The sequence below is a fragment of the Pimephales promelas genome, chromosome 9 (assembly GCF_988280905.1).
Source record: "Pimephales promelas chromosome 9, fPimPro1.hap1.1, whole genome shotgun sequence".
Classification (NCBI taxonomy): Eukaryota; Metazoa; Chordata; class Actinopteri; order Cypriniformes; family Leuciscidae; genus Pimephales; species Pimephales promelas.
In genome coordinates, this window is record NC_142777.1 from 1,045,651 (window position 1) to 1,334,008 (window position 288,358).

The 288,358-nt window shown below is 40.8% G+C and overlaps 8 protein-coding genes and 1 long non-coding RNA gene across 17 annotated transcripts in view; 2 read left to right on the forward strand and 7 right to left on the reverse strand.

Annotated features, from left to right (window-relative positions):
* Nucleotides 1-111,413: 111,413 nt before the first annotated feature.
* LOC148977458 (uncharacterized) lies at nt 111,414-117,409 on the reverse strand. Of its 2 annotated transcripts, XR_016169627.1 has the most exons (6): nt 117,169-117,409; nt 117,053-117,077; nt 116,901-116,964; nt 114,380-116,073; nt 111,788-114,337; nt 111,414-111,465 (listed from the first exon to the last, which is right to left on the reverse strand). It is a non-coding gene; the product is annotated as an uncharacterized LOC148977458 (long non-coding RNA). The 2 variants fall into 2 exon arrangements; XR_016169626.1 differs by having other exon boundaries at nt 111,788-116,073; nt 117,186-117,409.
* A 7,921-nt stretch (nt 117,410-125,330) lies between these two features.
* itln3 (intelectin 3) lies at nt 125,331-141,456 on the reverse strand. The gene is made up of 7 exons (XM_039653690.2): nt 141,298-141,456; nt 140,593-140,733; nt 136,352-136,599; nt 135,394-135,549; nt 133,101-133,221; nt 128,985-129,088; nt 125,331-128,908 (listed from the first exon to the last, which is right to left on the reverse strand). Exons 1-7 carry the CDS (start codon nt 141,407-141,409, stop codon nt 128,774-128,776), a joined length of 1,017 nt encoding a protein of 338 aa, XP_039509624.2. The 5' UTR covers nt 141,410-141,456; the 3' UTR covers nt 125,331-128,773.
* On the reverse strand, nt 136,577-140,586 carry LOC148977459 (uncharacterized). The gene is made up of 2 exons (XM_089134656.1): nt 139,077-140,586; nt 136,577-138,930 (listed from the first exon to the last, which is right to left on the reverse strand). The coding sequence occupies exons 1-2, from the start codon at nt 139,794-139,796 to the stop codon at nt 138,706-138,708; spliced, it is 945 nt and encodes a 314-aa protein (XP_088990782.1). The 5' UTR covers nt 139,797-140,586; the 3' UTR covers nt 136,577-138,705.
* An 8,583-nt stretch (nt 141,457-150,039) lies between the features above and the next one.
* On the forward strand, nt 150,040-164,862 carry pcdh12 (protocadherin 12). 2 transcript variants are annotated; one of them, XM_039653689.2, is made up of 4 exons: nt 150,040-153,767; nt 155,776-155,834; nt 156,504-156,649; nt 163,116-164,862. In XM_039653689.2, exons 1-4 carry the CDS (start codon nt 150,870-150,872, stop codon nt 163,469-163,471), a joined length of 3,459 nt encoding a protein of 1,152 aa, XP_039509623.2. In that variant the 5' UTR covers nt 150,040-150,869; the 3' UTR covers nt 163,472-164,862. The 2 variants fall into 2 exon arrangements, with proteins under 2 accessions (XP_039509623.2, XP_039509622.2); XM_039653688.2 differs by having other exon boundaries at nt 150,047-153,767; nt 155,743-155,834.
* Nucleotides 164,863-166,433: 1,571 nt separating this feature from the next.
* On the reverse strand, nt 166,434-180,902 carry prpf19 (pre-mRNA processing factor 19). Its single transcript, XM_089134657.1, has 16 exons — nt 180,682-180,902; nt 179,957-180,106; nt 179,578-179,654; nt 178,091-178,232; nt 177,940-178,013; nt 174,686-174,751; nt 174,572-174,613; nt 174,399-174,473; nt 173,179-173,254; nt 172,692-172,801; nt 172,421-172,576; nt 170,719-170,788; nt 169,326-169,499; nt 169,137-169,219; nt 168,944-169,049; nt 166,434-166,837 (listed from the first exon to the last, which is right to left on the reverse strand). Exons 1-16 carry the CDS (start codon nt 180,698-180,700, stop codon nt 166,740-166,742), a joined length of 1,518 nt encoding a protein of 505 aa, XP_088990783.1. The 5' UTR covers nt 180,701-180,902; the 3' UTR covers nt 166,434-166,739.
* A 1,088-nt stretch (nt 180,903-181,990) lies between these two features.
* Nucleotides 181,991-224,241, reverse strand: polr1a (RNA polymerase I subunit A). The gene is made up of 34 exons (XM_039653780.2): nt 224,062-224,241; nt 222,046-222,250; nt 220,891-221,040; nt 217,167-217,274; nt 217,001-217,086; nt 216,820-216,887; nt 214,753-214,833; nt 214,558-214,663; nt 214,332-214,476; nt 212,233-212,409; nt 212,034-212,156; nt 211,408-211,635; nt 210,020-210,274; nt 207,578-207,769; nt 207,222-207,371; nt 205,723-205,906; nt 205,207-205,289; nt 203,577-203,735; nt 203,393-203,491; nt 201,920-202,072; nt 198,702-198,784; nt 198,466-198,631; nt 198,144-198,365; nt 196,286-196,500; nt 193,861-194,028; nt 190,677-190,812; nt 188,464-188,624; nt 188,256-188,385; nt 187,074-187,181; nt 185,605-185,871; nt 185,089-185,289; nt 183,438-183,555; nt 182,350-182,514; nt 181,991-182,187 (listed from the first exon to the last, which is right to left on the reverse strand). Exons 1-34 carry the CDS (start codon nt 224,136-224,138, stop codon nt 182,081-182,083), a joined length of 5,076 nt encoding a protein of 1,691 aa, XP_039509714.2. The 5' UTR covers nt 224,139-224,241; the 3' UTR covers nt 181,991-182,080.
* Nucleotides 224,242-224,659: 418 nt separating this feature from the next.
* ptcd3 (pentatricopeptide repeat domain 3) lies at nt 224,660-236,785 on the forward strand. 2 transcript variants are annotated; one of them, XM_039653825.2, is made up of 24 exons: nt 224,660-224,810; nt 225,043-225,095; nt 225,197-225,227; nt 225,617-225,662; nt 225,757-225,825; nt 226,350-226,454; nt 226,565-226,688; nt 228,412-228,521; nt 229,000-229,076; nt 230,132-230,219; nt 230,590-230,650; nt 230,724-230,806; nt 232,318-232,462; nt 232,548-232,598; nt 232,720-232,809; nt 233,724-233,752; nt 233,829-233,935; nt 234,050-234,128; nt 234,207-234,297; nt 235,155-235,240; nt 235,620-235,768; nt 235,949-235,990; nt 236,387-236,545; nt 236,618-236,785. In XM_039653825.2, exons 1-24 carry the CDS (start codon nt 224,689-224,691, stop codon nt 236,661-236,663), a joined length of 2,043 nt encoding a protein of 680 aa, XP_039509759.2. In that variant the 5' UTR covers nt 224,660-224,688; the 3' UTR covers nt 236,664-236,785. The 2 variants fall into 2 exon arrangements, with proteins under 2 accessions (XP_039509759.2, XP_088990785.1); XM_089134659.1 differs by having other exon boundaries at nt 235,626-235,768.
* Nucleotides 236,786-237,597: 812 nt separating this feature from the next.
* Nucleotides 237,598-266,764, reverse strand: LOC120464367 (NACHT, LRR and PYD domains-containing protein 12). Of its 4 annotated transcripts, XM_039653785.2 has the most exons (15): nt 266,680-266,764; nt 266,139-266,239; nt 261,787-263,477; nt 260,814-260,835; nt 260,622-260,708; nt 258,455-260,024; nt 257,316-257,489; nt 255,384-255,557; nt 250,090-250,260; nt 249,755-249,928; nt 243,980-244,153; nt 240,818-240,988; nt 238,547-238,717; nt 238,241-238,414; nt 237,598-237,789 (listed from the first exon to the last, which is right to left on the reverse strand). In XM_039653785.2, exons 2-15 carry the CDS (start codon nt 266,236-266,238, stop codon nt 237,783-237,785), a joined length of 4,860 nt encoding a protein of 1,619 aa, XP_039509719.2. In that variant the 5' UTR covers nt 266,239; nt 266,680-266,764; the 3' UTR covers nt 237,598-237,782. The 4 variants fall into 4 exon arrangements, with proteins under 4 accessions (XP_039509719.2, XP_039509720.2, XP_039509721.2 ...); XM_039653786.2 differs by lacking the exon at nt 243,980-244,153; XM_039653787.2 differs by lacking the exon at nt 240,818-240,988.
* Nucleotides 266,765-267,849: 1,085 nt separating this feature from the next.
* Nucleotides 267,850-288,358, reverse strand: part of immt (inner membrane protein, mitochondrial (mitofilin)) — a 22,203-nt gene continuing 1,694 nt past the window's right edge. The window contains exons 4-14 of one of the 3 annotated variants that reach the window (XM_039653652.2): nt 286,085-286,220; nt 281,065-281,160; nt 280,565-280,666; nt 280,331-280,464; nt 277,834-277,937; nt 274,337-274,472; nt 272,986-273,115; nt 272,441-272,661; nt 270,807-270,938; nt 270,380-270,509; nt 267,850-268,929 (exon numbers count right to left, since the gene is read on the reverse strand). In XM_039653652.2, the coding sequence (XP_039509586.2) occupies nt 268,322-268,929; nt 270,380-270,509; nt 270,807-270,938; nt 272,441-272,661; nt 272,986-273,115; nt 274,337-274,472; nt 277,834-277,937; nt 280,331-280,464; nt 280,565-280,666; nt 281,065-281,160; nt 286,085-286,220 (1,929 nt within the window). In that variant the 3' untranslated portion in view covers nt 267,850-268,321. Of the gene's footprint in view, nt 268,930-270,379; nt 270,510-270,806; nt 270,939-272,440; nt 272,665-272,985; nt 273,116-274,336; nt 274,473-277,833; nt 277,938-280,330; nt 280,465-280,564; nt 280,667-281,064; nt 281,161-286,084; nt 286,221-288,358 lie in introns of all 3 variants that reach the window. The other 2 variants (XM_039653651.2, XM_039653653.2) reach the window with 2 other exon arrangements.

Consider the following 288,358-nt stretch of genomic DNA (forward strand, 5'->3'; position numbering starts at 1 on the left):
GTTTTTTTTCGGGCCGAATTTTTGAGTTTCGATATCTTAGCTCTGGAAGGGGCTAGAGCCTCTATTTTTGCACTCAGGTCTAAGTCTCATGGCCCTCTATCAGAATTTGGGAAGATTGGAGAAACTTAATTTTTCGCCCAAAAAAAAAAACGTAAGGGGTACCACTGTCGTTTTTTTTTTCGGGCCGAATTTTTGAGTTTCGATATCTCAGCTCTGGAAGGGGCTAGAGCCTCCATTTTTGCACTCAGGTCTAAGTCTCATGGCCCTCTATCAGAATTTGGGAAGATTGGAGAAACGTAATTTTTCGCCCAAAAAAAAAACGTAAGGGGTACCACTGTCGTTTTTTTTTCGGGCCGAATTTTTGAGTTTCGATATCTCAGCTCTGGAAGGGGCTAGAGCCTCCATTTTTGCACTCAGGTCTAAGTCTCATGGCCCTCTATCAGAATTTGGGAAGATTGGGCAAACGTAATTTTTCGCCCAAAAAAAAAACGTAAGGGGTACAACTGTCGTTTTTTTTTTCGGGCCGAATTTTTGAGTTTCGATATCTCAGCTCTGGAAGGGGCTAGAGCCTCCATTTTTGCACTCAGGTCTAAGTCTCATGGCCCTCTATCAGAATTTGGGAAGATTGGAGAAACTTAATTTTTCGCCCAAAAAAAAAAACGTAAGGGGTACCACTGTCGTTTTTTTTTCGGGCCGAATTTTTGAGTTTCGATATCTCAGCTCTGGAAGGGGCTAGAGCCTCTATTTTTGCACTCAGGTCTAAGTCTCATGGCCCTCTATCAGAATTTGGGAAGATTGGAGAAACTTAATTTTTCGCCCAAAAAAAAAACGTAAGGGGTACCACTGTCGTTTTTTTTTCGGGCCGAATTTTTGAGTTTCGATATCTCAGCTCTTGAAGGGGCTAGAGCCTCCATTTTTGCACTCAGGTCTAAGTCTCATGGCCCTCTATCAGAATTTGGGAAGATTGGAGAAACTTAATTTTTCGCCCCAAAAAAAAACGGAAGGGGTACCACTGTCGGTTTTTTTTCGGGCCGAATTTTTGAGTTTCGATATCTCAGCTCTGGAAGGGGCTAGAGCCTCCATTTTTGCACTCAGGTCTAAGTCTCATGGCCCTCTATCAGAATTTGGGAAGATTGGAGAAACTTAATTTTTCGCCCAAAAAAAAAACGTAAGGGGTACCACTGTCGTTTTTTTTTCGGGCCGAATTTTTGAGTTTCGATATCTCAGCTCTGGAAGGGGCTAGAGCCTCCATTTTTGCACTCAGGTCTAAGTCTCATGGCCCTCTATCAGAATTTGGGAAGATTGGAGAAACGTAATTTTTCGCCCAAAAAAAAAACGTAAGGGGTACCACTGTCGTTTTTTTTTTCGGGCCGAATTTTTGAGTTTCGATATCTCAGCTCTGGAAGGGGCTAGAGCCTCCATTTTTGCACTCAGGTCTAAGTCTCATGGCCCTCTATCAGAATTTGGGAAGATTGGAGAAACGTAATTTTTCGCCCAAAAAAAAAAACGTAAGGGGTACCACTGTCGTTTTTTTTTCGGGCCGAATTTTTGAGTTTCGATATCTCAGCTCTAGAAGGGGCTAGAGCCTCTATTTTTGCACTCAGGTCTAAGTCTCATGGCCCTCTATCAGAATTTGGGAAGATTGGAGAAACTTAATTTTTCGCCCAAAAAAAAAACGTAAGGGGTACCACTGTCGTTTTTTTTTTCGGGCCGAATTTTTGAGTTTCGATATCTCAGATCTGGAAGGGGCTAGAGCCTCCATTTTTGCACTCAGGTCTAAGTCTCATGGCCCTCTATCAGAATTTGGGAAGATTGGAGAAACTTAATTTTTCGGCCAAAAAAAAAACGTAAGGGGTACCACTGTCGTTTTTTTTTTTCGGGACGAATTTTTGAGTTTCGATATCTCAGCTCTGGAAGGGGCTAGAGCCTCCATTTTTGCACTCAGGTCTAAGTCTCCATGGCCCTCTATTAGAATTTGGGAAGATTGGAGAAACTTAATTTTTCGCCCAAAAAAAAAACGTAAGGGGTACCACTGTCGTTTTTTTTTCGGGCCGAATTTTTGAGTTTCGATATCTCAGCTCTGGAATGGGCTAGAGCCTCCATTTTTGCACTCAGGTCTAAGTCTCATGGCCCTCTATCAGAATTTGGGAAGATTGGAGAAACTTAATTTTTCGCCAAAAAAAAAAAACGTAAGGGGTACCACTGTCGTTTTTTTTCGGGCCGAATTTTTGAGTTTCGATATCTCAGCTCTGGAAGGGGCTAGAGCCTCTATTTTTGCACTCAGGTCTAAGTCTCATGGCCCTCTATCAGAATTTGGGAAGATTGAAGAAACTTAATTTTTCGCCCAAAAAAAAAACGTAAGGGGTACCACTGTCGTTTTTTTTTCGGGCCGAATTTTTGAGTTTCGATATCTCAGCTCTGGAAGGGGCTAGAGCCTCCATTTTTGCACTCAGGTCTAAGTCTCATGGCCCTCTATCAGAATTTGGGAAGATTGCAGAAACTTAATTTTTCGCCCAAAAAAAAAACGTAAGGGGTACCACTGTCGTTTTTTTTTTTCGGGCCGAATTTTTGAGTTTCGATATCTCAGCTCTGGAAGGGGCTAGAGCCTCCATTTTTGCACTCAGATCTAAGTCTCATGGCCCTCTATCAGAATTTGGGAAGATTGGAGAAACTTAATTTTTCGCCCCAAAAAAAAAAAACGTAAGGGGTACCACTGTCGTTTTTTTTTTCGGGCCGAATTTTTGAGTTTCGATATCTCAGCTCTGGAAGGGGCTAGAGCCTCCATTTTTGCACTCAGGTCTAAGTCTCATGGCCCTCTATCAGAATTTGGGAAGATTGGAGAAACTTAATTTTTCGCCCAAAAAAAAAACGTAAGGGGTACCACTGTCGTTTTTTTTTCGCGCCGAATTTTTGAGTTTCGATATCTCAGCTCTGGAAGGGGCTAGAGCCTCCATTTTTGCACTCAGGTCTAAGTCTCATGGCCCTCTATCAGAATTTGGGAAGATTGGAGAAACTTAATTTTTCGCCCAAAAAAAAAAACGTAAGGGGTACCACTGTCGTTTTTTTTTCGGGCCGAATTTTTGAGTTTCGATATCTCAGCTCTGGAAGGGGCTAGAGCCTCCATTTTTGCACTCAGATCTAAGTCTCATGGCCCTCTATCAGAATTTGGGAAGATTGGAGAAACTTAATTTTTCGCCCAAAAAAAAAACGTAAGGGGTACCACTGTCGTTTTTTTTTTCGGGCCGAATTTTTGAGTTTCGATATCTCAGCTCTGGAAGGGGCTAGAGCCTCCATTTTTGCACTCAGGTCTAAGTCTCATGGCCCTCTATCAGAATTTGGGAAGATTGGAGAAACTTAATTTTTCGCCCAAAAAAAAAACGTAAGGGGTACCACTGTCGTTTTTTTTTCGGGCCGAATTTTTGAGTTTCGATATCTCAGCTCTGGAAGGGGCTAGAGCCTCTATTTTTGCACTCAGGTCTAAGTCTCATGGCCCTCTATCAGAATTTGGGAAGATTGGAGAAACTTAATTTTTCGCCCCAAAAAAAAAACGTAAGGGGTACCACTGTCGTTTTTTTTTCGGGCCGAATTTTTGAGTTTCGATATCTCAGCTCTGGAAGGGGCTAGAGCCTCCATTTTTGCACTCAGGTCTAAGTCTCATGGCCCTCAATAATAATCCAGAGTTTTGGGAAGATTGGAGAAACTTAATTTTTCGCCCAAAAAAAAAAACGTAAGGGGTACCACTGTCGTTTTTTTTTTTCAGGCCGGATTTTTGAGTTTCGATATCTCATCTCTGGAAGTGGCTAGAGCCTCCATTTTTGCACTCAGGTCTAAGTCTCATGGCCCTCAATAATAATCCAGAGTTTTGGGAAGATTGGAGAAACTTAATTTTTCGCCCAAAAAAAACAAAACGTAAGGGGTACCACTGTCGTTTTTTTTTTCAGGCCGGATTTTTGAGTTTCGATATCTCAGCTCTGGAAGGGGCTAGAGCCTCTATTTTTGCACTCAGGTCTAAGTCTCATGGCCCTCTATCAGAATTTGGGAAGATTGGAGAAACTTAATTTTTCGCCCAAAAAAAAAAACGTAAGGGGTACCACTGTCGTTTTTTTTTCGGGCCGAATTTTTGAGTTTCGATATCTCAGCTCTGGAAGGGGCTAGAGCCTCCATTTTTGCACTCAGGTCTAAGTCTCATGGCCCTCTATCAGAATTTGGGAAGATTGGAGAAACTTAATTTTTCGCCCAAAAAAAAAAACGTAAGGGGTACCACTGTCGTTTTTTTTTTCGGGCCGAATTTTTGAGTTTCGATATCTCAGCTCTGGAAGGGGCTAGAGCCTCCATTTTTGCACTCAGGTCTAAGTCTCATGGCCCTCTATCAGAATTTGGGAAGATTGGAGAAACTTAATTTTTCGCCCAAAAAAAAAAAACGTAAGGGGTACCACTGTCGTTTTTTTTCGGGCTGAATTTTTGAGTTTCGATATCTCAGCTCTGGAAGGGCCTAGAGCCTCTATTTTTGCACTCAGGTCTAAGTCTCATGGCCCTCTATCAGAATTTGGGAAGATTGGAGAAACTTAATTTTTCGCCCAAAAAAAAAACGTAAGGGGTACCACTGTCGTTTTTTTTTTCGGGCCGAATTTTTGAGTTTCGATATCTCAGCTCTGGAAGGGGCTAGAGCCTCCATTTTTGCACTCAGGTCTAAGTCTCATGGCCCTCTATCAGAATTTGGGAAGATTGGAGAAACTTAATTTTTCGCCCAAAAAAAAAACGTAAGGGGTACCACTGTCGTTTTTTTTTCGGGCCGAATTTTTGAGTTTCGATATCTCAGCTCTGGAAGGGGCTAGAGCCTCCATTTTTGCACTCAGGTCTAAGTCTCATGGCCCTCTATCAGAATTTGGGAAGATTGGAGAAACGTAATTTTTCGCCCAAAAAAAAAAACGTAAGGGGTACCACTGTCGTTTTTTTTTTCGGGCCGAATTTTTGAGTTTAGATATCTCAGCTCTGGAAGGGGCTAGAGCCTCCATTTTTGCACTCAGGTCTAAGTCTCATGGCCCTCTATCAGAATTTGGGAAGATTGGAGAAACGTAATTTTTCGCCCAAAAAAAAAACGTAAGGGGTACCACTGTCGTTTTTTTTTCGGGCCGAATTTTTGAGTTTCGATATCTCAGCTCTGGAAGGGGCTAGAGCCTCTATTTTTGCACTCAGGTCTAAGTCTCATGGCCCTCTATCAGAATTTGGGAAGATTGGAGAAACTTAATTTTTCGCCCAAAAAAAAAACGTAAGGGGTACCACTGTCGTTTTTTTTTCGGGCCGAATTTTTGAGTTTCGATATCTCAGCTCTGGAAGGGGCTAGAGCCTCCATTTTTGCACTCAGGTCTAAGTCTCATGGCCCTCTATCAGAATTTGGGAAGATTGGAGAAACTTAATTTTTCGCCCAAAAAAAAAAACGTAAGGGGTACCACTGTCGTTTTTTTTTCGGGCCGAATTTTTGAGTTTCGATATCTCAGCTCTGGAAGGGGCTAGAGCCTCTATTTTTGCACTCAGGTCTAAGTCTCATGGCCCTCTATCAGAATTTGGGAAGATTGGAGAAACGTAATTTTTCGCCCAAAAAAAAAACGTAAGGGGTACCACTGTCGTTTTTTTTTCGGGCCGAATTTTTGAGTTTCGATATCTCAGCTCTGGAAGGGGCTAGAGCCTCCATTTTTGCACTCAGGTCTAAGTCTCATGGCCCTCAATAATAATCCAGAGTTTTGGGAAGATTGGAGAAACTTAATTTTTCGCCCAAAAAAAAAAAACGTAAGGGGTACCACTGTCGTTTTTTTTTTCAGGCCGGATTTTTGAGTTTCGATATCTCAGCTCTGGAAGGGGCTAGAGCCTCCATTTTTGCACTCAGGTCTAAGTCTCATGGCCCTCTATCAGAATTTGGGAAGATTGGAGAAACTTAATTTTTCGCCCAAAAAAAAAACGTAAGGGGTACCACTGTCGTTTTTTTTTCGGGCCGAATTTTTGAGTTTCGATATCTCAGCTCTGGAAGGGGCTAGAGCCTCCATTTTTGCACTCAGGTCTAAGTCTCATGGCCCTCTATCAGAATTTGGGAAGATTGGAGAAACTTAATTTTTCGCCCAAAAAAAAAACGTAAGGGGTACCACTGTCGTTTTTTTTTCGGGCCGAATTTTTGAGTTTCGATATCTCGGCTCTGGAAGGGGCTAGAGCCTCCATTTTTGCACTCAGGTCTAAGTCTCATGGCCCTCTATCAGAATTTGGGAAGATTGGAGAAACTTAATTTTTCGCCCAAAAAAAAAACGTAAGGGGTACCACTGTCGTTTTTTTTTCGGGCCGAATTTTTGAGTTTCGATATCTCAGCTCTGGAAGGGGCTAGAGCCTCTATTTTTGCACTCAGGTCTAAGTCTCATGGCCCTCTATCAGAATTTGGGAAGATTGGAGAAACGTAATTTTTCGCCCAAAAAAAAAACGTAAGGGGTACCACTGTCGTTTTTTTTTCGGGCCGAATTTTTGAGTTTCGATATCTCAGCTCTGGAAGGGGCTAGAGCCTCCATTTTTGCACTCAGGTCTAAGTCTCATGGCCCTCAATAATAATCCAGAGTTTTGGGAAGATTGGAGAAACTTAATTTTTCGCCCAAAAAAAAAAAACGTAAGGGGTACCACTGTCGTTTTTTTTTTCAGGCCGGATTTTTGAGTTTCGATATCTCAGCTCTGGAAGGGGCTAGAGCCTCCATTTTTGCACTCAGGTCTAAGTCTCATGGCCCTCTATCAGAATTTGGGCAGATTGGAGAAACTTAATTTTTCGCCCCAAAAAAAAAAACGTAAGGGGTACCACTGTCGTTTTTTTTTTTTCGGGCCGAATTTTTGAGTTTCGATATCTCAGCTCTGGAAGGGGCTAGAGCCTCCATTTTTGCACTCAGGTCTAAGTCTCATGGCCCTCTATCAGAATTTGGGAAGATTGGAGAAACGTAATTTTTCGCCCAAAAAAAAAACGTAAGGGGTACCACTGTCGTTTTTTTTTCGGGCCGAATTTTTGAGTTTCGATATCTCAGCTCTGGAAGGGGCTAGAGCCTCTATTTTTGCACTCAGGTCTAAGTCTCATGGCCCTCTATCAGAATTTGGGAAGATTGGAGAAACTTAATTTTTCGCCCAAAAAAAAACGTAAGGGGTACCACTGTCGTTTTTTTTTTCGGGCCGAATTTTTGAGTTTCGATATCTCAGCTCTGGAAGGGGCTAGAGCCTCCATTTTTGCACTCAGGTCTAAGTCTCATGGCCCTCTATCAGAATTTGGGAAGATTGGAGAAACTTAATTTTTCGCCCAAAAAAAAAACGTAAGGGGTACCACTGTCGTTTTTTTTTCGGGCCGAATTTTTGAGTTTCGATATCTTAGCTCTGGAAGGGGCTAGAGCCTCTATTTTTGCACTCAGGTCTAAGTCTCATGGCCCTCTATCAGAATTTGGGAAGATTGGAGAAACTTAATTTTTCGCCCAAAAAAAAAACGTAAGGGGTACCACTGTCGTTTTTTTTTCGGGCCGAATTTTTGAGTTTCGATATCTCAGCTCTGGAAGGGGCTAGAGCCTCCATTTTTGCACTCAGGTCTAAGTCTCATGGCCCTCTATCAGAATTTGGGAAGATTGGAGAAACTTAATTTTTCGCCCAAAAAAAAAACGTAAGGGGTACCACTGTCGTTTTTTTTTTCGGGCCGAATTTTTGAGTTTCGATATCTCAGCTCTGGAAGGGGCTAGAGCCTCTATTTTTGCACTCAGGTCTAAGTCTCATGGCCCTCTATGAGAATTTGGGAAGATTGGAGAAACTTAATTTTTCGCCCAAAAAAAAAACGTAAGGGGTACCACTGTCGTTTTTTTTTCGGGCCGAATTTTTGAGTTTCGATATCTCAGCTCTGGAAGGGGCTAGAGCCTCCATTTTTGCACTCAGGTCTAAGTCTCATGGCCCTCTATCAGAATTTGGGAAGATTGGAGAAACTTAATTTTTCGCCCAAAAAAAAAACGTAAGGGGTACCACTGTCGTTTTTTTTTCGGGCCGAATTTTTGAGTTTCGATATCTCAGCTCTGGAAGGGGCTAGAGCCTCTATTTTTGCACTCAGGTCTAAGTCTCATGGCCCTCTATCAGAATTTGGGAAGATTGGAGAAACTTAATTTTTCGCCCAAAAAAAAAACGTAAGGGGTACCACTGTCGTTTTTTTTTCGGGCCGAATTTTTGAGTTTCGATATCTCAGCTCTGGAAGGGGCTAGAGCCTCCATTTTTGCACTCAGGTCTAAGTCTCATGGCCCTCAATAATAATCCAGAGTTTTGGGAAGATTGGAGAAACTTAATTTTTCGCCCAAAAAAAAAAAACGTAAGGGGTACCACTGTCGTTTTTTTTTTCAGGCCGGATTTTTGAGTTTCGATATCTCAGCTCTGGAAGGGGCTAGAGCCTCCATTTTTGCACTCAGGTCTAAGTCTCATGGCCCTCTATCAGAATTTGGGCAGATTGGAGAAACTTAATTTTTCGCCCCAAAAAAAAAAACGTAAGGGGTACCACTGTCGTTTTTTTTTTTTCGGGCCGAATTTTTGAGTTTCGATATCTCAGCTCTGGAAGGGGCTAGAGCCTCTATTTTTGCACTCAGGTCTAAGTCTCATGGCCCTCTATCAGAATTTGGGAAGATTGGAGAAACTTAATTTTTCGCCCAAAAAAAAAACGTAAGGGGTACCACTGTCGTTTTTTTTTCGGGCCGAATTCTTGAGTTTCGATATCTCAGCTCTTGAAGGGGCTAGAGCCTCCATTTTTGCACTCAGGTCTAAGTCTCATGGCCCTCTATCAGAATTTGGGAAGATTGGAGAAACTTAATTTTTCACCCAAAAAAAAAACGGAAGGGGTACCACTGTCGGTTTTTTTTCGGGCCGAATTTTTGAGTTTCGATATCTCAGCTCTGGAAGGGGCTAGAGCCTCCATTTTTGCACTCAGGTCTAAGTCTCATGGCCCTCTATCAGAATTTGGGAAGATTGGAGAAACGTAATTTTTCGCCCAAAAAAAAAACGTAAGGGGTACCACTGTCGTTTTTTTTTCGGGCCGAATTTTTGAGTTTCGATATCTCAGCTCTGGAAGGGGCTAGAGCCTCCATTTTTGCACTCAGGTCTAAGTCTCATGGCCCTCAATAATAATCCAGAGTTTTGGGAAGATTGGAGAAACTTAATTTTTCGCCCAAAAAAAAAAAACGTAAGGGGTACCACTGTCGTTTTTTTTTTCAGGCCGGATTTTTGAGTTTCGATATCTCAGCTCTGGAAGGGGCTAGAGCCTCCATTTTTGCACTCAGGTCTAAGTCTCATGGCCCTCTATCAGAATTTGGGCAGATTGGAGAAACTTAATTTTTCGCCCCAAAAAAAAAAACGTAAGGGGTACCACTGTCGTTTTTTTTTTTCGGGCCGAATTTTTGAGTTTCGATATCTCAGCTCTGGAAGGGGCTAGAGCCTCCATTTTTGCACTCAGGTCTAAGTCTCATGGCCCTCTATCAGAATTTGGGAAGATTGGAGAAACTTAATTTTTCGCCCAAAAAAAAAACGTAAGGGGTACCACTGTCGTTTTTTTTTCGGGCCGAATTTTTGAGTTTCGATATCTCAGCTCTGGAAGGGGCTAGAGCCTCCATTTTTGCACTCAGGTCTAAGTCTCATGGCCCTCTATCAGAATTTGGGAAGATTGGAGAAACTTAATTTTTCGCCCAAAAAAAAAACGTAAGGGGTACCACTGTCGTTTTTTTTTCGGGCCGAATTTTTGAGTTTCGATATCTCAGCTCTGGAAGGGGCTAGAGCCTCTATTTTTGCACTCAGGTCTAAGTCTCATGGCCCTCTATCAGAATTTGGGAAGATTGGAGAAACGTAATTTTTCGCCCAAAAAAAAAACGTAAGGGGTACCACTGTCGTTTTTTTTTCGGGCCGAATTTTTGAGTTTCGATATCTCAGCTCTGGAAGGGGCTAGAGCCTCCATTTTTGCACTCAGGTCTAAGTCTCATGGCCCTCAATAATAATCCAGAGTTTTGGGAAGATTGGAGAAACTTAATTTTTCGTCCAAAAAAAAAAAACGTAAGGGGTACCACTGTCGTTTTTTTTTTCAGGCCGGATTTTTGAGTTTCGATATCTCAGCTCTGGAAGGGGCTAGAGCCTCCATTTTTGCACTCAGGTCTAAGTCTCATGGCCCTCTATCAGAATTTGGGCAGATTGGAGAAACTTAATTTTTCGCCCCAAAAAAAAAAACGTAAGGGGTACCACTGTCGTTTTTTTTTTTTCGGGCCGAATTTTTGAGTTTCGATATCTCAGCTCTGGAAGGGGCTAGAGCCTCCATTTTTGCACTCAGGTCTAAGTCTCATGGCCCTCTATCAGAATTTGGGAAGATTGGAGAAACGTAATTTTTCGCCCAAAAAAAAAACGTAAGGGGTACCACTGTCGTTTTTTTTTCGGGCCGAATTTTTGAGTTTCGATATCTCAGCTCTGGAAGGGGCTAGAGCCTCTATTTTTGCACTCAGGTCTAAGTCTCATGGCCCTCTATCAGAATTTGGGAAGATTGGAGAAACTTAATTTTTCGCCCAAAAAAAAACGTAAGGGGTACCACTGTCGTTTTTTTTTTCGGGCCGAATTTTTGAGTTTCGATATCTCAGCTCTGGAAGGGGCTAGAGCCTCCATTTTTGCACTCAGGTCTAAGTCTCATGGCCCTCTATCAGAATTTGGGAAGATTGGAGAAACTTAATTTTTCGCCCAAAAAAAAAACGTAAGGGGTACCACTGTCGTTTTTTTTTCGGGCCGAATTTTTGAGTTTCGATATCTTAGCTCTGGAAGGGGCTAGAGCCTCTATTTTTGCACTCAGGTCTAAGTCTCATGGCCCTCTATCAGAATTTGGGAAGATTGGAGAAACTTAATTTTTCGCCCAAAAAAAAACGTAAGGGGTACCACTGTCGTTTTTTTTTCGGGCCGAATTTTTGAGTTTCGATATCTCAGCTCTGGAAGGGGCTAGAGCCTCCATTTTTGCACTCAGGTCTAAGTCTCATGGCCCTCTATCAGAATTTGGGAAGATTGGAGAAACTTAATTTTTCGCCCAAAAAAAAACGTAAGGGGTACCACTGTCGTTTTTTTTTTCGGGCCGAATTTTTGAGTTTCGATATCTCAGCTCTGGAAGGGGCTAGAGCCTCTATTTTTGCACTCAGGTCTAAGTCTCATGGCCCTCTATCAGAATTTGGGAAGATTGGAGAAACTTAATTTTTCGCCCAAAAAAAAAACGTAAGGGGTACCACTGTCGTTTTTTTTTTCGGGCCGAATTTTTGAGTTTCGATATCTCAGCTCTGGAAGGGGCTAGAGCCTCCATTTTTGCACTCAGGTCTAAGTCTCATGGCCCTCTATCAGAATTTGGGAAGATTGGAGAAACTTAATTTTTCGCCCAAAAAAAAAACGTAAGGGGTACCACTGTCGTTTTTTTTTCGGGCCGAATTTTTGAGTTTCGATATCTCAGCTCTGGAAGGGGCTAGAGCCTCTATTTTTGCACTCAGGTCTAAGTCTCATGGCCCTCTATCAGAATTTGGGAAGATTGGAGAAACTTAATTTTTCGCCCAAAAAAAAAACGTAAGGGGTACCACTGTCGTTTTTTTTTCGGGCCGAATTTTTGAGTTTCGATATCTCAGCTCTGGAAGGGGCTAGAGCCTCCATTTTTGCACTCAGGTCTAAGTCTCATGGCCCTCAATAATAATCCAGAGTTTTGGGAAGATTGGAGAAACTTAATTTTTCGCCCAAAAAAAAAAAACGTAAGGGGTACCACTGTCGTTTTTTTTTTCAGGCCGGATTTTTGAGTTTCGATATCTCAGCTCTGGAAGGGGCTAGAGCCTCCATTTTTGCACTCAGGTCTAAGTCTCATGGCCCTCTATCAGAATTTGGGCAGATTGGAGAAACTTAATTTTTCGCCCCAAAAAAAAAAACGTAAGGGGTACCACTGTCGTTTTTTTTTTTTCGGGCCGAATTTTTGAGTTTCGATATCTCAGCTCTGGAAGGGGCTAGAGCCTCTATTTTTGCACTCAGGTCTAAGTCTCATGGCCCTCTATCAGAATTTGGGAAGATTGGAGAAACTTAATTTTTCGCCCAAAAAAAAAACGTAAGGGGTACCACTGTCGTTTTTTTTTTCGGGCCGAATTCTTGAGTTTCGATATCTCAGCTCTTGAAGGGGCTAGAGCCTCCATTTTTGCACTCAGGTCTAAGTCTCATGGCCCTCTATCAGAATTTGGGAAGATTGGAGAAACTTAATTTTTCGCCCAAAAAAAAAACGTAAGGGGTACCACTGTCGGTTTTTTTTCGGGCCGAATTTTTGAGTTTCGATATCTCAGCTCTGGAAGGGGCTAGAGCCTCCATTTTTGCACTCAGGTCTAAGTCTCATGGCCCTCTATCAGAATTTGGGAAGATTGGAGAAACTTAATTTTTCGCCCAAAAAAAAAACGTAAGGGGTACCACTGTCGTTTTTTTTTTCGGGCCGAATTTTTGAGTTTCGATATCTCAGCTCTGGAAGGGGCTAGAGCCTCTATTTTTGCACTCAGGTCTAAGTCTCATGGCCCTCTATCAGAATTTGGGAAGATTGGAGAAACTTAATTTTTCGCCCAAAAAAAAAACGTAAGGGGTACCACTGTCGTTTTTTTTTTCGGGCCGAATTTTTGAGTTTCGATATCTCAGCTCTGGAAGGGGCTAGAGCCTCCATTTTTGCACTCAGGTCTAAGTCTCATGGCCCTCTATCAGAATTTGGGAAGATTGGAGAAACTTAATTTTTCGCCCAAAAAAAAAACGTAAGGGGTACCACTGTCGTTTTTTTTTCGGGCCGAATTTTTGAGTTTCGATATCTCAGCTCTGGAAGGGGCTAGAGCCTCTATTTTTGCACTCAGGTCTAAGTCTCATGGCCCTCTATCAGAATTTGGGAAGATTGGAGAAACTTAATTTTTCGCCCAAAAAAAAAACGTAAGGGGTACCACTGTCGTTTTTTTTTCGGGCCGAATTTTTGAGTTTCGATATCTCAGCTCTGGAAGGGGCTAGAGCCTCCATTTTTGCACTCAGGTCTAAGTCTCATGGCCCTCAATAATAATCCAGAGTTTTGGGAAGATTGGAGAAACTTAATTTTTCGCCCAAAAAAAAAAAACGTAAGGGGTACCACTGTCGTTTTTTTTTTCAGGCCGGATTTTTGAGTTTCGATATCTCAGCTCTGGAAGGGGCTAGAGCCTCCATTTTTGCACTCAGGTCTAAGTCTCATGGCCCTCTATCAGAATTTGGGCAGATTGGAGAAACTTAATTTTTCGCCCCAAAAAAAAAAACGTAAGGGGTACCACTGTCGTTTTTTTTTTTTCGGGCCGAATTTTTGAGTTTCGATATCTCAGCTCTGGAAGGGGCTAGAGCCTCTATTTTTGCACTCAGGTCTAAGTCTCATGGCCCTCTATCAGAATTTGGGAAGATTGGAGAAACTTAATTTTTCGCCCAAAAAAAAAACGTAAGGGGTACCACTGTCGTTTTTTTTTTCGGGCCGAATTCTTGAGTTTCGATATCTCAGCTCTTGAAGGGGCTAGAGCCTCCATTTTTGCACTCAGGTCTAAGTCTCATGGCCCTCTATCAGAATTTGGGAAGATTGGAGAAACTTAATTTTTCGCCCAAAAAAAAAACGGAAGGGGTACCACTGTCGGTTTTTTTTCGGGCCGAATTTTTGAGTTTCGATATCTCAGCTCTGGAAGGGGCTAGAGCCTCCATTTTTGCACTCAGGTCTAAGTCTCATGGCCCTCTATCAGAATTTGGGAAGATTGGAGAAACGTAATTTTTCGCCCAAAAAAAAAACGTAAGGGGTACCACTGTCGTTTTTTTTTCGGGCCGAATTTTTGAGTTTCGATATCTCAGCTCTGGAAGGGGCTAGAGCCTCCATTTTTGCACTCAGGTCTAAGTCTCATGGCCCTCTATCAGAATTTGGGAAGATTGGAGAAACTTAATTTTTCGCCCAAAAAAAAAACGTAAGGGGTACCACTGTCGTTTTTTTTTCGGGCCGAATTTTTGAGTTTCGATATCTTAGCTCTGGAAGGGGCTAGAGCCTCTATTTTTGCACTCAGGTCTAAGTCTCATGGCCCTCTATCAGAATTTGGGAAGATTGGAGAAACTTAATTTTTCGCCCAAAAAAAAAACGTAAGGGGTACCACTGTCGTTTTTTTTTCGGGCCGAATTTTTGAGTTTCGATATCTCAGCTCTGGAAGGGGCTAGAGCCTCCATTTTTGCACTCAGGTCTAAGTCTCATGGCCCTCTATCAGAATTTGGGAAGATTGGAGAAACTTAATTTTTCGCCCAAAAAAAAAACGTAAGGGGTACCACTGTCGTTTTTTTTTTCGGGCCGAATTTTTGAGTTTCGATATCTCAGCTCTGGAAGGGGCTAGAGCCTCTATTTTTGCACTCAGGTCTAAGTCTCATGGCCCTCTATCAGAATTTGGGAAGATTGGAGAAACTTAATTTTTCGCCCAAAAAAAAAACGTAAGGGGTACCACTGTCGTTTTTTTTTTCGGGCCGAATTTTTGAGTTTCGATATCTCAGCTCTGGAAGGGGCTAGAGCCTCCATTTTTGCACTCAGGTCTAAGTCTCATGGCCCTCTATCAGAATTTGGGAAGATTGGAGAAACTTAATTTTTCGCCCAAAAAAAAAACGTAAGGGGTACCACTGTCGTTTTTTTTTCGGGCCGAATTTTTGAGTTTCGATATCTCAGCTCTGGAAGGGGCTAGAGCCTCTATTTTTGCACTCAGGTCTAAGTCTCATGGCCCTCTATCAGAATTTGGGAAGATTGGAGAAACTTAATTTTTCGCCCAAAAAAAAAATGTAAGGGGTACCACTGTCGTTTTTTTTTCGGGCCGAATTTTTGAGTTTCGATATCTCAGCTCTGGAAGGGGCTAGAGCCTCCATTTTTGCACTCAGGTCTAAGTCTCATGGCCCTCAATAATAATCCAGAGTTTTGGGAAGATTGGAGAAACTTAATTTTTCGCCCAAAAAAAACAAAACGTAAGGGGTACCACTGTCGTTTTTTTTTTCAGGCCGGATTTTTGAGTTTCGATATCTCAGCTCTGGAAGGGGCTAGAGCCTCCATTTTTGCACTCAGGTCTAAGTCTCATGGCCCTCTATCAGAATTTGGGCAGATTGGAGAAACTTAATTTTTCGCCCCAAAAAAAAAACGTAAGGGGTACCACTGTCGTTTTTTTTTTTTCGGGCCGAATTTTTGAGTTTCGATATCTCAGCTCTGGAAGGGGCTAGAGCCTCCATTTTTGCACTCAGGTCTAAGTCTCATGGCCCTCTATCAGAATTTGGGAAGATTGGAGAAACTTAATTTTTCGCCCAAAAAAAAAACGTAAGGGGTACCACTGTCGTTTTTTTTTCGGGCCGAATTTTTGAGTTTCGATATCTCAGCTCTGGAAGGGGCTAGAGCCTCCATTTTTGCACTCAGGTCTAAGTCTCATGGCCCTCTATCAGAATTTGGGAAGATTGCAGAAACTTAATTTTTCGCCCAAAAAAAAAACGTAAGGGGTACCACTGTCGTTTTTTTTTTCGGGCCGAATTTTTGAGTTTCGATATCTCAGCTCTGGAAGGGGCTAGAGCCTCCATTTTTGCACTCAGATCTAAGTCTCATGGCCCTCTATCAGAATTTGGGAAGATTGGAGAAACTTAATTTTTCGCCCCAAAAAAAAAAAACGTAAGGGGTACCACTGTCGTTTTTTTTTTCGGGCCGAATTTTTGAGTTTCGATATCTCAGCTCTGGAAGGGGCTAGAGCCTCCATTTTTGCACTCAGGTCTAAGTCTCATGGCCCTCTATCAGAATTTGGGAAGATTGGAGAAACTTAATTTTTCGCCCAAAAAAAAAACGTAAGGGGTACCACTGTCGTTTTTTTTTCGGGCCGAATTTTTGAGTTTCGATATCTCAGCTCTGGAAGGGGCTAGAGCCTCCATTTTTGCACTCAGGTCTAAGTCTCATGGCCCTCTATCAGAATTTGGGAAGATTGGAGAAACTTAATTTTTCGCCCAAAAAAAAAACGTAAGGGGTACCACTGTCGTTTTTTTTTCGGGCCGAATTTTTGAGTTTCGATATCTCAGCTCTGGAAGGGGCTAGAGCCTCCATTTTTGCACTCAGATCTAAGTCTCATGGCCCTCTATCAGAATTTGGGAAGATTGGAGAAACGTAATTTTTCGCCCAAAAAAAAAACGTAAGGGGTACCACTGTCGTTTTTTTTTTCGGGCCGAATTTTTGAGTTTCGATATCTCAGCTCTGGAAGGGGCTAGAGCCTCCATTTTTGCACTCAGGTCTAAGTCTCATGGCCCTCTATCAGAATTTGGGAAGATTGGAGAAACTTAATTTTTCGCCCAAAAAAAAAACGTAAGGGGTACCACTGTCGTTTTTTTTTCGGGCCGAATTTTTGAGTTTCGATATCTCAGCTCTGGAAGGGGCTAGAGCCTCTATTTTTGCACTCAGGTCTAAGTCTCATGGCCCTCTATCAGAATTTGGGAAGATTGGAGAAACTTAATTTTTCGCCCAAAAAAAAAACGTAAGGGGTACCACTGTCGTTTTTTTTTCGGGCCGAATTTTTGAGTTTCGATATCTCAGCTCTGGAAGGGGCTAGAGCCTCCATTTTTGCACTCAGGTCTAAGTCTCATGGCCCTCAATAATAATCCAGAGTTTTGGGAAGATTGGAGAAACTTAATTTTTCGCCCCCAAAAAAAAAAACGTAAGGGGTACCACTGTCGTTTTTTTTTTTCAGGCCGGATTTTTGAGTTTCGATATCTCAGCTCTGGAAGGGGCTAGAGCCTCCATTTTTGCACTCAGGTCTAAGTTTCATGGCCCTCAATAATAATCCAGAGTTTTGGGAAGATTGGAGAAACTTAATTTTTCGCCCAAAAAAAACAAAACGTAAGGGGTACCACTGTCGTTTTTTTTTTCAGGCCGGATTTTTGAGTTTCGATATCTCAGCTCTGGAAGGGGCTAGAGCCTCTATTTTTGCACTCAGGTCTAAGTCTCATGGCCCTCTATCAGAATTTGGGAAGATTGGAGAAACTTAATTTTTCGCCCAAAAAAAAAACGTAAGGGGTACCACTGTCGTTTTTTTTTCGGGCCGAATTTTTGAGTTTCGATATCTCAGCTCTGGAAGGGGCTAGAGCCTCCATTTTTGCACTCAGGTCTAAGTCTCATGGCCCTCTATCAGAATTTGGGAAGATTGGAGAAACTTAATTTTTCGCCCAAAAACAAAAACGTAAGGGGTACCACTGTCGTTTTTTTTTCGGGCCGAATTTTTGAGTTTCGATATCTCAGCTCTGGAAGGGGCTAGAGCCTCCATTTTTGCACTCAGGTCTAAGTCTCATGGCCCTCTATCAGAATTTGGGAAGATTGGAGAAACTTAATTTTTCGCCCAAAAAAAAAACGTAAGGGGTACCACTGTCGTTTTTTTTTCGGGCCGAATTTTTGAGTTTCGATATCTCAGCTCTGGAAGGGGCTAGAGCCTCCATTTTTGCACTCAGGTCTAAGTCTCATGGCCCTCTATCAGAATTTGGGAAGATTGGAGAAACTTAATTTTTCGCCCAAAAAAAAAAAACGTAAGGGGTACCACTGTCGTTTTTTTTCGGGCCGAATTTTTGAGTTTCGATATCTCAGCTCTGGAAGGGGCTAGAGCCTCTATTTTTGCACTCAGGTCTAAGTCTCATGGCCCTCTATCAGAATTTGGGAAGATTGGAGAAACTTAATTTTTCGCCCAAAAAAAAAACGTAAGGGGTACCACTGTCGTTTTTTTTTCGGGCCGAATTTTTGAGTTTCGATATCTCAGCTCTGGAAGGGGCTAGAGCCTCCATTTTTGCACTCAGGTCTAAGTCTCATGGCCCTCTATCAGAATTTGGGAAGATTGGAGAAACGTAATTTTTCGCCCAAAAAAAAAACGTAAGGGGTACCACTGTCGTTTTTTTTTCGGGCCGAATTTTTGAGTTTCGATATCTCAGCTCTGGAAGGGGCTAGAGCCTCTATTTTTGCACTCAGGTCTAAGTCTCATGGCCCTCTATCAGAATTTGGGAAGATTGGAGAAACTTAATTTTTCGCCCAAAAAAAAAACGTAAGGGGTACCACTGTCGTTTTTTTTTCGGGCCGAATTTTTGAGTTTCGATATCTCAGCTCTGGAAGGGGCTAGAGCCTCCATTTTTGCACTCAGGTCTAAGTCTCATGGCCCTCAATAATAATCCAGAGTTTTGGGAAGATTGGAGAAACTTAATTTTTCGCCCCCAAAAAAAAAAACGTAAGGGGTACCACTGTCGTTTTTTTTTTCAGGCCGGATTTTTGAGTTTCGATATCTCAGCTCTGGAAGGGGCTAGAGCCTCCATTTTTGCACTCAGGTCTAAGTTTCATGGCCCTCAATAATAATCCAGAGTTTTGGGAAGATTGGAGAAACTTAATTTTTCGCCCAAAAAAAACAAAACGTAAGGGGTACCACTGTCGTTTTTTTTTTCAGGCCGGATTTTTGAGTTTCGATATCTCAGCTCTGGAAGGGGCTAGAGCCTCTATTTTTGCACTCAGGTCTAAGTCTCATGGCCCTCTATCAGAATTTGGGAAGATTGGAGAAACTTAATTTTTCGCCCAAAAAAAAAACGTAAGGGGTACCACTGTCGTTTTTTTTTCGGGCCGAATTTTTGAGTTTCGATATCTCAGCTCTGGAAGGGGCTAGAGCCTCCATTTTTGCACTCAGGTCTAAGTCTCATGGCCCTCTATCAGAATTTGGGAAGATTGGAGAAACTTAATTTTTCGCCCAAAAAAAAAACGTAAGGGGTACCACTGTCGTTTTTTTTTCGGGCCGAATTTTTGAGTTTCGATATCTCAGCTCTGGAAGGGGCTAGAGCCTCCATTTTTGCACTCAGGTCTAAGTCTCATGGCCCTCTATCAGAATTTGGGAAGATTGGAGAAACTTAATTTTTCGCCCAAAAAAAAAAACGTAAGGGGTACCACTGTCGTTTTTTTTTCGGGCCGAATTTTTGAGTTTCGATATCTCAGCTCTGGAAGGGGCTAGAGCCTCCATTTTTGCACTCAGGTCTAAGTCTCATGGCCCTCTATCAGAATTTGGGAAGATTGGAGAAACTTAATTTTTCGCCCAAAAAAAAAAAACGTAAGGGGTACCACTGTCGTTTTTTTTCGGGCCGAATTTTTGAGTTTCGATATCTCAGCTCTGGAAGGGGCTAGAGCCTCTATTTTTGCACTCAGGTCTAAGTCTCATGGCCCTCTATCAGAATTTGGGAAGATTGGAGAAACTTAATTTTTCGCCCAAAAAAAAAACGTAAGGGGTACCACTGTCGTTTTTTTTTCGGGCCGAATTTTTGAGTTTCGATATCTCAGCTCTGGAAGGGGCTAGAGCCTCCATTTTTGCACTCAGGTCTAAGTCTCATGGCCCTCTATCAGAATTTGGGAAGATTGGAGAAACGTAATTTTTCGCCCAAAAAAAAAACGTAAGGGGTACCACTGTCGTTTTTTTTTCGGGCCGAATTTTTGAGTTTCGATATCTCAGCTCTGGAAGGGGCTAGAGCCTCTATTTTTGCACTCAGGTCTAAGTCTCATGGCCCTCTATCAGAATTTGGGAAGATTGGAGAAACTTAATTTTTCGCCCAAAAAAAAAACGTAAGGGGTACCACTGTCGTTTTTTTTTCGGGCCGAATTTTTGAGTTTCGATATCTCAGCTCTGGAAGGGGCTAGAGCCTCCATTTTTGCACTCAGGTCTAAGTCTCATGGCCCTCTATCAGAATTTGGGAAGATTGGAGAAACTTAATTTTTCGCCCAAAAAAAAAACGTAAGGGGTACCACTGTCGTTTTTTTTTCGGGCCGAATTTTTGAGTTTCGATATCTCAGCTCTGGAAGGGGCTAGAGCCTCCATTTTTGCACTCAGATCTAAGTCTCATGGCCCTCTATCAGAATTTGGGAAGATTGGAGAAACTTAATTTTTCGCCCAAAAAAAAAACGTAAGGGGTACCACTGTCGTTTTTTTTTTCGGGCCGAATTTTTGAGTTTCGATATCTCAGCTCTGGAAGGGGCTAGAGCCTCCATTTTTGCACTCAGGTCTAAGTCTCATGGCCCTCTATCAGAATTTGGGAAGATTGGAGAAACTTAATTTTTCGCCCAAAAAAAAAACGTAAGGGGTACCACTGTCGTTTTTTTTTCGGGCTGAATTTTTGAGTTTCGATATCTCAGCTCTGGAAGGGGCTAGAGCCTCTATTTTTGCACTCAGGTCTAAGTCTCATTAGCCTGGTTCTACCAGACTCTCGTACATACATTTCATTTGTACAGAGAGTCTGGCCTTCCTCAATTGAGAAACGTTTCCTTCCTTGTAGGCGGGTTCACTATTAAAGTTCAAATCTATTGGATCTGCCCAGAGTCACTCACGATCTGCCATAGCCAATCGCTAATGTGTGGTCGTGAGTGACGTATGTCATGCGCCGAAACGGCTGGAACAACCATAGACAGTAAAAGAAACAACAAGTCCGAACTCCGAATGATCAGAGGATTAAATTTACAATAGGATTTCAGTCAACGAGAGCTGCAGGTTTTGTTAATCTAGGAACAATTATTAATTCGAAATGTATATTTGACATGAAGGACAGTGATTATTCAGTCAATGGTCGAAGCTGTGTCTAATCATTACAAATACGCCGCTGTGGTCGTTTCTGATCTGCCACAAATGCTGTAGCAGCTACAGTGAATGATCAGTCTGTCTCTATCTGCAGATGTGTAATAAACAACAATTTTTCATATTACGTATTTTTGTTTCTTAATTACCTTAATTATGGTCTTCAAAGTATGTGTTTGTACATTTTTATATGGCATTTATTTGTTTTTTTTATTAAAACAAATTAACCATTGACATCTAAAACTGAAAATCAAATATAGTCTCCAAAGTATGGGTTTTCAAATTTTTATTTATGACAATTTTTTTTTTAATCACAACCAATTTGTATGATTTACAACATGTAAAACTGACACACCAACCTCCTGCACGAGTACACAAAGGGGCTCAAAATGTTCATCACAAGAATCAGTAAATTTACTGTTGGGAATCTGAGTGACTGACATGACTCCTGAGCGGATCTTCAACAATAGTTTAGCAGCCAGGACTCGGGGCTTCCGAACACCGCGAACACCAGGCTAAAGTCCAAAATGTCACGGTCATTGTGCACGAGCTGCCCAGCACAAACTTCCAACCTTTCTGCCTCCTTCACTTGGTCCTCCGTTGTGCAACAAGAGGTGAGACGACAACAATCCGGCTTTAAATTCTGTATATTCGGCAGTTTCTTTACCAACAACGGACCGACTGGCTTTTCTCACGTCTTTCTCCGCTGCCATTACTGCACTCAAACTGACGCACTACATCAACGTCATCGTTCTCAGCCACTCCCTCTATTCGCTGATTGGTCCTACAAAAAATTGATTTCTGGAAACCTAAGGATATGGAGCGGTCCCAGACGCAGTACTGAAGTAAAATGAAATTGAGCGGAAGTGCGTAGGAGGGCGCAGCCAGGCTAAAGTCTCATGGCCCTCTATCAGAATTTGGGAAGATTGGAGAAACTTAATTTTTCGCCCAAAAAAAAAACCTAAGGGGTACCACTGTCGTTTTTTTTTCGGGCCGAATATTTGAGTTTCGATATCTCAGCTCTGGAAGGGGCTAGAGCCTCCATTTTTGCACTCAGGTCTAAGTCTCATGGCCCTCTATCAGAATTTGGGAAGATTGGAGAAACTTAATTTTTCGCCCCAAAAAAAAACGTAAGGGGTACCACTGTCGTTTTTTTTTCGGGCCGAATTTTTGAGTTTCGATATCTCAGCTCTGGAAGGGGCTAGAGCCTCCATTTTTGCACTCAGGTCTAAGTCTCATGGCCCTCAATAATAATCCAGAGTTTTGGGAAGATTGGAGAAACTTAATTTTTCGCCCAAAAAAAAAAAACGTAAGGGGTACCACTGTCGTTTTTTTTTTCAGGCCGGATTTTTGAGTTTCGATATCTCAGCTCTGGAAGGGGCTAGAGCCTCCATTTTTGCACTCAGGTCTAAGTCTCATGGCCCTCAATAATAATCCAGAGTTTTGGGAAGATTGGAGAAACTTAATTTTTCGCCCAAAAAAAACAAAACGTAAGGGGTACCACTGTCGTTTTTTTTTTCAGGCCGGATTTTTGAGTTTCGATATCTCAGCTCTGGAAGGGGCTAGAGCCTCTATTTTTGCACTCAGGTCTAAGTCTCATGGCCCTCTATCAGAATTTGGGAAGATTGGAGAAACTTAATTTTTCGCCCAAAAAAAAACCGTAAGGGGTACCACTGTCGTTTTTTTTTTCGGGCCGAATTTTTGAGTTTCGATATCTCAGCTCTGGAAGGGGCTAGAGCCTCCATTTTTGCACTCAGGTCTAAGTCTCATGGCCCTCTATCAGAATTTGGGAAGATTGGAGAAACTTAATTTTTCGCCCAAAAAAAAAAACGTAAGGGGTACCACTGTCGTTTTTTTTTCGGGCCGAATTTTTGAGTTTCGATATCTCAGCTCTGGAAGGGGCTAGAGCCTCCATTTTTGCACTCAGGTCTAAGTCTCATGGCCCTCTATCAGAATTTGGGAAGATTGGAGAAACTTAATTTTTCGCCCAAAAAAAAAAACGTAAGGGGTACCACTGTCGTTTTCTTTTCGGGCCGAATTTTTGAGTTTCGATATCTCAGCTCTGGAAGGGGCTAGAGCCTCCATTTTTGCACTCAGGTCTAAGTCTCATGGCCCTCTATCAGAATTTGGGAAGATTGGAGAAACTTAATTTTTCGCCCAAAAAAAAAAACGTAAGGGGTACCACTGTCGTTTTTTTTCGGGCCGAATTTTTGAGTTTCGATATCTCAGCTCTGGAAGGGGCTAGAGCCTCTATTTTTGCACTCAGGTCTAAGTCTCATGGCCCTCTATCAGAATTTGGGAAGATTGGAGAAACTTAATTTTTCGCCCAAAAAAAAAACGTAAGGGGTACCACTGTCGTTTTTTTTTCGGGCCGAATTTTTGAGTTTCGATATCTCAGCTCTGGAAGGGGCTAGAGCCTCCATTTTTGCACTCAGGTCTAAGTCTCATGGCCCTCTATCAGAATTTGGGAAGATTGGAGAAACTTAATTTTTCGCCCAAAAAAAAAACGTAAGGGGTACCACTGTCGTTTTTTTTTCGGGCCGAATTTTTGAGTTTCGATATCTCAGCTCTGGAAGGGGCTAGAGCCTCCATTTTTGCACTCAGGTCTAAGTCTCATGGCCCTCTATCAGAATTTGGGAAGATTGGAGAAACGTAATTTTTCGCCCAAAAAAAAAACGTAAGGGGTACCACTGTCGTTTTTTTTTTCGGGCCGAATTTTTGAGTTTCGATATCTCAGCTCTGGAAGGGGCTAGAGCCTCCATTTTTGCACTCAGGTCTAAGTCTCATGGCCCTCTATCAGAATTTGGGAAGATTGGAGAAACGTAATTTTTCGCCCAAAAAAAAAAACGTAAGGGGTACCACTGTCGTTTTTTTTTCGGGCCGAATTTTTGAGTTTCGATATCTCGGCTCTGGAAGGGGCTAGAGCCTCTATTTTTGCACTCAGGTCTAAGTCTCATGGCCCTCTATCAGAATTTGGGAAGATTGGAGAAACTTAATTTTTCGCCCAAAAAAAAAACGTAAGGGGTACCACTGTCGTTTTTTTTTCGGGCCGAATTTTTGAGTTTCGATATCTCAGCTCTTGAAGGGGCTAGAGCCTCCATTTTTGCACTCAGGTCTAAGTCTCATGGCCCTCTATCAGAATTTGGGAAGATTGGAGAAACTTAATTTTTCGCCCAAAAAAAAAACGGAAGGGGTACCACTGTCGTTTTTTTTTCGGGCCGAATTTTTGAGTTTCGATATCTCAGCTCTGGAAGGGGCTAGAGCCTCTATTTTTGCACTCAGGTCTAAGTCTCATGGCCCTCTATCAGAATTTGGGAAGATTGGAGAAACTTAATTTTTCGCCCAAAAAAAAAACGTAAGGGGTACCACTGTCGTTTTTTTTTTCGGGCCGAATTTTTGAGTTTCGATATCTCAGCTCTGGAAGGGGCTAGAGCCTCCATTTTTGCACTCAGGTCTAAGTCTCATGGCCCTCTATCAGAATTTGGGAAGATTGGAGAAACTTAATTTTTCGCCCAAAAAAAAAACGTAAGGGGTACCACTGTCGTTTTTTTTTCGGGCCGAATTTTTGAGTTTCGATATCTTAGCTCTGGAAGGGGCTAGAGCCTCTATTTTTGCACTCAGGTCTAAGTCTCATGGCCCTCTATCAGAATTTGGGAAGATTGGAGAAACTTAATTTTTCGCCCAAAAAAAAAAACGTAAGGGGTACCACTGTCGTTTTTTTTTTCGGGCCGAATTTTTGAGTTTCGATATCTCAGCTCTGGAAGGGGCTAGAGCCTCCATTTTTGCACTCAGGTCTAAGTCTCATGGCCCTCTATCAGAATTTGGGAAGATTGGAGAAACGTAATTTTTCGCCCAAAAAAAAAACGTAAGGGGTACCACTGTCGTTTTTTTTTCGGGCCGAATTTTTGAGTTTCGATATCTCAGCTCTGGAAGGGGCTAGAGCCTCCATTTTTGCACTCAGGTCTAAGTCTCATGGCCCTCTATCAGAATTTGGGAAAATTGGGCAAACGTAATTTTTCGCCCAAAAAAAAAACGTAAGGGGTACCACTGTCGTTTTTTTTTTCGGGCCGAATTTTTGAGTTTCGATATCTCAGCTCTGGAAGGGGCTAGAGCCTCCATTTTTGCACTCAGGTCTAAGTCTCATGGCCCTCTATCAGAATTTGGGAAGATTGGAGAAACTTAATTTTTCGCCCAAAAAAAAAAACGTAAGGGGTACCACTGTCGTTTTTTTTTCGGGCCGAATTTTTGAGTTTCGATATCTCAGCTCTGGAAGGGGCTAGAGCCTCTATTTTTGCACTCAGGTCTAAGTCTCATGGCCCTCTATCAGAATTTGGGAAGATTGGAGAAACTTAATTTTTCGCCCAAAAAAAAAACGTAAGGGGTACCACTGTCGTTTTTTTTTCGGGCCGAATTTTTGAGTTTCGATATCTCAGCTCTTGAAGGGGCTAGAGCCTCCATTTTTGCACTCAGGTCTAAGTCTCATGGCCCTCTATCAGAATTTGGGAAGATTGGAGAAACTTAATTTTTCGCCCAAAAAAAAAACGGAAGGGGTACCACTGTCGGTTTTTTTTCGGGCCGAATTTTTGAGTTTCGATATCTCAGCTCTGGAAGGGGCTAGAGCCTCCATTTTTGCACTCAGGTCTAAGTCTCATGGCCCTCTATCAGAATTTGGGAAGATTGGAGAAACGTAATTTTTCGCCCAAAAAAAAAACGTAAGGGGTACCACTGTCGTTTTTTTTTTCGGGCCGAATTTTTGAGTTTCGATATCTCAGCTCTGGAAGGGGCTAGAGCCTCTATTTTTGCACTCAGGTCTAAGTCTCATGGCCCTCTATCAGAATTTGGGAAGATTGGAGAAACTTAATTTTTCGCCCAAAAAAAAAACGTAAGGGGTACCACTGTCGTTTTTTTTTTCGGGCCGAATTTTTGAGTTTCGATATCTCAGCTCTGGAAGGGGCTAGAGCCTCCATTTTTGCACTCAGGTCTAAGTCTCATGGCCCTCTATCAGAATTTGGGAAGATTGGAGAAACTTAATTTTTCGCCCAAAAAAAAAACGTAAGGGGTACCACTGTCGTTTTTTTTTCGGGCCGAATTTTTGAGTTTCGATATCTTAGCTCTGGAAGGGGCTAGAGCCTCTATTTTTGCACTCAGGTCTAAGTCTCATGGCCCTCTATCAGAATTTGGGAAGATTGGAGAAACTTAATTTTTCGCCGAAAAAAAAAACGTAAGGGGTACCACTGTCGTTTTTTTTTCGGGCCGAATTTTTGAGTTTCGATATCTCAGCTCTGGAAGGGGCTAGAGCCTCCATTTTTGCACTCAGGTCTAAGTCTCATGGCCCTCTATCAGAATTTGGGAAGATTGGAGAAACTTAATTTTTCGCCCAAAAAAAAAACGTAAGGGGTACCACTGTCGTTTTTTTTTTCGGGCCGAATTTTTGAGTTTCGATATCTCAGCTCTGGAAGGGGCTAGAGCCTCTATTTTTGCACTCAGGTCTAAGTCTCATGGCCCTCTATCAGAATTTGGGAAGATTGGAGAAACTTAATTTTTCGCCCAAAAAAAAAACGTAAGGGGTACCACTGTCGTTTTTTTTTTCGGGCCGAATTTTTGAGTTTCGATATCTCAGCTCTGGAAGGGGCTAGAGCCTCCATTTTTGCACTCAGGTCTAAGTCTCATGGCCCTCTATCAGAATTTGGGAAGATTGGAGAAACTTAATTTTTCGCCCAAAAAAAAAACGTAAGGGGTACCACTGTCGTTTTTTTTTCGGGCCGAATTTTTGAGTTTCGATATCTCAGCTCTGGAAGGGGCTAGAGCCTCTATTTTTGCACTCAGGTCTAAGTCTCATGGCCCTCTATCAGAATTTGGGAACATTGGAGAAACGTAATTTTTCGCCCAAAAAAAAAACGTAAGGGGTACCACTGTCGTTTTTTTTTCGGGCCGAATTTTTGAGTTTCGATATCTCAGCTCTGGAAGGGGCTAGAGCCTCCATTTTTGCACTCAGGTCTAAGTCTCATGGCCCTCAATAATAATCCAGAGTTTTGGGAAGATTGGAAAAACTTAATTTTTCGCCCAAAAAAAAAAAACGTAAGGGGTACCACTGTCGTTTTTTTTTTCAGGCCGGATTTTTGAGTTTCGATATCTCAGCTCTGGAAGGGGCTAGAGCCTCCATTTTTGCACTCAGGTCTAAGTCTCATGGCCCTCTATCAGAATTTGGGCAGATTGGAGAAACTTAATTTTTCGCCCCAAAAAAAAAAACGTAAGGGGTACCACTGTCGTTTTTTTTTTTCGGGCCGAATTTTTGAGTTTCGATATCTCAGCTCTGGAAGGGGCTAGAGCCTCCATTTTTGCACTCAGGTCTAAGTCTCATGGCCCTCTATCAGAATTTGGGAAGATTGGAGAAACGTAATTTTTCGCCCAAAAAAAAAACGTAAGGGGTACCACTGTCGTTTTTTTTTCGGGCCGAATTTTTGAGTTTCGATATCTCAGCTCTGGAAGGGGCTAGAGCCTCTATTTTTGCACTCAGGTCTAAGTCTCATGGCCCTCTATCAGAATTTGGGAAGATTGGAGAAACTTAATTTTTTCGCCCAAAAAAAAAACGTAAGGGGTACCACTGTCGTTTTTTTTTTCGGGCCGAATTTTTGAGTTTCGATATCTCAGCTCTGGAAGGGGCTAGAGCCTCCATTTTTGCACTCAGGTCTAAGTCTCATGGCCCTCTATCAGAATTTGGGAAGATTGGAGAAACTTAATTTTTCGCCCAAAAAAAAAACGTAAGGGGTACCACTGTCGTTTTTTTTTCGGGCCGAATTTTTGAGTTTCGATATCTTAGCTCTGGAAGGGGCTAGAGCCTCTATTTTTGCACTCAGGTCTAAGTCTCATGGCCCTCTATCAGAATTTGGGAAGATTGGAGAAACTTAATTTTTCGCCCAAAAAAAAACGTAAGGGGTACCACTGTCGTTTTTTTTTCGGGCCGAATTTTTGAGTTTCGATATCTCAGCTCTGGAAGGGGCTAGAGCCTCCATTTTTGCACTCAGGTCTAAGTCTCATGGCCCTCTATCAGAATTTGGGAAGATTGGAGAAACTTAATTTTTCGCCCAAAAAAAAAAACGTAAGGGGTACCACTGTCGTTTTTTTTTTCGGGCCGAATTTTTGAGTTTCGATATCTCAGCTCTGGAAGGGGCTAGAGCCTCCATTTTTGCACTCAGGTCTAAGTCTCATGGCCCTCTATCAGAATTTGGGCAGATTGGAGAAACTTAATTTTTCGCCCCAAAAAAAAAAACGTAAGGGGTACCACTGTCGTTTTTTTTTTTTCGGGCCGAATTTTTGAGTTTCGATATCTCAGCTCTGGAAGGGGCTAGAGCCTCTATTTTTGCACTCAGGTCTAAGTCTCATGGCCCTCTATCAGAATTTGGGAAGATTGGAGAAACTTAATTTTTCGCCCAAAAAAAAAACGTAAGGGGTACCACTGTCGTTTTTTTTTCGGGCCGAATTCTTGAGTTTCGATATCTCAGCTCTTGAAGGGGCTAGAGCCTCCATTTTTGCACTCAGGTCTAAGTCTCATGGCCCTCTATCAGAATTTGGGAAGATTGGAGAAACTTAATTTTTCGCCCAAAAAAAAAACGGAAGGGGTACCACTGTCGGTTTTTTTTCGGGCCGAATTTTTGAGTTTCGATATCTCAGCTCTGGAAGGGGCTAGAGCCTCCATTTTTGCACTCAGGTCTAAGTCTCATGGCCCTCTATCAGAATTTGGGAAGATTGGAGAAACGTAATTTTTCGCCCAAAAAAAAAACGTAAGGGGTACCACTGTCGTTTTTTTTTCGGGCCGAATTTTTGAGTTTCGATATCTCAGCTCTGGAAGGGGCTAGAGCCTCCATTTTTGCACTCAGGTCTAAGTCTCATGGCCCTCTATCAGAATTTGGGAAGATTGGAGAAACTTAATTTTTCGCCCAAAAAAAAAACGTAAGGGGTACCACTGTCGTTTTTTTTTCGGGCCGAATTTTTGAGTTTCGATATCTTAGCTCTGGAAGGGGCTAGAGCCTCTATTTTTGCACTCAGGTCTAAGTCTCATGGCCCTCTATCAGAATTTGGGAAGATTGGAGAAACTTAATTTTTCGCCCAAAAAAAAAACGTAAGGGGTACCACTGTCGTTTTTTTTTCGGGCCGAATTTTTGAGTTTCGATATCTCAGCTCTGGAAGGGGCTAGAGGCTCCATTTTTGCACTCAGGTCTAAGTCTCATGGCCCTCTATCAGAATTTGGGAAGATTGGAGAAACTTAATTTTTCGCCCAAAAAAAAAACGTAAGGGGTACCACTGTCGTTTTTTTTTTTCGGGCCGAATTTTTGAGTTTCGATATCTCAGCTCTGGAAGGGGCTAGAGCCTCTATTTTTGCACTCAGGTCTAAGTCTCATGGCCCTCTATCAGAATTTGGGAAGATTGGAGAAACTTAATTTTTCGCCCAAAAAAAAAACGTAAGGGGTACCACTGTCGTTTTTTTTTTCGGGCCGAATTTTTGAGTTTCGATATCTCAGCTCTGGAAGGGGCTAGAGCCTCCATTTTTGCACTCAGGTCTAAGTCTCATGGCCCTCTATCAGAATTTGGGAAGATTGGAGAAACTTAATTTTTCGCCCAAAAAAAAAACGTAAGGGGTACCACTGTCGTTTTTTTTTCGGGCCGAATTTTTGAGTTTCGATATCTCAGCTCTGGAAGGGGCTAGAGCCTCTATTTTTGCACTCAGGTCTAAGTCTCATGGCCCTCTATCAGAATTTGGGAAGATTGGAGAAACTTAATTTTTCGCCCAAAAAAAAAACGTAAGGGGTACCACTGTCGTTTTTTTTTCGGGCCGAATTTTTGAGTTTCGATATCTCAGCTCTGGAAGGGGCTAGAGGCTCCATTTTTGCACTCAGGTCTAAGTCTCATGGCCCTCTATCAGAATTTGGGAAGATTGGAGAAACTTAATTTTTCGCCCAAAAAAAAAACGTAAGGGGTACCACTGTCGTTTTTTTTTTTCGGGCCGAATTTTTGAGTTTCGATATCTCAGCTCTGGAAGGGGCTAGAGCCTCTATTTTTGCACTCAGGTCTAAGTCTCATGGCCCTCTATCAGAATTTGGGAAGATTGGAGAAACTTAATTTTTCGCCCAAAAAAAAAACGTAAGGGGTACCACTGTCGTTTTTTTTTTCGGGCCGAATTTTTGAGTTTCGATATCTCAGCTCTGGAAGGGGCTAGAGCCTCCATTTTTGCACTCAGGTCTAAGTCTCATGGCCCTCTATCAGAATTTGGGAAGATTGGAGAAACTTAATTTTTCGCCCAAAAAAAAAACGTAAGGGGTACCACTGTCGTTTTTTTTTCGGGCCGAATTTTTGAGTTTCGATATCTCAGCTCTGGAAGGGGCTAGAGCCTCTATTTTTGCACTCAGGTCTAAGTCTCATGGCCCTCTATCAGAATTTGGGAAGATTGGAGAAACTTAATTTTTCGCCCAAAAAAAAAATGTAAGGGGTACCACTGTCGTTTTTTTTTCGGGCCGAATTTTTGAGTTTCGATATCTCAGCTCTGGAAGGGGCTAGAGCCTCTATTTTTGCACTCAGGTCTAAGTCTCATGGCCCTCTATCAGAATTTGGGAAGATTGGAGAAACTTAATTTTTCGCCCAAAAAAAAAACGTAAGGGGTACCACTGTCGTTTTTTTTTCGGGCCGAATTTTTGAGTTTCGATATCTCAGCTCTGGAAGGGGCTAGAGGCTCCATTTTTGCACTCAGGTCTAAGTCTCATGGCCCTCTATCAGAATTTGGGAAGATTGGAGAAACTTAATTTTTCGCCCAAAAAAAAAACGTAAGGGGTACCACTGTCGTTTTTTTTTTTCGGGCCGAATTTTTGAGTTTCGATATCTCAGCTCTGGAAGGGGCTAGAGCCTCTATTTTTGCACTCAGGTCTAAGTCTCATGGCCCTCTATCAGAATTTGGGAAGATTGGAGAAACTTAATTTTTCGCCCAAAAAAAAAACGTAAGGGGTACCACTGTCGTTTTTTTTTTCGGGCCGAATTTTTGAGTTTCGATATCTCAGCTCTGGAAGGGGCTAGAGCCTCCATTTTTGCACTCAGGTCTAAGTCTCATGGCCCTCTATCAGAATTTGGGAAGATTGGAGAAACTTAATTTTTCGCCCAAAAAAAAAACGTAAGGGGTACCACTGTCGTTTTTTTTTCGGGCCGAATTTTTGAGTTTCGATATCTCAGCTCTGGAAGGGGCTAGAGCCTCTATTTTTGCACTCAGGTCTAAGTCTCATGGCCCTCTATCAGAATTTGGGAAGATTGGAGAAACTTAATTTTTCGCCCAAAAAAAAAATGTAAGGGGTACCACTGTCGTTTTTTTTTCGGGCCGAATTTTTGAGTTTCGATATCTCAGCTCTGGAAGGGGCTAGAGCCTCCATTTTTGCACTCAGGTCTAAGTCTCATGGCCCTCAATAATAATCCAGAGTTTTGGGAAGATTGGAGAAACTTAATTTTTCGCCCAAAAAAAAAAAACGTAAGGGGTACCACTGTCGTTTTTTTTTTCAGGCCGGATTTTTGAGTTTCGATATCTCAGCTCTGGAAGGGGCTAGAGCCTCCATTTTTGCACTCAGGTCTAAGTCTCATGGCCCTCTATCAGAATTTGGGCACATTGGAGAAACTTAATTTTTCGCCCCAAAAAAAAAACGTAAGGGGTACCACTGTCGTTTTTTTTTTTCGGGCCGAATTTTTGAGTTTCGATATCTCAGCTCTGGAAGGGGCTAGAGCCTCCATTTTTGCACTCAGGTCTAAGTCTCATGGCCCTCTATCAGAATTTGGGAAGATTGGAGAAACTTAATTTTTCGCCCAAAAAAAAAACGTAAGGGGTACCACTGTCGTTTTTTTTTTCGGGCCGAATTTTTGAGTTTCGATATCTCAGCTCTGGAAGGGGCTAGAGCCTCCATTTTTGCACTCAGGTCTAAGTCTCATGGCCCTCTATCAGAATTTGGGAAGATTGCAGAAACTTAATTTTTCGCCCAAAAAAAAAACGTAAGGGGTACCACTGTCGTTTTTTTTTTCGGGCCGAATTTTTGAGTTTCGATATCTCAGCTCTGGAAGGGGCTAGAGCCTCCATTTTTGCACTCAGATCTAAGTCTCATGGCCCTCTATCAGAATTTGGGAAGATTGGAGAAACTTAATTTTTCGCCCCAAAAAAAAAAAACGTAAGGGGTACCACTGTCGTTTTTTTTTTCGGGCCGAATTTTTGAGTTTCGATATCTCAGCTCTGGAAGGGGCTAGAGCCTCCATTTTTGCACTCAGGTCTAAGTCTCATGGCCCTCTATCAGAATTTGGGAAGATTGGAGAAACTTAATTTTTCGCCCAAAAAAAAACGTAAGGGGTACCACTGTCGTTTTTTTTTCGGGCCGAATTTTTGAGTTTCGATATCTCAGCTCTGGAAGGGGCTAGAGCCTCCATTTTTGCACTCAGGTCTAAGTCTCATGGCCCTCTATCAGAATTTGGGAAGATTGGAGAAACTTAATTTTTCGCCCAAAAAAAAAACGTAAGGGGTACCACTGTCGTTTTTTTTTCGGGCCGAATTTTTGAGTTTCGATATCTCAGCTCTGGAAGGGGCTAGAGCCTCCATTTTTGCACTCAGATCTAAGTCTCATGGCCCTCTATCAGAATTTGGGAAGATTGGAGAAACGTAATTTTTCGCCCAAAAAAAAAACGTAAGGGGTACCACTGTCGTTTTTTTTTTCGGGCCGAATTTTTGAGTTTCGATATCTCAGCTCTGGAAGGGGCTAGAGCCTCCATTTTTGCACTCAGGTCTAAGTCTCATGGCCCTCTATCAGAATTTGGGAAGATTGGAGAAACTTAATTTTTCGCCCAAAAAAAAAACGTAAGGGGTACCACTGTCGTTTTTTTTTCGGGCCGAATTTTTGAGTTTCGATATCTCAGCTCTGGAAGGGGCTAGAGCCTCTATTTTTGCACTCAGGTCTAAGTCTCATGGCCCTCTATCAGAATTTGGGAAGATTGGAGAAACTTAATTTTTCGCCCAAAAAAAAAACGTAAGGGGTACCACTGTCGTTTTTTTTTCGGGCCGAATTTTTGAGTTTCGATATCTCAGCTCTGGAAGGGGCTAGAGCCTCCATTTTTGCACTCAGGTCTAAGTCTCATGGCCCTCAATAATAATCCAGAGTTTTGGGAAGATTGGAGAAACTTAATTTTTCGCCCCCAAAAAAAAAACGTAAGGGGTACCACTGTCGTTTTTTTTTTTCAGGCCGGATTTTTGAGTTTCGATATCTCAGCTCTGGAAGGGGCTAGAGCCTCCATTGTTGCACTCAGGTCTAAGTTTCATGGCCCTCAATAATAATCCAGAGTTTTGGGAAGATTGGAGAAACTTAATTTTTCGCCCAAAAAAAACAAAACGTAAGGGGTACCACTGTCGTTTTTTTTTTCAGGCCGGATTTTTGAGTTTCGATATCTCAGCTCTGGAAGGGGCTAGAGCCTCTATTTTTGCACTCAGGTCTAAGTCTCATGGCCCTCTATCAGAATTTGGGAAGATTGGAGAAACTTAATTTTTCGCCCAAAAAAAAAACGTAAGGGGTACCACTGTCGTTTTTTTTTCGGGCCGAATTTTTGAGTTTCGATATCTCAGCTCTGGAAGGGGCTAGAGCCTCCATTTTTGCACTCAGGTCTAAGTCTCATGGCCCTCTATCAGAATTTGGGAAGATTGGAGAAACTTAATTTTTCGCCCAAAAAAAAAACCGTAAGGGGTACCACTGTCGTTTTTTTTTCGGGCCGAATTTTTGAGTTTCGATATCTCAGCTCTGGAAGGGGCTAGAGCCTCCATTTTTGCACTCAGGTCTAAGTCTCATGGCCCTCTATCAGAATTTGGGAAGATTGGAGAAACGTAATTTTTCGCCCAAAAAAAAAAACGTAAGGGGTACCACTGTCGTTTTTTTTTTCGGGCCGAATTTTTGAGTTTCGATATCTCAGCTCTGGAAGGGGCTAGAGCCTCCATTTTTGCACTCAGGTCTAAGTCTCATGGCCCTCTATCAGAATTTGGGAAGATTGGAGAAACTTAATTTTTCGCCCAAAAAAAAAACGTAAGGGGTACCACTGTCGTTTTTTTTTCGGGCCGAATTTTTGAGTTTCGATATCTCAGCTCTGGAAGGGGCTAGAGCCTCTATTTTTGCACTCAGGTCTAAGTCTCATGGCCCTCTATCAGAATTTGGGAAGATTGGAGAAACTTAATTTTTCGCCCAAAAAAAAAATGTAAGGGGTACCACTGTCGTTTTTTTTTCGGGCCGAATTTTTGAGTTTCGATATCTCAGCTCTGGAAGGGGCTAGAGCCTCCATTTTTGCACTCAGGTCTAAGTCTCATGGCCCTCAATAATAATCCAGAGTTTTGGGAAGATTGGAGAAACTTAATTTTTCGCCCAAAAAAAAAAAACGTAAGGGGTACCACTGTCGTTTTTTTTTTCAGGCCGGATTTTTGAGTTTCGATATCTCAGCTCTGGAAGGGGCTAGAGCCTCCATTTTTGCACTCAGGTCTAAGTCTCATGGCCCTCTATCAGAATTTGGGCAGATTGGAGAAACTTAATTTTTCGCCCCAAAAAAAAAACGTAAGGGGTACCACTGTCGTTTTTTTTTTTCGGGCCGAATTTTTGAGTTTCGATATCTCAGCTCTGGAAGGGGCTAGAGCCTCCATTTTTGCACTCAGGTCTAAGTCTCATGGCCCTCTATCAGAATTTGGGAAGATTGGAGAAACTTAATTTTTCGCCCAAAAAAAAAACGTAAGGGGTACCACTGTCGTTTTTTTTTTCGGGCCGAATTTTTGAGTTTCGATATCTCAGCTCTGGAAGGGGCTAGAGCCTCCATTTTTGCACTCAGGTCTAAGTCTCATGGCCCTCTATCAGAATTTGGGAAGATTGCAGAAACTTAATTTTTCGCCCAAAAAAAAAACGTAAGGGGTACCACTGTCGTTTTTTTTTTCGGGCCGAATTTTTGAGTTTCGATATCTCAGCTCTGGAAGGGGCTAGAGCCTCCATTTTTGCACTCAGATCTAAGTCTCATGGCCCTCTATCAGAATTTGGGAAGATTGGAGAAACTTAATTTTTCGCCCCAAAAAAAAAAAACGTAAGGGGTACCACTGTCGTTTTTTTTTTCGGGCCGAATTTTTGAGTTTCGATATCTCAGCTCTGGAAGGGGCTAGAGCCTCCATTTTTGCACTCAGGTCTAAGTCTCATGGCCCTCTATCAGAATTTGGGAAGATTGGAGAAACTTAATTTTTCGCCCAAAAAAAAACGTAAGGGGTACCACTGTCGTTTTTTTTTCGGGCCGAATTTTTGAGTTTCGATATCTCAGCTCTGGAAGGGGCTAGAGCCTCCATTTTTGCACTCAGGTCTAAGTCTCATGGCCCTCTATCAGAATTTGGGAAGATTGGAGAAACTTAATTTTTCGCCCAAAAAAAAAACGTAAGGGGTACCACTGTCGTTTTTTTTTCGGGCCGAATTTTTGAGTTTCGATATCTCAGCTCTGGAAGGGGCTAGAGCCTCCATTTTTGCACTCAGATCTAAGTCTCATGGCCCTCTATCAGAATTTGGGAAGATTGGAGAAACGTAATTTTTCGCCCAAAAAAAAAACGTAAGGGGTACCACTGTCGTTTTTTTTTTCGGGCCGAATTTTTGAGTTTCGATATCTCAGCTCTGGAAGGGGCTAGAGCCTCCATTTTTGCACTCAGGTCTAAGTCTCATGGCCCTCTATCAGAATTTGGGAAGATTGGAGAAACTTAATTTTTCGCCCAAAAAAAAAACGTAAGGGGTACCACTGTCGTTTTTTTTTCGGGCCGAATTTTTGAGTTTCGATATCTCAGCTCTGGAAGGGGCTAGAGCCTCTATTTTTGCACTCAGGTCTAAGTCTCATGGCCCTCTATCAGAATTTGGGAAGATTGGAGAAACTTAATTTTTCGCCCAAAAAAAAAACGTAAGGGGTACCACTGTCGTTTTTTTTTCGGGCCGAATTTTTGAGTTTCGATATCTCAGCTCTGGAAGGGGCTAGAGCCTCCATTTTTGCACTCAGGTCTAAGTCTCATGGCCCTCAATAATAATCCAGAGTTTTGGGAAGATTGGAGAAACTTAATTTTTCGCCCCCAAAAAAAAAAACGTAAGGGGTACCACTGTCGTTTTTTTTTTTCAGGCCGGATTTTTGAGTTTCGATATCTCAGCTCTGGAAGGGGCTAGAGCCTCCATTTTTGCACTCAGGTCTAAGTTTCATGGCCCTCAATAATAATCCAGAGTTTTGGGAAGATTGGAGAAACTTAATTTTTCGCCCAAAAAAAACAAAACGTAAGGGGTACCACTGTCGTTTTTTTTTTCAGGCCGGATTTTTGAGTTTCGATATCTCAGCTCTGGAAGGGGCTAGAGCCTCTATTTTTGCACTCAGGTCTAAGTCTCATGGCCCTCTATCAGAATTTGGGAAGATTGGAGAAACTTAATTTTTCGCCCAAAAAAAAAACGTAAGGGGTACCACTGTCGTTTTTTTTTCGGGCCGAATTTTTGAGTTTCGATATCTCAGCTCTGGAAGGGGCTAGAGCCTCCATTTTTGCACTCAGGTCTAAGTCTCATGGCCCTCTATCAGAATTTGGGAAGATTGGAGAAACTTAATTTTTCGCCCAAAAAAAAAACCGTAAGGGGTACCACTGTCGTTTTTTTTTCGGGCCGAATTTTTGAGTTTCGATATCTCAGCTCTGGAAGGGGCTAGAGCCTCCATTTTTGCACTCAGGTCTAAGTCTCATGGCCCTCTATCAGAATTTGGGAAGATTGGAGAAACGTAATTTTTCGCCCAAAAAAAAAAACGTAAGGGGTACCACTGTCGTTTTTTTTTCGGGCCGAATTTTTGAGTTTCGATATCTCAGCTCTGGAAGGGGCTAGAGCCTCCATTTTTGCACTCAGGTCTAAGTCTCATGGCCCTCTATCAGAATTTGGGAAGATTGGAGAAACGTAATTTTTCGCCCAAAAAAAAAACGTAAGGGGTACCACTGTCGTTTTTTTTTCGGGCCGAATTTTTGAGTTTCGATATCTCAGCTCTGGAAGGGGCTAGAGCCTCTTTTTTTGCACTCAGGTCTAAGTCTCATGGCCCTCTATCAGAATTTGGGAAGATTGGAGAAACTTAATTTTTCGCCCAAAAAAAAAACGTAAGGGGTACCACTGTCGTTTTTTTTTCGGGCCGAATTTTTGAGTTTCGATATCTCAGCTCTGGAAGGGGCTAGAGCCTCCATTTTTGCACTCAGGTCTAAGTCTCATGGCCCTCTATCAGAATTTGGGAAGATTGGAGAAACTTAATTTTTCGCCCAAAAAAAAAACGTAAGGGGTACCACTGTCGTTTTTTTTTCGGGCCGAATTTTTGAGTTTCGATATCTCAGCTCTGGAAGGGGCTAGAGCCTCCATTTTTGCACTCAGGTCTAAGTCTCATGGCCCTCTATCAGAATTTGGGAAGATTGGAGAAACTTAATTTTTCGCCCAAAAAAAAAACGTAAGGGGTACCACTGTCGTTTTTTTTTCGGGCCGAATTTTTGAGTTTCGATATCTCAGCTCTGGAAGGGGCTAGAGCCTCTATTTTTGCACTCAGGTCTAAGTCTCATTAGCCTGGTTCTACCAGACTCTCGTACATACATTTCATTTGTACAGAGAGTCTGGCCTTCCTCAATTGAGAAACGTTTCCTTCCTTGTAGGCGGGTTCACTATTAAAGTTCAAATCTATTGGATCTGCCCAGAGTCACTCACGATCTGCCATAGCCAATCGCTAATGTGTGGTCGTGAGTGACGTATGTCATGCGCCGAAACGGCTGGAACAACCATAGACAGTAAAAGAAACAACAAGTCCGAACTCCGAATGATCAGAGGATTAAATTTACAATAGGATTTCAGTCAACGAGAGCTGCAGGTTTTGTTAATCTAGGAACAATTATTAATTCGAAATGTATATTTGACATGAAGGACAGTGATTATTCAGTCAATGGTCGAAGCTGTGTCTAATCATTACAAATACGCCGCTGTGGTCGTTTCTGATCTGCCACAAATGCTGTAGCAGCTACAGTGAATGATCAGTCTGTCTCTATCTGCAGATGTGTAATAAACAACAATTTTTCATATTACGTATTTTTGTTTCTTAATTACCTTAATTATGGTCTTCAAAGTATGTGTTTGTACATTTTTATATGGCATTTATTTGTTTTTTTTATTAAAACAAATTAACCATTGACATCTAAAACTGAAAATCAAATATAGTCTCCAAAGTATGGGTTTTCAAATTTTTATTTATGACAATTTTTTTTTTAATCACAACCAATTTGTATGATTTACAACATGTAAAACTGACACACCAACCTCCTGCACGAGTACACAAAGGGGCTCAAAATGTTCATCACAAGAATCAGTAAATTTACTGTTGGGAATCTGAGTGACTGACATGACTCCTGAGCGGATCTTCAACAATAGTTTAGCAGCCAGGACTCGGGGCTTCCGAACACCGCGAACACCAGGCTAAAGTCCAAAATGTCACGGTCATTGTGCACGAGCTGCCCAGCACAAACTTCCAACCTTTCTGCCTCCTTCACTTGGTCCTCCGTTGTGCAACAAGAGGTGAGACGACAACAATCCGGCTTTAAATTCTGTATATTCGGCAGTTTCTTTACCAACAACGGACCGACTGGCTTTTCTCACGTCTTTCTCCGCTGCCATTACTGCACTCAAACTGACGCACTACATCAACGTCATCGTTCTCAGCCACTCCCTCTATTCGCTGATTGGTCCTACAAAAAATTGATTTCTGGAAACCTAAGGATATGGAGCGGTCCCAGACGCAGTACTGAAGTAAAATGAAATTGAGCGGAAGTGCGTAGGAGGGCGCAGCCAGGCTAAAGTCTCATGGCCCTCTATCAGAATTTGGGAAGATTGGAGAAACTTAATTTTTCGCCCAAAAAAAAAACGTAAGGGGTACCACTGTCGTTTTTTTTTCGGGCCGAATTTTTGAGTTTCGATATCTCAGCTCTGGAAGGGGCTAGAGCCTCCATTTTTGCACTCAGGTCTAAGTCTCATGGCCCTCTATCAGAATTTGGGAAGATTGGAGAAACTTAATTTTTCGCCCCAAAAAAAAACGTAAGGGGTACCACTGTCGTTTTTTTTTCGGGCCGAATTTTTGAGTTTCGATATCTCAGCTCTGGAAGGGGCTAGAGCCTCCATTTTTGCACTCAGGTCTAAGTCTCATGGCCCTCAATAATAATCCAGAGTTTTGGGAAGATTGGAGAAACTTAATTTTTCGCCCAAAAAAAAAAAACGTAAGGGGTACCACTGTCGTTTTTTTTTTTCAGGCCGGATTTTTGAGTTTCGATATCTCAGCTCTGGAAGGGGCTAGAGCCTCCATTTTTGCACTCAGGTCTAAGTCTCATGGCCCTCAATAATAATCCAGAGTTTTGGGAAGATTGGAGAAACTTAATTTTTCGCCCAAAAAAAACAAAACGTAAGGGGTACCACTGTCGTTTTTTTTTTCAGGCCGGATTTTTGAGTTTCGATATCTCAGCTCTGGAAGGGGCTAGAGCCTCTATTTTTGCACTCAGGTCTAAGTCTCATGGCCCTCTATCAGAATTTGGGAAGATTGGAGAAACTTAATTTTTCGCCCAAAAAAAAAACGTAAGGGGTACCACTGTCGTTTTTTTTTCGGGCCGAATTTTTGAGTTTCGATATCTCAGCTCTGGAAGGGGCTAGAGCCTCCATTTTTGCACTCAGGTCTAAGTCTCATGGCCCTCTATCAGAATTTGGGAAGATTGGAGAAACTTAATTTTTCGCCCAAAAAAAAAAACGTAAGGGGTACCACTGTCGTTTTTTTTTCGGGCCGAATTTTTGAGTTTCGATATCTCAGCTCTGGAAGGGGCTAGAGCCTCCATTTTTGCACTCAGGTCTAAGTCTCATGGCCCTCTATCAGAATTTGGGAAGATTGGAGAAACTTAATTTTTCGCCCAAAAAAAAAAACGTAAGGGGTACCACTGTCGTTTTCTTTTCGGGCCGAATTTTTGAGTTTCGATATCTCAGCTCTGGAAGGGGCTAGAGCCTCCATTTTTGCACTCAGGTCTAAGTCTCATGGCCCTCTATCAGAATTTGGGAAGATTGGAGAAACTTAATTTTTCGCCCAAAAAAAAAAACGTAAGGGGTACCACTGTCGTTTTTTTTCGGGCCGAATTTTTGAGTTTCGATATCTCAGCTCTGGAAGGGGCTAGAGCCTCTATTTTTGCACTCAGGTCTAAGTCTCATGGCCCTCTATCAGAATTTGGGAAGATTGGAGAAACTTAATTTTTCGCCCAAAAAAAAAACGTAAGGGGTACCACTGTCGTTTTTTTTTCGGGCCGAATTTTTGAGTTTCGATATCTCAGCTCTGGAAGGGGCTAGAGCCTCCATTTTTGCACTCAGGTCTAAGTCTCATGGCCCTCTATCAGAATTTGGGAAGATTGGAGAAACGTAATTTTTCGCCCAAAAAAAAAACGTAAGGGGTACCACTGTCGTTTTTTTTTTCGGGCCGAATTTTTGAGTTTCGATATCTCAGCTCTGGAAGGGGCTAGAGCCTCCATTTTTGCACTCAGGTCTAAGTCTCATGGCCCTCTATCAGAATTTGGGAAGATTGGAGAAACTTAATTTTTCGCCCAAAAAAAAAACGTAAGGGGTACCACTGTCGTTTTTTTTTCGGGCCGAATTTTTGAGTTTCGATATCTTAGCTCTGGAAGGGGCTAGAGCCTCTATTTTTGCACTCAGGTCTAAGTCTCATGGCCCTCTATCAGAATTTGGGAAGATTGGAGAAACTTAATTTTTCGCCCAAAAAAAAAAACGTAAGGGGTACCACTGTCGTTTTTTTTTTCGGGCCGAATTTTTGAGTTTCGATATCTCAGCTCTGGAAGGGGCTAGAGCCTCCATTTTTGCACTCAGGTCTAAGTCTCATGGCCCTCTATCAGAATTTGGGAAGATTGGAGAAACGTAATTTTTCGCCCAAAAAAAAAACGTAAGGGGTACCACTGTCGTTTTTTTTTCGGGCCGAATTTTTGAGTTTCGATATCTCAGCTCTGGAAGGGGCTAGAGCCTCCATTTTTGCACTCAGGTCTAAGTCTCATGGCCCTCTATCAGAATTTGGGAAGATTGGGGAAACGTAATTTTTCGCCCAAAAAAAAAACGTAAGGGGTACCACTGTCGTTTTTTTTTTCGGGCCGAATTTTTGAGTTTCGATATCTCAGCTCTGGAAGGGGCTAGAGCCTCCATTTTTGCACTCAGGTCTAAGTCTCATGGCCCTCTATCAGAATTTGGGAAGATTGGAGAAACTTAATTTTTCGCCCAAAAAAAAAAACGTAAGGGGTACCACTGTCGTTTTTTTTTCGGGCCGAATTTTTGAGTTTCGATATCTCAGCTCTGGAAGGGGCTAGAGCCTCTATTTTTGCACTCAGGTCTAAGTCTCATGGCCCTCTATCAGAATTTGGGAAGATTGGAGAAACTTAATTTTTCGCCCAAAAAAAAAACGTAAGGGGTACCACTGTCGTTTTTTTTTCGGGCCGAATTTTTGAGTTTCGATATCTCAGCTCTTGAAGGGGCTAGAGCCTCCATTTTTGCACTCAGGTCTAAGTCTCATGGCCCTCTATCAGAATTTGGGAAGATTGGAGAAACTTAATTTTTCGCCCAAAAAAAAAACGGAAGGGGTACCACTGTCGGTTTTTTTTCGGGCCGAATTTTTGAGTTTCGATATCTCAGCTCTGGAAGGGGCTAGAGCCTCCATTTTTGCACTCAGGTCTAAGTCTCATGGCCCTCTATCAGAATTTGGGAAGATTGGAGAAACGTAATTTTTCGCCCAAAAAAAAAAACGTAAGGGGTACCACTGTCGTTTTTTTTTCGGGCCGAATTTTTGAGTTTCGATATCTCAGCTCTGGAAGGGGCTAGAGCCTCTATTTTTGCACTCAGGTCTAAGTCTCATGGCCCTCTATCAGAATTTGGGAAGATTGGAGAAACTTAATTTTTCGCCCAAAAAAAAAACGTAAGGGGTACCACTGTCGTTTTTTTTTTCGGGCCGAATTTTTGAGTTTCGATATCTCAGCTCTGGAAGGGGCTAGAGCCTCCATTTTTGCACTCAGGTCTAAGTCTCATGGCCCTCTATCAGAATTTGGGAAGATTGGAGAAACTTAATTTTTCGCCCAAAAAAAAAACGTAAGGGGTACCACTGTCGTTTTTTTTTCGGGCCGAATTTTTGAGTTTCGATATCTTAGCTCTGGAAGGGGCTAGAGCCTCTATTTTTGCACTCAGGTCTAAGTCTCATGGCCCTCTATCAGAATTTGGGAAGATTGGAGAAACTTAATTTTTCGCCGAAAAAAAAAACGTAAGGGGTACCACTGTCGTTTTTTTTTCGGGCCGAATTTTTGAGTTTCGATATCTCAGCTCTGGAAGGGGCTAGAGCCTCCATTTTTGCACTCAGGTCTAAGTCTCATGGCCCTCTATCAGAATTTGGGAAGATTGGAGAAACTTAATTTTTCGCCCTAAAAAAAACGTAAGGGGTACCACTGTCGTTTTTTTTTTCGGGCCGAATTTTTGAGTTTCGATATCTCAGCTCGGGAAGGGGCTAGAGCCTCTATTTTTGCACTCAGGTCTAAGTCTCATGGCCCTCTATCAGAATTTGGGAAGATTGGAGAAACTTAATTTTTCGCCCAAAAAAAAAACGTAAGGGGTACCACTGTCGTTTTTTTTTTCGGGCCGAATTTTTGAGTTTCGATATCTCAGCTCTGGAAGGGGCTAGAGCCTCCATTTTTGCACTCAGGTCTAAGTCTCATGGCCCTCTATCAGAATTTGGGAAGATTGGAGAAACTTAATTTTTCGCCCAAAAAAAAACGTAAGGGGTACCACTGTCGTTTTTTTTTCGGGCCGAATTTTTGAGTTTCGATATCTCAGCTCTGGAAGGGGCTAGAGCCTCTATTTTTGCACTCAGGTCTAAGTCTCATGGCCCTCTATCAGAATTTGGGAAGATTGGAGAAACGTAATTTTTCGCCCAAAAAAAAAACGTAAGGGGTACCACTGTCGTTTTTTTTTCGGGCCGATTATTTGAGTTTCGATATCTCAGCTCTGGAAGGGGCTAGAGCCTCCATTTTTGCACTCAGGTCTAAGTCTCATGGCCCTCAATAATAATCCAGAGTTTTGGGAAGATTGGAAAAACTTAATTTTTCGCCCAAAAAAAAAAAACGTAAGGGGTACCACTGTCGTTTTTTTTTTCAGGCCGGATTTTTGAGTTTCGATATCTCAGCTCTGGAAGGGGCTAGAGCCTCCATTTTTGCACTCAGGTCTAAGTCTCATGGCCCTCTATCAGAATTTGGGCAGATTGGAGAAACTTAATTTTTCGCCCCAAAAAAAAAAACGTAAGGGGTACCACTGTCGTTTTTTTTTTTTCGGGCCGAATTTTTGAGTTTCGATATCTCAGCTCTGGAAGGGGCTAGAGCCTCCATTTTTGCACTCAGGTCTAAGTCTCATGGCCCTCTATCAGAATTTGGGAAGATTGGAGAAACGTAATTTTTCGCCCAAAAAAAAAACGTAAGGGGTACCACTGTCGTTTTTTTTTCGGGCCGAATTTTTGAGTTTCGATATCTCAGCTCTGGAAGGGGCTAGAGCCTCTATTTTTGCACTCAGGTCTAAGTCTCATGGCCCTCTATCAGAATTTGGGAAGATTGGAGAAACTTAATTTTTCGCCCAAAAAAAAAACGTAAGGGGTACCACTGTCGTTTTTTTTTTCGGGCCGAATTTTTGAGTTTCGATATCTCAGCTCTGGAAGGGGCTAGAGCCTCCATTTTTGCACTCAGGTCTAAGTCTCATGGCCCTCTATCAGAATTTGGGAAGATTGGAGAAACTTAATTTTTCGCCCAAAAAAAAAACGTAAGGGGTACCACTGTCGTTTTTTTTTCGGGCCGAATTTTTGAGTTTCGATATCTTAGCTCTGGAAGGGGCTAGAGCCTCCATTTTTGCACTCAGGTCTAAGTCTCATGGCCCTCTATCAGAATTTGGGAAGATTGGAGAAACTTAATTTTTCGCCCAAAAAAAAAAACGTAAGGGGTACCACTGTCGTTTTTTTTTTCGGGCCGAATTTTTGAGTTTCGATATCTCAGCTCTGGAAGGGGCTAGAGCCTCTATTTTTGCACTCAGGTCTAAGTCTCATGGCCCTCTATCAGAATTTGGGAAGATTGGAGAAACTTAATTTTTCGCCCAAAAAAAAAACGTAAGGGGTACCACTGTCGTTTTTTTTTTCGGGCCGAATTTTTGAGTTTCGATATCTCAGCTCTGGAAGGGGCTAGAGCCTCCATTTTTGCACTCAGGTCTAAGTCTCATGGCCCTCTATCAGAATTTGGGAAGATTGGAGAAACTTAATTTTTCGCCCAAAAAAAAAACGTAAGGGGTACCACTGTCGTTTTTTTTTCGGGCCGAATTTTTGAGTTTCGATATCTCAGCTCTGGAAGGGGCTAGAGCCTCTATTTTTGCACTCAGGTCTAAGTCTCATGGCCCTCTATCAGAATTTGGGAAGATTGGAGAAACTTAATTTTTCGCCCAAAAAAAAAACGTAAGGGGTACCACTGTCGTTTTTTTTTTCGGGCCGAATTTTTGAGTTTCGATATCTCAGCTCTGGAAGGGGCTAGAGCCTCCATTTTTGCACTCAGGTCTAAGTCTCATGGCCCTCAATAATAATCCAGAGTTTTGGGAAGATTGGAGAAACTTAATTTTTCGCCCAAAAAAAAAAAACGTAAGGGGTACCACTGTCGTTTTTTTTTTTCAGGCCGGATTTTTGAGTTTCGATATCTCAGCTCTGGAAGGGGCTAGAGCCTCCATTTTTGCACTCAGGTCTAAGTCTCATGGCCCTCTATCAGAATTTGGGCAGATTGGAGAAACTTAATTTTTCGCCCCAAAAAAAAAAACGTAAGGGGTACCACTGTCGTTTTTTTTTTTTCGGGCCGAATTTTTGAGTTTCGATATCTCAGCTCTGGAAGGGGCTAGAGCCTCCATTTTTGCACTCAGGTCTAAGTCTCATGGCCCTCTATCAGAATTTGGGAAGATTGGAGAAACTTAATTTTTCGCCCAAAAAAAAAAACGTAAGGGGTACCACTGTCGTTTTTTTTCGGGCCGAATTTTTGAGTTTCGATATCTCAGCTCTGGAAGGGGCTAGAGCCTCTATTTTTGCACTCAGGTCTAAGTCTCATGGCCCTCTATCAGAATTTGGGAAGATTGGAGAAACTTAATTTTTCGCCCAAAAAAAAAACGTAAGGGGTACCACTGTCGTTTTTTTTTCGGGCCGAATTTTTGAGTTTCGATATCTCAGCTCTGGAAGGGGCTAGAGCCTCCATTTTTGCACTCAGGTCTAAGTCTCATGGCCCTCTATCAGAATTTGGGAAGATTGGAGAAACTTAATTTTTCGCCCAAAAAAAAAACGTAAGGGGTACCACTGTCGTTTTTTTTTCGGGCCGAATTTTTGAGTTTCGATATCTCAGCTCTGGAAGGGGCTAGAGCCTCCATTTTTGCACTCAGGTCTAAGTCTCATGGCCCTCAATAATAATCCAGAGTTTTGGGAAGATTGGAGAAACTTAATTTTTCGCCCAAAAAAAAAAAACGTAAGGGGTACCACTGTCGTTTTTTTTTTTCAGGCCGGATTTTTGAGTTTCGATATCTCAGCTCTGGAAGGGGCTAGAGCCTCCATTTTTGCACTCAGGTCTAAGTCTCATGGCCCTCTATCAGAATTTGGGCAGATTGGAGAAACTTAATTTTTCGCCCCAAAAAAAAAACGTAAGGGGTACCACTGTCGTTTTTTTTTTTTCGGGCCGAATTTTTGAGTTTCGATATCTCAGCTCTGGAAGGGGCTAGAGCCTCCATTTTTGCACTCAGGTCTAAGTCTCATGGCCCTCTATCAGAATTTGGGAAGATTGGAGAAACTTAATTTTTCGCCCAAAAAAAAAAACGTAAGGGGTACCACTGTCGTTTTTTTTCGGGCCGAATTTTTGAGTTTCGATATCTCAGCTCTGGAAGGGGCTAGAGCCTCTATTTTTGCACTCAGGTCTAAGTCTCATGGCCCTCTATCAGAATTTGGGAAGATTGGAGAAACTTAATTTTTCGCCCAAAAAAAAAACGTAAGGGGTACCACTGTCGTTTTTTTTTCGGGCCGAATTTTTGAGTTTCGATATCTCAGCTCTGGAAGGGGCTAGAGCCTCCATTTTTGCACTCAGGTCTAAGTCTCATGGCCCTCTATCAGAATTTGGGAAGATTGGAGAAACTTAATTTTTCGCCCAAAAAAAAAACGTAAGGGGTACCACTGTCGTTTTTTTTTCGGGCCGAATTTTTGAGTTTCGATATCTCAGCTCTGGAAGGGGCTAGAGCCTCCATTTTTGCACTCAGGTCTAAGTCTCATGGCCCTCTATCAGAATTTGGGAAGATTGGAGAAACGTAATTTTTCGCCCAAAAAAAAAACGTAAGGGGTACCACTGTCGTTTTTTTTTTCGGGCCGAATTTTTGAGTTTCGATTTCTCAGCTCTGGAAGGGGCTAGAGCCTCCATTTTTGCACTCAGGTCTAAGTCTCATGGCCCTCTATCAGAATTTGGGAAGATTGGAGAAACGTAATTTTTCGCCCAAAAAAAAAACGTAAGGGGTACCACTGTCGTTTTTTTTTTCGGGCCGAATTTTTGAGTTTCGATATCTCAGCTCTGGAAGGGGCTAGAGCCTCTATTTTTGCACTCAGGTCTAAGTCTCATGGCCCTCTATCAGAATTTGGGAAGATTGGAGAAACTTAATTTTTCGCCCAAAAAAAAAACGTAAGGGGTACCACTGTCGTTTTTTTTGGGGGCCGAATTTTTGAGTTTCGATATCTCAGCTCTTGAAGGGGCTAGAGCCTCCATTTTTGCACTCAGGTCTAAGTCTCATGGCCCTCTATCAGAATTTGGGAAGATTGGAGAAACTTAATTTTTCGCCCAAAAAAAAAACGTAAGGGGTACCACTGTCGTTTTTTTTTCGGGCCGAATTTTTGAGTTTCGATATCTCAGCTCTGGAAGGGGCTAGAGCCTCCATTTTTGCACTCAGGTCTAAGTCTCATGGCCCTCTATCAGAATTTGGGAAGATTGGAGAAACGTAATTTTTCGCCCAAAAAAAAAACGTAAGGGGTACCACTGTCGTTTTTTTTTTCGGGCCGAATTTTTGAGTTTCGATATCTCAGCTCTGGAAGGGGCTAGAGCCTCCATTTTTGCACTCAGGTCTAAGTCTCATGGCCCTCTATCAGAATTTGGGAAGATTGGAGAAACGTAATTTTTCGCCCAAAAAAAAAACGTAAGGGGTACCACTGTCGTTTTTTTTTTCGGGCCGAATTTTTGAGTTTCGATATCTCAGCTCTGGAAGGGGCTAGAGCCTCTATTTTTGCACTCAGGTCTAAGTCTCATGGCCCTCTATCAGAATTTGGGAAGATTGGAGAAACTTAATTTTTCGCCCAAAAAAAAACGTAAGGGGTACCACTGTCGTTTTTTTTACGGGCCGAATTTTTGAGTTTCGATATCTCAGCTCTGGAAGGGGCTAGAGCCTCCATTTTTGCACTCAGGTCTAAGTCTCATGGCCCTCAATAATAATCCAGAGTTTTGGGAAGATTGGAGAAACTTAATTTTTCGCCCAAAAAAAAAAAACGTAAGGGGTACCACTGTCGTTTTTTTTTTCAGGCCGGATTTTTGAGTTTCGATATCTCAGCTCTGGAAGGGGCTAGAGCCTCCATTTTTGCACTCAGGTCTAAGTCTCATGGCCCTCTATCAGAATTTGGGCAGATTGGAGAAACTTAATTTTTCGCCCCAAAAAAAAAACGTAAGGGGTACCACTGTCGTTTTTTTTTTTCGGGCCGAATTTTTGAGTTTCGATATCTCAGCTCTGGAAGGGGCTAGAGCCTCTATTTTTGCACTCAGGTCTAAGTCTCATGGCCCTCTATCAGAATTTGGGAAGATTGGAGAAACTTAATTTTTCGCCCAAAAAAAAACCGTAAGGGGTACCACTGTCGTTTTTTTTTCGGGCCGAATTCTTGAGTTTCGATATCTCAGCTCTTGAAGGGGCTAGAGCCTCCATTTTTGCACTCAGGTCTAAGTCTCATGGCCCTCTATCAGAATTTGGGAAGATTGGAGAAACTTAATTTTTCGCCCAAAAAAAAAACGGAAGGGGTACCACTGTCGGTTTTTTTTCGGGCCGAATTTTTGAGTTTCGATATCTCAGCTCTGGAAGGGGCTAGAGCCTCCATTTTTGCACTCAGGTCTAAGTCTCATGGCCCTCTATCAGAATTTGGGAAGATTGGAGAAACGTAATTTTTCGCCCAAAAAAAAAACGTAAGGGGTACCACTGTCGTTTTTTTTTCGGGCCGAATTTTTGAGTTTCGATATCTCAGCTCTGGAAGGGGCTAGAGCCTCTATTTTTGCACTCAGGTCTAAGTCTCATGGCCCTCTATCAGAATTTGGGAAGATTGGAGAAACTTAATTTTTCGCCCAAAAAAAAAACGTAAGGGGTACCACTGTCGTTTTTTTTTCGGGCCGAATTTTTGAGTTTCGATATCTCAGCTCTGGAAGGGGCTAGAGCCTCCATTTTTGCACTCAGGTCTAAGTCTCATGGCCCTCTATCAGAATTTGGGAAGATTGGAGAAACTTAATTTTTCGCCCAAAAAAAAAACGTAAGGGGTACCACTGTCGTTTTTTTTTCGGGCCGAATTTTTGAGTTTCGATATCTTAGCTCTGGAAGGGGCTAGAGCCTCTATTTTTGCACTCAGGTCTAAGTCTCATGGCCCTCTATCAGAATTTGGGAAGATTGGAGAAACTTAATTTTTCGCCCAAAAAAAAAACGTAAGGGGTACCACTGTCGTTTTTTTTTCGGGCCGAATTTTTGAGTTTCGATATCTCAGCTCTGGAAGGGGCTAGAGCCTCCATTTTTGCACTCAGGTCTAAGTCTCATGGCCCTCTATCAGAATTTGGGAAGATTGGAGAAACTTAATTTTTCGCCCAAAAAAAAAACGTAAGGGGTACCACTGTCGTTTTTTTTTTCGGGCCGAATTTTTGAGTTTCGATATCTCAGCTCTGGAAGGGGCTAGAGCCTCTATTTTTGCACTCAGGTCTAAGTCTCATGGCCCTCTATCAGAATTTGGGAAGATTGGAGAAACTTAATTTTTCGCCCAAAAAAAAAACGTAAGGGGTACCACTGTCGTTTTTTTTTTCGGGCCGAATTTTTGAGTTTCGATATCTCAGCTCTGGAAGGGGCTAGAGCCTCCATTTTTGCACTCAGGTCTAAGTCTCATGGCCCTCTATCAGAATTTGGGAAGATTGGAGAAACTTAATTTTTCGCCCAAAAAAAAAACGTAAGGGGTACCACTGTCGTTTTTTTTTCGGGCCGAATTTTTGAGTTTCGATATCTCAGCTCTGGAAGGGGCTAGAGCCTCTATTTTTGCACTCAGGTCTAAGTCTCATGGCCCTCTATCAGAATTTGGGAAGATTGGAGAAACTTAATTTTTCGCCCAAAAAAAAAACGTAAGGGGTACCACTGTCGTTTTTTTTTCGGGCCGAATTTTTGAGTTTCGATATCTCAGCTCTGGAAGGGGCTAGAGCCTCCATTTTTGCACTCAGGTCTAAGTCTCATGGCCCTCAATAATAATCCAGAGTTTTGGGAAGATTGGAGAAACTTAATTTTTCGCCCAAAAAAAAAAAACGTAAGGGGTACCACTGTCGTTTTTTTTTTCAGGCCGGATTTTTGAGTTTCGATATCTCAGCTCTGGAAGGGGCTAGAGCCTCCATTTTTGCACTCAGGTCTAAGTCTCATGGCCCTCTATCAGAATTTGGGCAGATTGGAGAAACTTAATTTTTCGCCCCAAAAAAAAAAACTTAAGGGGTACCACTGTCGTTTTTTTTTTTCGGGCCGAATTTTTGAGTTTCGATATCTCAGCTCTGGAAGGGGCTAGAGCCTCCATTTTTGCACTCAGGTCTAAGTCTCATGGCCCTCTATCAGAATTTGGGAAGATTGGAGAAACTTAATTTTTCGCCCAAAAAAAAAACGTAAGGGGTACCACTGTCGTTTTTTTTCGGGCCGAATTTTTGAGTTTCGATATCTCAGCTCTGGAAGGGGCTAGAGCCTCTATTTTTGCACTCAGGTCTAAGTCTCATGGCCCTCTATCAGAATTTGGGAAGATTGGAGAAACTTAATTTTTCGCCCAAAAAAAAACGTAAGGGGTACCACTGTCGTTTTTTTTTCGGGCCGAATTTTTGAGTTTCGATATCTCAGCTCTGGAAGGGGCTAGAGCCTCCATTTTTGCACTCAGGTCTAAGTCTCATGGCCCTCTATCAGAATTTGGGAAGATTGGAGAAACGTAATTTTTCGCCCAAAAAAAAAACGTAAGGGGTACCACTGTCGTTTTTTTTTTCGGGCCGAATTTTTGAGTTTCGATTTCTCAGCTCTGGAAGGGGCTAGAGCCTCCATTTTTGCACTCAGGTCTAAGTCTCATGGCCCTCTATCAGAATTTGGGAAGATTGGAGAAACGTAATTTTTCGCCCAAAAAAAAACGTAAGGGGTACCACTGTCGTTTTTTTTTTCGGGCCGAATTTTTGAGTTTCGATATCTCAGCTCTGGAAGGGGCTAGAGCCTCTATTTTTGCACTCAGGTCTAAGTCTCATGGCCCTCTATCAGAATTTGGGAAGATTGGAGAAACTTAATTTTTCGCCCAAAAAAAAAACGTAAGGGGTACCACTGTCGTTTTTTTTGGGGGCCGAATTTTTGAGTTTCGATATCTCAGCTCTTGAAGGGGCTAGAGCCTCCATTTTTGCACTCAGGTCTAAGTCTCATGGCCCTCTATCAGAATTTGGGAAGATTGGAGAAACGTAATTTTTCGCCCAAAAAAAAAACGTAAGGGGTACCACTGTCGTTTTTTTTTCGGGCCGAATTTTTGAGTTTCGATATCTCAGCTCTGGAAGGGGCTAGAGCCTCTATTTTTGCACTCAGGTCTAAGTCTCATGGCCCTCTATCAGAATTTGGGAAGATTGGAGAAACTTAATTTTTCGCCCAAAAAAAAACGTAAGGGGTACCACTGTCGTTTTTTTTTTCGGGCCGAATTTTTGAGTTTCGATATCTCAGCTCTGGAAGGGGCTAGAGCCTCCATTTTTGCACTCAGGTCTAAGTCTCATGGCCCTCTATCAGAATTTGGGAAGATTGGAGAAACTTAATTTTTCGCCCAAAAAAAAAACGTAAGGGGTACCACTGTCGTTTTTTTTTCGGGCCGAATTTTTGAGTTTCGATATCTTAGCTCTGGAAGGGGCTAGAGCCTCTATTTTTGCACTCAGGTCTAAGTCTCATGGCCCTCTATCAGAATTTGGGAAGATTGGAGAAACTTAATTTTTCGCCCAAAAAAAAAACGTAAGGGGTACCACTGTCGTTTTTTTTTCGGGCCGAATTTTTGAGTTTCGATATCTCAGCTCTGGAAGGGGCTAGAGCCTCCATTTTTGCACTCAGGTCTAAGTCTCATGGCCCTCTATCAGAATTTGGGAAGATTGGAGAAACTTAATTTTTCGCCCAAAAAAAAAACGTAAGGGGTACCACTGTCGTTTTTTTTTTCGGGCCGAATTTTTGAGTTTCGATATCTCAGCTCTGGAAGGGGCTAGAGCCTCTATTTTTGCACTCAGGTCTAAGTCTCATGGCCCTTTATCAGAATTTGGGAAGATTGGAGAAACTTAATTTTTCGCCCAAAAAAAAAACGTAAGGGGTACCACTGTCGTTTTTTTTTTCGGGCCGAATTTTTGAGTTTCGATATCTCAGCTCTGGAAGGGGCTAGAGCCTCCATTTTTGCACTCAGGTCTAAGTCTCATGGCCCTCTATCAGAATTTGGGAAGATTGGAGAAACTTAATTTTTCGCCCAAAAAAAAAACGTAAGGGGTACCACTGTCGTTTTTTTTTCGGGCCGAATTTTTGAGTTTCGATATCTCAGCTCTGGAAGGGGCTAGAGCCTCTATTTTTGCACTCAGGTCTAAGTCTCATGGCCCTCTATCAGAATTTGGGAAGATTGGAGAAACGTAATTTTTCGCCCAAAAAAAAAACGTAAGGGGTACCACTGTCGTTTTTTTTTCGGGCCGAATTTTTGAGTTTCGATATCTCAGCTCTGGAAGGGGCTAGAGCCTCCATTTTTGCACTCAGGTCTAAGTCTCATGGCCCTCAATAATAATCCAGAAATTTGGGAAGATTGGAGAAACTTAATTTTTCGCCCAAAAAAAAAAACGTAAGGGGTACCACTGTCGTTTTTTTTTTCAGGCCGGATTTTTGAGTTTCGATATCTCAGCTCTGGAAGGGGCTAGAGCCTCCATTTTTGCACTCAGGTCTAAGTCTCATGGCCCTCTATCAGAATTTGGGCAGATTGGAGAAACTTAATTTTTCGCCCCAAAAAAAAAACGTAAGGGGTACCACTGTCGTTTTTTTTTTTCGGGCCGAATTTTTGAGTTTCGATATCTCAGCTCTGGAAGGGGCTAGAGCCTCCATTTTTGCACTCAGGTCTAAGTCTCATGGCCCTCTATCAGAATTTGGGAAGATTGGAGAAACTTAATTTTTCGCCCAAAAAAAAAAACGTAAGGGGTACCACTGTCGTTTTTTTTTTCGGGCCGAATTTTTGAGTTTCGATATCTCAGCTCTGGAAGGGGCTAGAGCCTCTATTTTTGCACTCAGGTCTAAGTCTCATGGCCCTCTATCAGAATTTGGGAAGATTGGAGAAACTTAATTTTTCGCCCAAAAAAAAAACGTAAGGGGTACCACTGTCGTTTTTTTTTCGGGCCGAATTTTTGAGTTTCGATATCTCAGCTCTGGAAGGGGCTAGAGCCTCTATTTTTGCACTCAGGTCTAAGTCTCATGGCCCTCTATCAGAATTTGGGAAGATTGGAGAAACTTAATTTTTCGCCCAAAAAAAAAACGTAAGGGGTACCACTGTCGTTTTTTTTTCGGGCCGAATTTTTGAGTTTCGATATCTCAGCTCTGGAAGGGGCTAGAGCCTCCATTTTTGCACTCAGGTCTAAGTCTCATGGCCCTCAATAATAATCCAGAGTTTTGGGAAGATTGGAGAAACTTAATTTTTCGCCCAAAAAAAAAAACGTAAGGGGTACCACTGTCGTTTTTTTTTTCAGGCCGGATTTTTGAGTTTCGATATCTCAGCTCTGGAAGGGGCTAGAGCCTCCATTTTTGCACTCAGGTCTAAGTCTCATGGCCCTCTATCAGAATTTGGGCAGATTGGAGAAACTTAATTTTTCGCCCCAAAAAAAAAAACTTAAGGGGTACCACTGTCGTTTTTTTTTTTCGGGCCGAATTTTTGAGTTTCGATATCTCAGCTCTGGAAGGGGCTAGAGCCTCCATTTTTGCACTCAGGTCTAAGTCTCATGGCCCTCTATCAGAATTTGGGAAGATTGGAGAAACTTAATTTTTCGCCCAAAAAAAAAACGTAAGGGGTACCACTGTCGTTTTTTTTCGGGCCGAATTTTTGAGTTTCGATATCTCAGCTCTGGAAGGGGCTAGAGCCTCTATTTTTGCACTCAGGTCTAAGTCTCATGGCCCTCTATCAGAATTTGGGAAGATTGGAGAAACTTAATTTTTCGCCCAAAAAAAAACGTAAGGGGTACCACTGTCGTTTTTTTTTCGGGCCGAATTTTTGAGTTTCGATATCTCAGCTCTGGAAGGGGCTAGAGCCTCCATTTTTGCACTCAGGTCTAAGTCTCATGGCCCTCTATCAGAATTTGGGAAGATTGGAGAAACGTAATTTTTCGCCCAAAAAAAAAACGTAAGGGGTACCACTGTCGTTTTTTTTTTCGGGCCGAATTTTTGAGTTTCGATTTCTCAGCTCTGGAAGGGGCTAGAGCCTCCATTTTTGCACTCAGGTCTAAGTCTCATGGCCCTCTATCAGAATTTGGGAAGATTGGAGAAACGTAATTTTTCGCCCAAAAAAAAACGTAAGGGGTACCACTGTCGTTTTTTTTTTCGGGCCGAATTTTTGAGTTTCGATATCTCAGCTCTGGAAGGGGCTAGAGCCTCTATTTTTGCACTCAGGTCTAAGTCTCATGGCCCTCTATCAGAATTTGGGAAGATTGGAGAAACTTAATTTTTCGCCCAAAAAAAAAACGTAAGGGGTACCACTGTCGTTTTTTTTGGGGGCCGAATTTTTGAGTTTCGATATCTCAGCTCTTGAAGGGGCTAGAGCCTCCATTTTTGCACTCAGGTCTAAGTCTCATGGCCCTCTATCAGAATTTGGGAAGATTGGAGAAACGTAATTTTTCGCCCAAAAAAAAAACGTAAGGGGTACCACTGTCGTTTTTTTTTCGGGCCGAATTTTTGAGTTTCGATATCTCAGCTCTGGAAGGGGCTAGAGCCTCTATTTTTGCACTCAGGTCTAAGTCTCATGGCCCTCTATCAGAATTTGGGAAGATTGGAGAAACTTAATTTTTCGCCCAAAAAAAAACGTAAGGGGTACCACTGTCGTTTTTTTTTTCGGGCCGAATTTTTGAGTTTCGATATCTCAGCTCTGGAAGGGGCTAGAGCCTCCATTTTTGCACTCAGGTCTAAGTCTCATGGCCCTCTATCAGAATTTGGGAAGATTGGAGAAACTTAATTTTTCGCCCAAAAAAAAAACGTAAGGGGTACCACTGTCGTTTTTTTTTCGGGCCGAATTTTTGAGTTTCGATATCTTAGCTCTGGAAGGGGCTAGAGCCTCTATTTTTGCACTCAGGTCTAAGTCTCATGGCCCTCTATCAGAATTTGGGAAGATTGGAGAAACTTAATTTTTCGCCCAAAAAAAAAACGTAAGGGGTACCACTGTCGTTTTTTTTTTCGGGCCGAATTTTTGAGTTTCGATATCTCAGCTCTGGAAGGGGCTAGAGCCTCCATTTTTGCACTCAGGTCTAAGTCTCATGGCCCTCTATCAGAATTTGGGAAGATTGGAGAAACTTAATTTTTCGCCCAAAAAAAAAACGTAAGGGGTACCACTGTCGTTTTTTTTTTCGGGCCGAATTTTTGAGTTTCGATATCTCAGCTCTGGAAGGGGCTAGAGCCTCTATTTTTGCACTCAGGTCTAAGTCTCATGGCCCTTTATCAGAATTTGGGAAGATTGGAGAAACTTAATTTTTCGCCCAAAAAAAAAACGTAAGGGGTACCACTGTCGTTTTTTTTTTCGGGCCGAATTTTTGAGTTTCGATATCTCAGCTCTGGAAGGGGCTAGAGCCTCCATTTTTGCACTCAGGTCTAAGTCTCATGGCCCTCTATCAGAATTTGGGAAGATTGGAGAAACTTAATTTTTCGCCCAAAAAAAAAACGTAAGGGGTACCACTGTCGTTTTTTTTTCGGGCCGAATTTTTGAGTTTCGATATCTCAGCTCTGGAAGGGGCTAGAGCCTCTATTTTTGCACTCAGGTCTAAGTCTCATGGCCCTCTATCAGAATTTGGGAAGATTGGAGAAACGTAATTTTTCGCCCAAAAAAAAAACGTAAGGGGTACCACTGTCGTTTTTTTTTCGGGCCGAATTTTTGAGTTTCGATATCTCAGCTCTGGAAGGGGCTAGAGCCTCCATTTTTGCACTCAGGTCTAAGTCTCATGGCCCTCAATAATAATCCAGAAATTTGGGAAGATTGGAGAAACTTAATTTTTCGCCCAAAAAAAAAAAACGTAAGGGGTACCACTGTCGTTTTTTTTTTCAGGCCGGATTTTTGAGTTTCGATATCTCAGCTCTGGAAGGGGCTAGAGCCTCCATTTTTGCACTCAGGTCTAAGTCTCATGGCCCTCTATCAGAATTTGGGCAGATTGGAGAAACTTAATTTTTCGCCCCAAAAAAAAAACGTAAGGGGTACCACTGTCGTTTTTTTTTTTCGGGCCGAATTTTTGAGTTTCGATATCTCAGCTCTGGAAGGGGCTAGAGCCTCCATTTTTGCACTCAGGTCTAAGTCTCATGGCCCTCTATCAGAATTTGGGAAGATTGGAGAAACTTAATTTTTCGCCCAAAAAAAAAAACGTAAGGGGTACCACTGTCGTTTTTTTTCGGGCCGAATTTTTGAGTTTCGATATCTCAGCTCTGGAAGGGGCTAGAGCCTCTATTTTTGCACTCAGGTCTAAGTCTCATGGCCCTCTATCAGAATTTGGGAAGATTGGAGAAACTTAATTTTTCGCCCAAAAAAAAAACGTAAGGGGTACCACTGTCGTTTTTTTTTCGGGCCGAATTTTTGAGTTTCGATATCTCAGCTCTGGAAGGGGCTAGAGCCTCCATTTTTGCACTCAGGTCTAAGTCTCATGGCCCTCTATCAGAATTTGGGAAGATTGGAGAAACGTAATTTTTCGCCCAAAAAAAAAACGTAAGGGGTACCACTGTCGTTTTTTTTTTCTGGCCGAATTTTTGAGTTTCGATTTCTCAGCTCTGGAAGGGGCTAGAGCCTCCATTTTTGCACTCAGGTCTAAGTCTCATGGCCCTCTATCAGAATTTGGGAAGATTGGAGAAACGTAATTTTTCGCCCAAAAAAAAAACGTAAGGGGTACCACTGTCGTTTTTTTTTTCGGGCCGAATTTTTGAGTTTCGATATCTCAGCTCTGGAAGGGGCTAGAGCCTCTATTTTTGCACTCAGGTCTAAGTCTCATGGCCCTCTATCAGAATTTGGGAAGATTGGAGAAACTTAATTTTTCGCCCAAAAAAAAAACGTAAGGGGTACCACTGTCGTTTTTTTTGGGGGCCGAATTTTTGAGTTTCGATATCTCAGCTCTTGAAGGGGCTAGAGCCTCCATTTTTGCACTCAGGTCTAAGTCTCATGGCCCTCTATCAGAATTTGGGAAGATTGGAGAAACTTAATTTTTCGCCCAAAAAAAAAACGTAAGGGGTACCACTGTCGTTTTTTTTTCGGGCTGAATTTTTGAGTTTCGATATCTCAGCTCTGGAAGGGGCTAGAGCCTCCATTTTTGCACTCAGGTCTAAGTCTCATGGCCCTCTATCAGAATTTGGGAAGATTGGAGAAACGTAATTTTTCGCCCAAAAAAAAAACGTAAGGGGTACCACTGTCGTTTTTTTTTTCGGGCCGAATTTTTGAGTTTCGATATCTCAGCTCTGGAAGGGGCTAGAGCCTCCATTTTTGCACTCAGGTCTAAGTCTCATGGCCCTCTATCAGAATTTGGGAAGATTGGAGAAACTTAATTTTTTGCCCAAAAAAAAACGTAAGGGGTACCACTGTCGTTTTTTTTTTCGGGCCGAATTTTTGAGTTTCGATATCTCAGCTCTGGAAGGGGCTAGAGCCTTTTTGCACTCAGGTCTAAGTCTCATGGCCCTCTATCAGAATTTGGGAAGATTGGAGAAACGTAATTTTTCGCCCAAAAAAAAAACGTAAGGGGTACCACTGTCGTTTTTTTTTTCGGGCCGAATTTTTGAGTTTCGATATCTCAGCTCTTGAAGGGGCTAGAGCCTCCATTTTTGCACTCAGGTCTAAGTCTCATGGCCCTCTATCAGAATTTGGGAAGATTGGAGAAACTTAATTTTTTGCCCAAAAAAAAACGTAAGGGGTACCACTGTCGTTTTTTTTTTCGGGCCGAATTTTTGAGTTTCGATATCTCAGCTCTGGAAGGGGCTAGAGCCTTTTTGCACTCAGGTCTAAGTCTCATGGCCCTCTATCAGAATTTGGGAAGATTGGAGAAACTTAATTTTTCGCCCAAAAAAAAAACGTAAGGGGTACCACTGTCGTTTTTTTTCGGGCCGAATTTTTGAGTTTCGATATCTCAGCTCTGGAAGGGGCTAGAGCCTCTATTTTTGCACTCAGGTCTAAGTCTCATGGCCCTCTATCAGAATTTGGGAAGATTGGAGAAACTTAATTTTTCGCCCAAAAAAAAAACGTAAGGGGTACCACTGTCGTTTTTTTTTCGGGCCGAATTTTTGAGTTTCGATATCTCAGCTCTGGAAGGGGCTAGAGCCTCCATTTTTGCACTCAGGTCTAAGTCTCATGGCCCTCTATCAGAATTTGGGCAGATTGGAGAAACTTAATTTTTCGCCCCAAAAAAAAAAACGTAAGGGGTACCACTGTCGTTTTTTTTTTTTCGGGCCGAATTTTTGAGTTTCGATATCTCAGCTCTGGAAGGGGCTAGAGCCTCCATTTTTGCACTCAGGTCTAAGTCTCATGGCCCTCTATCAGAATTTGGGAAGATTGGAGAAACGTAATTTTTCGCCCAAAAAAAAAACGTAAGGGGTACCACTGTCGTTTTTTTTTCGGGCCGAATTTTTGAGTTTCGATATCTCAGCTCTGGAAGGGGCTAGAGCCTCTATTTTTGCACTCAGGTCTAAGTCTCATGGCCCTCTATCAGAATTTGGGAAGATTGGAGAAACTTAATTTTTCGCCCAAAAAAAAAAACGTAAGGGGTACCACTGTCGTTTTTTTTTTCGGGCCGAATTTTTGAGTTTCGATATCTCAGCTCTGGAAGGGGCTAGAGCCTCTATTTTTGCACTCAGGTCTAAGTCTCATGGCCCTCTATCAGAATTTGGGAAGATTGGAGAAACTTAATTTTTCGCCCAAAAAAAAAACGTAAGGGGTACCACTGTCGTTTTTTTTTTTCGGGCCGAATTTTTGAGTTTCGATATCTCAGCTCTGGAAGGGGCTAGAGCCTCCATTTTTGCACTCAGGTCTAAGTCTCATGGCCCTCTATCAGAATTTGGGAAGATTGGAGAAACTTAATTTTTCGCCCAAAAAAAAAACGTAAGGGGTACCACTGTCGTTTTTTTTTCGGGCCGAATTTTTGAGTTTCGATATCTCAGCTCTGGAAGGGGCTAGAGCCTCTATTTTTGCACTCAGGTCTAAGTCTCATGGCCCTCTATCAGAATTTGGGAAGATTGGAGAAACTTAATTTTTCGCCCAAAAAAAAAACGTAAGGGGTACCACTGTCGTTTTTTTTTCGGGCCGAATTTTTGAGTTTCGATATCTCAGCTCTGGAAGGGGCTAGAGCCTCCATTTTTGCACTCAGGTCTAAGTCTCATGGCCCTCAATAATAATCCAGAGTTTTGGGAAGATTGGAGAAACTTAATTTTTCGCCCAAAAAAAAAAAACGTAAGGGGTACCACTGTCGTTTTTTTTTTCAGGCCGGATTTTTGAGTTTCGATATCTCAGCTCTGGAAGGGGCTAGAGCCTCCATTTTTGCACTCAGGTCTAAGTCTCATGGCCCTCTATCAGAATTTGGGCAGATTGTAGAAACTTAATTTTTCGCCCCAAAAAAAAAAACGTAAGGGGTACCACTGTCGTTTTTTTTTTTCGGGCCGAATTTTTGAGTTTCGATATCTCAGCTCTGGAAGGGGCTAGAGCCTCCATTTTTGCACTCAGGTCTAAGTCTCATGGCCCTCTATCAGAATTTGGGAAGATTGGAGAAACTTAATTTTTCGCCCAAAAAAAAAAACGTAAGGGGTACCACTGTCGTTTTTTTTCGGGCCGAATTTTTGAGTTTCGATATCTCAGCTCTGGAAGGGGCTAGAGCCTCTATTTTTGCACTCAGGTCTAAGTCTCATGGCCCTCTATCAGAATTTGGGAAGATTGGAGAAACTTAATTTTTCGCCCAAAAAAAAAACGTAAGGGGTACCACTGTCGTTTTTTTTTCGGGCCGAATTTTTGAGTTTCGATATCTCAGCTCTGGAAGGGGCTAGAGCCTCCATTTTTGCACTCAGGTCTAAGTCTCATGGCCCTCTATCAGAATTTGGGAAGATTGGAGAAACTTAATTTTTCGCCCAAAAAAAAAACGTAAGGGGTACCACTGTCGTTTTTTTTTTCGGGCCGAATTTTTGAGTTTCGATATCTCAGCTCTGGAAGGGGCTAGAGCCTCCATTTTTGCACTCAGGTCTAAGTCTCATGGCCCTCTATCAGAATTTGGGAAGATTGGAGAAACGTAATTTTTCGCCCAAAAAAAAAAATGTAAGGGGTACCACTGTCGTTTTTTTTTTCGGGCCGAATTTTTGAGTTTCGATTTCTCAGCTCTGGAAGGGGCTAGAGCCTCCATTTTTGCACTCAGGTCTAAGTCTCATGGCCCTCTATCAGAATTTGGGAAGATTGGAGAAACTTAATTTTTCGCCCAAAAAAAAAACGTAAGGGGTACCACTGTCGTTTTTTTTTTCGGGCCGAATTTTTGAGTTTCGATATCTCAGCTCTGGAAGGGGCTAGAGCCTCTATTTTTGCACTCAGGTCTAAGTCTCATGGCCCTCTATCAGAATTTGGGAAGATTGGAGAAACTTAATTTTTCGCCCAAAAAAAAAACGTAAGGGGTACCACTGTCGTTTTTTTTGGGGGCCGAATTTTTGAGTTTCGATATCTCAGCTCTTGAAGGGGCTAGAGCCTCCATTTTTGCACTCAGGTCTAAGTCTCATGGCCCTCTATCAGAATTTGGGAAGATTGGAGAAACTTAATTTTTCGCCCAAAAAAAAAACGTAAGGGGTACCACTGTCGTTTTTTTTTCGGGCCGAATTTTTGAGTTTCGATATCTCAGCTCTGGAAGGGGCTAGAGCCTCCATTTTTGCACTCAGGTCTAAGTCTCATGGCCCTCTATCAGAATTTGGGAAGATTGGAGAAACGTAATTTTTCGCCCAAAAAAAAAACGTAAGGGGTACCACTGTCGTTTTTTTTTTCGGGCCGAATTTTTGAGTTTCGATATCTCAGCTCTGGAAGGGGCTAGAGCCTCCATTTTTGCACTCAGGTCTAAGTCTCATGGCCCTCTATCAGAATTTGGGAAGATTGGAGAAACGTAATTTTTCGCCCAAAAAAAAAACGTAAGGGGTACCACTGTCGTTTTTTTTTTCGGGCCGAATTTTTGAGTTTCGATATCTCAGCTCTGGAAGGGGCTAGAGCCTCTATTTTTGCACTCAGGTCTAAGTCTCATGGCCCTCTATCAGAATTTGGGAAGATTGGAGAAACTTAATTTTTCGCCCAAAAAAAAAACGTAAGGGGTACCACTGTCGTTTTTTTTTCGGGCCGAATTTTTGAGTTTCGATATCTCAGCTCTTGAAGGGGCTAGAGCCTCCATTTTTGCACTCAGGTCTAAGTCTCATGGCCCTCTATCAGAATTTGGGAAGATTGGAGAAACTTAATTTTTTTTGCCCAAAAAAAAACGTAAGGGGTACCACTGTCGTTTTTTTTTTCGGGCCGAATTTTTGAGTTTCGATATCTCAGCTCTGGAAGGGGCTAGAGCCTCCATTTTTGCACTCAGGTCTAAGTCTCATGGCCCTCTATCAGAATTTGGGAAGATTGGAGAAACTTAATTTTTCGCCCAAAAAAAATAACGTAAGGGGTACCACTGTCGTTTTTTTTCGGGCCGAATTTTTGAGTTTCGATATCTCAGCTCTGGAAGGGGCTAGAGCCTCTATTTTTGCACTCAGGTCTAAGTCTCATGGCCCTCTATCAGAATTTGGGAAGATTGGAGAAACTTAATTTTTCGCCCAAAAAAAAAACGTAAGGGGTACCACTGTCGTTTTTTTTTCGGGCCGAATTTTTGAGTTTCGATATCTCAGCTCTGGAAGGGGCTAGAGCCTCCATTTTTGCACTCAGGTCTAAGTCTCATGGCCCTCTATCAGAATTTGGGAAGATTGGAGAAACTTAATTTTTCGCCCAAAAAAAAAACGTAAGGGGTACCACTGTCGTTTTTTTTTCGGGCCGAATTTTTGAGTTTCGATATCTCAGCTCTGGAAGGGGCTAGAGCCTCCATTTTTGCACTCAGGTCTAAGTCTCATGGCCCTCTATCAGAATTTGGGAAGATTGGAGAAACTTAATTTTTCGCCCAAAAAAAAAAACGTAAGGGGTACCACTGTCGTTTTTTTTTTCGGGCCGAATTTTTGAGTTTCGATATCTCAGCTCTGGAAGGGGCTAGAGCCTCTATTTTTGCACTCAGGTCTAAGTCTCATTGCCCTCTATCAGAATTTGGGAAGATTGGAGAAACTTAATTTTTCGCCCAAAAAAAAAACGTAAGGGGTACCACTGTCGTTTTTTTTTTCGGGCCGAATTTTTGAGTTTCGATATCTCAGCTCTGGAAGGGGCTAGAGCCTCCATTTTTGCACTCAGGTCTAAGTCTCATGGCCCTCTATCAGAATTTGGGAAGATTGGAGAAACTTAATTTTTCGCCCAAAAAAAAAACGTAAGGGGTACCACTGTCGTTTTTTTTTCGGGCCGAATTTTTGAGTTTCGATATCTCAGCTCTGGAAGGGGCTAGAGCCTCTATTTTTGCACTCAGGTCTAAGTCTCATGGCCCTCTATCAGAATTTGGGAAGATTGGAGAAACTTAATTTTTCGCCCAAAAAAAAAACGTAAGGGGTACCACTGTCGTTTTTTTTTCGGGCCGAATTTTTGAGTTTCGATATCTCAGCTCTGGAAGGGGCTAGAGCCTCCATTTTTGCACTCAGGTCTAAGTCTCATGGCCCTCAATAATAATCCAGAGTTTTGGGAAGATTGGAGAAACTTAATTTTTCGCCCAAAAAAAAAAAAACGTAAGGGGTACCACTGTCGTTTTTTTTTTCAGGCCGGATTTTTGAGTTTCGATATCTCAGCTCTGGAAGGGGCTAGAGCCTCCATTTTTGCACTCAGGTCTAAGTCTCATGGCCCTCTATCAGAATTTGGGCAGATTGGAGAAACTTAATTTTTCGCCCCAAAAAAAAAACGTAAGGGGTACCACTGTCGTTTTTTTTTTTCGGGCCGAATTTTTGAGTTTCGATATCTCAGCTGTGGAAGGGGCTAGAGCCTCCATTTTTGCACTCAGGTCTAAGTCTCATGGCCCTCTATCAGAATTTGGGAAGATTGGAGAAACTTAATTTTTCGCCCAAAAAAAAAAACGTAAGGGGTACCACTGTCGTTTTTTTTCGGGCCGAATTTTTGAGTTTCGATATCTCAGCTCTGGAAGGGGCTAGAGCCTCTATTTTTGCACTCAGGTCTAAGTCTCATGGCCCTCTATCAGAATTTGGGAAGATTGGAGAAACTTAATTTTTCGCCCAAAAAAAAAACGTAAGGGGTACCACTGTCGTTTTTTTTTCGGGCCGAATTTTTGAGTTTCGATATCTCAGCTCTGGAAGGGGCTAGAGCCTCCATTTTTGCACTCAGGTCTAAGTCTCATGGCCCTCTATCAGAATTTGGGAAGATTGGAGAAACTTAATTTTTCGCCCAAAAAAAAAAAACGTAAGGGGTACCACTGTCGTTTTTTTTTTCAGGCCGGATTTTTGAGTTTCGATATCTCAGCTCTGGAAGGGGCTAGAGCCTCCATTTTTGCACTCAGGTCTAAGTCTCATGGCCCTCTATCAGAATTTGGGCAGATTGGAGAAACTTAATTTTTCGCCCCAAAAAAAAAAACGTAAGGGGTACCACTGTCGTTTTTTTTTTTCGGGCCGAATTTTTGAGTTTCGATATCTCAGCTGTGGAAGGGGCTAGAGCCTCCATTTTTGCACTCAGGTCTAAGTCTCATGGCCCTCTATCAGAATTTGGGAAGATTGGAGAAACTTAATTTTTCGCCCAAAAAAAAAAACGTAAGGGGTACCACTGTCGTTTTTTTTCGGGCCGAATTTTTGAGTTTCGATATCTCAGCTCTGGAAGGGGCTAGAGCCTCTATTTTTGCACTCAGGTCTAAGTCTCATGGCCCTCTATCAGAATTTGGGAAGATTGGAGAAACTTAATTTTTCGCCCAAAAAAAAAACGTAAGGGGTACCACTGTCGTTTTTTTTTCGGGCCGAATTTTTGAGTTTCGATATCTCAGCTCTGGAAGGGGCTAGAGCCTCCATTTTTGCACTCAGGTCTAAGTCTCATGGCCCTCTATCAGAATTTGGGAAGATTGGAGAAACTTAATTTTTCGCCCAAAAAAAAAAAACGTAAGGGGTACCACTGTCGTTTTTTTTTTCAGGCCGGATTTTTGAGTTTCGATATCTCAGCTCTGGAAGGGGCTAGAGCCTCCATTTTTGCACTCAGGTCTAAGTCTCATGGCCCTCTATCAGAATTTGGGCAGATTGGAGAAACTTAATTTTTCGCCCCAAAAAAAAAAACGTAAGGGGTACCACTGTCGTTTTTTTTTTCGGGCCGAATTTTTGAGTTTCGATATCTCAGCTGTGGAAGGGGCTAGAGCCTCCATTTTTGCACTCAGGTCTAAGTCTCATGGCCCTCTATCAGAATTTGGGAAGATTGGAGAAACTTAATTTTTCGCCCAAAAAAAAAAACGTAAGGGGTACCACTGTCGTTTTTTTTCGGGCCGAATTTTTGAGTTTCGATATCTCAGCTCTGGAAGGGGCTAGAGCCTCTATTTTTGCACTCAGGTCTAAGTCTCATGGCCCTCTATCAGAATTTGGGAAGATTGGAGAAACTTAATTTTTCGCCCAAAAAAAAAAAGTAAGGGGTACCACTGTCGTTTTTTTTTCGGGCCGAATTTTTGAGTTTCGATATCTCAGCTCTGGAAGGGGCTAGAGCCTCCATTTTTGCACTCAGGTCTAAGTCTCATGGCCCTCAATCAGAATTTGGGAAGATTGGAGAAACGTAATTTTTCGCCCAAAAAAAAAACGTAAGGGGTACCACTGTCGTTTTTTTTTTCGGGCCGAATTTTTGAGTTTCGATATCTCAGCTCTGGAAGGGGCTAGAGCCTCCATTTTTGCACTCATGTCTAAGTCTCATGGCCCTCTATCAGAATTTGGGAAGATTGGAGAAACGTAATTTTTCGCCCAAAAAAAAAACGTAAGGGGTACCACTGTCGTTTTTTTTTTCGGGCCGAATTTTTGAGTTTCGATATCTCAGCTCTTGAAGGGGCTAGAGCCTCCATTTTTGCACTCAGGTCTAAGTCTCATGGCCCTCTATCAGAATTTGGGAAGATTGGAGAAACGTAATTTTTCGCCCAAAAAAAAAAACGTAAGGGGTACCACTGTCGTTTTTTTTTCGGGCCGAATTTTTGAGTTTCGATATCTCAGCTCTGGAAGGGGCTAGAGCCTCTATTTTTGCACTCAGGTCTAAGTCTCATGGCCCTCTATCAGAATTTGGGAAGATTGGAGAAACGTAATTTTTCGCCCAAAAAAAAACCGTAAGGGGTACCACTGTCGTTTTTTTTTCGGGCCGAATTTTTGAGTTTCGATATCTCAGCTCTGGAAGGGGCTAGAGCCTCCATTTTTGCACTCAGGTCTAAGTCTCATGGCCCTCTATCAGAATTTGGGAAGATTGGAGAAACGTAATTTTTCGCCCAAAAAAAAAACGTAAGGGGTACCACTGTCGTTTTTTTTTTCGGGCCGAATTTTTGAGTTTCGATATCTCAGCTCTGGAAGGGGCTAGAGCCTCCATTTTTGCACTCAGGTCTAAGTCTCATGGCCCTCTATCAGAATTTGGGAAGATTGGAGAAACGTAATTTTTCGCCCAAAAAAAAAACGTAAGGGGTACCACTGTCGTTTTTTTTTTCGGGCCGAATTTTTGAGTTTCGATATCTCAGCTCTGGAAGGGGCTAGAGCCTCCATTTTTGCACTCAGGTCTAAGTCTCATGGCCCTCTATCAGAATTTGGGAAGATTGGAGAAACGTAATTTTTCGCCCAAAAAAAAAACGTAAGGGGTACCACTGTCGTTTTTTTTTTCGGGCCGAATTTTTGAGTTTCGATATCTCAGCTCTGGAAGGGGCTAGAGCCTCTATTTTTGCACTCAGGTCTAAGTCTCATGGCCCTCTATCAGAATTTGGGAAGATTGGAGAAACTTAATTTTTCGCCCAAAAAAAAAACGTAAGGGGTACCACTGTCGTTTTTTTTTCGGGCCGAATTTTTGAGTTTCGATATCTCAGCTCTTGAAGGGGCTAGAGCCTCCATTTTTGCACTCAGGTCTAAGTCTCATGGCCCTCTATCAGAATTTGGGAAGATTGGAGAAACTTAATTTTTCGCCCAAAAAAAAAACGTAAGGGGTACCACTGTCGTTTTTTTTTCGGGCCGAATTTTTGAGTTTCGATATCTCAACTCTGGAAGGGGCTAGAGCCTCCATTTTTGCACTCAGGTCTAAGTCTCATGGCCCTCTATCAGAATTTGGGAAGATTGGAGAAACTTAATTTTTCGCCCAAAAAAAAAACGTAAGGGGTACCACTGTCGTTTTTTTTTTCGGGCCGAATTTTTGAGTTTCGATATCTCAGCTCTGGAAGGGGCTAGAGCCTCTATTTTTGCACTCAGGTCTAAGTCTCATGGCCCTCTATCAGAATTTGGGAAGATTGGAGAAACTTAATTTTTCGCCCAAAAAAAAAACGTAAGGGGTACCACTGTCGTTTTTTTTCGGGCCGAATTTTTGAGTTTCGATATCTCAGCTCTGGAAGGGGCTAGAGCCTCCATTTTTGCACTCAGGTCTAAGTCTCATGGCCCTCTATCAGAATTTGGGAAGATTGGAGAAACTTAATTTTTCGCCCAAAAAAAAAACGTAAGGGGTACCACTTTTCGTTTTTTTTTTCGGGCCGAATTTTTGAGTTTCGATATCTCAGCTCTGGAAGGGGCTAGAGCCTCCATTTTTGCACTCAGGTCTAAGTCTCATGGCCCTCTATCAGAATTTGGGAAAATTGGAGAAACTTAATTTTTCGCCCAAAAAAAAAAACGTAAGGGGTACCACTGTCGTTTTTTTTTCGGGCCGAATTTTTGAGTTTCGATATCTCAGCTCTGGAAGGGGCTAGAGCCTCCATTTTTGCACTCAGGTCTAAGTCTCATGGCCCTCAATAATAATCCAGAGTTTTTGGAAGATTGGAGAAACTTAATTTTTCGCCCAAAAAAAAAAACGTAAGGGGTACCACTGTCGTTTTTTTTTTCAGGCCGGATTTTTGAGTTTCGATATCTCAGCTCTGGAAGGGGCTAGAGCCTCCATTTTTGCACTCAGGTTTAAGTCTCATGGCCCTCAATAATAATCCAGAGTTTTGGGAAGATTGGAGAAACTTAATTTTTCGCCCAAAAAAAAAAAACGTAAGGGGTACCACTGTCGTTTTTTTTTTCAGGCCGGATTTTTGAGTTTCGATATCTCAGCTCTGGAAGGGGCTAGAGCCTCTATTTTTGCACTCAGGTCTAAGTCTCATGGCCCTCTATCAGAATTTGGGAAGATTGGAGAAACTTAATTTTTCGCCCAAAAAAAAAACGTAAGGGGTACCACTGTCGTTTTTTTTTCGGGCCGAATTTTTGAGTTTCGATATCTCAGCTCTGGAAGGGGCTAGAGCCTCCATTTTTGCACTCAGGTCTAAGTCTCATGGCCCTCTATCAGAATTTGGGAAGATTGGAGAAACTTAATTTTTCACCCAAAAAAAAAACGTAAGGGGTACCACTGTCGTTTTTTTTTTTCGGGCCGAATTTTTGAGTTTCGATATCTCAGCTCTGGAAGGGGCTAGAGCCTCCATTTTTGCACTCAGGTCTAAGTCTCATGGCCCTCTATCAGAATTTGGGAAGATTGGAGAAACTTAATTTTTCGCCCAAAAAAAAAAACGTAAGGGGTACCACTGTCGTTTTCTTTTCGGGCCGAATTTTTGAGTTTCGATATCTCAGCTCTGGAAGGGGCTAGAGCCTCAATTTTTGCACTCAGGTCTAAGTCTCATGGCCCTCTATCAGAATTTGGGAATATTGGAGAAACTTAATTTTTCGCCCAAAAAAAAAACGTAAGGGGTACCACTGTCGTTTTTTTTCGGGCCGAATTTTTGAGTTTCGATATCTCAGCTCTGGAAGGGGCTAGAGCCTCTATTTTTGCACTCAGGTCTAAGTCTCATGGCCCTCTATCAGAATTTGGGAAGATTGGAGAAACTTAATTTTGAGCCCAAAAAAAAAAACGTAAGGGGTACCACTGTCGTTTTTTTTTCGGGCCGAATTTTTGAGTTTCGATATCTCAGCTCTGGAAGGGGCTAGAGCCTCCATTTTTGCACTCAGGTCTAAGTCTCATGGCCCTCTATCAGAATTTGGGAAGATTGGAGAAACTTAATTTTTCGCCCAAAAAAAAAACGTAAGGGGTACCACTGTGGTTTTTTTTTTGGGCCGAATTTTTGAGTTTCGATATCTCAGCTCTGGAAGGGGCTAGAGCCTCCATTTTTGCACTCAGGTCTAAGTCTCATGGCCCTCTATCAGAATTTGGGAAGATTGGAGAAACTTAATTTTTCGCCCAAAAAAAAAACGTAAGGGGTACCACTGTCGTTTTTTTTTCGGGCCGAATTTTTGAGTTTCGATATCTCAGCTCTGGAAGGGGCTAGAGCCTCCATTTTTGCACTCAGGTCTAAGTCTCATGGCCCTCTATCAGAATCCAGAGTTTTGGGAAGATTGGAGAAACTTAATTTTTCGTGCCAAAAAAAAAACGTAAGGGGTACCACTGTCGTTTTTTTTTTCTGGCCGAATTTTCTCAAAACTCTCAAAACTCTGGATTCTGATAGAGGGCCATGAGACTTAAACTTGAGTGCAAAAATGGAGGCTCTAGACCCTTCCAGAGCTGAGATATCGAAACTCAAAAATTCGACCCGAAAAAAAAACGACAGTGGTACCCCTTACGTTTTTTTTTTTTTTGGGCGAAAAATGAAGGTTCTCCAATCTTCTCAAAACTCTGGATTCTGATAGAGGGCCATGAGACTCAAACTTGAGTGCAAAAATGGAGGCTCTAGACCCTTCCAGAGCTGAGATATCGAAACTCAAAAATTCGACCCGAAAAAAAAACGACAGTGGTACCCCTTACGTTTTTTTTTTCGGGCGAAAAATGAAGGTTCTCCAATCTTCTCAAAACTCTGGATTCTGATAGAGGGCCATGAGACTTAAACCTGAGTGCAAAAATGGAGGCTCTAGACCCTTCCAGAGCTGAGATATCGAAACTCAAAAATTCGACCCGAAAAAAAAACGACAGTGGTACCCCTTTGGTTTTTTTTTTTCGGGCAAAAAATGAAGGTTCTCCAATCTTCTCAAAACTCTGGATTCTGATAGAGGGCCATGAGACTTAAACCTGAGTGCAAAAATGGAGGCTCTAGACCCTTCCAGAGCTGAGATATCGAAACTCAAGAATTCGACCCGAAAAAAAAACGACAGTGGTACCCCTTACGTTTTTTTTTTTCGGGCGAAAAATTAAGGTTCTCCAATCTTTTTAAAATTCTGGATTCTGATAGAGGGCCATGAGACTTAAACCTGAGTGCAAAAATCGAGGATCTAGACCCTTCCAGAGCTGAGATATTGAAACTCAAAAATTCGACCCGAAAAAAAAATGACAGTGGTACCCCTTACGTTTTTTTTTTTCGGGTGAAAAATGAAGGTTCTCCAATCTTCTCAAAACTCTGGATTCTGATAGAGGGCCATGAGACTTAAACCTGAGTGCAAAAATGGAGGCTCTAGACCCTTCCAGAGCTGAGATATCGAAACTCAAAAATTCGACCCTAAAAAAAAACGACAGTGGTACCCCTTACGTTTTTTTTTTTCGGGCGAAAAATGAAGGTTCTCCAATCTTCTCAAAACTCTGGATTCTGATAGAGGGCCATGAGACTTACACCTGAGTGCAAAAATGGAGGCTCTAGACCCTTCCAGAGCTGAGATATCGAAACTCAAAAATTTGACCCGAAAAAAAAACGACAGTGGTACCCCTTACGTTTTTTTTTTTTCGGGCGAAAAATGAAGGTTCTCCAATCTTCTCAAAACTCTGGATTCTGATAGAGGGCCATGAGACTTAAACCTGAGTGCAAAAATGGAGGCTCTAGACCCTTCCAGAGCTGAGATATCGAAACTCAAAAATTCGAGCCGAAAAAAAAACGACAGTGGTACCCCTTAGGTTTTTTTTTTTCGGGCGAAAAATGAAGGTTCTCCAATCTTCTCAAAACTCTGGATTCTGATAGAGGGCCATGAGACTTAAACCTGAGTGCAAAAATGGAGGCTCTAGACCCTTCAAGAGCTTAGATATCAAAACTCAAAAATTCGACCCGAAAAAAAAAACGACAGTGGTACCCCTTACGTTTTTTTTTTTTCGGGCGAAAAATTAAGGTTCTCCAATCTTCTCAAAACTCTGGATTCTGATAGAGGGCCATGAGACTTAAACCTGAGTGCAAAAATGGAGGCTCTAGACCCTTCCAGAGCTGAGATATCGAAACTCAAGAATTCGACCCGAAAAAAAAACGACAGTGGTACCCCTTACGTTTTTTTTTTTTCGGGCGAAAAATGAAGGTTCTCCAATCTTCTCAAAACTCTGGATTCTGATAGAGGGCCATGAGACTTACACCTGAGTGCAAAAATGGAGGCTCTAGACCCTTCCAGAGCTGAGATATCGAAACTCAAAAATTCGACCCGAAAAAAAAACGACAGTGGTACCCCTTACGTTTTTTTTTTTCGGGCGAAAAATGAAGGTTCTCCAATCTTCTCAAAACTCTGGATTCTGATAGAGGGCCATGAGACTTACACCTGAGTGCAAAAATGGAGGCTCTAGACCCTTCCAGAGCTGAGATATCGAAACTCAAAAATTCGACCCGAAAAAAAAACGACAGTGGTACCCCTTACGTTTTTTTTTTTCGGGCGAAAAATGAAGGTTCTCCAATCTTCTCAAAACTCTGGATTCTGATAGAGGGCCATGAGACTTAAACCTGAGTGCAAAAATGGAGGCTCTAGACCCTTCCAGAGCTGAGATATCGAAACTCAAAAATTCGAGCCGAAAAAAAAACGACAGTGGTACCCCTTAGGTTTTTTTTTTTTCGGGCGAAAAATGAAGGTTCTCCAATCTTCTCAAAACTCTGGATTCTGATAGAGGGCCATGAGACTTAAACCTGAGTGCAAAAATGGAGGCTCTAGACCCTTCAAGAGCTTAGATATCAAAACTCAAAAATTCGACCCGAAAAAAAAAACGACAGTGGTACCCCTTACGTTTTTTTTTTTCGGGCGAAAAATTAAGGTTCTCCAATCTTCTCAAAACTCTGGATTCTGATAGAGGGCCATGAGACTTAAACCTGAGTGCAAAAATGGAGGCTCTAGACCCTTCCAGAGCTGAGATATCGAAACTCAAAAATTCGACCCGAAAAAAAAACGACAGTGGTACCCCTTACGTTTTTTTTTTTTCGGGCGAAAAATGAAGGTTCTACAATCTTCTCAAAACTCTGGATTCTGATAGAGGGCCATGAGACTTACACCTGAGTGCAAAAATGGAGGCTCTAGACCCTTCCAGAGCTGAGATATCGAAACTCAAAAATTCGACCCGAAAAAAAAACGACAGTGGTACCCCTTACGTTTTTTTTTTTCGGGCGAAAAATGAAGGTTCTCCAATCTTCTCAAAACTCTGGATTCTGATAGAGGGCCATGAGACTTACACCTGAGTGCAAAAATGGAGGCTCTAGACCCTTCCAGAGCTGAGATATCGAAACTCAAAAATTCGACCCGAAAAAAAAACGACAGTGGTACCCCTTACGTTTTTTTTTTTTCGGGCGAAAAATGAAGGTTCTCCAATCTTCTCAAAACTCTGGATTCTGATAGAGGGCCATGAGACTTAAACCTGAGTGCAAAAATGGAGGCTCTAGACCCTTCCAGAGCTGAGATATCGAAACTCAAAAATTCGAGCCGAAAAAAAAACGACAGTGGTACCCCTTAGGTTTTTTTTTTTCGGGCAAAAAATGAAGGTTCTCCAATCTTCTCAAAACTCTGGATTCTGATAGAGGGCCATGAGACTTAAACCTGAGTGCAAAAATGGAGGCTCTAGACCCTTCCAGAGCTGAGATATCGAAACTCAAGAATTCGACCCGGAAAAAAAACGACAGTGGTACCCCTTACGTTTTTTTTTTCGGGCGAAAAATGAAGGTTCTCCAATCTTTTTAAAATTCTGGATTCTGATAGAGGGCCATGAGACTTAAACCTGAGTGCAAAAATCGAGGATCTAGACCCTTCCAGAGCTGAGATATTGAAACTCAAAAATTCGACCCGAAAAAAAAATGACAGTGGTACCCCTTACGTTTTTTTATTCGGGCGAAAAATGAAGGTTCTCCAATCTTCTCAAAACTCTGGATTCTGATAGAGGGCCATGAGACTTAAACCTGAGTGCAAAAATGGAGGCTCTAGACCCTTCCAGAGCTGAGATATCGAAACTCAAAAATTCGACCCGAAAAAAAAAACACAGTGGTACCCCTTATGTTTTTTTTTTCGGGCAAAAAATGAAGGTTCTCCAATCTTCTCAAAACTCTGGATTCTGATAGAGGGCCATGAGACTTAAACCTGAGTGCAAAAATGGAGGCTCTAGACCCTTCCAGAGCTGAGATATCGAAACTCAAAAATTCGACCCGAAAAAAAAACGACAGTGGTACCCCTTACGTTTTTTTTTTCGGGCGAAAAATGAAGGTTCTCCAATCTTCTCAAAACTCTGGTTTCTGATAGAGGGCCATGAGACTTAAACCTGAGTGCAAAAATGGAGGCTCTAGACCCTTCCAGAGCTGAGATATCGAAACTCAAAAATTCGACCCGAAAAAAAAAACGACAGTGGTACCCCTTACGTTTTTTTTTTTTCGGGCGAAAAATGAAGGTTCTCCAATCTTCTCAAAACTCTGGATTCTGATAGAGGGCCATGAGACTTAAACCTGAGTGCAAAAATGGAGGCTCTAGACCCTTCCAGAGCTGAGATATCGAAACTCAAAAATTCGAGCCGAAAAAAAAACAACAGTGGTACCCCTTAGGTTTTTTTTTTTCGGGCGAAAAATGAAGGTTCTCCAATCTTTTCAAAACTCTGGATTCGGATAGAGGGCCATGAGACTTAAACCTGAGTGCAAAAATGGAGGCTCTAGACCCTTCCAGAGCTGAGATATCGAAACTCAAAAATTCGACCCGAAAAAAAAAACGACAGTGGTACCCCTTACGTTTTTTTTTTTTGGGCGAAAAATGAAGGTTCTCCAATCTTCTCAAAACTCTGGATTCTGATAGAGGGCCATGAGACTTAAACCTGAGTGCAAAAATGGAGGCTCTAGACCCTTCCAGAGCTGAGATATCGAAACTCAAAAATTCGACCCGAAAAAAAAAACGACAGTGGTACCCCTTACGTTTTGTTTTTTCGGGCGAAAAATGAAGGTTCTCCAATCTTCTCAAAACTCTGGATTCTGATAGAGGGCCATGAGACTTAAAACTGAGTGCAAAAATGGAGGCTCTAGACCCTTCCAGAGCTGAGATATCGAAACTCAAAAATTCGACCCGAAAAAAAAAACGACAGTGGTACCCCTTACGTTTTGTTTTTTCGGGCGAAAAATGAAGGTTCTCCAATCTTCTCAAAACTCTGGATTCTGATAGAGGGCCATGAGACTTAAAACTGAGTGCAAAAATGGAGGCTCTAGACCTTTCCAGAGCTGAGATATCAAAACTCAAAAATTCGACCCGAAAAAAAACGACAGTGGTACCCCTTACGTTTTTTTTTTTCGGGCGAAAAATGAAGGTTCTCCAATCTTCTCAAAACTCTGGATTCTGATAGAGGGCCATGAGACTTAAACCTGAGTGCAAAAATGGAGGCTCTAGACCCTTCCAGAGCTGAGATATCGAAACTCAAAAATTCGAGCCGAAAAAAAAACGACAGTGGTACCCCTTAGGTTTTTTTTTTTCGGGCAAAAAATGAAGGTTCTCCAATCTTCTCAAAACTCTGGATTCTGATAGAGGGCCATGAGACTTAAACCTGAGTGCAAAAATGGAGGCTCTAGACCCTTCCAGAGCTGAGATATCGAAACTCAAAAATTCGACCCGAAAAAAAACCGACAGTGGTACCCCTTACGTTTTTTTTTTTCGGGCGAAAAATGAAGGTTCTCCAATCTTCTCAAAACTCTGGATTCGGATAGAGGGCCATGAGACTTAAATCTTAGTGCAAAAATGGAGGCTCTAGACCCTTCCAGATCTCAGATATCGAAACTCAAAAATTCGACCCGAAAAAAAAAACGACAGTGGTACCCCTTACGCTTTTTTTTTCGGGCGAAAAATTAAGGTTCTCCAATCTTCTAAAATGTAGGCTCTAGCCCCTTCCAGAGCTGAGATATCGAAACTCAAAAATTCGGCCCGAAAAAAAAAAACGACAGTGGTACCCCTTACGTTTTTTTTTTTCAGGCGAAAAATTAAGGTTCTCCAATCTTCTCAAAACTCTGGATTCTGATAGAGGGCCATGAGACTTAAACCTGAGTGCAAAAATGGAGGCTCTAGACCCTTCCAGAGCTGAGATATCAAAACTCAAAAATTCGACCTGAAAAAAAAACGACAGTGGTACCCCTTACGTTTTTTTTTTTCGGGCGAAAAATGAAGGTTCTCCAATCTTCTCAAAACTCTGGATTCTGATAGAGGGCCATGAGACTTAAACCTGAGTGCAAAAATGTAGGCTCTAGACCCTTCCAGAGCTGAGATATCGAAACTCAAAAATTCGAGCCGAACAAAAAAACGACAGTGGTACCCCTTAGGTTTTTTTTTTCGGGCAAAAAATGAAGGTTCTCCAATCTTCTCAAAACTCTGGATTCTGATAGAGGGCCATGAGACTTAAACCTGAGTGCAAAAATGGAGGCTCTAGACCCTTCCAGAGCTGAGATATCGAAACTCAAAAATTCGACCCGAAAAAAAAACGACAGTGGTACCCCTTACGTTTTTTTTTTCGGGCGAAAAATGAAGGTTCTCCAATCTTCTCAAAACTCTGGATTCGGATAGAGGGCCATGAGACTTAAACCTTAGTGCAAAAATGGAGGCTCTAGACCATTCCAGATCTCAGATATCGAAACTCAAAAATTCGACCCGAAAAAAAAACGACAGTGGTACCCCTTACGCTTTTTTTTCGGGCGAAAAATTAAGGTTCTCCAATCTTCTAAAATGTAGGCTCTAGCCCCTTCCAGAGCTGAGAAATCGAAACTCAAAAATTCGGCCCGAAAAAAAAAACGACAGTGGTACCCCTTACGTTTTTTTTTTCAGGCGAAAAATTAAGTTTCTCCAATCTTCCCAAAACTCTGGATTCTGATAGAGGACCATGAGACTTAGACCTGAGTGCAACAATGGAGGCTCTAGACCCTTCCAGAGCTGAGATGTCAAAACTCAAAATTTCTACCAGAAAAAAAAAACGACAGTGTTACCCCTTACGTTTTTTTTTTTTTGGGCGAAAAATTAAATTTCCCCAATCTTCCCAAAACTCTGGATTCTGATAGAGGGCCATGAGACTTAGACCTGAGTGCAAAAATGGAGGCTCTAGCCCCTTCCAGAGCTGAGATATCGAAACTCAAAAATTCGGCCCGAAAAAAAAAACGACAGTGGTACCCCTTACGTTTTTTTTTTTCGGGCGAAAAATTAAGTTTCTCCAATCTTCCCAAAACTCTGGATTCTGATAGAGGGCCATGAGACTTAGACCTGAGTGCAAAAATGGAGGCTCTAGCCCCTTCCAGAGCTGAGATATTGAAACTCAAAAATTCGGCCTGAAAAAAAAACGACAGTGGTAGCCCTTACATTTTTTTTATCGGGCGAAAAATGAAGGTTCTCCAATCTTCTCAAATCTCTGGATTCTGATAGAGGGCCATGAGACTTAAACCTGAGTGCAAAAATGGAGGCTCTAGACCCTTCCAGAGCTGAGATATCGAAACTCAAAAATTCAACCCGAAAAAAAAACGACAGTGGTACCCCTTACGTTTTTTTTTTTCCGGGCGAAAAATGAAGGTTCTCCAATCTTCTCAAAACTCTGGATTCTGATAGAGGGCCATGAGACTTAAACCTGAGTGCAAAAATGGAGGCTCTAGACCCTTCCAGAGCTGAGATATCGAATCTCAAAAATTCGAGCCGAAAAAAAAACGACAGTGGTACCCCTTAGGTTTTTTTTTCCGGGCGAAATATGAAGGTTCTCCAATCTTCTCAAAACTCTGGATTCTGATAGAGGGCCATGAGACTTAAACCTGAGTGCAAAAATGGAGGCTCTAGACCCTTCCAGAGCTGAGATATCGAAACTCAAAAATTCGGCCCGAAAAAAAAAACGACAGTGGTACCCCTTACGTTTTTTTTTTCAGGCGAAAAATTAAGTTTCTCCAATCTTCCCAAAACTCTGGATTCTGATAGAGGACCATGAGACTTAGACCTGAGTGCAACAATGGAGGCTCTAGACCCTTCCAGAGCTGAGATGTCAAAACTCAAAATTTCTACCAGAAAAAAAAAACGACAGTGTTACCCCTTACGTTTTTTTTTTTTTGGGCGAAAAATTAAATTTCCCCAATCTTCCCAAAACTCTGGATTCTGATAGAGGGCCATGAGACTTAGACCTGAGTGCAAAAATGGAGGCTCTAGCCCCTTCCAGAGCTGAGATATCGAAACTCAAAAATTCGGCCCGAAAAAAAAAACGACAGTGGTACCCCTTACGTTTTTTTTTTTCGGGCGAAAAATTAAGTTTCTCCAATCTTCCCAAAACTCTGGATTCTGATAGAGGGCCATGAGACTTAGACCTGAGTGCAAAAATGGAGGCTCTAGCCCCTTCCAGAGCTGAGATATTGAAACTCAAAAATTCGGCCTGAAAAAAAAACGACAGTGGTAGCCCTTACATTTTTTTTATCGGGCGAAAAATGAAGGTTCTCCAATCTTCTCAAATCTCTGGATTCTGATAGAGGGCCATGAGACTTAAACCTGAGTGCAAAAATGGAGGCTCTAGACCCTTCCAGAGCTGAGATATCGAAACTCAAAAATTCAACCCGAAAAAAAAACGACAGTGGTACCCCTTACGTTTTTTTTTTTTCCGGGCGAAAAATGAAGGTTCTCCAATCTTCTCAAAACTCTGGATTCTGATAGAGGGCCATGAGACTTAAACCTGAGTGCAAAAATGGAGGCTCTAGACCCTTCCAGAGCTGAGATATCGAATCTCAAAAATTCGAGCCGAAAAAAAAACGACAGTGGTACCCCTTAGGTTTTTTTTTCCGGGCGAAATATGAAGGTTCTCCAATCTTCTCAAAACTCTGGATTCTGATAGAGGGCCATGAGACTTAAACCTGAGTGCAAAAATGGAGGCTCTAGACCCTTCCAGAGCTGAGATATCGAAACTCAAAAATTCGACCCGAAAAAAAAACGACAGTGGTACCCCTTACGTGTTTTTTTTTTCGGTTGAAAAATTAAGTTTCTCCAATCTTCCCAAAACTCTGGATTCTGATAGAGGGCCATGAGACTTAGACCCGAGTGCAAAAATGGAGGCTCTAGCCCCTTCCAGAGCTGAGATATCGAAACTCAAAAATTCGGCCTGAAAAAAAAAAAACGACAGTGGTACCCCTTACGTGTTTTTTTTTTCGGGCGAAAAATTAAGGTTCTCCAATCTTCTAAAATGTAGGCTCTAGCCCCTTCCAGAGCTGAGATTTCGAAACTCAAAAATTCGGCCCGAAAAAAAAACGACAGTGGTACCCCTTACGTTTTTTTTTTCGGGTGAAAAATTAAGTTTCTCGAATCTTCCCAAAACTCTGGATTCTGATAGAGGGCCATGAGACTTAGACCTGAGTGCAAAAATGGAGGCTCTAGCCCCTTCCAGAGCTGAGATATCGAAACTCAAAAATTCGGCCCGAAAAAAAAAACGACAGTGGTACCCCTTACGTTTTTTTTTTCGGGCGGAAAATTAAGTTTCTCGAATCTTCCCAAAACTCTGGATTCTGATAGAGGGCCATGAGACTTAGACCTGAGTGCAAAAATGGAGGCTCTAGCCCCTTCCAGAGCTGAGATATCGAAACTCAAAAATTCGGCCCGAAAAAAAAAACGACAGTGGTACCCCTTACGTTTTTTTTTTTCAGGCGAAAAATTAAGTTTCTCCAATCTTCCCAAAACTCTGGATTCTGATAGAGGGCCATGAGACTTAGACCTGAGTGCAAAAATGGAGGTTCTAACCCCTTCCAGAGCTGAGATATCGAAACTCAAAAATTCAGCCCGAAAAAAAACGACAGTGGTAACCCTTTCGTTGTTTTTTTCGGGCGAAAAATTAAGTTTCTCCAATCTTCCCAAAACTCTGGATTTTGATAGAGGGCCATGAGACTTAGACCTGAGTGCAAAAATGGAGGCTCTAGCACCTTCCAGAGCTGAGATATCGAAACTCAAAAATTCGGCCCGAAAAAAAAAACGACAGTGGTACCCCTTACGTTTTTTTTTTTTGGGGCGAAAAATTAAGTTTCTTCAATCTTCCTAAAACTGGATTCTGATAGAGGGCCATAGGACTTAGACCTGAGTGCAAAAATGGAGGCTCTAGCCCCTTCCAGAGCTGAGATATCGAAACTCAAAAATTCAGCCTGAAAAAAAAACGACAGTGGTACCCCTTACGTTTTTTTTTTTTCGGGCGAAAAATTAAGTTTCTCCAATCTTCCCAAAACTCTGGATTCTGATAGAGGGCCATGAGACTTAGACCTGAGTGCAAAAATGGAGGCTCTAGACCCTTCCAGAGCTGAGATATCGAAACTCAAAAATTCGGCCCGAAAAAAAAAAACGACAGTGGTACCCCTTACGTTTTTTTTTTTTTGGGCGAAAAATTAAGTTTCTCCAATCTTCCCAAAACTCTGGATTCTGATAGAGGGCCATGAGACTTAGACCTGAGTGCAAAAATGGAGGCTCTAGCCCCTTCCAGAGCTGAGATATCGAACCTCAGAAATTCGGCCCGAAAAAAAAAAACGACAGTGGTACCCCTTACGTTTTTTTTTTCGGGCGAAAAATTAAGTTTTTCGAATCTTCCCAAAACTCTGGATTCTGATAGAGGGCCATGAGACTTAGACCTGAGTGCAAAAATGGAGGCTCTAGCCCCTTCCAGAGCTGAGATATCGAAACTCAAAAATTCAGCCCAAAAAAAAAAACGACAGTGGTACCCCTTACGTTTTTTTTTTCAGGCGAAAAATTAAGTTTCTCCAATCTTCCCAAAACTCTGGATTCTGATAGAGGGCCATGAGACTTAGACCTGAGTGCAAAAATGGAGGTTCTAACCCCTTCCAGAGCTGAGATATCGAAACTCAAAAATTCAGCCCGAAAAAAAACGACAGTGGTACCCCTTACGTGTTTTTTTTTTCGGTTGAAAAATTAAGTTTCTCCAATCTTCCCAAAACTCTGGATTCTGATAGAGGGCCATGAGACTTAGACCCGAGTGCAAAAATGGAGGCTCTAGCCCCTTCCAGAGCTGAGATATCGAAACTCAAAAATTCGGCCTGAAAAAAAAAAACGACAGTGGTACCCCTTACGTGTTTTTTTTTTTCGGGCGAAAAATTAAGGTTCTCCAATCTTCTAAAATGTAGGCTCTAGCCCCTTCCAGAGCTGAGATATCGAAACTCAAAAATTCGGCCCGAAAAAAAAACGACAGTGGTACCCCTTACGTTTTTTTTTTCGGGTGAAAAATTAAGTTTCTCGAATCTTCCCAAAACTCTGGATTCTGATAGAGGGCCATGAGACTTAAACCTGAGTGCCAAAATGGAGGCTCTTGCCCCTTCCAGAGCTGAGATATCGAAACTCAAAAATTCGGCCCGAAAAAAAAACGACAGTGGTACCCCTTACGTTTTTTTTTTCGGGCGAAAAATTAAGTTTCTCGAATCTTCCCAAAACTCTGGATTCTGATAGAGGGCCATGAGACTTAGACCTGAGTGCAAAAATGGAGGCTCTAGCCCCTTCCAGAGCTGAGATATCGAAACTCAAAAATTCGGCCCGAAAAAAAAAACGACAGTGGTACCCCTTACGTTTTTTTTTTTCAGGCGAAAAATTAAGTTTCTCCAATCTTCCCAAAACTCTGGATTCTGATAGAGGGCCATGAGACTTAGACCTGAGTGCAAAAATGGAGGTTCTAACCCCTTCCAGAGCTGAGATATCGAAACTCAAAAATTCAGCCCGAAAAAAAACGACAGTGGTACCCCTTTCGTTGTTTTTTTCGGGCGAAAAATTAAGTTTCTCCAATCTTCCCAAAACTCTGGATTTTGATAGAGGGCCATGAGACTTAGACCTGAGTGCAAAAATGGAGGCTCTAGCACCTTCCAGAGCTGAGATATCGAAACTCAAAAATTCGGCCCGAAAAAAAAAACGACAGTGGTACCCCTTACGTTTTTTTTTTTGGGGCGAAAAATTAAGTTTCTTCAATCTTCCTAAAACTGGATTCTGATAGAGGGCCATAGGACTTAGACCTGAGTGCAAAAATGGAGGCTCTAGCCCCTTCCAGAGCTGAGATATCGAAACTCAAAAATTCGGCCTGAAAAAAAAACGACAGTGGTACCCCTTACGTTTTTTTTTTTTCGGGCGAAAAATTAAGTTTCTCCAATCTTCCCAAAACTCTGGATTCTGATAGAGGGCCATGAGACTTAGACCTGAGTGCAAAAATGGAGGCTCTAGCCCCTTCCAGAGCTGAGATATCGAACCTCAGAAATTCGGCCCGAAAAAAAAAACGACAGTGGTACCCCTTACGTTTTTTTTTTCGGGCGAAAAATTAAGTTTTTCGAATCTTCCCAAAACTCTGGATTCTGATAGAGGGCCATGAGACTTAGACCTGAGTGCAAAAATGGAGGCTCTAGCCCCTTCCAGAGCTGAGATATCGAAACTCAAAAATTCAGCCCAAAAAAAAAAACGACAGTGGTACCCCTTACGTTTTTTTTTTCAGGCGAAAAATTAAGTTTCTCCAATCTTCCCAAAACTCTGGATTCTGATAGAGGGCCATGAGACTTAGACCTGAGTGCAAAAATGGAGGTTCTAACCCCTTCCAGAGCTGAGATATCGAAACTCAAAAATTCAGCCCGAAAAAAAACGACAGTGGTACCCCTTACGTGTTTTTTTTTTCGGTTGAAAAATTAAGTTTCTCCAATCTTCCCAAAACTCTGGATTCTGATAGAGGGCCATGAGACTTAGACCCGAGTGCAAAAATGGAGGCTCTAGCCCCTTCCAGAGCTGAGATATCGAAACTCAAAAATTCGGCCTGAAAAAAAAAACGACAGTGGTACCCCTTACGTGTTTTTTTTTTCGGGCGAAAAATTAAGGTTCTCCAATCTTCTAAAATGTAGGCTCTAGCCCCTTCCAGAGCTGAGATATCGAAACTCAAAAATTCGGCCCGAAAAAAAAACGACAGTGGTACCCCTTACGTTTTTTTTTTCGGGTGAAAAATTAAGTTTCTCGAATCTTCCCAAAACTCTGGATTCTGATAGAGGGCCATGAGACTTAAACCTGAGTGCAAAAATGGAGGCTCTAGACCCTTCCAGAGCTGAGATATCGAAACTCAAAAATTCGACCCGAAAAAAAACCGACAGTGGTACCCCTTACGTTTTTTTTTTTCGGGCAAAAAATGAAGGTTCTCCAATCTTCTCAAAACTCTGGATTCTGATAGAGGGCCATGAGACTTAAACCTGAGTGCAAAAATGGAGGCTCTAGACCCTTCCAGAGCTGAGATATCGAAACTCAAAAATTCGACCCGAAAAAAAACCGACAGTGGTACCCCTTACGTTTTTTTTTTTCGAGCGAAAAATGAAGGTTCTCCAATCTTTTCAAAACTCTGGATTCGGATAGAGGGCCATGAGACTTAAACCTGAGTGCAAAAATGGAGGCTCTAGACCCTTCCAGAGCTGAGATATCGAAACTCAAAAATTCGACCCGAAAAAAAAAACGACAGTGGTACCCCTTACGTTTTTTTTTTTTGGGCGAAAAATGAAGGTTCTCCAATCTTCTCAAAACTCTGGATTCTGATAGAGGGCCATGAGACTTAAACCTGAGTGCAAAAATGGAGGCTCTAGACCCTTCCAGAGCTGAGATATCGAAACTCAAAAATTCGACCCGAAAAAAAAAACGACAGTGGTACCCCTTACGTTTTGTTTTTTCGGGCGAAAAATGAAGGTTCTCCAATCTTCTCAAAACTCTGGATTCTGATAGAGGGCCATGAGACTTAAAACTGAGTGCAAAAATGGAGGCTCTAGACCCTTCCAGAGCTGAGATATCGAAACTCAAAAATTCGACCCGAAAAAAAAAACGACAGTGGTACCCCTTACGTTTTGTTTTTTCGGGCGAAAAATGAAGGTTCTCCAATCTTCTCAAAACTCTGGATTCTGATAGAGGGCCATGAGACTTAAAACTGAGTGCAAAAATGGAGGCTCTAGACCTTTCCAGAGCTGAGATATCAAAACTCAAAAATTCGACCCGAAAAAAAACGACAGTGGTACCCCTTACGTTTTTTTTTTTCGGGCGAAAAATGAAGGTTCTCCAATCTTCTCAAAACTCTGGATTCTGATAGAGGGCCATGAGACTTAAACCTGAGTGCAAAAATGGAGGCTCTAGACCCTTCCAGAGCTGAGATATCGAAACTCAAAAATTCGAGCCGAAAAAAAAACGACAGTGGTACCCCTTAGGTTTTTTTTTTTCGGGCAAAAAATGAAGGTTCTCCAATCTTCTCAAAACTCTGGATTCTGATAGAGGGCCATGAGACTTAAACCTGAGTGCAAAAATGGAGGCTCTAGACCCTTCCAGAGCTGAGATATCGAAACTCAAAAATTCGACCCGAAAAAAAACCGACAGTGGTACCCCTTACGTTTTTTTTTTTCGGGCGAAAAATGAAGGTTCTCCAATCTTCTCAAAACTCTGGATTCGGATAGAGGGCCATGAGACTTAAATCTTAGTGCAAAAATGGAGGCTCTAGACCCTTCCAGATCTCAGATATCGAAACTCAAAAATTCGACCCGAAAAAAAAAACGACAGTGGTACCCCTTACGCTTTTTTTTTCGGGCGAAAAATTAAGGTTCTCCAATCTTCTAAAATGTAGGCTCTAGCCCCTTCCAGAGCTGAGATATCGAAACTCAAAAATTCGGCCCGAAAAAAAAAAACGACAGTGGTACCCCTTACGTTTTTTTTTTCAGGCGAAAAATTAAGGTTCTCCAATCTTCTCAAAACTCTGGATTCTGATAGAGGGCCATGAGACTTAAACCTGAGTGCAAAAATGGAGGCTCTAGACCCTTCCAGAGCTGAGATATCAAAACTCAAAAATTCGACCTGAAAAAAAAACGACAGTGGTACCCCTTACGTTTTTTTTTTTCGGGCGAAAAATGAAGGTTCTCCAATCTTCTCAAAACTCTGGATTCTGATAGAGGGCCATGAGACTTAAACCTGAGTGCAAAAATGTAGGCTCTAGACCCTTCCAGAGCTGAGATATCGAAACTCAAAAATTCGAGCCGAACAAAAAAACGACAGTGGTACCCCTTAGGTTTTTTTTTTCGGGCAAAAAATGAAGGTTCTCCAATCTTCTCAAAACTCTGGATTCTGATAGAGGGCCATGAGACTTAAACCTGAGTGCAAAAATGGAGGCTCTAGACCCTTCCAGAGCTGAGATATCGAAACTCAAAAATTCGACCCGAAAAAAAAACGACAGTGGTACCCCTTACGTTTTTTTTTTTCGGGCGAAAAATGAAGGTTCTCCAATCTTCTCAAAACTCTGGATTCGGATAGAGGGCCATGAGACTTAAACCTTAGTGCAAAAATGGAGGCTCTAGACCATTCCAGATCTCAGATATCGAAACTCAAAAATTCGACCCGAAAAAAAAACGACAGTGGTACCCCTTACGCTTTTTTTTCGGGCGAAAAATTAAGGTTCTCCAATCTTCTAAAATGTAGGCTCTAGCCCCTTCCAGAGCTGAGAAATCGAAACTCAAAAATTCGGCCCGAAAAAAAAAACGACAGTGGTACCCCTTACGTTTTTTTTTTCAGGCGAAAAATTAAGTTTCTCCAATCTTCCCAAAACTCTGGATTCTGATAGAGGACCATGAGACTTAGACCTGAGTGCAACAATGGAGGCTCTAGACCCTTCCAGAGCTGAGATGTCAAAACTCAAAATTTCTACCAGAAAAAAAAAACGACAGTGTTACCCCTTACGTTTTTTTTTTTTTGGGCGAAAAATTAAATTTCCCCAATCTTCCCAAAACTCTGGATTCTGATAGAGGGCCATGAGACTTAGACCTGAGTGCAAAAATGGAGGCTCTAGCCCCTTCCAGAGCTGAGATATCGAAACTCAAAAATTCGGCCCGAAAAAAAAAACGACAGTGGTACCCCTTACGTTTTTTTTTTTCGGGCGAAAAATTAAGTTTCTCCAATCTTCCCAAAACTCTGGATTCTGATAGAGGGCCATGAGACTTAGACCTGAGTGCAAAAATGGAGGCTCTAGCCCCTTCCAGAGCTGAGATATTGAAACTCAAAAATTCGGCCTGAAAAAAAAACGACAGTGGTAGCCCTTACATTTTTTTTATCGGGCGAAAAATGAAGGTTCTCCAATCTTCTCAAATCTCTGGATTCTGATAGAGGGCCATGAGACTTAAACCTGAGTGCAAAAATGGAGGCTCTAGACCCTTCCAGAGCTGAGATATCGAAACTCAAAAATTCAACCCGAAAAAAAAACGACAGTGGTACCCCTTACGTTTTTTTTTTTCCGGGCGAAAAATGAAGGTTCTCCAATCTTCTCAAAACTCTGGATTCTGATAGAGGGCCATGAGACTTAAACCTGAGTGCAAAAATGGAGGCTCTAGACCCTTCCAGAGCTGAGATATCGAATCTCAAAAATTCGAGCCGAAAAAAAAACGACAGTGGTACCCCTTAGGTTTTTTTTTCCGGGCGAAATATGAAGGTTCTCCAATCTTCTCAAAACTCTGGATTCTGATAGAGGGCCATGAGACTTAAACCTGAGTGCAAAAATGGAGGCTCTAGACCCTTCCAGAGCTGAGATATCGAAACTCAAAAATTCGGCCCGAAAAAAAAAACGACAGTGGTACCCCTTACGTTTTTTTTTTCAGGCGAAAAATTAAGTTTCTCCAATCTTCCCAAAACTCTGGATTCTGATAGAGGACCATGAGACTTAGACCTGAGTGCAACAATGGAGGCTCTAGACCCTTCCAGAGCTGAGATGTCAAAACTCAAAATTTCTACCAGAAAAAAAAAACGACAGTGTTACCCCTTACGTTTTTTTTTTTTTGGGCGAAAAATTAAATTTCCCCAATCTTCCCAAAACTCTGGATTCTGATAGAGGGCCATGAGACTTAGACCTGAGTGCAAAAATGGAGGCTCTAGCCCCTTCCAGAGCTGAGATATCGAAACTCAAAAATTCGGCCCGAAAAAAAAAACGACAGTGGTACCCCTTACGTTTTTTTTTTTCGGGCGAAAAATTAAGTTTCTCCAATCTTCCCAAAACTCTGGATTCTGATAGAGGGCCATGAGACTTAGACCTGAGTGCAAAAATGGAGGCTCTAGCCCCTTCCAGAGCTGAGATATTGAAACTCAAAAATTCGGCCTGAAAAAAAAACGACAGTGGTAGCCCTTACATTTTTTTTATCGGGCGAAAAATGAAGGTTCTCCAATCTTCTCAAATCTCTGGATTCTGATAGAGGGCCATGAGACTTAAACCTGAGTGCAAAAATGGAGGCTCTAGACCCTTCCAGAGCTGAGATATCGAAACTCAAAAATTCAACCCGAAAAAAAAACGACAGTGGTACCCCTTACGTTTTTTTTTTTTCCGGGCGAAAAATGAAGGTTCTCCAATCTTCTCAAAACTCTGGATTCTGATAGAGGGCCATGAGACTTAAACCTGAGTGCAAAAATGGAGGCTCTAGACCCTTCCAGAGCTGAGATATCGAATCTCAAAAATTCGAGCCGAAAAAAAAACGACAGTGGTACCCCTTAGGTTTTTTTTTCCGGGCGAAATATGAAGGTTCTCCAATCTTCTCAAAACTCTGGATTCTGATAGAGGGCCATGAGACTTAAACCTGAGTGCAAAAATGGAGGCTCTAGACCCTTCCAGAGCTGAGATATCGAAACTCAAAAATTCGACCCGAAAAAAAAACGACAGTGGTACCCCTTACGTGTTTTTTTTTTCGGTTGAAAAATTAAGTTTCTCCAATCTTCCCAAAACTCTGGATTCTGATAGAGGGCCATGAGACTTAGACCCGAGTGCAAAAATGGAGGCTCTAGCCCCTTCCAGAGCTGAGATATCGAAACTCAAAAATTCGGCCTGAAAAAAAAAAAACGACAGTGGTACCCCTTACGTGTTTTTTTTTTCGGGCGAAAAATTAAGGTTCTCCAATCTTCTAAAATGTAGGCTCTAGCCCCTTCCAGAGCTGAGATTTCGAAACTCAAAAATTCGGCCCGAAAAAAAAACGACAGTGGTACCCCTTACGTTTTTTTTTTCGGGTGAAAAATTAAGTTTCTCGAATCTTCCCAAAACTCTGGATTCTGATAGAGGGCCATGAGACTTAGACCTGAGTGCAAAAATGGAGGCTCTAGCCCCTTCCAGAGCTGAGATATCGAAACTCAAAAATTCGGCCCGAAAAAAAAAACGACAGTGGTACCCCTTACGTTTTTTTTTTCGGGCGGAAAATTAAGTTTCTCGAATCTTCCCAAAACTCTGGATTCTGATAGAGGGCCATGAGACTTAGACCTGAGTGCAAAAATGGAGGCTCTAGCCCCTTCCAGAGCTGAGATATCGAAACTCAAAAATTCGGCCCGAAAAAAAAAACGACAGTGGTACCCCTTACGTTTTTTTTTTTCAGGCGAAAAATTAAGTTTCTCCAATCTTCCCAAAACTCTGGATTCTGATAGAGGGCCATGAGACTTAGACCTGAGTGCAAAAATGGAGGTTCTAACCCCTTCCAGAGCTGAGATATCGAAACTCAAAAATTCAGCCCGAAAAAAAACGACAGTGGTAACCCTTTCGTTGTTTTTTTCGGGCGAAAAATTAAGTTTCTCCAATCTTCCCAAAACTCTGGATTTTGATAGAGGGCCATGAGACTTAGACCTGAGTGCAAAAATGGAGGCTCTAGCACCTTCCAGAGCTGAGATATCGAAACTCAAAAATTCGGCCCGAAAAAAAAAACGACAGTGGTACCCCTTACGTTTTTTTTTTTTGGGGCGAAAAATTAAGTTTCTTCAATCTTCCTAAAACTGGATTCTGATAGAGGGCCATAGGACTTAGACCTGAGTGCAAAAATGGAGGCTCTAGCCCCTTCCAGAGCTGAGATATCGAAACTCAAAAATTCAGCCTGAAAAAAAAACGACAGTGGTACCCCTTACGTTTTTTTTTTTTCGGGCGAAAAATTAAGTTTCTCCAATCTTCCCAAAACTCTGGATTCTGATAGAGGGCCATGAGACTTAGACCTGAGTGCAAAAATGGAGGCTCTAGACCCTTCCAGAGCTGAGATATCGAAACTCAAAAATTCGGCCCGAAAAAAAAAAACGACAGTGGTACCCCTTACGTTTTTTTTTTTTTGGGCGAAAAATTAAGTTTCTCCAATCTTCCCAAAACTCTGGATTCTGATAGAAGGCCATGAGACTTAGACCTGAGTGCAAAAATGGAGGCTCTAGCCCCTTCCAGAGCTGAGATATCGAACCTCAGAAATTCGGCCCGAAAAAAAAAAACGACAGTGGTACCCCTTACGTTTTTTTTTTCGGGCGAAAAATTAAGTTTTTCGAATCTTCCCAAAACTCTGGATTCTGATAGAGGGCCATGAGACTTAGACCTGAGTGCAAAAATGGAGGCTCTAGCCCCTTCCAGAGCTGAGATATCGAAACTCAAAAATTCAGCCCAAAAAAAAAAACGACAGTGGTACCCCTTACGTTTTTTTTTTCAGGCGAAAAATTAAGTTTCTCCAATCTTCCCAAAACTCTGGATTCTGATAGAGGGCCATGAGACTTAGACCTGAGTGCAAAAATGGAGGTTCTAACCCCTTCCAGAGCTGAGATATCGAAACTCAAAAATTCAGCCCGAAAAAAAACGACAGTGGTACCCCTTACGTGTTTTTTTTTTCGGTTGAAAAATTAAGTTTCTCCAATCTTCCCAAAACTCTGGATTCTGATAGAGGGCCATGAGACTTAGACCCGAGTGCAAAAATGGAGGCTCTAGCCCCTTCCAGAGCTGAGATATCGAAACTCAAAAATTCGGCCTGAAAAAAAAAAACGACAGTGGTACCCCTTACGTGTTTTTTTTTTCGGGCGAAAAATTAAGGTTCTCCAATCTTCTAAAATGTAGGCTCTAGCCCCTTCCAGAGCTGAGATATCGAAACTCAAAAATTCGGCCCGAAAAAAAAACGACAGTGGTACCCCTTACGTTTTTTTTTTCGGGTGAAAAATTAAGTTTCTCGAATCTTCCCAAAACTCTGGATTCTGATAGAGGGCCATGAGACTTAAACCTGAGTGCCAAAATGGAGGCTCTTGCCCCTTCCAGAGCTGAGATATCGAAACTCAAAAATTCGGCCCGAAAAAAAAACGACAGTGGTACCCCTTACGTTTTTTTTTTCGGGCGAAAAATTAAGTTTCTCGAATCTTCCCAAAACTCTGGATTCTGATAGAGGGCCATGAGACTTAGACCTGAGTGCAAAAATGGAGGCTCTAGCCCCTTCCAGAGCTGAGATATCGAAACTCAAAAATTCGGCCCGAAAAAAAAAACGACAGTGGTACCCCTTACGTTTTTTTTTTTCAGGCGAAAAATTAAGTTTCTCCAATCTTCCCAAAACTCTGGATTCTGATAGAGGGCCATGAGACTTAGACCTGAGTGCAAAAATGGAGGTTCTAACCCCTTCCAGAGCTGAGATATCGAAACTCAAAAATTCAGCCCGAAAAAAAACGACAGTGGTACCCCTTTCGTTGTTTTTTTCGGGCGAAAAATTAAGTTTCTCCAATCTTCCCAAAACTCTGGATTTTGATAGAGGGCCATGAGACTTAGACCTGAGTGCAAAAATGGAGGCTCTAGCACCTTCCAGAGCTGAGATATCGAAACTCAAAAATTCGGCCCGAAAAAAAAAACGACAGTGGTACCCCTTACGTTTTTTTTTTTGGGGCGAAAAATTAAGTTTCTTCAATCTTCCTAAAACTGGATTCTGATAGAGGGCCATAGGACTTAGACCTGAGTGCAAAAATGGAGGCTCTAGCCCCTTCCAGAGCTGAGATATCGAAACTCAAAAATTCGGCCTGAAAAAAAAACGACAGTGGTACCCCTTACGTTTTTTTTTTTTCGGGCGAAAAATTAAGTTTCTCCAATCTTCCCAAAACTCTGGATTCTGATAGAGGGCCATGAGACTTAGACCTGAGTGCAAAAATGGAGGCTCTAGCCCCTTCCAGAGCTGAGATATCGAACCTCAGAAATTCGGCCCGAAAAAAAAAACGACAGTGGTACCCCTTACGTTTTTTTTTTCGGGCGAAAAATTAAGTTTTTCGAATCTTCCCAAAACTCTGGATTCTGATAGAGGGCCATGAGACTTAGACCTGAGTGCAAAAATGGAGGCTCTAGCCCCTTCCAGAGCTGAGATATCGAAACTCAAAAATTCAGCCCAAAAAAAAAAACGACAGTGGTACCCCTTACGTTTTTTTTTTCAGGCGAAAAATTAAGTTTCTCCAATCTTCCCAAAACTCTGGATTCTGATAGAGGGCCATGAGACTTAGACCTGAGTGCAAAAATGGAGGTTCTAACCCCTTCCAGAGCTGAGATATCGAAACTCAAAAATTCAGCCCGAAAAAAAACGACAGTGGTACCCCTTACGTGTTTTTTTTTTCGGTTGAAAAATTAAGTTTCTCCAATCTTCCCAAAACTCTGGATTCTGATAGAGGGCCATGAGACTTAGACCCGAGTGCAAAAATGGAGGCTCTAGCCCCTTCCAGAGCTGAGATATCGAAACTCAAAAATTCGGCCTGAAAAAAAAAACGACAGTGGTACCCCTTACGTGTTTTTTTTTTCGGGCGAAAAATTAAGGTTCTCCAATCTTCTAAAATGTAGGCTCTAGCCCCTTCCAGAGCTGAGATATCGAAACTCAAAAATTCGGCCCGAAAAAAAAACGACAGTGGTACCCCTTACGTTTTTTTTTTCGGGTGAAAAATTAAGTTTCTCGAATCTTCCCAAAACTCTGGATTCTGATAGAGGGCCATGAGACTTAAACCTGAGTGCAAAAATGGAGGCTCTAGACCCTTCCAGAGCTGAGATATCGAAACTCAAAAATTCGACCCGAAAAAAAACCGACAGTGGTACCCCTTACGTTTTTTTTTTTCGGGCAAAAAATGAAGGTTCTCCAATCTTCTCAAAACTCTGGATTCTGATAGAGGGCCATGAGACTTAAACCTGAGTGCAAAAATGGAGGCTCTAGACCCTTCCAGAGCTGAGATATCGAAACTCAAAAATTCGACCCGAAAAAAAACCGACAGTGGTACCCCTTACGTTTTTTTTTTTCGAGCGAAAAATGAAGGTTCTCCAATCTTTTCAAAACTCTGGATTCGGATAGAGGGCCATGAGACTTAAACCTGAGTGCAAAAATGGAGGCTCTAGACCCTTCCAGAGCTGAGATATCGAAACTCAAAAATTCGACCCGAAAAAAAAAACGACAGTGGTACCCCTTACGTTTTTTTTTTTTGGGCGAAAAATGAAGGTTCTCCAATCTTCTCAAAACTCTGGATTCTGATAGAGGGCCATGAGACTTAAACCTGAGTGCAAAAATGGAGGCTCTAGACCCTTCCAGAGCTGAGATATCGAAACTCAAAAATTCGACCCGAAAAAAAAAACGACAGTGGTACCCCTTACGTTTTGTTTTTTCGGGCGAAAAATGAAGGTTCTCCAATCTTCTCAAAACTCTGGATTCTGATAGAGGGCCATGAGACTTAAAACTGAGTGCAAAAATGGAGGCTCTAGACCCTTCCAGAGCTGAGATATCGAAACTCAAAAATTCGACCCGAAAAAAAAAACGACAGTGGTACCCCTTACGTTTTGTTTTTTCGGGCGAAAAATGAAGGTTCTCCAATCTTCTCAAAACTCTGGATTCTGATAGAGGGCCATGAGACTTAAAACTGAGTGCAAAAATGGAGGCTCTAGACCTTTCCAGAGCTGAGATATCAAAACTCAAAAATTCGACCCGAAAAAAAACGACAGTGGTACCCCTTACGTTTTTTTTTTTCGGGCGAAAAATGAAGGTTCTCCAATCTTCTCAAAACTCTGGATTCTGATAGAGGGCCATGAGACTTAAACCTGAGTGCAAAAATGGAGGCTCTAGACCCTTCCAGAGCTGAGATATCGAAACTCAAAAATTCGAGCCGAAAAAAAAACGACAGTGGTACCCCTTAGGTTTTTTTTTTTCGGGCAAAAAATGAAGGTTCTCCAATCTTCTCAAAACTCTGGATTCTGATAGAGGGCCATGAGACTTAAACCTGAGTGCAAAAATGGAGGCTCTAGACCCTTCCAGAGCTGAGATATCGAAACTCAAAAATTCGACCCGAAAAAAAACCGACAGTGGTACCCCTTACGTTTTTTTTTTTCGGGCGAAAAATGAAGGTTCTCCAATCTTCTCAAAACTCTGGATTCGGATAGAGGGCCATGAGACTTAAATCTTAGTGCAAAAATGGAGGCTCTAGACCCTTCCAGATCTCAGATATCGAAACTCAAAAATTCGACCCGAAAAAAAAAACGACAGTGGTACCCCTTACGCTTTTTTTTTCGGGCGAAAAATTAAGGTTCTCCAATCTTCTAAAATGTAGGCTCTAGCCCCTTCCAGAGCTGAGATATCGAAACTCAAAAATTCGGCCCGAAAAAAAAAAACGACAGTGGTACCCCTTACGTTTTTTTTTTTCAGGCGAAAAATTAAGGTTCTCCAATCTTCTCAAAACTCTGGATTCTGATAGAGGGCCATGAGACTTAAACCTGAGTGCAAAAATGGAGGCTCTAGACCCTTCCAGAGCTGAGATATCAAAACTCAAAAATTCGACCTGAAAAAAAAACGACAGTGGTACCCCTTACGTTTTTTTTTTTCGGGCGAAAAATGAAGGTTCTCCAATCTTCTCAAAACTCTGGATTCTGATAGAGGGCCATGAGACTTAAACCTGAGTGCAAAAATGTAGGCTCTAGACCCTTCCAGAGCTGAGATATCGAAACTCAAAAATTCGAGCCGAACAAAAAAACGACAGTGGTACCCCTTAGGTTTTTTTTTTCGGGCAAAAAATGAAGGTTCTCCAATCTTCTCAAAACTCTGGATTCTGATAGAGGGCCATGAGACTTAAACCTGAGTGCAAAAATGGAGGCTCTAGACCCTTCCAGAGCTGAGATATCGAAACTCAAAAATTCGACCCGAAAAAAAAACGACAGTGGTACCCCTTACGTTTTTTTTTTTCGGGCGAAAAATGAAGGTTCTCCAATCTTCTCAAAACTCTGGATTCGGATAGAGGGCCATGAGACTTAAACCTTAGTGCAAAAATGGAGGCTCTAGACCCTTCCAGATCTCAGATATCGAAACTCAAAAATTCGACCCGAAAAAAAAACGACAGTGGTACCCCTTACGCTTTTTTTTCGGGCGAAAAATTAAGGTTCTCCAATCTTCTAAAATGTAGGCTCTAGCCCCTTCCAGAGCTGAGATATCGAAACTCAAAAATTCGGCCCGAAAAAAAAAACGACAGTGGTACCCCTTACGTTTTTTTTTTCAGGCGAAAAATTAAGTTTCTCCAATCTTCCCAAAACTCTGGATTCTGATAGAGGACCATGAGACTTAGACCTGAGTGCAAAAATGGAGGCTCTAGCCCCTTCCAGAGCTGAGATATCGAAACTCAAAAATTCGGCCCGAAAAAAAAAACGACAGTGGTACCCCTTACGTTTTTTTTTTTCGGGCGAAAAATTAAGTTTCTCCAATCTTCCCAAAACTCTGGATTCTGATAGAGGGCCATGAGACTTAGACCTGAGTGCAAAAATGGAGGCTCTAGCCCCTTCCAGAGCTGAGATATTGAAACTCAAAAATTCGGCCTGAAAAAAAAACGACAGTGGTAGCCCTTACATTTTTTTTATCGGGCGAAAAATGAAGGTTCTCCAATCTTCTCAAATCTCTGGATTCTGATAGAGGGCCATGAGACTTAAACCTGAGTGCAAAAATGGAGGCTCTAGACCCTTCCAGAGCTGAGATATCGAAACTCAAAAATTCAACCCGAAAAAAAAACGACAGTGGTACCCCTTACGTTTTTTTTTTTTCCGGGCGAAAAATGAAGGTTCTCCAATCTTCTCAAAACTCTGGATTCTGATAGAGGGCCATGAGACTTAAACCTGAGTGCAAAAATGGAGGCTCTAGACCCTTCCAGAGCTGAGATATCGAATCTCAAAAATTCGAGCCGAAAAAAAAACGACAGTGGTACCCCTTAGGTTTTTTTTTCCGGGCGAAATATGAAGGTTCTCCAATCTTCTCAAAACTCTGGATTCTGATAGAGGGCCATGAGACTTAAACCTGAGTGCAAAAATGGAGGCTCTAGACCCTTCCAGAGCTGAGATATCGAAACTCAAAAATTCGGCCCGAAAAAAAAAACGACAGTGGTACCCCTTACGTTTTTTTTTTCAGGCGAAAAATTAAGTTTCTCCAATCTTCCCAAAACTCTGGATTCTGATAGAGGACCATGAGACTTAGACCTGAGTGCAACAATGGAGGCTCTAGACCCTTCCAGAGCTGAGATGTCAAAACTCAAAATTTCTACCAGAAAAAAAAAACGACAGTGTTACCCCTTACGTTTTTTTTTTTTGGGCGAAAAATTAAATTTCCCCAATCTTCCCAAAACTCTGGATTCTGATAGAGGGTCATGAGACTTAGACCTGAGTGCAAAAATGGAGGCTCTAGCCCCTTCCAGAGCTGAGATATCGAAACTCAAAAATTCGGCCCGAAAAAAAAAACGACAGTGGTACCCCTTACGTTTTTTTTTTTCGGGCGAAAAATTAAGTTTCTCCAATCTTCCCAAAACTCTGGATTCTGATAGAGGGCCATGAGACTTAGACCTGAGTGCAAAAATGGAGGCTCTAGCCCCTTCCAGAGCTGAGATATTGAAACTCAAAAATTCGGCCTGAAAAAAAAACGACAGTGGTAGCCCTTACATTTTTTTTATCGGGCGAAAAATGAAGGTTCTCCAATCTTCTCAAATCTCTGGATTCTGATAGAGGGCCATGAGACTTAAACCTGAGTGCAAAAATGGAGGCTCTAGACCCTTCCAGAGCTGAGATATCGAAACTCAAAAATTCAACCCGAAAAAAAAACGACAGTGGTACCCCTTACGTTTTTTTTTTTTCCGGGCGAAAAATGAAGGTTCTCCAATCTTCTCAAAACTCTGGATTCTGATAGAGGGCCATGAGACTTAAACCTGAGTGCAAAAATGGAGGCTCTAGACCCTTCCAGAGCTGAGATATCGAATCTCAAAAATTCGAGCCGAAAAAAAAACGACAGTGGTACCCCTTAGGTTTTTTTTTCCGGGCGAAATATGAAGGTTCTCCAATCTTCTCAAAACTCTGGATTCTGATAGAGGGCCATGAGACTTAAACCTGAGTGCAAAAATGGAGGCTCTAGACCCTTCCAGAGCTGAGATATCGAAACTCAAAAATTCGACCCGAAAAAAAAACGACAGTGGTACCCCTTACGTGTTTTTTTTTTCGGTTGAAAAATTAAGTTTCTCCAATCTTCCCAAAACTCTGGATTCTGATAGAGGGCCATGAGACTTAGACCCGAGTGCAAAAATGGAGGCTCTAGCCCCTTCCAGAGCTGAGATATCGAAACTCAAAAATTCGGCCTGAAAAAAAAAAACGACAGTGGTACCCCTTACGTGTTTTTTTTTTTCGGGCGAAAAATTAAGGTTCTCCAATCTTCTAAAATGTAGGCTCTAGCCCCTTCCAGAGCTGAGATTTCGAAACTCAAAAATTCGGCCCGAAAAAAAAACGACAGTGGTACCCCTTACGTTTTTTTTTTCGGGTGAAAAATTAAGTTTCTCGAATCTTCCCAAAACTCTGGATTCTGATAGAGGGCCATGAGACTTAGACCTGAGTGCAAAAATGGAGGCTCTAGCCCCTTCCAGAGCTGAGATATCGAAACTCAAAAATTCGGCCCGAAAAAAAAAACGACAGTGGTACCCCTTACGTTTTTTTTTTCGGGCGGAAAATTAAGTTTCTCGAATCTTCCCAAAACTCTGGATTCTGATAGAGGGCCATGAGACTTAGACCTGAGTGCAAAAATGGAGGCTCTAGCCCCTTCCAGAGCTGAGATATCGAAACTCAAAAATTCGGCCCGAAAAAAAAAACGACAGTGGTACCCCTTACGTTTTTTTTTTTCAGGCGAAAAATTAAGTTTCTCCAATCTTCCCAAAACTCTGGATTCTGATAGAGGGCCATGAGACTTAGACCTGAGTGCAAAAATGGAGGTTCTAACCCCTTCCAGAGCTGAGATATCGAAACTCAAAAATTCAGCCCGAAAAAAAACGACAGTGGTAACCCTTTCGTTGTTTTTTTCGGGCGAAAAATTAAGTTTCTCCAATCTTCCCAAAACTCTGGATTTTGATAGAGGGCCATGAGACTTAGACCTGAGTGCAAAAATGGAGGCTCTAGCACCTTCCAGAGCTGAGATATCGAAACTCAAAAATTCGGCCCGAAAAAAAAAACGACAGTGGTACCCCTTACGTTTTTTTTTTTTGGGGCGAAAAATTAAGTTTCTTCAATCTTCCTAAAACTGGATTCTGATAGAGGGCCATAGGACTTAGACCTGAGTGCAAAAATGGAGGCTCTAGCCCCTTCCAGAGCTGAGATATCGAAACTCAAAAATTCAGCCTGAAAAAAAAACGACAGTGGTACCCCTTACGTTTTTTTTTTTTCGGGCGAAAAATTAAGTTTCTCCAATCTTCCCAAAACTCTGGATTCTGATAGAGGGCCATGAGACTTAGACCTGAGTGCAAAAATGGAGGCTCTAGACCCTTCCAGAGCTGAGATATCGAAACTCAAAAATTCGGCCCGAAAAAAAAAAACGACAGTGGTACCCCTTACGTTTTTTTTTTTTGGGCGAAAAATTAAGTTTCTCCAATCTTCCCAAAACTCTGGATTCTGATAGAGGGCCATGAGACTTAGACCTGAGTGCAAAAATGGAGGCTCTAGCCCCTTCCAGAGCTGAGATATCGAACCTCAGAAATTCGGCCCGAAAAAAAAAAACGACAGTGGTACCCCTTACGTTTTTTTTTTCGGGCGAAAAATTAAGTTTTTCGAATCTTCCCAAAACTCTGGATTCTGATAGAGGGCCATGAGACTTAGACCTGAGTGCAAAAATGGAGGCTCTAGCCCCTTCCAGAGCTGAGATATCGAAACTCAAAAATTCAGCCCAAAAAAAAAACGACAGTGGTACCCCTTACGTTTTTTTTTTCAGGCGAAAAATTAAGTTTCTCCAATCTTCCCAAAACTCTGGATTCTGATAGAGGGCCATGAGACTTAGACCTGAGTGCAAAAATGGAGGTTCTAACCCCTTCCAGAGCTGAGATATCGAAACTCAAAAATTCAGCCCGAAAAAAAACGACAGTGGTACCCCTTACGTGTTTTTTTTTTCGGTTGAAAAATTAAGTTTCTCCAATCTTCCCAAAACTCTGGATTCTGATAGAGGGCCATGAGACTTAGACCCGAGTGCAAAAATGGAGGCTCTAGCCCCTTCCAGAGCTGAGATATCGAAACTCAAAAATTCGGCCTGAAAAAAAAAAACGACAGTGGTACCCCTTACGTGTTTTTTTTTTTCGGGCGAAAAATTAAGGTTCTCCAATCTTCTAAAATGTAGGCTCTAGCCCCTTCCAGAGCTGAGATATCGAAACTCAAAAATTCGGCCCGAAAAAAAAACGACAGTGGTACCCCTTACGTTTTTTTTTTCGGGTGAAAAATTAAGTTTCTCGAATCTTCCCAAAACTCTGGATTCTGATAGAGGGCCATGAGACTTAAACCTGAGTGCCAAAATGGAGGCTCTTGCCCCTTCCAGAGCTGAGATATCGAAACTCAAAAATTCGGCCCGAAAAAAAAACGACAGTGGTACCCCTTACGTTTTTTTTTTCGGGCGAAAAATTAAGTTTCTCGAATCTTCCCAAAACTCTGGATTCTGATAGAGGGCCATGAGACTTAGACCTGAGTGCAAAAATGGAGGCTCTAGCCCCTTCCAGAGCTGAGATATCGAAACTCAAAAATTCGGCCCGAAAAAAAAAACGACAGTGGTACCCCTTACGTTTTTTTTTTTCAGGCGAAAAATTAAGTTTCTCCAATCTTCCCAAAACTCTGGATTCTGATAGAGGGCCATGAGACTTAGACCTGAGTGCAAAAATGGAGGTTCTAACCCCTTCCAGAGCTGAGATATCGAAACTCAAAAATTCAGCCCGAAAAAAAACGACAGTGGTACCCCTTTCGTTGTTTTTTTCGGGCGAAAAATTAAGTTTCTCCAATCTTCCCAAAACTCTGGATTTTGATAGAGGGCCATGAGACTTAGACCTGAGTGCAAAAATGGAGGCTCTAGCACCTTCCAGAGCTGAGATATCGAAACTCAAAAATTCGGCCCGAAAAAAAAAACGACAGTGGTACCCCTTACGTTTTTTTTTTTGGGGCGAAAAATTAAGTTTCTTCAATCTTCCTAAAACTGGATTCTGATAGAGGGCCATAGGACTTAGACCTGAGTGCAAAAATGGAGGCTCTAGCCCCTTCCAGAGCTGAGATATCGAAACTCAAAAATTCGGCCTGAAAAAAAAACGACAGTGGTACCCCTTACGTTTTTTTTTTTTCGGGCGAAAAATTAAGTTTCTCCAATCTTCCCAAAACTCTCGATTCTGATAGAGGGCCATGAGACTTAGACCTGAGTGCAAAAATGGAGGCTCTAGCCCCTTCCAGAGCTGAGATATCGAACCTCAGAAATTCGGCCCGAAAAAAAAAACGACAGTGGTACCCCTTACGTTTTTTTTTTCGGGCGAAAAATTAAGTTTTTCGAATCTTCCCAAAACTCTGGATTCTGATAGAGGGCCATGAGACTTAGACCTGAGTGCAAAAATGGAGGCTCTAGCCCCTTCCAGAGCTGAGATATCGAAACTCAAAAATTCAGCCCAAAAAAAAAAACGACAGTGGTACCCCTTACGTTTTTTTTTTCAGGCGAAAAATTAAGTTTCTCCAATCTTCCCAAAACTCTGGATTCTGATAGAGGGCCATGAGACTTAGACCTGAGTGCAAAAATGGAGGTTCTAACCCCTTCCAGAGCTGAGATATCGAAACTCAAAAATTCAGCCCGAAAAAAAACGACAGTGGTACCCCTTACGTGTTTTTTTTTTCGGTTGAAAAATTAAGTTTCTCCAATCTTCCCAAAACTCTGGATTCTGATAGAGGGCCATGAGACTTAGACCCGAGTGCAAAAATGGAGGCTCTAGCCCCTTCCAGAGCTGAGATATCGAAACTCAAAAATTCGGCCTGAAAAAAAAAAACGACAGTGGTACCCCTTACGTGTTTTTTTTTTCGGGCGAAAAATTAAGGTTCTCCAATCTTCTAAAATGTAGGCTCTAGCCCCTTCCAGAGCTGAGATATCGAAACTCAAAAATTCGGCCCGAAAAAAAAACGACAGTGGTACCCCTTACGTTTTTTTTTTCGGGTGAAAAATTAAGTTTCTCGAATCTTCCCAAAACTCTGGATTCTGATAGAGGGCCATGAGACTTAAACCTGAGTGCCAAAATGGAGGCTCTTGCCCCTTCCAGAGCTGAGATATCGAAACTCAAAAATTCGGCCCGAAAAAAAAACGACAGTGGTACCCCTTACGTTTTTTTTTTCGGGCGAAAAATTAAGTTTCTCGAATCTTCCCAAAACTCTGGATTCTGATAGAGGGCCATGAGACTTAGACCTGAGTGCAAAAATGGAGGCTCTAGCCCCTTCCAGAGCTGAGATATCGAAACTCAAAAATTCGGCCCGAAAAAAAAAACGACAGTGGTACCCCTTACGTTTTTTTTTTTCAGGCGAAAAATTAAGTTTCTCCAATCTTCCCAAAACTCTGGATTCTGATAGAGGGCCATGAGACTTAGACCTGAGTGCAAAAATGGAGGTTCTAACCCCTTCCAGAGCTGAGATATCGAAACTCAAAAATTCAGCCCGAAAAAAAACGACAGTGGTACCCCTTTCGTTGTTTTTTTCGGGCGAAAAATTAAGTTTCTCCAATCTTCCCAAAACTCTGGATTTTGATAGAGGGCCATGAGACTTAGACCTGAGTGCAAAAATGGAGGCTCTAGCACCTTCCAGAGCTGAGATATCGAAACTCAAAAATTCGGCCCGAAAAAAAAAACGACAGTGGTACCCCTTACGTTTTTATTTTTGGGGCGAAAAATTAAGTTTCTTCAATCTTCCTAAAACTGGATTCTGATAGAGGGCCATAGGACTTAGACCTGAGTGCAAAAATGGAGGCTCTAGCCCCTTCCAGAGCTGAGATATCGAAACTCAAAAATTCGGCCTGAAAAAAAAACGACAGTGGTACCCCTTACGTTTTTTTTTTTTCGGGCGAAAAATTAAGTTTCTCCAATCTTCCCAAAACTCTGGATTCTGATAGAGGGCCATGAGACTTAGACCTGAGTGCAAAAATGGAGGCTCTAGCCCCTTCCAGAGCTGAGATATCGAACCTCAGAAATTCGGCCCGAAAAAAAAAACGACAGTGGTACCCCTTACGTTTTTTTTTTCGGGCGAAAAATTAAGTTTTTCGAATCTTCCCAAAACTCTGGATTCTGATAGAGGGCCATGAGACTTAGACCTGAGTGCAAAAATGGAGGCTCTAGCCCCTTCCAGAGCTGAGATATCGAAACTCAAAAATTCAGCCCGAAAAAAAAAACGACAGTGGTACCCCTTACGTTTTTTTTTTTCAGGCGAAAAATTAAGTTTCTCCAATCTTCCCAAAACTCTGGATTCTGATAGAGGGCCATGAGACTTAGACCTGAGTGCAAAAATGGAGGTTCTAACCCCTTCCAGAGCTGAGATATCGAAACTCAAAAATTCAGCCCGAAAAAAAACGACAGTGGTACCCCTTTCGTTGTTTTTTTTCGGGCGAAAAATTAAGTTTCTCCAATCTTCCCAAAACTCTGGATTTTGATAGAGGGCCATGAGACTTAGACCTGAGTGCAAAAATGGAGGCTCTAGCACCTTCCAGAGCTGAGATATCGAAACTCAAAAATTCGGCCCGAAAAAAAAAACGACAGTGGTACCCCTTACGTTTTTTTTTTTGGGCGAAAAATTAAGTTTCTCCAATCTTCCTAAAACTGGATTCTGATAGAGGGCCATGGGACTTAGACCTGAGTGCAAAAATGGAGGCTCTAGCCCCTTCCAGAGCTGAGATATCGAAACTCAAAAATTCGGCCTGAAAAAAAAACGACAGTGGTACCCCTTACGTTTTGTTTTTTTTCGGGCGAAAAATTAAGTTTCTCCAATCTTCCCAAAACTCTGGATTCTGATAGAGGGCCATGAGACTTAGACCTGAGTGCAAAAATGGAGGCTCTAGCACCTTCCAGAGCTGAGATATCGAAACTCAAAAATTCGGCCCGAAAAATAAAAACGACAGTGGTACCCCTTACGTTTTTTTTTTTCGGGCGAAAAATTAAGTTTCTCCAATCTTCCCAAAACTCTGGATTCTGATAGAGGGCCATGAGACTTAGACCTGAGTGCAAAAATGGAGGCTCTAGCCCCTTCCAGAGCTGAGATATCGAAACTCAAAAATTCGGCCCAAAAAAAAAAACGACAGTGGTACCCCTTACTTTTTTTTTTTTTTTGGGCGAAAAATTAAGTTTCTCCAATCTTCCCAAAACTCTGGATTCTGATAGAGGGCAATGAGACTTAGACCTGAGTGCAAAAATGGAGGCTCTAGCCCCTTCCAGAGCTGAGATATCGAAACTCAGAAATTCGGCCCGAAAAAAAAAAACAACAGTGGTACCGCTTACGTTTTTTTTTTTCGGTTGAAAAATTAATTTTCTCCAATCTTCCCAAAACTCTGGATTCTGATAGAGGGCCATGAGACTTAGACCCGAGTGCAAAAATGGAGGCTCTAGCCCCTTCCAGAGCTGAGATATCGAAACTCAAAAATTCGGCCTGAAAAAAAAAAACGACAGTGGTACCCCTTACGTGTTTTTTTTTTCGGGCGAAAAATTAAGTTTCTCCAATCTTCCCAAAACTCTGGATTCTGATAGAGGGCCATGAGACTTAAACCTGAGTGCCAAAATGGAGGCTCTTGCCCCTTCCAGAGCTGAGATATCGAAACTCAAAAATTCGGCCCGAAAAAAAAACGACAGTGGTACCCCTTACGTTTTTTTTTTCGGGCGAAAAATTAAGTTTCTCGGATCTTCCCAAAACTCTGGATTCTGATAGAGGGCCATGAGACTTAGACCTGAGTGCAAAAATGGAGGCTCTAGCCCCTTCCAGAGCTGAGATATCGAAACTCAAAAATTCGGCCCGAAAAAAAAACGACAGTGGTACCCCTTACGTTTTTTTTTTTCGGGCGAAAAATTAAGTTTCTTGAATCTTCCCAAAACTCTGGATTCTGATAGAGGGCCATGAGACTTAGACCTGAGTGCAAAAATGGAGGCTCTAGCCCCTTCCAGAGCTGAGATATCGAAACTCAAAAATTCGGCCCGAAAAAAAAACGACAGTGGTACCCCTTACGTTTTTTTTTTTCAGGCGAAAAATTAAGTTTCTCCAATCTTCCCAAAACTCTGGATTCTGATAGAGGGCCATGAGACTTAGACCTGAGTGCAAAAATGGAGGTTCTAACCCCTTCCAGAGCTGAGATATCGAAACTCAAAAATTCAGCCCGAAAAAAAACGACAGTGGTACCCCTTTCGTTGTTTTTTTCGGGCGAAAAATTAAGTTTCTCCAATCTTCCCAAAACTCTGGATTTTGATAGAGGGCCATGAGACTTAGACCTGAGTGCAAAAATGGAGGCTCTAGCACCTTCCAGAGCTGAGATATCGAAACTCAAAAATTCGGCCCGAAAAAAAAAACGACAGTGGTACCCCTTACGGTTTTTTTTTGGGGCGAAAAATTAAGTTTCTCCAATCTTCCTAAAACTGGATTCTGATAGAGGGCCATAGGACTTAGACCTGAGTGCAAAAATGGAGGCTCTAGCCCCTTCCAGAGCTGAGATATCGAAACTCAAAAATTCGGCCTGAAAAAAAAACGACAGTGGTACCCCTTACGTTTTTTTTTTTCGGGCGAAAAATTAAGTTTCTCCAATCTTCCCAAAACTCTGGATTCTGATAGAGGGCCATGAGACTTAGACCTGAGTGCAAAAATGGAGGCTCTAACCCCTTCCAGAGCTAAGATATCGAAACTCAAAAATTCGGCCCGAAAAAAAAAACGACAGTGGTACCCCTTACGTTTTTTTTTTTCGGGCGAAAAATTAAGTTTCTCCAATCTTCCCAAAACTCTGGATTCTGATAGAGGGCCATGAGACTTAGACCTGAGTGCAAAAATGGAGGCTCTAGACCCTTCCAGAGCTGAGATATCGAAACTCAAAAATTCGACCCGAAAAAAAAAAACGACAGTGGTACCCCTTACGTTTTTTTTTTTTTTGGGCGAAAAATTAAGTTTCTCCAATCTTCCCAAAACTCTGGATTCTGATAGAGGGCCATGAGACTTAGACCTGAGTGCAAAAATGGAGGCTCTAGCCCCTTCCAGAGCTGAGATATCGAAACTCAGAAATTCGGCCCGAAAAAAAAAACGACAGTGGTACCCCTTACGTTTTTTTTTTCAGGCGAAAAATTAAGTTTCTCCAATCTTCCCAAAACTCTGGATTCTGATAGAGGGCCATGAGACTTAGACCTGAGTGCAAAAATGGAGGTTCTAACCCCTTCCAGAGCTGAGATATCGAAACTCAAAAATTCAGCCCGAAAAAAAACGACAGTGGTACCCCTTTCGTTGTTTTTTTTCGGGCGAAAAATTAAGTTTCTCCAATCTTCCCAAAACTCTGGATTTTTATAGAGGGCCATGAGACTTAGACCTGAGTGCAAAAATGGAGGCTCTAGCACCTTCCAGAGCTGAGATATCGAAACTCAAAAATTCGGCCCGAAAAAAAAAACGACAGTGGTACCCCTTACGGTTTTTTTTTTTCGGGCGAAAAATTAAGTTTCTCCAATCTTCCCAAAACTCTGGATTCTGATAGAGGGCCATGAGACTTAGACCTGAGTGCAAAAATGGAGGCTCTAGCCCCTTCCAGAGCTGAGATATCGAAACTCAAAAATTCGGCCCGAAAAATAAAAACGACAGTGGTACCCATTACGTTTTTTTTTGGGCGAAAAATTAAGTTTCTCCAATCTTCCCAAAACTCTGGATTCTGATAGAGGGCCATGAGACTTAGACCTGAGTGCAAAAATGGAGGCTCTAGCCCCTTCCAGAGCTGAGATATCGAAACTCAAAAATTCGGCCCGAAAAAAAAAACGACAGTGGTACCCCTTACGTTTTTTTTTTTTCAGGCGAAAAATTAAGTTTCTCCAATCTTCCCAAAACTCTGGATTCTGATAGAGGGCCATGAGACTTAGACCTGAGTGCAAAAATGGAGGCTCTAGCCCCTTCCAGAGCTGAGATATCGAAACTCAGAAATTCGGCCCGAAAAAAAAAACGACAGTGGTACCCCTTACGTTTTTTTTTTCAGGCGAAAAATTAAGTTTCTCCAATCTTCCCAAAACTCTGGATTCTGATAGAGGGCCATGAGACTTAGACCTGAGTGCAAAAATGGAGGCTCTAGCCCCTTCCAGAGCTGAGATATCGAAACTCAAAAATTCGGCCCGAAAAAAAAAACGACAGTGGTACCCCTTACGTTTTTTTTTTTTCAGGCGAAAAATTAAGTTTCTCCAATCTTCCCAAAACTCTGGATTCTGATAGAGGGCCATGAGACTTAGACCTGAGTGCAAAAATGGAGGCTCTAGCCCCTTCCAGAGCTGAGATATCGAAACTCAGAAATTCGGCCCGAAAAAAAAAAACGACAGTGGTACCCCTTACGTTTTTTTTTTCAGGCGAAAAATTAAGTTTCTCCAATCTTCCCAAAACTCTGGATTCTGATAGAGGGCCATGAGACTTAGACCTGAGTGCAAAAATGGAGGCTCTAGCCCCTTCCAGAGCTGAGATATCGAAACTCAAAAATTCGGCCCAAAAAAAAAAACGACAGTGGTACCCCTTACGTTTTTTTTTTTCAGGCGAAAAATTAAGTTTCTCCAATCTTCCCAAAACTCTGGATTCTGATAGAGGGCCATGAGACTTAGACCTGAGTGCAAAAATGGAGGTTCTAACCCCTTCCAGAGCTGAGATATCGAAACTCAAAAATTCAGCCCGAAAAAAAACGACAGTGGTACCCCTTTCGTTGTTTTTTTTCGGGCGAAAAATTAAGTTTCTCCAATCTTCCCAAAACTCTGGATTTTGATAGAGGGCCATGAGACTTAGACCTGAGTGCAAAAATGGAGGCTCTAGCACCTTCCAGAGCTGAGATATCGAAACTCAAAAATTCGGCCCGAAAAAAAAAACGACAGTGGTACCCCTTACGGTTTTTTTTTCGGGCGAAAAATTAAGTTTCTCCAATCTTCCCAAAACTCTGGATTCTGATAGAGGGCCATGAGACTTAGACCTGAGTGCAAAAATGGAGGCTCTAGCCCCTTCCAGAGCTGAGATATCGAAACTCAAAAATTCGGCCCGGAAAAAAAAACGACAGTGGTACCCCTTACGTTTTTTTTTTTCAGGCGAAAAATTAAGTTTCTCCAATCTTCCCAAAACTCTAGATTCTGATAGAGGGCCATGAGACTTAGACCTGAGTGCAAAAATGGAGGCTCTAGCCCCTTCCAGAGCTGAGATATCGAAACTCAAAAATTCGGCCCGAAAAATAAAAACGACAGTGGTACCCCTTACGTTTTTTTTTGGGCGAAAAATTAAGTTTCTCCAATCTTCCCAAAACTCTGGATTCTGATAGAGGGCCATGAGACTTAGACCTGAGTGCAAAAATGGAGGCTCTAGCCCCTTCCAGAGCTGAGATATCGAAACTCAAAAATTCGGCCCGAAAAAAAAAACGACAGTGGTACCCCTTACGTTTTTTTTTTTTTGGGCGAAAAATTAAGTTTCTCCAATCTTCCCAAAACTCTGGATTCTGATAGAGGGCCATGAGACTTAGACCTGAGTGCAAAAATGGAGGCTCTAGCCCCTTCCAGAGCTGAGATATCGAAACTCAGAAATTCGGCCCGAAAAAAAAAACGACAGTGGTACCCCTTACGTTTTTTTTTTCAGGCGAAAAATTAAGTTTCTCCAATCTTCCCAAAACTCTGGATTCTGATAGAGGGCCATGAGACTTAGACCTGAGTGCAAAAATGGAGGCTCTAGCCCCTTCCAGAGCTGAGATATCGAAACTCAAAAATTCGGCCCAAAAAAAAAAACGACAGTGGTACCCCTTACGTTTTTTTTTTCAGGCGAAAAATTAAGTTTCTCCAATCTTCCCAAAACTCTGGATTCTGATAGAGGGCCATGAGACTTAGACCTGAGTGCAAAAATGGAGGTTCTAACCCCTTCCAGAGCTGAGATATCGAAACTCAAAAATTCAGCCCGAAAAAAAACGACAGTGGTACCCCTTTCGTTGTTTTTTTTCGGGCGAAAAATTAAGTTTCTCCAATCTTCCCAAAACTCTGGATTTTGATAGAGGGCCATGAGACTTAGACCTGAGTGCAAAAATGGAGGCTCTAGCACCTTCCAGAGCTGAGATATCGAAACTCAAAAATTCGGCCCGAAAAAAAAAAACGACAGTGGTACCCCTTACGTTTTTTTTTTCGGGCGAAAAATTAAGTTTCTCCAATCTTCCCAAAACTCTGGATTCTGATAGAGGGCCATGAGACTTAGACCTGAGTGCAAAAATGGAGGCTCTAGCCCCTTCCAGAGCTGAGATATCGAAACTCAAAAATTCGGCCCGGAAAAAAAAACGACAGTGGTACCCCTTACGTTTTTTTTTTTCAGGCGAAAAATTAAGTTTCTCCAATCTTCCCAAAACTCTAGATTCTGATAGAGGGCCATGAGACTTAGACCTAAGTGCAAAAATGGAGGCTCTAGCCCCTTCCAGAGCTGAGATATCGTAACTCAAAAATTCGGCCCGGAAAAAAAAACGACAGTGGTACCCCTTACGTTTTTTTTTTTCAGGCGAAAAATTAAGTTTCTCCAATCTTCCCAAAACTCTGGATTCTGATAGAGGGCCATGAGACTTAGACCTGAGTGCAAAAATGGAGGCTCTAGCCCCTTCCAGAGCTGAGATATCGAAACTCAAAAATTCAGCCCGAAAAAAAACGACAGTGGTACCCCTTTCATTGTTTTTTTTTTCGGGCGAAAAATTAAGTTTCTCCAATCTTCCCAAAACTCTGGATTTTGATAGAGGGTCATGAGACTTAGACCTGAGTTCAAAAATGGAGGCTCTAGCACCTTCCAGAGCTGAGATATCGAAACTCAAAAATTCGGCCCGAAAAAAAAAAACGACAGTGGTACCCCTTACGTTTTTTTTTTTGGGCGAAAAATTAAGTTTCTCCAATCTTCCTAAAACTGGATTCTGATAGAGGGCCATGGGACTTAGACCTGAGTGCAAAAATGGAGGCTCTAGCCCCTACCAGAGCTGAGATATCGAAACTCAAAAATTCGGCTTGAAAAAAAAACGACAGTGGTACCCCTTACGTTTTTTTTTTTCGGGCGAAAAATTAAGTTTCTCCAATCTTCCCAAAACTCTGGATTCTGATAGAGGGCCATGAGACTTAGACCTGAGTGCAAAAATGGAGGCTCTAGCCCCTTCCAGAGCTGAGATATCGAAACTCAGAAATTCGGCCCGAAAAAAAAAACGACAGTGGTACCCCTTACGTTTTTTTTTTCAGGCGAAAAATTAAGTTTCTCCAATCTTCCCAAAACTCTGGATTCTGATAGAGGGCCATGAGACTTAGACCTGAGTGCAAAAATGGAGGTTATAACCCCTTCCAGAGCTGAGATAACGAAACTCAAAAATTCAGCCCGAAAAAAAACGACAGTGGTACCCCTTTCGTTGTTTTTTTTTTCGGGCGAAAAATTAAGTTTCTCCAATCTTCCTAAAACTGGATTCTGATAGAGGGCCATGGGACTTAGACCTGAGTGCAAAAATGGAGGCTCTAGCCCCTTCCAGAGCTGAGATATCGAAACTCAAAAATTCGGCTTGAAAAAAAAACGACAGTGGTACCCCTTACGTTTTTTTTTTTTTTCAGGCGAAAAATTAAGTTTCTCCAATCTTCCCAAAACTCTGGATTCTGATAGAGGGCCATGAGACTTAGACCTGAGTGCAAAAATGGAGGCTCTAGCCCCTTCCAGAGCTGAGATATCGAAACTCAAAAATTTGGCCCGAAAAAAAAAAACGACAGTGGTACCCCTTACGTTTTTTTTTTCGGGCGAAAAATTAAGTTTCTCCAATCTTCCCAAAACTCTGGATTCTGATAGAGGACCATGAGACTTAGACCTGAGTGCAAAAATGGAGGCTCTAGCCCCTTCCAGAGCTGAAATATCGAAACTCAAAAATTCTGCCCGAAAAAAAAAACGACAGTGGTACCCCTTACGTTTTTTTTTTCCGGGCGAAAAATTAAGTTTCTCCAATCTTCCCAAAACTCTGGATTCTGATAGAGGGCCATGAGACTTAGACTTGAGTGCAAAAATGGAGGCTCTAGCCCCTTCCAGAGCTGAGATATTGAAACTCAAAAATTCGGCCCGAAAAAAAAACGACAGTGGTACCCCTTACGTTTTTTTTTTTTCGGGCGAAAAATTAAGTTTCTCCAATCTTCCCAAAACTCTGGATTCTGATAGAGGGCCATGAGACTTAGACCTGAGTGCAAAAATGGAGGCTCTAGCCCCTTCCAGAGCTGAGATATCGAAACTCAAAAATTCGGCCCGAAAAAAAACGACAGTGGTACCCCTTACGTTTTTTTTTTTTTCGGGCGAAAAATTAAGTTTCTCCAATCTTCCCAAAACTCTGGATTCTGATAGAGGGCCATGAGACTTAGACTTGAGTGCAAAAATGGAGGCTCTGATGGCAGAACAATCCGAAAACACATTAAATAACAGTACAGCCCATTGAAGAGATGCATGACTATCCCTCACAGCCTCGCTTTCATTCTCATTAAAAATCAAAGATGGCGCTGCCGTGAATATAAGGCGTATGCGTCTTTATACCATGGTCTGGGTGAATACTCGATTCTGATTGGCTGCAGGGTGTCCGTTTAAAAGTGATAGAGGACACCTAGTAAAGTAGTTCTGGTGAAACTGCCTGTTTACCATTCGTAATGAATAAATAAATGCGCTGCCTACAACGGCTGTGAGTAACCATAGCAACAGGCAGTCACATGCTCTATCATCTAACGTTAGATATCCTAATACAACAATGAGCGACTTCGTGCTATTTCTTTTAACATTTATGGAGAATATGGCAACTTTGACGACTGGTATGCTGCTGAAGAAAGAAAAAATGTAGCTAAATAAAACGGAGAAAATTACACCGCTGCTGCTCTGCTCCATTGAACTCTATTGGTAACGACGTAACTTGCGACCATAGTTGGATAACGATGCTTTCGGGAAACGCACCCCTGAATGAGACCCTGCGGGAGTTTTACGCAGCTGTCCAGACAACCAAGGCAGGAGAAGGCTGAACGTTACAGCGTTTCAAGCCTAAGGAGCCTGAGGCAAATGACCCTCTCTTTGATCTGATTAATTTATTACCCTCTATAACGTTAAGCGCAAATCGCTGGAGATCAGAGCTAATTGTTTTTTTATTGTTGTTTGATTAATTGTTTTATGTGTAATAAAAAAAAACTATGCCTACCTTTGTGTTTCATGAAAAAAAAAATGCATTTGTGAACCTTTTGCGGCAACTTTGACGACTGGTATGCTGTAGGTCGACTCTCCGATGCTGGACTGGAGAGCCGTCAAATAATGAGGCCATCGATGCGAGAGCAGTCTGCGGGCGGCTCCGTCTGTCCGTCAGAGACGAAGCTGGAGCAACTGTCTGCATCAAGTGCCCATCCTGGGCAGTAGTAACGTTACCCAGCTTTTGTGGATCCTTTTCTGACTGGCCGACTTTTTCAATTTGCACTATAAATGGAAACGTTGAAATTAATTGTAAATAAAAAAGCTAGAATGTAGCTAGGCAAATGACCCTCTCTTTGATCTGATTAATTTATTGCCCTATATAAGCGCAAATCGCTGGTGCTCAGAACTAATTGTTTGTTTGTTTTTTTGTGTTTTTCTGATTTTTGTTTGATTAATTGTTTTATGTGTAATAAAAAAATAACTATGTCTACCTGTGTTTCATGAAAAAAAAAATGCATTTTTGAACCTGAAGGGTTCTACAAGCTGAGCGGACTATAAATATCTCCGGTTGCTGAATAAACCGTCAGGCAAGTTATTATTTGTAAAAACTAGATTTAGCCTAATTAAAATATAAACTAATGTTTTAAAAATGTTTTATTTGGCAAGTGACCATGGTATAAGCGGGTTAATGCCCTCTGAGGTGTCCATTGTTAGGTTTTAATGGACTTCGTCCTCCGCTGCACGTCGGCCGGTTCACGCCTCGCCGTCGTCCATTAAAACTTGACAATGGACACCTCGTCGGGCATTAACCCTTACTGATAGCACGCCAAAAAATGGAAATACGAATTGGCGTGTCATACACACGCTACTTCATGAGCTCAGTCTGCTTTGAGAAATGAAGTGATGTGCAGCATGAGTAAAATAGTGCTTTTGACATTGGGTTAATGTAAACCTGTTGTAGGAGAGCTACAAAATAAAAACAGCCTAGGCACTTTAAAAAACTAATGGAAATGTTGATAGTGCACAAATCATTTTTTGATGCTTATTCAAACCTACCTACCTAGATCACTCACATCAGCTAGAAACACCAAGGGTTCACTCTAAGCATGGAGAGTCTGCTTTTAGCTATTATGCCAACAGCATGGAACCAGCTTCCAGAAGAGATCAGGTGAGCTCCTACAGTAGTCACATTTAAATCCAGGCTCAAAACACATCTGTTTAGCTGTGCATTTTGCCACTGTTCGTCCGACTGTTACTGCGTACTACGTTTTATTTTTGATTCTAAATTGTTTTAATTATTTACTGTATTTTATTTTTATAATTATTTTTATTTTTCATGTTTTATTCTAAACTGTTCTAATTATTCTGATTACTTTTGATTATTTAATTTTTTCTATGTAAAGCACTTTGAATTGCCATTGTGTATGAAATATGCTATATAAATAAACTTGCCTTACCTACCTACCAGTATTAACTTTCACATGCAGTTACACATTAACCTACCTACCTACCTACCAGTATTAAATAAAAAAATTATCAAACAACCCCTACAACCCCACATGTTGTTTGAGAGGGTTTCAAGAAAGATCCTCCTCACTCCTCCAAAAACAAACTCCAGCATATTCAGGTGTCAGACATGACTGGATCTTCAAACGGCACAGGGTTCTGTGGTCAGATGAGACTAAAAAAAGAGCTTTTTGGCAGTAAGCACACTAGATAGTTTGGTGGACATGAGGATAAAAAGTACCCCATGTGTACAATTTAATAAACCATTGGATCTTTAATGTTGGGGACCTATTTTTCTGCAGGAGGTCCTGGACTTCTTATTCAGATACATGGCATTGTGGATTCTATTAAACATCAACAGATAAAAAATCAAAACCTGACACCTTCTGCTAGAAATCTTATTATGGGCCATGGTTGGATCTGCCATCTGGACAACGATCCAAGACAAACATCAAAATCAACACAAAAATTTGTTAGGGAGCACAAAATGAAGCTTCTGCCATGACCGTCCCAGAACCCTATAGAAAATGAGTGGTCCGAACTGAAGAGAAGCACAAACATGGATCTGGGAATCTGAAGGATCTGGAGAGTCTGTATGGAGGAATGGTCTCTGATCTCAGGTCAGGTGTTGTGCAAACACATCAGGCATTATAACAGAAAACTCAGAGCAGTTATCTTGGTAAAAAGAGATTGCAAAAAGGTATTTAATAAAAGGGTATGAGTAATTGTGGCCAATGTGTTTTGGAGATAAACATTTATTTTATAATGTGATCCCACATTACACATTAACAAACATACCTAGCAACCAGTATTAACTTTCACATAGTTACACATAAACCAACCTACCAGTATTAACTTTCACATACAGTTACACAATAACCAACCTACCAGTATTAACTTTCACATGCAGTTACACATTAACCAACCTACCAGTATTAACTTTCACATACAGTTACACAATAACCAACCTACCAGTATTAACTTTCACATACAGTTACACATTAACCTACCTACCTACCTACCAGTATTAACTTTCACATGCAGTTACACATTAACCAACCTACCTACCTTCAAGTATTAACTTTCACATACAGTTACACAATAACCAACCTACCAGTATTAACTTTCACATGCAGTTACACATTAACCAACCTACCAGTATTAACTTTCACATACAGTTACACAATAACCAACCTACCAGTATTAACTTTCACATACAGTTACACATTAACCTACCTACCTACCTACCAGTATTAACTTTCACATGCAGTTACACATTAACCAACCTACCTACCTACAAGTATTAACTTTCACATCCAGTTACACATTAACCTACCTACCAGTATTAACTTTCACATACAGTTACACATTAACCTACCTACCAGTATTAACTTTCACATCCAGTTACACATTAACCTACCTACTAGTATTAACTTTCACATACAGTTACACATTAACCTACCTACCAGTATTAACTTTCACATACAGTTACACATTAACCTACCTACCAGTATTAACTTTCACATACAGTTACACATTAACCTACCTACCAGTATAGGTTCACATGCAGTTACACATTAACCTACCTACCAGTATTAACTTTCACATACAGTTACACAATAACCAACCTACCAGTATTAACTTTCACATACAGTTACACATTAACCTACCTACCTACCTACCAGTATTAACTTTCACATGCAGTTACACATTAACCAACCTACCTACCTTCAAGTATTAACTTTCACATACAGTTACACAATAACCAACCTACCAGTATTAACTTTCACATGCAGTTACACATTAACCAACCTACCAGTATTAACTTTCACATACAGTTACACATTAACCTACCTACCTACCTACAAGTATTAACTTTCACATACAGTTACACATTAACCAACCTACCTACCTACCAGTATTAACTTTCACATGCAGTTACACATTAACCAACCTACCTACCTACAAGTATTAACTTTCACATGCAGTTACACATTAACCTACCTACCTACCAGTATTAACTCTCACATACAGTTACACATTAACCTACCTACCAGTATTAACTTTCACATGCAGTTACACATTAACCTACCTACCAGTATTAACTTTCACATACAGTTACACATTAACCTACCTACCTACCAACCAGTATTAACTTTCACATACAGTCACACATTTACCTACCTACCAGTATTAACTTTCACATACAGTTACACATTAACCTACCTACCTACAAGTATTAACTTTCACATCCAGTTACACATTAACCTACCTACCAGTATTAACTTTCACATACAGTTACACATTAACCTACCTACCAGTATTAACTTTCACATCCAGTTACACATTAACCTACCTACTAGTATTAACTTTCACATACAGTTACACATTAACCTACCTACCAGTATTAACTTTCACATACAGTTACACATTAACCTACCTACCAGTATTAACTTTCACATACAGTTACACATTAACCTACCTACCAGTATAGGTTCACATGCAGTTACACATTAACCTACCTACCTACCAGTATTAACTTTCACATACAGTTACACATTAACCTACCTACCTACCAACCAGTATTAACTTTCACATACAGTCACACATTTACCTACCTACCAGTATTAACTTTCACATACAGTTACACATTAACCTACCTACCTACAAGTATTAACTTTCACATCCAGTTACACATTAACCTACCTACCAGTATTAACTTTCACATACAGTTACACATTAACCTACCTACCAGTATTAACTTTCACATCCAGTTACACATTAACCTACCTACTAGTATTAACTTTCACATACAGTTACACATTAACCTACCTACCAGTATTAACTTTCACATACAGTTACACATTAACCTACCTACCAGTATTAACTTTCACATGCAGTTACACATTAACCTACCTACAAGTATTAACTTTCACATGCAGTTACACATTAACCTACCTACCAGTATTAACTTTCACATGCAGTTACACATTAACCTACCTACCAGTATTAACTTTCACATGCAGTTACACATTAACCTACCTACCAGTATTAACTTTCACATACAGTTACACATTAACCTACCTACAAGTATTAACTTTCACATGCAGTTACACATTAACCTACCTACCAGTATTAACTTTCACATGCAGTTACACATTAACCTACCTACCAGTATTAACTTTCACATGCAGTAACACATTAACCTACCTACCAGTATTAACTTTCACATACAGTTACACATTAACCTACCTACCTACCAACCAGTATTAACTTTCACATACAGTTACACATTTACCTACCTACCAGTATTAACTTTCACATACAGTTACACATTAACCTACCTACCTACAAGTATTAACTTTCACATCCAGTTACACATTAACCTACCTACCAGTATTAACTTTCACATACAGTTACACATTAACCAACCTACCTACCAGTATTAACTTTCACATGCAGTTACACATTAACCAACCAACCAGTATTAACTTTCACATACAGTTACACATTAACCTACCTACTAGTATAGGTTCACATGCAGTTACACATTAACCTACCTACCTACCAGTATTAACTTTCACATGCAGTTACACATTAACCAACCAACCAGTATTAACTTTCACATACAGTTACACATTAACCTACCTACTAGTATAGGTTCACATGCAGTTACACATTAACCTACCTACCTACCAGTATTAACTTTCACATGCAGTTACACATTAACCTACCTACCAGTATAGGTTCACATGCAGTTACACATTAACCTACCTACCTACCAGTATTAACTTTCACATGCAGTTACACATTAACCAACCTACCAGTATTAACTTTCACATACAGTTACACATTAACCTACCTACAAGTATTAACTTTCACATGCAGTTACACATTAACCTACCTACCAGTATTAACTTTCACATGCAGTTACACATTAACCTACCTACCAGTATTAACTTTCACATGCAGTAACACATTAACCTACCTACCAGTATTAACTTTCACATACAGTTACACATTAACCTACCTACCTACCAACCAGTATTAACTTTCACATACAGTTACACATTTACCTACCTACCTACCTACCAGTATTAACTTTCACATACAGTTACACATTAACCTACCTACCTACAAGTATTAACTTTCACATCCAGTTACACATTAACCTACCTACCAGTATTAACTTTCACATACAGTTACACATTAACCAACCTACCTACCAGTATTAACTTTCACATGCAGTTACACATTAACCAACCAACCAGTATTAACTTTCACATACAGTTACACATTAACCTACCTACTAGTATAGGTTCACATGCAGTTACACATTAACCTACCTACCTACCAGTATTAACTTTCACATGCAGTTACACATTAACCAACCTACCTACCAGTATTAACTTTCACATGCAGTTACACATTAACCTACCTACCAGTATTAACTTTCACATACAGTTACACATTAACCTACCTACCAGTATTAACTTTCACATACAGTTACACATTAACCTACCTACCAGTATAGGTTCACATGCAGTTACACATTAACCTACCTACCTACAAGTATTAACTTTCACATGCAGTTACACATTAACCTACCTACCTACCAGTATTAACTTTCACATGCAGTTACACATTGACCTACCTATCAGTATTAACTTTCACATAGTTACACATAAACCAACCTATCAGTATTAACTTTCACATAGTTACACATTAACCTACCTACCAGTATTAACTTTCACATACAGTTACACATTAACTTTCACATAAAGTTACTCATTAACTTTCACATGCAGTTACACATTAACTTTCACATACAGTTACTCATTATCGTTCGCATGCTGTTACTCGTCATTTCACATGCAGGTACTCATCATTTTTCACAGGCAGGTACTCATTAACTTTCACATGAAGCTACTCGTTAACTTTCGCTTGCAATTACTCAACAACTTTCTCACGCAGTTACCTATCGATTTTCACCAGCAGTTACACATTAGCTTTCACATGCAGTTACACATCAACTTTCACAAGCAGTTACTCGTCGCCTTTCGCATTCCGTTACTCATTAACTTCGCTTGCAAGTTACTCATTAACTTCACGTGCAGTTACTCATCATTTCACATGCAGCTACTCATAAACTTCGCTTACAAATTACTCATCAACTTTCAGATGCAGTTCCACATCAACTTTCTCTGCAGTTACACATAGACTTTCACATGCAGTTACCGGTTAACTTCGCTTGCAGTTACTCATTATCTTTCACATGCTTGCTACTCGTCTTTCACATGCAAGTACTCATATCTTTCACATGCAGCTACTCGTTACCTTTCGCATGCAGCTACTGGACATTTTCCGATGCAGTTACATATCGATTTTCACTGCAGTTACACATTAGCTTTCGCATGCAGTTACACATCAACTTTCACTGCAGTTACTCGTTGCCTTTCGCATGCAGCTACTCATTAACTTCGCTTGCAAGTTACTCATTAACTTCACGTACAGCTACTCACCATTTCACTGCAGTTACACGTTAACTTCGCTTGCAAGTTACTCATACTTTCACCTCAAGTTACTCGTACTTTCACCTGCAGTTACACATTAATTATCACACGCAGTTACACATATGACTTTCGCAAGCATTTACTCAACAACTTTCACCAGCAGTTACACATTAACTTCCACTTGCAGCTACTCATAAACTTCATCTGCAGATACTCATCAACAGTAACATGCACTTTACTCACCGACTTTCACCTGTAGTTACACATAGACTTTCACTGCAGTTACACATCAACTTTCACAGCAGTTACTAAATAACTTTCACATGCAGTTACACATTAACTTTCACATGCAGTTACTCATTAACTTTCACATGCAGTTACACATTAACTCTCACATGCAGTTACACATTAACTCTCACATGCAGTTACACATTAACTCTCACATGCAGTTACACATTAACTCACATGTAGATACACATTAACTTTCACATGCAGTTACACGGTAACACTTTACAATAAGTTTCGTTAGTTAACATTAGTTAACTACATTAGTTAACATTAGTTAACTACATTAGTTAATATGAACTAATAATGAATAGCACATATACAGCATTTATTAATCTTTGTTAATGTTATTTTCAACATTTACTAATACTTGATTAAAATCTTGTTAACATTAGTTAATGCACCGTGAACTAACATGAACAAACAATGAACAGCTGTGTTTTCATGAACTAACATTAACAAAGATGAACAAATGCAGTAACAAATGTATTGCTCATGGTTAGTGCATGTTAGTAAATACATTAACTAATGAACCTTATTGTAAAGTGTTACCAGTTACACATTGTCGGTTAAAAACAAGAAAGTGGCTAGTAAAAACGTCGAGTGGCTGGTCGATTTAGAAATCCACAGTGGCCGCCGGTGGACAAAAGAGTTGATTTCCATCCCTGCTTGGTAAATGTCAAGGTGTCATAACAAAGACATCTCAAACAATGTCATATTTGCATTAAAACTTTCATAACTGAGCAAAAGACACTTAATGACAGTTGTCACAAACATGCATAAACCTTCCTTCATATTCATAACATATGTCATGTTAGTCTTATGCATACCCCTTCAAGTAACGTGTTACCAAAGAATGAATCTCAGACAGTTCATAAGAGAAACGTGTGCAGGATTCCGTGTTGCAAGAATGCTGTCTTGACGAAGCCTAACTTGCTTCATAAATGTAATATATTTTTTAATATTTAATTTATCAGTCAGAGCAGGAATCAAGGCTACAGTCGAATAAACAAAGCCAGCGGAGCGATTATCTCTGTCCATCTTGAGGAATAAAAACGGTTAAACCAAAGAACGTATATTGACAAGAAGTGAACGCTCCATTGCAACACAAGTATTTTGCAGTATTATCTTATATTAATGACCGTTAAAACAAAACTATGTAAAAAAATCTGTTCAAAGTGGCAATTAAAGTTATAGGATAACGGACACAGCGCATCAATGATCATCATGTTTGTAGCATGATGCAGGGGATTAAAACGTACAAAATATATTTCAGGCCTAATGGAGTTGGTAACTAATAGAAGTAGTAAATGTGTAAAGTTGCATACAATGGAAATACCATAGACTGTAAAAAATATGGACAAAGCGTCTGTGACGTCACTCATAGACTTTCTGAAGAACAGGTTTATGGGGGGTATGGGCGGCGCCATATTAGAAAAGCTTGAGAAATACAAAATACAAATGTTCAGAAATACAAATGTTTCAGAAAGGATACAGAGATGCGTCGTGTCAGATCATGGCCAAGACGTCCAATTCCACTCGGCGCAGCCCGTTATCAGCTGTCAATCAAAGTTAACCGCCCTTATTTTTCATACATTTTACATCCAAATACGATCTAAACTAACGAGTTAGAAAAAATTCACTCACCTCACAGTTGTCAGGCACTCGGAACCTATCGAAAAATACAATAAAAGTCAAACTGTAAACATATGAATTGATGCTGTGAAAACGGACATTTTAATGTGAGGTCTATGGATATTCACCCCCTTTTGGGACCGACCTCTAGCGGATTTTCGATGTATTGCAGTTTTTCCCACTTCCGGGTAGGCTTCATTTTTCAGATTAGAATTTTGCCGCTTGGGAAAAATTAGAAGAAAAAACTACCTCAAAAAACTGTTATCTATGCTGTTGTCCAGTAACTCCAGTTGGAATTTTCACCCCAAAATGGCGGCCGCGCTCCTGAAGCGCCACCTAGTGGCCTTTACCAAAAAAGCATCAGAGTTTTGCTTCTTGTTCTTCTATACTCTTTGGTTGAACTCTATGCAAGCCACGTGTATAAAACGATCCTCTTATTGGTTAAACACATTTTGGTACGCTTTGAAATGTTGCCTTGTGAAAGCAAACCGAACAAGTAAAAAATTAAATCCATGCTTCAGAACAAAGAAAATGACCTACAGGTATGAAAATGCAGCCCTACACTGCAACCTATGGCATGAGTTGGGCTTTGCTAATCAGGTTTTCTGATAATCAAGTCATTTTGTGTGAAAAGACAATGGTCATGAAAACAGTAGACTTCCTTTTGGAAAAAAATACTTTTGGCATTTGGTTGGAGAGACGGTGCTCACAGAAGGCACATGCAAACTTTCTTTCTCAATTGGCTCATTTTGGCTTTCATGGGCTCTATAATTACATTTTCTACCTCATGAATTTCGCTGAATATGAAATGAATATCTTCATAAATGGATATTAAAGGCTTTAGCTGTGCTTTGCCGCTGGAGTGTAATAGAAACCCACATTTTGCTTAAGCCGAACAATAACTCCTGGCAAATAAACCGTCGAGGTATAAAACGGTTAACGGTAAAGCGGTAAACGTGCGTGGGAGAGATCAGACCTTGCCTATATCAGAGCAACTCAAAATGTTTGTTTTTTTGGGTGCAAAAAATAAGTTTCTCCAATCTTCTTGAAACTCTGGATTCCGATAGAGGGCCATGAGACTTAGACATGAGTACAAAAATGGAGGCTCTAGACCCTTCCAGAGCTGAGATATTGAGATATTTATAATGGCATAAATGCTACGTGAGATCTCAATATCTCAGCTCTGGAAGGGTCTAGAGACTCCATTTTTGTACTCATGTCTAAGTCTCATGGCCCTCTATCAGAATCCAGAATCCGCAAGTGCGGTCCTTCCAAAAAAAAAAAAACATTACTAATGTGCATCTTGAGACAAAACAATGGCACTGACATTTTAAAATACAAATAAAAGTGGTCTAATGTTAAAATATTATTAGTTGCCCTTTAACTCTAATGTCCGCGCTGCATGCAACTTGCGCAAAATGGCGGACACCCGCGAACTCCACGTGTGTTACTGAACTCGCGTCACTTAAACTATTATTTTACCCATCAATATCACACAACCTCTAAATAACAGTACTGTGCATACTGTCTTTCCATCTCGATTGCATTATCGTTTCACATAGGCTAAGTAAGTTTCATTGCCGCGTTGTTTCTGATCACTCTATCCACGGGTGATAACAATTTCGTGCTCAAAACTTACGTTACTTAACATTGTGATGGCCAGTATTTAAGCCACACAATTTGGTGATAAATAAAAGGACATTACTATTATTTGGTTTAAGATCTTTATTTGTCATTGTATTGAGTCAGTGTACGGGCTTAGTTATTTGACTTAAGATTAAAACAAAACCCGCTAAAATTCATTTTTGGCTAAAATGTGATCTATAAAAACATAGCTTAAACGTTTCATTTTGTAATGAAGATGACTTCAAATGTTTAGTACCTGTTGTGTTGTGGCATGGCCCAGCCTGGTGACAAAGAGATTCAAACAGGAAGTTGATCTGTTTTATGGGAATACTAAAGGAAATTAAACCGTACCAACTCTGATGTATTAGAGGGGACATAGGAAAATGTGATGCCTTGATCAATGTGATGTTTGTTTAATATGATTCTTTTGCATTAACTATAATTTATCCTTGGCTCTAAATTTAGTTAAATGTATTGTTTTGATTCCAGGGTTTGGGTTGTTATTGTTGTGAAATTTTGTATGGCAATGTTTCCCCCTTCTTTGGTTTCATGGTGATGGCCACCTCCTTTAAATTCAGTGTATGTTTGTTTAGAGGGGTTGTTACCCAGATAGCAAACTGACATTGAATCAACGTGGAAACGACATCTCTCATGACATTGAAACAACGTTGATTTGCTCATCGAATTAACGTTGAACCAACGTCAGACGCGGCATTCTTCAAAGCTAAATGAAATCGAAAATTGGTTTGCTTTCATAACGTTGAAACAACGGGTTGATTTCAAGTTGATTTTCCGTTAGTTTTGAAAGAATGACGCATCTGACGTTGGTTCAACGTTAATTCGATGAGCAAAACAATGTCAGATCAACGTTGTTTCGATGTCATATTTCCACGTTGATTCAATGTCAGTTTGCTATCTGGGTCCTGTCTGCCATTATTGGCCAAATTGATTAATTCAGGTGTGCTTGTCCTCAGTAGTCAAGGCAACAATAATCAGGCACACCTGAATTAATCAAGTTTGGCCAATAATGGCAGGCAGGAAACAAGGAGCTGGCTGAAGTTCAGGAAGTAGTGCAGCTGGGCATATAGCCTATTTTGGATTTCTGATCCGTGAGTGTGCGGTCGGACACTTCCGGTTTCTTTTTACGCCGGTGCAGGGAGCCGGTGTGTGTTTTTTTTTTTTTTTTTTTTTTTTTAATTGAACACAAATCACAGGGGATACATCAAGTACAAAAATAGATAAAATGAAAAAAACAAAAAAAAAAAGGGAGCCGGTGTGGTGAAGAGATGAGTCCCACCTTAGGACCACCAAGCGATCCGATTGGTTCAAAGCTAGTTTTATGGATAAACGCTTAGTGCCTTGACGCATGCTTAGAGCCCCAAGGTGAGGTCTAGTGTATGTCTATGGTGAGAACATATTTAGATCAGGCATACTACTGGCATACTATGGAGTCCTAAGGTGGGACCCATCTCTTCAGGGGGACTCATCTCTTCACCACACCGGAGAAAGACAATATGGGCAATATGACATTCTTCTCTTAAATGAAAACAATCAGAGTTATATTAAACAATATCCTGGCCCTTCCAAGCTTTATATTGGCTGTAAATGGTTGCTTCTGTTTTGAAAGTCCATAAAAGTGCATCTATCCATGATACAAGTGCATCGCACATGTGTTCTGTGTATCTGGAATGCATTTATTGACAGCCTATCAATCCACTAAGGATTTGATGAAAAAAATAATTTTTCACATTTTTTTCTGATAAAAACTTAAGAGTGTAGGCTATACACTAAAATGCCCAGATTTTTTTTTCGTGATATTTCCAGCAGAGCAGACCTCCAATTATTTTTTTAATTTTAGGGTCAAAGTTAACAGAAAAAAAACAAATAAAAAGTATGGCAGACCATGTCAGGTTCATGACTGAAGGGTGCTGCATCTTTGGACAGTGTTGTGTATGTTTGACCGCTAGGAGGCGCCACAGCTGAGAAGATCAGTGTCTGTCAGTGGTAAAGATGAGAACAATGTGAAGTCTTTATTCCCTGCTGCTGGTGTTTACGGATGAAACACCATAAAGCGGAGTCACTGGAGGCTGTGCTGTGTTGATGGACATCTGCCAACATATAGAAACCCTTGAATGAGGCTTTGCTTCTGTACATCAGCACCACAGAATCACTAAAACTACCATTCCTGGTGGGGAAAACGGTGTTAAAGATTATAGGACCAGACTTAAATAAGCTTTGTTATTTCAAAATCTTATTTTCTCCCTTTAAGAAAACATGCATGAATTAATAAATAAATTCATAAATAGTGATGCTAATTTTATTTGTTATTTTAAGTTTTCTCATTTTCCTTTTAAATTAAGCTGAAGTATACGCTATGTGACAAATGCTAACCAGCTGCACGTTTGGAGCAAACCTGCATGAAATGACAGGTTAATCGAAATTAGTCTTGGAAAACACATTTATTACCTATTGTCCTGATTTTGTGACACGATAAAAGGGATAGAAAATTCTGTCAGTATTTACTCTCCCTCATGTTGTTCAACCCCGTAAGACCTTCGTTCATTTTCGGAACACAAATTAAGATATTTTTGATGAAATCTGAGAGCTGGATCACTCCTGCATACTAGTCCATAGGCTTCTTGAGGGATTGAAACTTGCTGGCCTCGAAAAGTTATTAAAGACATCATTAAAATAGTCCAAGTGACTACAGGGGCTCAATCTTAAGTTTATCAAGCGACGAGACTACTTTTTGTGCGAAAAAAAAACGTAAATAACGACTTTATTCGACTTTCCATTACTTCCTTATGGGCGCATGCGCGAGAACTGAGACGAGACCGTTCTTCTTCGACTACTTTTTGTTACCGGCTGCTCACCGCTTAGGAGTTTTACCGCCCCCTACCGTATAAGATGACATACTGCTTGTAAACAGAACGTTTTGCGCCTCCGGCTATATCAGTACGTCATCTTATACGGTAGGGGGCGGTAAAACTCCTAAGCGGTGAGCAGCCGGTAACAAAAAGTAGTCGAAGAAGAACGGTCTCGTCTCAGTTCTCGCGCATGCGCCCATAAGGAAGTAATGGAAAGTCGAATAAAGTCGTTATACGTTTTTTTTTCGCACAAAAAGTAGTCTCGTCGCTTGATAAAGTTATAGTTGAGCCACTGTAGGCACATGGAATATTTAAACCTTTTCTTTTAATGACTTTCTGGGCCGTCAAGAGGCAGTCCCTCAGGCTGTCTATGGAAGAGTGATCCAGCTCTCAGATTCAATCAAAAATATCTTTATTTGTGTTCCGAAGATGAACGAAGGTCTTACGGGGTTGGTACAGCATGGGGGTGAGTAATTAATGACTTAATTTTCATTTTTGGGTGAACTAACCCTTTAAGTCAACGGCGTTCATAAACACGCTGAAAAGCGATTATGCGTGTTGCCAAGGCTCTCCGTTAGACGACCTCTGGTAGGGGTCAGTAAGCTGGGCCGAGTTGAGTGGGGGACGGAGGGGGGTGACTCAGGGTCACGGTCGAGCCCTCTTGAGGTGTCGTGGGCTAGTCGACGAAACACTGAGGTTGGAAGGTGCCCACTTGAAGACCCTAGAGATGTCCCCTACTCGGCTCAATCCAGACGGTTGTGGTGTTGGTCCACTAGGGAGACCACACTGTAGCTGCAGCCGTCGTGTGTGCTGAGTACACCGCAGCCGTTAACGCCGGACAGAAGAGGGGTCACACCACCATATGGAAACAAGCGTAAATGGATGGAGAAGCATAGTTTACTGTAAAGCTATGTCTTAGCTTACCTTGGCGAAAGCAGAGGACAAATCAGCATGAAGTTTTAACATTTAACAAGGAAAATCTGTCAATGGTAGGGAAAGAGTTTAAAATCAAATGGAGCAACATAGTTTCAGAATTGAAACTAAAAAACCTCAATGGGAAAGTCAGCAACTGCATGTGCTGCTAAAACTAGGAGTGCACTCACGAGCTTCAGCCAGACTGATGTTGTTCAGTAAAGCTGAGATGGAGGTAATGGTGAACATGTGTCTGTTTATAAGAGGAACTGAAGGAAATAATCGAGGCTTTCATGTTGCATGAAAGAGAGCACTGCACATCTGTGGGACTGTGCCAATGACTGAAGAATGAAGGCGGTTGGCATCATCATGATGTGATTAGTTGTAATGATGAAGTGTGTCCACTGGTCAGATGGGTCTGCTGACGATAGCAGACGCCCCCTCAAGCCGCCTTTCCACTGCACACGACATTCGCATTCGATTGTCGCATTTCGCCCCCTAGTGTCAGTCGCACGGAACTTTGAAATTGGTCGTGAAGCAACCGTTACCCTAGGATATTCACAATGGTAAAATTAATGATTTTAATAAATGTAATGCGTGCATGAATATATCATAAAAACAAATGACCCTCAATTCATCTCAAATAAAAAATATAGTATAAATATTGGTTTAATAATTATAAAAAAAAATTCTGCTATAGTTAATTATAACCAACATTTTACAGAGCGAGTGTTTACAGAAAAACATTAAAGAGTGAAAATATTGGTAATTCTAGCCTCGCGCTCATAGTTTTTATTAGAATACATCACTTCCGGTTGGCCGGTCGCATAAGTTCAGATATTTCAACGGATCCAAAGCTCAAAACGGATCCGAATTTTCCGCAATCGCATATGATCGTAACTCCCTGCAGCTCCCGTACGACTCTCCATTGGAAATGAATGACTTCCGGTCCGACGGCGGTCGTTTGTCGATCGTGTGCAGTGGAAAGGCGGCTTCAGATCAAGATCAACGTGATTAAGGATTTTAATAATAAAATACGTTTAATAATAAAATTTAATATATAAGTATAGATATCTTTGTCAAAGAATACACTCGTTTGTTCACAGTTTGAACGTTCTTGTTTTCATTTGTTTAATTTCAAATGAGGTGAATTATCTATCGTTGCGTTTACAGCTACAACGCTGGCGCACTAAAGGATATTCAAAGTCACATTGCATGCTTTTAACATTAAATAAAGCACATAAACAGTACGTGAGATTATCATTGCCACACTGTGTGTTTGTTGTTCCAGTGCGACGTCACAGAAATATATAAATCGTTGCTAAAATAGTTTTTTACTGGTTAGGGCAAAAACTCTAATTAACATGGAAAAGAAACCTTTTATTGGCGTCGCGTGTAGTTAGGACACGGTGTAATGGTGTGTACACACTGAACGCGAATTTAATTATTTGCGCAAGTAGACATACAAAGTCAATGTAAAGATGCAAATAGACTCATCATTCACGCTGGGCGAATTGGGCGATGCGTTTGCCGCGAACGTCTTCCGTGCAAGTTGAAAAACTCGAACTCGAGCGGAGGATTCACATGACACTTTGTTGCACCAGCCAATCAACGAAGAGCTAATTAATTCATCCGGTCGATCACTGTTGTCGAAAATTGAGGAGATGCTAATTGTTGCCGTATGGGTAGGGTACCCTGAAATATACAATACTGTGTCATATGTTTACAGAGGCAAGTTGGACTACCTGGCAAGTGATGAAAATATACTTAACCTTTACTTGATTCTAGCTATTTCTATTTTTCTGGATGGTGCTGTGAACCCAGACACGTCGGCGTTTGGCTTTCCTCCGTAATTGGGGCTTCCACAACAAGCACTGAGCAGCAATATCTTATATTTCAGACATGATGGGAATGTATGTCAGGAAGAAATTGTGTTGTTTTTTTGTGTGACGCGGACGGGTTCAAAATGTTCAGGCCTCTAACTAGACGCGATAGACAGTATTTTACGCTGTATTCGCGTTCATTGTGAACAGACCGTAAGACTTTTGTTCATCTTCGGAACACAAATTAAGATATTTTGGATGAAATCTGAGAGCTGGATCACTCCTTCTTTATGTAAATTATTACATAATTCACTTTACATTATCTTGTTTTAACCTTAAAGTGGAAATTAAGCAAGTCAGTCAAGTTTACAGTATTTAGTAAAGTGATTTCCACTTTAAAGGGGATTAATGTGTAGAATTGAGAAATTCCTGTTATTAGCGACACCGGTGGCCGTTAAGAGAACTGCACCAGACGCTTATTGCTCGCGCTCGATACTATAAAACATGTGTCTGCTATTAAGTATATGACTATAGACTATATCTGGCAATGTGAGCGTATATTATTGAATGAATCCCTTTTCTTTGCACAACGCATGGACATTACGGTACACAACGGCTCTTGTCTAAGTCAGTGAGACAGAAAGCGGTTTGAGAGAGAGAGATTTCTGTATTCGTCCATATTCAGGAGAGAAGTCCTTCACATTTGTCAACGCCTCTGAAGGAACAGTGTGTGTGTGTGTGTCACGTGGCATATAATGATCCTCATGATCCCACACACACCCTTCAGAGAATCTGGGATTTCCACATCAGAGATGAAAGCAACTTTTCCTCCATCTCTCATTCTGAAATTAATTGGCTGTAATTAGAAAACTGGTCCAAAAATGAGATTATTCATACACACACTGACTGACACTCTCACTGTTTTACTGCTTCTCCAGATGAATGCAGGGTTTATCTCAGAGATACATTTAAACAACAGGAGCACCATATTTGCATAAACTCAGAAAATATTTACTGTAAAAAATAATCGTGATTTTATCGGTAAAAAAACTGTAAAAATGCTACAGTGCAAAACTGTTTATTGGTTAACAGAAAGTTTCCGTACTATATACGGCAAATAACTGTGATAGATGTCATGGTACATTTTACTGTAAAATACGGTTAAATTACAGTTTTTGATTGTGAAAAAGAACAACTGATTGTATAATTTACAGTGAAAACCCGTAAATTGATATTCCCACAATTCCCTGCGTGACGCTTCACGTTTTATGTATTTTTGTTAAAATAACTATAGTTCCTCATAGTTTTCTTGTTTTCATTTCTAATCAGTTATATGTTAGAATTAATGTCGTTAAATTAATGTTTATTGCATTTTTGTTTAAAATTCAGTGTTTAATGTTTGTGTGAATGATTATTAATCTTCTTGAGGAAGAGCTGTTTTCGATGCGCTTTGGTTGATCATGTGACTCATCACTGCAGTGTTGATTGGTGGATGGCAGTGTATTACAATGGTATAAAACAGATATCAATTCTTCAAAGGGTTGATAAATTAATATTTTATCAGATAATGAAATATGATTTATACAGTGAATTTTTATTTAAGTCTGTAAAACCAATAATGTTGCTACCGTATTTTTGACGGTAAAGTTCTGGCAACCACAGCTGCTATTTTTTTACCGTAAAAATTACGGCTTTATTTTTTACAGTGTAGATCGTACAGTATAATCTAATAATAATAATAATTCATTACATTTATATAGCCACTTACACCCCTACTCTTTCGAAAGACATCCTGGGATTTTTAATGACCTCGGTTTAACGTCTCATCCGAAGGACGGTGCTCTTTTTTCTGTCAGGCTGCTTTGAAACTGTATTGTTATAAGTGACATGAGCACCGTGACTCTGTGTGAACTGATACGCTGAGCTTGGTAAATGAGCGTTTGAGCAAACCGCATACATATGATTTCTTTATTTGAATCCGCCAATCAATTTTCTTACAGTAAGAATTCAAATCTTCTCAGAGATAACGCAGCTTTGACATTCAAAGATCCATGAAGCATCGCTTGTTAAACCTGTAAGACTTTCGTTCATCTTCAGAACACAGATCGGATCACTCCTCCACAGGCTTCTGTTGTAATTGAAACTTACCGGCCCAGAAAAGTTATTAAAGACATCGTTACAATAGTCCGAGTGACTACAGCGGCTCAACCTTAAGATTATCAAGCGATGAGAACACTTTCACCTAATGGGCACTTTTCCACAGCAACACGAGGGAGAGTAATTACTGACAGGATTTTAATTTTTGGGTGAACTGTCCCTTTAACTCCTGAGCTCTGTTTATTAATGAATAAAATATAAACTTACACACACACTGTCGCTGTGGTGGTGTGTTTATTTTGCACACTAATGCGAGGGTTTACCATGCGAGTACAGATAGGGCGATTGTTACGAGACCCCCAGAGGAGCCATTCAAGCCTCATTTACTCTCTCTCTCTCATTTTAGACACACACACACACACACACACACACTCTCTCACACACACACACACACACACACACAATCTCTCTCACACACTCTCTCTCGCTCTTACACAAACACACACTCTCTCTCTCTCTCTCTCTCTCTCTCTCTCACACACACACACACACACTCTCTCTCTCTCTCTCACACACACACACATACACAATCTCTCTCACACACTCTCTCTCTCTCTTACACAAACACACACTTTCTCTCTCTCTCTCTTACACAAACACATACTCTCTCTCTCTCTTTCTCTCTCTCACACACACACACAGGTGCTGGTTCTCCTGATTCACACTGGTTTCATCTGACCTGGCCGTGTGGAGAGGAAGTTGTGTGTTTGGCTAACAGGAAAAAAAATCATACGGGATTTTAGCCGCTTCCTGTTGCAGGAAACACGTTCAAGGATGCAGAAGGGGAGGGGTGTGTGTGTGTGTGTGAGTTATCCCTAAAATCAAGGTTTAATGATGGTGAATAACACTGATGTAGACGCACTTAAAGGGTTAGTTCACCCAAAAATGAAAATTAAGTCATTAATTACTCACCCTAATTACGAGAATTGCGATCTCCTTCAACTACTTCAGTTCAGTTCTCGCGCATGCGTCGTGGAAATCGTATTGAAGTCTCGTTTCAGGCCAATAAGGAAGAAAAGGAATAGTCGAATAAAGTCGTTATTTTTGTTTGTTTTTTCGTCGCTTGATAAACTTATAGTTGAGCCGCTGTAGTCACATGGAATATTAAAACATTTTCTTCATTGACTTTCCAGTCCCTCCAGGATTTCACGATTTTTTTTTTGTGATTTTTGCGATCAAAATGACTGATTTTGTGGTGGTAATTTCCAAAAATGTGTGAAAAAATTTGCGATTTATATTTAACATTTGCCATAATAGTAGTCAGTCCTTCCAGAAAAACACAGAGTTTTTTTGTGATTGTTGCGGGCAAAAATTTATTGATTACGCTGCCCGTTTTCTTTAAAAATGCGATGGAATATGCGGGATATTTATGCAATTTTATGCGATGCAGGAATTTGCAAAAATTGAGGGAACTTGCAAAAATTGTGGTTTGATGAAAAAGAGAAAAAAAGTGATTCCCCCAACATCCTGTTCTCACTCGGCTAATGTAAGAGTCATTTCTTATTACTTCCTTTGATAAGCAAGCATACTACATCATAGAAAGTGCTGGGAATATTTAATTTCTCATCTTGTTTTATTTCAGACTGTAAGAGTGTAAATAAGGTGTGGCCCCTTTAAGAACTCTCTGCAGTGTTATATGTGCGCCTCGAACACCCCATGTGTGCGGGTAATTTCTGTTTGATGCTAATTCTTTTATCTTATGTTGTTTATTAAGTAACGATGTGACGGTAGAACGTGTGACAGACAGTTATACGAGTTCGATTTGTGAGATGTCAATCGCCTCCGTGAGTCTGTCTGGCGTCGCGTAATTGCGTCACTTCATAACGTTCCCATGGAAACAGGGGGAAATGGCTGCTCTCGTGTGAAGCAAACGCAACATTTTTCAACTTTCTGCTAAGACACATGTGACGTTTTTTGCAACGAAAATGCGAGGATTATGAAATTATGCAAACCCCGCATATTTTGCACGGAAATCGGCAATTTATGCGGCGGCGTATTTGAAAAAATGCGGCCCCCGCATAAATATGCGGACTTTGGTTGATTTTGCATTGAATTCAGCGATCGCATAATCATGTTTTTCTGGAGGGACTGACTTTCTGGGCCGTCAAGAGGCAGTCCCTTAGGCAGCCAATGTGGTAGTGAGACAGCTCTCAAATTTAATCAAAAATATCTTCATTTGTGCTCCGAAGATGAACGGGGTTGGTACAGCATGGGGGTGAGTAATTAATGACTTAATTTTCATTTTTGGGTAAACTACTCCTTTAACCCTGGTTTTAAGCTTGACATAAACAGTAAGATCTGATTGGCTGATTGCATGAAGCATAACAGTGGACCAATCTTCAGGTGTGTTAGCGGTAGAAGAGCAGCACAGCTGATTCAGTGAGGCGTCTGGAAGCTCCCGTGTGTGTGTGGCTCCGCTCCAGATCTGTGAAGTCTCCACACTGATCACCCGTGGGGAAATATCCTCCTCCACCGATACAATACTGCAGAACACACACACACACACATCAGACTGACGCCTTCACACACACACCACTGTCTGAGAAACACATGACTTACGTGCTGAGGGTTGCATTGAGTCGGCCTGACTCCGGAGCACATGGCCATGGCTGCTTGATCCGCGTTAAACACTCGGAAGGTGACGAAGCCGGACTCGAACTCCTCTGAGAAACACACACACACACACAGCATTTCTGCATATGCATTCTCTGTGGTTCATTATGAGTGTGTCGAGGGCCTGTTTAACCCTGCTCACATGCGTTTTCTCTGACGGGAGAGCTCTTGAAATCAGCTGTTGATAAATCCCAGACAGCAACATAGTGTCGGCCCACCCAGCAAACAAATTTAGGTTCTAGGAACGTTAGTTTTTGGTTCCCAGAACGTTCCTAGAACTTTCCCTTAAGGTTAAGGGAACGTTCCCGGAACATTCTCCCTACGTTATAAAAATGGAACCTAAAAATAACCTACTGTACATGGAACGTTCCTATAACGTTCTTGTTTGGTTCCCAAAAAAATAACCTCATGGGACCATTCGGGGGCCCACATCTGTACATCATCTCAACAAAGATGGGTCGGATCTGGGCCGACACTATGTTACAATAAGAACTCGAGCGGCTGCGTTTTGGATCAGCTGTAGTTTGTTTATTAAGCATGCAGGGCAACCACCCATAAGATCATTACAATAATGTCATGAACACATTAACTAACTGTTCCGCATTTGTCATTGAGAGCATATGATGTAATTTAGATATATTTTTAAGATGGAAGAATGCTATTTTACAGCTAGAAACGTGGCTTTCAAATGTAAGATTGGTATCAAAGAGCACACACACACACACAGGTTCCTAACTGACAACGAAGACTTGACACTGCAGCTATCAAGTGTTAGACAGTATTCTGGGTTATTACTAGGGTTGGGTATCGAGAATCGAGTATCGATTGGAACCGAGACTAACTTTTCGTTTTTCCCGGAATCGTTCAAAAGTTAAAATTTCGATTCCTAGTTTCGATATTCACAGTCCGCCGAGCGGAAGAAGAAACCGCTGAACACCAACGAAGAAGCGTCTACCGGAAGTGTTGGCATAACCGCGCGAGTCGAACATGAGTAGCTTACGTCGGCGATCCAAAGTGTGGCTTCGCTTTTCTAAAAATAACGAAATCTCGGCAAAATGCAAAATTTGTGACAAAAGGAGTATTTCTACAGAAGGATTATTTCCTTCAGAAAGGCCGTTGGTTAGCAAGGTTAGCTAAACTTTTTTTACCCTGCCTCTTAAAAGAATCGGAATCGAGAATCGTTAGGAACCGGAATCGAAACAAGGAATCGGAATCGGAATCGTTCAAATTCAAACGATACCCAACCCTAGTTATTACCTGTGTAGGTTTTTGGTCCAATAATTAGAATATCCGATTTATCAGAATTTAATAGTAGGAAATTACTAGTCGTCCAGTTTTTTATATCAGCTATGCATTTCGTTAATTTTGTGAATTAGTTAACTGTAAGTTTTATCAGGGCGTGAAGAAATATAGAGCTGAGTATCATCAGCTTAACAGTGAAAGCTAATGCCATGTTTCCTGATGATATCTCCTAATGGCAGCATGTACAGAGTGAACAGCAGCGGTCCTAATACTGAGCCTTGTGGTACGCCATACTGAACTTGTGATCGATAAGACATCTCTTCAAGCTAACACCGTGTCCTAACTACATGCGCGCGATAAAATTCCAGCGACAGCAAGTGTGTCTGTCCACACTAGATGCGACGCGACTGTGAGACGGGATTCATAAATTTTGGGGCATCTCGCCCGGGGGGCGGGGTTACGTCCTACGTCACATCTCTCATGCGGGTTCTCGTCGACCAGGGTCAGCAGTGGCGCGCTCGCTCCAGTCAAAGTTTTTCCAACCAAAAGTTTTTCCAACACTCTGTACTCGTCTGTTGAGTGGGAAGTTAAATTTAACGGCATTTGTACATCTTTTTGCACGATGGAGGGTACGTTTTTAATCATGTTAGATTGTTTTCCTGTTTAGTTAAGATTTCGACTGTTAGATCTCATGATATTTCGATTTTTGGCGTGCTACGCATAGTGTTAATGAATGCCGTTGACTTAACTGTTTAAGTTATATAACTATATGACCTACCCCAACCAGCCCCTAAACCTACCCGTCACTGGGGTTAATAACATTAACGTTACCATTTATGAGTCGTCCTCTACCATCCTTGATGTATTGTGTATTGACATGATTAAAATCTATTTCATAATTCAACCTGCAATAGCAGTATTGAGTCAAATTAGTCGTTACTAGTGCTTGAATCACCTAAAGAAGAAACATGAACTGGTTAACTGGAGTTTACTGGAAGTTTACTTTTCTGCAATACAATAAGTAGGTCTAACTTTATCGAGGTAAAAGTTTCCCCGCTGTCACCAGACGTAGGTCTAGGAGTGGAGAGAAGAGTGACAAAATCACGGTAAGGCTGTGCAAAAACAAAGTAGGCTATTGCCATGTCAGTGTATTGATTGATTCATTGTCCCTTCATAGTTTGTAAAGGCCAATTTATACTTCTGCGTCGAGGGTACGCCGTAGTGTACGGCGTTGGCTTCGCACGTAGGCGACGCCGTCGTGAGCATTTATACTTCTGCGTTCAGGTATTGGTTGCTCTGCAGTACTGCTCCGAAACGCTAGTTGGCGGCGGAGGGTTTTAATGTTCCACTGTGTTTAGATTCCTCGCGGCTAGGTTACTACAAGCAATAGCGACTGAAAGAGAGTGGATCATGTTGGAGTTGGAGCTTATTGGGGTGGAAAAACAGTTCATTTTAGTGAAATTACTAAAACTGAAAGGCAGAAATGACAGAAGACGTTGGAGGAGATGGTACGTGTGGAAATGCGTGAGAATACGTGCGGAAATGCGTAGGAGGAAATACGACGCTACCAAGCCGACCAATCACCGATCTTGCGGTCCGCGTCGTCGCGACGTGTAGTTACATTTTTGAAGAGGTGCGCGTCAGGCAACGCGGAAGGGTACGCGGAATGGGACGCGTCTGTGCGTATGCTACGCCGTACCTACTGCGCGCACCCTACGCAGAAGTATAAATTGGCCTTAAGAGTCAGAGACTTTTCAGGTTGGATGTATTTAATAAAACTGAGCGAAGCCTATTCATCTGGTAATATGAAATGCGACTTGGCCATTGTAATTAAGGCTACACATCTTGTTACTGTACAACTTAAACCCATGGTAACGTTAGCTAGGTAACTTAACGATAAACAAACTGAAAGACCGCAATTCCTGGTTTCGCTTTCGTTCACTAAACAAAGACTATGGAAATTAAACATCACTTTCCCATCAATAAACGTGTTGTAAAAAAACATAACTTATTAGATTTAAGACCTAGATTCGGTAGCTAGTTCCGCTATGGTGCGCGCGCCGCTCACCCTGGTCGACGAGAACCCGCATGAGAGATGTGACGTAGGACGTAACCCCGCCCCCCGGGCGAGATGCCCCAAAATTTATGAATCCCACTGTGAGACGCCACACATTCAGAACAGCCTGTGGGCGGAGTCTCTCTGTGAAAGCGCACTGTTGGCCCGCACTTGCATTGGAAATGGGTAACGACATAATCAAATCAAGAAATAACATTATTAAAAATCAAAACATTAACAAAATATAGCCTACTCATTGACTAATTTTGTGATGAAGTACAGTCGTATGTTTGCATAGAATTCATTTTGAACGCTATATTACATGCTTTCAAAATCTGAGGTAAATTATCCGTTATCGCTTGTGGCACAGTGACCTATTTAACTAAAAATAAATAATGTGTACTCTTAACCAGTGTAATTTCTTCATTCTGTCAGCCGCGACGTCGCAGAAATAGGAACCGTTTCTAAAATAGAAACTTCGCGAGTCGCCGTCGCGTCTGGTTAGGACAAAAACTCTGATTAACATGGAAAAGATAGTAAAAAGATAGCGTGTAGTTAGGACACGGTGTAAGTGTAAATGAAACGGTTTTTACAAATCACCCAGACAGCAACATAGTGTCGGCCCAGATCCACATCTGATCCACATCTGATCCGTGTGGAAACCATGTGTACCGGATGTGGGCCGACACTATGTTGCTGTTGCTAGAAAAGCATTACGCGAGCAGGTGTAAACAGATGCTGTAATGTGAAGAAGAGTTGAGTACTTCCAGCAGACGGCCCGTATAAGTCTGCAGTCGAGTCTTTGTCTCCCGTGTCAAACACCACCGGGCTGACGGCTCCCACATCACTGCCACAGCGTCCGGCTCCGAACCGCACCGGGAACTTCTGTTACACATCCACAAAACATCGCATCTTCAGTGGCACGTTTACTTTTGTTCAATGAAAATACGAATAAAAATGCTTTAAACATTCCGATTTTGCCGCAGAGTTATTTTATTGGGTATGTACAGGGTTCAGTGTCAGTCAACAGGAGTTTCTGACTGAAACATCAAGTTGCACAAGTGGAAAGACTACAGGCACTGCTCAGGTTTGAGATTCTGGGCATGTCTATTTTCAGGCTTGTGGAGAGAAAACCTCCAATATGTACATTTGGGTGTTTATCTTAATACACTTTATCTGTTTATATCTGTAGATTTTCAAATACATATCTTGATTTTTTTTCCACTTTTTTGCACACTAGCACAAGTCAAGACCGTCTCAAAAACACGCTTTGAAATCGCTGGTGTTTCTGACGTCACAAACCACCTTGAAACCAATCAGATCAACGAGTGATCGTCAACCAGTGGATCTCTGAGTGAGTGGAGGCGGGGCTCATTTGTATATTCATAGAACCATGTGTTTACTAAATGAGGTGTCGAGTTACAGTCAAGAATTTTTTTCAAAGAAAAAATGTTTAAATATGTAATTTTGGTGTTCAAAGATGAGTTTTAAAGGATAAAATGGTTTAAATATTTAATTTTGGTGTTCAAAGATGAGTTTTAAAGGGCACCTATTATGGAAATTCACTTTTACATGGTGTTTGAACATAAATGTGTGTTGGCAGTGTGTGAGCAAAACCACCCTAGAATGATAAAAATCCATCCAGTAGTTTTTTTACAATCTCAATAAATCATATGCACTGCCTCAGAACGAGCTGTTCTGAGATCCAGGTCTTTGTGACGTAGAACGGGAGACAGGGGGTTGATTGACAGTGTGGCTGTGGCCTAGACCCCGCCCTCGGTGATCTGTACACACCATCCTTCATTGTTTCAACAACGACAGCCGGTAATGTCTCTTGGAAACGTAAATTTATGTTCTGTCGTGGACTCGTGGGTTAATCCTGTTGTTGTGGCTTAAAAGTTAATCCTCAAGTGTGGATTGTCGTCTACTGTTTGCGATCCACCGTCACCCCAGTAACAGTAAGTGTATTTTATGATTTTTCAAGTCATTTTTTTTTTATGACTTTTCAGTCAATATCAGCCAATTCAACAACAAATGCGTCTAAAGTTATTGCCGTCATAGGATGTCTGTGTATATAATTTAAAACCTTGTTTGTATAGTGTGTAACCACACGTTTATAAATATATATATTTTTAAAGATATTGTATTAAAAACTGCATATATGTTGGTGTTCTGTAAGTTAGCCATCTTCTCACATTTGCCACAGAAGCACCTATGACAAGTAGCTAAACATGACGCCACAGGTCCCTCGCATAAATGTAATTTCGCTCGTACGTAGCAAACTTTATCACAGAATGTGTATGTAGTTTCAAAAAATTGCGCTAGTGTCTGTGTGTGTTGGACATCCATCATTTCAAATGGGACGCGATTACAACTCTAAAGTACATAAAAGTATCAAATAACCATACCGAGACGTACTGGTCCATTCTCATTTGTTTATTCTGCCGGAGTCTCTTCATACTATTTATATATTCCGATTCAAACGTACTCTGAAAGACATTCAATACGGCGCGTCTCTTCACTCTCTCAGTACCGACTGCCTGCCATAGGTATCAAGTTACGCCCTCATCCAAAGGCAGGGCGGGGATATGCAGCTCATTTGCATTTAAGGTGGAATACCCCCTGAAACAGCTCATTTTTAAGCAGGCCCCAAAATTACATTTTCAAATGGTTATAATAAATTAACTATGGGGTATTTTGAGCTGAAACTTCACAAATACATTCTGGGGACACCTGAGACCAATATTACATCTTGTAAAAAGGGGCATAATAGGTGCCCTTTAAAGGATAAAATGGACTACATGGACTTTAAAAAATGGTTGCAAATCACACCGTTTTAGCTTATTTCAGCTTTTCCGGGTCAGTACATCTACCTTGGGTTGTTTTGTGTAGGCTAGTGTAAAAGCAGATGTCAGATGTGGGATAATTTTAGATGTAAACTTGTCAAAAATTGGATACAGTCAACAAGCATCAGTGTAAATGTGTCTACGACTCTTTAGAAGCAGTACATCTGTGCATGTTGGATTTTTATTTTACAAACAGGACAGTGTGTCTGACCTTGAACAGGTGATAAAGGTTTCCAGTCTGTCTCAGGAACCGGCTCTCGGTGTGGTAGCGCAGGATGGCAGAAGACGTCCAGTTGCTCAGCGGCTCATCATTGGGCACGTGCCACACGGACACGTCTTCGGCAGAGATGTCGTAGTAGCCGGGATTCTGTGGGATTCCACAACATTCGGCATCAGATTATCAGTCTCAGACTCAATGATGTAGGGGTGAGCGGGGCTAGTTGTCACACACTTGTTGTAATGTAAATACTTCCACACATGCATGACGAAACTTGCGTATTTACTAGCAGCCATATCAACACTATAGAGGGAAAAACTACGCCAAAATTAACAAATCTTTGGAAGATACCACTGGACATTTGTTATTTTAATCTTATATCTGATATTTAACAGGTGAGATAGTTGTTTAATGCGGATCTAACAGCAGAAACACTCGCAGGTTTAAACCGGCCGGGGCATGTTGTCACACTGCGTTATAATGAGCCCCTATATTATATTCTATACTTTTATTAATTCTATTGAGAAACCATGAGACAAAGAGTCAATGTTAAGAAATTATTAATTATTATTATGTTTTGAACTGTATAGCTGTGTTTGCTGTATTTGCAGTGTTTGTTGTCAAACTCAAAATTATTTTTAATGATTAAAAATGCCATATTTTATATTAAAAAAAGTCAACAATTCAATTTTTTTGACAAAATATTTTAGTTCGTCTTGTATATTTTTTGATTAGATGAGATGTAATATTTTAATCTGTCATATGGTCATGTTATAATGTACCACACCAATGGGGCATGTTGTCACACATCACTTCCATAGTTTTCCAAGTGTACAGTGTATAAATGAAACAAAACCACATCATTGTTCTAGACATGTGTGGGGAAACGACTCTGAACCTTAGGTTTCCACAAACTGAGAGAGTGTAACAGTGTCAGGTAACAGTGTCCTACCTTGTAGTCGTCGCTGGTGGCCCCCTCAGCGGTGCCGAAGGTGTGTGTGTTGGCCCATGCGCCGTCTCCTCCGGGCCGGTTCTGGTCGTTCCCCTGCTGGCTGGACCAGCGGTCTCCAGGAGAGCACTTTCCTCGGCTGTAGTTCTCATGGACGCTGGCCACCAGAGTCCAGCCGCCGCCTGCTGAGCTCATGTCACAGAACGCCTGGTAGTACGTGCCGCTCGCTGTGCTCAAGATGTACATGCCGTCTGACCGGAAACACACGCATCACACTTTCACAACGGGCTTTACTCCGTTTCACTTTATTTTGATGGTCCCTATGTTGACTATGACTACTATGTTGCACTAACTCTCATTAAAGTGTCAGTAGAGTATTAGTAGACTGGTAGGGTTAGGGATTGAACAAGTTGACATATATATCAAAGTTACTTATAGTCAAGTGACCTTTAAGCCTCGTTTCACAGACAAACAGAAGTACTCACTTAATAATGTTGGGTTAAAAATAACCCAACGGGAAGCCCAACCATGGGATGGTATAGGATCTTCCCAACTGTGGGTTATTCTAACCCAATGCATTGGGTTAAAAGTAAACCAAGAGTGAAGTTAGCTATTTATTTAACTATTCACTTTGTTTTCAATTCAGATTATTTATTTGTATAAAACAATAAATATGTCTCCACAATTATATATATTTAAATTACAAATTAACCCTTATGCTGCATTAGGGACATTTTTGGTCTTTTGCAGTTTAATTTCTTTGACCATTTTGGCTGTTTTAATGCAAATGGTATGAAATTTGGCAAAATTGTGACTTTTTGGATAGATGTAAAAAATGTGAACCCATTTTGCAAAATATGTATAACACACACTGTGTAGATCAAATAGTAACACTCAGCACCATAAAGACCAAAAATGGCCCATTGAAACCCATTAAAACGTTGTTTAAATCTGAGGCTGTCAGTAATACATGAAACATGATTTTTGCACAAACATCCTTTCATTTTGAAGCAAAAGCATTATATTTGCATCATATAGTGTATTCCACCAGATGACGTCACTACATATTTATTCCCTATGGGTGGAAATGCACCTTATTTTAGGCAATAGGCAATGTTTAATAGGTGGCCATTTTTGGTCTCTAACGCGCTAAGTGGGATTTTTTGCAAAGTGGGACTGTGATAATCCAAATCTAAAGTTTTCTCTTTGCATTTAGTTTATTGAAAATAATTGAATTTTTGTGTTTTTTCCTCTTATACAAATCGATGGTTTCGAAACAAAACTGGTAATTAAAGGGTTAAAATCCTGAAATTGAATACATTTTTGGTAGTTATGATGAGGACTGATGCTGGTTAAAAGATTTAACTTGGAGATTTAACTAAGATTTAACCTGTCGCCTTGCTTTTGGCTTGCTTTGAGCTTGCTCAGTTGGGGTTATTTAGTGTTTAGCAATGTTGTTGATCTGTGTTGTACTACTTTCATGTTATCACTGTGAAGCTGCTTTGATACAATCTGTATTGTGAAAAGCGCTATATAAATAAATGTGACTTGACTTGACTTGGTAAAAGTGGAAAATAATAATAATAAATAATATTTTAGGCAATGTTTAATATGTGGCCATTTTTGGTCCTTAATGCACTCAACGGTGTTAAAAATCTAATGCAGCACAAGGGTTAAATATTGGGGAGTCTACAATTTAAAGTAAATGTACTGTGTACATAAATTCTGTGTACATAAATTGTGAAAAAAAAAACTGTGTACATACAAGCATATGTATTTAACCCAACAGACATATTGGGTCACTGTGTTTGGTTATTTTCCAAAAATGTTGGGTCATTTCTAGAAATAACCCAACATTTTTGGAAAATAACCCAACACAGTGACCCAATATGTCTAACCCAACGGTTGGGTTAAAAAAACAACCCAACATTTTTAACTGTGTAGGTTTTACTTCGATCGAGACATCTAATTATCTTTTATAAACGTGCCCTAAATAAAACATCACTGTTGTGCATCTGAAGAGTAAACATGGAACTGACATATTTTAAAATTCGCTTTGAGTTAAAACAGCATCTTTAGTCTGAGACTAGAGCTAGAAAAACCGGGCGATCCGGGGGGTCTCCCGATCCGGAGCCTGCGTTCACCGGCAGCCCTGCCGAACCAGAGACTGTTCACGTCACCGCCTCCGAGCCAGTGTCTAAAGACAAGATGGCCGCCTCCGCGCCAGTGCCTACAGACAAGATGGCTGCCTCCGAGCCGGTGTCTAAGGACAAGATGGCCGCCTCCAAGCCTGTGTCTATGGACAAGATGGCCGATTCAGATACTGTTCATGTTACTTCTGCCAATTCAGAGACTGTTCACGTCACCGCCTCCAAGCCAGTGTTTAAGGACAAGATGGCCACCTCCGAGCCAGTGCCTCCGGACAAGATGGCCGAGCCAGTGTCTCTGGACAAGATGGCCACCTCCGAGCCAGTGTCTCCGGACAAGATGGCCGAGCCAGTGTCTCTGGACAAGATGGCCACCTCCGAGCCAGTGTCTCCGGACAAGATGGCCGAGCCAGTGTCTCTGGACAAGATGGCCACCTCCGAGCCAGTGTCTCCGGACAAGATGGCCGATCCAATGTCTGCTCCCGATCCAGTGTTTGTTTCTGCGTTTGAGTCTGTCCTTGTGACCATTTCTGTTCTAGTGTCTGTTCCTGAGCCGGTGTCTGGTCCTGAGAGGACACCACCACCGTGGCCGCCCGAGGGGTCTTCACCGCCGTGGCCGCCCGAGGGGTCTTCACCGCCGTGGCCGCCCGAGGGGTCTTCACCGCCGTGGCCGCCCGAGGGGTCTTCACCGCCGTGGCCGCCCGAGGGGCCTTCACCGCCCTGGCCGCCCGAGGGGTCTTCACCGCCGTGGCCGCCCGAGGGGTCTTCACCGCCGTGGCCGCCCGAGGGGTCTTCACCGCCGTGGCCGCCCGAGGGGTCTTCACCGCCGTGGCCGCCCGAGGGGTCTTCACCGCCCTGGCCGCCCGAGGGGTCTTCACCGCCGTGGCCGCCCGAGGGGTCTTCACCGCCGTGGCCGCCCGAGGGGTCTTCACCGCCGTGGCCGCCCGAGGGGTCTTCACCGCCGTGGCCGCCCGAGGGGTCTTCACCGCCCTGGCCGCCCGAGGGGTCTTCACCGCCCTGGCCGCCCGAGGGGTCTTCACCGCCCTGGCCACCCGAAGGGTCTTAACCGCCGTGGCCGCCCGAGGGGTCTTCACCGCCCTGGCCGCCCGAGGGGTCTTCACCGCCCTGGCCACCCGAAGGGTCTTAACCGCCGTGGCCGCCCGAGGGGTCTTCACCGCCCTGGCCGCCCACTCATCCTGCTCCGCCCTGGTCGCCCACACAGCCTGCCCCGCCCTATTCAACCTCACAGCCTGCTCCGCCCCCTGGTCCCATGAGGGGTCGTTTCTGCCCTGGCCATCCATTCTGCCGCAGTCTGCAGGTCCTTTTCCGCTCCACGGACCTGGCCCTCCATCCCTCCCCCGGATCCGCCTCCGCTCCACCTCCCTCCTGGACTTTTTTTTTTTTTTTTTTTTGAGCGTCTGGAAGCCGCTCTTTGGGGTTGGGCGTGCCCTTGAGAGTCGCCAGAGGGCACTCCACACCACATGTTCATGTTTCACTCACAACTACATTTCCCAGAACTCACTGCCCGGACTCATCATCACTGATCACATTCACCTGTACCTCATTCGCTGATTGCATTCACCTGTGTCTCATCCTGTTAGTCTGTCTATAAATACCTTGTGTTCACATTCACTGTTTGCGAAGTCTTGTTGTACTGTGTGTCTGCATTTCTGAGCGTTTTCTGTGTTTGTTTTTGATTTTGGATTGTTCTTGGATTCTGATTATTGCTGCCTATTCCCACTGTGTGTTCTCCGTTGCCCTGTCTGCTGATTCTCGACCCTGCCTGTACGACTAATCTTAATAAAGCTGCACTTGGATCTTCATCTACAAGCCTTGGAGCAGTTTATTACAATCTCTGTTATCTACTATAATCATTATTATCATATTTATTTTATTTGAAACATTTTTTTCACTTTTATTTAGATTTTTGCTTACTGTTGTAATATCTGATTGTTTGTCGTCATCATTTTATATGTTAAAAATTTGATGAAAAGATGAGAGATATAAATTCAGCGAAGTGTGTGGAAGTATATCTGAGTTTCCAGAATGGGGTTAAAGGCCTCTTTGAGTGTCGCGTGAGAGATGCGCTAGACTCACCCTGTGTGGCGCCGTGTTTGTCGCGGATCTCCAGGCAGCTTCGGCCGAGCGTCCGCAGTCTTGCGTGATACTTGCCCAGCTCTGGGTTGATGTACGTGCCGTTGATAATGATCGGCTTTGGGCTGACAGCGGCTCCCAAAACTGCAGACAACAAGACAGAGATATGATGACCACCACGTCTACGAACGAATCAGACTGGACAGTGTCTGCCCAGATCCGGCCCACACCCGGGCCGTGTGGACTCCTGCTGTACCGGATCTGGGCCGACTGACACTATATTGCTGTCTGGGTGTGTTCGCAATCTAACGAGTGCAGTGTAGCTCCACATTTCAGAATAATTTAGTACAAAATTTAATACAAAAAGTAGTTAAATGCCATACAGTATTGTGTCTTGTTCTCTGGGGAAATTAATCAAAATTAAGGGTTTTTGATCAAAACGTTTTTTGCTTAAAACACGCAAAATTATCCGACAATGGGGCAAGAAAAAATTATATTAATTCAAACAGAAACAAGATTATTTTTCTTACCCCATTGGTAGATAATTTTGTGTATTTTAAGCAAAAACTCCCTTAATTTGGATAAATTTCGCCAGAAAACAAGACAATATCTTATTTCATTTTAATCACCTAGTAAATGCATTTTGATTTAAGAAAAGAGACAAAAATACCAAGTACAAAAGCATTATTCTCAGTGTAGTGCCCTTACCAGTGTGCAGGAGGCACAGCAGGAACGAAGCGTGGCGGATCATGGTGTTGAGTTCAGCTCGTGGTGTCTCTGATGAAGACTCCTCTGTCCCGCAGCTTTTATCTCCCATCATCCCAGCGGATTGTGCAACTACAGCTCAGTGTAATCATTACACACACACACACAGTAAAGCCAGACTGGAAATCAGGGAAATGCCCATTACTGAAAGACCAACACATCATCACAGACTGTTTACTTTTCCTGCAACTTATCAGTTTGTTATAGAACATTACATCCCATATTTATGTTCTTCGCACGTGTTTCATCACAACAAACTACGGGAAAGTGCGTGTATTTGTGAAAGTAATGAATGCTTTGGATCATTGCCATTCGGTGAGTTTGATTCTGATGAAAAAGAGATTGTTCTTATATGCAGTAAATGGTTGACTTTATTCAAGTCAAAAATATTATTTAACATTAACCAAATTCGTAACAAAACTTGTTTGCGAAGCACTTTTTACTTCCTTTTCTTTTCCATCTCGCTGTTCCTTTGTGTTTCTCTTTTATTTCTCTATAGGCTATACACTAAAGCTTCTGCTGAAAACTGCCTTTATGCAGAGTTATAGTACACACTTGTGTGTGTGTGGCAAGACATTCTCTTGCACAATTGCACCTGCCAAGGCCAATGTGTGTGTGTGTGTGTGTGTGTTTGTGTTTGTGTGTCTGTCAGTGTCGACCTCAGTTTAGGCATTTCCCAATCGCTGATAATCTGCCCAATTCCCAAAATCAGATCAGAGAAACTCAAAATTTCGACCTGAAAAAAATGAGTGTTACCCCTGTAGTTTTTTTTTTTTGTGGCGAAAAATTAAGTTTCTCCAATCTTCTCAAAACTCTGGATTCTGATAGAGGGCCATGAGACTTAGACCTGAGTGCAACAATGGAGGCTCTAGACCCTTCCAGAGCGGAGATATCGAAACTCAAAAATTGGGCCCGAAAAAAAAAAACGACAGTGGTACCCCTTACGTTTTTTTTTTTTTGGGCGAAAAATTAAGTTTCTCCAATCTTCCCAAAACTCTGGATTCTGATAGAGGGCCATGAGACTTAGACCTGAGTGCAACAATGGAGGCTCTAGACCCTTCCAGAGCGGAGATATCGAAACTCAAATTTTCGACCAGAAAAAAAAAAACCGAAAGGGGTACCACTGTCGTTTTTTTTTTTTTTTTCGGGTCGAAATTTTGAGTTTCTCCAATCTTCTTGAAACTCTGGATTCTGATAGAGGGCCGTAGCTGCTACAGTGAATGATCAGTCTGTCTCTATCTGCAGATGTGTAATAAACAACAATTTTTCATATTGTTTCTTAATTACCTTAATTATGGTCTTCAAAGTATGTGTTTGTACATTTTTATGTGGCATTTAGTTTTTTTTTAATAAAACAAATCAACCATTGTCATCTAAAACTGAAAATCTAATATCTTCAAAGTATGGGTTTTCACATTTTTAATTATGACAATTATTTTTAAAAAATCACAACCAATTTGTATGATTTACAACATGTAAAACTGACACACCAACCTCCTGCACGAGTGCACAAAGGGGCTCAAAATGTACTATTCATCACAAGAACCAGTAAATATACAGTTGGGAATATGAGCGACTGACATGACTCCTGAGCGGATCTTCAACCATAGTTTAGCAGCCAGGACTCGGGGCTTCCGAACACCGCGAACACCAGGCTAACCCGACCGTCCAAAATGTCACGGTCATCGTGCACGAGCTGCCCAGCACAAACTTACAAACTTTCTGCCTCCTTCACTTGGTCCTCTGGTGAGACGATAACAATCCGGCTTTAAATTCTGTAAATTCGGCAGTTTCTTTTCCAACAACGGACCGAATAGCTTTTCTCACGTCTTTCTCCGCCGCCATTACTGAACTCAAACTGACGCGCTTACATCAACGTCATCTTTCTCAGCCACTCCCTCTATTCGCTGATTGGTCCTACAAAAAATTGATTTCTGGAAACCTATCCAGCTGCAGACCCGCAGCACACCAGTTTCAGAACCCCAGCGCCAGAACCGGAAGTGAGGGGCAGAGCTTAGATTTGAAACCTAATAACGCCACCTAACGTAATTTGGAGGGTATCTTACACATGAAACAGCTTTTATTGAACAAGAAACGTCCTCTCTAACGTTACGTATGTTATGATGCTATACATTACTGTACAATAAGCATTTTAAAACATTGATTTAGTTTCAGTTATTCGTTTCATTGTATTATGAGTTACTTCCTGATCATGATGGTGAAAAAATAATACTTTAAAACTTATGGGCATTTTAATGTATAACAGTTTAATAATTTTAGCTAAGCAGTTTATACATGCGTGTAGATTTAGGAAGATAAGATGTTTTTTGGTTTTTATGAAGGAGTTAACTTTGTATAATAAAGCTTTGAAAGATATAAAACAAGACAATCATTGGAGGTTTTCAAAATTATACACAATCTGATAACTCATTAGACCTCTGTGATATTTTATGTTCTATTTATTATTTATTTATTTATTTATTGTGTTTACAAAAATCTTAAATTGTTTTGATATTGAAGATGTATTTGTAAGATGATTTTGTTTAATAAAAAAATAAATAAAAAAAACGCATGGGTATTTTTTTTTATAAAATATACTTTATTTCACAAGAACATGTGCAGCATGCATTTTTCGTGTAAAATAATGTTAAAATCTAAAAAAAAAGAGAGAAAATTCGGCATTGTTTTGTTAAAAATCTATACAAAATGACCAATTCAACCCAAGCTAGGCCTGTTTTATCACAAAAATTTTGTTTAAATTCAACTTACAATGTATCAAATGAGGAACTCAAGGCCCGTTTTGTCCTTACATGCTTGCTAAAATAATTATAATGCAATAGTAATAATTCCGCCTCTCTCTCACTTCCGGTTCTGGCGCTGGGGTTCTGAAACTGGGGTTCTGAAACTGGTGGTGCTGCGGGTCTGGATATATCTCAAGGATACACAGCAGTCCTAGTAGTACTGAAGGAAAATGAAATTGAGCGGAAGTGCGTTACGAGGGCGCAGCCAGGCTAGGTATCGCACACCGGACGCGCACTTTCTCATCAGTGTATGGCCAGCAGCAATATTGTTATCTTTAATGACATGAAAGGAAGATAAAGTCTGTTTTATGTTATTGTACTGTACACCTAAATACAATCGTTGCTGATTCTGAAAACTTTACCTCAGAGCATCCGTTAACTGAATGAATTGAGAATCTCACCTGAAAAATCTAATAACATTCAAGCAGCTGATTTCTGTAAATGAATGCAAAACTAAATGCATATTGCAGCATAGGGCGAAGTCAGGATCCATTAGCAACGATTTGTGACAAAAATAAGTCCCTTCGTCCAGTGACTCGTACAGTATCAACTAATTTACTTTTAAACCTGGCTTTTCTTGCGGTTATTTCAGTTTAATGAAAAACAAGCATGTCATTAAACGCAACATTTATCGAACTTTACCTCATCCATGGCAACTAATTTTCGATTTCCGTCTGACTGATTTATCCACGGTGGAGTTGAAAACAACAGTTCCCATCATTCCGCGTTCCTCCACGGCGTCATCAAGCAAAGCCGTTGTTGTTGTTTTGAATGTAGCGCCCTCTAGCGGCATAAAATCTTAGGTATTCCACCTTTAAGGTTCTATATAGAACCTTTTCTTCTAAGAGTGTTTAAATCTCCTTTATAATGCTTTACAGGGCATAACTAATCCTCACTTTAGATGAGCTCAAACACTTAACTGACAACTACTCAATGCTTTATAACTACCTGAATTTACTAATTTAACGACAACTCCTAAATAACTGGTTTGTAAATAATGCTATACTTGTACTATATAAATTGTTCATTAATAAAGCATGAAAATACAATTATTAAACACATTATATATATGCTTACAAATCAAGAATAAAGTATTTATAGCTGTATTTATAAACTGCATATTAATGTATATTAAAGGAGTCGTTCACTTTAAAAAAAAAAAACTTTTGCTGATAATTTACTCACCCCCATGTCATCCAAGATGTCCATGTCTTTCTTTCTTCAGTGGAAAAGAAATTAAGGTTTTTGATGAAAACATTCCAGGATTTTCTCCACATAATGGACTTCAATGGGGTCCAAACGGTTCAAGGTCCAAAAGACAGTTTCAGTGCAAACTGTTCAAAGGGCTTTAAACGATTCCAGACGACGAATAAGGGTCTTATCAAGCGAAACGATCGCTCATTTAATAAATAAATAACAAAGTTTAAGTTTTATAAGCTCAAATGCTCGCCTTGCTCTGTTCTGTGATGCAGGTTCGTGACTCTCCTGTTCGAACTCGTTCATGAACCAAATGACACGAAAAAAGATTTGTTAATTTTGATGAACGAGTTCGAACAGGAGAGTCACGAACCTGCAGAAGGACAGGCTGAGTCCAGATTCAAACGAAGATAATATTTAATTCCAAATACAGGCAAGAAGACAGGAAGACACAGGGTAACCTACAACATCGACCGACAAAGACTGACTGGAACAGGGAGAACTAAATACAAGAAGGAATCAAACATAACGAGGTGGAAAACAGGTGAACAGGACGCTGAACGGGAGGCTGACGAGGGAGTGAGTTCAGGTGTGCAGACGAGAGGATCATGGGAAGTGTAGTGCAGGAGACGCAGACAGAACGGTGCAGACGCAGACTGTGAGAATTTGAGCTTATAAAACTTAAACTTTGTTATTTATTTATTAAATGAGCGATCGTTTCGCTTGATAAGACCCTTATTCATCGTCTGGAATCGTTTAAAGCCCTATGAACAGTTTGCACTGAAACTTGAACTGTTTGGTCCCCATTGAAGTCCATTATATGGAGAAAATCCTGGAATGTTTTCATCAAAAACCTTAATTTCTTTTCCACTGAAGAAAGAAAGACATGGACATCTTGGATGACACGGGGGCGAGTAAATTATCAGCAAAAGGTTTTTTTTAAAAAAAAGTGAACTACTCCTTTAATGCTTTATAAATTATGAATTAACTGTTTACTAATAGCGTGCAGTTATTATTAAGTGTTACCTAGTTCTTCTACACACACTTGCATTCTTTACACCAAATTGAGGACATACGTCATGCAAGTAGAGTCAGCGAGTCAGTTCTGAAGTGTAAACTCTCATTTCTCTCCATTTGTATGCGTGAGGTTTTCATCAATGCCTGAAGACTCAGTCTAGTGAGCCTTTCTCTGATAAAAGAGTGAACGAGAGAGGTGTTCAATATGACACCATTTCATAATCTGTGTATTTATGCACATTGCCAGGGATGTTTGTCAAACGATGAAAAAGAGCAAGAGAGACAAACTGTTATATCTTTAGTCAGTGCTCAATGATGCTTGAACACGGCTCCTTCTCCGTCATCTACTCGTCTTCGTCTCACTGCTGGACTCTCTCTCTCTCTCTCTCTCTCTCTCCAGCCCGATCTCATGAAAGTTCGTATCTATGGCACGAATGTCATTTCTCGTGGCAAATACGCCAAAAACAGTTTTTGCGTGTATATGGCACGCGATTTTCGCGTACATATGATACGCACTTTTTTGCGTATAATACGCACGAACTCCCCACCCCCCTAAACCTAACCCAGGGTTTTTTAGTGCGTACCATATACACGAAAAAAAAAAAAAAAAACACTTTTGGCGTATAAATGCCACGAGAAATGACACTCGTGGTATAGATACGCATCTTCATGAGACTGTGTTGCTCTCTCTGTGTCTCTGTGATATAGTTCAACAGAATGCATCATTCATTTGGTTGTGTTTGTAACTCTGATATCACATCCGAGTGTTTTTAAGTCTTCTCTTCTTTGCGGCGAGACACGTGTGTGCTTGTTTGTCAGATCGACATGATTAGTCTGAATATCCATCTGGAGATAAGAGTGTGTCGTCTGTCAGGAATGTGTTTGGCCTGGGAGGAGACGACTGACCTCAAGCCGTTGAAACCGGTGTTTATGTGCGTCTTCATCGCTTCCTCTCCGTCTGCCGAACCCATCAACAGTTCACCTCGGTTTACTGTGTCACTGTTTACTCCGTACAATGATGTTTAGCTCCTCGGCCAGCTCGTGTGATAAGAGGAGGCGGGGGTAGGGGAAGCGGGGGAGGCTCATGAAACACACACACACACACACACAGAATGGGTCTGGACTGCGGTCTAATTTAATTCACGTATGCCATGTTGAAGAAAATCTCAGCGACGCAATGTGGCGGCCAGATACAGGATATACTGGGACTTTTGTTTTTGTGCATTTCACATGGAAAAACGATCGCATTAGGTGTGTGTACACATGCACTTAAAAATGCTGGGTTGTTTTAACCCAGCTTTGGGTCAAATATGGACAAACCCAGCCATTGGGTTACATTTTTTAATTACATTTTTAACCCAACGTTTGGGTTTGTCCATATTTAAAACAACCCAGCATTTTTAGAGTGTGCATGTGCGGTATTCTGAATATGAGATTTGCTTCTCTATGTTTAGCTTCGCTCACACGATTATTACAAGAAAATAGATCCTCACGTGTGAACCTTTCAAGAACATGAAGAACACCACACAACCAACAGAAACATACACACTCTTAACAATGCTGGGTTGTTTTAACGCACATTTGGGTCAAATATACACTGAATGTATTATTGACAAACCCAAATGCTAGGATAAAAATGTAACTTTCAACTGTATATCTTTTAATTACATTTTTAACCCAACATTTAGGTTTGTCCATATTTGGCTCAAATTTGTGTTAAAACAACCCAGCATTTTTTAGTGTATACATACTTAACAATAATAATGTTGTAAAACGTGTAAAATGAAAACCTGTGCATTTTCATGGAACATAAATGAATAAATAAATACACCAAATCTATTATGGATAAACCCAAATGCTGGGTTAAAAATGTAACTTTCAACTGTACATTTTTTTTATTACATTTTTAACCCAACATTTAGGTTTGTCAATATTTTGGGTTGAAACAACCCAGCATTTTTTAGTGTATGCATGCTTAACAATAATAACTAGTAGAAAATACTTGAAATGAAAACCTGTATGCATTTTTCACGGAACATAAATAAATAAATACACTGAATCTATTTTACTCATAGCTTTGTGTGTGGAAAAGACAACAACTGTTCTAAGTTCCCACACTCTAAACAACGCTGGGTTGTTTGAACCCAAAATTGGGTAAAATATGGACAAACCCAAATGTTGGGTTAAAAATGCAATTAAAAATGTGAAAGTTGAAGTTGGTTTACAATTTGAAATTATATTTTCAACCCAACATTTGGGTTTGTCCATATTTCACCCACAACCCAGCATTGTTTAGAGTGCAGTAAACCAAGGCTTCACGGGGCTTACTGCTTTAATATATATCCTTTGTGGCCTGCAGAAAGAAAGTTAAAAAGACAAACGACTGGGACTCGGATTGCAGGAGACCGTGTGGAGGAGCAGAATACGAGACACGAGGAGTCTAACCCTTGGTTTATACTCGGCCCAAATGGAGTTAATTAGAAACTGGAGAGAGGATTATGTGTGAAAGCAAAGTCTGTTTATTTAAGAGATAGAGCCTGATCACATGAAGTGACCTCTGACCCCTGAGAAACACATGCACACCAGTTCTAACTCTCGACAGCCCAATTCATAAGCATCAGATCACACATAAATATACAACTCGGTGTGTATAGGCCTGTGATCTCTTCGAACAGGGCAAGGCTATCATGAGTGTTATCCTGCAGCTCTGTGTTATCGCTCTGGGAAAGGCTTTTATTGGCTCCAGGTAATGGGATAGTTGATGTTAGGAGACCCCCATGTAGAGGGGAAGTGGGGTCTGCTCTTTCCCCTTTCACCATCCTCTTTTCATTGGCCACAAGCCTTCAATAACATATATTATTACCTTGCTCGTACAACCAAAACCACTGGGAGACGTTTGAAATGAAATATGCGAATGGTAGCAGGTTTTTTTTACATTCATTAATTTAGAACAATGAACAATAAAAAAATGCATTCACATGCAAATAATTATTTAATAAACAAAAAAATGGTGATTGGGCTTCCTAGCACAAGCATTTTTTTAAATCAAATAATTTGTACTGGAAAGAAAATATAAGATTGAAGTAAAACATGAACATACATTTCAGTATTTGGTATGTCTGTCTCTGTTTTGTAATAAAGGTATACCAAGACAAAAAAATAATTTTGGCAACTCAGACATTTCAGAAAACCATCAAATTGAAGCACAAATCCGATATTTTGGTTTGGGATTTTAAAATGTACAACCAAAATCATTAGGAGACATTTGAAATGATTCATGCGAATGGTAGCAGTTAATGCATTAAGTATTGTGAACTAACACGTTTTTGACATTCATTAATCTAGAACAATGTCCTTTTATTTTGTTAAAATGCACTAGCTTATGAATAATTATTTCCTTAAAAAATGGTACCTCTTTTCTTTTCAGTACTTTTATGCAACATACAAATTAACGAGTAAGATTGTAGTAAAAAATGAACATGCATTTCAGTATTTGGTATATCTGTCCCTGTCAGACTTTGCAAAGGTATACCAAGACAAAAAATACATTCCCCAACTCCCAGACATTTCACAAAACCATCAAATTGAAGCACAAATCAATTATTTTTACAAATGTCTAGCACTTACGGTTGTTGGAGTGTCTGGGCCTGGGTTTGTGATAACAGGTTCTGGACTTTACATCAGCACTCTCAGAGTTCAGATCCAGGCCTTGTTTTTGTTGTCAGGGCCCCTGAGGGTCTCACCTTAGGTTTGCTTCAACACTGATGACAGATTCCAGACACTACGACTCTTATTGTGTTTATTTAGACAGTTTGGAAAAGGAGTAAAGTCAGATGTGTGAAGAGCTAGAGGCAGTGAATGAAAGAAGAGGGATCATGTTTCGTTAAGAGCCCACCGTTGATTCCAGACTCATTGCTACAGGCGGGTGGAGTTAAACAGCGGCACGGCACACTCCTCCCTCCATGTCATGGCCATTCCCCCTTGAACGAGCCATCCCAGCTCCACAGCTCCTCACTTCAGCCCTGGGCCGGGAAGCAGCAGCTGTGTGTGAGTGAGTAGTGCTTCAGAATAACATTGACTTAAAAATCAGAAGGGTCTCCATATAATCTTTTATGAAAGTGTTTTTGCTGTGTGAATAGTGATCAATATTTTACCATGATTGTTTGTTGTTTAATATTTGTATTAAGCAACATGTCCGTTGATATCAGTAAAACGTAGTTACTATGAAGTTGTAACTCTAAAGTTCTCATTTTTGTGACTTATAGATTCTCTTTAAATGGTAATTTATAGAGCACCTGGTTGTGGTGGTACTGTTTTATTCATAAATTATTTTTAAAGCATTTGTATTCTTTTTAGTATTTCTTTTTAACCATAGAGTAGGTTTTTGAATATCTTTTGTGAGTCGTAGTTGTAGAGTCTTGTGATGCATTAGAATGCCTATCTAGGTGCTTAGCACATTTGACCCCACGTAAAAGGACATAGGAAACCTCACACACAGTCATGCTCCAGGTTTTGCTTCTTCTGGCGGCTCTTATTGAGTGTCCACCCTGTTGGGCCCACAATACGGGCTCCGCTCCCCTCATTATCCAATATCGTGTCTGGGAAGAACAGCCCTCAGGGACTAGGGTGGGTCGCCTGCTGGATGACCTACGTGAGCGTGGGGTGACAGGGTCACTGGAAAACTTCCGGGTCGTGCCACACGGACACGCCCCACCAGTCACGGTTGCTTTAAGGGATGGTACCGTGTCAACACTTGGCCGGCTGGACCGCGAGGAGCTATGCTCGGGTGCAGAACTTTGTGAACTGGCCTTCAGTGTGCTCTACAGAAAGGGTGGTGCTATGCATTTCCTCTCAGTTCATGTGGAGGTGATGGACCTTAATGACCACAGCCCAGTCTTTCCCAGTCTAGTGCAGGAGGTGGAGATCTCGGAGACGGCCTCACTAAAAATGCGCATCCCTCTGGACCGTGCTGTGGATCCAGATTCGGGACCGAACGGCCTGCAGACTTACTCCCTGTCTTCCAACCTGCACTTTGCTCTGGATGTCCGAAACTCTGGAGGGGCCAAGCAGGCCGAATTAGTGATCATCAAAGAATTGGACAGGGAGTTGCAGCCATCTTTAGAACTGGTTCTGACAGCCTGGGACAAAGGGAACCCACCAAAATCAGGCAGCACAAAAGTTATAGTCAAGATTCTCGACTCCAACGACAACAGCCCTGTATTCGAGGAGGCCCCGACAGTTATTGAGCTAGCAGAGGACACAGTCCGCGGGACGATAGTCATCAATCTCCGCGCCACAGACCCTGATCAAGGTGCTAACGGAGAGGTTGAGTACTCCCTCAGTAAACATGTCCCACTGGGAGTGCAAAGACTATTTAGCATCCATCCCAAAACGGGTGCTTTGACTTTACAAGGTCCTTTAGATTTCGAAGAAAAGAATGTGTATGAGGTAGACATCCAAGCTCGAGATCTGGGGCCCAATGCTAACCCGTCCCACCACAAGTTGCAGATTAAATTGCTAGATGTCAATGATAACGCTCCTCGGATACACATAACATGGAATCCACAAAACTCCCCTGTTGCAACGGTCTCAGAGGGAGCACCCAATGAAACTTTCCTTGCTCTCGTGATGGCGTCTGATGCAGATTCTGGGGCAAACGGGCAGGTACAAGTACACATTCTGAGTGGATCTGGCCCCTTCAGACTCAAACAAATCCATGGAGACAATTACATGATTGTAACCAATGATACTCTGGATCGTGAGAGACAGATGGAATATAACCTTACTATTCTAGCGCACGACAGTGGTGATCCTTCTCTGACCTGCGTTAAGCACATGACTGTCCATGTTTTGGATGAAAACGATAACGCACCAATGTTTACCAAAAGTCGCTACCGGAGTGTCCTCAAAGAGAACAACACACCTGGTTTCCATTTCTTGACTGTGGAGGCACATGATGATGACCTGGACCTCAGCGGAAGGGTATCATTCTCCATTAAAGAGTCAAATGAACTGGGGACACCAACAGCATTTTTCTCTGTCCACCCCAGCAGTGGGGCTGTAACTGTCCAGCAATCGTTAGACTACGAGGAATCCCGTTCCTACTCATTTATTGTTGAGGCTGTAGATCAAGGATACCCACCAAAGACCAGTAGTGCAGCAGTGCTGGTTGAGGTACAGGACGTTAATGACAATCACCCCATAATCCATGAGCCACCTACCAAGAAGGGAGTTGCATTGCTAAATGTCCCAGTGAATGTGGACAAAGGGGAGATTGTGACTGAACTTGGAGATAAAGCCCTAGAGGATAACTTCCACGAACCAAGAAATTACTCGTCCCTCAATAAACCCGAAGGTTTTCTGGCCACTACCATTCGGGCCAGTGATCCAGATTCTGGTCTCAATGCAAGGCTCAGTTTTGGAATAACAGATGGCAACCCTTCTAACGTATTTTTTCTTGACAAAGCTACTGGGCAACTCTACGTGAACACATCTAATGCAACAGAATTGATCGGCAGAACTTTTAAGCTGGGCATAGCTGTATCTGATATGGGAACGCCTATGCTCACCACAAGAACCAACTTGGAAGTAACTTTTATCAATTTCCGTGACCACCTGAAGAACTTGTCTCGCGATAACCAGGCCAAGTACAGTTTTACAATGCTCTTGGCCATTTGCCTTGGATCAACCTGCCTGGTATTATTTCTAGCCATTGCTTTGGCCAAGACATTCTGTCATCCCGACAAACGGGATAACCGTGCTTACAACTGTCGGCAAGCTGAGTCAACCTACACCCGTCACCCACGACGGCCTCAAAAGCACATTCAAAAGACTGACATCCAGTTGGTGCCGGCGCTTCGGGGTCGTAAAGAAACCCCACAAGAAGATGTAGCTGAGGCACTGTCATCGACATTACCCTTAGTTGAACAACCAAATCCACAGGGCCAATTTACACTTACACCAACCCTCGCTCGCATGACTCAAAATCAAGCTCATGTGGAAATGGACGGGAACCCCCCACTCACTCAAAGCAAGATACTCAGAAAGCCTGGGAGCATAGAGTGGAACGGAACACTTCCCTATAACCCAGGAACACCCTATCGAACCCTGCAAAAGACCAGAAATTCTTCCTCCTCTTCTTTCGCAAACTCCCAGACCAGCACACTTAGACGAAACAGAAATGACGATGTCAAGCCCATGAACATGGAGCCCTCACAAACAATGGCTTCAGTTCCTAGTAATCAGGCCACATTACGGAGACCAAAGGCCACAGAAAGAAGAGGACGGATGGAAGAGTCCGACCACAGGCAGATCCTGAGGAATCTTGTTCGGCTCTCTATGGCGGCCTTTGCAGAAAACGGTTCTATTGAACTGTCCTCGGCCTCACCGGAGGTGCAAGTAAGAGAATTTTTTTATACTATTTTGAAAATACATTCTACTTTGAAGGCTATTTCAAGGCACGCCAGTTCATATAAGCTCAAGTAGATGATAGTTTCCCAAGTTGTACCGGCCCATATCTATGGCAGCCTTAGGGGGCAGCTGACAGATGATGAAGTGTATACAGAAACAGTTCAGTGTCACACAGTAACTTAAACCTTTAATATGCCTCAGGAGAAAACGCTGCCAATCCTCAATGTTATCACGTTACAGAGTCCCACTGAATGTGAGAAAAAAATGGTCCATGATACTTCTGCACAGTAACATTACACTTCTCTGGCATGTATGGGCTGGAGGGAGTCAGCAACAAATAGCATGAACTGATCTGATTCTCATTATATTCAAAAAGAAAAGTGGGAATGACTACTTTTCACCAGCTAATATTTCAAAATAGCCAAAAGTGCTGTGCTAGTCAAACGCTGTATCCTTTGGGTCTGGGTCCACCCAGATGCTTACCTCTACCAAAGTGTTTAGCAGAACAAAAGGTCCTGGCACGGGTTTGAGCCCTCACGTGAATACTGAGGCCAGTCAGGAAGAGCGTGGATCCTGACCTCCCTCCACCCCTCTCTCTTTTCCTCCTCTCTAATCCACCCTCCCTCACTCACTTGGCCCAGTTGGCAAATTAGACCTGTGGCGGCTGCAGAGGAAAGGGGTTGAAATGTCACCGGTGCCTGTCCTCGCAGCCAAGGCTGGGTTTCTTCTGTGCATCCTGGAAGGAAATAGCCTCTCTAGAAGAATAGACCCTGTGTGGAAACAGCTTCCTGTCCTTAACAACTTAACAATCTCTCGAACCATTTTTCTCATAACAGAGGCTGGCTGTCGAATATGTTGTAGCTTAATCTGCAACAAACACTTTACACTTTATTTTGATGGTCCCTTTTGATCATGCTGTTGACTATAAGTAATATTGCAACTACATGCCAACTACACTCTCAGAAAAAAGGTACAAAAGCCATCACGGGGGCTGTACCTTTTCAAAAGGGAAAACTTTTTGTTCATTTTAGGTGCTAATATGTACATTTCAGGTGCTAATATGGACATTTAGGTGCTAATATGTACATTTTAGGTGCTAATATGTACATTTCAGGTGCTAATATGGACATTTAGGTGCTAATATGGACATTTAGGTGCTAATATGGAAATTTCAGGTGCTAATATGTACATTTTAGGTGCTAATATGGATATGTAGGTGCTAATATGTACATTTTAGGTGCTAATATGTACATTTCAGGTGCTAAATTAATACGGACATTTAGGTGCTAATATGGACATTTAGGTGCTAATATGTACATTTCAGGTGCTAATATGCACATTTTAGGTGCTAATATGGACATTTGGGTGCTAATATGGACATTTAGGTGCTAATATGTACATTTTAGGTGCTATTATGTACATTTTAGGTGCTAATATATACCATTAAGGTACCAAAATGCACACTTTAGGTACTTTTGAAAAGGTACAGCCCCAGTGACAGCTTTTGTACCTTTTTTTTGAGAGTGTACCTTTCATTAGAGTATTAGTAGACTGTCTGCTTAATATCTGCTAACTCTTTATTGTGGTGGTCCTCAACCAGACAATCAACTAACTATAAGTAACTTTGTAATTACATGTCAACTTATTCTAACCCTACCAGTCTACTAATACTCTACTAACACTTTAATGAGAGTTGGCAGACATGTAGGTGCAACATACTTATAGTCAACAGAATTTCAAAAGGGACCATCAAAATTAAGTGAAACCCAAAACAAAAATCATATCGCGATTATTACATTTTTCCAAAACCAAAAGGCCTTCAAACTTGGGGTCGTCATGCATGGGATATGTGGTTCAGACATATTGAACACACAAATTGTTTGGTGTCTTTTTAAACTAAAGTGAGTTATATGATAAGTTCCCCTATATAAATGATAAATGTTGTGTCTTTTTAATTCTACAGCAGGTGTCTCAGCTTCTGTCTCTTTTGCATCAGGGACAACTTCAGCCTCGACCAAATTTCCGTGGAAACAAGTATTCACACAGAACTGGCCGGTAAACCTTTTTAGACTTCCTTTTGACCTAATTGATACAACTCTTGACTAAATAACACAGAACACAAAGCAGTATCACAACAAACAAACTATCACAGTAGCCATCTTAGAAGTTGATCTGTTTATCAGGTAGATTACTGGTATAAAAAAGAAATTAGGTCTTCTGATTTGGCGTCCAGCAGAATCCACTATTGTTTCTATAAATTTGACTTCTATTCATTTAGAAAACAGAAGAGAAAGGATAGACTGTGATGATTCATCTGTGCAAGACAGGGCTTGCTTTAAACAAAGACGGCACAGTCACACTTCCTTTTGCTGTGTGTTGTTTGAGTTTCAATGTTAGCTCACAGAAAAATCCCAGCTTTGAGAACACCTTTTAACTGATATCAGAGATAATCGTACCTCTTTCATCTGATATTCCCTTACCAAAATGTATTGTGCCGGCATAGTATTCCATCATGGATGTGTCTAAATAGTATCCAGGTACCATGTTAAAAATACCATAATACACTTCTATACTACTCTATGTCCAATTAATTTGCCAGTGCCAATTTTACATGCTTCATTTTTCTAATCATCTTACTTTGTCTTTCTGAGCTCTTTCACTCACTGTGATGTTGATCATTTTTCTGAACCGCTATGCCTGCTTTATTCTCATTGTGTGCTGTAGGTCAGGGGCTCAGGATGCTGATTGGCTGAGCACTAAAGACAGCGGTCATGGCGAGAGTGAAATGGGGGATATGGACTGGGAAACCGGCAGAGACTCGCCTGTCGACCCATCATATGAAGAAGGCCTCACTAATCTGCTGGCATCTGGTAAATGTTATTTTGATTTGAGTCCAATTAAAGGGATGGTTCAACCAAAAAGGACAATTCTGTTACGTAACCTCATTTTGTTATTCAAAATGCAAAAAAAAAGGATATCAATGTCTATCAATTGAAAGTCCACACAACCAAATATTTTTCATGCGTCAAAATTACAGTCTGAAGAGACAAGACCGCTTTATATGATAATTTAATTTAGGCTTTGATCAATGCACACGCTTGCTTGATTAGCGAGAACAAACCTCATTGGTTGTCGTGGTTTAAACATGTGAGCTTCTATTTAAAGTCCCCCTGTAGTCAATAATTTTAGCCCCCAAACTCATGACATATTTCAATGTGTTTTTTCCCTTAAAATATCTCGACTGTTACTCGACACCCTCGCCTCATTAGTATGCGTGGTTCTATGAATATGCAAATGAGTCCCGCCTCCAATCACTCACTCACTCACTTAGAGATTTCAAAGCGTGTTTTTGAGACTGCCTTTGCTTCACTGCAGTTTTAAGGAGGAAATACTCAGCAATGCTGTCCACTTATCAACTTACACATGGTGTGTGTTAAAGCGGATTAAACACACCACATACACACATAAACAACATTAAACACTGGATTTACACCACAGGGGGACTTTAACATTTTTGATTGGCTGTGTCTGTGCATTGATCAATGTTCAAGCATGAATAAAAGGCTAAATTAAACAAACGAAAAGAGGGTGAGTAAATGATGATAGTACTTTCATTTTTGGGTAAATAAAACATTTAAGTCATACCCCTTATGAAAGAAAAATATATTTACCAATATATTACTTGAAATATATAGTAATATATTATTTTCCTTTCCATTTTCCAATATATTATATATTGGAAGTACATGGAGTAATATATTGATGATACATACAGTATATTACACAATGTATTAAATATATTGCAATATATTGGACAATATAAATATTAAATCCTATATATGGGAATATATTGCCTAATATATCACATGGTATAATCCAATATACTGCAATATATTTTTGATTCGTAACCACACAAGTAAGAGTGTTGTTGTACTGAATATGCAGAAACACAGAGCTGAGAGATATACAAAACACTGAAATATTGGACTATATATCAGCCCTTTGTAGCTCTGCAAAACTGTCATGTAAAATCAGAGGAACAGAGCTTTCTTGATTCTGAATACAACACTGAGTTTAATACTTGTTATAGGGGATTTCCAGATATCTCACATTTATCCTGTTTACCACATTTTGTTTTCTATATACAGTCCAGTAAGACAACAAATAAGGCAGAAACTTGTAAAGTTGATCTAATGTAGGTGGATTTCTGCTGCTGTGTTTCCTTTGTCTATGTTTAGAGTAAATGTTTGTGTGCGGTTCCTTCCATCTATTGTTCTGAGGTTTAGCACGCTCTAAATTAACGGGGACCTTTTTTGTTCTCCTGAATCAAAGGTCTGGTTTGTTTTTCACTGTTTTATCTCTCTGATGTCTGAGCAGTTTTACCTCAAATCTTGATCTCGAGTTCATTTCCACCAGATAAGTGCAGATAAATGGAGTTATTGTGTCCTGAAAGAAAGAATAATTTCTGAATTGCCTTAAACGAGTCATCAGTAATTCCAGTTTCACTTCCTGCATGAACCAATCAGAGCAGAGTAAACCGATCACAACAGACTGGCCAATCAGAGCAGAGTAGACCAATCACAACAGACTGACCAATCAAAGCAGACTAAAGCGATCACAACAGACTGGCCAATCAGAGCAGAGTAGACCAATCATAACATACTGACCAATCAGAGCAGACTAAACCGATCACAACAGACTGGCCAATCAGAGCAGAGTAGACCAATCATAACATACTGACCAATCAGAGCAGACTAAACCAATCACAACAGACTGACCAATCAGAGCAGACCAATCACAACAGACTGACCAATCAGAGCAGACTAAAGCGATCACAACAGACTGGCCAATCAGAGCAGAGTAGACCAATCACAACAGACTGACCAATCAGAGCAGACCAATCACAACAGACTGACCAATCAGAGCAGGCTAAAGCGATCACAACAGACTGACCAATCAGAGCAGACTAAACCGATCACAACAGACTGACCAATCAGAGCAGAGTAGACCAATCACAACAGAATGACCAATCAGAGCAGAGTAGACCAATCACAACAGACTGACCAATCAGAGCAGAGTAAACCGATCACAACAGACTGGCCAATCAGAGCTGACTGACCAATCAGAGCAGAGTAGACCAATCACAACAGACTGACCAATCACAACAGACTGACCAATCAGAGCAGACTAAAGCGATCACAACAGACTAACCAATCAGAGCAGAGTAGACCCTCGCAAAGGCGGGGTTTAGAGACTGAATCCTTTATCGAACTGTCTCAGACTGTGATCTAGAGCTGATGCTGCAAACTCTGTTGGAATGAGTTGTAAATTGCGTCTCCTCCAGATTATCCAGATTATGTCCAGATTATCTCTGAAGTGTGTGTAGATCTGCCGGATCATGTAGAGTTTTCCTCTGTAATATATAAGGGTCCACTCATAAGTTTCTTAGAAGTCATCAAGGCAGTTCACTTGGTTTTCGAAGCAGTGTGTGTGTGTGTGTGTGTTTGGTTGAGTCAGAGTTGCCCGAGAGCTTCCTCTGGTTGTGGTGTTAGTCATTCTGGAGACAGGTGGTGTGTGTTCACTGTAGGGTTTCTTCAGAAACATGCAGACACAGATCCCTCGCTCCACAGTGTCTCAGCTTCACTCCTGACTCACTTATAACCCCTTCAACTTCAAGAGTCACACACACTCTCTCTCTCTCTCACAGACACACACACTCTTGCTTTCTCTCTCACACACACAAACGCACTCTCTCTCCCTCTGTTTTACACACACACATACACACACACTCCCCCCCTCTCTCTCACACACACACATACACTCTCTCTCACACACACACCACCTGCATTGTGTTAAAGGGTTAACAATGAGGGTTAAAGCATGAGGTGAAGAGCCCAAGGCCATGCGGAAATGTGTGTGTGTGTGTGTGTGTGTAATGCATACCCTAAGGACATTAGTTTTTGATTAGTTTTTTCTGTCAAATGTTACTAGCAAGCGACCCTTTACCGGACAGGCAATACAAATACATAGATATAAAACCCTTTCACAGCAGGGCTAACTATAGCGCTAACTGTAAAGATTCAATACTCGCTCTAAGTCTAATGCTAACCAGAGAACACAGGCTGAACGTCACACACACGTCACCAAGTCTGCCGGTGGTTGTTTGGATGTGGTTGGACTCTTTGTGGTGGGATTTTAACCATGTCTGTGGGTTAATGGGTTTGATAAATTAATGGTTTCACTCCATAATTAATTATGAGGCACTGAAGGAGATTTGTGAAATAAAAGCAGAAACGTATGATGGCCCATTTAATTGTTGGTGAATAATAAGTGAGAGGAAGTGATGCGGTTCATCTCTGTGATGTGGCTTCGTCTGATCTTTACTCACTCAAGCTGAGCACTTTTGTTTCTCCACATCTTTAGTCAAGACAAAGCTCTGTAAAAGTCTCAGGCCTCAGTGTGTGTGGCTGTTTCAAAGCTACACATCACACAATACAGCGAAAAACTATTGGCATGAAGAACATCTATAGATCTTTACCAGTCTGCATTTGTGGGGAAAGTTCTTTAGATTCTTAAAGTGGTTCACTGCTCACTGAAAGATTCTTTGAGGAACCTAAAACGGTTCAAGAACCCTTCATTTAACAATTCTTTTGAACATTTTAAAAATTTGAAGAACCATTTTACCACTGTAAAGACAAGGTTCTTTGTGTGAATTCAGGCTCCTTCACTCACACACTAACAGAAAACCTGTGAATTTGATTTCAGTTTAACCAAATTTAACCTTATTCACTTACTAGAGTATTTGGGGAATGTTTCTGGCTTGATTTCCTCGTTTAGTGATGCACTGAATCACCTCGTTCTCCCTGTAAAACTGTGGCTAAGAGTGTCATTTTTGGAAAGGCCTGTTTACAGTACTCAAGATAAATGCTCACCTCGTCTGGGATTTCCTGCCATCCTGTTTTTGTCCTACACAAACTCACAGCAGTAAACAAGTGAAGATTCAGGCAGCCTTCAGAAATGTTTTCTTTTGTCATTACGTCAATTATATTTCTGTCATGGAAAAAATGGGTTGTTTTGTCCACTCTAAAAAGTATGTTAAAGAATAAAAAAAGAAAACGTTTTTTTTCCCCCTAATATGGAAGTTAGTGGGGTTAGTGGGTTAATCGCTTTTCAGCATGTTTATGAACGCCGTTAACTTAACGTTATTACTGTATATATAAATATATGACTTACCTCAACCCCGTCCCTAACCCTACCCGTCACTGGGGTTAATGGCATTTATGACTGTTCCCTTACCATCCTAGGAAAAAAGAGATAGCTCTCCAGATGTAGATCTACATTTTGCTTCGTTTCGCGCGGACATTTGACGGCGTGTAAGATCTTTTTCCTTGTTGGCCTGAAACGAGACTTCCTTAGATTTCCACGACGCATGCGCGAGAATTGCGATCTCCTTCAACTACTTCAGTTCAGTTCTCGCGCATGCGTCGTGGAAATCTCTTGAAGTCTCGTTTCAGGCCAACAAGGAAGAAAAGGAATAGTCGAATAAAGTCGTTATTTTTGTTTGTTTTTTCGCACAAAAAGTATTCTCGTCGCTTGATAAACTTATAGTTGAGCCGCTGTAGTCACATGGAATATTTAAACATTTTCTTCATTGACTTTCTGGGCCGTCAAGTGTAATTCCCTTAGGAGCCTATGTGGTAGTGATTCGGCTCTCAAATTTAATCAAAAATATCTTCATTTGTGTTCCGAAGACGAACGAAGGTCTTACGGGGTTGGTACAGCATGGGGGTGAGTAATTAATGACTTAATTTTCATTTTTGGGTGAACTAACCCTTTAATGGCGTAGACCAGTGGCGGCTGGTGAAAAATATTGGAGGGGGGGCTGAATAAGAGGGGGGTCCCCCCCAGAAAATTTTGAATTTAGTAGATGTGATTTCCTGCATTCTGGTGCATTTTAGGCCTTAGGCCATGCCCTTACAATAACTTAAACCAGTCAATACCAATGGTCAAATAATACAATAATAATAATAACAGTTTGACAGTTACTGATAATGAACAAGTTGTTTATTATGCTCTGTGTGCTGACAAAAAAAGTGCAAACGCATAATATTGATAAATTATAATATAGGTAATACAAAAAATAATAGATAATACAACAATCTAGTTTAATCAATCCCCAGCTGTACATATTTTTTGACAAATTGACAATTGGATAATGGATAACAATGTGTTGATACTAGAGAAAGAGAGAGAGAAAAGGCTCTGAAAGAGAGGGTGGGACAACATTCTTGCGGGTAACACCCAAGTATGAGAAGAAAGTTGATTTTAACTAGTATGAAACACAGTAATCTAGCTCAGAACTTAAAAACATCAAAAACAAAGCAAACACACAGGTATTAATATTCCTATAACTATTTTAATATCAAATGTGTGTGAAACAGTGTTTATGTGTGTGTGAGTGAGTGAGTGACAGAGACAGACAGGTCAATTCCCACGACTTACTTACTTTACATTATTTCCACTCGACGTCACTGGCGCTGCCATTCTGCTCTCATCTGAGGTAAAAAAAAAAATGTCCCGTGGTGCGCGTGCACGGTGCACTCCCCTAGTCTGATACTGTGGGCGATATTTTCAGCGCCCCCAAACCATAAAATTTGACGACGCTGATTGGCGAAATATAAACTTTTTTGCATAGCAACCGGGGAACTATTGGCTTAAATTCCAGCACTGTGGGGCTGAGCGAACAGGCGCCCTGAGAAGACAGCCTATTGGCTATACTACTACACCAACATGATAAAAGTAACGAAAGTGAATGCAAATATCATTCTGGTGTGTTCAAAACACTTTTCAAAGTAAAACCATTATTAGCATATAATTAACATTGATTATTTTTCAAAATGATAAATTATAATATATATTAAAAAAACAGACAGACAGGTCGGAGGGAGGGCGGCGCCCCAGCGCCCTCTATGGGCGAGCCGCCCCTGGCGTAGACATACACGCATACACGCGGATACACGCGGATAGCTCAAAATGCGTAGAGATAACACGCCACTTGACTCGAAAGTGGCTTGTATGTTTACGCAAAAGTCATGATGTCATGTTGCAGCGGAAGGACGGCTTTTAGTTATTTTACTTCATGAAAGTTGCACTGATACATATTTTATTAGCTTTAATATTTGTCTTGTGTGGTAACCGTTGTATAAAAGCAATAAGGTGCTTGAGGCTAGTACCTTTCATACCTTATTGCTTATGTAACTGATTGTAAAAGTATTAAGATCAACTGTATCAGCGTATAAAATGTCTCTGCCATATTTCTTCTCTCTGTTTGTGTAGACGATGTGTTCTCAGACATCCCCGATCCAGCATGGATGGCCCGTCTCTCTCTCCCTCTGACGGCTGACTACCATGAGAACGTGTTTGTCCCTGACGGGCCCCCGTCCCCTGACGCCCGAGGCCCCGAGACCCGTCCCGATGACCCCAGCTCGTTCTCCACCTTCGGGAAGAGCCCGGGGAAGAGCGCTCTGGAGGGCCGGGCGCTGATGTCCGAGGTGAGCTCTCTGTTCGAGATGCTCCTGACCCAGAAGGCCGAAGCCCAGTCGTGTCCTCGCGCTGACGTGCTCTACAGGCTCTCGGCCGCGTACAGGCGCTCGCTCGGCCTGGACACGCCACACACACACACTCCCCCATAATGCAGTGCGCCAACCCTATGCCATAACAACAGCAAAAAAACATTTCTGATTTCTGGTGCCATGTCATTTTCGGGATCCACGCAACCCAGACAGCAACATAGTGTCGGCCCATATCCGGCCCACATCCGGATTAAACCAGACTAAAAAGACAGAATTCACTTTTTTCTATCATTGGTGAAAGTCGCCGAAGTCCTATAATGGCGCAGATTTGGGAGCACAAACACACACACACAGTAGTCAGTGTGAAGTGGAGTCGCGATATCAACAAGTTCCCTCCCGTTTAAAAAAATAAAAAGATTTTTTTATTACATACAATTTTTATGACTTGTTTGAACCCAACTTTGGGTCAAATATGGATAAACCCAGCAGTTGGGTTACATTTTAATCACATTTTTAACGTTTGGGTGCATCAATAATTTACCCATTTTTTTACAGTTCACTGCAGAGCAACTCATGTCAGTGTGAGATACAGTGCTAAGCAGAAGTGCACACACACACACACACACACACACACACACACACACACACACATGCTAAAGCTGATTGAAAAGAGGAATACAAATCATAATGCCTTACTTAAAAAATGAGGAAAACTCCAACCTTTAAGAACACCAATTTTCTTTGTGAATCGTAAATAAATAGATGTTTTTCCAAGGGTCACAAGTCTGTGTGAAAGTCCCTTAGAGGGGCAGATTTATATTTTTAAAGCCAGTTAATTCATGGATCCAGGACACTAACCATAATTAAAATACATCATCACAAACAAATAGACTTCACCACACACACTGAGTCGGCATGGTGTATTTCAGTTAGCCTAGCTGGTTTGATTAGCATTGAGAGATCCTAAATCCGAGGCCTCGAGAACACTACCTGAACCCTAAAAAACCCTAATAATGTCTTCCTTTTTCAACCAGGTCTGTCTGGAACAGGCCTTGACAATAACGTTTTTATCTTTATAAGAATAAAAAAATAAGACAAACCCTTGCCTGAAGCGTGAGTGTTGATTCGAGGAGATGTGTCTCTGAGAACACTCTGAACCTGCAGGTCTGATCAACACACACTTTCTGATGTCACTCCGTCCTCTGATGTGAATGTGTTTCGGGGTAGGTATGCGACTAATATACCCTGCAATGTGTTCTTTGACTACTGTAATAGTCGTAATTAAGCCGGACACTGTAAATACGCGAAGCACTGATCCCAGGTCAGTTCTGCTCTGAGTGCTAACGTTTGCTTATTTTCCTTTTAATGCCATAAGTTATTGATATCAAAACAAAGATGTATAATTTTTTTTGTTGTTATATCATTTTGTATAGGCCTTTTTATTCATAATGTCAGCACTTTTTCTGCTTGTAAACCATGTAAGAGAAATAAAAAAAAAAAGATAAACTCGTCGCTGTTTTTATTTCGAAGTTCTTGTTTATTTAACGGTTGTATCATATTTCATATCCATCAGGCGTTTATGGCTCACATAGTCTGATATGGTATTGAGAAAACAGCTGTTTTATTAAGGCTGAAAATGAATAAAGCTATTTTCTGCAGATGCTGTATTCATATGAACTAAAATATCATGATTGTAATGCAAATCAATGTGATATAGGCCTACACTTAAAATTCATATATCAATATTTTCTTATAGTAGTCTCTAGCTATATCACTGAAATATCTTATTACTTACCAATGTACCTCCATATAGCATTATATCGATATATTTCGGAATTTTCCATTTCTTTATTTTTGTTTCTCACTCTTCAATATGTGTCTTGTTTTTTACCCTGTATAAGCTGTTTGGTTCATTTGCACTAAAATACAAAATAATAATAATCTTAGTAAGATGATATTTAAATGCATAGTTTAATGATGTATAGTTTTAAAATATAATGCAATACATCGATGATTGAGACAATCCTTATCAAAAAAGCTGTATAATCAGACCTGTTGGCTCCCCCTGCTGACGTTTAATCGTTCATAATCGCTGTGTTCTTCAATGTTACTGTAATAAAAGTACAACATTCAGAGCGGTGTTCTTAGAAACACATTTAACAAATGTTTTATTACCTAAAAATATACACATTAAAATATATCGCTCCTTTAATGCAGTCGTCCAGCACTGGCTAACCCAGGTGTGCAGGCGGGGCATGTTGTCACGCCATGTGACAACTATGAATTCTATTTAAAAACCAGGAGAAAAAGGCGAATAAAGACAGAGACAAAGTTCAGAAATGATTATTTATGATATTTTGAACTATGCTGTGTTTGTTGGCAAACTCAAACACCGATATTTAATTTTAAAAGCCATTATTTTATATTAAAAAGTTGTTTTTTATTGACAAAATATTTTAGTTTGTCTTGCACACATTTTTTTAATAGATCAGATATTTTGAATCTGTCATATGGCCATGTCACAATGAACCTCACCTATGGGGCATGTTGTCACACTTTCATTCGTTCAGGATAAATCAAGAAAATAGTGTACACTGCATTAATGAAACATAATTTCACTAGACGTGGGAAATTAATGTGGGGTAAATGAATTCACTGAAGTGGATTTACACAGAATGTCCCGATACGAGGCACACACTATGGTGGGATGGAGTCGAGGAATGAATTAGATCAGACGGATATATTCTGATATCCGAGTATACTCAGAAAACATAGATATGGATATACGGATATACTCAGAAAACTAGAAAATTAAATAAATTTTAAAAAAAAAGAAAAGAAAAAAAGATTTTAAATACAGAAATCTGGGCCCTCTGAAAACTATAATCATGCATATGTATATACTAAATATATTAGTTTGACCTTTCAGCATGGAACTGTTGCATGATATTCTGGTTTCTGGTGATTCACCTGTAAATCAACTTCCTCTACACAGATATCCGATTATTATAGATAAACCCCTGCTAATCATCATGGTTTCTATTAGACCTTCACTGGACATGAAAATCACACTAGAACGATCCATAAAAACCACTTAAACTTTATTGGAATCTATGTCACAGTTGTTATTGTCCACAATCGGATAAAAAAGAAGAAGACTCATGGGACACAAACAGTTACCAGCCTACAACCAAAGCTTAAAGACGGACAGGAGAGAGCCTGAGCAGTGGGCGAGAGAGGAGACGTGTGTGCTGGAGAGAGAGAGAGCTCATCACGGTGATGATGATGATGATGCACATGACAGTGGGTGTGGATCTAGCACACACACACACACACACAGGAGTATTAGCAGAGGGACACCGAGCGCATGTGTTCACGTCCTCCATCATCACAGGCTGTAGAATTTGAGACTTCTGTCCATGCCGGTGGAGGACAGGAACTGAGCGTGTTCTCCGAAAGCCACGCCGGTCACCAGGCCAGAGTGATCTACAACACACACACACACACACAAATCAGCTCACACACTCCTGCTAAACACGACTAAACCCTCACACACCTCAACACTCTGGCGCTCCAAGATGCCTGAGATGTACCAGTTTATCTCAATGACATTAATGCACTACTATATCACAGCTCCACCACTTGTTCTAATCTAATATTGTGTGTTTTATGGTTCTGCATTATCTGGGCATCTTCAAAATTAAATGTAATGGCTTTTAAAAAAAAGAAGCATTTTTAATGTCAAACGTGATTCGACTGACCACAGATATTACACAATTTCTGTGATTTATAAAATATAAAAACGTAAGAGTTTATAATTTTGACCAATGTAATAATTTCACAGATAATATACACCTGAATGTAGAGATACCATATTTTAAATACTTCCATCACTGATACAAATACAGCTATTGATTTCTTCAATAAATGACAAAGTTTAAGTTTTATAAGCTCAAATGCTCGCCTCGCTCTGTTCTGTGTGACTCTCCTGTTCGAACTCGTTTATCAAAAATGAACAAATCTTTTCCCGAGTCAGCTCATTCATTTCGTTCGTTGAATGAACCAAATGATTCGGAAAAAGATTTGTTCATTTTGATGAACGAGTTCGAACAGGAGAGTCACACAGAACAGAGCAAGGCGAGCATTTGAGCTTATAAAACTTAAACTTTGTTATTTATTTATTAAATGAGCGATCGTTTCGCTTGATAAGACGCTTATTCATCGTCTGGTGTCGTTTAAAGCCCTTTGAACAGTTTGCACTGAAACCGTCTTTTGGACCTTGAACCGTTTGGTTCCCATTGAAGTCCATTATATGGAGAAAATCCTGGAATGTTTTCATCAAAAACTAGGGATGCTCCGATCAGGATTTTTGCGGCCGATACCGAGTACCGATTTCTTGTCATGGTGATCGGCCGATACCGACACTTAATTGACTTTATATAAGACAAATAAACAAAACGGAACAGTTGAATGCAGCCCATAAGGTTTATTTAAACATTGTCCAATACTGTGGAGGACAAAATAAACATTTAGTCTCCTAAAATGGAGAAGTCTGATGTAATTTTAACATCGTCCAATACAAGTCTGAGCAGGACAAAATAAAGCTGAACGAGAGTCAGATTACTAGTTACCGTTTTTCATATTCGCCATACGTCTCGCGGTGGCTCGTTCTTAAGTGACAAATCAGGTTCGTCGTATTAAATGTTTGATAATGCTCCTCCACTTGAAATTTCTTTGGAAAATACACAGAAAATAGCTAATTTTTCATTTTTTTCCGAAACATCGTAGTAGTTCCACACCGGCGAAGATATGACTGTGCGCTAAATAATTTAAATCCCCACGCATCATACTTCCTCTCACGCGCTGACGTCATCAAATAGCGATCAGTTTGTAAGAAAGGCCAAGTTAGTGAGTACCGATCGAGGCATAAAATGTTATTATTAGCCGATACCGATCGATCGGAGCATCCCTATCAAAAACCTTAATTTCTTTTCGACTAGTTTCGTATCATTCCCACAAAGAAATTTTTAAAAATAAAACGAGTGTGTAAAACGAGGAAGCGTTTGTGGGTGCGGACACACAGTAGTTGAGCAGGACGTACCAGAGAAGTTGAGCACCTCGGACCACTGCTTGCAGATGTAGACCCTGAGTCAACTCATTCATTTCGTTGGTTGAATGAACCAAATGATTCGGAAAAAGATTTGTTCATTTTGATGGACGAGTTTGAACAGGAGAGTCACGAACGCGCATCACAGAACAGAGCAAGGCGAGCATTTGAGCTTATAAAACTTAAACTTTGTTATTTATTTATTAAATGAGCGATCGTTTCGCTTGATAAGACCCTTATTCATCGTCTGGAGTCGTTTAAAGCCCTTTGAACAGTTTGCACTGAAACTCTCATTTGGACCGTTTGGTTCCCATTGAAGTCCATTATATGGAGAAAATCCTGGAATGTTTTCATCAAAAACCTTCATTTCTTTTGAACTAGTTTCGTATCATTCCCACAAATAAATTTTTAAAAATAAAACGAGTGTGTAAAACGAGGAAGCGTTTGTGGGTGCATCGGACACACAGTAGTTGAGCAGGACGTACCAGAGAAGTTGAGCACCTCGGACCACTGCTTGCAGATGTAGACCCTGATGTCGGAGCCACCCACCGCCAGATATGTCCCACTCTGGTCGAACACCAGAGACTTCACCTACAGGACACACACACACGGGGATCATGGAGAACAGTGCGAACACATGCCGAACACATGCCAGTGCGTCTGGGGCTTACACCACACCTCATAATTGTTGTCCAGAGTGATGGTCTTGAAGTTCTTGAGTTTCCTCAGATCCCACAGCTTGAGTGAACTGTCCTGAGCGCCTGCAGGACAAACACAAGGGCCATTACACTCATTAAGAAATGTCAACATTAACGGTTCCAAAGCAGCTCGACCGTAATAAACCATCAGCACGGTCATGTGACCTACCGGTGGCCAGGTAGTATCCGTTCTCAGAGAAGGCGATGGCCGTCACGGGACCCGAGTGTCCGGGGAAGTTCGCCACGTTGGTCCGTTCCTTCAGATCCCAGATCTTAATCTGAGAGTCGGCGGTGCCGGTGCCGAAGATCAGGCCGTCGGGATGAAACTGAGCACAGGTCAGAGCTGGAGGACGACACGCAAGTTTCATAAGCAGGTTATACATATACAGTCACTCATTTCAACCAGAAGCCTTTGCTGGCTGGAGGATTCAAAATATCTAAAGCAAGACACAAGAAACCGTAAAAATCTAGATTAAAACTGAGATTGGAGGGAAGAGAAGACTGATGATGCGTATATTCGCATTTTACAAACAACTCAGGCCCTGCTGTCCATGACACCATGTTAAATCATTTCAGCTCAATTACACTAGTCCTGAATAAGAGTTCCAAGGCTCATGAATATGTTAGAGATGCACGATATATCGGCATCAGCCGAGTAGGGTTGGGTATCGAGAGTCGAGTATCGATTGGAACCGAGACGAACTTTTCGTTTTTCCCGGAATCGTTCAAAAGTAAAAATTTCGATTCCTAGTTTCGATATTCACAGTCCGCCGAGCGGAAGAAGAAACCGCTGAACAACACCAACGAAGAAGCGTCTACCGGAAGTGTTGGCATAACCGCGCGAGAGCGAACATGAGTAGCTTACGTCGGCGATCCAAAGTGTGGCTTCACTTTTCTAAAAATAACGAAATCTCGGCAAAATGCAAAATTTGTGACAAAAGGAGTATTTTTACAGAAGGAGTATTTCCTTCAGAAAGGCCGTTGGTTAGCAAGGTTAGCTAAACGTTTTTGACCCCGCCTCTTAAAAGAATCGGAATCGAGAATCGTTAGGAACCGGAATCGAAACAAGGAATCGGAATCAGAATCGTTCAAATTCAAACGATACCCAACCCTACAGCTGATATATGTTTATTTTTTACTGTTATCATTGATTTATTAAAGCTGAAGAATAATGTATTATCTCCTCCAGCTGAGACTGATCAACATGATGGGTTTGAGTCGCTTGAGATATGATTGGAATCATTAAAAAAAAAAGTAAAATACGGTTCAGTGACACTCAAGTCATATCGGCTACAGGCAATTATAATGAGAACACTATAATTGTGTGTTTGGGACACTCACTCACTCTTTAAATGATTAGACTTTTAAAATTAGGATCTTAAATTATTTTTAAAAAATCAGATTTATCGGCCAATATATCGTTATCAGCTTTCAAATATAAAGAATTATGGGTCATCGGCCAGAATGTTCGTATCGGTGCATCTCTAATTAATATTTGTATTATCAACAAGACATTGAATATATAGTTAATATCGGACACACTGCCAGAGAGGAACACATACCACATCCAGCGGTCTCATCAGTGACTTTAGTCAGCACACGTCCAGTCTGCACATCAGAGAAGGCCCAATACTGCAACACACACGAGATGCTTTACACTCAAGACACACACAGAAAACTGATAAAAACAAACTAAGATTTTGTTCTTTTCACAAGAGAAGTCAAAGTGAACCAGCAGCCAAATTAAAGTGGCTCTCGATTCATAGAGATCATCCTGTGATATTTAACCATGTGTGCGTCATGTTTGTGTGAGAGAGTGAGAGACAGAGTGAGTGAGTCAGTCAGTCAGTGAGTGAGTCATTGAGTCAGTCAGTGAGTGAGTGAGTCATTGAGTCAGTCAGTGAGTGAGACAGTCAGTCAGTCAGTGAGTGGGTGAGTGGTTGAGTCGGTGAGTGAGTGAGTCGGTGAGTGAGTGAGTCGGTGAGTGAGTGAGTCGTGAGTGAGTGAGTCGGTGAGTGAGTGAGTCGGTGAGTGAGTGAGTCGGTGAGTGAGTGAGTCGGTGAGTGAGTGAGTCGGTGAGTGAGTCGGTGAGTGAGTGAGTCGGTGAGTGAGTCGGTGAGTCAGTCAGTGAGTGAGACAGTCAGTCAGTCAGTGAGTGGGTGAGTGGTTGAGTCGGTGAGTGAGTGAGTCGGTGAGTGAGTGAGTCGGTGAGTGAGTGAGTCGTGAGTGAGTGAGTCGGTGAGTGAGTGAGTCGGTGAGTGAGTGAGTCGGTGAGTGAGTGAGTCGGTGAGTGAGTGAGTCGGTGAGTGAGTGAGTCGGTGAGTGAGTGAGTCGGTGAGTGAGTCGGTGAGTCAGTCAGTGAGTGAGACAGTCAGTCAGTCAGTGAGTGGGTGAGTGGTTGAGTCGGTGAGTGAGTGAGTCGGTGAGTGAGTGAGTCGGTGAGTGAGTGAGTCGGTGAGTGAGTGAGTCGTGAGTGAGTGAGTCGGTGAGTGAGTGAGTCGGTGAGTGAGTGAGTCGGTGAGTGAGTGAGTGAGTCGGTGAGTCAGTCAGTGAGTGAGTGAGTCATTGAGTCAGTCAGTGAGTCAGTCAGTGAGTGAGACAGTCAGTCAGTCAGTGAGTGAGTGGTTGAGTCGGTGAGTGAGTGAGTCGGTGAGTGAGTGAGTCGGTGAGTGAGTGAGTCGGTGAGTGAGTCGGTGAGTGAGTGAGTCGGTGAGTGAGTGAGTCATTGAGTCGGTGAGTGAGTGAGTCGGTGAGTGAGTCATTGAGTCAGTCAGTGAGTGAGTCATTGAGTCAGTTAGTGAGTGAGTCATTGAGTCAGTCAGTGAGTGAGTGAGTGAGTGAGACAGTCAGTCGGTGAGTGGTTGTGTGGGTGAGTGAGTGAGTCGGTGAGTGAGTGAGTCGGTGAGTGAGTGAGTCATTGAGTCGGTGAGTGAGTGAGTCATTGAGTCAGTCAGTGAGTGAGTCATTGAGTCAGTCAGTGAGTGAGTCATTGAGTCAGTCAGTGAGTGAGTCATTGAGTCAGTCAGTGAGTGAGTCATTGAGACAGTCAGTCAGTCGGTGAGTGGGTGAGTCATTGAGTCAGTCAGTGAGTGAGTCATTGAGTCAGTCAGTCAGTCGGTGAGTGAGTGAGTGGGTGAGTGAGTCGGTGAGTGAGTGAGTGAGTCGGTGAGTGAGTGAGTCGGTGAGTGAGTGAGTCGGTGAGTGAGTGAGTCGGTGAGTGAGTGAGTCGGTGAGTGAGTGAGTCAGTGAGCGAGTCAGTGTTACCTGGTCCTCAGAGGAGCTGAGCAGATAGTCTCCAGTAGCGTGCAGAGAGAGGCCAGTGACTCCTGCCTCGTGGGCCCTGATGACCTGCACACAGTTTCCCCCAGTGACCGACCACACGCGGATCGTGCTGTCCGGAGACGCCGAGAACACCACCGACTGAGGAGAACAGGGGAAGAGCGGTGAGAGATCTGGAGAACACCCTCCTGATGGACGAGTGTGTGTGAGCAGAAGAGATGTGACACACGAGTGTGTGTGAGGAGCGAGGGCCTACCTGACCAGGGTGGTAGATGACGGACGAGACCTTTTTAGTGTGTCCTTTGAGGGTGGCGACAATCTGCTCCTCTCGCCGGTCGAACACGACCACGTTCTTATCCGCACCACCTGAAGACAAAAACAGGAGACGTGTTCTAATCTGACCATGCCGTATTCGTGTGCAGGGTTTTCAAAATCAAAGTTAAAGGGATAGTTCACCCAAAAAGGAGAATCAGCCCATGATTTACTCTCCCTCATGTCATCCTGGGTGTATATTCTTCTTTCAGACGAATACAATCGGAGTAAGAATTGTCCTGGCTCTGCCAAGCCTCATAATCAGAGTGAATGGCAGTGTGTGTTTAAGTCTATTAAAGCGCATCCATCCATGATGGACAGATGCACTTTGATTGCCATTCACTGATTATGAGGCTTGGAAGAGCCAGGGCATATTATAAATTTAACTGACTGTATCCGTATGGACCCTGGTGTGATTAGTGTAATCGTACCGGTGAGGACCTTGTTGGTGTCTGTTGGGCAGAGATCCAGAGAGAGGATTCCCGGCACACTGGCACTGTGAAGACCCTGAGAAGGGGAAAGCAAAGCTTGATGTTGCTGAGTGAACGCAATATTATAAAACGCATAAACACACACAGGGGAAGGGCTTCGGGCCGAGACCCAGCGATCACACCAGTTTACTCTCAGACTAGGGGTGTGTGATATAGATAATAGAGGTGTGTAGAGTGTGTTTGAGACTCCTGAAGTCTCTGATATTCTTCATATTCTGTGGTCAGTTCAGAAATCATCTTTTAAAATCAGTTTACATTGATTTCCACCTTTATAATCAAATTTTAACCTAATTAAATCTATGCATCATCTTTTGAGATTTAATCAAATACTATTATAAGACACAATAAGGGTTTTACCAATCAAATAAAATCAGTTTCAACATTGATGTTTGCAGAAGCTGCATCTGAAGATTAGATGCTTTACACTGTTAAATGCAGATCAGTGTGTTTAACCTGCGCTTACACACGCAGAAATAATGTGCCGAGGTTTTAAACATGGAATATTGAGATTTTAAGTTGACTTAAAAAAAGAAAAGATACTTTAAATGTGAAATTAAGTCACTGTTAATGAGTTTCAACTGATTCATTCAGGAACGAAGCACGTCTTAATGAGCGAGTCGTTGAATCATTCAAACAATTCGTTCGTTCGGTATCGAAACGCCGCTGTGTCTTTGTCTGGGACAGCTTTCATTGGTGAAATGGAGTAAAAACAGGTAATGTGTCTAAAAATGTAAGTATTTGGTTATTTTACAACAGTTCAATAATCACGATCACGTTTGTAATAATGCTAATATTTGGAGAGAAAAAAACTGCACTCCTCGTGTGATATTGATCAACTATATTAAATGCTATAAATATAACAGAGGTACGTTTGCCCCTTATCTTGAATATTGAGGTCATTCTAAAAGGATTTTAACAGTAAATGCTCAAGCGCACTAGTCTAACATTACAGTGCACGAGGGCAACTCCAGATGTGTTTTACTGAGGGACATTCTGGGTAATGACATGATTTTATTGTAGACGATATATAATATTTCAGTGAGAAGCTTTTAAATGCGGTGCCCAATTCTCCGTTATAAACACACACATTTGTTTTGAGAACACAACTCGTATGTATGTTTTGGAGTGGATGAAGGGAAACGCTTCTCTTGGTTACTCACAGCATGGGACGCCACTTGACGATACTTGCTGAGGTCCTCTGCTCTGACCAGCTCCTCCGGCACGGTCTTTCCTCTCTGAACACACACACACACACACACACGGTTAACACCACGTATAAAAGAGCATCAAATAACCAGTGACGGAAAAGCACTGCAACTCAAAGCACACACACCTTCTTTCTCTCGGTGGTCAGGACGGTGGCCTTGTCTTGGAGCTGCGAAGAGAGAAGATCAGTTTGATGTTCTGAACATGTGATCTCACACACTCATCACTGATGAACACTCACCTTCTGAATGATCTCCGGGGTCATGCCCACCTGCTCACTGACCTCCATGGCCTCTCCGCCGGCTCCCTACACAGGGGACAGATTACACCGTTACACTAGATTGAATGCTATAGGGGTGGCGGTCGTGCATCTCATGATTCAATTATTGCGGTTCACAATCGGTTCCAGACTCAGAATCAATCCTCAGTTCGATCTATTGTACACTATAGAGCTGACAACGTGATTGACCTTCATGAACCCGCAGCTCGTGTGTTGTAGGCTATATTGTCATTATTAGAAGCAGAATTAGTAGTAGGACAATTCTCTTTTAATAACAATCACTGCTAGTATCTATTTTTTTTTTTTAAGAAACACTGAATGACCAACAATATCTTGGGCACCACCAGTCCTGAGCTCAGGTGAAGAGACGGATGCATTCATGCATGATCATCCAGCTTTACAGATCTATTTAATAAAGTTCTATCATTAGATAATGCTTGATTGATTTTAAGAGTGTACATTATCATATTTAAAAAGCTGTGCCATTTTACAAAGATAATATATATATATATATATATATATATATATATATAAACGTTTGTGTATACATGTGTAAAATTATTTTGTTTATATAAATACACATGCATGCATGTATGTATTTAAGAATTATTTGCATGTAAATACTGCATATATATATATATATATATATATATATATAAATAAAACCCATAATATACTATATTATATATAAATATTGTATACATGGATAACACATTTTCTTAAATACATGCATGTGTATTTATATATTTTTACAAAACAATTATACACAGTACACACAAATATATTATCTATGCAAATTTTTATTTTGGATCCAATTAATCACAATTAATCTTTGCACAGCCCTAATATATATATATATATATATATATATGAAGAGCTCTTTTCCAAAACGCGTTAAACGACATTTTTAAAAAAAATGAGTTTGTCGTGTCATTCTGCTGTGGACAGAACCCTTTCACTGCTCTATCAACGTTTCATGCCGAATCGCTATATTTCCTTGTTTAAAATGTACTGCAAGATACAGTTTCTTTCCAAACCACGATAAGCGCCAGCCCTGTTTTTAGCCTAAACACGATAAATCCTCAAATTCAATGAGCGCTCTACATAATCCAGCACGGCGGCACTCTGAACAGAGGTTTATTATGTTCATTCATTCCTCAAAATGAGTCCTAGTTTTCTAGTCGACTAGTAGTAGATCGTTTAAGCCATTTGTATTATCAGTAATCACATATATTGATTTAATTAAATGGGAGAGAAACCATATGAGCCTTTTTAATTGCATATTCCGCATCTCAACGTATGCATAAAGCTTGCCACAAAGAACCGGCAAAAGTAATGATTATGCATGAAACATTTGAATTGTTTATTAATAAACTAGTGTTTTCTGTCAGTGTCAGCAACAAAGATAAAGTTGATGATGCTTATTCGCCATCTTCGCAGTGAACGCGCATAGGCCTATAGAAACGCATACTTCGAATTAGCCTGCATACGCAGAGAGTTGCCAATTTATTTTAGTTTTTAATTGTTTTGTTTAAAAGTAGATATTTAAAGCTTTCTGTAGCTTAGTTCTCAGGCCTGTGTGAGGCAAGCATCGCGGTGTTTCGGTTCATATTATGAGACGCGCTCCGGTTCACCTGCGCGCCTCTGTGTCCTGATTATATTGTCTGATATTTACTTCTAATGTATTAATCCAGTCAATTTGTCGATGAAACATTTATTAAAATGAAGATACAATTTATATGAAACGAAATTTACAAGCTTTCTACAAAACAAAACTTAATAAGTGGTCAAAATCATGTCTGACGCACTCCAAATATTTTCCGATATTGGGCAGCTTTTGAATTTTGATCCTATCTTACTAATCTCATGCGGTTCCCTTTTCATAGCCTACTCAACATAGATGAAATAATAAAAATAAGTAATGTAATATTATTAAAAACAAATGTGAAATGTTTATTTTGTTTTTTTGTTTTTTTTTAACTTATATTTAAGCGTCATGCTGCTCCGCTTTGCTCACATGTTATGTAGCCTGTGTGTGTGTGTGCATGTGCTGGAGGGGTGCCCATCCCTTTTTTGAATATCGTTATCATATATTGATCATTTTTAATAATTCGTTTTTTTCATGCATATGTTGAAATTGGTACTATTTGTTTGAGGTTTATTTCGATTTATAGCGTTTTGGAAAAAAATAAAATTAACTTTTAAATTATCATTAACAATATTGTTGTTTGATTTAATAATTATTGTTCAAAATGTTCAGACTCAACCAATAAAACATTTAAACAGGATAATTTGAATATTCACAAAATGTGTGGGTCTAGGTAAAAAATGTAGTTTTCCTGAAAACTATTTAAATGGATTTATAGCGTTTTGGAAAAGAGCTCTTCATATATATACATACATACATATGAAGAGTTCAGATGCAAAAGCCTCTAAATGCCATTTGAAATTTTCTTCTAAAATTACCATTTTTGTCAAACAAATGACAATTTGTTCACTTAAATGACAATTAATAGGTAATCTTCATTGCCATTTAAGTGAAATTACTGAACTTAAATATACAAGTTTGATAAAAATGATCATTCTAGAAGAAAATTTCAAATGGCACTTAGAGGCTTTTGCATCTGAACTCTTCATATATATATATATATATATGTATATATATATATATATATATATATATATACATACATATATACACATAAATATATATATCAGTCTGACGAGTAACCAGAAAAAAAAAAAGACTAGCCAATAGCGATTCTATTGCCACGTTGTGTGTAGAGGCTTGAAAACAGAAAATTACTTCTGTAGCTTTAACAAAAATAAATAGTTTAAATATATTTTATTTAAGAACAATTGTTACAAAAGTTAATGCACTTGAAAAAGTGAATGTCATTTCATTTCAATAAAAGATACGAATCTTGATTTGGGTTATATTTGCTTATTGCGCTCGCTTGAGGACATGGGAGACCAAACTCGACTTTTCCTCTAACATTAAGTGTTGCTTTCAATTTTGCTAATATTTAAGAAAGAAATTTGATTGTAGCTTTTTAGCCATTTTGACAATTAACACAGACTAGCGACAATGTGTGAACAGACTCGACATCACTTGTGTGTGTACAATGTGTGTGTGTGTGTAGTACTGACCACAGCTGCCGGCTGGGAAGCAGCACGTGTGTGTGTGTGTGTGTGTGTGTGTGTGTAGTACTGACCACAGCTGCCGGCTGGGAAGCAGGAGCCGCCTGAGGAGCCACCAGTCCAGCCTGAGGCTTGAGCGTGGCCAGAGCTGCAAGCAGAAGAGGAACACGTGAGTGCCGTCACCATCCCGGAGAGGACCTCTCTCACACACACACACTGTCTTACCCTCTCGGGCAGCGGTGACCTCTTTGGTGAGGCGTGCGATGACCCTGCAGGCGGCGTCGTGCTGGTAGAGAGCGTGGGACAGCTCCTGTCGGGTCGTCTGAAGCTGCTGTCTCAGGGTGAAGCTGTGCAGCATCACTGCGTCCTGGAACACACACACACACACACACAGATAAGGTGAATATAAATCGATGGAATGCCTAGAAAGTGTCTGTGAAAGGTCAGCTCATAATTCCCCCAGATTATTGATCTGCTCATTTCTGCTTACTTGCACACACACGTCACTACACAACACATACCGGCACGCTTGTTCACTTGCACTGAAGCAATAGCGAATATTAAAAGCATTTGGAGAACAGAAGACACTGTTATTTTATGTTGTGTGTGTGCTGTATTGATCCGTCCATCTAACACACATTTTTTGTTAAAAAAATAAAAAAATTGAAAAAAAGTTAAAACCGATTCCCTATTCTCGTTTTAGAAACTTGTGTTGGTTGGTCCGTCCGATCGATTGTGCAATCGGTTTTTTTTAAACGTAAAGTGACAGCTGTAATAGAGATGATTGACATGGATAGCTAGCGTAACTCTAGCTGGACACGGTTAGCCCATTACTTCCACTGCAAGAGCTAAACACAACGTTACCAATTATGATTCTGCTTATCGATTTCGATTGTTATCAATATCTCATTTCCATTCCAAAAAAATAAATAAATAAATAATAATAAAAAAAACACCTTAGATATTATTTTTAATTTCAAGTCTTATGGCAAAACATGTAATTGTATCTGAATATGATGAACAACTCATCAGCTGAAGAACACTTTGGCCATGTGTCCACCAAAGCGTTTTTCCACGATTTTTTAGTATGAAACAAATTATCTGCGAAATCAGTTACAACAAGTAAACTGTGCTGAGGATATTCTGTATCATAGCAACGAAACGTCTAAGCGGAAAAACCGTCAGGAGAGCGTCTGGTGTTTTCAGCTGGCTAAAAACGCTTTGGTGGACACACGGCCTTACACTGGGAGCGTTTGCCTGTGGATTATAAACACCACAGAAATACAACTAGACTAACTCATATAAATATCAAGCATTATTAAAGACAAGTAAACACTCAGTAACTAAAAAAGGACAAATTATAAATGAGCAATCACAACAAATAGACACAACTGAACATTGATATGATTGAAATAAACAGTGTTTTAAGATTCTCAGGTGTTCAGGTTCACAAACTGACTTTATTAATAACATATACATTAGAAATACAGTTATAAAGTTATTCAGTGAAGTCTCGTGTTGTGCGATCAGTGTTAATGGTTTCTTTCTGAGAGTGTGTGTGTGCAGCACAGCAAACACCAATGCTTTAACGTCATATTAAAAGGAATCGAAATTAAAATTGTATACCAAGTATCCGATTCCTGACCTCCTTTTTAATTCTAGCTCATGAGTGACGTGTGTGTGAGTGTGTTTGGCTGTGGAGAGAGACTCACCCACTCGTCCTGCAGGGATTTGAGGATGGCGGGGATGCTGGTGGCCGACGGAGCCTTCGGCCGGATGGGGTGAGACACTGGAGGCACACAACACAGTCAAACCGTGGCGCTCAGAGTGTGTGTGCATCATTATACTGGACCTCTTACAGCTTTATCCACTGCTCACAGTTGATGCTTTACTGTGGTGTTTTGATAGGTTGTGTTTTCAAAAAGAAATCAAGATTCTTCCTGTTCAACTTGCATGTATTACATAGAGAATTGTATGTTTTGGTTCGCAAAAAGTGTTTTCTGAAATTGAAAACCGAGTGGAAAGCTGCAGATTTGAGCATCAGGTTGTGTGTGTACGCCGTGGATAAGCTGTGGAGTGTGTTCCTCATACCCTTGATGTCGATGAGCTGCTCCTCGGACAGAGGCTGGCCATTGATTGGGTCAGCTCCGTTCTCAGCGATGTACTTCTCGATCAGACGCCTCTCGAACACTTGGTTGGAGACAGGAGACACACAGGGGTGCTCCGGCACCTCGTTGGAGACTGGAACGAGAACAACATTTGCATTTATAATTATCCAACACCATTTTACAGAGTCCTTGTGTAGTGATGGTACTTACAACAATTCATAGTGCATCATTATAACATGGAACTAACCCTATTCCTGAAAGTACATGGTAATTAATATAAATCAGCACTTACACGTGAGTGTGTAATTGTAAAAAGACACCTTGACAAAGTAAAAGTAACGTTTGGATCGATAGGTTTCATTCAAAGAAAGACACAAACATGAGGTTTGTGCAAAATACATCATATTAGTTACACCACTATTAATCAAATAAATATCATGGGCTACGTCATTGCCCAATGTTTAAAATCAACAATTAGGCTAGACTTCACAAGTCTTGTTTTTATCGGGCTCAGGCTTCAGGCACAAACGCAGATTTTCTAGAGTTATATTTAACATATACGCGCTTCTTGTCTGATGAAATACAGCAAAAAAGCGGAAGAAAGCTTTGTTATTGAAGCGGAGATTCTCAAACATAAAGTTTCTGCTAATATGTGCACAATAGCTAGCACTGCTAATCACTCATGCTAACAGAAACAAACTCACTTACTCGCACAAACCAAAGACATATCGCTCGAATAGACGCGATTCCGCTTGTCAGATAAAGCTGGAGTTATATCGGTTCATCCACCGGTTTAAAATCCACTCAGAGTTAATGATTTTATCTCAATTAAGGCGCTGCATGCCCTGAGTCAGAACGGTCAGAACACGTTGAGACGCCGTGCCGCTCAAACACCGGTGCATGACGGGATACTGGAGAGCGGAAGTTGAAAACAACCGGCTTCGGCCAAAAGGCGCACCGTGTCCTTGGACAAAACTTTTATGCGCAGAAGTATAATCTTTTAAATGTATTAATATGTACAATTGGTAATGATCGTGTAAATAGAAAGTCTTCTCATAATCACACACGACTTGATTGGCTTGTGTTGAGAAAGCGCTGAGTAATGTCGCAGGTACCACGTGACACAATTCATTTCTAAAACAACAGGTACGTTTTTATACTGGAGCATTAACCCACTTACAAGTATTAAGCTGCACCTGTATTTTTTTAACAGGGTGTGTTTCAATAAATTTGGAGACGGATTAAATTGTACATAGTAAATGTCACCCGATCTATGAGTGAACCGAACTGTCCGAGTGATTCAGACCGATTCGCGAACCGATTCAGCTTCATTCATGAACGAGGGAACGGTATTTCTGTATCACGTCAGTATTTATGTCGGCTATTCTTTATTTTCTGATCTCATTTAAGTTTTAACAGTATCATAAAAGCTATGTACATGTTTAGGATTTCATTTTATTTAGTACAACCCAATTGAGCATTAATACAAGAACAGAGGAATCTGTCAAAGAATAAACGGGGACACACTACATTTTTTTGCGAGGTTTTGTTTATTAATTGTGGGTTCCATATACTTTATGTTTAAAGTGACTTTTATGTCTAAAATGGTTAACCTGACCTTAACTTGTTTAAATTTTTTTAAAGTCACACTAGAAAAAATAGTAACCATCACTACCATATTAAAACTATTATAACAAAATCACAATTACAAAAATCAAACAAAATAAATATTAACAAGATAAAAAAAAATGTAATTGCATTTCACATTTTGACAAACAAATACATTGTATACAATTATCATAATTTCAGGTTTGTGCTTCTGTAAATGGACTTATTATACATAGTTAATTATTATCTTTATTCTGAGCAGAGTATGTGCTTTCTGCAAATGTAATTGATAAGGTGATTTTTTAAAAATACATATCGGTGTGTACTTTCACTCATGTGGTATAGTTATGTGTTGAGGCAGCAAAATAAATGATGATAACAGAACAAATATAATAAAAATGACAGGAAGTAAAAAGAAAAACTATTTATTGATGATACAGACAAAAAGAGACGCAGTTTGTCATTCTGGAGTCCATCTATTAACCCTAAGCGGCTAAATTCAGTCTCGGTTTAACGGCTGTTTCAGATCGAAGATGCCGGTTCCTCCTTTCACAACCTTCCCTGCAACCAAGCAAGCCGAGGGCGATCGCAGTTTATCACAGGAGCCTGCAACACAACACAACACACAATAGTTATTAGGAGAATGAAATACTTAAGAACACCGCACTGTGATGACCCCGTAACCCATAACACACTAATGACCCTGTAACACACTAATGACCCCACAGCAGATCATCAGACTGTGATGTGTGTGTGATGTGACCGTACCCATCATGGTGGCCTGCTTGAGGAAGCGGTAGGAGGACTCGAAGGTCATCTGCTGCAGTGGAGAGCTGCTGGAGCGGATGCTGAAGCGGTTCAGGGGCTGGTACACACCCTCGAAACACATGTACTCGGCCACCAGAGAGAGGTGCCGCGGGTCCACCTCGATCCCTGAGGAAACACACACACACACACACACACACACACACACACACACACACACACACAGTGTCAAGCAGGGCTGGGAAACACTCAAATATTCAATATCTCAGTGTCCAAAATATGGAGCGATTGCTTTGGTCTTCGTCAACGACACGCCCTCGCGCCCCCTGCTGGTGAGGGCCACTAAGGCCTAGGGCTTGTTTTAACAAGAGAAACAGTCGACTTTCACTAATAACACAATATAGTTAACGTTAACTTATATACCACTGCATCCATATGAAGTGGTTGTTCTGCAGGTTCGTCGTCGTCTTTATCGACTCGCTCGCTCTGGCTGGAATATGTAAGGCTTGATGGACAAGTCTTCTGTTGTTGACGTTTTATTAACGTGTGAATAAAAATGTTCTTTGAAGGTATCGTATATAATCGTATATCTCTAATCAAACTACAATAATGGCCGAACGTGGGGAGTTGAACCGACCGTGAACTCATGGACCTGGAGAGCGGGCGGGGTGTGACGCATCTCCTTTTTATTTAAAGGGGCCACTTTGAAACGGGTCGCTCACAGACGCACATCAGAAAAGGGGCTTGTGGAGCTATAATAATGAGGAATTCAGACCCAAGCATTGCAGTTATGCTTTATATAGACCACAACGGTATGATTTATATGTAAAAAAGAATGATTTAAAAGTAAAATGAATTATATGTACCCTTTAATAAATGTATTACTAAAGGACTATGTGAAATATATTTGTCATTTTTTGATATTGACGATTATTGTCTGGAAAAAGACATACATTGTCGATATACTCTTGTCTCTCACACCATCTCACACTCTCTCACTCTTTTTCTCACTAACTCACTCACTCACTTTCTCATTCACTGTCTCTCTCTCTCTCTCTCTCTCACTCACTCACTCACACACACTTTATTACCATAGACAGCGAAGACATCTGTGATCTCCTTCTCGATGACTCGCAGGGCCACCTCGATGCCGTACGTGTTGGCTATAGCATGGACCTCGTTGGAGTATAACCGGTTCAAGTCCAGGATCTAGAACAGAAGGACGGGTCGCATTACACACCATTATGGCGAGACTAGAACATATTCACCGAAGTACACCGCCCAGTGGCGTAACTTTGTTTTAAAAAGTGGGTGGGACATGTGTATAAATAAATGAATCCCGTGACACGTGAATAAAAACATAAATCCGACTTTAAAACATGTCCAGTGGAATAGCCTATACAGAAAGTCCTGTAAAATTAAACGAATAAATTGACCTAATAATATGAATAAAAATTATAAAAACAAAATATCCATAAAAGTTTTAAAAGTAAATTAACTATTAAGCCAGAATTTTGATAACTGATTTTTTGCAGAACACACACGATTAAAATTTAAATTGGCTTATATCCATTGTACACACAAACTGCTGCACAATTAAACGAATAAATGGGCCTAATAATATAAATAAAGATAAAAAAATAAGTGTATAAACAAAAATGTAAAAAATAAAAAATAAATAAAGGCCTACATAAACATTTTAAAAGTAAATTAAAAAAATTAAATTAACTATTAGGCCAACATTTTGATAACTAAACGTTTGCACAGCGCTCACAAATAAAATAAAATTATGCTTTATATTATGCTAATATCAATTGTACAAAAAAATGCTGTAAAATCAAACGAATCAATGGGCCTAATTATATATAAATTAAACTTAAAAAAAGAAAGAAAGAAAGAAAATGAATTGCTTTCCTTATCTACAGTTCTTTTGAGTTCACCTTCAAGAACACAAGTTTGGACAATGTCTGAGGCTTCAGACTCATGCGGTGGTTGCGGAGAAAACCGTCTCTGCCCTTGCAGACCCGCTTGGGATGCTGAACACAATGCAAGCTTCTTTAGCCAGGCGGGGAAAAGAAATGGAGTCAGACTCGTGGTGTGAGCAGAGCGAAATTGGAGCGGGAAATAGGGCGACGCTCAGTCCTTTTAAAAAATGCCCCTTTGCGCTCTGTCCAAGATCCGCCCGCTCGCGCTCCACTCCGCAACAAAATAGTCTCCGAAACGGATTGAAGCGCGCATGAGAAGATGTGAAGACTGTGCGTGAGCCACGAGATACACTGTAACCGCGCTACCGATCGCAAGCGGCAAAGAGCACTTTGATCACTTGATTTAAAAAACAACGTATTTTAGGGCTAGATCGCTTCTTTTATTTTACAAACGAACTAAATTAATGGTCTGTCAGTTGGGGATGTTTTATTTATTTCTACTGTTAGATCCGTGCAGCGATAGCTTTTAAAAGTGGTGGGGACAATATCGACCCTGGCAAAAAGTGGTGGGGACATGTCCCACCCGTCCCACCCGCAAATTACGCCCCTGACACCGCCGTTCAACATTTTTGGATCGGTCAGATTTGTAATGTTTTAAAAGAATTTGACTTTAAAAACAACAACGACGTTGTAATGTAAGAGTGTTGAGGTGTGTGTGTGTACAGTAGGGGTCAGTAAGAGTGTTGAGGTGTGTGTGTGTACAGTAGGGGTCAGTGAGAGTGTTGAGGTGTGTGTGTGTGTACAGTAGGGGCCTCACGTCAGCATGGTTGAACATCTCGTGTAAGTTGATGCCCTCAGTGTTGAGCACCAGCTCTTTGCTGCCCTCCTTCGTGGTGACTTCGTTCAGCAAGCAGCGCGAGATGCCCTTGGTCTCCATGATGACGGCGCTGTGGGCCTGCTGGGACACCACTGACGTCAGGTCGAAGTGCACCTTACTGACGGGCAGCACCAGGGTCAGCTGAGACACACAGAAGACAATCTCAACTCGATGCACACGGACACAGCGATACACACACTGACAACTGTGCTTCTGTCTCATTCATGACCAATACGAGTCTGATGACACTAGATGATGTTTCTAGACAAACTTTAAGTTGATTTGTAAAAAGCCTAGCCAGGAAGTTTGAAGCTTAAAGGTTTTTAGCTTGTAATAGTTGTAAGTTTTAGTTTAGTAGTTTTAAAAGCCGAATATATGGATCGATCGATCGATATACATAGATTAGAAATATTGAAATAGATAGATGAGCACATGACGACAGTGACACACACACACCTCACACCACAGCCCGTTCACAGTGTCGTATTTGTAGTCCTCCACAGCGGCGCTCAACTGAAGCACAGCGTTGATCCTCAAGGTCTCCTCGGAGTCCGACTGCGGCTGTTCAGAGCGCTCAGGAGGCGGGGTCTCGTCAGAAGATTCCGCCTCTTCCTGTGTGTGTGAGGTCACTTCCTGATTGTCCTCGGCCCCTTCCTGTGTGTCCTCAGCCACTTCCTGTTCCTGATCACTGCCCTGCTCGCCCCCCTCACTCTCATAGTCCACCTGAGGGTCACATCACACACAGCTCATTTATATATATATATATATATATTTAGCTAACTGATTTTGTATATTTAGATTTCTGAAATACAGTAATCTGACAACAGATCACTCTAAACTGTAATGGGCACTTTCTGTAAAGATGTGTATTGTGAAAAGCCCTATACAGATAAACGTGAATTGAATATGGCTTGTTCAGTGTGGAAACTGCGCAAAAAATAGTCATAAAAATACACTAGGTTCCATTGACTTCCATGTAAAAGGAGTTCAAAAGGTCGAGTTTGGTGAACTCGCATCATTATATGGATGGTCGACTATATTTTTTACTTCCTGTATCCATTAGTATTTGTTTCTATGTTGAAATTAAGTTGACAAAATAACACAATATAACACGTATCGCAACCATTGCAGTGTAGAAATCTCACATGCTCAAAGTCATGTGACCGTAGATTTATAGTATACAGCATTTCCTGTTTCATGCCGACTCGCGTTATCATCATCTCATACGTCCACACACAAACTCAATACTCTTCACCACAACCCGCCAAAGCAAGAGTTTAAAGTCATTATAACTAAATGTATTACTATTTGTACAGCAGAATGTGCTTCTCAAAGCAATACGAGTACAGTTTATTAAAACACATTTAGCATCTCACTTTTTTAACCCCTAGACATTGTTTTTGATTATTCAAATTTAATTAAACAATTAAAAGATAAATACAAAACAAAGCTGCAAAATTGTGGCCGTTTACAGTCTTGATGTGTTCAGGCTCTCCTAGAGCAGGTTTTTCTGCTTGAATGTTGATTATTCTCCTCATATTCTCCATTGTTGCGGCTCCTCTCTTCCCAGTCTGTCAGTAACGCTCTGTTCACTTCCTGTCTCTATGAAGCCCCTCCTTCTGAAAGCATACTGTTCTCTGATTGGTCGGTTGGTGTACTATGTTGTGATTGGTGGAGCGCTTCGAGTGTGTTTAGGAAACGTCCCGCCCCTTTCCATAACCGCCAGTTTAACACACTACTAACTAACTAAACTAGGCCCCGCCCCTTTATTCTGCGCATTAATTATTATAATGAGGAATATTGAGACGTGTTCGTTCCTGGAGAAACTCGAGACTACAGTGGAGGCGTTTCAGGAGTTCAGAAGGAGAACTGGAGCTTCTCATGATCACACACTAAACACAGATGACCAAAAGCAGAACTAATACCTCCTCTTCCTGTTTCTCTTTTCTCCTGGAGTCCGTGGCATCAGCATCACCTTCATTCGCCACGTCATCCACAATCATGTTGTTTTCTGCATCCTCAGTGCCTTCACCCTGTGGAGAAGTCAGACAAGGGACGGTCATTACCCCATGTGATCACGCGGCTTGACTCTGATTGGTCAATCGCTCCATCCAGCGGTGTGATGTTCCCAGATACACAGAAACACAGGCTCATCCGGGTCACTGCAGTCCTCAGCGCTACACACTCGCTAGGAACGGGTTTAAAGGAGCAGTTCACTTTTGAAAAAGCTTTCGCTGATAATTTACTCCAAGATGTCCATGTCTTTCTTTCTTCAGTCGAAAAGAAATGAAGGTTTTTGATGAAAACATTCCAGGATTTTCTCCATATAATGGACTTCAATGGGGTCCAAACGGTTCAAGGTCCAAAAGACAGTTAATAACAGCTTCAAATGTCTTTAAACGACACCAGACGATGAATAAGGGTCTTATCATGCGAAACGAGCGCTTATTTCAAAACTTATTACAGTCTAAGGACAAATGCAGCCTTGCTCTATTCTGCGAGGCGCGTTTGTAACGTCACGTAATACGTAATTACGTTCAGTCACGGGCGTAAGGTCACGGGCGACGTAGCCGGAAGTACAGAATCAAAATCGTCCGACATCGTTGTTTTACCTTTTAATTTCTTTTTTTGTAAACGGCGTTTGAGTTAGTTTGCACGTTCAACCTATGCTTTCAACTTGTAAACACTGACTCTGTACTTCCGGCTACGTCGTCCGTGACCTTTTGAACGTAATTACGAATTACGTGACGTTACAAACGCGCCTCACAGAATAGAGCAAGGCTAGCATTTGTCTTTAGACTGTAATAAGTTTTGAAATAAGCGATCGTTTCGCATGATAAGACCCTTATTCATCGTCTGGAGTCGTTTAAAGACATCTGAAGCTGTTATTAACTGTCTTTTGGACTTTGGACTGTTTGGTTCCCATTGAAGTCCATTATTTGGAGAAAAATCCTGGAATGTTTTCATCAAAAATCTGAATGAATATCTGAATATGAATCACTCCGTTTCATACAAACGCAGTGGCGGCCATTTTGTGTCTATTGTTTAATCAATATCTCTGATCTCCATAATTATGAGAGTGTTGAAATGCGGTGTAATAAGTGTACCTCTGTGGCGACGACTCCCGCGGCCTCTCCCTCTCCGTCACCGGCCGTGGCTCTGCGCGTGTCCACCATACTGATGGCCGCCAGTTTAACGCTCAGCTTCTTGATGGCCTCCAGAAACAGCCGGAAGAACCTGTAACACACACACGAGTGATGAGACGGTGGGCACCCGTGTGTGGAGGGCAGAGGTCGGAGAGGGCGTCAGGCACACCTCTGCTCCATGAAGCGCAGGATCTCGTCGGGGGTCAGCAGCTTGTCCTGCTGGTATCGCTCGGGAGGCAGGAACTGGAACGTGAGCTTGAAGACGCGGGATTTGTCGCCTCGCTTCTTCGGCATGCGGAAGGTTTCGATCACGTCCACCTTGTGGAGCACCTGAGGAGAACGAGAGCTTCAACAACTGATCCACTCATCTCATCTCATGACAGATACTGCGAAATAAAACTACCTTTCAGTGGGAATACAATCAGATCTCCCAGTTATCAAAGATTATCTTTTTAAATGCTCAAAAAAAGGTAAATAGATACATAAACCAATAAAAAAGGGTTCAATTAAAGTGCATTCAATGACTGAGGGAATTTGAACCATTGGAAGGATAGTATGAACAATATCACACCCATAGACATTTAAAATGACTGCAGCGTTAATTTTGTGTGAAGAGATTGTTTTATCAATAAAATTAAGCAGTAATTTCACAAACAGGTGAAACCCGACAAACTAGAATATCATGCAAAAGTTCATTTATTTCAGTAATTCAACTCATTACATGTAAAGAGAGATATTTCCAGCCTTTATTTGTTATAAATGTGAATGTGATTATGGCTTGCAGCTTATGAAAACCTTAAATTCAAAAAGAATATTGTGAAAAGGTTTTCATTCGGCACATCTTAATAACCACTATTCATTTTGTATTGAATCATTCATACGTGATTTAATTGTTCATGAAGGCTGGAAATGAAAAACACCTTATATTCAGGTGTGGCATGTTTAACCCTTGTGCATCCTTATGGACATTTTTGTCCTTTTCAGTTTTGTTTTTTTGATCACTTTGCCTGTGTTAAAGCTAACGGCAAAAAAATTGGCACAGGTGTGTATTTTTATTGGAATTTTACTATAAAAAATATTTTTTGCATTAGGTACAAAAAAAATACTCCCTCTCAGCACCTTTTGGACAAAAAATGTCCCCATTGAAACCCATTAAAACTGCCATTTTTAATCCCCGGTTCAGTTAACTATAAAATTATGCAATCTTTGTTAAGAGGCTTTTATTCTGATGGCAAGGCTTCAAAATTTAATTTTTGACTATTTTTTATCAGATGGTGGCATTTTTTTTTTAAGTTTGGCCTATAAAACAAATATCGCTTTATTCCTGTTTTCTGGTTCGGCATATTATAGAGCCAACTGGATGAATTATGCAACAATATTTGTGTGGGTGTGTTGGTATGGAGGTCAGAGTGTGGTTAGTATGCGTGTTGTAAAAAAATATGTGTGTGTGTGCGCATGTGTGTGTTTGTCAGACTGGGAGAGAAAAAACTGCAAATAACAAATCCAATCACAGTGAGCTCCAGTGGGGTTTTGCTGCCACCCAATGGGGAAAATATGTTACTACGCCCAAACAAACTGTTACCGAAAGCTAATTTTTTGAGATATCATCCTCAAATTTGGAACACAACCTATTTATTTTATTGCAGTTTTGAGTTCAACCTGATTTATAAAATATATATTTTATGTAAAATATTTTTTATAAATAATTTTCATAAACTTATACCTATATAACTTTTTTTTTGATTTACTTAGTATTATTTTTTTACTTCAGCAATAATCTGCAAAGGGTCTTCTTTAAAATGATACCAAACTGACAGTTTTTTGACATGGACATATTTGTCCTCTTTTTACCTATGTGTAACTTTTATTAATTGATGCACAAGGGTTAATTTTACAGATTTCCGAGATTTAAGATAACATTTTTCTGGACTCTTTCCCTAACCTAAGTCTCAGAGATCGTGATATCTGGCACTTGTGGAAATGTTCCTGATGGTTTACACTTAATTCTTCATTCTTTCACAGTAAACGTGTCTTTTCTTCTCCACCTGTTTGTCTGACCCTGCTGACCCGATGAGCATTACACTGGCCAATGCTCACTCACGCCTTAACTGCAATTTCTAGTACTGCATTCTTCTTATGGGCATTTAATAATGTTTGCTTTTCAGTCTGAGTTAAATCTCTTTTTGTCTTATTTGATCTGTAAAAGACAAACCTGAATACAAGGTGCTTTTCATTTCCACCCTTCATGAACAATTATATCACTCATCCATGATTAAATACAAAATTAATAGTAGTTATTAAGGTTAAAGTGGTTTGGAATTGGTAAACTATGAATCTGTAATAATTCTGTGTGGATTTGAGATCGAAGCGGGCCGTGCGCACCTCTGATAGACACACGCGTGTCAGCTTCTTCCGCAGGGTCTTCACACGCTTCAAGGCTTTCTTGTTGGCCAGGACTGGGATGCTCATCATGGGGGTCTTGATGTTCGGGCTGGCAATCAAGAGGATTTCTCTTAACCTGTGGAAGAGGATTTCACGTTAACAGGTCATCGCTCTCTAGCATACTGGTACTGAATATAAAAAAACAAGCAAGTTAAATCAATTCAAAAGCAGTTTGTGGAGCACAACCGTCACGGATCTGCGGATACTAGGAACTTTTGCATCCGAACGTCTGTGTAAAGTACATCGGGCCCTTAATCTGCACGTTCACACACACCAGTGACATTGGGTTCGGCCAGTTCTAACGCACTGGAGAAGATCCAGCACAGACGACACTGAACACTATTGGCCAGAACATGTGACCGCCGTCTTATAAACACTGTCTCAGGAACTGTGGACACTTGTGGAAGAGTTCAACATGATGATGAGATGATCAGTGTAACTACACAAACGTCTCCGCTAACATTCAGAAACGTCCAGGTGCCGGAGTCTCTGAAGCTCATGTAAAGGCTCCGCCCTCTTCTGAACAGAGGCGGAGCTCCATTTGCATTAAAAGGGAAACACACACAAAAAAACGGCACGATTTTGGACACATCCAAAAAGGGCATTTAACCCTCAGGTGCTCTTCGTTTTGGAGTCACACTTGTTATCTTCCCTGTCAAAAGTGACCGGACACCTAAAAATGAAACTTTCTTCATCCCAGTAAAACCAATGCGATTTATTTTTGTTCTATAATATTTATTCTTTTTAATTTAGTATTTTGAGACAATTTAATTGAATTTATTAATATTTATGCAATATTTATGGTTTATTTTTGCCATGGAAAAATATATATATTTTTCTACATATATATATATATATATATATATATATATATATATTATTATTATTTTTTTAAATATTAATGCAGTATTTTAGTTTAATATAGAGTCTAGGCCTTCAGAAAAAAAATATTTTTTGAAGAAAATTAGCACCATCTGGTTACAGTATAGAGAAAAAGTGTAGAATCATGGTGTGACCACTAGATGGCATGTATAGCTCTCTATGGAGAGGCATGTGAATTCCCCAGCTGTTTATGAACACATTTTTTGTTGTTGGTGGATTTGAATATATAGTTGAAACAATCTCAAAAACTATTCCTTATAAAAAAAATTGACAAAGAACAAAAATTCACTATTTTTTTTTTATAATTTCCTATTCATTTCCTATGGGGGTCATTTTTGACCGAAGGGCACAAGTGTGACTATTTTTTTAAGACCACTTAGCCTGCTCGGATCATGACCTCAATTTTTTTGTGTGTTCACATTCCCAATGCCATAAAAGTCACCAAGTTTCGTAACATTGCGATGAAGCTGTGATTTTTAAAAATTCTAAACAGAAAATTTTCAGTCAGAAATGACCGAAGAGCACCTGAGGGTTAAAGGGACAAACGGGCAACTTTGACAAGCTGTCATAAATGATCTGGCATTTTGAGCTGAAATTTCAGACACATTTATGATTCACCACAGATTTATAATACATCTTGTGAAAAGGGGCATAATATGTCAACTTTAAAGGAGCTAAACGCAAGTCTCTGAGTTTTTGCAGAACTACGCCCCCTCTGGCGACAAGCGAAACTGCAACCAGAGCTGTGCGCGTTCATGGAGGAACACACACACACACATACGCACGTTTGCACGAGCTGTTCATAACTAAGGAGCATCAGCCGCACACTGTGCGGCACACATCTTTTGTTACAGTCATAATGAGGTAATAGGCCTACAGTAATAAATCTGCAAGTCATTTAAAATATATGAAAGGAAAGGCATTCGAGTAAATTACACACTTGTGTGAGAGGGGGAAACGGGGGTATAGTAGAAAACTTCGGTTTTTGTTTCCATCTATCTCCCTGTGCTTACTGTATCCACTTATGATTCACGTTCAGTTATCACTTTGTATAGGCTATGACCCGTTTGAGCCCTAGAGCAGACCGGAGATCTCTCCGTTTGTTGAAAGCTTCCCGATGTCGACTCTCGTCTTATTCCGACGCATGGCACTGGACAGACAGAAGTTTTATTTTCTGTCTCACGTGGAGTTTGCGTTGGGGTTTGTAATGAGCTACAAGCCGGTCTCTTTCGGCGCCATATACAGATTTAATGAAGTGCACGTCACCGAAAGCAACAGATATGAGCTGGATTTTATTAATCATCGGCTAATTTCAAAATCAGCAAAGACAGCAATAGGAGAGATCGGCAACATGCCTGGTAAGATCATTTCATTTCTTTACTTTTAATGAAGATGGTAGTGTTAAGCGTCTGCGACTTACTTTCACTAATTCACTTTGATTTGCGATAGATTGCGGCGCTTGATGAAGGGGCTCAGCTCAGCTGCTCAGGTGATGCGCGTCGTCATATATGACTAAAATATCATGACATATAGCTTGGTTTCAACAACCAGATGCAACTTGTCCAGTTTCGTCTGGAATACGGCACAGACCACGTCCTCAAGTGGTTTGAGCGATCGAATTCAAATCCGTCTCGAATGCGTTTCGGAGGGCATTTACACCCTGGTCTTTTCACGATCGAATAGCTATCCGATCACAGAAGACACATGAAGTGACCAGGTGTAAACAGCCCCTTTGAATCCATCGTCTACTTTTGTGGAAAGCTGACTAGAGTTGTGTCGCTCGAGTTGTCTTCTCTGATACGGAGAACGGCGGCGATTAGCTACACGAACCTGCCAGACACAGCCAGGCGAGCGTGAACGCGCATGACGTCACGCCCAGTCTCAGATTCGAGCCCGAATCCCTCTTATATATTTCACTGTACAGGATTATAGAGGCGATCGCAGTGATCAAAGAAGGGCTCATTCAGCCCACCAGGCAATTGTTTAAGCATGTATGGGTTAGAAAACGGCTATTTTTAACATGAAAAGTTGCGCAATGCACCTTTAAAGAAACCCTACATTCAAGGACTTGTATAAGTGTGTAAAAAAGGAGGAAAATGGTCTCTACTCAGACATGTGACAGCTTTATTTATAATTGTGATTTATTATAAATGATATTCAGAGGGGAGAAAATTAAACGTATGTTTTGGACAGTTGAGTTAAAATAATGAGTTGTGTGATGTCCCTGTTAGTGAGGTCTGACCTGGGAATGCCGAGTGTGACGTTCATCTCGCCCCTGCCGGCGAAGTGGAAGGTGTTGAGGGTCATCTGTGTGGAGGGCTCCCCGATGCTCTGAGCCGCCAGCAGACCCACCGCCTCCCCGGGGTCACACAGCGCCCGCTGCCACTTCAGCTGCAGGAGGGGCCTGAGTCTGACACACACACACAGGCGGGATTAGCTGAGGTGACGTAGCGCTAAAACACAGCAGTTAAACGGCTAGCGGTGACATCAGAGCAATCCACCTGTCACTAAAGTGGCCACGCCCTTCAGTACAAACAACTTTAAGGCGTGATATAATTTAAACGGATGAGTTATTAAAAAAATTCACCATCTCACAGTCATCATGAAGGGCAAAATTAGCGATATAGACCAAAACCACTTTGTGCACCAGTTTATTTCTGCTGTAAAGTTGGTCATTTTAACATGGGGGTTTATGGGATTGAGTCTGTTCTGCAGCGCCTCTAGTGGCCAGTGGAGGAACTGCAGTCTCACTCACTCAGTGTCGGACTGAAGAGAGAGACGGGGAGATTGCCACTTGATAAAAACAAATAATCAAATTATAAGCAATAACACAATACAACAGAAGAACAAACATACAAATAACTAAAAAACATTGTTATCAGAGATAAAAAAAAATCCTTATGCAGTAAATCACAAACAACTGGAAGAGTTAAAGGTGCACTATGAAATGTTCAGTAAGAAATTTATGACACAGACATTTTTGTCCACGATGGACTAGCAGTGGGGGGAAATTGATTCTTTTCAGTATTGCGATATTTTGCGCACACAATTAAATCAATACAGTCGCGCAAAGTATTTAAATATTTAATTACAAAATTATCTGTTTTACTTTCGGGTTTACTCTGATAATTCACATTTGCGTCGTGCATTCAACAGCAGATTCACATGAAAACGTCTTCCCATCACAGCCGGCTGAACACGACGCTCCGTCTTCTGTCTAATCGAAACTGTGGGTAAATTTCGGTTTTCATCCAAAAGCGTGTACTAAAGACCTTTACATTATTTATATGATTATTCTCAGGTTTATGTTACTCTATTATAGAGCCCGACCAATAAAGGATTTTGAAGGCCGATACCGATACAAATATTTGAAGAGTTCAGATGCAAAAACCTCTAAATGCCATTTGAAATTTTCCTCTAAAATGACCATTTTTATCAAGCTTGTATATTTAAGTTCAGTGATTTCACTTAAATAACAATTTATAGGTAATCTTCATTGCCATTTAAGTGAAATCACTGAACTTAAATATACAAGCTTGATAAAAATTATCATTTTAGAAGAAAATTTCAAATGGCACTTAGAGGCTTTTGCATCTGAACTCTTCATTTGTTGGTTTTAAAATCCGATATATCGGCCGATATTTTTTATTTTATTTTTTCGGTAACGCACAACAAAACATTAACAGATTTCCCTAACATTAGTTATTTGTAGTTATGTATGATTTTTAATTAAAATAATATGATAATGCACTTTAAAAAGAAACTTGTTTCTTTTATTGTAGCAACAGAACAGTGGAGGAACCAAAGCTCATTAATTAATTAACAAAGCTCCTTAAATTCCACTGATGATAGTGGCATTAGCTAGCTTCGTGGTTAGCTAGAATGTGTTGCGCGTTATAAACGAGTGTTGCCAACAGGGGCGGTGTAGAGTGCCCTCTGGTGGACAAACTCAAAACTCCAACATGACATGTTTGAAGCGTGTTTCGTCCATTTTTATTTTATTTTTGTAATATTCATTTATCGGCCATTATAACTGCCGATACCGATAGTTTGGAATCGGCCTGCCGATATATCGGTCTGGCTCTACTCTATCTATGTCTGCTTTATGTTACTCTATTGTATTTAAATAATTGTAAGTTATGTGCTGGGATTCATGTGAGGGGTCTCCAGTTGACGTCATGTCCTCTAATAAGGTCTTTCTACACATTAACTGAAGTGCAAACACTTGAGGATAATGTTCACAGAATTAAATGTGACATTTGAAGTGAGTCTTATTTTCTTCATTTTTTGTGACGCCTTTAAATATAATATAGGGACGTGAATCCCGAAACTTGCTGTATCGTAATATGTTAAGAATCGCAATAATGGCCCAAATATCGCGAAACTATTGAATCATCACATTTTTGCCAACTCCCACCCTTACAATGGACCTATGTTTAACTTTTTGTAATTGACGCACAAGGGTTAATTATTTTAGTAACTTATTTAAATATATGGAAACTCCTAGTTTGTGTACCAACAATAAAAATGACGACCCGGTGAGAGAGTAACCCATCACAGCAGATGTACCCCAGGAACCCGATTCACCCACATCAAATGTTGCTGTGGACAACGGACTGATTCTAGAATGGCCCTTTAACCCTTTAATGGTTCACATGACCTCTCACCTATCGGAGTCCACGGTCTCAGAAGACACCGGAAACTCCTGCTTGACGTTGAACTGGTCGAGGTAGTTCTCCACGATGGCCTCGAAGGTCTCGGACACGGAGCCGAAGCAGATGTCGGGCCGGTGAACAGCCAGACACGGGTCAGGGCAGCGAGACGTCTTCTTCAGATACCTCCTCCGGCCCGCCTCGTCCAGAGCCCTCCACCGCTCCACAAGCTAGCAGCACAAACACCGTCAGACGCATTACAGCACAGAGACATCATTAATGAAATATTACAGGTTTATTATCGGTGCACATCATTATTGTTCTGATCATCTCGACTCGTCTCTGTTGAAGAGGGTGGGGCTATAACCTGTCACTCACATGAGATCAGCCAATGGCAAACGACACAATCAAGCCCCGCCAACGTGTGTTCTTGTTGCTTGTTTGTGACCCGAAACTGATTTTTTTAATAATTTATTTTAAATAAAGAAGTCCAAGAAGCCTGAACTTTTGTCAAACTTGAATACACAGAAAAATGTAATGGACTCGAGGAGTTTTGTGGTTACAACTTAAAAAAGAAACAAATCCTTCCCTTAGGAATGAATTGAATGTGAGGAATGCTTCAGTGAATTGAGAATCATGTGTAATCTAAAAATCCCAAACATTTATTTTATAATGTTTACATGTGTATCTGAACGCATACGGAAGAAAAACTGGCTTTAGGACCCAGAGGAACAGCTCATCTGCTGCACAGAGAGATATAAGGCCATCTAGAGGCATGAAATATCATCTTACATTATTTATTTCCCACGAGAGGTCGGCAAAGACTCCCGATGTAAGATATTTAGAGCTGAATTAAAAGGGTTATGTCTGAAAGTGTGAGTAATTTTGAATTTAAGGATTGTGCTTAAATTACTCTTTATTTGTTATTAACCCTCTGGGGTTGTTCGGCCCAAATGGACCCGAAGAATTTAAATACATTTTTTTTTTTAAATCACAGCTTCCTCGGAATGGTCCGAAATTTGGTGACTTTGTTGGTATTTGGTATTTGAACACCCAAAAAAAATTAGGGACAGGATGTGAATAGTCTAAGTGGTTGTAAAAAAAATAGTTGGGGTGTTGGGGTCCAAATGGACCCGCATGGAAAATGAACGGGAAATTGGCAAAAATGTAAAAAATACTGAGTTTTTTTGTGCGCACAATCTACAAATCAGCCACGATCTTGAAAAAAAGCACACAACAGTGAAGGGGTGAATCTATAAAACATCAAGAGTGCAAAACAGACACATCCACTTTTATACACACAAACCAAAAATTTTTTATGTAAAAATGCGTGTTTTGCATTTTTAAAATGCTCAGTTTGTCCACCAGATGGCATCCATCTCATTTCAAAAATTGCTTTTATGAGGCCTAGGCTTGACTCTAAAATGAAATACAGCTTTTAAAAAAATAAAAAATATATTTTTTTTAAAAATATTTTTTCTATTATGTTCAATGGGGGGAAATCTTGTCAGAATTATTGCATTAATACTAATTATAATTTTTTTTTTTTTTTTGAAATTCTCTCAAAACACCAAAAAAGAAAAGAAAAAATATTATAAAAACGAGTAAAAAAAAAAAAAAATCATGATTTTTTTTTTTTTTAAATATGAATCCCGCCCTTTGGGTCCATTTGGACCCGAACATCCCGAGTGTGACTCTGAAACGAACAACCCCAGAGGGTTAATTGATCAAATCTAGTAATTTAAAAGGTAAATAAAATAAAAAAATAGAACAACAACAAAAAAGTACACGTTTAGGGCTTCGGGTCATTTTGACCCGTGAGGGAATCCTGTGTTATTCTGGAGAGGTTTGAGGAACGCGGCGGCTGTGGTACCTGTCGAGAGGCCGCCTCTCTCCCGTTGGCCAGATCCTGCACCTCCAGCTGAGACTTCAGCTTGCTCATCTTCTTCTGTGAGAACAGCAGAAAGCCACCGTCTCGGGGAGAAACACGTTCATGTTTCGCCTTCCATCTCTTAATGGCTTTAAAGTGATTAACCGCTTCCTGTGGGTCCATCTTATCCAGGACTTCATCCAAGCACTTCGACTTTCTGATAACCTAGAAAATAATGTACGGTTAAACCGCGTCGTGTGTAACTCGTTACAAGCAAACGGAGTTACATAACCAGATTACTGAAGAAACACGTCTGTACGGCCACCTCGTAGTTGTCTTTGATGAAGGGGAACTGGCGCGGCTGTAGGAACTGGATCTTGGGGACGTCGAGCCCGTCTTCCCCGTACAGAAACTGGACCACGCTTCCATCACTGTCCCGCACAGTCAGATCATACTGGACCACCAGACCCTCCAGATGCTTGATCACACACCTGAAACACACCAGCACATCAGATCTCCCGACAGAAGAGTGTGAAGAGCAGAAGCGAGACCCAGATCTACCTCTGCAGATAACCAGATCGACTGGTTTTGACCGCCGTGTCCACGAGTCCTTCACGACCGGCCATGCAATGGAAGAAGAACTCCTGAAAACAGACAGAGAGACACCACTTACATACAGTGACTAAAGAAACTATATTTGGAGATTTTCAGATGAAGATTTCATGTTTCAAGTTTGGCTGAGATACAACATCTAATCTGATTTTGCTTTTTGAAGATTGAAGATTGAAGCTTTTTGTTTGATATTTTGGCCTTGCCCTCCTTTTCTGTGGCCATCGCTTCCCTTAAAGTTTATTTTTCTATTATACCTTGCCTTAATCCATGAGCTAATAATAATAAAAAAGCATTTACAATAACTAGTTTGCTTGTGGTGCTGTGGCAGGACTCAGATCAACGCTCTTAAAGGAGTCGTTCACTTTAAAAAAACTTTTGCTGATAATTTACTCGCCCCCATGTCATCCAAGATGTCCATGTCTTTCTTTCTTCAGTGGAAAAGAAATGAAGGTTTTTGATGAAAACATTCCAGGATTTTCTCCATATAATGGACTTCAATGGGAACCAAACCAGTGTTTCCCCTAGAAATTTTTTCAGCAGCGGTGCTGTTAGGTGCCGGAGGTTGTTACCAAGCCGCGGTGGGCGGGGCGGGGTGGGGCTGTGGGCGGGGCGGTGTGCGGTTTGGGGAATTGCACCTCCGGGAGAATTTTTTTTAAATAACCCCTTCAACCATGAGTTTGAAAAATGTAAATACATTTTCCATACACATTAGATCCATCTGCATGACAAGTTCCATCATTACGCTTATTCACTGCGTCCTAAACCTACGCCTTTGTTATTGTAAGAGGTTAGCGACCCCTAGCGGCGGAGAAAAATGCATAATGTAGCTTTAATGATATTTTGACAGTTAAGAGGTCGTTATACTATAAAAAATAACCTGTAAGTTTTAAAACTCAAACTAAAATGTAGAAATTGATAGGGGAAAAATGAAACGTCACAACCCAGAAAAAGATTATTTACAATTTATTGAACATTTTTTCTTAATGGCAAAGGCCACACCCAATCTGTGAGCACTTAATTTTTCTGGGTTTTTCATATGTGTGTGAGTGACAGTGATACTATTTTATGTTTTTGCAAGAAGCCTTATGCTCATCTAGCCTGCATTTATTTAATCAAAAATACAGAAAAAATAGTAGCCTAATATTGTGAAATACTATTACATGATGTTATTTTTTAATAATAAAAGAAACTTTAAAAAAAAGAGCAGATATCATCATATTAGAATGTAGGGCTGGGTATTGACACAAATTTCACAATTCGATTCGATTTCGATTCCGTTTCGATCCAATATTAATTATTTTTGATATCAGACAGTTACAATAAATGGCCATTTTTCTCAAGGAAATCAAATCTCTTAACTAATGCTGTAAACTATGGGAGTCTAGTTGTAGCCTATAGGCTTCATTAGCCTAATATGAAGGTAATAATGAACTGTTTTGTAGCTATACAAACACTTAAATTACACTTTTATTTATTATTATAATAAGAAGATTATATGAAATATAAACATTTAAATCATAAAAACTTGCCAGATTTATTCAAATATGCATTAAATATTGAAGAACATTCAGATTATAATGCATATGTAATATGGTGTATATATTTAGCAAAATGCTCCTCTCTAGAGTAATTTTTTCTAGCTGACTAACGAGTTTATGTGGGTTTTCTGAGGTAAATATGACGATAAATGACATTGATTAGTTTAACTGACGTCTTTCCACGGTTGAAACGCTGATTGAGTGAATCAATGTGACATGATCCGGATTTGGATAAGTTGTCCTCTATCTTTAACACACTTTCAGACGCTCATTCATGTTTATTTGGCGCTGTGACTGGTATTATTAAGCCGGAAGAGAGATCAGGACTATGAGCAGTAGGTGATACTTTCTCGTCCGGCTCATGGAAACAGTTCGTACCGCTTTCTCCTTTCCACAAGTGCTCGCTGTCCCGTGGAGTCTCTCGTTGCTATGCAACCTTGAACAGAGGCGCGATTGGATAAACGAGCGCGCCGCCACCGCGTCACTTCTATTCTGAGTGGAGCGCGTATGGCTTATTTAAATTAACGAACGGCCCCTTATGGCAACGTGACATTAGCCTAATCGAAAATATTTCCATATATGGCTCTTTCCTCCGTTCTTGTCAACAAGTGGATTCAGAGCCACATTAGCAGCGCTGCCGGTCGCCATGTCTGTGTTTTTAGGTGTATAAGTGAATTAAGTGAATGTCATGATATTGCTGATCATGAAAAGATTTTGCGCCGCTGCTGAATACATTGTAGAGGAAACACTGTACACGGTTCAAGGTCCAAAAGACAGTTTCAGTGCAAACTGTTCAAAGGGCTTTAAACGATTCCAGACGATGAATAAGGGTCTTATCAAGCGAAACGATCGCTCGTTTAATAAATAAATAAATAACAAAGTTTACGTTTTATAGACCAACAACACTGGTCCAGAAGCACTTCCTGTTTCAGTTTGTAGCTGTTTTCTTTATTTCACATGTAAAGAAAACATCTTAAAGATGTTTGTTTAACTTTTTGATTCAGTTTTACATGTTCTGTTGGTTGTATTTTATCCCAGCTTTCATGTAGTGTTAAAAAACTGAAACAGGAAGTGCTTCTGGACCAGTGTTGTTTACATCTTGTGAAATGGCTCTGTTCTGTGATGAGTGTTCGTGACTCTCCTGTTCGAACTCATTCATCAAAACGAACGAATCTTTTTCCAAGTCATGAATGACACGAAAAAAGATTCGTTCATTCTGATAAACGAGTTCGAACAGGAGAGTAACGAACACGCATAAACTTAAAACACACATAAACATTTGAGCTTATAAAACGTAAACATTGTTATTTATTTATTAACTAAGCGATCGTTTCGCTTGATAAGACCCTTATTCATCGTCAGGAGTCGTTTAAAGCCCTTTGAACAGTTTGCACTGAAACTGTCTTTTGGATCTTGAACCATTTGGTCCCCATTGAAGTCCATTATATGGAGAAAATCCTGGAATGTTTTCATCAAAAACCTTCATTTCTTTTCGACTGAAGAAAGAAAGACATGGACATCTTGGATGACATGGGGGCGAGTAAATTATCAGCAAAAGCTTTTTAAATATGATCATCTTCTTTACCCCTAGACTGATGCGGGACGTAACACAACCCAGTCTGAACGCACCTGAGGCTTGATCCCTGTCAGGAACCTGCCGGTCACGAATCCTCCGGAGCGCGGCTGCGGTTCATAGGGCTGAAAGCAGGGCAGGGATTTCCCAGAAGGCATCAGCGGTGGCCGGCGGCCCTCCAGCTCAATCTGGCCCAGTAAGCAGGAGATCTGCACATGAACACAGGAACACGGGTCAGACGACGATCACAATACCAACCAGACAATACCAACCAGGGATCAAACAATATCTTAATGGGACTGTTAAACTAGTTGATAATGTGATTATCACAGTCATGTTTTTCTGTCCCCAAATCTAAGACCCCTTGAAGTAATAAAGTCTTCTGTTATAGCACTTAAGGATGCGCAGGAACCGTGCAAAAGTAATACAAAATCTGCTGTATTCAGACCATGGACTGTATAATATGTGTGTAGTGTGTGTGACGTCACCCGTAGTGTTTCTGAAGAGCATTATTGAAGCCTAAAGTGGGCGGAGCCGCCGTCGCCATCTTGGATAACCGTAAATGTGCAGCGAGGCGAGATTAGCTAAGGTGACGTAGCGCTAACACACAGCAGACAAACTAGAGCCCGACCGATAAAGGATTTTGGAGGCCGATACCGATACAATTTTTTGGGGGTTTTAAAACCCGATATTCCGATATATCGGCCGATATTATTTTTTATTAAATATTGTTGGATTTCACACACACGTGTAAAAGAAAAGCTAACATTTCTGCACAAGATACGTTTGGTACTTTTTCTCTATGTCTAAATGTTCACTCCTCGCAAGTATAACTTACATTTTACAATGCAGGGACTGTAACTAGAGATATGCTAGTTATAAATACAGTAATCATTACTTTATATAGGCAGAAAAAGTTCATTGTGGTTTCCAAGCTCATTAATGTTAACGTTAGCGGTCTTCCACTGATCATAGTGGCATTAGCTAGCTTAGTCTATGATGAGCCATAATTTAGCAATAGATAACATCATACTGCAAATTGTAAAACATACATTTTCAATATAACAGGCCAAGGAGAGATGATTGTTTCGTCTGTTTTTATATTATTTTTTAAATATTAATTTATCGGCCATTATAACTGCCGATACTGATATTTTGGAAAATGCCTAATATCGGCCGGCCGATATATCGGTCTGGCTCTAAGACAAACGGCTAGCAGTGACATCAGACCAATCCACCTGTCACTCAAGTGGCCACGCCCTTCATTATGCACAACTTTAAGGCTTAATATAATTTAAATGGATGAGTTATTAAAAAAATACACCCTCTCACAGTTTTCATGAAGGGCAAAATTAGCGATATAGACCAAAACCACTTTTTGCCCCAGACTGTGCACCAGTTTATTTCTGCTGTAAAGTTGGTCATTTTAACATGGGGGTTTATGGGAGTGAGTCTCTTCTGCAGCGCCTCTAGTGGCCAGTGGAGGAACTGCAGTCTCACTCACTCAGACGGGTTTAGAGAAACATCACCTGCATGGTGTTGACCGTCGAGCCCTTGGCCCCGGACTGCACCATCAGCTGGAGGTTGTTCTCTGGGAAGGAGCGATGGAGACCCAGCGGCATGCACACCTGACGGCGAGAGGACACCGTTAGGAGAGCGATCGAGCTTCCACAGCGAGACATTCTGATATGAGCTCTGATTATTAAGGGTCACCTTGTTGATGCTGTTGTTCACTTGATTGACCTCCTCTTTGAACTTCAGGTCCACCATGTTGAAGTCTCTCTGGTCTGTGTTGAGGTGTGCGTCCTGCCAGCGCTCTCGGGCTTCGGCGTCTCCGGCGGACGCGGGCAGGTTAAACGCGGCCCGGAGAGCCTGTGTTCAAACATGAGAGGTAATGAATATTATACCCCTCATTCTATATTGGATATCGTTAAACATCTTTGACACATCTGACACTTTATTCAGAAGCGTTTCATCATTTCTTCTTCAACCCAAAAACGTAAAATGTTGATTTAAAGTCCCCCTGTGGTGTAAATCCAGTGTTTAATGTTGTTTATGTGTGTATGTGGTGTGTTTAATCCGCTTTAACACATTTATTTCCTCCTTAAAACTGCAGTGAACCAAAGACAGTCTCAAAAACACGCTTTGGTGTTTCTGACGTCACAAACCACCTTGTAGCCAATCAGATCAACGTGTGATCATCAAAAAGTGAGTGAGTGTGGGCGGGGCTCATTTGCATATTAATAGAACCACGCATACTAAATGAGGCAAGGGTGTCGAGTTACATTCAAGATATTTTAAGGTATTTAAGACATTTTCTTAAGGAAAAAACTTTTAAAAATGTCATTTTAGTGATCAAAGATGAGTTTTAAGGGATAAAATGATTGACTACAGGGTGACTTTGTAAAACTTTTTTTGCCCTTCAGCAATAGTCTTTTAAGTGTCGTCTTTGAAGTCTGTCGCTCTAAAGCATTCCCACTATTTACCACAGTTTAAGTTGGAAATTTTATTTTCAGGTCTATGCTCAAAAAGAGAATAAATGTTTTATAAATACATCGTAAATATAATTTAGCACCATAAAATTCCCTATAAACGCAAAACATAAAATAAAAACAAAATTGAACTGAAATACAGTACATTCATCTCATTGGAAAATAAATGCATAAAATAATCTGTAATTTTTCGACAGGCGAAGAGCACCAGAGGGCTAACAGCCACGCGTCGCCACCTACTGGTGTAATGATGTAATTGATACAATCTTTATTTGAGGACTCAAGTTACTTTCATAAGAAATATGTACTATATTACAGTTCGATAATATTTTTTATTTAATATTTCACATTTTTAGGGGATTTTATGGTACTAAATTATATTTACGCAGTATTTATAATACATTTATTTACTTATTGAGCATAGACCAGTGTTAATATTCGTCAACGACATTTTTTCAGAAAAATTAGACGGTAACTAAATAAAACCTAGTTTTAAGAGACACAAACTCTTTACAAAAATGTATTGACATTTTCTCTATTTTAACCATAATTGTTGACACCAGTGTTTATATCTGAACAATAAACTTTTACCCCAGCGCTTCTGTGATAATATGAACTATTATAAGACTGTCAGTGAAGCGGTTTTATATCTACACATGACGACGGCTCTGGATCAGGACACACATCTGAACGCTCCTGTGATTATAGGTTTGTCATTTAGGGATATTTAGGAATAAGATGGAGTGTGTCTGAATCAAGATTGCGATCTTTTAACGATTAATCGTGCAGCCTAGCATATATACATGTTTTAGTTAGTCACACAGTTCGATGGTAATGATAGAGCGATGTACCTTGGAGCCGCATGAGACTGACTCCTGGATCATTTTCCTTCGTAGTTTGTTGGCTCCATCTTTGACGAGAATGTCCTCCACACCTGTCAGGAGCACACGAGAGTCAAACACAAGTCCTCAGTCTGAGCGTGAGCGAGGCGAATATGAGCAGTGTGTGATGATGTGAACGTGTGGTGTTGTCAAAAGTAGCGACTTCGGTACCAAAAATTTTAAAAACTGCGCCGCTTTGAGCGCTGATGACTGGTAAACTCCTCTGATTGGCCGTTGTGTTCACAAGCTCATCTGTGATTGGCTACAATGATCAGCGGTTCAGAAACATGTTGTAAATGAACTTCAGCGAGCGCTTGCCAGACACACACATGAGCGTCTGACAGCAGGAGTCGATCAGCGCTGATCACTGTAGCCAATCATAGATGAGCTTGCGAACACAACGGCCAATCAGAGGTGTTCATGAGTCCGCTCAATGGTAGAGTGGGCATGGGGCGGTGTGTGTTACCCAGGGTGTGTGTGTGTTACCCAGAGTGAAGCCGCGGTAGAGCTGCAGGAAAGCGGTGAAGAGTCGCGCGAGGCAGCTGAGCAGTTTCCCGCTGGTCTGTCCGCCGTACAGCTCGTAGCAGCAGTGGACCAGGCCGTACGCCGAGCTGCCGTACTGAGCCTTATCCAGAACCCCCATCAGGAGCTCGCCCTGACGGATCACCACCTGACACACACACACACACACTTCGATTTGTCTCAACATGATAACAGGAGAGCTGTCGGCCAGTAAATGGGAAAACAAAGTCAAATGCGTTACTTTCTTTAAAAAAATAAATGAGATATTTGTTGTATATTTTAAAAGTAATGCATTACTTTACTGGTTACTTGAAAAAGTAATCTGATTACATAACTCTTGCTTGTAATGAGTGACCCCCAACCAGTCCCTCCAGAAAAACGCGATAATGCGATCGCTGAATTCAATGCAAAATCAGCCAAAGTCCGCATATTTATGCGGGGGCCGCATTTTTTTCAAATACGCCGCACTTTCGCCACATAAATTGCCGATTTCCGTGCAAAATATGCGGGGTTTGCATAATTTCATAATCCTCGCATTTTCGTTGCAAAAACGTCACATTAATCTTATCAGAAAGTTGAAAAAAGTTGCGTTTGCTTCACATGAGAGCAGCCATTTCCCCCTGTTTCCATGGGAACGTTATGAAGTGACGCAATTACGCGACGCCAGACAGACTCGCGGAGGCGATTGACATCTCACAAATCGAACTCGTATAACGGTCTGTCACACGTTCTACCGTCACATCGTTACTTAATAAACAACATAAGATAAAAGAACTATAATCAATCAGAAATGACCCGCACACATGGGGTGTTCGAGGCGCACATATAACACTGCAGAGAGTTCTTAAAGGGGCCACACCTTATTTACACTAGTTACAGTCTGAAATAAAACAAGATGAGAAATTAAATATTCCCAGCACTTTCTATGATGTAGTATGCTTGCTTATCAAAAGAATTAATAAGAAATGACTCTTACATTAGCCTAGTGAGAACAGCGTGTGGGGGGAATCACTTTTTTTCTCTTTTTTATCAAACCACAATTTTTGCAAATTCCAGCAATTTCATTGCATAAAATTGAATAAATATCCCGCATATTTCATCGCATTTTTAAAGAAAACGGGCCGCGTAATCAAGGATTTTTGCCCGCAACAATCACAAAAAAAACTCAGCGTTTTTCTGGAAGGACTGAATACTATTATGGTAAATGTTATATATAAAGCGCAAATTTTTTCACAAATTTTTGGAAATTAGCATCACAAAATCAGTCATTTTGATCGCAAAAATCACACAAAAAAAATCGTGAAATCCTGGAGGGACTGCCCAACATACCCCGTCCATAGAGGCGTTATGCAATAATGGGGTTATGCGAAACGGCTTTACGAACAAGAACAAATGTAGGCCGTGTACAGAGCAGTTTCTCTCCTCAAACTGTGTATAGACTGAAGCCCTGTCAGTATATTCACCTGGGATTCACACATAGACTCGGGACTGTATCCGGGCACAGATCTGGGAGGCTCCTTCACCCAGGCTTTACTGGGAATCTTCGCCTTTCCCGTCAAGTTTAAAGGGATGCAGTTTTCTGGGATGACGTTCAGCAAGAGGGTTGACACCACCTTGAAAACACAACAACGACACATTGGTTTTAATGTTCAAGTATCAGTTTTCAGGCTACTGGGAGAATACATTCGGGAGTCTCAACACACACACCACCGGTCAAACCCTTGGGATCGGTATGATTTTTCAGTAAGAAGTCTCTTATGAACATCAAGAGAACCATTGTGCAGATAGCGGAGTGTGTGTGCTGATGATGTGAGATCACCTGTTTCCCGGTCCAGAGCAGCACGGGTTTGATGAGCGCGGGCCGCAGCAGCTTCACCCGGCCGCTCCGGTCCGTCAGGCCTCGGTAGACGAGAGCCGTGTACTGATCCCGTGTGAAGAAACACCCGCGGATGGTCATGCTGGAGCCGGACACGATGTGGTCCTGGATCAGGCCGGCCAGCGGCTTCCCGTCCTGAAGGAGAACAGCAGGATCAGTGAAGCGCTCACAACACACAACACACAACCCTCAGCTGCTCTTCACGGGTCGGGCAAAAATACATTTACTGAGAAATATGTACTATATTACAGTTCGATAATATTTTTTATTTAATATTTCACATTTTTAGGGTATTTTATGGTACTAAATTATATTTACGCAGTATTTATAATACATTTATTTACTTATTGAGCATAGACCAGTGTTAATATTCGTCAACGACATTTTTTCCGAAAAATTAGACGGTAACTAAATAAAACCTAGTTTTAAAAGACACAAACTCTTTAAGAAAATGTATTGACATTTTTTGTCAACAAATAAAAACTAGAGGAAAATGTTAGATAGTGACGATTTGGGAAGTGATCCAGAACTGATGTCCTGCGTGTGTGGTAGATGTGCATGTACTGTAACGTGCTGATCTACTCAGCGGCCTCATAAAACGTTAAAAAATGTAAACGTCTAGGAGAATGAGTAGAGCAGACATATACATCTGAGTAAGAGTGACAACGCAAAAAAAAGAGCTGTATTAGGTTTTCTGCGCACAAGCGTGCAGCCAATCACACACACCATACAGCGCGCGAGTACTGTCTGAATGGACAAATACACACAACTTGCACACCCCTTCAAGTAAAGTGTTACCACACATGGTAAATGGACAAAAAATATATTTTGGGGTGAACTATCACTTTAACACGTTAACCCTCTGGGGTTGTTCATTTCAGAGTCACACTCGGGGTGTTCGGGCCGGGATTCATATTTAAAAAAAAAAAATGATGATTTTTTTTACTCGTTTTTTATAATATTTTTTCTTTTCTTTTTTGGTGTTTTGAGAAAATTTCAAAAATAAAAAAAATTATAATTAGTATTAATACAATAATTATGACAAAATTTCCCCCAATTGAACATAATAGAAATAAAAAATAATAATAATATAAAAAAATATATATATATATATATATATATATATATTACGGAGGCGTATTGCATTCACTTGAAGAAAAAAAAATCTACTCTGTTTTTCTGAATTGACGAGTTAATTTTTCATGAGAAAAAAAAATTTGCTCTGTCTTTCTGAATTAATGAGTTAATTTTTCATGAGAAAAAAAAATTTGCTCTGTCTTTCTGAATTAATGAGTTAATTTTTCATGAGAAAAAAAGTTTTTGCTCTGTTTTTCTGAATTAACGAGTTAATTTTTCATGGAATTTTTTTTTTTGCTCTGTTTTTCTGAATTAACAAGTTAATTCAGAAAAAACAGAGCAAAAACTTTTTTTCTCACGAAAAATTAACTCATTAATTCAGAAAACAGAGAAAAAAATATTTTCTCATGAAAAATTAACTCATTAATTCAGAAAAACAGAGAAAAAAAAATTTTCTCATGAAAAATTAACTCATTAATTCAGAAAAACAGAGAAAAATTTTTTTTTTCTCATGAAAAATTAACTCATTAATTCAGAAAAACAGTAGATTTTTTTTCTTCAATTGAATGCAATACGCCTCCGTAATATATATATATATATATATATATATTTTTTTTTTTTTTTTTTTTAAAGCTGTATTTTATTTTGGAGTCAAGCCTAGGCCTCATAAAAGCAATTTTTGAAATGAGATGGATGCCATCTGGTGGACAAACTGAGCATTTTAAAAATGCAAAACATGTATAATCTGAATTTTTTGGTGTGTTTGTGTATAAAAGTGTGTTTGTGTGTGTGTGTGTGTGTCTGTTTTGCACACTTGATGTTTTATAGATTCACCCCTTTACTGTTGTGTGCTTTTTTTCCAAGCTTTTTTTTTTTTTTTTGCCAATTTCCCGTTCATTTTCCATACCGGTCCATTTGGACCCGAACACCCCAAGTGTGACTATTTTTTTTACAACCACTTAGACTATTCACATCCCGTCCCCAATTTTTTTTGGGTGTTCAAATACCAAATACCAACAAAGTCACCAAATTTCGGACCATTCTGAGGAAGCTGTGATTTAAAAAAAATTTTTATTTAAATTCTTCGGGTCCATTTGGGCCGAACAACCCCAGGGGGTTAACAAGATTTTAATAAGTATTCATAAATGTTGAAATGAACATGAACACAGATTAATGAATGCTGTATAATTGCAGTTCGTTAGTAGTTAATGCTAACTAAAGTATTTAGCTAATGTACGGTGTTACCAAAAAAAAAAAAACATTTAATGTAAACTTTTCTGGTGAAAGCAGATCTCGAAGCGCACTCACCTTGGGCACGAGGTACTGCTGGTCCGTGCTCACGAGTGTGTAGGCCTCGGCCCGGCCCAGCTCGCTCTGGGGGAAGTGGGCGTTCATCTCGTCCCCGTCGAAGTCCGCGTTGTAGGCCTTGCAGTTGGAGTAGTGCAGGCGGAGCACCTTCTCCCCGGGCAGGATCCGGGCGTTGTGGGCCTGGATGGACGGCCGATGCAGAGTGGGCTGGCGGTTCAACAGAAGCACGTCCCCGTTCCTGATGTGGCGATTCACCTGAAGGAGACATTCCTCAATCCATCAGATCCTCAAATAATGTTAAAGGAGTCGTTCACTTTTCAAAAAGCTTTTGCTGATAATTTACTCGCCCCCATGTCATCCAAGATGTCCATGTCTTTCTTTCTTCAGTCGAAAAGAAATGAAGGTTTTTGATGAAAACATTCCAGGATTTTCTCCATATAATGGACTTCAATGGGAACCAAACGGTTCAAGGTCCAAAAGACAGTTTCAGTGCAAACTGTTCAAAGGGCTTTAAACGATTCCAGACGATGAATAAGGGTCTTATCAAGCGAAACGATCGCTCATTTATTAAATAAATAACAAAGTTTAAGTTTTATAAGCTCAAATGCTCGCCTTGCTCTGTTCTGTGATGCGCGTTCGTGACTCTCCTGTTCATCAAAATGAACGAATCTTTTCCCAAGTCAACTCATTCATTTAGTTCGTTGAATGAACCAAATGACTCAGAAAAAGATTTGTTCATTTTGATGAACAATTTAATTTAATTTAATATTTATTTATTAAATGAGCGATCGTTTCGCTTGATAAGACCCTTATTCATCGTCTGGTGTTGTTTAAAGCCCTTTGAACAGTTTGCACTGAAACTGTCTTTTGGACCTTGAACCATTTGGTTCCCATTGAAGTCCATTATATGGAGTGATATATGGATTATATGAATGTTTGTCAAAAACCTTAATTTCTTTTCCACTGAAGAAAGAAAGACATGGACATCTTGGATGACATGGTGGCATGGCATTTTAAAGTCGACAGTAAGCGTCATTCAAAGCTACTATGTTAAAGGTGCACTGTGTAATTTTAAGCTCCATCTAGTGGCGAGTAGGGCTGGGCAAAAAAACCCCGGATTTTTCAATTAATAGTTTTTTTTTTAATGTTGTCAATTCAAAATCCATTCAAGAATCGATTTCTTCCATATTTTTGTATCTATCCCCCCAAAAGCCAGTGTTAGTTTTCCTCCACTGTTCACAGGCTTGCATGTTACAGCTGATGCTGGGAGATTATATGTGTTTTATCTTAAACATTAAATAACATACAATCAAATAAATATCAGTGATTGTACAACGCGTCATGTAAAGCCTATCCGGATCGCACTGGTGTCGGTTCGGCGGACTCACGATCTTCATGGGCATCTTGTGCTGGCCGGTGGTGGGCGTCATCAGCTGCTTGGCCACCGCCTCCCTCTGGGTGGCGCTGCTGCTGCTGAGGATGGTGCGCGAGCCGTCCTCGTTGATCACCATGGAGGCCCCGGGGTGCACATCAGGCCCGTTCAGCACCGCCTGCCGCAGCTCCTTCACGTTCCAGGGCGTCACCGGCTGCGGGTACGTCAGCTTCGTGGCGAACACCTAGAGGACACACGTCAAGGCAGTCTCAAAGCCTCACATTTCAATCATAAACCGTCCCACATGTGTCGTGATTATGAAGGTGTCATGTCAGTCTTATGCACACCCCTTCAAGTAAAGTGTTACCAAATATTTATTTTATTTAGTAATGTCCTGCCTAAGCAGTTTCACATTACGGCTGTTTACATACACACATCAATTACCCTTAAGTTGGACGGTTGAGGTGAACTGTACTTATTTTGTCATCTGAGAAGCATGTAATATCATATATAGGCAGAATAACATCCAGTCCGCCTGACGACCCAGAGTGGGTTTATTCTGCAATGCTGATCAGCTGACCACTCATTATCCCGCACACATCACACAGAACCACTAGCGAAAGCTAAAGTCAGCAAACTCACCATTGGTATTCCAATCTCATTGGTTTCGATGTACATATCAGGGCAAATGACAGAGCGCGCAGCGAAGTCCACACGCTTCCCCATCATGTGCTTCCTGAACAAGCCCTCCTTCTTCTCCAGGAGCTGAGGGACACATTCAGAAGAGACCAACATTATTTCCCAGCTCATGATGTGTTCCTGCTGTACTTCGCACACTGACCTGACGGACGCCGGGGAACTTCTCGGTCATGAGCTTGTCCATGTCGCTGTCGAACACGATGTTGACGTGGCTCTGCAGGCGGATCCAGGTGCTGTACAGCTTGTCTGTGAGAGTCAGTCCGGTAATGCCCACTAAGAAGGACTGATCGATCTCGCTGGCCTCCGTCGCTTCATCGCACTGAACAAACCACAGATTAGCCGACATTTGATTCATGTTCACATCGACACACGGAAGCCACAAAAATAATGTTTTATTAAGTCATTTGTTCAGGTTAATTTGTAAAGAAAGGCAACACGCCTGCATATATATCCAAACGCGCACACCTATAGATGAACATGTGATACGCATGCGGCACACATCAGCGTCTCACAGATTCACAATTTGACGAAGATGAACGTCCAGAACACATTAAAAGTGTTCAGTAAAACAGTGTCGTGCCCCAAAGATAACAACTAAAAATCAAAACTAACTTTATCTGGACGATAACTTTATTCTAGCCCAACAGTCTGTTATTATTGTAATCTCCTGTTCTCACTGTAAAGCTGCTGTGAAACATCTATATTGTTAAAAGTAGGGCTGTGCAAAAATGAATTGCGATTAATCGCATCCAAAATAAAAGTCTGTGTTTACGTAATATATTTGTGTGTGCTGTATATAATTATTTTGTATATATAAATACACACACATGCATGTATATATTTAAGAAAATGTGTTATTCATATATAAAACATATATATTTATATAATATAGATTATGTATTTATATATATATATATATATACAGTATATACAGAATTTAAGCGCAAATAATTCTTAAATATATACATGCATGCATTGGTATTTATATATACAAAATAATTATATACAGCACACACAAATATATTATGTAAACAAAGACTTTTATTTTGGATGTGATTAATCGCAATTAATTTTTGCACAGCCCTAGTTAAAAGCACTGTATAAATTGACAGATAATGCACACACACGGCAAACTGATGGTTGGTTGCCCATTATAGGATGTTCAATTGCCAATACTGATTTACTGATATTAAAAAATACACACACACACAAACAACTACTGAAATGAAATACAAAAAATATATATTTTCCTCAAAATACACTGAAAATTACTTAAATTTAATCAATTTAAATGATTTATGAAGCATTTCTTCAAGAAAATTCATGATGTTCTGAATTTTACCCTGTTATCAAAGAACATAATTGATCTTCACACGATGGGCATTTAGACATAAGCACAATAATACACCACTAAAGTGAGCTAAATTCAGAATTGCTGTCTGAGAGAGGCGTCTTTCTGTGCGGCACTTCCGATGTGTGTGTGTGTGTGTGTGAGGGAGTCAGCGCGAGTAGCACATTAAGAGCTTTTTTATGGCTTATTGTGCTTAAAGTCCCCCTGTGATCAATAATTTTATACCTTAAAACTCATCTTTGATCACCAAAAAGATATATTTAAAAAATTTTCCCTCGAAAAAGAAGTCTTCATGCCTTAATATATCTTGAATGTAACTCGACACCTTTTACTCATTTAGTATGCATGGTTCTATAAATATGCAGATGAGCCCCGGCTCCACTCACTCACTCACTGGTTGACGATCACACGTTGATCTGATTGGTAACAAGGTGGTTTGTGACGTCAGAAACACCAGCGTGTTTTTGAGACTGTCTTTGGTTCACTGCAGTTTTAAGGAGGAAATAATCTTATCAACTTACACATGGTGTGTGTTAAAGCGGATTAAACACACCACAAAAAACATAAACAACATTAAACGCTGGATTTACACCACAGGGGGACTGTAATAACTCTGTCATCAAGCACATCCTTCTTTATATTCTGTAAAATTTGTATATTCTGTATTACAAATTTGTATTTGTAATATTCTGTAATTTGCCCAAATATCTACTTTCAAGAAGTTAGCTATGCATGAATGTCCGATGCATCATAAAAATGACTATATTAACCTCCACAGCTGTCATTTAATTCTGAAAATTACCACATCCACAAAGAAAGATTCATGCAATCCACTAAATGCTCTGATTCAAACCCATAAATGAAGTGCATTAATCATAACCTCTTCTCACCTCATCCGTCCCGGCGCTGTTTTTCTCCGCAGCGATTAGTGCGAGCAACTTCTGGATGGTGTGATTATCCTTTATCACGTACTGCAGGTTAACAGTCTGTCCGTTGGTGAACATCTGGTCTCCCAATCGATTAACAGGCCTGAATCTACACACACAATCACCAGCTAAACATCTCTCTGTAAGAAGAAGAAACTCCATAATCATCTTATGCTGGACATAAACTGACTTGCATGGAGGAACCACCAGCAGATCCAGGAAGAACGCATCGGGATTGAAGTCTGAGCCCGAGTCGCTCGTGCTGAAGCCTGATAACAGATGCTTGAGGAAGAACCCTAGAGGAGCGTAACCATCCACATCAGAAAACAAGCTTTATTTACACTAGCAGTCCTAGAATGAAACCTCCCCAGTGCGTTAACCTCACCGTCGTTCTCCCAGAGTTTGGTGATGTGCTCTCGCGCCACACTCGGCGTCAGGAAACCACGCTTGGTCAGCTGGTGATCATCTGGAGGCGGACGCAAACACACACACACACTGAATCGCGTCTACACACACCACTTCTGAGAGCATTACTGGACTGTACTGGTCCGGGTCACAGTCCAAATTCTTTCCCACACTTCCCTAATTTATATTTCAGATCATATTTAACATCGAAAAATTAAGTAACTTTCTTTTTTTTTCTCCAAGATATATATAAAATATATTGTCATTCAACCCCCCAAAAATACTGACATATTATTTTTTGTTGTTGGCCATCTCGCCCAGCCCTACTGCACACTCATTTCTGATCAAGACAAACACTTCTGAATAATAAACACGCGCCTTGAATTCAGAAATAAATGTTAGTGAAGAATGTTTTCAAAAGACACACAATACTCATATATCTTAAACTGACCGTCAAAGTGTAAAATTAATGTAACATCGATGCAAGAACAAAAAGTATAATTTGAGTAAATCGCTGAGCCATTTCAAGTTTAGCTGATGATGCTTCCTATTCTTTTGTTTTCTGCCTGCCGTAACTATGAGTTAAACGTCACTTCATCATTGTGTTTCAGACATTGCCACCGTGTGGAATAAAGGTGAACTGCATTTGTTCAGTCTTCAATGATTCAGCTATTGCTGAGCAGAAAACTACGGAAGCCCTGAACCACAACCAAAAAAAAAATCAGCATTTTGAGATTAAAGTCGAAGTTTCGACTTCACTCTCGAAACGTTTCGACTTCATTCGCGAAACGTTTCGACTTCATTCTCGAAACGTTTCGACTTCATTCTCGAAACGTTTCGACTTCATTCTCGAAACGTTTCGACTTCATTCTCGAAACGTTTCGACTTCATTCTCGAAACATTTCGACTTCATTCTCGACTTCATTCTCGGAACGTTTCGACTTCATTCTCGGAACGTTTCGACTTCATTCTCGACACGTTGCGACTTCATTCTCGACTTCATTCTCGGAACGTTTCGACTTCATTCTCGACTTCATTCTCGGAACGTTTCGACTTCATTCTCGACTTCATTCTCGGAACGTTTCGACTTCATTCTCGACTTTATTCTCGGAATGTTTCGACTTCATTCTCGGAATGTTTCGACTTCATTCTCGGAACGTTTCGACTTCATTCTCGGAACGTTTCGACTTCATTCTCGACACGTTTCGACTTCATTCTCGAAACGTTTCGACTTCATTCTCGACTTCATTCTCGGAACGTTTCGACTTCATTCTCGACTTCATTCTCGGAACGTTTCGACTTCATTCTCGACTTCATTCTCGGAACGTTTCGACTTCATTCTCGACTTCATTCTCGGAACGTTTCGACTTCAATCTCGTTCGAGATTGAAGTCGAAACGTTTTGAGATTGAAGTCGAAACGTTTTGAGATTGAAGTCGAAACGTTTCGACTTCAATCTCGAAACGTTTCGACTTCAATCTCGAAACGTTTCGACTTCAATCTCGAAACGTTTCGACTTCAAAAAAAATGTAGCGTTTCGAGATTGAAGTCGAAACGTTTCGAGATTGAAGTCGAAACGTTTCGACTTCAATCTCGAAACGCTAGATTTTTTTTTATGTTGTGGCTCAGGGCTTCCGTAGAAAACAGTTATCATAAACATGCACAAAACCACCTCCATATTCATGATATGTGTCACGTCATGATTATGAAGGTGTCGTGTCAGTCTTATGCACACCCCTTCAAGTGAAGTGTTACCCAATATGAATGAGGAGGAGGGCAGTGAACGACGTCCCGGGTGACCCGAGGTTGGCGCTTAAGCGAATGAGATACTGAAAAATGTAGTAAGGCTAGTAGCATCACTTCTTGTAGTTAGCTTCTCCCAAAACACTGCTCACTAAATGATCACACACTTTAAAAACCAAGTAAAAACAAATATATTCCCATACTTTCTTCCATACAAATCCAGTACTGGAAATACTAACATCTAATCCACACTGCATCATGTTCTGATGGCATGAAGAGTGTTTGAGTAAACGATCTGAACTCACCGGCCTGTAGCGAGATGGACGAGATGATGAGTTTGCTGTTGTGTTCTTGGCGCACGGACACTCTGATCCTGAAAGAGACACACACACACACACACACACACTTTCTTACAGCAGCTGCACACAAAGCAGAGAGAGTATGCTTTATAAATAAGAGAACATAGAAAAACATTGAGCTTCTTACTTGCAATTCGGACATTTCCGTGTGGCCATGTGTATCCTCCAGAACCTGTGGATGAGGCTTACCTTCTTCTCACACACATGTCTGATCTGAAGTCAAAGCAAACGTGTAAGACACACATATAAACTGCACAGAGGCAAACGAGAGATGAGAAGAGAATGGGCCTCACAGGAGCAGTGTGATGCTTGTCTGGCCTGGCTTTGAGGATGGGATTGATGAACGCGTCCAGGGTTTCCTGGATCTCTATAGAGGTCGGCTGGGCGTTGACCTCCAGCAACTTGGAGAGCGAGACAAGAGCGCAACATGTGAACACTTGGGCCTCATAAACAGGGCTGGGTATCGATTCAACTTAACGATTCCTAATTTCCATTCCAATAAGTAAAAAAAAAAATGTATATATTATTCATATTTAGTCTAATTGCAAAACATGTAATTGTATCTGAATATGATGAAGAACTCATCAGCTGAACAACACTTACACTAGGAGCATCTGCCTGTGGATTATAAACACCTCAGAAGAACAACTAGACTAACTCATATAAATATCAAGCATTATTAAAGACAAGTAAACACTCGGTAACTAAAAGAGGACAAATTATAAATGTGCAATCAAAACAAATAGACACACCTGAACATTGATATGATTGAAATAAACAGTGTTTTAAGATTCTCAGGTGTTCAGGTTCACAAACTGACTTTATTAATAAAATATACATTAGAAATATAGTTATAAAGTTAATCAGTGAAGTCTCGTGTTGTGTGATCAGTGTTATTATAGCGAAGAGTCTCACGCTTCAGTGCTTTAAAGACATATCCAAGAGCTCGCAAAGCAGTTGATAAGAAGAATCAGCATTTAAATTTTATAACAAGTGTCCGATTCCTGACCTCAAGTGTCTGATTCCTGACCTCAAGTACCCGATTCCTGACCTCAAGTACTCGATCCCTGACCTCAAGTACTCGATTCATGACCTCAAGTACCCGATTCCTGACCTCAAGTACTCGATTCCTGAACTCAAGTACTCGATCCCTGACCTCAAGTACTCGATTCCTGACCTCAAGTACCCGATTCCTGACCTCAAGTACTCGATTCCTGAACTCAAGTACTCGATTCCTGACCTCAAGTACTCAATTCCTGACCTCAAGTGTCCGATTCCTGACCTCAAGTACCCGATTCCTGACCTCAAGTACTCGATCCCTGACCTCAAGTACTCGATTCCTGACCTCAAGTACCCGATTCCTGACCTCAAGTACTCGATTCCTGAACTCAAGTACTCGATTCCTGACCTCAAGTACTCAATTCCTGACCTCAAGTATCTGATTCCTGACCTCAAGTATCAGATTCCTGACCTCAAGTACCCGATTCCTGACCTCAAGTACCCGATTCCTGACCTCAAGTACCCGATTCCTAAACTCAAGTATCCGATTCCTGACCTCAAGCACCCGATTCCTGACCTCAAGTACTCGATTCCTGACCTCAAGTACTCGATTCCTGACCTCAAGTACCCGAATCCTGACCTCAAGTACCCGAATCCTGACCTCAAGTACCCGATTCCTGACCTCAAGTATCCGATTCCTGACCTCAAGTATCCGATTCCTGACCTCAAGTACTCGATTCCTGACCTCAAGTACTCGATTCCTGACCCCAAGTACCCGATTCCTGACCCCAAGTACCCGATTCCTGACCTCAAGTACCCGATTCCTGACCTCAAGTACCCGATTCCTAAACTCAAGTATCCGATTCCTGACCTCAAGTACCCGATTCCTGACCTCAAGTATCAGATTCCTGACCTCAAGTACTCGATTCCTGACCTCAAGTACCCGATTCCTGACCTCAAGTACTCGATTCCTAAACTCAAGTATCCGATTCCTGACCTCAAGTACTCGATTCCTGACCTCAAGTACTCGATTCCTGACCTCAAGTACCCGATTCCTGACCTCAAGTACTCGATTCCTGACCTCAAGTACCCGATTCCTGACCTCAAGTATCAGATTCCTGACCTCAAGTATCCGATTCCTGACCTCAAGTATCAGATTCCTGACCTCAAGTATCAGATTCCTGACCTCAAGTACTCAATTCCTGACCTCAAGTACCCGATTTCTGACCTCAAGTACCCGATTCCTGACCTCAAGTACCCGATTCCTGACCTCAAGTACCCGATTCCTGACCTCAAGTACCCGATTCCTGACCTCAAGTACCCGATTCCTGACCTCAAGTACTCGATTCCTGACCTCAAGTAACCGATTCCTGACCTCAAGTACTCGATTCCTAAACTCAAGTATCCGATTCCTGACCTCAAGTACTCGATTCCTGACCTCAAGTACCCGATTCCTGACCTCAAGTACTCGATTCCTGACCTCAAGTACTCGATTCCTGACCTCAAGTACCCGATTTCTGACCTCAAGTATCCGATTCCTGACCTCAAGTATCAGATTCCTGACCTCAAGTATCAGATTCCTGACCTCAAGTACTCAATTCCTGACCTCAAGTACCCAATTCCTGACCTCAAGTACCCGATTCCTGACCTCAAGTACCCGATTCCTGACCTCAAGTACTCGATTCCTGACCTCAAGTATCCGATTCCTGACCTCAAGTACCCGATTCCTGACCTCAAGTACCCGATTCCTGACCTCAAGTACTCGATTCCTGACCTCAAGTACCCGATTCCTGACCTCAAGTATCAGATTCCTGACCTCAAGTACCCGATTCCTGACCTCAAGTATCAGATTCCTGACCTCAAGTATCCGATTCCTGACCTCAAGTACTCGATTCCTGACCTCAAGTATCCGATTCCTGACCTCAAGTACCCGATTCCTGACCTCAAGTACCCGATTCCTGACCTCAAGTACCCGATTCCTGACCTCAAGTACCCGATTCCTGACCTCAAGTACCCGATTCCTGACCTCAAGTACTCGATTCCTGACCTCAAGTACCCGATTCCTGACCTCAAGTACCCGATTCCTGACCTCAAGTATCAGATTCCTGACCTCAAGTATCCGATTCCTGACCTCAAGTATCAGATTCCTGACCTCAAGTATCAGATTCCTGACCTCAAGTACTCAATTCCTGACCTCAAGTACCCGATTCCTGACCTCAAGTACCCGATTCCTGACCTCAAGGACCCGATTCCTGACCTCAAGGACCCGATTCCTGACCTCAAGTACTCGATTCCTGACCTCAAGTATCCGATTCCTGACCTCAAGTACCCGATTCCTGACCTCAAGTACCCGATTCCTGACCTCAAGTACCCGATTCCTGACCTCAAGTACTCGATTCCTGACCTCAAGTATCCGATTCCTGACCTCAAGTATCCGATTCCTGACCTCAAGTACTCGATTCCTGACCTCAAGTACCCGATTCCTGACATCAAGTACCCGATTCCTGACCTCAAGTATCCAATTCCTGAACTCAAATATATCAGATTCCTGGCCTCAAGTATCAGATTCCTGACCTCAAGTACTCGATTTCTGACCTCAATAATCAGATTCCTGATCTCAAGTCCTCGATTTCTGACCTCAAGTACTCGATTCCTGACCTCAAGTACCTGATTCCTGACCTCAAGTACTCGATTCCTGACCTCAAGTATCCGATTCCTGACCTCAAGTATCCGGTTCCTGACCTCAAGTACCCGATTCCTGACCTCAAGTATCAGATTCCTGACCTCAAGTATCAAAATTCCTGACCTCAAGTACCCGATTCCTGACCTCAAGTACCCGATTCCTGACTTCAAGTACCCGATTCCTGACCTCAAGTATCCGATTCCTGACCTCAAGTATCCGGTTCCTGACCTCAAGTATCCGGTTCCTGACCTCAAGTACCCGATTCCTGACCTCAAGTACCCGATTCCTGACCTCATGTATTCGATGCCCAACCCCAGTCCTAAAGCGGTTCTGACCTGGTTGAGCACTTGCTCGAGCTCGTACGCCTCATTGAGCGCGCCCACGTCCAGGAGCTTGAGCTGTCCCAGCAGCAGATGCAGCGCCGCGCGCGGGCACAGCATGAGGTGGCACTGGAGACACGAACCCCGGATCAGCATGTACAAGTTCTGCGAAGAGATGGAGATCAGGACGTTTTTTTTAATCAAATAAATGCAGCCTTGGTGAGCAGAAGAGACTTCTTCAAAAAACATTAAAAATCTTACAGATACAACACTCTTGAACAGCAGTGTTGGTGCAAGTTTACGTACAGTCAGTAGAATATGTCTATAGTTAACCATTAAAATAAAGTTTTACCCAATATTTTTACATCAGACAGGATAATGATCTCATTAGAATACAATTGTTGTGTTTTTAAAGGGACAGTTCACCCAAAAGTGTTACACCTGTCATCATTATTTACTCTGCCTCGAGTCGTTCCAAACTCATCAGACTTTGACTAATCTTTGAAGATCTTTTAATCAAATCTCAGAGATTTCTGTCCCTCCTATGACAGTCTGTTCACCCAAAATATTCATAAAACGATATTAAAATAAATCCATATTATGAATCGAGCAGCTTAAATCAGACTTCTGAAGAGACTCGATCACTTAATAAGAATTATAATGTATGATAATGCAGTGGGGTCTGATGTTACCAGTACCAGAGACAGAGATCATCGCATTCATCTACAATAATTCAGTGTTTTCATCTTCAGAATCATGAATATTATTATTCTGGTGTCTCTATTGTCCTGTGTGTCAGGTTTCAGCACAGAGACAATTCATTCACACACACACTGCAATATCACATTTAACATTTTAACCAACAGTTAATTTTCTGTTAATCGTTTATCATATATTTTGGAGCATAGCAATAATATCGTAACGTGAGTTCAGAATCGTGATATGTGTGAATCGTGACATGAGTGTGTCGGTACACTCCTACTCTAATGATGTATTTACTACCTTTCTGAGCCTTGAAAGTGGTAGTTGCGTAGACTGTGAATGGAGGGATCGAAATCTCTCATATTTCATTAATTAGAGGTTGATTCAAGGGTTTGGAAGGACATGAGGGCGAGAGACTGATGAAGAACTGTGCCAGACGCACAGCTAACCCGTGAGAGGAGAGCTTACGCTGAAGAAGAGCGGGTTGTAGACGGGCAGGGGCAGCTCCACGATACCCAGGTGTCCCGGACAGCTGTCGTAGTCCTGCATGCAGGTGGAGCAGATCTCCTTGCTGTCGGCGGGGCCCAGAGCCAGATCATACAGCCCGTTCGGGGCCGCACTGCCCACGCCTTCCAGCAGCTCCGGGTTCGTGACCGTCTTCACACTCAGCCTCCTGAGAGAGGGAGAGAGAGAGAGAGGCCAGAGGATGACAGAAGGTCAACTCAAGCTACCTCCATCTCTATTAGGTCTGTCACTTTATGTTCAAAAATCGATTGCACAATCGATCGGACCAACCAACACAAGTTTCGAAAACGAGAATAGGGAATCGATTTTAACCTCCTTTTGTTTGTTAGGTGGAGAGATCAACACATGACACACAACATGTAGGATGCTGGGAAATAACACTGTCTTTTCTGTTCTCCAAATGCTTTTAATATTCGCTATTACTTTAGTGCAAGTGAACAAAAGTGCCGTTATGTTGTGTAGTGACGTGTGTGTGTGTGTGTGTGTGTTCAAGTAAGCCAGAAATGTGCAGATTCTGCAATACGCTGTTTTTAATATATCATGAGGATCACGAGTTGTGTATTTGCACTAAATCCAGATTTGGCTTGTGTGTGAGTGAACAGAGAAACGCTCGTGATTGGACAGCGTTTTCCCGCCAAAGTTCATTTTTACACACATTTGTTAATCTCAATCCCTGAATGTTGCGCTCCTGTTTGTCATTATCAGAAACTTCACACCAATAAATCATCAGGAATATTGCTTGTGCGTCTCAAGCGCCTCTTTACGCTAGTCCTAATGCCTGTTAGGTGTCCGTGGATTTGCCTGTATTTTGAAAATGGAAACGGCTTTTAGACATGGAAAATTTATTTTATAAATCAATTCTTGTATATGACTCAAAAAATCTTTTCTTTCACAAAAGACGTGACAGCCATAGTCTCTATAGAGCTTTATACAACGCAGATGGTTTCAAAGCAGCTTCGCAGGATGACAACGAGTACATGTTAACTAATTATCTAACATTTTACTACACTGGACAAAATTATAAACGCAGCAGTTCATGAGCTGAACTCAAGGATCTAAGACTTTTTTCTATGTACACAAAAGGCCTATTTCTCTCAAATATTGTTCACAAATCTGTGTTAGTGAGCACTTCTCCTTTTCACACAAAAGATCACATTTTAGAGAGGCATTTTATCGTGGACAGCCTAAGGCACACCTGTGCGATAATCATTATCAGTATCTTGATACGCCACACCTGTGAGGGGGATGGATGATCTCAGCAAAGGAGAAGTGCTCACTAACACAGATTTAGACAGATTTCTGAACAATATTTGAGAGAAATAGGCATTTTGTGTACATAGAAAAAAGTCTTAGATCCTTGAGTTCAGCTCATGAAAAAAAATGGGGGCAAAAACAAAAGTGTTGCGTTTATAATTTTGTCCAGTGTAGATTAATACATACCGTAGAAGTATAGTATAAATTATATGTACAGTAGTCAACATTTGAAATGGAAAAATTTTATCAAAAACCAAAGTTATCAAAGTTAAAATCATCAAAGTTATACTTGAGATTTTGAACAATAACCGTCCCATTCTTGTCTTAGGACAACTTTGATGACCTTATTTGATCCTACTGTATTAGTTCATGTTAACTAATATATCAACAAACGAGTCCTTATTTGAAAAGTGTCACCAGTTCAGCTAAAAAACTGTAAAGTTATTGAGTTATGAAGTAACGTTAGCGGACTACGTTCAGGAATTATTGAGCTTGATTGTGCTGCTTATCTTTGACTCAAACGTACCTTTATGTTTTAAAAGAGCATTTAGCGTGACAGCATATGGGGCATGTTGTCACAAAGCTCAACATGTGTAGTTAAATGAACTGTGTTTTGTTAATAACTGTTGGAGTCTTTAGTTTACAGTGACATGCAACTGATCTCCGGCTAGCTGTGCAAGTTAGTTCAGTACAAGTTATCATTACCTTAATTCATCAGCGTCGTACAAGCCAAACGACATGCCCTCCAATCGCCTCCATGGTGTTTCTTTTGAAAACTGCATTTTCTTAATAAACTATGTACATTAGAATAATATAAATCTCTCTGTATTCTCCATGTGCGTCATGTAGAGCTGTAACATGTGGGAGCGCGTGCTGGACGCTTGGGCGAGACCAAAATTAACACGGAGGGGTAAACTAGACTGAAACATGAACAAAAGCGACAGAAGCAGAGACGTTGACCTAAGGAACAGTGGTAAATATTAAATATTTGCAAGTAAAACATCTGCATATTAATATTCTACGGGGATGTATGACAAATAGATTTTTGTTGTTGTTGTTGTTTGGTCAGATGGTATATCCCAGCATTAGAAAACGAATGATTGGTAGAATGGAAATTAGTGTGAAACTTTCAGAATATTTTTTTAATAACTATTTGCTGTTATTTTACTTTCGCAGTGTCATTATCAAGAGGTACATTATTTTCCACACTGTTATTAAAGTAGAATTTAAACGGTCAGATCACATGATACCTGTGTTACTTTTCTCAGCGCTCTCCAGAATGGACCAATGACAGCCCGAGATTTCTTCAGCGCTTGCTGCTGTTATAAGCGGATGGTTTGTTTCGATTACGCACCCGGTGTCATGGCGTCCTCCTGTTCGCGAGCTCTCAGGCATCATGCTTGTAAGAGTAGCAGAATATTGCGCATCCATCTGCAGAATTCATGGCCTAATAGGTAAGATGAATGCACAAGAACAGGCTTACTTGCGCCTTTTTATTAAATTACATTTTTGTAATGATCATGCATTTAAAGAAATGACTGGTTGTCTCTAGGTCATTTCAAGGGGCTGTAACGTAACGTGAATGTGTCAGCTCACGTCGGCATATGATTAATAACTTTTCAAGTTTTACCTGAATATTAAATGTTTTATTAGAATGAAATAGCTCATTATGGGGTTTGATTACAGGAGTTTTGCTCTGAATTCTGCTGCAGACCCACAACCTTCCGTTTCTTCACTAGGTTTGACAACTCATTTCTGTTTTTAAATAGGAGAATTCATGTGCTTTGTTAAATTAACCTGCGTTCTAATCAGAAATAAATATTTTTATTATATTTTTTAGAAGAAATAGTCATTCCAAAGAAGAAAACGTGGTATGTACTATTCAGATGAACAACACATGAAAGATCACTTGTGTTTTTTGTTATAACTCATTAATTCACACAGTCAATTAAATTGATTAGTTATTTAATTTACTTATTTGACCGGACAGGTCTGACATTGGATCAGTTTCTACTGGCATCCCTCAGGGCTCAGTTTTATGATCTTTACTTTTTACTTTTTAGTCTTTATTTATTTTTGCTTGGCTAACTTTTATGAACTCTTGGTATTAAGTATCACTTTTATGACGTTGACACACAGATTATATTCTTTTTTTAATACACCAATTTACTATTGTTGAATATTTTGTTATTTTTCCTTTGCGCTTTGAGAAACATCCCAGAAGCACAATAGAAATAAAGTTTATTGTTATCATTATCAGGAGTAAAGAGGCTGTTTTACAGGCACTGGCATCCACCGTGAACAGGGTATGTTAATCAGACAACCCCAACATCCATGTTATAAAGCTATTTGTCATCTAATATCATGTAAACAAAGTTACTGTCTGTGTTTGTGGTCTAGGATCCTACAGCAACAGATTACAGATTCCAGGATGATCCATATCTCTCTCCAAAAACAGCATTTGACTTTGTGAGTAGCTCATAAAGATTGAACTGGCTTATCAAACCATTAGAGAAGTTCACAATCGGCATATAAATCCAAACTGGCTAACGTTACTGAATGAAATGTTGAACCCATGAAGAGAAGCTTTGAGGTGTTGATGAACTCGATCTACTCCGTCTCTGTTTTGATCATCGATCTGAATCCCATCCGGATGAAGACTTTGAGAAAAATATCATTTTCTCAGCTTTTTGCTCAAAATGTTGCTACTTATGAAACTTACCCACAGTTGATAAAGTGTCGATCAAAAAAGAATGCTTGAAGCTAGAATACATTTTTTTTTATTCTTTTCACATATTGCATGTTCAGATATCCATACAACAAAATATTCTATGGCCGATTTTTCCAAAACGCTGTTGGTGGCTGGCAAGTTTTTTTTATTTTATTTTTAACGCTGGCAGGGAAAGAGTTAATGAATATGCTGTAACTAAGTTGTGAACATAGATGCACATTACATGAGAACACACACTGACCTCTTGATTTTTCCCACACAGAAATTATTCTCCTTGTCCCAGGAGTCAGGCAGAAATGCTGCCCAATATTTCATCAACAAATACCCCAAGTACTTCCAGAAAGACTACGCACACCCTCATATTCCTGTGAGTGTCCAGTGCTGGTGTACTATGATTTGCTTTGCTCGTGCGTGTGTGTGTGTGTGTGTGTGTGTGTGTGTGAACGTTGTGAATCATCTGCTGTGTTCTGTTGGAAGTGTCTGATGCCGGAGACTCTGGAAGCTCAGATTGAGGAGGTGTCTGAAGCTGCGCTCGCAGAGAGAGTTCAGCTGAGGAAGGTCAAAGCTGCTGTGGATCTGTATGACCAGCTGCTGCAGGCCGGTGAGTGTCTGAGTCTGTGTCTCTGTCTGAGTCTGTTTCTCAATCTGCGTGTCTGAGTCTGTGTCTGAGTCTCTGTCTGAGTCTGTGTCCGAGTCTCTGTCCGAGTCTCTGTCTGAGTCTTTGTCCGAGTCTTTGTCTGAGTCTGTGTCCGTGTCTGTTTCTCAGTCTGCGTGTCTGAGTCTGTGTCTGAGTCTCTGTCTGAGTCTGTGTCTGAGTCTGTGTCCGTGTCTGTTTCTCAGTCTGCGTGTCTGAGTCTGTGTCTGAGTCTCTGTCTGAGTCTCTGTCTGAGTCTGTGTCCGTGTCTGTTTCTCAGTCTGCGTGTCTGAGTCTGTGTCTGAGTCTCTGTCTGAGTCTGTGTCCGAGTCTGAGTCTCTGTCCGAGTCTCTGTCTGAGTCTTTGTCCGAGTCTCTGTCTGAGTCTCTGTCTGAGTCTCTGTCCGAGTCTGTGTCCGAGTCTGTGTCTCTGTCTGAGTCTCTGTCTGAGTCTCTGTCTGAGTCTCTGTCTGAGTCTGTGTCCGAGTCTGTGTCTCTGTCTGAGTCTGTGTCCGTGTCTGTTTCTCAGTCTGCGTGTCTGAGTCTGTGTCTCTGTCTGAGTCTCTGTCCGAGTCTCTGTCTGAGTCTCTGTCTTAGTCTGTGTCCGAGTCTGTGTCTCTGTCTGAGTCTCTGTCTGAGTCTGTGTCCGTGTGTGTTTCTCAGTCTGCGTGTCTGAGTCTGTGTCTCTGTCTGAGTCTCTGTCCGAGTCTCTGTCTGAGTCTCTGTCTGAGTCTCTGTCTGAGTCTGTGTCTGAGTCTGAGTCTCTGTCTGAGTCTGTGTCCGAGTCTGTGTCTCTGTCTGAGTCTCTGTCTGAGTCTGTGTCCGTGTCTGTTTCTCAGTCTGCGTGTCTGAGTCTGTGTCTCTGTCTGAGTCTCTGTCCGAGTCTCTGTCTGAGTCTCTGTCTTAGTCTGTGTCCGAGTCTGTGTCTCTGTCTGAGTCTCTGTCTGAGTCTGTGTCTGAGTCTGTGTCCGTGTCTGTTTCTCAATCTGCGTGTCTGAGTCTGAGTCTGTGTCTGAGTCTGTGTCCGAGTCTGAGTCTCTGTCCGAGTCTCTGTCTGAGTCTCTGTCTGAGTCTGTGTCTGAGTCTGAGTCTCTGTCTGAGTCTGTGTCCGAGTCTGTGTCTCTGTCTGAGTCTCTGTCTGAGTCCGTGTCTGTTTCTCAGTCTGCGTGTCTGAGTCTCTGTCTGAGTCTCTGTCCGAGTCTCTGTCTGAGTCTCTGTCTGAGTCTGTGTCCGAGTCTGTGTCCGAGTCTGTGTCTCTGTCTGAGTCTCTGTCTGAGTCTGTGTCCGTGTGTGTTTCTCAGTCTGCGTGTCTGAGTCTGTGTCCGAGTCTGTATCTGAGTCTCTGTCTGAGTCTGTGTCTGAGTCTCTGTCTGAGTCTGTGTCTGTGTCCGTGTCTGTTTCTCAGTCTGCGTGTCTGAGTCTGTGTCTGAGTCTCTGTCTGAGTCTGTGTCCGAGTCTGTGTCTGAGTCTGTTTCTCAGTCTGTGTCTGAGTCTGATGACGAGTGTATGTCTGTGTCAGAGTCTCTGTCTGTGTCCAAGTCTGTGTCCGAGTCTGTGTCCGAGTCTGAGTCTGATGACGAGTCTCTGTCTCTGTCTGTGTCCAAGTCTGTGTCTGAGTCTGATGACGAGTGTGTGTCTGTGTCTGAGTGTCTGTCTGTTTCTCAGTCTGATGACGAGTGTGTTCTGTGCAGGTACTCCGGTGTGTTTGGACGTGACGAATGAGCTGTTAGAGCTGATCTGCTTCTATGGAGACCGTGATCCCGCACAAGAGAACATCCCAGAACAGAGGACTGAAGAGACGGTAAGGCCTCTCACACCATACAGCTCTGCTTGAGATGCTCTGTTGCTATATATATATATATATATATATATGCAGAGTTCAGATGCAAAAGCCTCTAAATGCCATTTGAAATTTTCTCCTTTAATGATGATTTTTATCAAACTTGTATATTTAAGTTCAGTGATTTCACTGCCATTTAAGTGAAATCACTGACACTTAAATATACAAGTTTGATAAAAAATCATCATTAAAGGAGAAAATTTCAAATGGCATTTAGAGGCTTTTGCATCTGAACTCTGCATATATAAACCTGTTCTAGTAGAACCCAAAAACACGACTTAAAAAAATCCTTATTTACATACTTTAGCTCTAAAATCAGTTTGGATAAAATAAAAACTAAATGTGACTATTGAACCGATGATAATGCTGAGTTGTATTAAACCTTGTGTAATGGGGATTTTCTCCACCGTATGTCCATGTCCTCTTACCCGTGGAGCAGGAGGACGTCCAGGATGAGCCGCAGGCTAGAAAAGCAAGAGGAGGAAAAGCTTCAGACCTGCCGAAGTTCCCCTGGAAGTGAGTGACTGTTTCTCTGATCAAACCCGCTGTATACACTTACACTACTGGTCTAAAGTTGGAGTTAAGATTGTTTTATATTTTTGAAAGAAGTCTCTTCTGCTCACCAAGGCTGCATTTATTTGATTGAAAATGCAGTAAAAACAGTAATATTGTGAAATATTATTCCAGTGTAAATCAGCTGTTTTCTATGTGAATATATAGTAAAGTGTAATTTATTCCTGTGATCAAAGCATCATTACTCCAGTCTACAGTGTCACATGACCCTTCAGAAATCACTCTAATATGAGGATCTGATGATCAACAAACATTTATGATTATTATCAGTGTTAAACAGTTGTGCTGCTGCTTTTTTTTTTGAAAACCATAAAAAAATATTTGGTAAATAACATCTTAATAAAAATTAAGTTCATACTTTTATTCAGCAAGGATGCATCAAATTGATTAAAAGTGACTGTAAAGACATTTATATTAGGGCTGTGCAAAAATTAATTGTGATTAATCGCATCCAAAATAAAAGTCTGTGTTTATATAATATATTTGTGTGTGCTGTATATAATTATTTTGTATATATAAATACACACACATCCATGTATATATTTAAGAAAATGTGTTATCCATATATAAAATATTTATATTTATATAATATAGATTATGTATTATTTATATATATACATAATTTAAGAGCAAATACTTCTTAAACATATACATGCATGCATAGGTATTTATATATACAAAATAATTATATACAGCACACACAAATATATTATGTAAACACAGACTTTTATTTTGGTTGCGATTAATCGCAATTAATTTTTGCACAGCCCTAATTTATACTATTACAAAAGATCGTGTGACATTGACCACTTGAGTAATGACGCTGAAAATTAATAATAAAAATACTTTTTTTTAACCTTTTTTACGATTTAAATTCAAATGTGAACAAAATAATCCTATGTATTGATCAATGTTGACCGGTAGTGTGTCTGCATGAGCACAGTAACTGGAGATGATGCTGTGTCGTGTCGTAAGAGGCCGTTTCCTGTTTCCCACAGAGAGAATAATAACGCTGAGCGAATCTTTGCGCTGCTGTCGGAGCCGAACACGCGCTCGTACAGCGCTCTGATCCGGGGCATGGTGAAGGTAACGTGTGCGGGAGCTTACATATCTTTATTCCCATGTTATCGAACTGATAAGAACACATGGCCGATATATTAAAGCTAATGAATACTGTATTATCTCCTCCAGCTGAGACTCTTCAGATCGACATGATGGGTCTGAATTGCTTGAAATATAATTGGAATCACTTACAGTTCAGTGTTAAGTCTGTAAGATAAGCTTCATATAGTTATAATTGTGTGTTTGGGACTCGTTTTTGTAATCAGGCTCTCTAAAATTTAGCCTATACATCGGTTATCGGCTTTCAGATATAAAGAATTATCGTCCAGAATCGGTGCAGTCCCTCGTTCCTCCACTAGTCTGACGGCAGAAGTGTGTGTGCTTGATTTGACAGTATGGCGCTCATGCGAAGGCGTTCAGTACGTACACGGACCTGCTGAACAACCGGCTGACGGGTGAGGGCTGCTATAATCACTATATTTCAATAACTGGATTTAGTTTTTAAAGATTGCCTGTTTGTTCCTGTAGCCGATGTGCACATTTTCAACGCCCTGATCGCAGCCGCCCCCGACGCACAGGAGAAATACAACGAGAAATGGGAGCTGATTGTGGTACGTGACTTGTGGTTTTGTTGCAAAGCCACTTTTATCGTTCATACGAGTACAATAACACAGTATATCTCCGTTTACATATCTCAGTGCAATCACAAAGTGTCTTCACAAATACAAATATGTACAATAACTTATGCTTTCGAATATAAATTGGACTCCAGTCCGTTATTATCGGCCGATATTAGACATTTTCCTAACTATCGGTATCGGCAGCTATAATGGCTGATAAATGAATATTTCAAAAATAAAATAAAAACGGATGAAACACGCTTCAATCATCTCTCCTTGGCCTGTTATATTGAAAATGTATGTTTTACAATTTGCAGTATGATGTTATCTATTGCTAAATAATGGCTCATCATAGACTAAGCTAGCTAATGCCACTATTATCAGTGGAAGACCGCTAACGTTAACATTAATGAGCTTGGAAACAACAATGAACTTTTTCTGCCTATATAAAGTATTGATTACTGTATTTATAACTAGCATATCTCTAGTTACAGTCCCTGCATTGTAAAATGTAAGTTATACTTGCGAGGAGTGAACATTTAGACATAGAGAAAAAGTACCAAACGTATCGTGTGCAGAAATGTTAGCTTTTCTTTTACACGTGTGTGAAATCGAACGACTCCAAGTGTGTGTTGCAGACTGCCGTTCTCTAATGGATTTAGATTTGCTAAATAGGAGGTTTTAGGAGGCAGGAGCAACTGATGATCGAAAATGGTTTGATGTAGCTTGATGGAAAGTATTTAAAAGTGCAGGTAAAGGGATAAGCAAGCTGACATTGTAATTATAAGGTAGCTTATAAGGCAATGTAGGGACTAATTATTATTTTATTTATCAGAACTTTAATATATTTTGATGTTCCTCTGTTTTGTTGTGACAATAAAAGAAACAAGTTTCTTTTTAAAATGCTTTATCATATTATTATAATTAAAACTCATAATTAACTACAAATAACTATGTTAGGGAAATCTGTTAATGTTTTGTTGCGCATTTTTGAAAAAAAAAAAAAAAAAAATATATATATATATATATATATATATATATATATATATATATCGGCCGATATATCGGATTTTAAAACACACAAATATTTGTATCAGTATCGGCCTTCAAAATCCTTTATCGGTCGGGCTCTACTCCAGATTTGTTAAATTGCTTCCAAGTATAATTTTGTATTTACTTTATGTATTATTTATATTTTTTTAAATTTAAATTCTAAATTACATCCAGGGAGAGAACGTGTCCTAATTAAATTCCATCCGTAACAACCTCAAATTACTTATTATTATTATTATTATTATTATACATTATTGATATATACATTATTTATTAATCTTCATCTATTTATGTATAGCAGAAAAATCTGACTTTTCTTCTGATATATATCATGAAACCGGTGCGATTTTGAAAAATACTGTAAATAATGTAAATGTTTGGTCATACCGCCCGGACTCAGCCCATCAGTGTGTGTGTGTGTGTGTGTGTGTGTGTGTGTGTGTGTGCAGGATCTCCTGAAGCAGATGGCGGAGCAGAAGGTCAAGCCGAACCTCGTGACGTTTAACAGCGTCCTGAAGGCTTTGAGACGCTGTGGCGCTCTGGGAAGGTCTCAGGCTTTCCCTGTGATCAGCGAGATGAAGGCGCTCAAGATCGGTCCGACGAGTGATGCGCGTTTATTTATTAAGTGGTGTTTGCTTATTTATTTTGGCGTAACTGATCTGTTTTCTTCTGCTTGCAGAGCCCAGTCTGGCCTCTTACGGTCACGTGCTCAACATATTTTATAAAGCAGGTCATTTGATGTCTTACAATAACAATTCTCTCAATTCTCGAAATAAATGAGCTAGTAAAATATACATACTTGTACTCGCAAACACATGATCATGCATTTCCCATCATGCTTTGCTCTGCAGGTGCCCCAGTTCAGGGCCAAAAAGACATTCTGCAGGAAGTGATGTACGAGGTGTCGGGGAAGAGCTTCACCCCTCAGGACCCGGATGATGGTATCTGCTCATGACTACAGCGGGGTTTGCTGAACAGGGCCGGTCCTAAAACACACACTTCTGCTCTTTACACTTGTCTGACCAATCAGAGCTGAGTAAACCAATCACAACAGACTGAGCAATCTGACCAATCAGAGCAGAGTAGACCAATCACAACAGACTAAGCAATCTGACCAATCAGAGCAGACTGAGTCATCTGACCAATCAGAGCCGAGTAAACCAATCACAACAGACTGAGTCATCTGACCAATCAGAGCCGAGTAAACCAATCATAAAAGACTGAGTCATCTGACCAATCAGAGCAGAGTAGACCAATCATAACAGACTGAGTCATCTGACCAATCAGAGCAGAGTAAACCAATTATAACAGACTGAGCCGTATAACCAATCAGAGCCGAGTAAACCAATCACAACAGACTGAGTCATCTGACCAATCAGAGCAGAGTAAACCAATTATAACAGACTGAGCCGTATAACCAATCAGAGCAGAGTAGACCAATCATAACAGACTGAGTCATCTGACCAATCAGAGCAGAGTAAACCAATCACAACAGACTGAGCCGTATAACCAATCAGAGCCGAGTAAACCAATCACAACAGACTGAGTCATCTGACCAATCAGAGCAGAGTAGACCAATTATAACAGACTGAGCCGTATGACCAATCAGAGCAGAGCAGGCTCTCAGAAAGGCGGGGTTTAGAGACTGGAACGGTGTCAGACTGTGAGGTAGAGCTGATGGCTGGTGTTCATTGGCTTTTATCACACATGTGATTAGTCTTGCACACTTACTTCCTGTCACACGAAAGCGCTTTCAATTGGCCAACACCGCAAGTGTGTGTGTATCAGGACTGACCGTCTGCATGTGTGTATGCCCACAGTATCTCTGAGTCACGCCTGTGCTTGTGTGTTTCAGCGCAGTTCTTCATCACCGCCATGAGAATCGTAAGTGCGCTTGAACATGATGCTGCTTTATACTGTATGTCTGATTACGAAGCCTGACCCCCATCTTCATCTACAGTGTCTCGATACCAAGGACATGGAGCAGGCGTACAGGGTCCACGAGCTGCTGGGAGTCGGGGAGAACTGGAGGCTCTTGGGAAATGATATCAATCGGAACATCTACTAGTGAGTGTAGTCCTGTAACTCATTAATGAAGAGCTGTCCCGATCAACTCTGTCCAATCAGTGACAAAATGATGTTTCAGTCTTCACAGTGTGTGTGTGTGTGTGTGTGTTTCAGCGCGCGCTTCTTCAGTCTGCTCTGCCTGATGGAGCATATTGACGTGGTGATGAAGTGGTACAGAGATCTGATTCCCTCGGTGAGTAACACACACTCATGCACTGCTTCATGTGAACGCACACAGGATGTGACATCATTGGTCTGGGTCTGGTTTAAGGTGTACTACCCCAGTTCTGGCGTCATGACGGATCTACTGCGAGCGCTGGATGCCGACAACAGATTGGACCTCATCCCGCAGATATGGAAAGGTGATTTATGAGCCAAACACTGGTCACCTACTCTTCTTCTCCTGAGCCGATGGCGTCCCGTAGATCCGCTTGTGGGAACGTTTAGATAGAGGACCGTCTGGACATTAAAGGAGCAGTTTAATTTAAAAAAAATATAGCTGATCATTTACTCGCCCCCGTGTCATCCAAGATGTCCATGTCTTTCTTTCTTTAACCTTAAGAAATTAAGGTTTTTGATGAAAACGTTCCAGGATTTTCTCCATATAATGGACTTCAATGGGAACCAAACGGTCCAAAAGACAGTTTCAGTGCAAACTGTTCAAAGGGCTTTAAACGACTCCAGACGATGAATAAGGGTCTTATCAAGCGAAACGATCGCTCATTTAATAAATAAATAACAAAGTTTAAGTTTTATAAGCTCAAATGCTCGCCTTGCTCTGTTCTGTGATGCGTGTTCGTGACTCTCCTGTTCGAACTCGTTCATTAAAATGAACAAATCGAGAATGAGAACCGCTGTTGTCACCTCACTCGTCAGTCACAGTGCCACCTATTGCTCAAAAGTGATTAGATCGTATTACTAGCGTTTCTAGCAATTATGACTAAAATATTCTAAATTATCTTTAATGGTCTGATACTCCTAGCTGATGAATGATTAAAACATTGACAGCCAATCAGAATGCATCCTGCTTTAAAGCGGCAGACGACACAACTGCAGCGCTTCTAATGAGCCGAACAGTGTTGTGCGTCGGTGTGAACGCTCGTATAGTCACAGCTGTTGGTGTTACACTGGTCTCTGGAGAGGTGGAGTCTGTAGATTCAGCTGTATGGTGTTATTCTGACATCACATCGACTCAGTATCAATAATGTGTTGTTCACAGATATTAAAGCGCTGGGCCACGCCAACAGACAGAAGCTGGTGGAGGATCTGCTGGCACTGATGGCCAGAGAAACACACACTCCACAGGTACAGCCGCATCACCAGCTCACACACATCTGTGTGCTTTCAAAGACGCTTAACAGTTCATTTTAGAAATCACAGTTAGCTAAACATGTATTAAATTAAAGAATTTATGCAAAACACTGTCATAATTTAAGGCAGATATAACGAGCTCATTGAAGTAATGAACACTTGTTTGTGAAATGATGATGACAGAACTGTAGCACTGGAGATGGATGATCCTCATTGGTTGATGAACTCTTTCATGCATTCTCATTGGAAGCCGATCTCCCTTTATCTTTCTTATTGGTTATTTGAGAAATGCATGAATGAGTTTGCTTATGTAGTGTGTGAGTGTGGGTCTGCAGTAATGGTGTGTGTGTGTGTGTGTGTGTGTGTGTGTCAGGTGCAGGACTCACTGGCCGACTGTGCGCTGGACATCAGGAGCATGTACAGCCCCGGTGAGCGAGGGAAGCTCCTGATGAGCTGGACGGCCGGTTCCCTCAGTGACGTCATCTCCGTCCTGCTCGCGGCGCACAGGACACCGGACGCCTGGTAACTGGACACCGCTATACAAACATGCAGCAGTATATATCAGGGATAGGTCTTCCAAAATGAAGATTACTGTGTGTGAAATAAGATAATATCGTGATATGTGTGAATCGTGACATGAGTGTGTCGGTACACTCCTACTGGTAAAGTTATAAACTGTTAATTTCGCTTCTCTTCATTCAGGGAGACACTGAAACTCTTCAAAACCCTCAATAGAGTTCCCAGGTAAGATCCGCTCATCATTCCCATGACTTTTCCAGGCATTTCCCATGTTAAAATGCCCAACTTTACAGCAGAAATAAACATGTTTACCGTCTGGTGCACAAAGTGGTGCTATATCGCTAATTTTTTAATAACTCATCCGTTTAAATTATGTTAAGCCTTAAAGTTGTGCATAATTAAGGGTGTGGCAACTTGAGTGACAGGTGGATTGCTCTGATGTCACTACTAACCGTTTGTCTGCTAGCGTTAGCGTCACCGCCACGTTGCACATTTTCGGTTATCCAAGATGGCTCCGTCCACTTTGGGCGTCAATAACGCTCCTCAGAAACACTACTGGTGATGTCACACACATACTCTACAGTCTCTGGTTCAGACTAACGTGTGTGGTGTTTGTGTCAGTGTGGATCTGCTGAACCGGTTCCTGACGTGTGTGAAGGAGAGCGGGGATGTGGATCAGGCCGTGGAGCTGGTGAAGATCTCCGCTGGCTTCTGTCTGCCCGACACACACACACTCGTCCACAGGATCCAGCAGGAGTTCGAGCTCTCGCCGGAGCACAGGTACGTCTCGCCCGCCTCACGCCTCAGGGGAATCGGGAGATTCAAGACTGATTGTGATTGGTCCTCTTGCAGGAGCGTCTTGGCGGATCTGGAGACTCAGAGCTTCAGCGGCGAGTGAACCCCACGGCGGCGGCAGAGCGCAGGATCATCTCTTCAGTTACTGTATACTTCACATGTTTGGCACGCGCAAAATTGTAACTTGAGAGAACTCAACTCAATAAAAAAATCAAAAGTTTTAAATCTTTATCTCTTTTCCACACTGGGGCTTGGAGTCCGGATTTTTGCTTTGTCCAAACTAACCTCCAATAGTTCTGATCAAACACAGGATTGCAGTTGTAGCAAATTAGCTTTAAAGAAATATTAAAGTTTTTTCTGCTGTAATTGCTTAAGCACATTTTTTGTAACTATTGGCTATTTTTGCAAAACTCTACATACAAATAAGAAAACCTTTCACCTAATTATCAAAACATTGTAGTTCTCTTGCAAAAGCAAACACAGCTAAAACTAAAACGTATAATACTAAAATGTTAATGTAAAAACAAAAAACATACAATTAAGTTAAGGTAGTAAGAAATATTTTTAATATTTATTAATGCTACAATATTGTTGGTAAATAAGAGAACTTGGGCTGTCAGATAAAAATTCCAAAATATATATTATTTAATACAAATCATCGCACCCAACTTAAGGGAAGGTTTCTAGACAGATTGAATTGCTCCCCTAAAATTTTTAAAAATTACTGTCTTTTCTCTTTTTTATACTTTTTATACTTGTATATTGTATATTTCTATGCACATGCAGCAACCATTGTAGTCCAAAGCAAATTTCCTATTTTCCTACTATTGAGAAACCAACTGACACTAAAAAACTGTTTGTAGAAATGTTTTTATTTTCTGAAACTGTCAAAGCTGAAACTAGCTCAAAGAGTACCATAGTTGAATCACCCGTAAACGAGTATCATACACAGAGACTGAGAGATGTATACTAAATTATTTAATTATTTTGAGATATGGGTGTTGACACTGTTTTTCCCTTGAGTTTTTGTTAAACAACCACACAGCAGCAGAATAATGGCACTCACTAGTTTCTCCAGTTTACACTGAGGATCCTTCAGTAGAGCTGAAAGCTGCTTCACTCCTGAATCTCTAAAGTCATTCCAACTCAGGTCCAGCTCTCTCAGATGAGACGGGTTTGATCAGCACAACCTCCATCACTGATACCACAAGATCTCAACCTGTTAGTGTCTGAGAAACAGATGAACCCTTTCAGTCAGAATACAGTGAGAATCAGATCATCAGACAATCACACACAGACATAAAGATGTACAGTTATTACATTTACAACTCTTTGTCAACTATCAGAGTATCCAAGCAAGTCTGTCTATGTGGTTTATTTCTTCCCATTTGCTATTAAATCGATACATATTATACATGTTCAGTCCTGTTTATATTTATTATACTGTTTTATACTTTAATACAACATTTACTCTGCCCGTATGAATATGGACACTTATGTAAAACAATTAACAAGCACATTTATTATGTGTGTGTGTTCAGTGGGAATCACACTCATGATCTTAAGTGTTTAGCACTGTCACAGCTACAGAAAATCAGACACAATCACAGAGAAAAGAGTGTGTGGTGAAGAATGAGTGTCAACATGCATGAATTTACAATGCTGGAATTAGAAACATACCCCAGTTTCTCCAGTTTACACCGAGGATCTTCCAGTAGAGCTGAAAGCTGCTTTATTCCTAAATCTGTAATGACATTCCCACTCAGGTCCAGCTCCCTCAGATGAGACGGGTTTGATCTCAGAGCTGAACTCAGATCAGCACAACCTCGGTTACTGACATAACAAGATCTCATCCTGTGAGTGTGAAGAAAACACATTAAATACTGATGTCTAGAAAATATGTATGGGAAAAACTACTATAACTATAGATGATAGTACTTCCAGTATTTACTGAAACACATATGAAATAAAGCCAGTGACACTCACTCCAGTTTCTCCAGTTTACACTGAGGATGTTTCAGTAGATCTGAAAGCTGTTTTATTCCTGAATCTGTAATGTTATTCTCACTCAGGTCCAGCTCTCTCAGAGATGGGTTTGATCTCAGAGCTGAACTCAGATCAGTAAAACCTTCATCACTGATACGACAAGATCTCAACCTGTGAAACAAGGTCCAAGACACAGGGAAATCCAGGAGACAAGCAGAAGATCAAAACCAACACACAGGGAACCAGGATAACGCTCAGCATTGCAGTGACATGAACCCTCTGGGGTTGTATATATATACATACAGTGGTGTGAATAAGTGTTTGCCCCCATGCTAAAGTTGCCTAAAAAGAGGAATAAAAAATTATCTTTTGGATATTGATCTTAATGCCTTAATTAGAAAAATTAAATTATCCCCACATCATCACACACCATTCACCACACCTAGAGATTGGCATGGTTTTACTTCAGTTAGCCTAATAGCTGGTTTGATTTGCATTGAAAGATGATCTTGAAATGTAATGAATTATTTATCTTATGGCAAGTACCCCATGCCAATCTCTAGGTGTGGTGGAAGGTGTGTGATGTGGGGATATTTTAATTCCGAAGGCCAAGGGAACTTTATCAGGATGCATATTATCCTGGATCCATGAACTAACTGGCTAACTGACTCTATGGGAATTTAACATAGGGGGGCAATGACTTATGCACCCTGTATTTTAAGGAAAAACATTTATTTATTTATGATACATTATTCATTCACAAAGAAAATTGGTGTTTTTGTGAAAATTGTTGAAAAATACTGTTTTTTGAAAATTGGAGTTTTCCTCATTTTTCTAATTAAGGCATTAAGATCAATATCCAAAAGATGATTTTTTATTCCTCTTTTTAGGCAACTTTAGCATGGGGGCAAACACTTATTCACACCACTGTATATATATATATATATATATATATATTGTAATTTCTCAGTAATGATTTCATGTAGTTTAAGTGTCCATTAATGAGAATGGCATATTTAATCTAAATGTTTATATCAGAAGTAAAACATAGTTTAAACCATTCTCTTATTTATTTAAACTGTTATTGTGAACATGCACTGTATTTATGATTTGGACTCTTAATGAAGATTTGCGGTTTTACTCCATCTGCCGTTAGATTATAGGCTATATGTGCGTCAGTTTCACCAAACGTGCCTGCTGGCGCGGTCATTTAAGAAGGGATAGATGTTTGCTTCAAGTGATGAAAGGTTTGTGAAATTATATTTGTATTATCTTTCTGTAGATGTATGATTTTCTTTAGATTCTCTGTCTAATAGTGAGCAAAAAGACATTTAACTCCAGCTCACCATCGGTGTCGCCAAAACACACACTGTTCTAAAAGAGTGCGTACACATGGTCAAGAGCATCCTTACGGTGCGCACATATTTACGCCAAGTTTATTTTTTATAAATCCCGATATGCGCGTGGAAAAATGCGTACGCATATTTCTATGCCCATTTTGTGCGTACGCAACGTTTATACATCAGGCCCCTGGTGTCCACTACAGAGGTCATAGCATAACATATACATAACATAGCATAACATTTTTTTCCCCATCTGTTTCTTATGCTCTTAACAATGTGATTACATGAAGAAGAAAAAAAACGTTTGAAAAAAAACGCTCTAGGCCTCAGGAGGGTATAAAGATAGGATAGGCTACAATAACAACATAGTTTCTGAGTGACGGTCCACCATCAGGCTAAATATGGGCTCTTTAAAGCTACACAAAATTTGTAAATGTTATTGAAATAAACAGACGGCCCACTTCCCTATTTTTCAGATTTTGGAAGACGTGTGATAAAAGTTGAAATTGTTGTCGTAAAGGCAAGAGCAACACACCGCTAATCCAAATGTAGACTGTCCCTCTGTGTCACCTAGCAGCAGCAGCGCTTCTGGTGTGCAAAGACACCGAAAACGCGATGATGCAGCCGCCACGCAACAGAAACGCCACGCTCGCGCCACACAGCCAGTGTGTCTCTGGCCTTAGACCCCAGAGGGTTAAACAAGACATTGTAATTAATGAGTGAACAGGGTTTAAATAGGCAAACATGAATGAGGTGGCAGTAATCAGAACATGAGTCCAGGCAGGGGGTTATGGGAAGTGTAGTTCATGATGGAAAAGCACTACAGGAGACAGTGCCCTCTGGTGGTTATCCTGGGCACTCCAACTGGTGGGTAACACTTACAGTCTTTACTAAAACCAATCCATCAAATAAAGCCAAAACCACTCACCCCAGTTTCTCCAGTTTACACTGATGATATGCCAGTAGATCTGAAAGCTGCTTCACTCCTGGATCTCTAAAGTCATTCCCACTCAGGTCGAGCTCTCTCAGAGACGGGTTTGATCTCAGAGCTGAACTCAGAACAGCACAACCTTCATAACTGATACCACAAGATCTCAACCTGTGAGTGCGAAGAAAACACATTAAATACTGATATAGGAATGTTAATGTTAATTTCAACATTTATTAATGGATTATTAAAATCAAAAGTTGCATTTGTTAACATTAGTTAATGCACTGTGAACTAACATGAACAGCTGTTTTTTATTAACTAACGTTCACAAAGATTAACAAATTGTTACGTGTGTAGACACAGGAGAGGAAGATGGATGACAAACAGTGATTTATTGATGGAGACCGAGAGATCTCTAGAGAACGAAAACAAGGTCGGACCAAGAGCTGGGGTGAGGCGAGGGCATGCAGTCATGTTCAAAATTGATGGCACCCCTGGTAAATATGATCAAAACTGGCTGTAAAAAAATAAATCTGCATTGTTTATCCTTTTGATCTGTCATTCAAAAAAATTAGCAAAATCCTAATTTTGCTAAATCCTAACATTTGAAAGTGGGGGGAAAATCACATTATAAAATGTTTTTCTCCAAAACACGTTGGCCACAATTATTGGCACCCCTAGAATATTTTACGAGTAAAATATCTCTGAAGTATATTACCATTAATATTTACCTTTTTTAGCACATCAGGGTGACTAGCAACATGAAATTGTCCAGTCATGACTTCTTGTTTCACAGGAGTTTAAATATGAGGAAACACAGAGGCCAAATTCCCTGAATCATCCATCACAATGAATAAAACCAAAAAACATGGTTCTTCTGATGTGCATCAAAAGATTGTTGAGCTTCACAAAATAGAAAGTCGATGTAAGAAAATATCGAAAGAATTGAAAAATCCCCATTTTGACCATCAGGGCAAAGTTATAATCAACTAAAGATGTTATGATTCTGCCAGGAAGAGGATGTGTGTCTATGTTTTCTTAATGGACGGTGAGGATGAAAGTTTTGAGTGTCCAAAGACTCTTCAAGGATCCCAGATGGAGAATTGCAGAGATTAGTTGAGTCTTGGGGTCAGAAAGCCTATTAAAAAATTATCTAACAACCTCTACATCACCACGTTGTTTGAGAGGGTTTCAAGAAAAATCCTCCTCGCTCCTCCAAGAACTCCAGCATATTCAGTGGTCAGACACGACTGGATCTTCAAACGGCTCAGCATTCAGTGGTCAGATGAGACTAAAAAAAAGAGCTTTTTGGCAGTAAGCACACTAGAAGGGTTTGGTGGACATGAGGATAAAAAGTACCCCATGTGTACAATTTTATATATCGTTGGATCTTTAATGTTGGGGGCCTATTTTTCTGCAGAAGGTCCTGGACTTCTTATTCAGATACATGGCATTGTGGATTCTATCAAATATCAACATAAAAAAATCAAAACCTGACGGCTTCTGCTAGAAATCTTATAATGGGCCGTGGCTGGGTCTTCCATCAGGACAAAGATCCAAAACAAACATCAAAATTAACACAAAAATGTGTTAGGCAGCACAAAATGAAGCTTCTGCCATGACTGTCCCAGACCCTGACCTGAACCTTATAGAAAATGAGTGGTCTGAACTGAAGAGAAGAAGCACCAGCATGGATCTGGGAATCTGCAGGATCTGGAGAGATTCTGTATGGAGGAATGGTCTCTGATCTCAGGTCAGGTGTTCTCCAAACTCTTATAGCAGAAAACTCAGAGCTGTTATCTTGGCAAAAGGAGATTGCAAAAAGGTATTTAATAAAAGAGTATGAATAATTGTGGCCAACATGTTTTGGAGAAAAACATTCATTTTATAATGTGATTTACCCCCACTTTCAATTATTTTACTTCAACAAAAGGTTAGGATTTTACCAATTTTTTAATGAAAGATCAAAAGGATAAACAATGTTGATTTATTTTTTGCTGCCATTTTTTATCATATTTACCAGAGGTGCCATCAATTTTGACCATGACTGTATATAGTGGCAGTGATGATGAGTACGTACAATGGATCCAGCTTCTCTATACCAACACCACCAGCGTCGTCCGATGCCCTGCAGGTCTGTCCGAAACATTTCTGACTACCGTGGGCGTGAATCGCGGATCCGCCCTCTCCCCGCTTCTTTTTATCCTTTGCATGGGTACTGCCACTGGGGATATCCAGGTGTCTCGCCCTGGTCACTTCTATTCGCCGACGACATCTTCCAAGCTGATAAAAGCCGTTGGGGGCTTGAACGTCAAGTGCAAGACTGGAATGACCGGTTACATTTACATGTAGTCATTTAGCAGACGCTTTTATCCAAAGCGACTTAAAACTGAGGACTAAATCAAGCGAGTCATCGTGAAAAGGCAAAAACAATGCAAGAAGTGCTCAAAATACACAGTTCAGACATTGCTCGGGGTAGCATGAGCCAGATAAGCAAGGATTTAAAAGATTTAATTTATGGATTTATTTTCAAAAGACGCACACGGTTAGACGCGCACGGACTGCGCCTTAACTTAAAAAAACGAGTATATGGATTGCGGACCATAGACCCCAGTCATGAATGAAGATGTGCGAAGGCGCATAAGCGTGGTGCCCATAGTCCGAAAGATGCGTGAAGCCCGACTCCGCTGGAATGGCCATGTCATCAGAACCACCGATGAGACAACGGTGAAAACGGCCTTAATCTTATCTATTACCACCCGTACGACGACCGCATGGCCGGCTGAAGAAGCGGTGACTCGGTCGTCTGGTTGTAACCATTGCTCATGGTTAGTTTATGATAGTTGATACTAAATCAATCAATCAATCAATCATTTATTTATAGAGCACGTTTAAAGCACAACCGAGGTTGACCAAAGTGCTTTGTAAATAATAAATGACACACAAAATAAAACTAATATACATACCAGAAAAGCCAAAATAAGTAATCAATAGATTAAAGAGAAATCCAGGAAGACAAACTATAAAGTGTTAAAAGCCAAGGTGAATAAGTAAGTCTTAACTAATGTAAACTAATGAAACCTTATTGTGAAGTGTTACTGGGAAAAAAACTTTAACTTAATTATAACTAAAAACTACAGTAAAGCCAGTGACACTCACTCCAGTTTCTCCAGTTTACACTGAGGATGTTTCAGTAGATCTGAAAGCTGTTTTATTCCTGAAGCTGTAATGTTATTCTCACTCAGGTCCAGCTCTCTCAGAAGAGACGGGTTTGATCTCAGAGCTGAACTCAGAACAGCACAACCTCCATCACTGATACGACAAGATCTCAACCTGTGAGTGTGAAGAGAAGCATGTGTTAATGTCCTGTCAGAATCAAGATTCAATTCATTATTGGGCTCTAATCTACAATAATGAGAATCAGGCAAGATGGATTAAGTTCAACTGAAACAAACTGTTTATCTACTCATCATTAAACCATTTTTCTCTCTGTTGACTCTCTGTCAACATGTTGATTTGATAAAATGAACAATGTGAATAAATATATATGTACTTCATGTAATTAGGGGTCAGCAACCTTTTTATCATTAAGCGCCATTTTTATTTTTTTCTAGTTAATCGCTGGACACACATATTCTTCCTGCCTTATATCATACACGCATGTATAAATATATAGTATACAACTACCTTTAAAGGTTCAAGTGTAACAGAAAAATCAACAAAATCAACTTATTTTATTCTTATTCTATTTCTATTCTTATTAGTAACACAAGACTGACTATTTATTATTTCTGAAGCAATTTTTATATGAAATGTTTAAAGTTAAGTTTATTTCCAATATGGCCGTACTGAACCCCACCACATGCATTATTGTTGTAGTTTGCGGATCTCCTGATTTGTGTGTGGAAAGTGAAGGACTTCATTTAAGTAGTTAAAAATCTCCAACATTGATAATATCGGTAATTTATTTAGCTTTGAAAGCTACCGCAGATCACACTGTTCTTCTCTCGATCACGCAGAGTGATAGCTTGACTTCGTCATACTCATTTTGCTATCGGAAGATGAGTCTGAAACCCATCCGTCTGGCTTTGATTATGAGGCGTGTCTTAACCGAACCAGGAAAAACAACAACTCTGCACTCAATTGGATAGTCGGTAAACCTACAACCAATCAGAGCAATGCAGTAGGTCAACTACTTTGCATACAGTTGTCAAATACAGAACGTAGCCTAGCTTTACTTATTTTAGAAGTTAAATAACGAGTGTTTCTTCTTTTACTTACTTCTCCATGAGTGCCACCAAAGGAGAAACCACAACGACCTCAGACTTTTCATTACGTCCCATCTTCGTAGCGACCGTCAGAGCCAGCTGATAAGTTACACTTTTCCCGAATCATGTAGGAAGGACGGCAAAAATATCTTTCCGATCGACAAATGCCTTGATTGCAGTTCTCTGTTTATCTATTAAAATGAATGCGCTGTCGATTTATTTCACAACAGACGCGACGGCTGAATCTATACATCTCAATTCTCCAGCTGCAGTCATCTCTCTTTGATAACGTGATGATTACGTCCCTGCAGATCATCTGTCCATCATCGTATAAAGCCCGCCCTGGCAATTTGATTGGCCTGATGATTTCTGAACCGATCATAATTACTCCTCAATGGATCGAGTCCAGACCGAACTTCCCGACCAAAAAATGTTGTGGGCGGAGTTCGGGCTGGCATCCAGGCTAGCAGAGTGACTGAGCGAATCAGACCTGTGTGATTCCCACCGTAAGTACAGCTCTGCAACCTCATGCAGGGTACCCCCAGGGTCCTCCAACTTAAATTCAAGGCTTTTTAAGACTTTTTAAATACCATTTCAAATGAAATTCAATGCCAACTTCGTACCCATTCCGACAGAAGTAAGGGGAAAATGTCAAATCTGTATACATTTCAAACCCTAGAAAAAGAGGCTACTTGAATTAAATAAAACATTTTACTTAAATTATCGGTCATATTTAATACATACATGCATTGTAGCGCGCATGTGTGTAGGCCAGTGTTAATTTTGGCAGCCATTTTTTTATTTAGTCTTAGTCTTCAAACGAAAATGCTTATCTGTCTTAATCCCATTTGAGTCATCCCGTTTTTTACAGTTGTAGTTGACGAAAAGTCTTTTTGTCAACTATTAGTCAAACTGCAGTTACTATACTTTTGGAAGCAACATCACGTAATACGTAATTACGTTCAAAAGGTCACGGGCGACGTTGCCGGAAGTACAGAATCAAAATCGTCCAACATCGTTGTTTTACCTTACAAATTCCTTTTTTGTAAACGGCGTTTGAGTTAGTTTGCACGTTCAACCTATGCGTTCAACTTGTAAACACTGACTCTGTACTTCTGGCTACGTCGCCCGTGACCTTTTGAACGTAATTACTAGGGGTGTAACGATTCACTCGTTTTCTCGATGCATCGATTATAAATCCTGGCGATGCATATGCATCGATCATAAATCCTGGCGATGCATATGCATCGATCCTGAAACATTTATTTTGAATCGTGAATCGTTTATTTACGTGAATAATCGATTTAAAAGGCTAAGAATCGAATTAATCACGATTTTATAGCGATTCAGTGGTTTAAAATATAGACAACCTTAAAGTGTTCCTGGTACAAGCTGCCTCACGCATTGGCCATCATACGACATCCGCATTTGATTGGTTTCACGCGCTCACACACCCCTGATTTCTCACGCTGAAGCCCGGTCGGTCAAATGCCTGAAAGATGAGTTTATCTTTCTACCTGTTGAGCTACTCATGTCGTGATCTGCTTGTATTACCGCAAATTAGTTAAAATCTCCCGGAATCTAGAGCGAGCGTGCATACGAGACAGAGGTTGTGCTCCAAACCGCGTATCGCGCGTTCACACACGGCTGCACGCACTCGGCAGAGAGGGAAAGCGAGCGAGAGACCACCTTGCGTGTACGGAGAGTCCATGTAATAAATGAATGAAAGCGTTTTATTTCATAGTGCCAACGCAATGGCATGGCAGCTTTATCAATGGCTTGAGCGGTTTGCCTCAAAACTATTGCTTTCTCGACAGAGAGCTCAAACATGGACTGCTCAAAAATCTGTAGTCAACGTTATGAAAGCATGAGAGCTATGGGACCGAGCGCGAGCAAAATCCAGTGAAAAGATGATAACGAGTGCACTGAGAGGACGCAAAATGAAACTAATGAAAACGTCTCCATTAATTTGTCATGTAGTCATTTAATGCACTACTTTAAAAGCCTTTTTCAAAATATTTGCTACTTGTAAATGCTAATTTGTAGGCCATTGAATTTTTTTTATAATAATATATTCATTAAAATTAAAAATAAACATGAACTAACATTAACAATGGACAAAATCCCCACTATCTGATCCCCGAAGGCCGCTGTAGGCTAATTCAAACCCAGACAAAGATCGGTGAAGCATTGAAATAATACTATAATGCATATAAAAAATTAAGAATCGAATTAATCGAATCGCATCGAATTTGGATGTGAATCGCATCGAATCGAATCGTTCTGAATTTGCACAAATCGTTCATGAATCGAATCGAAAACCTATGAATCGTGAATCGAATCGATTCGCTGTCTACCCAAAGATTCACAGCCCTAGTAATTACGTATTACGTGACGTTACAAACGCGCCTCACAGAATAGAGCAATGCTAGCGTTTGTCCTTAGAAAAGTTAAATTTTTGGAATGAGTTTTTGCAATAACCGATCGTTTCGCTTGATAAGACCCTTATTCATCATCTGGCGTCGTTTAAAGACATTTGAAGCTGCATCTGAAACTGTTATTAACCGTCTTTTGGACCTTGAACCGTTTGGTTCCCATTGAAGTCCATTATATGGAGAAAAATCCTGGAATGTTTTCATCAAAAACCTTAATTTCTTTTCGACTGAGGAAAAAAAAAAAAGAAAGACATGGACATGGACATCTTGGATGACATGGGGGCGAGTAAATTATCAGCAAAAGTTTTTCAAAAGTGAACTAATCCTTTAAATATGCAATGTTAAAAAACATAAAAATCGGCATTAGGTGGCAGTAACTCGCTATATTTATGAGTGAGTATTTGAGTAATTCATTCATTGAATCCCACGATTCGTTCAAAGCCACATATTTCGTATCGTATATAGAGCATTCCTTTAAATGGAGTACATTTCTTAATGTTACCATTTATCTTTTCTTTTTTACTGTTGTATAAAATCAATGTCACATTTGAAATCGTGTGAATATTCGGGAAACATTGGATTCTTGCTCGTATGAACACTGCTGGATATCAGTCTGCATTTTGATCGCAGATTTAGTCGCACAAACAGCGCAAGCGGGTCGTTACAGAACACAGACAAGACAGAATGACACTTTAATTTAAGCAGAAAATCTTAAAGATCGCTGAACTCCAGCTTGTCTGTGTTTTCAGATAATCCTGGCGCATGGTTGCCAGATATCGAAAAGACCGGGTAGAAAATATGTTCTTTTAACAGAAAAGCTCTTATTTGGGGATTAAATTCTGTCATTTGTGGCCATAGCGGATTAAACTAGGCTAGGTACTATCTTGTTCTGTACCTCGCTTGCCTAGTAACCATAGTAACGAATGCGCACGCAATCGCTTTTTCTGCCATAACGTGGAGCGCGAGGGGCACTCAACGCTGCATACATTTTGAATTAGCCTACATTAGTAAAAGTAAATTTTGTTACGGTATGAACTTAATCCTAGGAAAGGTAAAAAATATATACAAGACCTTTGTAACGAAATCCAAAACTTTGTATACAAAATTCAAGGCTTTCAAGGCCTTCATTTGAGATGATCAAATTCAAGACTTTTTCAAGGCTTTTAAGACCCGCGGGTACCCTGTCATGATGTGCAGGGTCGTGGAAACGGTTAGTCAGTGTGTCCCAATCAAGGCCGGACTTACCATTGGGCTTGACTGGGCTCAAGCCCATGGGCCCCGCCCAATAGGGGGCCCCGCCGGTTTACGTTTGATTTTTTCAATAATTTATCAGTCATTTAATTTTTCATTTAAAGTTTGTTGATTGGTCTTGCATTGTTACCTGGCCCTGTAGTGTAGGCTACGTACTGACGTCAGGTTATTACGTAGCCGACAGGTTTTTATTTGGTTTAAAGCCGTTGGATGGAAACACACTTTCACCAGGTTTATTCACATGAGGTTTTTTTTTGTTTTTTTACCGAACTTCAGATAATTGACAAGTGGATGGAAACTTGGCTTATGAAACAAGTGTATTTGATTGAGAACAATTGTTTTTATAATTCAGATTAATTAAACATCTTTAATATACTACAGCAATTAACATAAATTATGTTATTTTGTTAAGTTGTTTGTTCAGAATCGTGATCACTATTTTTATTCTCAAATTATCCAGAATTGTGTAGCTCTAATAGCTAAATAGCTTGTGTATACGTATCATTTAGTTGTATTTAAAGTAATGTATAGAAGGTAGGGCCCGAAAGTGACTCAAGCCCAGAGGCCCCCACCACCCTAAGTCCTGCCCTGGTCCCAATCCTGGTCCTGGTCCCCTAACACTGCACACTCTCTTCTTCTCTAATCTGACACACTCATCTGAGGCCTTGAAGTCTTTACTGATGAGCTGATCAGGTGTGTTTGATTTATGAGACAACAAAACTTGTCTTTTCACAAACTTTTCTCAAACCCAGACTGTTAAATAGTATTCATAGCTCACAGGTTAATAAAAAAGGATGTGTGTATATGAGAAAAAATGAACTCTAAATAAGGACAGTTCTCTCGCTATTACTCATACGTCAGTGATTAACCCTCTGTGCGCTGATATTGGCATGCGTGTCACAGGTTGCCGACCCCGAGCTCTAAATAAACAAATTATTGATTCCATCTAGAATAGACAGTCTCTTAATTACTCAACTCACCCCAGTTTCTCCAGTTTACACTGAGGATGTTTCAGTAGAGGTAAAAACATCTTCAGTTTTGATTCTGTGATGTCATTCCCACTCAGGTCCAGCTCTCTCAGAAGAGACGGGTTTGATATCAGAGCTGAACTCAGAACATCACAACCTCCATCATTGATATAACACAATCTCAACCTGTGTGTGTGTGAAGAAAGGGGGAAAATGTTGTTCCATCTTCATGTGTATCTGACAAAAAAGAAGCTTTCAAAGAAAATAACCTAATTGTTGAGCATAACTAACAGGTTCACTTGGTCTTCGTTCAAACAAATATATAAAATAAAGGCAGTGACACTCACCCCAGTTTCTCCAGTTTACACTGAGGATCCGCCAGTACAGCTGAAAGCTGCTTCACTCCTGAATCTATAAAGTAATTCTCACTCAGGTCCAGCTCTCTCAGAGACGGGTTTGATCTCAAAGCTGAACTCAGAACAATATAACCTCTGTCACTGTTATGACAAGATCTCAACCTGTGTTCAATGAATAAAGTGATAAGACAATGACAAACACACTCAGAGAGCAAAGTGTGTGTATGATTAGACTGCCAAGCTATAATAATGTACACAATATAGTATCTACATTCAAGTTCGTAACACCGGTATTAGTACTAGCTGGACGCTAGCTGCTGCTATGACTTACATTTCAACTAAAACTTGAAACTAAACTGAAAACATTAAGCAAATACAATATTTAATTGATATTATTAAAGAACTTATTCAACCAAAAAATAAAGTTTAAGGCTATTAGTTTAAGTTTACGTTATTCGTTTTGTTCATATTACACTTTTATTGTTAGTTTGAATTAATTTGACAGACAGCATTTGCTGATGTTAATCAACCTAGCGCCATTCAGAGCTGCCAACTCTCACGAATTCACCGTGAGACACACGTAATTGACACTTAGCAAGCAGGTTAGTTAAGCTCTCAGATTCTGTCAATTTTATTACGCAATTCAAACAATAAATACCGTTTTGGCGCTTGTACATGTTACACCACAGAGCCCTAGTGGACGTGAACCGATCATCTCTACTAGCTGATTGAAAAAGAACACGAACTCTGTTGAAAGATACAGTATGCTACAACTTACCAAAATGTATTCCTCATGCATAATATTGACCAATCATTTTTTGAACTCTTCCCTGAACTGAAATGTAGTAATGGGCTGTATTTCCAAATGACTGACATCAGGTTCAAGTACACAAGCCGCGCGAGTTACTCGTGTATTGCAGTTTGGCTGGTGGTTATGTAGCCTGCCCGCATACCGCCTCCCATGGCCGAAACTGGTATTACAACACCTGCCGGGCCGGGGCTAGTAATTTAGCATGCAAATTCAGGTTAATATCTCGGCAGCACTATAACTTGTCATTTTTTTAATGACATCATTAACCTCATTTCTTCTCATTCTTTTGATGAAGCTCATTTTTTGGATATTTTAACCACAATTTTTACAGATGGCACCTTTAAGACCATAAGAAACAGATGGGGGAAAAAATGATATTTTATTCATGTTATGCTATCACCTCTGTAGTGGACACCAGGACTCGATTGTTGTAAAAAATAAAAATGACATGAAATTATATAGGCAAAAATAATGGCAATATTTGGTAACGATAATTATTATTATTATTATTTGTTTAAATTACATCTGAATTTATTTCAAAACCTAGACTTTCAAACATCAAAATGTAATTTTTTTATTATTATGTATTCGTGTACAAAATGACATGTAAACATTGTTTCCTATTGTTTTTTTGCCTGGAAACGCTTCCAATACGCTTGCGTGTCGCGTGAAAAATAGGCGTCGGTTCTATTTTTAGCATGCGCGCGTCACGCAGGCAGTGTGCAAGCTCTAACCTGTTAACATGGGAGCCGAAATAAAAACGGACAGACCACGCAGCTGAGACGCTTACGCCACGCAGTCAGTGTGTCTCCGGCCTTAGAAATCCAGTTATGCTATTTTCTCCTGAGACGTGAGAAATCCGAAAATCGTAATTTTATGTCACTATAGGAGGAAGTGTAAGAGGGGGGGATTTCTGTAAAGACTACAAGCACTAGATCCCACCCTTTCACACCCGCCAATAGGGGGTTGGGCCTAATGCGCTAACAGACTAATCACAGATCAGTACCAGTGCGTTTGATTTCACCGCAGAAACTTTTTGAAAATATGGACGAAGGTACTGAAGACGCAGAGGGATGCATTGTGGGTAGGGTTGGGTACAGAAACACAGTGCCAATAGGGAACCAGTTCTGATGTAAACGGTAATAACCAGATCGAATAAGAACAAACATTTTGGTGCCTGAGTCTCTGTGTCATGAGTAGGGATGGGTATCATTAAGGTTTTATCGGTATTACTACTCTTACCGATACCGCTTATCGATCCGGTACTTTAACGGTATTCTTATCGGTTCTTTTTGGTGTTTTTTTTTTTTTTTTTTAAAGAATTAAAGGAACACTCCGACTTTTTGGGACTTTAGCCTATTCACCTTACCCCCCAGAGTTAGATAAGTCCATACATACCTTTTTCATCTCCGTGCGTGCTATAAGTCTGTTTGACGCACCCACCGCTAGCCTAGCTTAGCACAAAGACTGGATGTGACTGGTTGCAGCTTTCATACTAATCCAAATGAGTGGCAAAATAACGCAAACGTTTTCCTATTTACATGTTGTGGTTTGTATAGTCACATAATGTACAAATAACAAAGTCAAATGAGACACAGACATCTTTTAACCGTATAAAACCTGGGAACTATTCTCTGAAGGCGAAGCACTGCTACTTTGACGGCGTAATAACCGCATCACCGGAGACACGCCGTGGTGAGGAGCGGAGAGTTCGCTCAGTGTTTGGGTAATAGAGTCAGCAATTTATAAAAAGTAAAAGCGTAGTTTAGAGTCATGGGTTTTCGCTCTATTGTAAATAGCTGCGACTGTAAACAGGGGAGGTAATACCATGTTTCACAGAATTCCAACTAAAAACGCTGACTGGATGAAGAAATGGCTAACTTACTCTGGATATTTATCCAAACACACCTAAGATTATCAAGGGACATTATGTTTGCTCGGTACATTTCAATGAGGACGACTATTTTGAAAAAATGGAATTTGCCACACGGACCATAATGTGCTGAAGGATACGGCCATCCCATCGATAGCACAGACAGGACAAGTGGATCACCTGCGACCTGCGGCTGAGGTAAGTGTTCCGTTATGTTTTTAGATGACCTACTGTAACAGTGCCTTTAGCCAGATCTAATGTAACGTTAGTGACACTATTATATGATTAGGATGAATATGTTTTTATCTTGATGCGGTGCGGACGCGCTTGGGAAAAAAAACGAGCGCGTTCACCGCGTTGAACTTGCACCCTGCGCGCGGCGCACCTAGTAGCCTAAATTTGAAATAACCATGGAAATAACGAACTTGAGCGTGCAAAAGGGTACGATAGGCTGTGAGTTCATTGTGCAAAAACAATTTGTGCTATTACTTTACCCTTATTCTATCCTATAGTAATGCAATTCTGTATATTATATAGGCTACTGTTGAATACATTTGGTTCAGCTAATAAATTGCATTTAAAATATATTGATTCCTGTAATAATAATTATTTATTCATGTGATATTTATAAATCTGGGTGCGTTTTTGGTTGGAAATCAATGAAACATGGTACTGTATTACCTGCTCTCCCCTGTTTATTGTCACAGCTCATACAATAAAGCAAACACCCATGATAAACTATGCTTTTCTATCTAACGTTAGTAATTGCTGACTCTTTATTCCAACGCTGAGCGAAGCGAACTCTCTGCTCCTCGTCACGGTGCGTCTCATGTGATTGTTATCACTCTGCCCAAGTAGCAGTGCTTCGCCTTCAGAAAATATAGTATTTATACGGTCAAAAGATGTCTGTGTCTCATATGGCCTTGATATTTGCACACTCTGTGACTATACAAACCACAACATGTAAATAGGAAAACGTTTGCGTTATTTTGCCACTCATTTGGATTAGTATGAAAGCTGCAACCAGTCACATCCAGTCTTTGTGCTAAGCTAGGCTAGCGGTGGGTGCGTCAAACAGACTTATAGCACGCACGGAGATGAAAAAGGTATGTATGGACTTATCTAACTCTGGGGGGTAAGGTGAATAGGCTAAAGTCCCAAAAAGTCGGAGTGTTCCTTTAAGAACATAATTAAACTCTATATTTTGAAATGTAAAATAGAAAAAGCAAAACAAAGAAAATATATTTTTGTTATGCAGCAATGTGCAGGCTTTTTTGTTTTATATACAAAAAGGACACATAAGAAAAAAAAAACAAGTAAAAACACAAGAATAAAATCAATCAAAGATACAAATTATATACAAAAGTGCTTTAATTTCAGGAAGGTGTACTAACATATCTTTTCAGGTAATTGTTTCTGTCTGAAAAGAAACGTAATTTAGTAATCAAATATAAAATAGCACTGTATAGTTTATCATAGATAGATTAATGCTTATTAAATCTGAAGTTACTCATTCAAAAGCTGTGAGTGATTTTTTCTGCCTTTTGTTGTTTGATTTGCATTAATGGCTGAATCGTCAGAAGGTTTAGGCTATTAGACTGCTGCCCCTTTAAGACCGAGAGCAAATCTAATCGGTAACCGGTAACTGAAGCGCCATCATTTTCTCCCTATTATTTACGTCCTTTTAAGACATAATTGTGTTTAAGTGAATAAACTGTGTTTAAGCGAATCTCAGAGCTGGTCATTTTGACATTTGTATGTATATTTGATAGTTAAGGAGGACACACGAAGCCCAAAGTATAGGCTACTTTTCTTGTCTCGTTGCAGTCCGTTTCGGAGCGCGCACCGCCTTGTGAACAGGCTCTTGCGCAGGCTTTTGTGTTTTTAATAGCCATTTTTTGATCTTGCAACAGTAGAAGACAGCATTTTGCAACAATCGCCGATCGTGCTGATTCTGACGGTACGTTTGGGTTTTAGGAAGAACTGACAGCGCTCCGCAGTGCTGTGAAGTAAAGGAAGTTAAGCTGGACAGATCATGCGTCTTGTTTTTTAACGGTTTTATCTCAAATATCTTCTTTTTATAATCTTTGGAAGCCGAAATACAAAATATATTAGAATAATATCCCACATCTAAAGTGTAACCACGTTGAATGTTTAGTTCTGTCCTCATTGTCACTCATTAAGCAGGGCTGTCGTGTTGCGCGTGCTGTGGCTTTGCGTGAGAGATCGCTCTCTCTCTTCTCTCTCTCTCTGCTGAACTGCGAATTTCAAATTTGCATCACAGACAAATGGTTTAATTAAAATATAGTTTATATATAGAAAAGGCTGGCGATATAAACATGTTCAAGATAACGTCTTTATAGGAATGATAAATAACTTCTCCAGTACCGACAGCAGAACCGATAACGTCCGAGCTTATCGATACAGCGGTCTTTCAAAATTGAGCACCGGGGCCCGTTTAATACCGGGTTTCGGTACCCATCCCTAGTCATGAGGCGCACCATGCAAGGTCTCTCGCTCTCTTCCTCTCCCTCGTGCAGACGATGACTGTGACAGATAGATTGTGTAATTATATTATACAATATGCACAAAACCACTCACCCCAGTTTCTCCAGTTTACACTGAGGATGTTCAAGTAGATCTGAAATCTGCATCACTCCGGATTCTGTAAGGATGTTCCCACTCAGGTCCAGCTCTCTCAGGTGAGACAGGTTTGATCTCAGAGCTGAACTCAGATCAGTAAAACCTTCATCACTGATACCACAAGATCTCAACCTGTGAGTGTGAGAAAAACAAATATATATGAAGTCAGAATACAATGATAACCAGGTAATTATTAAAAACAATTATTGAAAGGTAATTCAATTTCAGACCTATGAATTATGAAGATATTAAAACAGATGTTTTAAATATTAGTTATAATTTATTGTTAATGTGTTAATGCTATCATTTTTTTAAAATGTCAAATATACAGTAGCGGAGTGGCAATTGGGAAAGTCGGGAGTTTTCCCGGTGGGCCGGTAGTGTTTCGAGGCCGCGAGGGCCGGTCTGATAAAATATATTTATTGGAAGTTCGCCGTGTGCACTTGGGACCCAAGCTAAGGGAAGAAAACATTTTTTTATATTTTTTAACATTTTCTATAACGGAGCATATATTTGCACTAAGTGCCTGTCTTTACAGCAAAAAGACGCCTGTCTTGAAACAGCCTCAGTGTCGTGGGTCGTAGGGTGTGAAGTGCTTGAAAGCAGCTTTTTGATGCGCTGAACGCGAGTTCGAATCCGCCTTGCCGAACTCTCTCTTCTCCCTTTTCCCAACACATATGTAAAGATGTAAAATGTAAAACCTAACATTAAGGTCTCTAGCGTTATAATTTGCCAACGAACTAAAATTGAAACCATGTTATGGCGTTGCGCCATTATAATAACTGACATTAGAATAGCATCCAGTTTGTGCTGCGTGATAACTTTGCTCACGCGATCATCATGGTCAGGCTGCTGGTGTTTTCTCCTAAATAAAAGCTCAAGGGTTTATTTCTTGCAAGTGAAGAAATTAGGACACAAGTATTTTAATTTTCCTATATTATAGTGTAATGTAGGTTAAAATATACTTTTGAAGTACTCATTTTCATTTACATAGTACATTTATAGGCTAAATGGATTTTACAGTACGTCATAGGAATAATTATAAATCATTATTACATTATTATAATAATTTTTTGGCATCCTAAAACACCATTGATAATGTAATGCAGACTCTCATAACTAAAAAGATGTTTGAGCCCTCTTTATTGTCCTGGTACAAATTAATGTTTTTTCTTTGTTCAACGAGCAGTTCATGGGTTGAAGCTCTTAATTGTGATCTCTTAAAGAGCATGAGATTGATGCATTTAACCTTAAAATGTCCAAAATTTTCTTGCGGGGGAGCATGCCTCCGGACCCCCTAGAGGCACAGAGTCCACCCAACATAGTTTTAGATATTACTATAGGAAAGAACGACCATTTCTGAACTTTACTCCAGCATAGTACAACAAAGTTCCTTTTAAATCAATAAAACTGTAAATGCTATCGGCTATTAAAATCGTGCTGGCGATGAGGGCCGGTGGTCTACGAAATTTCCCGATAGATTTTTTGGTCCCACTCCGTGTATATATATATATATATAAGTCTCTAAGTTTCTCACTCCAAGTCTCTAAGTCTCTAATATATATAAAATATATATATAAAAAAACTGGCTTAAATGGGGAAATTCATGAAACTTTTATTGTTATATGTTATATGTTATATTGTTTATATAAACACTTCATGGACTGCAGCAAATTTGTGGAAAGTTTCATGAATTTCCCCATTTAAACCAGTATATCATTTCATAGTAGTATCATCCCTTATTATAACTTGTATAACAGTATACCAAACTTAGAGATCCACTCACAACTGTCCTAACACTTTTAACTCTTCTGTTGTTTTTCACAGCAAAATATAAACAGCAAAAGTATTCCTTGTGAAAAACTCATGACCAAAAACAATCCCACTCACCCCAGTTTCTCCAGTTTACACTGAGGATGTTTCAGTAGATCTGAAAGCAGTTTCACTTCTGATTCTGTAAGGATGTTCTCACTCAGGTCCAGCTCTCTCAGATGAGACAGGTTTGATCTCAAAGCTGATTTCAGAACAGCACAACCTCCATCACTGATACCACAAGATCTCAAACTGTGAATGCGAAGAAAACACGTTTAACACAAATGTCTACAAAAGCATAAAAGAAAAATTACTTGGAAACAAGAACTCAGATCAGCACAAGCTTTGGCAACATTTCCACACTGATATATCCTGCATTCAAGCATTCATTGATTTATATGGCTTTAGACAGTTCGGTAACACTTTATTTGAAGGGGTGTGCATAAGGCTGACATGACACTGTCATAAACATGACATAACACCTGTCATGAACATGAAGTATTCTTTATGAATGTTTATGACTGTTATAATTAAGTGTCATTCGGTAAATTATGACACTTTTAATGCAAAGTTGACATTGTTTAAATTGTCTTTGTTACGACAACTTGACATTAACAAAGACAAAAAATGTCTTGATTGACAACTTGACATTAACCAAGAAATCATAACCTGTCAACCTGACATGTTTATAATTAGTCGAACATGTTCCACTTTACTTGGGGAAAGGGGAAATATTAATGACACTGTTGTTAAAGCATTTGACAGTGTAATAACCCTTAATGACATCTTTATAACTAGTACAGTGTGTTCCACTTTGAGGACAAGTAAAATATTCATGTCACAGTTATAATGGTGTCATGACGGCCAAACTTAAAACCAACCACCTATGACAGGGTAATGTGATGTTAACGCTAAGCTAAATAACTTCTTTAAGATTGATAATTACACCTGTCATGACATATTTGTGACAGGTTATGATTTCTTGGTTAATGTCAAGTTGTCATAACAAAGACATTTTAAACAATGTCAACTTTGCATTAAAAGTGTCATAATTTACCAAATGACACTTAATTATAAGTCATAAACATTCATAAAGACTCCAACATGTTCATGACAGGTGTTATGTCATGTTTATGACAGTGTCATGTCAGTCTTATGCACACCCCTTCAAATAAAGTGTTACCGACAGTTCTTCAGACTCATATGTATTTACTCACTCGTGTTCTCCAGGTGTTTTGAGCACTGGTCGAGGCTTCAGTTCTTCTGATGGATGTGATATAATCACAGTCATCAGAGCTGAGAACTCATCAGGAGAGAGTCCGAGTCCAGATTTCAGCTCTGTCTTCATCTCCTGGATTAGACAACGGTCATCCAGCTCTTTCAAACAGTCCAACAGGAGACTGCTTTCCACCGCCGTTTCTGAAGAGGACTTCATCATCATAGTTTTGATGTGTTGAATTATTTCTTGACTGGATGAGGAGTTGCTGCTTCTCTGTGTCAGGAGCTCTATCATCTGAGTGGACTCCAGTCTGAAACCCAGTAAGAAGCAGAAGAAGAGCTCCATCTGTTTCTGTAAAGCCATGTTCATCACGTTCTGGAGTGAATCGTAGTCTGTGAAGCTCTTCTCTCCGAGCTCAAGTTTCAGACTGGAGAGATCTCCGAGCCGGAGTGGGTTTCCTCCATTAATGACATCAGTCGCATACACAGCTGCCAGAAACTCCTGCGTCCGGTGATTCACGAAACAGAAGGACGATGACTGACCCTTGCTTTTGTGTTCTTTTATGATCAATAAGTTAGTCAGAAAATTTTTACCTCCAATTCCACATTTCTTCAAATCTTCACCACTGAAGAGCGAGTTGGTCTTTACCAGCAGGTCAAACGCTATATTCCCCAGAGCGATGATGGTGTCTCTTCTCTCTGGATTCAGGTCAGTCTGAGCTAACAGGAGTCTGCTGTACATCTGAGTGAGAGTCTCTGAACCCGTCTCGTCTGTTCTGAACATTTCCTCTGGCATCGCTGCGATGATTCTGCAGTAATCTGGTAAATAACACATGCTGTTGATGCGTGGAGATTTCTGGATGTGACTGATGACTTTATTGGCCATACTCTGGTCACTAATGCTCTTTCTGAAATACTCCTCCTTCTGTCCATCACTAAAGCCCTGGATCTCTGTCACACGATCAATAAACCGCGCAGGAATCTGATTGGCTGCTGCCGGTCTGCTGGTGATCCAGATATGAGCGTTTGGAAGCAGATTTCCCTGGATGAGGTTTGTCAGTAGATCAGAGACTGAGGCTTTCATGATTGGATCTTTAATCTTCTTAGTGGTTTGGAAATCCAGAGGAAGTTTAAACTCGTTCAGTCCATCAAAGATCAGCATGACCCTAGACTCAGGATTCAGATGTCCGGTGTTTTCACAGCATCGCTGCAGAAGCTCCATGAAGCTGACCTCCTTCCCCGTCTCTCTGATGATGTTCAGCTTCTGGAAAGGGACTGGAAATATATATTCGATGTCATGGTTTAATTTCTCTTCAGCCCAGTCCAGGATGAACTTCTGCACAGCCACGGTTTTGCCAATGCCAGCTTCGCCATTCATCAATACGGTCCTGATTTTCTGTCTTTGGAAAATGCTTATGATTTCTTTATTATTATTGATGTGAGAATCTGGCTCCTCTGTGATGTGCCGCTCAATGAAGACATCATTCAGTAGTTGTCTTCGACCGGGTGATATTTCTTCATTCAGATACCGAAACTCCTCCATCAGCCTCAGTTTGAACGTCTCTGATACTACAGACACACAAACACAGTTCAGCTACTTTCACTTCACATGCTTTTCTTTTATCTAGTCTATATTAAGAACTTTTTTCCAGCCCTGAACTAGACGTCACTTCTGTGCTACTAGAGTTTGGATAAAAGGCTGAAACAGATGAGAGCAGCCAACTTATTTAAAGCAATGATCCATGTTCAGAACTGTATTACTTACTAAAGACATTTAGAAAAACGACAACAACAAAAAAGCCATGCAATAAAAGTCAAAGTGGTTTGATATTGTTTGGTTCTCAGTGCTCTCAAAAATATCATCTTTTGTGTTCAACAGAAGAAAGTCGTACAGGTTTTGTATGGGTGAGTAAATAAAGCCAAGCTTTTAAGCTCTACTGACAGTATTTGTGGCATAATGTGAAGCAACATGACTTAAACATCCAAGTCTATGTTTCAATATAGAGCCATAGACCTTGTCTGTGCAAAGTGGTATCCAATTTATCAACTAATGAGAGGCAATCTACCAAAGTAGGAGTGAACTAACCCACTGGAATTGTGTCTGTAACATAAGTTTTTTCACCTAGAATGGTAGTCTCACCCCAAAAATGAAAAAGAGGCACATACACTGAGGAGATTGATGAGGTCCTGGAGACCAACGACCCTCGGAGGCAGTAATAGGGATTGAGTGACCCTCTCCTTTAAAGTTAGTGTCTGCAACACACACACATACAACTGTAACTGTTGTTGTTATTCACAGACCAACACAATTCAACAAAGTGTTTAAAAAAAAAGAGGCAGGAATAATAAATAGCTCACCAGAAATCAAACCGCCCTTTCCCTAGAGGAAACATTGAAAAATAATTAAACACCAAAATAACAAGTTACCATTAACTAATTCTCATAAAGCTTCTCATGTATTTTTCCTTCAGCTGATATCCACAAGTTTCCTACGCCCCATGAGGCCTTGCGTCAAAAGTGGGCGCGTCTTCCGGTTCGAAGTAAACAAAGGGCGATTTGACATGCTTGACACTCGTTCAATCAACAGTTGACAGTCATTCAAGTTATAGCGATCCAAACTAGCTAACGATGTGGGAACATAACCTCAACGAAATTCAAAAGGGTGAAATAACAGTACCTTTACCCTCCACAGTAGTTGGCTGGGAGTATTATAATAACATTATTAATAATCAATACTCATCAAGGCATGGTGACAGATAGATGTGTGAGCTGACAAACAATTAAAATAAAAAATACACACTTAGTCATTGTGCTTTGGAGTTTATTCAAAATTATAAATGAATGTGCTACTAATATATTTGGTATTCTGTCAACACAGGCTTTGATCCTGAGTTTAGGTGTAACATTTGTAGCGAACAGCCAATCACACGCTGATAGAGTTTATAGAATATTAAGAATTTAAACAAATGTACACAGGAAGATTCGTCGTCTTTTGGGAGGTTGATGGAAACTACAGTCGTTGGCAGGATCACTCTGATTTCGTTTTCGGCTTATGTTCAAAACGATCACGTTTAAGCCGCTGAATTAGTTTAGTCCGGTTATACATACAACCGCGAACAGCACATGTTGTCCCCGAGCTCAGTAACAACATCTCTCATAAAGATTTGAATCTTTAAATAGTAAAATAATTCTCAGAAAAACAGCTAGCCTCTTCGCTAACTAACACACAAAACACCATTGGAATGCTACTTCCGCCGCGTCACCGGAAGTTTCACCCACTTTATTTTTTACAGGAGCGCCCCTCGGAAACTTGTGGATAGGATCATCATACCTCTATGGCAACTTCAGTGACGTCACTGTATACGGTGTAGTTGAGTTTCCCCAGCGCTGCACATCTGATCTCATATACACCTGCTCCTAGACCAGTCAGAGTAACTGTGAGTTGATCCTTCGGCACAGGTTTAGATGACCAGAATGAATCCTGCTTACGTTTGTACAATATTCTGAGCTCCACTGTTTCAGGACATGATGGAGGAACCTTCAGAACCACACTATCATCTTTGACCTCTTCAGTGATTGGACAGGCTGGTTTGGATGGAGGAATAAAGCAAACGGCTTCATCACATTCACTTTCATACAGCAGAATGCAGGAACCTGGATCGTTCTTCATTTCCTTTGAGGACACAATGAACTTGGCTGGTTTACGCTCTTTTGAATCGATCAATTTCTTAAATAGCTTCAAGTTGCTCCTAATGGTCTTTTGGATATCAAGAGTGAGCCAAGACTTCTGCTCTGGATCTGGGCTGTTCTCATCAGTTTCTACATTTGTTGAATGACTCAGATAGGCCTTTTGTTTAGGTAGGAGTATGTCTGACCAGTTCAATGATGTGAACGTGTAACACACCACATTTCCAACCTCCAGATTCAACAAAATCAGATCTATGTTGTCTTCTACCTGTGCACCGGCATTCTTCAGCTGTCTGAGAATTAGTTTAATGACATCAGACTCTCTTTCTCTCTCTTTCAGCCATTCTGTAAGGTCACTTTCACTAAATGGAGATCCATCATGTTCTTGTAGAAGATCATTCAGGTCAGTTTCCTTCTTCACGTCTCCACGGATGTTCGGCAGCAGAGAGCCGAGTTTCTTCATGAGTCTCAGTTTGTAAATGTCGCAGTTTTGCTTCATTTGCAGGATTTTATCATTGAATTCATCAGAAATCGAAGCAGATGAGTATTCCAGAAGATCATTGCATTTCATCTCAGTTGTATTCAAACTCTCAATCACTGATTCAGTTTTAATGATTAGATCCATGCTGATGTCCTTCTGAAGTTTGGAAGCTTTTGATAGAAGTTTGTCCAGAGGAAAAAGCCAAACTCTCAGAGGAACCACCAGCTCTTTCTTTCCTCCCAGCAGGTTTGGAAGATCAGCAAAAACCTTCAACGCATCTTCAAAAGAGGTCGGGTTAGACGGTAACTGGAAGTCGCCATAAAACGTGCAAGAGAATTTTTGGACTGCGTTCTTCTGGGCATCATTCATCTTCAGATTGCTGTTTGCATCTACTGAAATTAATTTGAGCTTCTCAAAGGCCACTTTTGCTTCTCCTTCTACTGTCTTCATTTCCTCATCTGAAGAAACTTCTCTATCAAACACAAAGCAGGCGTCTGCTCCATACAGCACTGCTGTCACCACGTGTGTCGCTGCATCATTATCAAACACCTCATGATGAACTATATTTTCAGGTGCCAAGTGGTTCATGCTCAGCTCTTCAATCCTGCTGGATGAATGATAATGTAGCGTCAGTCTCTGCTGTTTGAAGGACTTCTTGGTGTCCTTGAGATATTTGGCTGCTCCTGTGACATTGACGAGTCCCCCTAAAACACTCAGTTTCAGAGAGTCGTCAATGTCCAGTAAGGCTGATTTGTCCTTAATGGAGTCTGAAGCCGTGACTTTGAAATTTGTGTTAATTTGGGGACGGACTCGTAGACTCTGCTGTAGCTTTTCTTGATCCCACAGTGTGATTCCTGCAAAAGTATAAAGTGTTGAATACAGTCAAGTCAATATGTATGTCTATAAATAGGCTACAATATAAATTAAATAATCCGATGTACAAAAAAACAAATTATTAATCATCACTGCTGTTCACCGTAAAGAAAGTCTGGCTGCTGCGTGCAAAGTGCATTATAAGCATATGATTATGTTTGTAGGCTAGGCCTATTTTGTTTCAAAACCCGTAACCCGCCCGCTGGTTGGCTGTTTGAGTTCTTTTTATTTATTATTGTGTGAAGATTTTTATTTAAACAGGCATGGCGTTAGCTACTTTCCTTTGAAAATAGTTGTCAACACTGCACTTGCGCGCATTTCAGACGTGATACTAGACGATGGGAAAAAAAGCAAAGAAAACTAGTCGGAAGACTAGGAAAAGGAAAAGAGAATCTGACCGCGTGAGAAACTGGACAAGAGTCCCACTCGGTCGGGCTTTTCACTCGTTGGCGCGAGCTAAAAAAGCAGCACTGGATGCAACGGTGATGCTGACCTGGTGATCTTGTTGATGGACTAGTAAGTCAATCTTTCAAAGTTTGTGTGCATTTTATTTTGTGATTTCACCGGAATGAATAGACGGCGCAACAGCAATACATTGTAGAGCGCGTCCGAGTCGGGCCACGGGCCGGGTTCAGGCAGATAATTCATGTTGATGTGTCGGGTTACATCGGGTCCGGGCTTTAAAAGCCACGGGCCGGGTCGGGTCGGGTAATAATTCTCAGGCCCGTTGAGAACTCTACTCCTTAGGGCTCTGCACAATCTGCAGTAGCAAGTTGTTAGGCTATCTGTGAGCCTCCTTAAGATACTCCTGTAGGCTAAGTTTGGTACTCCCCTTGTTAAAGGGTCAGTATCCAGAGTGGCTTGCTCTCTAGAGCCCATACAGCAGTATTGTCTAGTGATGGGCTTTCAGCCTCCTGGATGAACTGTGTAGTGCTCCCCTCATCTAAGAGGGTTGGTATAGCTAAGTGCTTCGCTCCCTGGGGATAGTTAATGGTAGGTCTTCTGGGGCCTCATTTAACAACATAATTATTTCAAGTTAAAGGACTTTCTGTAGGCCTTCTTGAAAAACTGACTTCAGTGAGCTGGTCAGTTCTTCCCTCGTTCTAGAAGGTCATCATGTTCTCCACTCCCGCAGAGCTACTGTAGAGTTGGTCAGTTCTTCCCTCGTTCTAGAGGTCGTCATGTAGAGTTCTCCACTCCCGCAAGGCTACTGTAGAGTTGGTCAGTTGTTCCCTCGTTCTAGAGTAGGGTTGGGTATCGTTTGAATTTGAACGATTCTGATTCCGATTCCTTGTTTCGATTCCGGTTCCTAACGATTCTCGATTCCGATTCTTTTAAGAGGCGGGGTCAAAAAAGTTTAGCTAACCTTGCTAACCAACGGTCTTTCGGAAGGAAATACTCCTTCTGTAAAAATACTCCTTTTGTCACAAATTTTGCATTTTGCCGAGATTTCGTTATTTTTAGAAAAGTGAAGCCACACTTTGGACCGCCGACGTAAGCTACTCATGTTCGACTCGCGCGGTTATGCCAACACTTCCGGTAGACGCTTCTTCGTTGGTGTTGTTCAGCGGTTACTTCTTCCGCTCGGCAGACTGTGAATATCGAAACTAGGAATCGAAATTTTAACTTTTGAACGATTCCGGGAAAAACGAAAAGTTAGTCCCGGTTCCAATCGATACTCGATTCTCGATACCCAACCCTATTCTAGAGGTCATCATGTAGAGTTCTCCACTCCCGCAGAGCTACTGTAGTGCTCAGCAAGTCACAAGTTACAGAGTTACTCCCCTCACATGGAGGGTTGATATGCTAAGTTTCTGCGTTATAGTACTTCCGTCTCTGGAATCTGTTGTGAAGTGGTTACTGCCTGTTGCAATACCTTCTCATTGGAGGCCTTTGAATCTAGAGATTCTGCTTAGGCGGACAGGTTGTAGACTGACCAGGCTAGGATAGCAGGAGTCAGCTTCACTGGTGAATCAAGAGGTTTAGGCTTTAATTCCCCCTGAAGTGACAGACCAGGTCTCTATGCAAGCCTGGCCATATTCGCTAAAGGAATATTTCAGTATGTACATGATTCCAAGCCTCTGAGCTCTGCCCTTGGGCCGAGTCCTACTACTTGGCTCTGCAAGGACTTTCCTTGTTTAGGGTATGTAGGTTGGTCATTGGGCGTGGGGATCAGTGTCACTAACAACTTGCTGGTGCGTAACTTTTGGGAATCTGACTCTGACAGTAAAAAGTCAGGAAAGTTGTCTTTTTTAGTGCTTAGTTACAGCCAATAGGACATGCGTTTGTTCTTTGACAGGTATTTGTTCCCCATAGATGTAGTGCAAGTTCCAATTCAAAGGGAACGTCACGGGTAATAAATGTAACCTAGTTTCCTTAAGAAAGGGAATGAGACACTGCGTCTTGCTGCCATTTTATTGGGCTGCCTGTCACATCTCTTTCAGATGAAGAGGATGACGTGTTCCTCAGGAGCCCTTTTATACTGACGGCCACACTGATAGAGACATCATGGGCTGGCGCCGGCCAATACAATTGTCGCTTCAGACATCTGTCACGCTGAGGCGTTCCCCATAGCATCTTCTTATATATATTTCTTTCTCAGAGAACCTCTTCTACATTTATAAGCAGTAAATGTTTTGTACCTGGTATTAGAGCATCTCTCCTGCAGTCATACAGCATCCCCAGCTGGAAGGGTCTCCCTAGAGCCGCTGTCTCGATCACATTCACTCCCACTGTAGCCATCCTACACACACAAACACACACCAGTTACTGATCCTGAACACCTACTTTAAGTCACTGACTACCAGTATAAATCAGGCTTCAAAGTTTGAAGAAAAACATCGCCACCTCATACATGTAACTTATACGATTTTTAAACAAAATTAACCACTATAAATTATTTTCACATAATATCTCTTGCTTTTTTCTGCCTTTCGGAACAGTAAAAGCACATTTGTCTTAAGGTGTGTCTTACAGTATTTCAGTGAGGAATCTTTGAGCCAGTGTGTAAATCTCTGAAACTATAATGTGTTAGCTCACCCGTCTTCAGTGCTTCCTCGTGTTTGACGACTATTTCTTTTTAAAGATAGTTTTATGATTTATTGGGGAAATTAGTTTACCTAAATCAGATTTATAAATCGCATTGCCGCTGTGAGGCTCCAAACACTTATTATTATTACGTACCTGATCTGTTTTCGTGGCTGTTCTCCTCAGACGGTTTCGCTTTCAGTCACTAAAGTGTGTCTTTAACACAGAGGTCTTTAACACGTGACCGCAGAAACAGGTGAGGTCTGAACCTTTCTGCTTCCCGTAGTGATGCTATTGATTTTTTTTTTTGTCTAAGATAAACTTGCAAATGTAAAGTCTAGAATGATTAATGTCGAGTGTTGTTAAATGCAGCGTGTCTCAATGTTTCACAAATCTGTATTAAAAAAAGATTGTGAATAAATTCGATACATTTCGTATTTTGTTTTAATTTAGTTTGGCCTATTTTTCAGATTCTTCTTATCTCAAAATGTTCTTAATGTTCATAATTCACAAACTGTAATTATAAAGGACAATAAAAGAGTAAGTGACTCTTACACGTTTTGTCTATCAAGATAATCTTCACAAGTTAATACAAAATTTATACATTTTGAAGCCAATATAAAGATTTTAAAAAACACAGACACAATAAAGTTAAAAAAAAAACAAAACACACAAGCAGGTTATAACTGTGTGTTCTATGTCATAGATCAAAACGTGAATCATATGAGGCTTTGTTCCCCACAAACCTTATTTCAGGAGATTTAGCAAAAACCCATTCAAAAATCCCATAGACTTTAGAGCGAGGGAACCGGGAGTGCTAAAATGCTAACTCACTTCCGCGTTTTGGCCTACAGACAGTCAATGAAACCACTTTTGAGTCAATTGTCTAATTACTTTAAGTCCCTTGAAAAAGAGGGGTCTACATATTAAAGAGCAGTAATTCCTAAATCTTTCCTCCAATTTGGATCTGAGTAAATACACTTAAAATATCTGAGACTGTGCACTTTAAGCCCATCTTCATTATTAAATCGTACTTTGATCATTGGTAAACACGTAAAATACATTTTTTTTCCAGTGTCCAAATATATACACTCACTCAGAGATCCACTGGTTGACGATCACACGTTGATCTGATTGGTTACAAGGTGGTTTGTGACGTCAGAAACACCAGCGATTTCAAAGCTTTTGTTTTTGAGACTGTCTTTGACTTAAAGCGTATTAAAAACACCACATATACAAATAAACAACATTAAACGTTGGATTTTCACCTGCTAATCCAGATCTGACTGATTTTAAAACTCACACATGCAAATAACTGAAAAGCCATTCTTGTCAACAAACATGATTTATTGATCTCCAATCCTAAATGAGAAGAGCACTGATTATTCTCAACAGTCTGGGTTAATAAACAACCAGTAAATATATAACTTTGAAACTGAAGCGTTACACGTGCACCGTGAACAGGTTAGCATCCGTGAGATGCGCGGCATATACACCGAGTGCCGCCACTGTCGGGATCAACAAAACCTGGAGATGTGTTTCTACGCGTATAGGAGCCACTTGAGAACTGTTTAAAGGGCAAACACTTCCTGCAAACGTAATTCGGACAGATTTCTGGATAGCACACGAAACTATTAATAAATTAATCAGCTGAGCAGAAGGCTCCGTTAACAGCGGGCAAATGACAGACCTCGTAATTTACATAATCTCCACAGAGTGGGTGTGGCTAAGGGATATGTGGGTGTGGCCAATGGGTGATGTAGATCATGTGGGTGTGGCTAAGGTCACGTGGGTGTGGCTAAGGCGCCTGCGTGGTGCCCAACCCCACGGCATTAGCATACGCCGAGAGCAGGCTGACCACCTGCTTGGTTTCTAAAGTGAGCCGGGCTTCTTTGAGCCAGTCCTGCGCCACGCGCTGCGACTCGCCGCGTAGCTGGTTGATGAACTTGGCGGCTAGTTCCAGGTCTCCGCGCTCGATGCTGTACGTGGCGTAGGCGAGCAGCTTGAACGTGTCGAGATCTTCGCCCGCTAGTTTCGCCGGCGGCGCTTCTTCCACCCTCTCGAACAGAAGGACGGACTGCAGGTAGGACAGGAAGTACTGGTAAAGACTGTTGCGGGTCTCGTCGATGAGCGCCACGCGGCGCGCGAGCCGGCGGATGTCGTAGAAGCGCGCGCGGAGGCTAGCTTCGCTGTAGACGCCTCGGCTCAGAGACTCTTCGGGAATAGCGGTGGCTAACGCCTGGGCGAACTCGTTTTGCGCGCAGGTTTCTTTGATGGCGAGCACAGCGCCCTCTAGAGGCTCGGTGGGGGAGTCGGCACCGGCGGACTTCAGCGTGTAGTTCAGAGCCTCTACAGAGAGCCACAGCTGGTGAGCCTTACGGGCCTCTTCCTCAGCAGTCACATGACCTTGGAGACAGAAGAGAACACATTAAGGTCACTTTTTAGCCCTTAATCCTGTAATTGTGGACAAATGTGGGCACAGATGACTTAAGTGTGATCCTAATTTTTATTTATTATAAATGTTATATCACTGTCTTCGATAAAGTTTTGTCTATTCATTTATGGTGGGTTTTTTTTTACACATTTGTCATTAACATGTTATAACAGCCTCATGACATAAAACTTGTGTCATGTCATGATTATGAAGGTGTCATGTCAGTCTTATGCACACCCCTTCAAGTAAAGTGTTACCGAAAATTCTGTCTTAATAGATAAAAGTTTACAAGTTTTAATAATATAAAATACAGTATTATCCTAAGTAAACACGGCTATTACTTTACTGCAGTTATGTTATCAACGCATGTGTGGATGATACCACAAAAAGCTATTTTGCAAAAGATAAACAGAGAGCACTGCCGCGACCCGCTAACCGTTAGCCGAAGTTCTAGGGCTGGGTATTGACACAAATTTCACAATTCGATTCGATTTCGATTCAATATCGATTATTTTGGATATCATTTACAATAAATGGCAAATTTTGTCAACAACTAATGCTGTAAACTATGGGAGTCTAGTTGTAGCCTATAGGCTTCATTAGCCTAATATGAAGGTAATAATGAACTGTTTTGTAGCTATACAAACACTTAAATTACACTTTTATTATTTTTATAATAAGAAGATTATATGAAATATAAACATTTAAATCATAAAAACTTGCCAGATTTATTCAAATATGCATTAAATATTGAATAACATTAAGATTATAATGCATATGTAATATGGTGTATATATTTAGCAAAATGCTCCTCTCTGGAGTTATTTTTTCTAGCTGACTAACGAGTTTATGTGGGTTTTCTGAGGTAAATATGACGATGACATTGATTAGTTTAACTGACGTCTTTCCACGGTTGAAACGCTGATTGAGCGAATCAATGTGACATGATCCGGATTTGGATAAGTTGTCCTCTATCTTTAACACACTTTCAGATGCTCATTCATGTTTATTTGGCGCTGTGACTGGTATTATTAAGCCGGAAGAGAGATCAGCGCTGCTGCTTCTCCAGAGCGATCTCACGCCACAGCGACAAAACACTATTTATGTTTTTGAATTTCTAAAGAAAATGGACGTAATTTGAAAATTGAGACTTTGTTTCATATCAATAGTAACAAAGGACAAAGATCATTGCGATTTTTTGGATGCGCGCAGCCGCGATACAATGATCCATTCATTCAAATGAAACAGGATGACTAATCGATTCTTGAGATTTAAGAATCGATATCGGTTCGTAAAAATGAGAATCGATTAATATCGAGAAATCGATATTTATTAACCAGCCCTACGATGTTCACAGCAGAACTACGGCTCGAACGGGCGTGTGTGTGTGTGTGTGTGACGAGCCAGCTGGCGAAGGCTTACTGTCGATGGCCTCCTCGATGCCCTTGAGTCGGGCGTACGCCGCGTTCATGTCCAGCGTGAAGGTGTCCAGCTGTTCCTGGGTCAGTCTGCGGTAATGAGTCTCCTGCTCCATCATCTTACTGCTCAGGACCTGCACACACACATTAACACACTTTCATTTACTGTGTTCACTGATCAAACTGACAGGATTTGTTATTTTTGATATGAAATAGCACAACGCTAACTGCGATTAATCGTACGGGAGGAGCTACGAATAATGTTCAGTCCAGCTTTGATCAATGAAAACAGCACTGACTAACAGATCGATTCTTGGCATCTAGGAGTCAATATCAGTCAGTCACACAGGTCGCCCATCGCATTACTGGCGTGAAGAGCTGGAATTGTTAATGAGCGCTTGGTGTGTGTGTGTGTGTGTGTGTGTGTGTACCTCTTGAGCCTCCTGACGCAGCTCCTGCTCCTGAACCTTCAGCACGTCCCTCAGGTGATCAGTGTGAGCCGCCGCCTGACGCCTCAGCTGAGTCCTCATCTCCGCCTCCAGCACCTCACGCACCTCCTGGAGCTGACACACACACACACACACACACACACACACACCTTTAAGCTTTAAAAACTGCTCCAGGAGAGACTTCTGATCAAAAACATTTAAAATAGTAATGTGTCCCAACTCCTGTGTTCAGCTTCGGCGTTGAAGCAAGACCTTCTTCAGCCATAAACTCAGAATCAATGGCATTCATGGTGAAACGTAAATGATTGGTTTGTAATTTTAATCTCATTCTTACTGATGCTAAAAATCTAATTCTTAAGTTTGACATTCCTAAGAATACACACATATCTGGTCAAAAAAGAAGTGATGTTACACTGTTTTTCTGTATTTTTGATTAGATAATGCAGCCTTGGTGAGCAGAAAAATAAAACTGTAACGTGTCCCAGCATTTGAGCGTTGAGTGTGTTTAGCTTGTTAGCCTGTTGCAGCGTGAGTGTTTAGCGTGTTGCAGCATGTGATTGTTTAGCCTGTGAGTGTTTAGCGCGTTAACGTGTGAGTGTGTGTAGCCTGTGAGTGTGTTTTGGCGTGTTGCAGTGTGTTTATTTAACGTGTGCGTGTTGCAATATGCGAGGGTGTTTAGTTTGTTAGCGTGTGAGTGTGTTTAGCACGTTGCAACGTGAGTGTGCATCAGCGTGTGAGTGTTTAGCATGTCATTGTGTTTAGCGTGTGAGCTCGAGTGTGTTTAGCATGTTAACGTGTGTTGCAGCATGTAAGTGTTTAACGTTTGAGTGTGTTAGCGTGTGAGGGTGTTTAGCATGTGAGTATGTTTAGCATGTAAGCGTGTGTTAACGTGAGAGGGTGTTTAGCGTGTGAGTGTGTTGCAGTGTGTCAGTGTGTTTAACATTTTGCAACATGCGCGTGTTGCAACATGCGAGGGTGTTTAGCGTGTTAGTGTGTTTAGCATGTTGCAGCGTGTGAGTGTTTAACATGTCAATGCGTTTAGCGTGTGAGGGTGTTTAGCATGTTAGCGTGTGTTGCAGCATGTTAGTGTGTTTAAAGTTTGACTGTGTTAGCGTGTGAGGGTGTTTAGCATGTAAGCATGTGTGTTAGCGTGTGAGCGTGTTTAGCATGTTAGCATGTGTTGCAGCATGTTAGTGTGTTTAAAGTTTGACTGTGTTAGCGTGTGAGGGTGTTTAGCATGTAAGCATGTGTGTTAGCGTGTGAGCGTGTTTAGCATGTTAGCATGTGTTGCAGCATGTTAGTGTGTTTAATGTTTGACTGTGTTAGCGTGTGAGGGTGTTTAGCATGTAAGCATGCGTGTTAGCGTATGAGTGTGTTTAGCGTGTGGCAGTGTGAGTGTGTTGCAGCGTGAGTGTTTAGCATGTCAATGTGTTTAGCATGTGAGCGCGAGTGTGTTAAGCATGTTAGCATGTGTTGCAGCATGTTAGGGTGTTTAACGTTTCAGTTTGTCAGCGTGTGAGAGTGTTTAGCATGTAAGCATGTGTGTTAGCGTGTAAGGGTGTTTAACGTGTGAGTATGTTTAGCATGTAAGCGTGTGTGTTAGCGTGTTGCAGCACCTTCTTCTCCTGCTGGATCCGGATGTCCTCTCGGCTGTGCTCGAGTGCCGACGCTACGGCTCGCTCCAGCGCTTTCTGGTCCTCCAGCTTCTGCTGCTCCAGCGCCGCCTCGATGTGGATCTGCTCGCGCACGCGCTGCTCCGCTAGCTCGCGGTTAAGCTGGTCAATACGCCGGTGCGCATGAGCGATTAGGGAGTTCAGGTCATCGGCGCTCAGCTTCCCTGCTGGCAAACACAACAGAGCAGAGCTGGAACTGCGGTCTTGTCTGGCATGATCTACCGCTAGGGTTGGCTATCGCTATATTTTAGCGATTCTGATTCTTAGCGACTCCCACGCGAACCACAATAGGGAGGAAATCACATGTGTAACAGTATATTAGATCCGTGCATTTATTCTTAAAGGAACAAAAACACATATCAAAATTTGATTAAAAAAAATCAAGAATTGATTTGAATCGAATCGTGAGGTGCCGAAAGACTTCTGCCCCTAGTGAACTGGGCCGTGTGTGTGTGTGTGTGTGTGTGTGTGTGTGTGTGTGATCTCACCGAGTCCCTTCCAGTTTGCCTGGATCTCAGGCGTGATGTTGGCGAGCTCCTGCTGGAACTGAGCTTTGGCTTCGTTCACCAGCTCACTGTACTGAGACACGACCTTCGCCTCGGACTGCGCCGTCTGCACCTGCACAACACACACACACACAGACACACACACACATGTGTGAGACACACTGTGTGTTTGACTGGTTTTGTCCTTCTGTTGGACTCTCACACATGAATTATGTTGAATATCTGTTAAATTGAACTCCACAATTAGATAATACCAGTTTAGCTCAACCAGTGACCAAGCAATGCTTCATGTTGTTCAGTGTGTGTGTAAAAAGAGCAGAAAACACACTTCAGAAGAACATCCTCAGCTCAATGCAGATTTTAGAAAGGCTGTAAGAATGTACGCATCTCGATTCCCCTCATGACAGACCTACACTGGTCACCAGTTAATTATAGAATCGAGACTAATAGCCTATAAATCTCTGGATAATCTAGGATTATACATCTATAAATCTAAATCTAGGTCTATAAATACATGATAGGTCTATAAATCTCTATATAATCAAACGCAGAGCTATCGGTGTGTTTCACTACACTGTAATAAGGTCTGAAGATACAGGCTTTGTAACGTCTTGTTTTGTTCTGGGTTTCCTTTGATCTGTTATCATTAGGGTTGGGTATCGAGAGTCGAGTATCGATTGGAACCGAGACGAACTTTTTGTTTTTCCCGGAATCGTTCAAAAGTTAAAATTTCGATTCCTAGTTTCGATATTCACAGTCCGCCGAGCGGAAGAAGAAACCGCTGAACACCAACGAAGAAGCGTCTACCGGAAGTGTTGGCATAACCGCGCGAGTCGAACATGAGTAGCTTACGTCGGCGATCCAAAGTGTGGCTTCACTTTTCTAAAAATAACGAAATCTCGGCAAAATGCAAAATTTGTGACAAAAGGAGTATTTTTACAGAAGGAGTATTTCCTTCAGAAAGGCCGTTGGTTAGCAAGGTTAGCTAAACTTTTTTGCCTCTTAAAAGAATCGGAATCGAGAATCATTAGGAACCGGAATCGAAACAAGGAATCGGAATCAGAATCGTTCAAATTCAAACGATACCCAACCCTAGTAATCATGATGTGGTATTATTATTCTGTACTGTACTGAGGTCAGCCTGGCTGCGGTCACTAAAAGTGCTTTAGAAATAAACTGAACTGATTCTGGGTATAATAAGTCACACTTTACTTTATTCTTTCCTTTAGTGTGATGTCCTGATCCCACTAGTAAAGAGATATCACGAATGCTATCAGGTGTGTGAATATTGTTTGGTTTGACTGTGTGTGCCGGGTTTCCCCAAGACGCTCACCTTGGTGACGACTCGGTCCAGATCCACGATCATGCTGTGCAGGTTCTCCTCGGCCGCCAGGATCTGAGGTCTCGCCGACTCCAGCTTGCTTTGCTTTGCGCTATTGATCACTTCACGAAGCTTCTCAAGCTCTCCTCTGAGTTGGAACACACACACACACACACATTTAATTCCTAACAAAAATAAGATGATATATATATTATTGCTGTCAAACGACTAAAATAGTCAATCGCGATTAATCGCATTAACCACTTAACTGTTTTAAAAATATAGTGGGACGTTTGCCACTATATTTTTAAAACAATAATATCTTAGTAAATACCTTAAATAATATTGACAAACTATATATCATTTCAAAGCTTACAATCTCTAGTTTCCATATTTGGTGACTGATTTTCAAAATATATTACAGAGGAGCCATAATTTATCAATATGCAACAAGAATATTTTCATACTCATAAGGCGTGTTCAGACCTTTATTTTAAAATAGCAGTAAACATGAAAAATCCTGAAACAATGGTAGATACCTCAGTTTGTTTTCATGCCAAAAGTTCAAAAGATAGAATCCATTCAATTATTTTGGAAAAAAGGTCTGAAAAGTTTGAAATATCAAGAAAAAAAAGAATAAATTCACCATTTGTGACGTGGTAGCTAGCTATGACTTACATGCGTGTTCTTTGTATGTGTTTCTTAGAGGTTCAATTCATTTCAAAATCTGCCAAACTTCCCATACTACTTCTGAATAGGATCTCTACTTCAGAAATTGTTTGAAAATTGTGAAAATAATGGTTCATATCACTCAAAACACGAGTGGAAATGCAGGCGCCCTTATATGGGCAGTAATGGAGTCTGATTGTGCCCTAGTGAAAAAGTTTGGTACTGCGCCCAAACAAAATCTCACTGAAAGCTCATTTTTTGAGATATCAATCTAAAATTTGAAACACAACTTGTTCAGATTTTTGGCTTTGATCTTTCTGACGTTTTAGAGTAGCCCAGGTTTTGAAAATATATATTTTATGTAAAATATGAATAATTAATATTTTTACATTGTACATTTCCATAAACTCAAACTTCTATAACTTTTTTTCTGTTTCACTTTCTTAATTTATTTCACTTCTACAAAAATCTGCCAAATGTCTTCTTTAAAACAAGACCAATCATATGTCTATATTCCAAAGCATTCTTAAATTACAATCATTTAAGTTCGAAATGTGCATTTTCATCTATATTCAAAAAAAAGGGGGGTGACAGTTTTAATGTCATAGTTAACTTGTGATTAACCGCAATTAATCGCACATTTTTATCTATTCTAAATGTCCTTTGATTTCTTTTTGTGTGTGCTTGGCCATCATCAAGTGGTGTTTCAGACTGGACGTGCTGCGATGATGATAGCTCAGTTCACAACGACAAAACACACAGATCAGGTCTTGTCAATTGAACCATTTGGCAACTTTTTAAAAGTAAACTTTCCATTAGGGCTGGGCGATATGGCCTAAAAAAAAAAAAAATCCCAGATTGTCATCTGCAGATGACAAAGAAATTGTTCAAAACAAGTTTTAACTTTATTTTGTTTTGATATTCCCTTCTGTGATATTATCTGGATTAAAGTGCAATCAAAAACAACAAGTCAAAAAGACAAGAGGGCAGCAGACCCTGTCATTGTAAATAGTGTAAATGTAACATAATAACATGAAATGGGTGGATTGGAATAAAAAAAAAAAAAGTTTATTGTGATTGTCAAATTATTTGTTAACTAAACATAATTTTATTAGGTTTATTAACCATAAACACAAAGACTATACTGTTTTTATTATTGCTTAACACAAATTTCACAATTTCAAAGATTTGATTCTGATATTGATTCAATATCAATTCCTTTGGATAAATATTAGGTACAGTAGATACGTTAATGTGTTATGTTAATTGTTCTCCAAAAATAAATTACCTAATGCAGAGTGAACACACAGGGAGCCCTGTCAGCTGGTATTATCAAAGGTTAAAACTAACTCAAATTAAACAATGCGTTTTATTATAATAACAAACAACGTTATAATATTTTAATGATATAGGTCAAATATAATAAATGTGTAATATAGTTATCATATTTAGCAAAATGCTCCTCTCTATAGCAATTATTTTAAGTCCAACTAACATGCGTGCTGAGTCTAAGGCATAGGGCCTGAGGTAAATGTAACGTTACGTGACACATGTTGTTCTCCAACTTCTCCGAATGGGTTTCATAGCGCAGCGTCATGTTGCAAAAGCATGTGAAAAAACCGAAAAGACCGTTAATCGCGCAATAAAAAAAGAAATTGACGCCGTTGGGTTTGCGTTAACGCCGTTAATAACGCGTTTAACTGACAGCCCTAATATATATATAGCGATATATACCCAGTCCCTCCAGGATTTCACGATTTTTTTTTGTGATTTTTGCGATCAAAATGACTGATTTTGTGGTGGTAATTTCCAAAAATTTGTGAAAAAAATTGCGATTTATATATAACATTTACCATAATAGTATTCAGTCCTTCCAGAAAAACGCGGACTTTTTTTGTGATTGTTGCGGGCAAAAATTGATTGATTACTCGGCCCGTTTTCTTTAAAAATGCGATGGAATATGCGGGATATTTATGCAATTTTATGCGATGAAATTGCAGGAATTTGCAAAAATTGAGAGAACTTGCAAAAATTGCGGTTTGATGAAAAAGATTTATTTTTTTCAGTGATTCCCCCAACATCCTGTTCTCACTCGGCTAATGTAAGAGTCATTTCTATTACTTCCTTTGATAAACAAGCATACTACATCATAGAAAGTGCTGGGAACTAATCTTGTTTTATTTCAGACTGTAAGAGTGTAAATAAGGTGTGGCCCCTTTAAGAGCTCTCTGCAGTGTTATATGTGCGCCTCGAACACCCCATGTGTGCGGGTCATTTCTGTTTGATGCTAATTCTTTTATCTTATGTTGTTTATTAAGTAACGATGTGACGGTAGAACGTGTGACAGACAGTTATACGAGTTCGATTTGTGAGATGTCAATCGCCTCCGTGAGTCTGTCTGGCGTCGCGTAATTGCGTCACTTCATAACGTTCCCATGGAAACAGGGGGAAATGGCTGCTCTTGTGTGAAGCAAACGCAACATTTTTTAACTTTCTGCTAAAATACTTTTTTTGCAACGAAAATGCGAGGATTATGAAATTATGCAAACCCCGCATATTTTGCACGGAAATCGGCAATTTATGTGGCGAAAGTGCGGCGTATTTGAAAAAATGCGGCCCCCGCATAAATATGCGGACTTTGGCTGATTTTGCATTGAATTCAGCGATCGCATTATCGCGTTTTTCTGGAGGGACTGTATACCATGCAACATTAACATGCCAAAACAGCTGATAGTGTGAAGTAAGGCTCCAGTCACAGTGTCTTCCTCAATATCTCTGTGTGTGTGTGTGTGTGTGTGTGTGTGTGTGTGTGTGTGTGTGTGTGTGTGTGTTGATCTCACTTGGCTTTCAGCAGGGCGTCTCCAGCCTCGTCCACAGCTCTGGTTCTCTCGCTCAGAGCTTCAGTCAGAGCTTTCCACTGAGCTGACTTCTCATCTGGAGGAGTCTGAACACACACACACACACACACACACGTGTTATGACCACAGAAATCAGCTCGTCACAGCCTCAGACGTCTCACACACTCTATATATAATGTTTTTTCTCTCATTATATATTGCAGCATCAGCTCTTTTCTCACACAAGGATTCAGTCTAAACCCCGCCTTTCCGAGAGCCTGCTCCGCTCTGATTGGTCCGAAGTGCACAGTCTGTTGTGATACGCACAACCGCCGCTGCGTCATAGAATGTCTCTGAATAGGTTCACGCCCACTTTTGGGGGAAAACAAACTAGACTTCCTATAGACTTCAATACAAAATAACGGCAAAAACCAACGTCCGTACACAGTAAATAACTTAAGAAATCACTTATATAAAACATGTCAAGTAATTATATGTCCACCCTGCCTGCCATAGAGCGTGAAAGATACATACACAAACTTAATTTTGCCAATTTAAAAACACATCCCTTTATTCTCCCAGCATCAAATTGGTGCAACAACCCCACCCAGTGGCCAGAGGTGTCTCACCCGGACGCTTAAGCCCCTGAATGATTTTTTTTCGTTTTTTAAAGTAAAAAACCTTAATGTATATATTATGAATTTATGATGATGATGGCTGGTAGCCTGGGCTAGTTGATTGTGGGCATAAAAAATCTATCTTTCACGCTCTATGGCGGGCAGGGTGGACATATAATTAGGGATGGGTATCGTTAAGGTTTTATCGGTATTACTACTCTTACCGATACCGCTTATCGATCCGGTACTTTAACGGTATTCTTATCGGTTCTTTTTGGTGTTTTTTTTTTTTTTTTAAAGAATTAAGAACATAATTAAACTCTATATTTTGAAATGTAAAATAGAAAAAGCAAAACGAAGAAAAATATATTTTTGTTATGCAGCAATGTGCAGGCTTTTTTGTTTTATATACAAAAAGGACACATAAGAAAAAAAACAAGTAAAAACACAAGAATAAAATCAATCAAAGATACAAATTATATAAAAAAGTGCTTTAATTTCAGAAAGGTGTACTAACATATCTTTTCAGGTAATTGTTTCTGTCTGAAAAGAAACCTAATTTAGTAATCAAATATAAAATAGCACTGTATAGTTTATCATAGATAGAATAATGCTTATTAAATCTAAAGTTACTCATTCAAAAGCTGTAAATGATTTTCTCTGCCTTTTGTTGTTTGATTTGCATTAATGGCTGAATCGTCAGCAGGTTTAGGCTATTAGACTGCTGCCCCTTTAAGACCTAGAGCAAATCTAATCGGTAACCGGTAACTGAAGCACCATCAATTTCTCCCTATTATTTACGTCCATTTAAGACATAATTGTGTTTAAGTGAATAAACTGTGTTTAAGCGAATCTCAGAGCTGGTCATTTTGACATTTGTATGTATATTTGATAGTTAAGGAGGACGCACGAAGCCCGGCTACTTTTTTTGTCTCGTTGCAGTCCGTTTCGGAGCGCGCACCGCCTTGTGAACAGCGTCTCTTGCGCAGGCTTTTGTGTTTTTAATAGTCATTTTCTTAATCTTGCAACAGTAGAAGACAGCATTTTGCAACAATCGCCGATCGTGCTGATTCTGACGGTACGTTTGGGTTTTAGGAAGAACTGACAGCGCTCCGCAGTGCTGTGAAGTAAAGGAAGTTTAAGCTGGACAGATCATGCGTCTTGTTTTTTAACGGTTTTATCTCAAATATCTTCTTTTTATAATCTTTGGAGGCCGCAATACAAAATATATTAGAATAATATCCCAGATCTAAAGTGTAACTACGTTGGATGTTTAGTTCTGTCCTCATTGTCACTCATTAAGCAGGGCTGTCGTGTTGCGCGTGCTGTGGCTTTGCGTGAGAGATCGCTCTCTTTCTCTCTCTCTCTGCTGAACTGCGAATTTCAAATTTGCAACACAGACAAATGGTTTAATTAAAATATAGTTTATAGAAAAGGCTGGCGATATAAACATGTTCAAGATAACGTCTTTATAGGAATGATAAATAATTTCTCCAGTACCGACAGCAGAACCGGTAACGTCCGAGCTTATCGATACAGCGGTCTTTCAAAATTCAGTACCGGGGCCCGTTTAATACCGGGTTTCGGTACCCATCCCTACATATAATTACTTGACATGTTTTATATAAGTGATTTATTAAGTTATTTACACCTGTCGGCTGTGTACAGACGTTGGTTTTTGCCGTTATTTTGTATTGAAGTCTATGGGGAGTCTAGTTTGTTTACCCCCAAAAGGGGGCAGGGACAAAATCGACAGTTAAGTTCCCGGATGTGCCGGTTGTGCGTATTGGTCTACTCTGCTCTGATTGGTCGGTTTGTTGTGATTCTGGTGTATTCTGTGAGTTTGCCTGATTATGTATGTGTGTGTGTGTGTGTGTGTGCACCTGTGAGTCCATGGCTTCTCTGAGCTGGTCAGTGTGTGCAGTGATGGCAGCGAGTGCCGCCTCCTGCGCTCCGATGGCCTGCAGGGTGACCTTAGCAGAGCTGCCCAGAGACTCCTCCAGCCCCGCCGTCAGAGCTGCAATTTCAGAAGAACGACGTACGATACTACAGTTTATACCGAGAACATCTCTATAAATCAGGTGTGTGTGTGTGTGAGACGTGTGTGTGAGACTCGCCTGTCAGCACGCGCTGCTCCGCTTGGTCCTGTTCCTCCAGTCGAGCGCTCACCTCCTCCGCCGGTCTCTCCTTCAGCTCAGGCTCATGATGACACTCTTCAGCTGCACACACACACACACACACACACACACATTACAAATAAAATCATGTTTCACTAAAGCAGTTAGCAAACAAAAATACAAAAAAAATGGGTGATGTGAAATAATGAAAGACAATAAATACATCTTTATAGTGCGCTGACTTCACTGGCTGCACACACACACACACACACTCATAAAAAAGAGGACGGACATTGGTTAGTAATTGGGAAAGAATAGTGGTTAACACACAGTGTAAGTGAAGAACTGAAGAAAACACAGTGAACACAGCGGGTGTTAGCATGCGTCACATGATCACACGGAGGATGGACGGCGCTTGAGATCATGCAGAGAGGAAGACACACTAATGGCCAACAGCACACAGCAGGCGTGTGTGTGTGTGTGTGTGAGCCGGTTCTGACCTGCCGGCGCGGGGCTTTCGTCACTCGTACCCGGCGCGGGCATAGAGGGCACATCGCTGATAGCAGAGATTATGTGAGCGGCCTCTGCTGAGGCTTCTGCAACAACAGTAGTGCGATTACACATTAAACTGAGGAGTGTGTGAGGTACTCATGAGAAACACACATCAGATCCAGCACAGCACTCGCTTTAGTGGGTTCAGGACAAACACTCAGCTGGTGTGTGTGTGTGTGTCAGAGATGTTCACAAGTCATTTTTTGGAAGTCCAAGTCAAGTCTCATGTCTTAAATTATTAAGCATTGTCTAATTAAATATGTGCGAATTTGCATATATTTAAAAAAAAACAAAAAAAACGAAATCTGAATAGCCTATTAGATAAAGCCAGGTTTAAAATATTTTTTTCATTGTGTTCACATACAGTAATAGATGGGGGAAAAATAGATACTTATGGATATCTACTTTTGTTATCCTGTTATCAGCCTTAAATAGATTTGCCATGTTTTTAGAAAAAAGAATGTTATATAAATCAAGCTAGGAATAATATATTTACAAATCCATCTGTAATAGTCTTCACAATAAAACTAGGTACAAGACTGGACAGTTTGGTGTGTTAGGTTTGGTATATAGGGGCTACTGAAGTGGAGATTTCAGACTTGGAGTTTGGGAGAAAAGTCATTTTGAGAAAACACAAAACGGGATCTAACGATTTCCATCAGGCCAATGAGATTGCTCAATTAGAGTTAAAGGACAACTCCGGCGCAAAATGAACCTTTGGTCTAATTACACATTGTTACCTAGTCAACCGTTATCTGAGATTTGTTTTCATGATTGCCGAATGTAAATAGTTATATCTCTAAAAACAGTTTAGCCTATAGCGCTAGTATAATGCTAGTATATAGGGCATAGAGTAATGACAAATAAAAATAGCTGGTTATTACCACTAACAAGGCTCAAAATAGCCCCACACTAACACGACAGCATAACAAGAAGATATTTTATACACACAGTCAACTTCGCGAATACAGGAAGAAGCCATCTTTGAAAAATAGTTTCTACCAGTCAATCTACGAACACCGATCCAAGTGTGCTGGTGAGATGTGAATAAGGTGATAAGGTGAGCGCGAACAGTAGGCTACGTGTATATATTGAAGAGAAGAAAATGGTTTGTGTTTGTGTTTCTTCTGGAAACAACGAACCATATGAGATCCTGCACAGTTCAGCGCACGTTCGTAGATCGACTGGTAGAGACTATTTTTCCAAGATGGCTTCTTCCTGTATTCGCGAAGTTGACTGTGTGTATAAAATATCTTCTTATTAAACTGTTTGGACACTGACAAAGTTCTCAATGCTTCGGTTTGAATGTAGAGACCCTTATTATGTTATCCTGTTACTGTGGGGCTATTTTGAGCCTTGTTAGTGGTAATAACAAGCTATTTTTATTTGTCATTACTCTATGCCCTATATACTAGCATTATACTAGTGTTATAGGCTAAACTGTTTTTAGAGATAACACTATTTACATTCGGCAATCATGAAAACAAATCTCAGATAACGGTTGACTAGGTAGCAATGTGTAATTAGACCAAAGGTTCATTTTGCGCCGGAGTTGTCCTTTAAATCCCCCCTTTTACTTTCGCGATTGGTTGCTGATTAAAAAAAAGGAAATGACCATATTTGGATCCGACAACACTGAACTGGAGAGAGAGAGAGAGAGAGAGAGAGAGAGAGAGAGAGAGAGAGAGAGAGAGAGAGAGAGAGAGAGAGAGAGAGAGAGAGAGCTTTCTAGCGATGTCTGTGATGACGGTGCAGATCGCGGAGCAGCAGGATGATTTACAATGCCAAACTTTTGTTGAATTTATGAGAAATCTACAGATGCCAAGTCAATGGAGACGGCTGGTTTGTTTTCCCCCGCTGTGGGCGCAAAAGGCGGGGGACATGCAGCTTATCATACGCTTCCCCAATGTATGCGCCAATAAAAGAAAATAGAAATAGATTAAAATGAATTTAGATTTAGAAAGCAATAATTGCATGAAAACAGATTGCTCACAAGTCTTTTGGGTCGAGTCGCAAGTCAAGTCTGAAGTCAGTGTTTGTGTGACTCAAGTGCGACTCAAGTCCGAGTCTCAAACTCGAGTCCCCATCTCTGGTGTGTGTGTGTGTTTTAACCCTTGTGCGACCATTTTGCCTGTGTTATTAATGCCATCTGCATATATTTTGGCACAGGTGTGTATTTTAATTTAAATTTTACTATTTCACCCCCATTTCCTTTAGTAAACTTATTTTACACCAGTAACGCACAATAGGACAGAAATCTCCCCTTTGAAACGGCCGTTTAAGTATCCAATGATGCAATCTTTGTTAATATGCTTTCATTCTGTTGGCAAGGCTTCAAAATTATTAATTTTTTGTTTACCAGATGGAGCCATTTTTCAGGTTTGGCCCATAAAGCAAAACCTGTGTTCTGCTCCTGCATATTATTAGCTTAGCCCCGCCCACAACATCTGAGCTCGGCAAGTACGGTTTGGACTTGATCCGTTGTGAAGCAAGTATGTTCGGACCAATCAAATCCTCAGGGCGGTCTTTATACGATGATCACCACGTCAGCAAAGAGCGCTTGGGTTGAGTTTGTTTACAACAAAGATGGCCGCCGCTGGAGAACTGAGATGTTTTCACATCTCTTCTTTAAAATGAGGCATCACGTGTTTACGACACTTCTTTGTCCTTTATTGACCCATGTGTAACTTTTTGTTTAGTTGAAGTCAATAAAATGCTGAATAAAGTGGCAGTTTTTGTTATTTTTGGACCAAAATGTATTTTCGATGCTTCAAACCATTGTAACTAACCCACTGATGTCACATGACTACCTTGATGATGTCTTTATTTCCTTTCTGGACAAGGACAGTATACCGTACACTCTCTCGGACTAAACCTAAAATATCTTAAACTGTGTTCTGGAGATGAACGGAGGTCTGACGGGCTTGGGGCGACAAGAGGGAGAGTCATTAATGACATCATTTTAGGGTGACCTAACCCTTTAACGCCCACCCTCACCCCGATATCCACTTACCTACTATATCGCAGGAGGAAACAGTGCATTAATGGAGCAGTATGTCTGAATTCACGGTTTTCATAAAACAGTAGGTGAACAGATGACCAACTACTTCCATCTGATGGACACTGTGCTATCCCATGAGGCCACAGGAGAGGACTTATGAATGAGAGATTTCCAGAACCAACACACCTGGTAATCATCCAACTGTATTTTGCGCTATATATATGTATATATATAGTATAATATTTTCTCTTGGAGTGAACAGATGTTTGTCAGGCATTATCTATCTGTGACCGACACATTTTATTACAGCTGAAGTATTATTTCTAATAGTAGACGTCAAATATTGACATTATACCAGAAATTCTAATTACTCTGTCACAGTGCATTAAATCAAGTGAAATCTGCATGATCCTCCAGATCTCGTGTAAAATGCCCTGCCTCCAAGAAGACCAACAACTAAAACATTCATTTCTCGTATAATGGCGTCCTGGTAAGGTTGGGATCAACACTGCTCTGATTAAACTGCTCTGTCTCTGAGGTAATGCTGTCAGTCTTGTGTAACCTTTCACCCACTGAACTCTTGGTCACTAGTACATGCCATGATCACTGAAATAAAAAATATCTATTATATAGTACAGCTGTCAAACGATTAATTCCATCCAAAATAAAAGTCTGTGTTTACATAATGTATGTGGGTGCACTGTGTATAATTATTTTGTATATATATATAAATACATACACATGCATGTATATTTAAGAAAAAAATATTATTTATATGTAAAATATTTATATTATATACAATATAAATTATATATAAATCTATATACAGTATAAACATGAAAATATTTCTTAAATATATACAAGCATGTGTTCAATCTTTTATTTTGGATGCCATTAATCGCGATTAATCGTTTGACAGCCCTATTATAAAGAGATCTGAGTGCCTTAAAGTTAGGGATGGGCAATGATTAATCGCGATTGATCGCATCCAAAATAAAAGTTTGTGTTTACATAATATGTGTGTGTGTAGTGTGTATAATTAATTTGTATATAAAAATACACACACATGCATGTTTTTACTTAAGAAATATTTGCATGTATATACTTTATATATATTTATACATAAATAATATGATATATAAATATTTGATATATTAATAACACATTTAAATATATACATGCATGTGTTGGTATTTATATATACAAATTAATTATACACACCACACACACACATATATTATGTAAACACAAACTTTTATTTTGGATGCGATTAATCGTTGCCCATCCCTACTTAAAGTGTGGACACATTTAATAAAACGTGGGCAAACTCGAAGGAAGATCCCCATGTGGATTTCGCTCGTGTTCAAGTTGGTTGTTGGTTGGTTGACAAAAAAAAATTATCGAACAATTTTCATTTGTGAAATAGAGCAAAAACAGGCGATATTGTGTAAGTCACTTAATATTAGCTACTTGTTAATTGAACTGTTGTATAAAACCAATATCACTTTTGTAATCGTGCCGATATTAACTATAATAAATGCTGTAAATATAACAGAGAGGTATGTTTGCCTCTTATCTTGAATATTGAGGTCATTAAAAATTATTTTTTAACAGTAAATCCCGCAGCTCTAAATGCTCAAGTGCACTAGTCTAACCTACTAGACTACATTACAGTGCACGAGGGCAATGTGTTTCAGTGAAGGATAATGTCAGACCACACATCGGCTCCTGGACATAAAGTAGGGCAGACTCAGGGTCGTAGCGCTAGTTTCCCGCTATAATAAACATTTTGTAAGCTTTATATTCAAAGCGCTGAAAACATCAGACATACTTTTGACAACACTATTCTACACACACTTGCTGTCTTTACGCCTTTTTAAGAGGAAATAAAAGACCACATTAAGAGCAAGTGGTCAAGAGCACAGACGGCGAGTGTGTGTGTGTGTGTGTGTGTGAGTCTCGCTCACCCTGGAGTGTCTGTGCCGGAGCTTCTTCTGCCGGTGCCGCTGCTTTTACAGGTGTCGGATCAGCTTTAGCTTTCGGCTGCTTGGACTCCTTCAGCGCTTCGGACACGGAGGAGATCTGCAGGGGTTCGATCTTCCCCTGTTGAAGGAAACATGCCTGTTCACATCCACCTGACTGACATCCAAGCACTGATCCCTATAGACCTCATGCACCAGAGAAACGTGGGCGCCGTCATCTTTTAAAATACAGTCTTTGAGCTTCCGTTTTTGCGGTCGCTCTGTATATCTCTATGGCATTTCTGTCCAAGAGTAATTAGCTTTTGAAGTGGATTTACTTAATTTAAAGTTAACAAAAGTTATCACGAGGATTGTAATGTTTAAAGCAGATGTCTTAACAAATATCAGTAGAGCGGGAAGATTTTAAAACGAGCCGTTCATTCATAAATAGGGTTGGGTATCGTTTGAATTTGAACGATTCTGATTCCGATTCCTTGTTTCGATTCTGGTTCCTAGCGATTCTCGATTCCGATTCTTTTAAGAGGCGGGGCCAAAAAAGTTTAGCTAACCTTGCTAACCAACGGCCTTTCTGAAGGAAATACTCCTTCTGTAAAAATACTCCTTTTGTCACAAATTTTGCATTTTGCCGAGATTTCGTTATTTTTAGAAAAGTGAAGCCACACTTTGGACCGCCGACGTAAGCTACTCATGTTCGACTCGCGTGGTTATGTCAACACTTCCGGTAGACGCTTCTTCGTTGGTGTTGTTCAGCGGTTTCTTCTTCCGCTCGGCGGACTGTGAATATCGAAACTAGGAATCGAAATTCTAACTTTTGAACGATTCCGGGAAAAACTAAAAGTAAGTCCCGGTTCCAATCGATACTCGATTCTCGATACCCAACCCTAATCATAAATAGGCAAGATCGCTGTGAAAATACAGACCGGGAAGACAAAAGACAACGAGCGCAGAGCTGAAAAGGGGCGGGGCTACAAAAGGTCTATAGATGAACACGTGACACGCATGTGCACACGTCAGCGTTTCACAGATTCACGTTTTTGTGTACTAATGAACTAATGATCTTTACAACGGAAGTGAATCAATCAAAACTAACTTTATCTATAACTTTATTCTAGATCTGTTACTGTAATCTCCTGTTCTCACTGTAAAAGGCGCGCGATACTCGCCGACGTTTAACGCCTCGTGACTAAACAAAGGGCGCTAATGTGAGTGTGCACACCGACGCGAAAAACGCCACACGTAAAAGCGTCATTTTTTTTTAAAACGGCTCGGGTTCGTTTTTTAGTTTGACGCCGCGTCAAAAAATTGGCTCACGTGTCTGGAGCTTCTGAAGTTACAGTAAAACACAACTTGGGGGCGCTCAAACACACAACGGTCTTACCGACAGTGTTGGGTAAGTTACTCTAAAAAGTAATTAATTACTAATTACTAATTACATCTTCAATAGTGTAATTAGATTACTGTACGAATTACTCTCTAAAAAGTATTTAACAACTTTTAATTAATAATTACTTTCAAAATCCCATATTAATCTCAACCAGCTGAATAATACAAGGATCGACATGAACCTGTTTTAATTCTTTCAAATAAATACCATAAAATTGCATGAATTATCCTTAAACTGACCAAGGTGGAGAAGGTTACATTATAAAAACATACTTTTTAGCATCAGACGATACATTTTGATGTTAAACCCACTATTGTTTTATGTCTGATCTCATGACATTTCAGACTTTATTCATACATATTTTACAATAATTCATACCAATTTGTACGAGTGTGGTCATACGATTTAGACACTTTATAAAATACATACGAATCGCTGTGAGATCGGATTGATCCATACACAGTATTTACCTCAATTACATCAGAAGTAACTGTAATTAAATTACAGATAAATGAAGAGTAATCCCTTACTTTTCATTTTCAAGGGAAAAGTAATTAAATTACAGTAACTAAGTACTTGCTTATAATCACTGCTTACCGAGCACACATACGTAACGGCGAAGAAGATATACACTGCCGAGAAGAAATAAGACGAGGAAGATGCAAGGCCAGATGAATCATGTCAGGGAATGAATTAGCATGTTCACTCGGCTCATCGTCAGAGAAAATCGCTTGGGTGCGAACGCAAAAAACGTGTTGAAAAAACGCTGATTCGTCCCGGTGTGTATGGCCCTTAAAGCTGCTTTGAAACGGTCCATATTGTTAAAAGCGCTGTATAAATGAAGGAGACTCGACTGAAGCACAGCGTCTGAATCC

What these genes read in the sequence shown, in the direction of transcription:
- pcdh12 (XM_039653688.2), top strand. Translation starts at nt 150,870, where the DNA reads ATGCTCCAGGTTTTGCTTCTTCTGGCGGCTCTTATTGAGTGTCCACCC. An exon ending in TATTCACACAGAACTGGCCG is followed by an intron (nt 155,835 to 156,503) that starts GTAAACCTTTTT and finishes TGTGTGCTGTAG; the next exon opens with GTCAGGGGCTCAGGATGCTG. An exon ending in CACTAATCTGCTGGCATCTG is followed by an intron (nt 156,650 to 163,115) that starts GTAAATGTTATT and finishes CTGTTTGTGTAG; the next exon opens with ACGATGTGTTCTCAGACATC.
- LOC148977459 (XM_089134656.1), bottom strand. Translation starts at nt 139,796, where the DNA reads ATGGATGGCCAGGGCAGAAACGACCCCTCATGGGACCAGGGGGCGGAG. An exon ending in CCCCTCGGGCGGCCACGGTG is followed by an intron (nt 138,931 to 139,076) that starts GTGGTGTCCTCT and finishes ACTGGCTCGGAG; the next exon opens with GTGGCCATCTTGTCCAGAGA.
- itln3 (XM_039653690.2), bottom strand. Translation starts at nt 141,409, where the DNA reads ATGATGGGAGATAAAAGCTGCGGGACAGAGGAGTCTTCATCAGAGACA. An exon ending in GCTGTGCCTCCTGCACACTG is followed by an intron (nt 140,734 to 141,297) that starts GTAAGGGCACTA and finishes TGTTGTCTGCAG; the next exon opens with TTTTGGGAGCCGCTGTCAGC. An exon ending in ATACGGGCCGTCTGCTGGAA is followed by an intron (nt 129,089 to 133,100) that starts GTACTCAACTCT and finishes TGTGTTTCTCAG; the next exon opens with AGGAGTTCGAGTCCGGCTTC.
- ptcd3 (XM_039653825.2), top strand. Translation starts at nt 224,689, where the DNA reads ATGGTTTGTTTCGATTACGCACCCGGTGTCATGGCGTCCTCCTGTTCG. An exon ending in TGACCAGCTGCTGCAGGCCG is followed by an intron (nt 226,689 to 228,411) that starts GTGAGTGTCTGA and finishes TGTTCTGTGCAG; the next exon opens with GTACTCCGGTGTGTTTGGAC. An exon ending in GAGAAACACACACTCCACAG is followed by an intron (nt 235,241 to 235,619) that starts GTACAGCCGCAT and finishes TGTGTGTGTCAG; the next exon opens with GTGCAGGACTCACTGGCCGA.
- LOC120464367 (XM_039653785.2), bottom strand. Translation starts at nt 266,238, where the DNA reads ATGGCTACAGTGGGAGTGAATGTGATCGAGACAGCGGCTCTAGGGAGA. An exon ending in TCACTGAAGTTGCCATAGAG is followed by an intron (nt 260,836 to 261,786) that starts GTATGATGATCC and finishes TGTTTCCTCTAG; the next exon opens with GGAAAGGGCGGTTTGATTTC. An exon ending in AAAGGGCGGTTTGATTTCTG is followed by an intron (nt 260,709 to 260,813) that starts GTGAGCTATTTA and finishes TGTGTGTTGCAG; the next exon opens with ACACTAACTTTAAAGGAGAG.
- polr1a (XM_039653780.2), bottom strand. Translation starts at nt 224,138, where the DNA reads ATGCAGTTTTCAAAAGAAACACCATGGAGGCGATTGGAGGGCATGTCG. An exon ending in CAAACTCTGGGAGAACGACG is followed by an intron (nt 214,664 to 214,752) that starts GTGAGGTTAACG and finishes ACGCTCCTCTAG; the next exon opens with GGTTCTTCCTCAAGCATCTG. An exon ending in CTGCGCTTCATGGAGCAGAG is followed by an intron (nt 188,386 to 188,463) that starts GTGTGCCTGACG and finishes TGTGTGTTACAG; the next exon opens with GTTCTTCCGGCTGTTTCTGG.
- prpf19 (XM_089134657.1), bottom strand. An exon ending in CACCAACAAGGTCCTCACCG is followed by an intron (nt 172,802 to 173,178) that starts GTACGATTACAC and finishes TTTTGTCTTCAG; the next exon opens with GTGGTGCGGATAAGAACGTG. An exon ending in TGATGAGACCGCTGGATGTG is followed by an intron (nt 169,500 to 170,718) that starts GTATGTGTTCCT and finishes GTCGTCCTCCAG; the next exon opens with CTCTGACCTGTGCTCAGTTT.